Genomic DNA, 288,358 nt, shown 5'->3' with positions numbered 1-288,358 from the left:
AAATGATAAATTACAGTTTATGGTTTAAAAAAAAAAATCCCTTCTAATTCAATGTATCTAACATTAAAAAGTAAGTATATGTGTGTGTATATAAAGTAAATTCATATATAAATATGTATATAAAGTACATCTATAAATTAAATTTTGTAAATTACATGTACAGGAAGCCAAAATGATAAAATCATTGCGTATTTAGATCTAGACCATAAGACCAGCTAATATTTGGATCCCTTCATTTCACAAGTGAGAAAGCTGTGGTCAAGGTTATAGTCTCTAAAGTGACAAATCTGGGATTCAGACAGACCTTTTGACTCTAGGGTATTTCAGGCTAGGCAGTATTTTATATTGCACAACAGGAAAAAAGGTAACTTGGGTTTCTTCTTTCTTTCTGAAAATAGAGTAATTACCTCAATAGACTATTTTGTGACCATTTTACTAATGTAGTGTGTTATCTGAAGTAGAAGTTACATGCTTTATGTTATGCTGATTTCCCCCCCGCCCCTAAAACCAACCATTAAATGCCATCACATGAGAGAAGTTGTTAAAGATTTTGCATACTGTATAATGTAGCATCTAACCTGGAATGTTTTTATCTGAGACCCCTTTACCTGGGATGTGCTAACTAAGAAAAAACTAGAGAAAGCAGGTGTGAACTTCCTAGATAGGGTGCTCTTGGAATTCACCCAACTTTATTTGGGGGGAGAAGCTTCTGATTTTGTTCAATTTTTGTGTTGCTTTCCTGTGATGTGCTTTGTAGGCCAACAATTTCATATTGATAGGTTTCTTTCTAGCTTTATTTGGAAGCTATGTGGTACATCAGTTGGTAGAATAAATGAATCGTAAAAGGTAAGCTTAATTTTAACGTGTGTAACAACCCTCTATGGAAATTTTAAATATAAACATTAAAAAACCTGAGTACCATTCTGTAACCTCTTTTGAATTTTGGTATCTGAAATAAATCTGTGAGTATAAATTACCGTCCTTTACAGCTCCGTTTCATGACAGTCTCAAAAGTATTGCCCACAGTTGGAAAGACTTAAATATGGCTGTATATATTCTGCTTAGGTTAACTTATGATGTCTCTCACTCAAAATCAAGAAAATGTCCTCCCATTTAAAAATTTTTTAAAATCATCCTAATCTTGATTAAAGTAGCAAGAAGAGTGCAGTGAACATTTGTATCTCCACCTAGGTTTACCAGGTACTAGTGTTTTGCCACATTGGTTTTATCATGCCATCACCCCTAAATAAAAACCAAGGGCATTCTGTGTAACAGCAATCAAATAGATCACAGTTGGAGAGGTTTAGCTTTGTTACAGTACTATTTGGTTCATATTCAGATTTTCCCAGTTGTCCTAATAATGTCTTGTCTTCTTTTTTCTCAGTTCCTTAATCCAGGGTTGCATTTCGTTGTCTTCATTTCCTTCCATCAGGAGCAGTTCTTCATCCATTTCTTCCCCGTTAGTGACTGACATTTTGGTATAGTCCGGACTAGTTGTTTCTGTGGACTTGAGTTTGGATTTGTCCCGTGGTTTCTGTACGATTAGGTTCAGGTTGGACCTTTTTGGCCGCAGTGTCACGTAGGTGACGTGTTCGTTGTCAGTGCCTCCCATCAGGTGCCCTCCCCACCACTCGGAAGGAAATTAACTGAAGGTTTACCCAGTACTTTTACCTTTACACTAACTCAGTGTTTTGTTTTGTTTTGTTTTTCATTTTAGGATGTGCCAAACAATTAGTTGAAGCTGAGGTATAATTTTAAATAGTTGAGGTTACAATAATTACAAGTCTTTTTTAAATTGGCCAACTGTAATGATTGCAACTTTTTTGAAAGGTTATTCTGAAGAGAACTTCTTTTATTGTTAGACATAAACGTTGTGTGTTTTTGGCTTTTCACCTGTAATAAACTGATAACCCAGGTAAGAAAATGAAACGTTGGGCTGGGCTTGTGATACGCTTTCTTCAAAAGAACGCCCCTGTTGAAATTAGAGTGGCATTGTGGCACTGGAACAGTCTCTCATCTTGAATTCCGCAGGGACCACAGATGGTAGGAAATAGTTCAAAAAACTGAATGTGTGCTTAAAAAAAATCCTTAGCATACTTCAAAGGCTGTGGCTCCCCAAATACTAAGAAACATTGTATCATAGGGAGGATGATAGAGGAGCTGAATAATGTGAATAAAGAGATTTTTAAGATTTAAAAAAGAGAAAGTAACATTTGACTAAGGCATAGTTTCCCTTAAAAAAAAAACCTCAAACAGCAACAATGTGAAAATAAAAGAGTTGACCCTCAGGGAGTTGGTTCCAAAACCCCCAGCCCAGCCCATTCCAAAATCCAGAGATGCTCAGATTCCTCATATAAAATAGCATAGTGTTTGCATATAACTTACACACTTTCTCCCTTATATTTAAATCATCTTTTAGATTACTTATAATACTTTATTCAATGTAAATATTATGTAAATAGTTGTAAATACAGTGTAAATGCTATCTGAACATTTGCCCATGTATAGCTATTCAGGTTTTGCTTTTTAGAACTTTCTGGAATTTTTTCTGATCCTTGGTTAATTGAATCTGAATTTGGAACTTGGGCTTTGGGAGCCCAACTATATAGTTTAAATGTCCTATCAAGGTGGTCTTGAATTGCATACTCTGTGTGAGCTGGTTATGAAGCAGAAATCCTAGCGTTTCTACTCTTTTAACAGGGAAAAGGCATTTTGAATTTTAGTGTGTTGTGTGACCATGACTCAGCTGACTTCCCGTTTCAAATGGAATGTTCAAAACAGATTGAAACTTGGTTAAGGAATTTTATACTTTGAACCTTACAAGATATTTTCTGCAAACATCAATTGATTAGATTTTGTGTAAAAACAAACACGATGAAACCAAGTCATTTGTTTTGCTGTTCTTACTAGTAATTTTGAGTCAGCCAGCATTGATTGAACGGCTTGCTGCAGTGATACTGAATATTTTTTACAATTTTGACATCTGTGCTTTGTTGACTTTGGTCTCTTTTTTCTCTTACTCTTTTGGAGTATCCCCATAAAACACTAGAACAGAGTGCTATGTGGTGTGAAATATGCACTGATTTTAAATGTGTTTTAAGCATTACTTCACCGTGTCAGGGGCTTCCCCGGTGGCTCAGACAGTAAAGAATCTGCCTGCAGTGCGGGAGACCCAGGTTTGATCCATGGGTCGGGAAGATCCCCTGGAGAAGAGAATGGCAACCCACTCCAGGATTCTTGGCTGGAGAATCCCATGAACAGAGGAGCCTGTTGGGGTCCTCAGTCTATGGGGTCACAAAGAGTCAGACACAACTGAGCAAATCTCTGTTTGTTGCTGTTAATTGACCGTGCAAGGATGTCAGAGAAATATGTTTCACTTAATATTCTACTTGTGAGTCCCTAGATGATGTGAGGCACATAAGTGAGAATTTCACTGTGAAAAGCTAGAAGGGAATGTAAAATGTGCCTTCTCTACATTGCTGCAAGTTAATCATGCTCAAGCTGCAGTTCTCAGCCTGTCACTTAGAAACTTCCACCGCTTCTCTAATGACTCTGGAATTGAAGCCCAAACTCTAGTCTGTGCTAAGCTTATCTGTTTAGCTTTATCCCTTCTACCTCTTGCTCTGTCCTCAGTTCCTCCTCCTCTGAATGTCTTCTTCAATTTCTCCTCAAAAAAATTTTTTTCTAACACTTTGACATAGCATAAAGTTCACCCTTTTAAAGTGTATGATTCATTGGTTTAGTTTATTTGCAGAATTGTGCAATCATCACAGCTCCCTAATTCCAGAACATTTTTTATACCCCCCTCCCCCCACCCCTCAAAAAATAACCCATACTTACTATTGATCACTCCCCCTTCACCCCACCTCTGGCCTCTGGCAAACCACTAGTCTATACTCTGTCTGTATGGTTTTGCCTATTCTGGACATTTTGTATAAATGGAATCATGTGACCTTTTGTCTTGCTTGTTTCACTAAGCATGTTTTTACAGTTCATGCATGTTGTGGCATGTATCGGCACTCCATTCTTTTTATGGGCAAAAAATAATCCATTGTGTAGCTATACCGCATTGGGTTTATCCATTCACTGGTTGGTGGGCATTAAGGTTGCTTCCACTTTTGGGCTATGATGAATGATGATGCTGTGACCATTCATTTACAAGTGTTTGTGTGGACGTGTGTTTTCAGTTCTCTTGGGGATGCACCTTGGGGTGGAATTTCAAGGCATGTGTTCTATGTTTTAACTTTCTGAGGGACCACCAAGCCTTTCCAAAGCAGCTGCACCCATTTTCCATTTCTAACAGCAGTGTATTTCATTTTCTCCACGTCCTCACCGATGTGAGTGGTATCTCATTGTGGTTTTGATTTGCGTTTCTGTAATGACTGATAACGCTGCACATCTTTTCATATGCTTACTGACCATTTGTGTATTTGATTTGGAGAAATGTCTATTCAAATTCTGTGCCCATTTTAAATTTGGTTATATTTTATTGTTGAGTTGTCAAGAGTTCTTTATATGTTCTAAATGCAAGTCCTTTATTGGATTAATGATTTACAAATATTTTCTCCCATTCTGTGGGTTGCCTTTTCACATTCTTGATGTCCTCTGAAGCACAGAAATTTAAAATTTTGGTACAGCCAGTTTGCTGTCTTAAACTATTTTAAAATTTTTATTTATCTCTAATTGGAGGATAATTGCTTTATAATATTGTGTTGCTTTCTGCCATACATCAACATGAGTCACAGCCATAGATGTACATTTGCCCCCTCCCTCTTGAACCTACCCACCCCATCCCACCCCTTTAGGTTGTCACAGAGCACTGCTTTGAGCTCCCTGTGTCATAGCAAATTCGTGCTGGCTATCTGTTTACATACAGGAATAGATATGTTCCCATGCCACTCTCAGATTATCCCACCCTCTCCTTCCCCCACTGTGTCCACAAGCCTGTTCTCTATGTCTGCATCTCCATTGCCGCCCTACACGTAGCTTCATCAGTACTTCTAGAAAGTATCATCTTTCTAGATTTCCATATCTATGCATTAATGTATGATATGTCTTTCTCTTTCTGACTTCACTCTTTTTTAATAGGCTTTAGGTTCATCCACCTCATTAGAACTGACTCAGATGCATTCCTTTTAATGGCTAAGTAGTATTCCTGCATTGGAGAAGGAAATGGCAACCCACTCCAGTGTTCTTGCCTGGAGAATCCCGGGGACGGGGCAGCCTGGTGGGCTGCCGTCTCTGGGGTCGCACAGAGTCGGACACGACTGAAGCGACTTAGCAGCAGCAGCAGTATTCCATTGCATGTAGGTACTATAGCTTCTTTATCCACTCACCTGTCGGTGGACATCTAGGTTACTTCCATGTCCTAGCTGTTGTAAATAGTGCTGCAGTGAACGCTGGGGAACATGTGTCTTTTTCAGTTGTGGTTTTCTCAGGGTATATGGTGGAAAAGGAAATGGCGGCTCACTGCAGTATTCTTGCCCGGCAGTTTCCATGGACGAGGAACCTGAGCCTGGCGGGCTGCAGTTCATGGTGTCGCAAAGAGCCGGACACGGCCGAGCGACAGACACACACACAGGGTAGATGTCCAGTAGTGGGATTGGTGAGTCATAGGGTAGTTTTAATCCTAGTTTTGTTTTAAAGAATCTCCATACTGTTCTCCATAGTTGCTGTATCAATTTACCTTTCTACCAGCTGTGTAAAAGGGTTCCATTTTCTCTACACCCTGTCCAGCATTTATTGTTTGTAGATTTTTTGATGTTGGCCCTTCTGATGGTGTGAGGTGATACCTCATTGTAGTTTTGATTTGCATTTCTCTAGTAATGAGCGATATCGAGCATTTTTTCGTGTGTTTGTTAGCCATCTGTATGTCTTTGGAAAAATGTCTGTTTAGGTTTTCTCCCTCTTTTTGATTGGGTTGTTTGTTTTTCTGGTATTGAGCTACATGAGCTGCTTGCATATTTTGGAGATTAATCCTTTGTAAGTTGTTTCATTTGCTATTATTTCTTAAACATTTTCGAGTGTATATGTCAGTGAAATTAAGCACATTGATAATGTTGCTCCACTGTCACCATTCCCTTCCATAACTTCATCTTGCAGAACAGACTCTGCACCTGCTAAACAATAAGCCCCGTTCTCTCCTCCCCTCCACCCTTGGGAACCACCATCTACTTTGTGAATCTGACTGCTCCAGGTAACACGTGCGTGGAATCACAGTGTTTGTCCTTTTGTGATTGACTTCACTTAGCAGAATATTCTCAAGGTTCATACCTGTTGTAGCATGTCATGCAATTGATTTTTGTATGTTGATTCTATATCCTGCAGCTTTGGTGAACTCATTTATGTAATTTCCTTTCCAATCTTAATGCCTTTTATTTCTTTTTCTTTTCTTTTTTTATTGGAAGATAATTGCTTTACAGTGTTGTGGTGGTCTCTGCCATACAGCAACTCAAATTCGTCATAATTTTATATATATATATATTCTCTTCCTCTTGAGCCTCCTCCCCCACTTATTTTTCTTGCCTTATTTTCCTAACTAGAACCTACGGGAAAATGTTGAATAGGAGTGGTAAAAGTGAACATCTTTGTCTTGTTTCATCTTAGAGAAAAAGCATTCAGTCTTAACCATTAAGAACAATGTGAACTATGGACTTTATCAAATTATTGAAGTTCCATTCTATTCCTGGGGTGAACATTTTTGTCTTGTCTTGAAAGGGTGTTGGATTTTGTCAGATGCTTTTTCTGTGTCTGTTGAGATCATGTTGTCTTATCCTTTGTTCTGTCAATGTTATATTACGTTGATTTTTGTGTGTTAAACCAGCTTTGCATCCCTGGGATAAGTCTCACTTGGGCATAGCATATAGTTCCCATTATATGTTGCTAGATTCAATTTATTAGTCATCTGTTGAGGATTTTTGAGTTGGTGGTCACAAGGGTTATTGATCTGTAGTTTTTTCTCTTCTTGTGACATCTTAATGTCTTTTGATAGCTGGTGTGGTCTGGTCTGAAATCTGGAATCTTGAACTGTTTGCTTTGGCATCTGCCTCATTCTGAACTGTGCATTAATAATTGTTTCTATATATCCAGTGCCATTTTTCCTTTTTAATTTTTTTCCAGTTTTTAAAAACATTTTATTACTTTTCATTGCACTGGGTCTTGGTTGCTATGCTCAGGTTTTCTCTAGTTGCAGTGAGGAGGCTGCTGTCTAATTGTGCTGTGTGGGCGTCTCTGTTTGCAGAGCATGGGCTCTGGAGCACAGGCTCAGTAGTTGTAGCCCATTGGCTTATTTGCTTCAAGGCATGTGGGATCTTCACACACCAGGGCTTTAACCTGTGTCCCCTGCATTAGCAGGCGGATTCTTAACTTTTAGACCACCAGGGAAGTTACTTTTCCAGTTTTATTAAGGTATGATTAACAAAGTCGATTCCATTTTCTTTTCTCAGTTAGTACATACCTGTGTGTGTATGTTATTGAGATATAATTGACATCTGACTTTGTGCAAGTTTAATATGTACAACTTGCTGGTTTGAAATATTTATATACATGTTGACCCTCGAGAAATGTGAGTTTGAACTGTATGGTCCTGCTTATCTGTAAATTTTTTTTTCTTCACTAAATACATAGTACTGTATTACATGATCTGTGGTTGGTTGAACCTGTTGATGTGGAACTGTGGGTTTGAAGGGCCAACTGTAAAGTTACATGCAGCTTTCGACTGCATAGGGTCTGTGCCTGTAATCCCTGCCTTGTTCAGGGGTCTGCTGTATTCCAGCAGGATTACCACAGAAGTATTAGCTGGCATCTCTCTCAGGTCACATAATTATCGTTTCCTTTTTGTGATGAGAACATCTAAAACCCAGTCTCTTGGCAACTTTGAAACATAAAACACAGTATCAATGGCAGTAATCACTATTCTGTGCATTAGATTTCCAGAATTTATTCCCCTTATTTGCAAATTTATTACTCCCTTTAGTTGGAAGTCCTGTTTAACAACATCTCAATTTTCCTATCCCCTGGTCACTAGTAACCACAAGTTTGGTTTTTTTGGAGTCCACATGTATGTGATAGTCATACAGTATTTGTCTTTCTCGAACTAATTTTACTTAGCATAATGCCCTTAAGGTTCATATCCATGTTGTTGCAAATGGCAGAATTCTTTCTCAAGGCTGAATGATACTCCTTTGTATGTATATACAGCATCTTCATTCATTGATGGACTTAGGTGGTTTCTCTGTCTTGGTTATTGTGAATAAAGCTGCAGTAAACATAGCAGGTATCTTTTTTGATACCCTGTTTTCATTTCTCTTGAATATATATCCAGAAGTGAGATTGCTGGATCATTAGTAGTTGTCTTTTTAATTTTTTGAGGAACCTCCATACTGTTTTCCATAGTAGCTGCACCAGTTTACATTCCCACCAACAGTGTTCAGGGGTTCCCCTTTTCTCCGTGTCTCGCCAACACTTGTTACCGCTTGTCTTCCTGAAGTAAACCATTCCAGGAGGTGTGCTATTTCTGTTTTCTACTGTATGCGGTCTTGTCTTTGGTCACAGGCTTCCTTGTATACTAACATTAACTTAGTGTGGTGTTCTGTACCTAGTCCCTTGTGGCTGATGTTCAGTATACACTGACGTGCATCTCTTAAGCAGTTCCTCTGCATTACTTAATCTTCACAAGACACCTCTGAGGGAGGTAGCATTTAAGACCTCTTATAAACCAGATGGAGGCTTTAGAGAAATTAAACAAGTTGCTTATACAGGTCGGTAGTGGAGTTGACATTTAAACCCTCTTCTCTTTTAGGTTCAGAGCCAGAGCTCTTAACCACATGCTGTGCTGCCCAGGAAATGCTTGCTTGAATAGATTGGATTTAAACTGGTTCTTAAAGAAGTAGAATGTGGGTAGAAGAAAGAGTGGGAAGATTGCATTCGTGGTGGTGGATAGGTTTATAGTGTTAGTAAAAGCAGGAATTGGTATTTAATTGGAGTACCTGGTGCCGGGGGAGTACGGTGCAAGTAGAGCTGGTTTTTGTTCCCAGAGCAGTAATTAGTTCTATTTGGAAGAGTGAGATTAACATCTGAAATAATTAGAAAAAGAGTATTGTTTAATCAGAGGTCAAGAGTGAGTTTTGTATGAGTTGGAAGGAATTATGAAGGAACTAGTAATTAAATTAAGCCTCAAAAGAGGAGTGGATTTAGGAGAGTTGTTTAGCAAACCAGATTTTGGGTTGGGCTTTACCATTGTCTTGTGCTGTAATCCTTATAATCCTTTACTAGTATTATTTTATTGCTCAGATTATGAGGCCAGTAGAAACCCCCTTTCAAGCTCAGCTTCCTACTTCTTTAGGAGTTCCAAACTATGTATGATCTGGATCTTCATGGCTACCTCATCATATCCTATTTTTCTCTTCATTCTTAAAAGGAAGATATGCTGACTTTGAACTGTGCTTTATAGTTCAAAATCAAATGCAATATAGAAATATACAGTATTGCTGCTACCCTGACTTTTGTCCTCTTTTTCTCCACATATTTCTGTCACAAATATGTATTTTTATTAGTTTCTCTGTGTGTGTGCTTCTAGAATTCCTTTTTGCAAATACAAGCACATGGGGAAATGTATCTCCCCCCTACTTTCAACATGGAAGGTAGTATACTGAACATTTTTGTTCCCAGTTAACTGTATACCGTCCAGATCCTTTCATGTCACACACGGAGACCTTCTTACGTGTTTTATAGCAGCATTGTGTTGCATTTTGTGGATGTATCAATATTATTTAATGACTTGAGCTACTGCTTGTGACTGTAAACAAGCTTCTCTCGTGTTAGCTCATTGATTAGTACCTTCTCTGATACTTTTGTTCCCTAACCCCTTTTCTATTTCCAAATAAGTACTAGTCTTCCTTATGTTGGGCTTCCCTGGTGCCTCGGATGGTAAATAATAATCAGCCTGTAATGTAGGAGACCTGGTTTGTTCCCTGGGTTAGGAAGATCCCCTGGAGAAGGGAATGGCTGTCCACTCCAGTATTATTGCCTGGAGAATTTCATGGACAGAGGAGCCCGGTGGGCTGCAGTCAGTGGGGATCACAAGAGTCGAACACGACTGGGCGACTAACACTTTGCTTATTTTCAAAAACAAAAACTTCATTTTTATCCTGTATTTTTCATATCAAGGCTGCATTTTTGAAAATCTGATCACTCTTAATTCAGTTTCTGTCTCTACTGGCTGGTGAAATTATACAGCTTTGTAGGTTACCAGCAACTTCCTGTTGTGTGGTACTAGGCTGGCTTTGGTGATTAATTTAGATGTAGGAGTACAGAAGGAGGGAGAAAGGAAAGGCTGATGAGCAGATAGGGAAAGGCTGGGAGAAAACAGAGTAAGGGAAAAACAGAGTAAGGGAAAAAGTAGGTGAACAACATTTTTGGCAGAAGATGTGAAATTATTTTCATAACTAATTGGTAGCATACAGTTGGCTTCTGTGTGAAGATGACCTGCCTTACAGTGATTTGTGACTGATAGGCTAGTTGGGTGCTATGGAAAGTTCCCTCTATTTTCTATTTCCCTTGTGACTCAGCTGGTAATGCAATTGGGAGACCTGGGTTTGATCCCTGGGTTGTGGAGATCCCCTGAAAAAGGGAAAGGCTACCCACTGCAGTATTCTGACCTGGAGAATTCCATGGACTGTATATCCATGGGGTTGCAGAGTCGGACGTGACTGAGTGACTTTCACTTTTTATCACTTCTGTATTATCGTTTCTAATAGCAGAGCTTCTATTTAGAAATTTTTGCTTTCTACAGTCTAGAGTTGTCATAAGCCTATCTCTCGTCAATCTTATTGATACTGTCAGCTGTTTCAGTTTCTTGTCATTACCTTGGGTTTCTTCTTTGCTTTTCATTTCCACTTGCCACCATCATGGTTCAGGACATTGCACTTCTACTTGGATTACTGCAACAGTCTTTTCACCCTGTTCTGCAGGTTTGTTTGCTGCTTTTACCCAGTGCTTTTTCTCCCCTTTTCTCCCCCAGTCAGTACTGGCTCTGGATATTGCCGTGCTAGTAGGTCTCCGTGCTTTCCTGTGTCCATGCCCTTTTGTGCTTCCTTGCCTGAAAAAGCCCCTCTCTGGCTCTGTAGAAATCTTGACTTTTCTTTAAGACCCAGATCAACTTCTTACTTTTCCCTGAAGCTTTCCTTAGCTGTAACTGTAAGAGCTCATACGCATGTCTTGTTTTTCTAAACTTGCTTATAGCCTCTACCAGATGATTTCTTGTTTCCATATTTCAGGCGTGTTCAGTTGTTGTTCCTACAAAATTATAGTTTAAAAATGATGAATTCTACTTGAGTTCTCCTAGTACACAGCAGACTGCTTGACTTACAGGAATCCCCAAGCACATCCTTACTGATTTATTGATTAAACATTGTGTGGGTTGTTAATTAATAATTTTGGATGGAGAGAGTCAGATCATCCAGGTACCTTGAAGGTCTGCTTCTTTGCTATGCTGTGGATATGCACTTTTTAAAATGGGATTTTCTTTTTGATTTTCTAACAAATGATATACACTGAACTGGACCTTGACTTTTTTTTTTCAACTCAGTGGTGTGTCTTCGAGATCTTTCTGTAAAGCCATGTTTGTTGGGGGATCCCCAATGTCACCTTCAGTTTTAACAGTTCACTAGGAAGGCTCACAGGATTCAGCACATAGTCATTCTCATGGCTGTGAATCGTAAGAATGAAAGTATACAAAACAAAATCCGTAAAGGGAAAAGGCACAGTGGTCAAAATCCAGAGGAAACTAGGAGCAAGCCTCCAAGATTTCTGTCCCTGTGATGTCACACAGAATGTGGTTAATTTCTCTAGCATCAAATTATGACAACGTGTTAAGTGTCTACCAGGAAAGCTCATTAGAAATTCAGTGCATAGGGTTATTTTTTAGGGGCTGATTGTGTAGGTACCATCTACAGCCAGCCCCTTAAAAAAAGTCATGGGGTTGCAAAGAGTCAGACACGACTGACGACTGAGCAACAATAGTGAACAACAATTGTAGGTACCTTCTGCCTAATATGTACCAAAATTCCCCACCGCCAAAAACAAAGTAGGCTTTTAGCAAAACTGTGTTGCTTGTATGTTGATTTGGGATTGGTGGGAACCTCCCTGAAATGCAAGTACCTTGACCCCAGGCAGGAGCTAGTCTTGCAGTCCTTTCTCAGGATAGTGGTCTCAACCTGCTGTGCTAATCATAACTCTTTCCTGCACACCATGGAAGTCTGTAACTCCCCTCCTGTAAAAAAACAAAAAAAACTAATGTGTAATGTTTCATGATTTGAGTACATTATGGTTTAACTTGCCCCTGTTGATTGGTTTTTAGTCTATTTTGGTCTATTTTGCAGTATCTATTTTGGTACATTTTCTTTTGTAGAGGCTTCTATTGAAATTGATCAGTGACATTTAAAAATTTACTATTAACAGATCCTTCCAAGTTGTTCATCAGAGGTCCTTGCTAGTTCATGTCCAACAGCAGTTTACAGGAGTATCCTTTGGAAGTGATTGCTTTGAATGATATTCATGTTGGGAATGAAGGGAAAGCTGACAATCAGGAAGAATCAGGAAGAGCAGGTCCAGGAAGGGCCTTGTGGATCCCAGACTTGCTGCCATTAAGGACACTTGTCTTGCCCTTTGTCTTCCCAAGATTCTTGGTTCACAGACTCATCTCCTTTTATCTGTCCTAATCTCCCACCTTGCTGCCTTACTCATTTGAGTGGAGGCTTGTAATTGTTTTTGTCTTCTATTATGGAAATTTTCAAACATACACAAAAGTAGAACAGAATAAAGAGCTTTCTGTACCCATTACCCAGTTTCAGCAGTTGTCATCATTTTGTCAATCTTGTTTCATTTTTTTCTCTTTTCCTATTTTTGGGAGGATGGCGTGCAGCCTAGAGTAGTGAAAGCAAATCCTAGACACGGTGTTTTAAAAAGCATTCATTTTTGTTACTAATTTACAAAAATAGTGCATGTGTACCATAATATTTTAAATAGGGGTTTTCTTTTTAAAAACTTAACAATTCCTTTAAATAGTGGTTTAGTTGTGAGGTTCCTCTGATGTTCCTAGTTCAGGAGGGTATACAAAACAAACAGACAACTTTTAAAAAATATGAGCTAACACTGTTCACAGTTTTACAAATTCTTTTTTTCATTTAACAATGTTAAGGACATTCCTTCAAATCAACAGACAGGTCAACTTATTTTCAGTGCAAATATGCTATGCTATTATAGAGCCATTTCTTTACTGATGGACATTTCAGTTTTCCGGTCATATACGTATGGCCTTGTGTTCCAGTGCTTTATCACTGTAAGATACCTTCTGAAGCATGGGATGGCTGGTTAGATTATGTGTAACTTTATTTATTTATTGGCTGCACCCCATGGCATGGAGGATCTTACTTCCCCCAAGTGGGGATTGAACCGTGACTCTTGCAGTGAAAGCTCGAATTCTTAACCACTGGAAGGACCATTGGGGAAGTCTCAGATTATGTGTAATTTTAATTATTAAAACTGTTACCACAATATTCTGCAAAAGGCTATAGTAATTTCTGCATTAATATAAGAGAGAGCCTCTTAATTTCTCATTTTTGCCAACACTGGATATTATTATCCCTGATCATTTTTACCAGTGAAATTAGTATGGGTTTTTTTTTTTGCCTTTATTAGAAAGAAAACCCAGCAGTTTATTTTGGAAAAAATGTATTGAGTTGGCTTTATACTAGGAAACGCAAAGCTTGGTTCAGTACTAGAAGATCGATCGACAGAGTTAATCATATCAGTGATCAAGAGTCAGAAATTCTATAACCATTTCAGTAGAGACAGAAAAGAATTTTAACAGAATATAGCATGCACTCATGACTGGATCTCCCAGCAAACCAGAAACAGAGAACAGCCTTTTACTGTTTAAATATTGAAATTTAATACTAATCTGGAAAACTTTTAATATTTAAGTTTTTGAATACTTACTCACATTGCTGAGAAACTTAAAATATTGAATGAAAAGGTTTATATGTTGAGCTCCCTTCCCCCATATGCCTAGTTCCTTCTGCCCCCTCCCCCCAGTTACTGTTGGTTTCTTAGGTGTTCTTTTAGAGTCATTTTATACACATACAGGCGAATATGAATACATAGCCTCTCTTGTACTGTCAGGCAACTTGAATTTTTCATGAGTGGTTTTTTTTTTTTTTTTTAAGGGCAAGCATTATTGCTCACTTCTGAAAGCTTTTTAGCTACCTTCATGTTTCTCTCTCTAAAAAAAGAAAAAACCTTGAACTCCTCAAACATGGACCGTTTAGCTCTTCACTAGTTGTTTCTCCCACATTGCCCTCCCACAAACATTCACAAAATAAAAAATACTAAAATTGCTGTCTTAAATATCACCAGTGTTTGGTCCCCTCTTGTTAAAACCAGTGGCTGTTCGGTCTTTGTCATTGAATCTTTGGCTGTTCTTACTCCTGATTATACTTGCATGGTGTTTGGAACTCCAGTATTTTGAGTTTCCTGTAGTATGGGGTTGGCCCAAAAGTTCGTTCGGTTTCCTATACAGTGGTTCTAATAGCTCTTAATTGTCTTTAACTTCATTGGAAACAGTTTTGTAAGAGTCTGTTGTGACAGCTGTCCTATCAATGTGCATTTTTTAAAAAAGACTTATCAACATTGGTGAGTTTTGTGTAGCCATTTTAATATTGAAGATGGAAGAAAATGCAATGCTTTTAGCATATTATAGTTTATTATTTCAAGAAAGGTAAAAAACTGAAATGCAAAAAAGATTTGTGCGGTGCATGGAGAAGGTGCTGTGCTTGATCTAATGTATCAAGAGTGGTTTGTAAAGTTTCTCATGCTGGAAATTTGTCACTGGACGACGCTCCACACTCCAGTACTGGTTGAAGTTGATGGTGATCAAATCAAGAAATTGAGAACAGTCAATGCTATAACCATGTGGGAGATAACCAATATACTCAAAATATCCATATCAAGCATTGAAAATCATTCCCACCACCTTGACTGTGTTAATCATTTGATGTTTGGATTCTACACAAGTTAAGTGAAAAAAACCTTGACCATATTTCTGCGTGTGGTTCTTTACTTAAGACGTAATGAAAATGTCCTGTTTTTAAAAGAAATTGTGGTGGGCGATGAAAAGTGGATACTGTACAATAATGTGGAATGGAAGAGATCATTGGGTAAGCAAAATGAACCACCACCAGCCACACCAAAGGCTGGTCTTCATCCAGAGAAGGTGATTTGTTTATGGCGGGATTGGAAAGGAGTCCTCTATTATGAGCTCCTTTCGGAAAACCAAGCAATTAATTCCAACAAGTGCTGCTCCCAGTTGTTGTTTTAGTCATTAAGTCATGTCTCTCTTGCAGCTTCATGGATGGTTGCCCACCAGGGTCCTCTGTCCTGAACATGGGATTTTCCAGGCAAGAATACTGGAGCAGGTTGTCCTTTCCTTCAGGGAATCTTTCCAACCCAGTGATTGAACCTGCATCTCCTGCATTGGCAGGCAGATTTTTTATCTCTGAGCCATCAGGGAAGCCTAACTGCTCCCAGTTAGACTAACTGAAAGGAGCTTTTGACAAAAAGTGTGCAGAATTAGTCAACAGAAAACCCAGAATCTTCCATTAGGGTAACACAAGACCACATGTTTCTTTGATAACCAGGTACAACTTGTCTGGAAAGTTCTGACTCATCCGCCATATTCACCAGACATTGCACCTTCAAGTTCCTTTTATTTTGGTCTTCACAAAATTCTCTTTATGAAAAAAGTTTCACTTCCCTGGAAGACTGTAAAAGGCACCTGGAACAGTTCTTTGCTCAAAAAGAAGAAAAGTTTTGGGGAGATGGGATTATGAAGTTGCCTTGAAAAACGGCAGAAAGTAGTGGAACAAAATAGTAAATACACTGGTCAGTAAAATTCTTGGTGAAATGAAAAATGTGTCTTTTACTTAAAAACTGAAGGAACTTTTTGACCAACCCAATACATTCTTCTTGAAGTGTTCTTACAAAAGGTGGAAGGAAATAAAAGAATTGTGTATGCGCACAGTCTGAAGAAAAAAGTGAGATGTCGTCTCACTTAACTCATTTAAAGGAAACTGTTGCTTCTGAAAAGAGTGCTGGTACTTGACTTTGAGAAGTATTAGGGTGTAGGGGCGGAGAAGGCAATGGCACCCCACTCCAGTACTCTTGCCTGGAAAATCCCATGGATGGAGGAGCCTGGTAGGCTGCAGTCCATGGGGTCGCTAAGAGTCAGGCATGACTGAGCGACTTCCCTTTCACTTTTCACTTTCACGCATTGGAGAAGGAAGTGGAACCCACTCCAGTGTTCTTGCCTGGAGAATCCCAGGGACAGAGGAGCCTGGTGGGCTGCTGTCTATGGGGTCACACAGAGTCAGACACGACTGACGTGACTTAGCAGCAGCAGCAGGGTGTAGGGGAAAGGGAAGACCATGGCTTTGAGAACCTAGATTGGAATCCTGACCCCACTCCATACTAGCTGTATGACCTTGGACAAGTCCCTTAACCTTTCTGAGCTTCAATTTCTTCATCTATAGAAGGGAAATCCCTAACATTTAAAAAAAGTGACAGATGGGAAAATATCCATAAAGTGCCCAGCATAGTCACTGTAGCGTTCTAATCACTCAGGCTTGTTCTCGTTTCTAGACCCAGAACTTGCATTCTGAGATGCCCTGCTGCTAACTTTTAAGGGAGAATGATTTTGCCGACTGGACTGTTCTCTTTGTGGAGAGCATATCAAATATGATGGACAGTGTAGACCTATCAAATGCGTCAGCTCTTATTCCTTTTGATAAATAAGGTGAACAGTAAACTCAAATATTTTGAATGAATTTCTGTTAGCATTTAAATTCTGGGAGTCAGTCTTTGGGCACAGGTGGTTGTGGGCGCGTGTGTGTGTGTGTTTTTTCCAGTTGGCTTTCTGAAGGAGATGTGGGAAAAGTAGGGTTAGTTGGTTGTAATGACAGTTTTGAAGAGAACTTTTGTTTTTCTTATGCTTCTGGTGTAATATTTTCATGAGGAAAAATGGTTCATCTTTTAAGTACTAAAGAGGTCATTTTTGGTCTGCAAAACACTTGCTAATGTCATCAAAAGGTCTTCAAAATGAAGTTTGAGAAGGATGAAAAAAATTCCAGGTAAATAGTAAAGGAGCATCCTATAGAGTAAAATTACAGAACAAGGACTTCTCTACAATTCACAGGCAAACACAAAGAGCAAATGCTAACGATTCCTGATGTTTCTGCATAAATGACCCTAAATATCTTAAAAGTTGAATGAATACAGTCTTCGAGATATCACTGAGAACTGGTGAGAAGGGTTCCTAACTAGGCATTTGAGTGCTTACTCAAATGTGTTAAGAAAGCATTCTTCACTGAAGCCTGATAAAAAGGTGATGAAACTGATGCACATGGTAATTTATCCCCAGTTTCTTGTTAGTGCTGAAAGAGTTTACGTCTGTAGAGCTAGTAAACAGCTTTGGTTGAGTAACATGCAGTGATGTAATTTATTTGCCTTTGTTTACTACAATGCTTGTTGTTCTCTTATGCTGTAGCTATCTCAGGCCTTGACTTCTAGGACTATAGTGTGCAAGCTTGCTCACTTCCATTGCCTCCCTGACACAGAATGCTACAGAGGGAATCATGGTTACACCTGGCTTGATCAGCCACAGGACAGTGCTACTTTGAACAAAGTGAAATGAATGACAGCAACAGTTATCATCCTCTTCTTCCAACTTCTGATTTTAGCAGTTGTAAGCTTAGCTTTACTAAATTATCATCAGTTTTACATAATGTCACTCTCTGTTTTTCGCCGACTCCCTAAGCTTAAGTTTTGGGTAATCTCAGTGTGCGTGTACCTGTAGCACCCCTTCTAGTCTCTTATGTATTTGTCTGTGTTTTCTCATTTTATCTTCTACTGCATCCCCACTGCCATATGCATTCCAGCCTTAATGAATTATTTTACAGTTTTCCAAGTGTCTAGTTCCTGTTCCTTGAACCATCTCTGCCTGGTATTGATAATGACCCCTCTGGAAATTTTCCTCAAGGGCAGAATTAGGTACTTTTCCTTTGTGTGTTGATTTTCTTTAGGTGTCTTGTGATTTTTGGTTGTCTGTTGATATTATGAATGAAGATTTAGGTTCTAGACACTAGAGTAATTAATGTAGGTAACGAGTATGTTTCCTCCAATTTTGTGTAGATTTCATTACCCAGGAGCCCTGTACATTGAAAGGGCTGGAGGAGTGTTGATGGGGAGCCCTGTATGTATGAAGGGTGTTGACTCTCGGGCTTTACTTCAGTGTTTTTTGTGTGTTTTTTTTTGGTTATAGGCTGGATTTGAATGCGTTTGCTACCTGTGGCTGTGTAGCCATCCAGGAATGCAGACTCAGTGGGAGTTGTTGAATGGTTGGGGCCTTTCTATTCCTTATGCAGTCTTTACTCCATGCTTGTTTGTGCTCAGCCAGCTCTAATCTTGGAGCCTCTCTGGAGCTGCACCAGAGGATGGCACATACAGCCATTTAAGACTTCTCTGTGTTTATTCTTAGATTGTAGCTTCCTTTGCTCTTGTTTATTCATCAGCTGTGAATAGATTTACTACCTTTTCTCCTATCATTTTGGTGAGTGAGAGCAGAAAAGAGGAGACAAACACAGTTGCCCGTTCATCTTGAAATCCTGAGCCGGGAGTTCTATTGCCAATGAACATTTCTGATTTTCAGAACTGAAACAAACTTGTATTAGTGCATTATGGATTGTTTCCCAAGTGTTGATAGAATAGTTTTGAATGTTTATAAGATATGAAATTAGTATAATGTTAAAATACAAGTCATCTTTTTATTAATAAGTTGTGTTCTAAAAATAGGTATAAAAACAGAAAGAAACTCACAGACTTAGAACTTATGGTTGCCAGAGGGGAAGGGATGGTTAGACATTTGGGAAGGCCATGCACACATTGCTGTATTCAAAATAGATAATGAACAAGGACCTACTGTATAGCACATGGAACTCTGCTCCATGTTATGTGGCAGCCTGGATGGGAGGGGAGTTTGGGGGAGAACGGATAAGTGTATATGTATGGCTGAGTCCCTTCACTGTTCACCTGAAACTACCACAACCTTGTTCATTGGCTGTACCCCAATACAAAACTAAAAGTTTAAAGTTTGGGGAAAAAAGAAGTATAAAGCTTTTTAGAGCAAGGAAAGCTGAAAATACGCCAGATACTGGTCTGGAGAGGGTTGGATGGAGGGGTGGTTCCAGGCGTTGCCATTAGCTACTGAAACAAGATAACTCTGCTCATGAGATGTTTACATTCTAGAATTGGAGGGAGTTGTTTGTTTGCCAATGTAAAATTTGCTAACTTTAAGTTATCTTCCTTACTATAACATTAAAGCTCTACTATTTGTTACTTACTAAGGAAAAGTACTGTTCAGTGGCTGTATACTTAGATTGAGGTTTAAAGTTGTGTTTTATATTAATGAATATGGTAAATGAATAATTTGCCATATCTTCTAATAAGAGTGAAAATGAATCTATATGCAACATTACTGTTATTCATTCATTTTGGGAAAGTTAATTGCAACTGTGTGGTTCAGGGATTTAGTGCAAGAAGAAGAACAGTTGATGGAAGAAAAGAAAAAGAAAAAAGACGACAAGAAAAAGAAGGAAGCTGCTCAAAAGAAGGTAGTATATGTATAAACTAATTACTTATATTAAGCAAATATAGATTTAAAAAGAAATTACTCTTATTGGATTACTTAAAGCATTTGATTTAATATTTTAACTTCAGTGGTGTTTCATTTTAATATTTAATGTCTTTACTATTTAATGCATAAATAGTAATGTGTGTATAATTTAATGCATAGTTATTTGATCTTTCCAATAATTTTTTTCAAAGGTAAGTCCTTTCATAGGTCTTTATTTTTCAATTAGGTGTTCCTGGTTTTTGTGATACTTAACATCATTTTATAGTGAGAAGAGCATGGAATTTGTAGCTTTCTAGAGAGGAGTTGAAGTCTGGCTCTCCCACATAGCATACAGAAGGTTGTGGCCTTCAACTTTATTTAGCTTCTCTGGCCTTAGTTTCCTTATGTTTTGTAAAATGAGAGTTGAATTAAATAAGATAATGTAATACATACACATAATAGGAAATAATAATGGAAGTAGTAATAAATATAATAGGAAATAGTGTCAGTTTTCTTTTCCCTGTTTATTTAGTACCTAGGCTCATTTTTTTTTAATGTGCAGGTTTTGTTAGGGTATATATGTATGTTTTTTACTTTAAAATTTATTTTTATTATAACATTGATTTTACATACAGTAAAATTTTCACTTCTTGGTGTACAGTTCTGTGTTGTGAAGCATGCTTAGAGTCGTATCATCACCACTGTCATAATCAAGAAACATAAGTTTCATTACCTAAAAGAGTTTCTAATGGTATCCTTCTGTAATCAAAGGATATTTAAAAATAAGCCTAAGACATAATTAATTGCTGCAAAAAAAATCTTTAGCCAGTACATTAATTAAAAACTATAATCAAAGCAACACAAATTGCAGAAAAATAAAAGATGGCTGTAAAGATTTTTACAAATTAATAGTAGAGGCTGATGACAGTTAACTGAGCTGGGCATTCGTCTCCTGCCATATCGTTTCAAGGACCTTAAAAACGTTCTTAAAGACCCAAGATGATACTATTCCATTTTTGTATTCTAATGAAAAGTTATGACTTTAATTTTTAAATAAATGCCTTTTGTAGTAGCAACTGGATTTAGACTATAGTAACAGAATTACCTCCCCATTATTTAGTAGGGAAAAACTCAGGCACCGAACTATGGCAGGTAGGGAGCTACTGAAGCACAGAGAGAAGTGTTTAATTCAGCCTGAAATGGGGTAGAGAGACAGGGGATTTTTCTTAGAATAGAAATGAACCAAGTGAATGAGGAGCAGAATGGAAAAGGGTTCCAGCAGTAACTGAGAATTAAGTGTCCATAGCTTATATGGGTTAAAGTATGGGTTTTGATTGAAAGGGGTGGTAGGAAAGGAGCCAAGCGTAGAAATGTCAGGGGACGAGACTGGAGAGGCTGGTCATAGCTGTTGGCACTTCCCTCATTTTGACCATTGGGTGACCAAAGACGTTTTAGTAGAGTGACATAAAATTTTCCATTTTAGAACTGTATTTAGAGCCTTGACCGAGTGTAGAATTGGGTTGGGTAGAAACTAGAGACTGTGATAATAGTGAAGGGACTATTAAAAGCATCCATAAAATTTGTTTAAAGGATATGAAGGAGGAGTAATTTAGATTGACCCTTAGGTTCTAGATTGAGTGGCTAAATACATCTTGAAAGTGAAAGTTAAGTTGCTCAGTCGTGTCTGACTCTTTGTGACCCCATGGACTGTAGCCTACCACGCTCGTCCGTCCATGGGATTTTCCAGGCAAGAGTACTGGAGTGGGTTGCCATTTCCTTTTCCAGAGGATCTTCCCGACCCAGGGATCTACCTGCTTTCCCACATTGTAGGCAGATGCTTTACCGTCTGAGCCACCAGGGAATCTTACGAGAAGTTTAACCAGGTTGGGGGATACACAGAAAGGGGAAAAGAAATATAATTCAGTTGTGGACTGCAGAGTTTGGGTTACGCTGAAGCCAGTAAACTGGAGAAGGAGAGAGTACAGAGCACTGAGGATGAGTAAGTGATGAGATGAGTTGACTTAATAGGTGACCCTTATTGTTAGCCTTTGGTTACCCAGGAATGAGGGGGAAAGATGCATTGGTTGTTGGTAGGTAAGGTTTGGGATGGGTCCTAGTATACAGAGTTTTGGCATTGGTGATGCCTTAGGCCTCTGTCAGAGGCCTGTTGGTATAGGACGGTTTTTGCAGTTGATCAGTCTTTGCTCAGGATTTGTTATGAAAAAAGTTGTATCTCTTTAAGTCTAAAGTCAGGAGGAAGGCTTATCATACTCTTGTTTGAAGGCCAATTACTTAATGAAAAGAGAGTCTTAAGAAACTTGAGATTTATTGAGAAAGATGCTAGGGTGCACTTTGTGTAGAATCATTAGTTTGTCAGGCATCTGAGTAATGGCATTAGGCCATATTGATCCCTGCTTCTAGAGTTCAATATTTAGCTGGTAAGTTTAGGATGTATGCGAAACGACAAGAGAAGAGGCCTTATTGTATAATGAAACATGTTAATTTGGAATTGACTGTAATTACTGAGGAAATTCTAAGAAAGGGAGGAGTTACTCAAATGATTTCTTTAAATATCCTGTTTTTTGTTTTTTTTTTAAATTAAGGAATAGTTGACATACAGCATTTCAGTGTATGCTAAGTCACTTCAGTCATGTTTGACTCTTACGACCCCATGGACTGTAGCCCACCAAATTCTCCTGTCCATGGAATTCTCCAGGCATGAATGCTGGAGTAGGCTGCCCTCTCCTTCTCCAGGAGACCTTTCTGAGCGGGGGGTGGAGCCCGAGTCTCTTACGTCCCCTGCGTTGGCAGGTGGGCTCTTTGCCACTAGCGCCGCTTGGTAACTTGTGGTGGTTCATGATTACAGCGTAAGGATTCAGTGTTTGTGTCTCTTGTGCAGTGATCACCGTAAGAAGTCTAGCTAATCATATTTTTTTCTTGTAAGGAGAACTTTTAAGATTTTAAATACTATATTTTTAAAATTTGTAATGTTGAGTATAATTTTAAAGTTGTCACATATTTAAGTAATGACTAGTCATTGAAGTTTACCTTTCCATTCTTCATCACCAAATCTGAATCACCAAGTCAGTGTCTTTAACACACGAATGATGATTTTTGTGACATTTGGCCTCTCACAAAATCTGAAGCAACGGTTCTTCATACCGCTCCATCTCTGCCTCACAGTACGGTTCATCTCTCACCCCAGCTGTGTCCCAATGAAACCATCATCAGAGGCTTAGAGATGTGAAGAAGGCTTTTTTCTCTTTCATCAGATCTTCAGCTTTGATAGGGTATTGCTATGTATTCTGTATACACAGTAGTATCTAGGGATTGAACATAATATAAAGAATATTTAATACTGCTAATAAATGTTAAGCTTAGTAGACTAAACTGGCCCTGTAAATAGGACTGTCTCTGAATTCCACATAACTGGCTTACAACTGAATTTGAATACAACCCATTGGTGAAATGAGGACAGCTGGTGTTTCTGTAGGCTGTTACCAAATAGCTCTTTAAAAACAAAACAAAAGGGAAAATCTCCCAAGTTGGCACACTTACAGCCCAAATGAAAGATCGTGAGTCACAGGAATTCTACGTTTCCTTAAGCTTGTCTTTGGCTGTAGTAGGAGCCGGCAGGTGTATCCAGGTAGATGACAGACATCTCCATAAGTCAGGGAGACGAGCCCATTTGTGTAAGTGTTGAAAACACGAATTCACCATGGTAAAAACAATCTGTCTGTTTTACGTAATCTGTGTACACTTTTTTTTAAAAGACTACGTATTTTTGTTTCTGAAAAAAAGATTTCAGATACTATCTGTTTTAATTCAGTGAGTTTATGTGTAAGGAACCACAAGCATTAAAATGAGTTAAGTGTCACCATCAGAGTGATGGAACAGGAATAGAATTGAAATCTTCTGTTTCCCCCAGCTGGTGGTTTTCCAAAACTCGGTGCCATGGCTTTATCCTTTTAGTACAGAACATTATCTTGTACTTTTATTTTTTACCAACCAAAGGTGAACTTTAAAGCTGGAAATAATATGATAGTTTTTATAAGGTATTTAATAAATCTTTATGCCATGAATACAGAAAACAGATTTAACAATTCCTAATTGCCACTGTGGCAATTTAAATTTAAAAGAAATTCAAATTCAGACCTCAAGTTAGTTTCTATTTTAAATGAAAAACTAGATAACATAATTCCTTACATAAACAATCAGACAAAGCTCACTATACTATTTATACTATGATAGTTTTTCTAATTTTGTCTATTCATTAAGTATCAATTTAAATGTTTTAAATTCCTCTATAAAATTTGTTTACACAAAATTGCATGGTTTTTATTATATTTCAGTCCCAGTACATCTCTGATTAATAACAGAAATCAATGACCAGATGATTTTTTTTTTAAGCCTTCTATTTCACATCAAAGAATTATGGCTATTTGCTTATCTTCTGATTCTAGGCTCAGAAAATAATTTGCTACAGCACAGGAATGTAGTTTCTGTACTTAAGAAAAGGGCAATAATAGTAGCAGTAGGTTGCTAGTATGAATTTCTCTCGTTTCTGGTTTTAGAAGAAATTTCTAGCAGGAATCTTGAGGGAAATGTGAGAAGGAAAAAGGAGGATGAGAAACAGGTTAATTATAGAGGGATAATTTAGTACCAACTTTACTTTAAACATGTAATTATAGTTCCTAGAAAGCATATAATGGTTGAGGGTTGGAGGAGAGAAGCACCAAGACAAATTGGGATGTTTTGGTTGAGAATGTGTAAAAGTCAGTATTCATGAGTATTTTTGTTACTGTGTTAAAAGCTTGAAGGGATTTTTATAAAAGGCTTTGTGGATTTAATGTACTCATTTTGAGTTTAAATGAGACGAATTTCATTCCTCTTCTTTGGAAATTTTAGTATATACTAGTCATGTCTCCCAAAGGTCATTTTGTTCTGAGACTGGAGGTCTTACCTGGCACTGTTAAGACATTTTAGGTGATTTGAAAGAGGGGGAAAAAGCAAGACCTGGGAGCTGGGAGTGATTTTGAGTCAGATCCCTTCCAAGTGTGAGAGCATGGAGCCAGAGCCAGAGCATGGGCGAGTAGGGCCGACGGTAGCCACACTGGGTCCTATTTATTGAATGCTTTCTGTACGCTTGGCGCTGCCCCACGTGCTCGCTCGCTCTCTTTTCCCCCCTAAGCTCTTTATATGAGTTCAATCCTTTTAGCCTAACAACAAGTCTGAGGTAGGTGTTTTTGTTCCTGTCTTATAGATGAGGAAACCAAGCTTTAGAGAAGGTAACTAATTTTGACCATGGTTACACTGTTCATGGTGAAGCCAGGAGTGACAACGAGGCAACTGGGCTTCAGACCCGGAGTCCTTAACCACTGAGGCGCACGTAAGGGTCGAGGAGCTGAGGCAAGTGGTGCAGAGCCTGACAGAAACAAAGCAGCCGGCACGGACCTGGCATGTCTGCCCCTTGTCTTCCCTGATAAACTGAGACAGTGGTGCTAATTGCTTGTGGAATCGCAGCTCAGGTTTTGGTTTTTTTTTTTTTTAAGAAAACAATATTCAAAATAGAAATACTTTTGCTTCTCAGTTTGCTGAATCGTTTAGTTCTGTTGTACAAGATCCACAATGATACTTCGCGTTTGAATAGTATTATTTATCCAGAAAAGATTTATATTTTATTTGAGCCTCATGAGAGCCCTGGAAAGGTAAGCAGTACAGTTTTTTTTTTTTTTTTCCCTCATCCATTTGAGGGATTAGGAAACTGAGACCTAGACAGTTTAAATGACAAGGTCATTTCAAAATAAAAACAAATTATTGAAGTTAATTTTAATATATATTATGTAACCCAGTATATCCAAAATATTGCTGTTTTAACTTGTAATCAGTATAAAATACTATCAACAGGATAATTTACCTTTTTAAAAAATGCTCACACTAACTCTATCTCAGTGGTCAGTAACCACATGGGGATAGTCGCCTCATTTTGAGCACTGCAGACAAATACTCTTAAATAAATCACTGACCCCCACTTGGAAAATTAATATACAGAGTCCCTGAACCAACTCAGCACAAAAACCTGTTTGAATCATTCCATTTGCTTCTCATCAGGAGCTCTTGGGTTCTGATAACTAACATTCTTTCACTGTATTAGTTGGTGTTCGATGGGCAGACTCCTTTGAGCGTCTCCTTGGTGCTGTTGTCCTTGAATGAGGTTAACCACTGTTTTCAAGCGATGTGGAGGATTTTTTCCCCAAAGGAGCTGGCATAGTAGATACCCTTTACATTGTAAGGCCTGGAAGAGCAGTATTGTATGTCTTGAGATTTAGTAATATGGTCATGGTTTCTATATACTGTAGCCTCGTTTCCTTTGGAAATAAACTGGAAGAAACCAGGAGAGTTAAACAAAAAGACAGAGAAATCCCCACAGAACAGCACACTATGTCTATTTTCAATGCAGAATAATTTCTGTATTGATTTTTTTGTTTCAGAAAATTGTTATCTTATTGTTTGGCATGATATTTATAATACTTGAAAGTATTCAGGTATTGAGTTCTATTTTTCTACTGCCAGATTTTAAAAACAATTTCTCCCAGAAATAAATTAAGTGTTCAAGCTAATTGACTGGTCTTTTGCCATTGTCCTTCCATCAATTTTTTTTTTTCTTTTAAATTTTAAATCCATATAAAGTAAAGATGGGCCTCCATTATTTTACTTGTTGCTAGTGCTCTAAACTTGGTAAAGCATTTAAGTGCTTGGATTTAACCTCTGCCTTTCTGAGCAAAGGTTCATGTTTAGTATGGCTTCAGTATTATAGTAATTGCCATACAGTGTTTTACCATGTAGTTCCATAATGATATAATTTTTAAAATGGTGTTTTTGGCAACAGTTTACTATGATTAAGCAAAATGATTTATCCTGTCCCATGACAGTTTAATAAAAAGGCTTATCTTCATTTAGAAACAATTTCTGATTATTCAGTAACTAATTATTCAGTTTTCCCTCACCTCCCTGCCTATCTGCCTATCCTTGTATCTTTTTTTTTTTTTTTTTTTTTAAGGATTCCCACGCAGTTGGGCATAATCAAAAAGTTGATTTTCACTTGTGGCCTTTGTAATCAGTTCTTATCAAGGCCCTTGAAGTTTGAGCCAGGCACCTTCAGGCAGTCCTGCTGTGCTCAAGCCCCTCTCCCTAATGTATCAGACACAGTGCAAGTAATGGCAGGCATGCCCATAGCAGTTTAGCTTCAGAACACAGTCATTTGAATTGAATTGTCAGATGTGTCAGAAGAGACAAATATGTTTCAAAATTTTTCCCACCCCAAAATACCTAAATGTTAGCTATGTTTAACTGCAGCAGCCTAACTTCCAGAAGTTAAATTTGTTACTAGTTTGGCCAAAGAAGTTATATGCAGCTTTCTTCCAGAAAACATGATTTATCTTTTATCATTTGAAATAAGAAAATTTGAAGCCTTTTAAACATATGCAGAAGGTAAAGAAGACAGTTATATAAAAATAATTTTAAAACTAAACGATGAGAGAAGTGCAGTTCCATTTTTTATTATATACTGTCATACAATGGTGTCTTCTCCACTTTGTGCCTAAAACATTTCAAGAATTTTTTTAAATTAATAAACATTGTGTCAGGGACAATGGGGCACATCTATGGGAAAAGCATGCTTTCTTTGCATATCTTTTCCTATGCCGTTCATCTAAATGATGGATTCCTTATTTAATAAAAGTGTATATGTCTTATGTAATAGTAATGTATGAGCATTTTATCATAACAGTCCATTTCTTTCAGTTTCATATTTACATTGTTTTTTGTTTGTTTGTTTTTATTTTAGGCCACTGAACAAAAAATCAAAGGTACGTTGTTTAAAGCTATTTTTTATTATTTTTTTTCATGAAAGCAAGGTTGTTGATATGCATTTTTGTTCCTCTCCAGGATGGGAGAGAGAAGAGCGTGAAAGGAACAGAGGGGTGGGGGCAGACTTCTGCAGTGACATCACCTTGGAGTCACCTTTGGGGAATTTATGGTTTATTGTAGTATATATTACCACTTTAAAAATACTGTCTCAAGACCTACCTTACAACTATCTCTTTAATCACCACTCCCTAACACACTCCCTTGATATGAGTGTTTGAACACACGTACCTTTCCTTTACTCTTCTAAAAGTCGTCTTGTCTGGAGCTACCTCTAGGACTTTATTCCTTGTTCTCTGTATACTGTTGTCTCCCACTCCTTCCTGTAGGCAGACAGTGACATCCATTCTGTGTTATCACTGAGAATATTAGATTGCTAGCCTTATGGTCAAATTGAACAGCCCCTAGTACATGCCAAGCAAAAGACTTAAGGGTGGTGAGGAAACAGGAACCTGACTCCTCTCAGATCCTGAATCAGAATTTCTTCACCCTCCCAGAAATTAGTGAAAGGTGTATGGCTGTCTGATGCTGAACTTATTGGCCTAAAGATTGTGAATTTTTACTTAAGCTATACCAAAAGTATAATCTCTGCATTTGACTGATACCTGCAGTCAGAACTGCCTGTTTCTATTAGAGGTCAGGTGTTGGTTAAGGTCACATTTTTAGATGCAGTTGTTTGAGAGGGAACAGGAACAGTTAAGGAAGACCTTTTTTGAGGTTGTGAGTCTTAAAAAATGAGATAGCCAGTCAAGGAAAATAATGAAATGGCAGAGGGATCAGTGTGATTGAAGATTCAGAGATAAGAAATAATGTGATGTTAATGTGTACTAGTGGTATTCCAAGAGCATTAAGTACCCAGTGATAAGTGGGCAAGGTTAAAGGATTTTTCTGAAGGAGGTTGGTAGGGGCCAAAGAGGGCCTTATATGCTAAATGTACTAAAGGAGCCCCTGGAGGAAGAGCTTAAGAAGAGCGTGACATCATCATTTGTTTTTTCATTCTTCTTGTAAATCTGTCAGTCACTTACATGGAAAGTTTGGTTGAAATATGGGCAGGGATTTGAAAGATGGTGCCGACAGAAGACACTGGGCAGAAGAGGCAGGTGAGCAAGAAGAGGGAATATTCGGAGAATGAGTGTAGGAATGTTAAAGGGAGACGGCAGAATATAGGCACGGAGGTGGGGGGAACCGGAAGACTTGGTGCTGATTTTTACATGTACAGGTCATGATCATAAGCTATGCTTTAGGAATATTTCTTTGTCAGTTGTGTCTAGTGTCACCAAAGAGGGAAGAGAAGGAATAGAGAGAGTGATGGGGATTTGAACTGAGGTCTTGACAGTAGAGGTAGGGGATGGGTGACAGAGGTGTGAGATGTGCATGGTAGCGTTGGTAACTGGTGAGAGCAGAAGAGAACCCGAAGGTGATATTGTGGCCTTGAACCTGATGTCTAAGAAAGTTACAGGGATGTGGAATGATGTAGGGAGTAGCATTGCCAAACTAATTAATTAACATGGGGAATTCCCTGACGGTCCAGTGGATAGGACTCTATGCTTCCACTGCAGGGGCCACGGGTTCCATCCATCCTTGGTCAAGGAAGCAAGATCTCACAAGCCTCACAGTGTGGCCACAAGAAAAAAAAATTTTTTTTTAGTAGGACCATGACCAAATTAGTTTTCTTAAAATTCCACTTTTCTCGCACCACTCCCTTGGATAGGAATGTTGAGTTGTGTTACTTTGCTTCAAAACCAAACTCCTGATTGACTTATAAGGCCCTCTTTAATCCGACCTCCCACAATCTAACCAGCTTGTTTCCCATCACTCCTTCATATTTTTCAGATCCTTATCTTTTTATGTTCATTCCTGTTTGTGTTTCTTTTTGATCCCATTTCTCAGCCAAGGATGCCTTTCAGCTTTTCTAAACCTCTCAGAACTTATTTTCTGATGGATCCCTCCAACTGCCATTGATCCTTCCCTTTCTGATTTCTTAAGATGTTGTGACATGTATTAAACTCGGGGCACAAAGTTGTATTCTAACCTTAGATTTTTGATGGGTCCATGGATATTTTTGTTTCTTTAAACATGATCTTTGAGTGCCTGCTATTTATATTCTTTCCAAACAGAAGTCATTTCTTTTACATCTTTTACATGAACATATTTGAATCTTTTTTAAAAAATTTTTTTCCACAATTCTGAGAATGTTAGGCTGAGTGTGTGAAGGTCACTTAAAAGTACTTTGTTGTTTTTGCCAGCTGTTTTACTCACTTTATCCTTCTTTGGATGGCAGCTCCTTTCATACTTGGTCACACTTACTGTGATTCATGAAAGTGTATCTGTTTTCATGATGTGTATAATATCTGTATGGTTTGGGGTTTGCAGTGATTAGATTACAAATTGAAGTCTTGTAATACGGGTTTCGGAGAAGGCAATGGCACCCCACTCCAGTACTTTTGCCTAGAAAATCCCATGGATGGAGGGGCCTGGAAGGCTGCAGTCCATGGGGTCGCTAGAGTCAGACACGACTAAGCGACTTCACTTTCACTTTCCACTTTCATGAATTGGAGAAGGAAATGGCAACCCACTCCAGTGTTCTTGCCTGGAGAATCCCAGGGACGGCGGAGCCTGGTGGGCTGCTATCTATGGGGTTGCACAGAGTCGGACACGACTGACGTGACTTAGCAGCAGTAGCAGCAGCAATATGGGTTTGGCTCACACGGTTGATTTTTGCTAAGCTTAATTTTGGAATAATTTATGATTTACTGAAAAATTGAAAAACAGTACAGAGAGTTCCCATATAGACCTCACCCAGTTCCCCATTATTAGCATCTTACATTTCTTTGGTACTTTTGTCAAAACTAAGAAACTGACATACGTTGATTGGTATTACTGAACTCCAGACTATATTTCGATTTTACCATTTCTTCTATTAACTTTTCTGTTCTACAACCCAATGCAAAATAATTTGTTTAGCTGCCATTTCTCCCTGATCTCCTGTGGTCTCCACACAGGTGTTTTTATTCATATCCTTTAAATTTTTAATTGATGGCCAACATTTAAGACTCAGGAGAATTCACCGTAATTCAAGATTATAGCTTATACTATCAGCATCATTTTTGTCTTTTTGTATTATAGAGTCTGTATAAAGCCCAGGTTTAGTTACACGTGGCTTTTAAGTACTTGAAATGTGTAATGCTGCTGAGGAACTGAATTTAAAATTTTATTGGACCACGTAGCTCTAGAGCCTCCTTCTTCGTTGTTAGAGTCAAGATTTTAGTGCTCAGACTGAGCATAACTGATTAGGCCCAGCACTTCCTTTAGAAGTCTGCCTTAATGAGCTATTTCTTTTTCTAAGACTACTGCCATTCCCAATTAAATAACACCTACCAGTGTTGCTGTCATTCGGTGGTGAAACTGTATAAAAGCTGGATTTTTGTAAGGTGTCACGAATTCAGTTCTTGACCAGCTTTGTTATATGAAAACAATATGATGTTTATTTCTCGGTGCAGTGAACTCATGGTTCATCTCATAGAAGTGTGAACCCTTATGAGTGACATAATGAAATTTTTGAAAATTTTATTCTTGTGACTTGAACTTTGAAAAACTGTGAGGAGCATAAGTATTGGAATGTTTGAATATTTGAAGTTCCTTTTTAAAGAATGTATTTGAGTATCTCTTTGAAACAGCAGGGAAATGAAGGGCTGAAAAAATTACAGTGAGATATAGGAATGGATGAATATCTTGTGGCCCTATACACTGTACAGGCAAGGAAGAAGTGATTGGGAACTCTCTGGAGAATAAAGGTCATTAAAAAAAAACTTTCCAGCTCTGACACTGGCTTGTTTTGGAAGTATATGAAGGATTGTACATTCCTTACCAAAAAATAAGCACTGTTCATTTTTGTCAGCTGATAGTTATTTTTCTGTCTGTCTGTGTATTATTATGCCAGGGCTTTCTTCAGGTGGTTTCATAAGCAAGCTAAGTATAGAGAATGGTAATCCCTAGTGCTCCTAAAGGAGGTAAGGGGAGCTTTCAGATGGAAGCAGGAACAGAGAAAATTTGGTACAGATTTTTTGTTTTCTGATGATCACACAGGGAAGCATAGTTTTATTACTTCTGTTCTCTTTCTGGATTAATTTAAAACTCATGAGAATTAAATCAACATTTAAAACATTTTTGTTTCTGCCACAATTAGAAACCATTATTTGTATTCAGTTCTAGTCTTTTCTGTTTTTCTGTCAAACACAATTTCATTACTTAAATCCATTGATCTAGGGTGTGATCGAAATGTTCAAGAGCTGTTAAATCAGCTGCATGTCACCTCCTGTTGGAGACATCAGGCTAGTTAACTCTGAGCACCTACTGTGCAGCATGCACTGTGCTTCACATTTACTTCATTTTACCAAGGTGAGATTCTAAACATTTAGTCACTAATAGTGAACGGGCACCCGTGATTCAGAACACTATACTGCAGCAGGCCGAAAAAAGCTTGATGGGCCAAGAGTAAAACCAGCTCTCAGCTGTTGAACTTTGGGAAATACGTGGGACCCAGGGAAGGGACCAGAGCAGCAGGCTGGGAACCATGAGACTTCATGCACTGGATATTTAAAAACTAGTATGGGAAGAGGGCTTCCTCAGTGTGTACTAGTGCAGTATAAGCCTGCATTTAATAATTTCAACAGCCTTAGGAGAGTGGATCGCATTATCACTATTTACAGATAAAGTGAAGACTAGGGAAGTTTAAGTAACTTGCCTGTTGGTTATGCAGCTGATTAATGTCTGAGTAAGGATTGAACTATTAACCTACTGGTGTCTATGGCGTTGTTTTCTTTGAAAACATCCCTGTGGTGGTTACATGGAAGACAAAACAGGAGAGCTACACCATTGCCCATGCTTTAATAATACACAACAAATGAACTAAAGCAATGCGTCTTTTAAAAATATTACACAAAGGTCTTTTAATAGTATATGAAAGTATATGTATATACATATTCCCATATGTGTATGGTATTTCCCATTTGAGCACAAAGAAAGAAAGAAAAACTGTATTACCAGCATAATTTTTTTGATTAGAAAGGTTTTGACAGCTTTGTGATGTGTGAGGTAGTTGGCTTTTCAAGGATTTTTAACATTCGTGAAATACTTATTGTGGGCCCACCCTGTTCCACGCACTGCTGTGGTCACTGCTGCTCCCGCTGGGCTGCCATCCTCATCCTTGTTTTACTTTAAGTTCAGTTCGCTTGCTCAGCCGTGTCTGACTCTTTGCGACCCCATGTTTTACTCTAGTAAAAGTAAATGTATTTACCTGTGATCTCAGCTTAGCACTCCATTTTCCCCCTGAAATCCTAAGTTTCTTAATCACAAAGCTTCCTACGATGATGAAATTCAGGAACTTTGGTGGCTTGATGAAAGGTAACTGTACTGCATAGATTTTCAGAGGAGAAAACCGAGGCCCAAAGAGTTTGTGACTTAAAGCACATTGCCTGACCTTGTTCACATAATGGCACATGTAGAAAATGATGTTTGTGAAGCTGTTGTAAACAGAAGAGGCTGCTCTCAGCTGAAGATGACAGTCCCAGAGAGTCTGAGCACCCAGACTCTGAAGTGCTGCCCCCACAGCGTCCGTGTAGCCTGTTTCTGCCCCACATGTTGGGAAGGTCTGCTTTCAGAATCGGGGCTCGGTTCAGTGTTTTTCTCCACAGTGTGCATAGTACAGATATGACTTTTGTAGTACAGGCAGGCATTAGGTAATATTTGGAAGACCAAGTTCTAATTCCAGATGTGCCATGATAGTACTTTGGCTTTATGAGAAATTTTGAAGGCAAATGGGTGCTGACCCCTTTGAGGAAGCAGAGGTTCTTACTGATTAAGAATTTACCAATGGTGAATGTGTTTCTATGAAAATGTGTTTGAGCGGTGTAACAGATAAGGTTTTTTAGCTGTGCGCTAACAGGAGATGGGGAAAATGGCCTTTTACTTCATGGGAGCCAATAAAAAAGATTATTTGGGGGTGTATCAGTCACAATTTTTCCTTTTCTCCTATTAAGAAAGAAAAATGATTTATATAGATTTATACATGTAAATCTAAATTTATGTATTCAAGAGGTTATAAAGAATGCTAAGAACCTCCCCCACACACACTTTGTTTGTTTGTTTGTTTTAGGAAAGAACCATTTTATTTCTAGTAAATGTAGATGTGTTTGCTTATAAATAATAATAAATTATTAAAATAAGTAGAAATGGTTTTGTGTATTCGGATGTCTGATAAGACTGGAGCAGGACAAAGGAGACAAAATGAATATGAGAAAAGTGGAGATTAACGTAGTTAACGAAGTAAACTGTTGTTAGAAATGAGATTCAGAGACTATTGAGCCTATAGTTGGTGGCTTGTGGGAGCATCCTGGGTTTGTATCCTGAGCCCTGAGATATTATGCCTGGGCAACAATTAGGTCTTCAGTTTCAAAGAAAACGAATTAGGAATCTTGTTTAAATTTTGGAGTAGAAATTGGGATGGATTAGCAAGAGTAGCTTAATCAGTTTATACTAACTTTATAAGGGAAAACTCCAGACTAGGAAAAAACACATTATATATGATAATTTCACTGTATATGGTGGTTCAGTGGTAAAGAATCCACTTGGCAGTGCAGGAGACACAGGTTCAATCCCTGGGTAGGGAAAATTCCCTGGAGGAGGAAATGGCAACCCACTCCAGTATTCTTACCTGGGAAATCCCATCAGAGGAGCCTTGCTGGCTACAGTCCGTGGGGTTGCAAAGAGTTGGACACACTTAGCGACAGAGCACCTTTCGTAAGAATAGTAGCTGAGCTTCTGAATGCATACTAAGCTCTCTCTCAGTGCCAGTAGCCTTAGTGAAAGTGCACCTGATAAAGTGATACTTAAAGGCAGCATTTTGCCGGAAGCAAATAAGGTAATCTAATGAGGTAATCCTGGAGTTTTTGCATAAACCAAGCATAGTGGTTAAAAGTCCAGTCTTCTGAGTTAGATAAACTTTGATTTGAATCCTGCCTTTGTAGTTCTTATCTCTGTGACCTTGAGCAAGTACTGTAACCTCTAAACTTGGGTTTGACTCTGTTAAAAGGAGATTATCTAGGCTACTTAATGTGGGAATGAAATGATACATAGAACATAAATCACAGGACCTGGAGGGTAGTTAATGCTGAGTATGTAATAGATAACTTATTATTAATACAAACACTGGTTAGAAATTTTTGATCTGTAGCTTTTAAGATGAAAATGTATACTGCAAGGAACATTGGTATGGAGGTCAGATTTGGTTTTAAATTTTAGCTCCACCATTTACTAGATGTTTAATCATGGGCAGCCTTCTTCTGAGCCTTAGTTGCCTTACTGGTAAAATTGAGGTAATAATTCAAATGCGTAGAATCATGTGAGGATAAAGGGATATTAAATTGCATGGTATCCAGCTGATACTTGGTAAATTTTAGCTTCACAGCTATGGTTTTGCAGTATCTTAGCAACCTTTGAGTCCCTTGAAACATCATGCTAGTAGTTTCCCCAGTCGTTTCAGAGTTCCTCCTCACCCAGACGATGACTTGCTTTTTCCTCTCATTAAAGTAGAACCCAGCCCAACATGGGTGAATCACAGTAGTGTTTCTGCAGTAGTGCAAGGAATATGAGGGTGGGATATATGATCTTTATAAGTTTGTCAGGCTAAAATTGGTATTTTATTGCTTTGATTTAAATAGAAATCAATTTTGTTTATTGGTAAAATGGAGTGTTATGTGTTATTATTTGTACTTTTTTGCTCTTAAAAATTATCCATTCTTCTCTACCCATTTACTTTTTGAGCTAAGAGTTTTTGTTTTCTATTTACATGAGCTCTCTGTATAATAAGCTCATTAACAATTCCATTTGATGTGTTTGATGAAAAAAATTCTAAAATTATGGACTGTATCATATGTTTTAGGTTGTTCTGAGGATGAGATTCCAGGGAGAAATACCTAAATATCAGACCCGTGAGGGCTTATGTGTGTTTAAAAACAACAGCATTGTATAGTATTAACTGCTTAATTTTTCTGAACTTCATTTTTATATATATGGGAGTGGTTTTTCTGATTTAAAAAAATTATTTCTTCATCCAGTATTTCTTAGTTTGTATCTTCAGTGATTATGACAGTTCCTCTGTTATACAAATTTTGTGAACTTTTTTTTTTTTTTTCCAGTATGTTTGGGACTTCTGTTGTTCCTGTTACTGACTTCTAATTGAATTTTTAGGTGTTACCCTTTTTTCCCCTTTGGAGTCACAAACGGAAGTCAGAAGTTCTGTAAGTGTTGCTACAGTGTCTAGTAGAACGATTTTCCAAATTTACTCAGACATGAGAACCACGTGGTACATTTTTTAAAATGCAGGTTCTGATTTAGTGAATCGGTGAGGCTTGAAGAACCTGGTTTTTGTTTGGTTTGGTGTGTGTGTTTTTTGTTTGTAAACACATTTCCCCATTCCCCATAGCACTTTTAGTTAAATTTGGGGGTCACTTCTAGAATTGTTAGTTATATGAAGAAGAGACTTGAGGGCAGTAAATCTTGTTTTAATTTTTATTTTGTATAGGAGTATAGTTGATTGACAATGTTGTGTTAGTTTTAGGTGTACAGCAGAGTGAATCAGTTGCACATATACATGTATTTACATCCATTCTTTTTCAGATTCTTTTCTCTTTTACGTTATTACCGAATATTGAGTAGAGTTCCCTTTGTAAAAAATTACAGTAGGCAGTTTTTTTTCTTTTTTAAGCATGAGCCTCTGCCTGAAAAATAAATCTTTCATCTTCCCACTTCTCTGCATCTCACACATTTGGGCAAGATTTGATGGAGAGATGAACCAAAAATCTTGAGACTACCATATTGTGAATGTTGTGTGGGTATTCTCTAGCTCTTAAAGATCTGTACTTTAGAACAGATAAACCTTCCTTCGATGTTTTGCTGAAGAACAGAATTTGTTAATAAGGTGACTTCATCCAGAAATTCATTAATGAAGCCTGGCAGAATAATTTATTCAGTCATCAAAACCTAGAGGATTGCAGAAGGACAAATCAGTTCTGTTTCTCTTTGTGTTGGTAATTTAAGATGGGAGATTTGGGGTAGGAAGATAAGAGTTCTTTGAAGCAGCAGAGCTAAGACCAGGAAAATTTCTGATTTCTCTGGGATTTTGAAATGAATCAAAACTAAGGGAATTCAGGAATTCCCTGGTGATCCAGTGGTTAGGACTCTGTTTGCACTTCATGGGGTATGGATTTGAGCCCTGTTTGAGGAGCTAAGATACCACATGCCCCTTGGCATGGCCAAAAAAAGAGAAAAAACACCTAAGTGAATTCAATTTAATGTTTGTTTTAAATTTGGGATCTAATTTTGAAGTGATTGTTTATATTTTGCTGTTTGGTATTTTTTCTGAGGAACCTTTAAACAAATGGCTAAGATTTGAGACCTCTCTTGTGGTCCAGTGGTTAAGGCTCCACACTCCCAATGTAGGGGACAACGGTTCGACCCCTGGTTGGGGAACTAAGATCCCACGTGGCAAAAAAAGAAAAATTAAGATTTGCTCGTGCCTGTATACAATATAAATATAGTTTATTATGTTTAACATTAGTTTTTAAGTCTTATTTTTCAAGTTCTCAAAAGGCCATTCAGTTCAACTTGTTAAGGATTAGCAGAAGTTAATGGATTGACAAGCATTTAGCTATTTTGCAGATTGGCTAGTGGCACTTAAAACTGCAGCCATTTATCCACAATGAAGGCTTTAGCACTGCATCTTTGTGTGTCAACTGAAAAGCCAGAGTTCCCCCTCTGTGCCTTTCAGTGTTCTAAAACTGACAAGTTAGTAAAGGACAAAGAACATATATTATACAGGGGAAGTAGAATCAATATTGTTAAATCATCCAGTATGCTTATTAATGATAGCAGAAATGATCTTTATAGTAGTACAGTGTTTGGCTATGTTTTTGATAAATTTGATTTATAAGCTCATTATAATTGAGTACAATTGCTCTTCACATTTTCAGCTAGCTGCTTCTTTCCCTTTCCACCTCACGCTTAAAATATAAGAAGATGGAATTCAAGTTATTGGGCCTCATATATAGGGATAGTTGGCAAGCATTATTTCTGTAGCAGTAAAATGACATTATGCCTTTCCTCGATTTTCTTCTGAAAGCTGCAGAGTGGGGAAGCAACAAAAGTTGGAAACACCTATCTTTGGAATTTCTTGATATACAGAATTTTCTAATCTGCTATGAAGTTTTTATCAGGTTTGTGCTTTGTGAAACTCTTGACTGCAAATGGATAATGTTGCTGTTATTCATCAGGAAAGCTGAAATAATTGATTTTTTATTTTATTGCCCATACTTGTTTTCACTTCTCTGAACGTGAGGCAGATTCTTTAAAGTGAATGTTATTAAAAGCTACCTTATTATTTTAGTAGAACAACTAGAATAATTAATTTGAGAATTTAGGCTTAAAGAGATTATAATTACATATTAGAAACATTAATAAGGGAGAAAGATAAATATTATACATGGTATTGCCTGATAAACAGTAAAGTTTAAATATACTAGTTTGTTACATGTTAACTTTTCTTCCCAAAGTTACTTTATTTTGTGACCCTTAAGAGCATAAAATAATTCCTTGTAATAAAGGTTTTAAGGACTATTAATCTATAGATGACACAAACTTTTTAAAAATATTTGAACAATTTTGTTTTCTAACTGACCAGCTTTCATTGGTACATGCCATCTTGCCTTCAAAGAGGTTGACTTTTGTTTTTCCCATATAATGATACATACTGAGATTGGAAATAGTAATTCTAGGTTAATGTAAGTTTGCCCAAGCACTCTATATTTTATAGATGCTTAGTAATTTTAACTATTTTTGTCCTTTGAATAATTCAAATGAAAATCTGTATGTGGTTTTTTATTTTCCAGACATCCATTTAATACTTCTTTCTGTTAAAGTGAAACCATATCTTAAAATGGCAGTTTGTATACTATGGTTATTATTTATGCTTGTACTTTTAGAAGATTTGCAGTGTAGCCAATAGGAAAACTTTTATGCAAAGCTGATTTGTAAACTTCAAAAGGATAATAAGGGAAGATCTTGAGTTATTAAGATGTATTAACTGATGTTTTGGGGAGTTCAGTAGTAATACAAGGTGACTGATGGCTGGTTTGTATTTAAACTGTTCTTTAAATTTGTAGATAGCTGAAGGAAAGTTCATTTTAATTTTTTTCTGAAATGTATTAAAATGTTAACAAATTTTTTAAATGTTATTTTAAAGAAGCAAATATTCATATAAGATAATTTCAATCATTAAGGAATAAGAGTACATAACAACTTGTTTTTACAAATTTAGAGGTTGGTATATTTAGAACTTTGGATATTAAATTGGTTTTTTTAATTGGTTTTTTATTTGAATGTAAGACTATTGCTGTGGGTTTTTCTTTTTTTCCAATTAATTTTTTTTTAGCAACAGTTTAAGGTTTACAGAATGAAATGATGTTTTTACATTTAGAAATGCCATAAAATTAGGATAAAAGTAGAAAAAAGCAAAAGTTAATAATTTAATTGTAATATTGTTTCACAGAGTCTTGATTTGGAGTAAAGTGCAGGAAGATGTGGATTTAAATTCTTTCTTGAGTAATTTTTCCATTTTCAAAGATTAAAATGCTTGTTTATTTCTGGGCCAATTCAAATTTTGCCTATCTCCTTTAAACTGCAAAAGACAAATTGGGTCATGGTATGGCCAAAAAAAAAAGTAAAAGTGAAAAATTGCAGTGAATATGTTTTATACTAGCTGAATGAAATTTCTTCAGAATACTTTTCTGATATTATGGATAATGTTAGGGCTAATTAGAATGTCTTTTCCACACTAACAAGCATATTGACTAAACTTGTCTTGTTTTCTGGATGTTGGCTCTGGATTTCTTTTACAGCAGGTGTTTGTGACCATTGAGTTACTCAGCAGTGTACTTACGCAGTGACCATCACTGTCCTTACTCTTTCTACTTCCCTTGGTCATTCTTTGTCCTTCTTCATTGGTTCCTGATTATTCCACCTCTTGAACGTTGGTGTTGCAGTGTTTCATCCTTAGTATCATTCTGCCTTGTTTTTTGGATTCAGTCATCTCATATATGCTGACGGTTAATAAGTTGTTGTTCAACCAATAGTTCTTGACCATTTGCTCTGTTTGGTTCTGGGAACACCAGTGGAGAAAGGAAGAAAAAATAAGAAACCTGCACTTACAGAGCACATTGCAGTGTAAGAGATGCCCCCGAGTTTTGTGGGAGTGGGGGAGGGGCATTGTCATAATATACTTCTAATATTAGCTGAGTCTGGGAGAGGGAGAAGTTGGGGGTTGATTGGTTGTTTCCTAGGAAAGGTGGTGGACAGAAATATTTTGAAGAAAGGAATGTCATAAGAGAGCATGATACCTTTTGGAAAACCACAGACATTTGATGCAGAAGAGGAGATGTATGTGGATATAGCAGGGTTATGAATCTGGAAAAGTGGTAAACAGGGGCTGTGTTAAAGACTTTGCATTAATTCTGAGAGCACTTTAAAAATATGGATAACACAGGGCACAGGTTTGGGCAAAGAGTGAAAAGAGGGTAGGGTGGGATCACCACTTAAGTCAAGGAGACTAGTTGGGTTTTTGCATGATTGAATTGATGAGTCTAACCTATTCTTTCTAAGTCTTGCCATTTCTTATTTTACAGCTTCATAGCTGTTTTTTCTACCTGTATGTTGAATGCTAAACCCATATTTTTAAGAAGTTCAAACTTTCACTGAATTCTAGAACCATCTTGCTCCCAATCATTTAGCATTCCTATAGCAATGGTTTTCATAGTTTACCTGAGGCCACGGGAGGCTCCCTGAAGCTCTCTTGAGACCCACAAGGTTAAAACTGTTTCCATTATAATAGAAAGACTTTATTTGTCTAGTTCACTTATTCTCCCATGAGTGTATAGTGAAGTTTTCTAGAGGGGACACAGTGTGCAAATCACGACCAACTGGATGCAGAAGTGGTTGTGAGAATCCACCTGCCTTCTGTTAAGCCAGATGTTAAAGGGATTTGCAAAAATAAAAAACAATGCATGCTTTTTTTTTTTTTTTTTTTGGGAAATAGTTTTTTTTTTTCCCAAAAAAAAGAACTTTTAATATATAAAGGATTTTCCTAATGACTTAATAAATATTTAAAATTTTTTTTAAATTTTCTAGCATGGTAAATATCTATAGGTGTAACCCACATAAATGAAAGATTTTTGGTGTTCCAAATTTTTAAAATTGTAAAGGGCCTTGAACCAAAAAGTTCAAGAATGGCTGTCCTATAGTAATAAACCTACCAACAACAACAACAAAAACTAATTAAACTCGTTCTTTCACACATACTTTCCAGATTTAATTTTTTCTCTATTTTGTATCTTTGTAAATGGTACCACTCACTACTCAAATTCCAGGCCAGAAACCTGGGGTTCATCTGCCTTTTTTACCTAACTGGTAATAGTAATCACTAATGTTTATTGAATACTAGCCATGTGCCAGATACAGTTTTTATTGATAATTCTTTACATCCATTATTGTGTTCAGATCAAATCAGATCAGTCGCTCAGTCGCGTCCGACTCTTTGCGACCCCATGAATCGCAGCACTCCAGGCCTCCCTGTCCAACACCAACTCCCGGAGTTCACTGAGACTCAGGTCCATCAAGTCAGTGATGCCATCCAGCCATCTCATCCTCTGTCGTCCCCTTCTCCTCCTGCCCCCAATCCCTCCCAGCATCAGAGTCTTTTTCCAATGAGTCAACTCTTTGCGTGAGGTGGCCGAAGTACTGGAGTTTCAGCTTCAACGTCATTCCTTCCGAAGAAATCCCAGGGCTGATCTCCTTTAGTATGGACTGGTTGGATCTCCTTGCAGTCCAAGGGACTCTCAAGAGTCTTCTCCAACACCACAGTTCAAAAGCATCAATTCCTCGGTGCTCAGCCTTTTTCACAGTCCAACTCTCACATCCATACATGACCACAGGAAAAACCATAGCCTTGACTAGACGGACCTTTGTTGGCAAAGTAATGTAACCCCCACAAAACCTTATAGATATAGGTATTAATATTTAACTTTATTTTACAGATGAAGAAAAGGTACAGAGGGAATAGATACCTTGCTCATGGTCATGAAGCTACCAAGTTTCAGAGCCAAAATTTGAATCCAGCCAGTCTTTTGAACCTGTACTTTCTTCTTTGTTCTGTAACAGTTTATGTAGGATAGATACATGTTTCTTGAGGACTTATTTACCCACACACTCCTTGTGAAGTCATCTGGGCCAGGTGCTTTTTTAGAGAGGTAAATCTTGCAGGACCTTTTAATGTCTTCTGCTGTTATTATAGCATAGGATCTTCTGCTCCTCTGTGAGCTCATTTTGGGAAACTATATTTGTAGAGCAGAGACTGGAAAACTATATCCTGCAGGCCAAATCTGGCCCACTGCCTGCTTCTTTATGTGAAGTTTTGTTGGAACACAATCATATCCATTCATTTACGTGCTGTCTGTAGCTGGTTTTTGTGCTACAGCAGCGAGTTGAGTAGTTGTAACAGAGACTGTATGGCCTGGAAAGCCTAAAATGTTTACTATCTGGCCCTCTACAGAAAAGGTTTGCCAAGCCATTAGCTGGGTTTTCTGTTTTATTGGTGTATATTTCACATAGGATCTTGTCTTTACAGACTCTCTACATATGAAGTTATGTGTTTTTCCCTCAGTACTATTTATATTTCTTCTTTTATTTCCCCCATTGTGTGAGATTACTAAAATTCTGTCTGATCTATTAGTAATAGTGTTAATGTTGGTATTCGATCTTATGCTGTGCCCTACAGCAATTTGAGTAGCATTTGATTTAGAGAGAGGTTTTGTAACAATGTGCTAGCTTTTTAAAACATGAAGTATGCGTGGTAGTTTTGATCAAACTATCTGATCCTGATGGATGATTTAATAATTTCTTCATTTTTTTTGTGATAATTAGTCTATTTTTTCTGCCTCTTCTGGAATCTTGTAAATAATTCCCTCCTCCAGTTTTTCTAATTATTTATAAGTTGAGCCTAAAGCATCTCATTTTTTAAAAATTAGGTTAACTGGTTGTTTACTTCTCTCTTAGAATCATGCCTTGGATTTATTGGTTCACTGTTTTGCATTTCCAAAAAATTGAATCAACTGTGTAATAGTTCAGATCAAAATGTAAAATTATAGCATATATTGTTTATAGTCTTTTAAAACTATTTGTATCGTATATTTAAATCTTTATTTCCTTATTGATTCACATTTAAAGTCATTGGTTTTTGTTTTTATCTTTACTGATTTCTTACCTCTTTTTTTTGTTGGATTTTTAACTTGAGTTGGTTTCTTCACATTCTCATTCCCTGGTTTAGTCATGTCTTAAAATTTATTGTGTGTATTGCTTTCATGATTTTTTTTTGATAGCTCTAGAGTCCTGGTATTTATTTCCTCTTCAACTCAAGATTTATTTGAATAAGGCAGTTTTACTTGCTAGTTTTTCTAGTGTGATTACATTGTAGTCCAGGAATATCATCTGTATTATTCCTACTTTTTGTAATTCATTGATATTTTCTTTAGTGCTGAATGGTATGCACTTCCTGACTATTTCATGAGTAATAGTCAAAAAAGGTGTTACCTGATTTCAAGGTTTTGCTTTTTTTTTTTTTTTTCCAGTTTTTCTTTTCTGTCTCCACTTGGTTTACATATTTTGATATTAAGATTTGGTATATAAAGGTTCTTACCTGGTTGTTTCTTTTTTAGTTGGTTTCTTTATCAAAATGCAGAATCTTTATAATGCGTTCTCTTTGAATTTTAAAAGTCTGCTTTCATCTAAATTTTGTTAGCATTTCTTGTTAGTGTATCTGTCTCTGTACTTTTTTCCACCAGTTGTCCTGAATTGTTTTGTTTCAGGAGTGATTTTTGCAAAGTGTATTCCTTAAGTTTGTTTTTTCTTTTCTTAACCCTTTTTATGGTGTTTATTAACTAGTTAACCATTCACATTTTTATTGTGATTACAGATTTTTGAGGCTTATGCTTGGCATTTCATTTTGTATTTCATGTTAAGCACAATTTTAAAATAATTCTCTATGTTGCATTTTCTGTGTCTGTTGAATGGTTTTGTCATTTTTCCCTCTTCTGGTGGTTTAGATATTTACTGACATAATTAACCTAAACTTTACACGTAGACAGTAGCCAGAATTGCTCATACTTATTTCTGTTACCCAGCAGCCCCGCCCGTATCCTGGCACACCTGCATGCACTGTTAGCTCCTTTTTTCTTTGCTACGACATCCCATGTTTACATCTGAGACTTTACTTCAGATTATTTAGTTTTATAATCAGTAGTTACGTCTCAATGTTTTTTGCTGGCGTCACTGAAGTTTTCTAGCCCTAGAGACTAGTATCTATCAATATTTCAGCCTCTTTTTCTCTGTGGCACTTTATTGATGAAAAATACAGGAGTTCTTTGAATTTTTGAGGTAAGTGTGGGGTTGCTGGGTGACCAGTGTAATACTGCTTCTGAATTCCTACTCGCTTCTACAGTAGCGTTAGGGTTCTTGTACGTGTCTCCATGTAAGTTATTTTCCTACTTTCTTGAATGTACTAAAGAACAGTTTCCTGTTGCTATCTGACATAAATAACATATTGTTTGGGTATTAAATTGTTGTCAGTCTTTTCCCTTTAGGAATAAAGTGGTGGACAAACTTACTTTTTAGCAGTGGGTAACTATAAAACTTTAAGGTTGCATTCAATTGCCAGATACCATACTGAGCTCAATACTAGGCATGTGAAAGCGGAGTTAAGAGTTTTTATGTGCCTTATAATATCATAGTTAACATATATTTGATCCTCTTGGTTTCAGATATATTTTAGAATATTCTAGTTCCTTATTTTCCTCACAACAAAGGAATATACATTACTGTTACATTCTAAGAGCATTAACTTGTCTAGGAGGCAAGATTTTCATACATAAAGTAATTAGACCTAGAATACACTGGGCCCAAATTGTTAATAAGAGGCTTTTCAGTCGTCAAGAATAGAAGGATTTTGAAGCAGTAGTTGGAATATTTGTAATCTAAGGAATTTCTCCTGAACTACAATTTTTTTTTGTATTACTTTAGAAAAGTAATTTTTAAAGTCAGATTTTTAAAAAATAAGAGGTCAAGATCATATATTAGTATCAGTAATATAAACTAAATCCTCCAGCTGTTCAGAGAAAGAAGACAATAATAAGGCTAGACCATTGAATGAGAGGCGGCTGTAGATCTGAGGGCTTGTAAGAGGAAGTTGAGTGACTTGGAAACAATCTAGGTAACCAGTACTTTATCACAGAGTCATATACATTGTAGGTGTTTGATGAATATTTCTTTTTTGGGCTGCAGTAATGGCTTCTGTTTACTAAGTGTTTACATTGTGCTGGGTATTAGACCAATACTGTCTATATCATATAGACAAGGAAAAAGATACGGAAATAACCTAGCTCGTGAGTGGCGGGGCTGTTTTAGTTTCAGGCCTGGTGCTCTTGAAGAGTTTTCTGTGTCCTCAGCAATCACATGGAGATGAATCACTGTTTATTTGACGGTGGCATCTGCGAAGCTGATTAAATTGCTACAAAAGAGTAAAGTGGTATTGTGCCAATTATTTAAAAATAGACACTACGTATAGGCATTTTATTGCAGATTTGGGTCCAGGCCACCACGATAAAGTAAATATTGCAATAAAGCGAGTCACGAATCTTTTGGTTTCCCAGTGCATATAAAAGTTATGCTTACTCTGTCCTGTAGTCTAAGATATTTAATAGTACTATGTCTTTAAAAAGTGTACATACCTTAATTTTAAAATAATTTATTGCTTTAAAAATGCTAATCATTAGCTGAGCCATTGCGGGTCCCAATCTTTTTGCAGCAGTAATATCAAAGATCACTGATCGTAGTTCACCATAATAAATATAATTAAAAAGTTGGAAATACTGTGAGAATGACCAAAAGGTGAAACAGACTGACAAAGTGAGCAGATGCTGTTGGGGAAAAAATGCCACCAATAGACTTGCTTGATGCAGGGTTGCCACACACTTTTCATACAAGCATGCAGTATCTTTGAAGTGTGATAAAGCAAAGCACAGTAAACCAGAGTATACTGCCTAGCCTTATGTTTGGTGCTCTGTAACCACTATTAACATACTTAACCTTAGGATAGCTCTGTGAGCAATAGGTGTTACCCTGTTTCACAGAGGAGACCACAGGCTCAGGTTCATACAGCTTGTCCAGGGACATAGAGCTTTTTAAAGGCATCACTGGGATTGAAACCTGGGTCTATCTGGCACCGACAGTTCATAGACCGTATAGACCGTGCTGCCTCTCGGTAGTTTTAGAGATTGGGTATAGTTTCCCTGGTTTAGAGTATTTCCACCAGTTAACTTATTTAATCTCTTTTAGGAGTCCAGAAATTCACTGTAGTTTCCAACTGTTTGTACCATAGACAGTTTGTGTTTCTCTGATTTGCTTAAGCCAGCATATTCAAATTATTTCTCTAGTTTAGGTTAGTCTCACAGATCTCATCGTATGATCTTTGTATTTTGTCCCCCTTCTGAATTTTTCTTATTTGATTCAGATTTTACATTTTAATAACAAAAAACAATGTTAACCTTGTGTAGCAGGATTATTTTTTGCCCTTACTCTTGTGTTGTCTTTCAAAGATGAAAACTAGGGATCAAACGCATTAAGAATGAGGTAAATTCAGAACAGTCACCCATGACTTGAGGATTCTTTAGGGACTTCCAAAACTTTGTCAACTTTGTTCTTTTAGTTACTGTGAGTTACAGAGTTGTATGAGCAGTGCTTGTTCTCTAATCAGAGATAACAAGAGAAAGAGATGGTGAGCTGAGCTGTCATCCAGGACAGGGAATGCTGATAGCTGTCCATTCCTTTATCGGATAGGTAGTTAGCTGAAGTAAATATCTGATGCTTGGCAGTGATCCTTCCCAAGAAAACTTGAGCCCGTGAATGAGGATACCCCTGCACACATAAAGAGTCTATTCCTTTAGGATTGTTTTCCTTGGGGCCTTTTTGCTTAGATGGCTTGCAATAGAGGTACACTTTACTGGCTAATCTTTTCCACCCCTTTTCTTTTGTTGGGATTAGTGCCAGAACAGATAAAGCCCAGTGTAAGCCAGCCTCAGCCTGCCAACTCTAATAACGGCACTTCCACAGCAACCAGCACTAATAATAATGCCAAGCGAGCCACAGCCAACAATCAGCAGCAGCAGCAGCAACAGCCGCAACCGCAGCAGCAGCAACCGCAGCAGCCGCAGCAGCCGCAGCCGCCACCACAGGCCTTGCCTCGGTATCCCCGGGAAGTACCACCTCGATTTCGCCACCAGGAACATAAGCAGCTTCTAAAGAGGGGTCAGCATTTTCCCGTCATAGCAGCAAACCTGGGATCTGCTGTTAAAGTGTTAAGCAGCCAGTCAGAAAGCAATGCTTTAACAAATCAACAGCCACAAAATAACGGAGAGGTGCAGATCAGCAAAAACCAGTCAGGTGAGAGAAGGCATTTCTTACGAGACTCCAACTATCGTCATTAGTAGTGTAGCAAGTTTATAAATTCATGCCTATTTGGTGATGTATTTGTATTCATCCGTATCTGGGTTGTAAAGTAAGAATTCTATGTGGGAACTTGTGAGTGGGGAATCTTAAAATGTTTCCTGTAAGTTAACTATCACTCTCCCTTCAGATCTTAACCCATTTTAGTAAACAGCTTATAGAGCTAAAGTTATATGCTAACCAGTTGTGCATATTAACTGCATTTAATCCTCAACAACCCTGTGAGGTATCAGCTGTTCTTATCTCTGCATTTCAGTAGAGGAAACTGAGGCACCAAGACAAAAATTACTTGAGATCAGTTACCACGTGCCGTAAAAAAAGACCACCACCCATGAAAGTTCTGTTCAGAGCACATGCATTCGGTTATTATCCTAGAATGGCTTTTCTCAGCTCATTAATGATTGTGAGGCAGAAAATAAGTTCAGTATGTGATTACAGTTTTCTCAGAGTCCAGCTTATTTCCCTGTGTTGTGACGATTGGTTTGTCCATTCGTTTATTGAACTATTTTGATGCTTTTATCCTAAGCCATGTAGAGAATTGAGGATAATCATGATTCCCACACAGGAGAGCAGTAGCAGACCAGTAACCAGCCCGAGTCTCTGCAGCCAGATGGACCTGGTGTTTTAAGTCCTGGCTCCACAGTGTACCAGTGTGCAACCTTGGCAGGTCACTTAATTGCTCCGTGTGTCCGGGTCTCATCTGAGAAGCCTTTCCTAACTGTCCCAGGTGGACTTACTCACTTTCTGCCTCTGTGCTCTCTTCCATACCAGGAACTGCTCTGTACTTTATCATCCAGTATTTCCCAGCTAATCAGTAGCAGAGCCTGCACTCACACTGAGATCTGTCTGACTCCAAAGCTGTGCACGTAGCAACCATGCCGTGCTTTGGCAGCCTACTGGATGTGATAGGTGAGGAGGCAGAGGGCACACGTGATTTTCTGGCATAGGTAATTGGAGAAGCAAGTTATTGGAAAGGATGCAAACTTAAATCATCAGCCTGAGTCAATACTTACCCCTACACGCTTATCACTGTGTAAGCTTGGCCAGATGACTTATCAGACCGTCCTTGCTAATCTGTGAAGTGTAGTGCCCAGTCTATAAGGTTGCCTTGAGGATTATGCTATGTGACATGTTAAAGCAGCTAGTTTAGGGTCAGATATTTAGGCACTGCATGAATTATTTTCCCTGAGACTTTTCTAGAAGGACCTGTGCTTTTCAGGAGGAAGAGTCTGGTTGAGACATGTTACATCTAATGCCAAGCAATGAATAATTTTGTTTGAAGTTCCTCTAGGAAGTCAGCTTGGAAGCAGTTGTATTGAGTCATCAGCATCATTGTAGTTAAGACTTTGGAGAGGTTATATATGCAGCAAATTCTTGAGTACCTACTGCAGGCTAAGCAATGGTGGCATACTTAACAAACAGGAAAGTGGGATAGTAACTTTAGGAAATACATGTTGAATATGCTTTTTCAGTTGGGGACATGAAAGCAAAGCTGTTTCTGAAATGGAAACAATGGGAGTTCAAGAATTTTCTCAAAGATCGGTATGGGTCAAGAAACCCAAAAGTGTTATGGGTATGCATTCAGGTGAAAAGAAGCCTAAGATGTGGACATAGGAAGAAGTCTTCAAAAAAACAAAGGGCTGAGAAGGAAAGATAGCCCGCCTGTTTCTAAAACAAGTTCACAAAGGTGGACAGTATTAATGTGGAGGCTAAGATGGAAACAAGATGGGTACAGCAGTCGGACTAAAATTTAGAATTAAATCCCCAAACAGAATGCAGAAGAAGATGCAAGCAAAGCATTCTTCAAGAGAAGCAGACTTGTGCTTTTGTCTTTTTCTAAACATTTGTGAATCCCCTTTTACCAGCATAGTTTCATATTTATGTTAAAATATCTTTGTAGGTGCTACTAGAAATGATAATAGAAACCTAATGGAGCCTTCGGTATCTGTTTATTAGAGAGGACTTGTTAGATCAGTCCTGGCTCCTGAAGGGCTGATAATAAATAATAGTGACAGTAATACTATAGTGACTGACTAACCCTTATGGGGTGCTTATGACCCACACACTGTTTTAACATGTTTAATTTTCGTCTTACAGATTAGAAAGTAGCCTAGTGATCAGTGAAGAGCAGTGTACTGGACAGTATAAACAGCATGAACGATAGCCCAGAAACCTGATAATTGCGTGTTGTGAAACTACATGTAGTTCAGAAATGTGGGGGCACATCCTTGACTGTCTTTGTCTATTTGTATTTGACTTTTTTAGTTTTCTGACCAGAGAGAGGTGATGGAGTAGATCTGGCATTTAAATTGATACATACAGAAATTTACTTGAAAGTTTTCATAGTGAAGGTGAGGAGTGCTGGATACACTTGCCTTGGCTTCAAAGAATGCATTTCTCATTTATTCACTGCAGTGAAGAGGAGGGCTAGTGCCTAGTCTAAATTAGAGGTCACACAACTAAATCCTTCATAGGCTAGCAGGTAAGTAGAGTGAAGGATGAAAAGAAGTCATGGGAACTGTGGTAAAGGTATGAATTTTAAGTTTCTTTTGAACCGCACAGCTCTGCAGGTGGAGTTGCCAGTTTGTGGCTGTGCCGCACACACGTAGCGATGGTTGCAGTCGCCACTCTCTCTCACAGTGATTTCTTAAAGCCTTAAGGTGTAAGACCTTACTACTCGCCAAATAACCCTTGAGTTTGAGGAGACTGATGTGCTTTACCAGGGCTGGTGGCAGTGTTGCTCTTGTGAGCCAGAGTGTTCCAGGTCACACTTTATCATCAGCTGACATGACACATTCAGAAGAATTAAGTAGATCAGCAAACACCCGTATACCCTCCACTCAAATCCAGGTGCTGTCAGTACATTATATGTACATACACATGCACACGTGTGCCTTATTTCACTGCACTTCACCTTTATTACTTCTCCAGATAATTTTTTAAAGAATAAAGTAGTGTTCTATACAACTGTGACACCACAATCACCCTTAAGCAAAAGAGGGATATTTTCAGCAGTATCCTGTGATATGTAGTTTGTATTCAGAATTTTGCAGATGGTACCAAGAATGTGTTTTAGTTTATAGTGAGATGCAGCTTAGCACACATACACACCATTTATATAAAATATAAAGCTTGCAAAACAGCATTATGCCTTGCATATGAATGAATTCAAATACAGCATTTTGTGTGGTTACTGTTCAGTTACCTACTGTGGGAGAAATGAGATATAATCAAGAGAAAGTACACAGGAGTTTTCTATTATGTTAGTAGTATATTTCCTAAGGTGAGGGGTATGTGAGTTTTTTTGTATTAATGCTATAGATTTTCCTGTGTTTCTTTCTTTTTTTTTTTAAAGAAACTTAAATGTGAAGTATAATGGTGAATTACTAAAAATTGGGGCTGTTTTAATGAAAAACTGTTAAAGTTACCAGAAGTGTTTAAAGGTTAGAATACTGTCCATCTGCCTGTGCTCAGCTGTCCTTTTAGTGCAGTAAATGTGCGTCCTTGCTGTCCTGTCACTTCTTGCTCTAAGTGTGTCCCATGGTCTGTAAACATATTTAAGTCTTTATAATCTTTAAAAGAAATTCCTTTAAACTCCCATTCTCTTGGGGTTATTGTAGAATTTCTCTTTACTTTTGAGTTCTTAAAAAAATAATCTATACTTGGACTCTTTAATACATTGCCTCAGTCCTCTGTCATCTGGCTTCTGCTCACTTGATTAAAATAGTTCTTGCTAAGGTCACTGATCTGAATGCCAAATCCAGACTTTTTTATTTTTAATTGTGGTTTAAAAAGCAGACTGACTTACCCATTTTTATCTTAATAAGATATCTACATTTTTAAAAATCGTTGACCATGTTCTCCTTTTAAAGCCCTTTCATTCTTTGGTTTTCCTTTGACCAGTTTTCAGACTTTATTCCCTCCCATGGCTTTGTTTGATCTCTCTCCCCAGTTTTATGTTTCATGTCTTCTGGATGTCTTCAGCTGCTGTTGGGCCCTTCAAACTCAACATGTCCGAAATTGAACTCAATTATCTTGCCACATACTGGTTTTTCATTCTGGATCCCATTGCTCGAAAGGTTGGCTCCCCCCTTCATCCACTCACCCATCTAGAAATCTTAAGCTCATGCTTCACTCTCCCTCTTCTTCACGTCTCACAGGCCTCTGGTTTGCCATGCCCAGCTGGCTTTAAGTCCGGAACAGCTCTTGGCTCTGCTCCCTCCTCTGCACTGCTGCCACCATTGACTGAGTTCAGGCACGCAGCATCTCTTCTGCGTCACCCCATCTCTCCGACCAGAAGCCAGTCAGGATCCATGCATTGCATCTGGTTGTGGTACTGCTTCTGTCTTTAACCATCTTTAACCTAGGCTCTCAGCCTATTTTTCTGGAAGGCTGCTACACCTATTCACTTACGCGTTATCTGTGGCTGCTTTCCAGCTGCTGTGTAGAGTAGTCACCACAGAGACTATTTGGCTGGCAGAACCTAAAATATTTGTTAATTGGACCTTCACAGAAAACCTCTGCCAGCCCCTGGACTAGAGATTAGAATAACTAAGGAAAACATTTTTCACTTTCTCGCTCAAGTGCTATTTGAAATTGTGCCTCTAAAGTTCTCTCATATTCCAAATGATAACATTTCATACTTTCTGGAAATGCTGTAAGGCCTTTCTTTCTGGTGAGATTGGAAGTCTTTAAGGCAAAAAGCATATGTTTGGCTATTTTGTTTGTTACATGGTACATATTTAACTTAGAAAAATGTATGAATTTTCCTGGATCTAAATTCTTCATGAATGAATTATGCAGTTCCCTTGAATTCTCACCAGTCTTTGCTTTGCCCCATGTATCTTCTTTCTGAATAGGTGCTGTTAATACACTGCTATATTCTTCTTCTTTTTTTTTTTTCCTTTTGGCCATGCCTTACGGGATCTCAATTCCCCAACCAGGGATTGAACTCGGAGCCTCGGTAGTGAGAAAGCAGAGTCCTAACCACTGGAGTGCCTGGAATTTCCTCCCTCCCCACCCCCTTTTTTTAAAAAATTGGAATATAGTTGGTTTACAATGTTGTGTTAGTTTCTCCTGTACAGCAGAGTGAATCAGCTGCATGTATATATATCCCCTCTTCCTTGGATTTCCTTCCGATAAACGGGAAGATGACCTAAAGGTAACCTAAAGGTCACCACAGAGCACTGAGTAGAGTTCCCTGAACTAAACAGTCAGTTCTCATTAGTTATCTATTTTATACATAGTAATATACATATGCCAATCCCAGACCTCCCCACCCCCCCTTCCCCACTTTGTGTCCATACGTTTGTTCTCTCCATCTGTGTCTCTATTTCTGTTTTGCAAGTAAGCATCTATACCATTTTTCTAGGTTCCGCATATCCTTTTTTTTTTAATGTTCTTTTTGGGGTATAGTACTAGAGCTGCCCTCAGTCTTCCTATGGTAATTTTGTATGAGAGTGGGGTGCTGATTTTAGATTTCAAGTGTTTTTTTCTCAGTTAAATGCAGCCTTCCAAATCTTGGTTTAAATTTTGTATTTTGCAGCATACTGTGAAACTGAACTGTCCACTTTCCTCCCACCAGTACAGGGGTTTACAATCTCACTGTTCCTCACAATTTCCTGGGAAAGCGTGACTGTCATCTTCTACTTACTAATGTTGCTGTATGTTTATCTTCCAGATCATTTGTAATGGTGGATTCTGGCTTCCTTGTGTGTTAAGGGAAGTGTATTATTTGACTTCTTTCAATTCTGAAGTAGTCTCCAACTGTGAAATGTTTTAGTTGTGATCAATGAGGAGTCCTGCACTTTTCACCCGACTCCCCCTGCCCCGCCCAGCCCCCCCCCCCACCCCCGCCCCTGACACACTCAGATTTTTCTATCTAAGCTAAAGTGTTTCTCATAACAAAAAGTGGTCTTTGTGACTTATTGTTGGTAAATGCAGTTTTTTGAGGTAGCCTCTTAATTTATGTTTTTGGGAAAGTATCAAGTATGTTCCAGATTAAAAATGGAGTTTTAGCTAATAATTACTGATGGCATCTCTTATTTTCCTAAAATACATGGGCATACACAGCAAAAGGCAGGTGTGGACCATAACCCCCTCCAAACTAGGTCATGGCCAGATTGTGAGAAAGTTTCACTACCATTAAAGATAGTAGAATTGGTTTGCAGAGTGTATTCTGCTGTTTTCTGGGGCGTTTTGCTTTTGATGTATTCAGACATTAAAAAAGAAAAAACCCTTACCTTTCTTGTAAATAGCCAAGTTTTTGTTTTTTTTTTTTAAATGGTTTCTTTGCTTTTATGTATACAAAATTCTCATCACAAATTCATGGTTTCATCTTTAACACTTGAATCATCTGGATTTACTTTTGATAGATCATCTCATTTAAGAAATCTTTAAAAGTATTGAATATTCCTTTTCTTTAGGTGATTTAAAATGCTAACCTTTGGCATATAACCTTAGATAATATACTTGGGTCCATTTCTGGGTTAATTTTTCTGTTCTTACATACTCTGATAGGACAGTGCTGTTTAGTGCATGATAAAAGTGGATTTTATGGATTTTATTTATATGTCTTATGTGAATTTTAAAACCTTTATATCTCTTTAATCAAATTACCGACTCTTGTTAGTAAATTTTTATAATTAAACTCAGAAGGAACATTGTTATATCTTCCTATTGAGGAGCAAGTTTATATTTAATCAGGTTATCTGCTATGACCTGCAATAAAATTTAATTGAATATTTTTGTTAACTTTATTTCAAAGCTTCCTTAATACTTTTTGTGGTTCCTATAATTAGGATCCTTTTCCATCCCATTTTCTTGTTGGTTATTCTTGGTGCATAGGAAAACTGGCTTTTTACATATTAACCCTTTTTGTTTCTTTTTTACTATCTTGACCTCATTTGGGTGTCATATTTCATCAGTTTGTGCTTCTAGCACAAACCTGAGTAACTGTATTGATAACAGATTCCTGTCTTTTCCCTGTTGTTAGGGGAATGCTGATTATGTTTCAGTGTTAAACCCCAGGTCCATTCCTTTGTTTTCAGCTTGGGTAGTTTTGTCTGTCTTTCTCAGTCTTGTTTTCTTATTCCTGTTGAATGGGAAGTGGCAAGACACACACATGCAAATAATATATCAGAAGTACTTTTGTTATAGACCATGGCTTGATTGTTTTAGATTTGGAGAAAAGTGGAAGGTTTGGGACTTGCTGATGTTCTGGATTTGCTGTTCACAGGAAAGAATCAAGGGTAAATCTTAGGTATTAGGAAACTTACCAAGATGAAGAAAACTGGAAAAGAAGCAGGCTTGTTTTTTCCTTTGAGAGGAGGCACCTGTGGAGGTATAATCTAGGAGTTAATAACCTTTTTGAGATATCTAAGTAGAGATTTAAAGTAAGCACATTGGTGTATGGTTTCTAATTTTGCTCTTTATGAGAGAGGTATGGTAGAATGAAGAACTTTGCAGATAGGATTGAAAATTATGATAATCATTGATATAATTAGTGAAAAATAATGGCCCTCGTTTGTATCTGAATCAGATACAGTTCAAAGCAATTTTAGTTAGCAATCATTTAATCCTTACAACTCTATGAGGTAGCTACTATTACTATTCCCACTTTATAGATGAAGAATCCAAGGCACAGGAAGATTTGAGGGTCTTACCTATAGTCACACAGCTGGTAAATAACAGAGCGACTTTTAAACCCAAGCAGGGTGGCTTTGAGAGTTTTACTCTGCAGCACTGCACCAAACTGCCCTTCATAGAGCACTTATTTGAAGCCAGCAGTGAGCTGCATACTTTACGTATGAAGCTAGGTTAACTAACAACCAGGTAAAGAAGTCCGTATGTACTGTGTATATTCCCATCTTACTAGTTTGGTCATACAGCTACTGCACAGACTTCAGTCTCGGTATCTCTAGAGTTCCAGTTATGTTCTGAGCCACCCCGCTTTTTTACTTTAGGATGAATTCTGATTTTCTCACCTTATTTTCTACAGCCCTTGAGCCTCCATTTCTTCATCTGTAAAGGGAAGGTAATGCCTACTGTAGGGTTGTTTCGAGGATTCAGTGACAGCATTCCGCATAAAGCATGTGCTCCAGCGTGCTGAATGATACTGCCAGCAGTGCAGGCACTGTCTGTTAGTGAGACTGATGTTTTTGTGTCCTTTATTTCCTGAGAAAAATCCTCCTCATGGGCACTGAAAGATGAAAAGCTTTCCTTGGAAGCTTTGAACTGCCAAGTACTTTTTAATTAGAGAGTGGAAGTCAGAAGCACTTTGAGAACTTCTGAGAAAATACATGTATTTAATCAGTTACGTGTACATTTTTTGTCTCTGTTTCATCCCCCCTTTTTTTTTTTTTTTTTTACTATTCTTTCTAGCTCTCTTCACCTTTTGCTGCTTAGCAGTTCTGCTTTGAGAAATAATGATGCATGTTGAATCTGATTTTCCGTATCAGCAATACCCTCATGGGCTTTTCTGGTTCCTCAGACAGTAAAGAATCCACCTGCAATGCGAAAGGCCTGGATTCGTCCGGTGGGTTGGGAAGATCCCCTGGAGAAGGGAACAACTACCCACTCCAGTATTTTGGCCTGGAGAAGTCCATGGACAGAGGAACCTGGCAAGGTTACAGTCCACGGGGCTGCAAAGAGTCGGACACAACTGAGTGTCACTTCACTATACCCTCACAATGAGTGATATTTTACTTTCTGGGCTTATAGCACCTAGTGTTTGGTTCATTATATCTGGGACATGACTTAAACATATGTATTACTTACTAAATATGATTCTGATAACTACTGTAGTAAAGAACTACAATATGAACAACCCCCTGAGGAAAGTCTAAATGCCCACATCTTATCTCTGAAGATTTCTAACTTAACCAGAGTTTTAAACTGAATGAGAGTGATGCATTTGGGAAAATATTATAAGCAATAAAATAACTAGATGATAATACATACCAGTAAGTCTTAAGTTTATAGGATTGTATGACTAGTCATTAATGTCTTGAATGTCAGCAGTTGAATTTTTAATCATAACTTTGATCTTTAGCATATCAACCGTTTTCTGTTGTCTTCTAATAAACATGGCTGTTAACACATTTTTATGAAGGCAGTATTTCTACTTGTGTGCTGTATTTTTCAGATTGAATTTGAACACTAATGAAATGCAAATATAATGGAAAAGGCTTTATAATTCTTATAAACTTGTTATAATACCCAAAACAGTTGTGTGAAATAGCTGTTCTATTTGTTCTATTTGTGTAATAGTTGTTCTATTCTATATGGATAGAAAAGGATTCCTAATATATTTCTAGTACATTTCGCCAAGTTTGGCCTGTCCACTTGTCATTTCCCATTTCCATCCCAGGCCCTTCCTTCCTGAGGTTGGGCCTCTAAGCCTAGGTTGCTCCATCATCCTAATAAATCATTTCTACCTTATCCTTCCTGATCCAAATTCTTTATTTGCTGATATGTTCATTCATTCATTCATGTATGTATTGAGGAGCTATTATGTTCCAGGTACTACTCTGTGCTCTTGGAATAACATAAATGAACAGAGCAGCAAAATTCCCTGCCTATGTGGAATTAATTATTGAATATGGAAAGTTAGTGGCTGGGATATAACCAGTGCCCTTGTAATTATATTGCCAAGTGTTATATTTTGTTGAGGAGCCATACACATTTATAATATATTCATCATTTTTTCAAACACTTGATATATTTTTGTGTTTCTTCTTTATTCTAGATACAAACCACAATACTTCAGGATCCCATTATGAAAATTCAGAGCGGGGACCTGTGTCGTCTGCAAGTGACTCTCGTACAAACTGTAAGAATGCTGTTGTGAACGACTCCCCTGAAAAAGAAGCATGGCCCTCAGCCCCTGGCAGTGATCCAGAGTTGGTTTCAGAATGTATGGATGCTGATTCTGCCTCCAGTTCTGAATCAGAGCGACCCATCACTATCATGGCTTCAGGGAGCACAGGTGGTGAAAATGATGGCCTTCGGAATAGCACTGGACTTGGATCCCAAAACAAGTTTGTGGTTGGTAGCAGCAGCAATAATGTGGGCCACGGAAGTAGCACTGGGCCGTGGGGTTTTTCCCATGGAGCCATAATAAGCACATGTCAGGCCTCTGTGGATGCTCCTGAAAGCAAATCAGAAAGTAGCAACAATAGAATGAATGCTTGGGGCACTGTAAGTTCTTCATCAAATGGAGGGTTAAATCCAAGCACTTTGAATTCAGCTAGCAACCATGGTGCCTGGCCAGTATTAGAGAACAACGGACTTGCCCTAAAAGGGCCTGTAGGGAGTGGTAGTTCTGGCATCAATATTCAGTGCAGTCCCTTAGGCCAGATGCCTAACAATCAGAGTATTAACTCTAAAGTGGGTGGTGCTTCCACCCATGGTACCTGGGGAAGCCTTCAGGAAACTTGTGAATCTGAAGTAAGTGGTACACAGAAGGTTTCATTCAGTGGTCAACCTCAAAATATTACCACTGAAATGACTGGACCAAATAACACTACTAACTTTATGACCTCTAGTTTACCAAACTCCGGTTCAGTACAGAATAATGAACTGCCTAGTAATACAGGGGCCTGGCGTGTGAGCACAATGAATCATCCTCAGATACAGGCTCCCTCGGTTGTAAATGGCACTTCCCTTTCTCACCTTAGCAATGGAGAGTCAAAAAGTGGAGGCTCTTACGGTACTACATGGGGTGCCTATGGTTCTAATTACTCTGGAGACAAATGTTCAAGCCCTAATGGCCAAGCTAATGGTGACACTGTGAATGCAACTCTAATGCAGCCTGGCGTAAACGGGCCTATGGGCACTAACTTTCAAGTTAACACAAACAAAGGAGGCGGCGTGTGGGAGTCTGGAGCAGTGAATTCCCAGAGTGCATCCTGGGGAAATGGTGCAAATTCTGGAGGAAGTCGAAGAGGGTGGGGAACTCCTGCACAAAACACTGGCACTAATACACCCGGCGTGGAGTGGAACAAACTGCCTGGCAACCAGCATTCCAGTGACAGTGCAAATGGCAACGGTAAGAAGTTTACAAACGGATGGAAGTCTACTGAGGAAGAGGATCAGGGTTCTGCCGCATCTCAGACAAACGAGCAAAGCAGTGTGTGGGCCAAAACGGGAGGTACAGTGGAGAGTGAAGGTAGTACAGAAAGCACTGGACGCCTCGAGGAGAAAGCGACTGGGGAAAATCAGAGTAGGGACAGAAGGAAGATGGATCAGCACACGTTACTCCAAAGCATTGTAAACAGAACTGACTTAGATCCACGTGTCCTGTCCAACTCTGGCTGGGGACAGACTCCTATTAAGCAGAATACTGCCTGGGATACAGAAACATCACCAAGAGGGGAGAGAAAGACTGACAATGGGACAGAGGCCTGGGGAAGCTCTGCAACACAGACTTTTAACTCAGGGGCGTGTGTAGATAAGACTAGCCCGAGTAGTAATGATACCTCATCTGTATCGGGGTGGGGAGATCCCAAACCTGCTCTGCGGTGGGGAGATTCCAAAGGCTCAAGCTGCCAGGGGGGATGGGAAGATGACTCTGCTGCTACAGGAATGGTCAAGAGCAATCAGTGGGGGAACTGCAAAGAAGAGAAGTCCGCATGGAATGATTCGCAAAAGAACAAACAGGGATGGGGTGACGGACAAAAGTCAAACCAAGGGTGGTCCGTCTCTGCCGGTGACAACTGGGGAGAAAGGAGTAACCATTGGGGAGAGGCTAACAAGAAGTCTAGCTCAGGAGGTAGTGACAGTGATAGGTCTGTTTCTGGTTGGAATGAACTCGGTAAAACCAGTTCTTTTACATGGGGAAATAACATTAATCCAAATAATTCATCAGGCTGGGACGAATCTTCTAAACCGAATCCTTCCCAGGGATGGGGAGACCCTCCAAAGTCTAATCAGTCTCTAGGTTGGGGAGATTCATCAAAGCCGGTCAGTTCTCCAGACTGGAACAAGCAACAAGACATTGTCGGATCTTGGGGCATCCCGCCAGCGACAGGCAAACCTCCTGGTACAGGCTGGCTGGGAGGACCTATGCCAGCCCCAGCGAAAGAGGAAGAACCCACGGGCTGGGAGGAGCCATCCCCAGAATCCATACGTCGCAAAATGGAGATTGACGATGGGACTTCAGCTTGGGGAGATCCCAGCAAATACAACTACAAAAATGTGAACATGTGGAACAAAAACGTCCCAAATGGCAGCAGTCGCTCAGACCAGCAAGCACAGGTACACCAGTTGCTACCGTCTGCAGGTACCATCTCAAACAAAGAGGCGAGCAGTGGCTCCGGTAAGTTCTCGTTTTCTGCAGTCTTGTTTCTCATAGTACTTCACAGTCACAGGAGCCTTGTTTCAATTTACTGTTTTTGGATGTGCACACAAACCTTTTTTTTTTTTAACTTTAATCCAGGAGAAGTTTGTAGGGAAGAAGATTATGGGGAAGGTGTTACTGTCGGGAAACGGCTCTGCCTTTGGTAGTATTGGCTGTGAATCCCACGCACTCCATTCTCTATCTGGAAGGTTATAGAAGGCAGAATTGGAAAAGGGATGTCAAGTGGGAATACTGTACACTTTCCTCATCTCACTTTTTCTGACTCGAGCTGTTAAATTTTGGTTTTATTATTTGATTATCCCCAGAAATAAAACAAGTACCTAAAAGTACAGTCCTCTAAAAATCTAGATACTGTAATTGGCCATAGAAGGGATTTATTTAAGTAGGCATGTTGAATACAGTGGGCATGTAATATGACAGTGACATTTTTCATTAGTTGTCATTGAGATGTACTGTCTTTTTAATGGAGGTTTCATTGAATAATAATCCTGTTGGATGTAGAGACAGAAATATTTTCATGAACTAACGTTTCAGCGCCTAATTCTTTTTTCTGAGTATTATTAATTTAGATTTAATTCTTAGAAGAAAGGTATATGTATCTAAGGGGAAGGCTGTTGTGGTTCTTTTAAAACAGTGTGTTCATGGCTTGGCTTTGCCTTTGTTGATTATGGTTGGCTTTGGACAGCCTAATAAATTTTAAGAAGTGCTGTCCAGCGTATACAAGTAGGATGCCTACCTATCATTAGTCTTATTAAATTACATTTTCCAGAACAGTGATGTTGAAAGGTTGTACTTATAGTAAAAGTTTTATACACATACTGTTACCCAGCTTGATCACCTGCTTGACTAGGTTTGACTCAGAATGACTTGGCTTTTCTAGGAATTAAATTCATCCTCAAAGGAGGAAGACTTGCCATAATTAAGATTATTCAAAAGAATCTGCTGTGCACCTCGAGGGCAGTTCTGAAAGAAGAGGTGAAAGAAAAGTATAGTTAGATTATAATAATGGAAAATTATTTGTCTTCTTTACATAAAACAGAAGCCATCCTTTTTGCCCATCACAGCATCATTATTTAATACACAAATGTGAAGGTCTTCTTTTGTTCCCCAAGTATTCCTTATTACCCCTTCAACCTGCTGATGACTTCTTTTCCCACACTTTCTAAAGGCTGGGGTGAGCCCTGGGGGGAGACTTCAACTCCAGCCACAACTGTGGATAATGGTACTTCAGCCTGGGGTAAACCCGTAGACAGTGGGCCTAGCTGGGGCGAACCCATTGCTGCGGCGTCCAGCACATCCACGTGGGGCTCCAGCTCTGTTGGTCCACAACCATTAAGCAAATCTGGTAAGTTACTGATAATTGCTGGTTTCCGTTGGATAGCACTGGTGATTCATTGACTATAATTAAGTAATTGGATAACGTTTATGACGTTGATAACGTATCCACATGTTATCGTAATTGTCAAGCAACTTTCATGCTATCCAGCACAAGAGACTGAGTATAATAGTCATGGAGACACATATCCAAGCGGTCTGGCTCAGGTACCAGACAGGCCCCTAAATACTATACAGATAATGAGCAGAGTTCAGGAAGGACCCTTAATATTCAGACAGACATTGTTACTATTCTTCTAGGGATTCCAAAGACCAAGTATAGAGATGAGATACTTTCTGCTTCTGACCTGCATGCTGTACTTTTGGGCCATTCTCCTTAAAAATATGTATTAAGATGAATTTTTAAAAGTTCCATTCATCCTTGAGTTCCTAAGCAAATACGAACATGAATGCCACCAGTGTCCCATGTTTAGGAATCCTCTGATTTGTAAAGGCATGAGAAGTGTTTTATCGAAAATTTTACTAAACTTAAATTCTTGTTTAGCTTTTAGCTCAGTATATTACATACATTTTTGCCATGCAAACCTGGGAAGGGAAATAAAAGAGGGTTTTTAGATTGTCCCCCAGCTCTGCCCCCTTAATGAGTGCTCATCCTCTGGAAAGAACTGTTTGACTATAGCATGTTTCTTTTTGTCACAAATCCACAATCAGGGCCAAAATCTATGCAAGACGGCTGGTGTGGTGATGATATGCCCTTGCCTGGAAATCGCCCCACTGGCTGGGAAGAGGAAGAAGATGTAGAGATTGGAATGTGGAATAGTAATTCATCTCAAGAGCTTAATTCATCTTTAAATTGGCCACCATATACAAAGAAAATGTCTTCGAAGGTAAACATTTCAAGGGCAAAGCCCTTGAAACTTTAAATTCCAAAGGTAGTTTCCCCACAGAAGATAACGTGCTTGCCTGCCCGTTTATGGCAGTCAGTATAGTCCAGGCAGTCCCCAACTTGGGTAGAGCTTCCTGTGTGGGCAGCCATCTAGAGAGACCTAGGACCACAGGAAGGTCCTTTCTCCCCACTTCTACAGCTTGACATCTCTCCCCCACCTCCACCAGTGCTAACTGGGACAACCCCTCACCCCAGGATGGTACCTGCAGTGGGGAGGATGAAGAGAAGGGCAAATCTACATGTTGATTCCTCCTATCCCACTGCCAGTTCATCTCCCATTTCACCTCCTCGCCTGGAGCCCCGAACCTCCGCGTTACCCAGAGTTACCGTGGTCCTTATTCGTCCCCCATCTTCGTCCCTTCTCTACTCAGTAAGGTCCTGGGATGGAAATCCCTAGGAATGAGTAGAGCGTTTGGTTTTGCTTTTATGTGGACAAACCTTATTCCAGACCTGGCTCTACATCAGAATTGTAAGGCATTTGTTAAAAGTATAATTTCCTATACTCTAGGCCTGCTGTTGTTTTGAAAATTGAACCAAGTTTCTTGTTCTCAACGAGCTCTCCAAATGTTTCTGATGCAGAGCCAGGTTTGAGAAGACTAGTGTCAGATTTTCTTGGGGCCCATTTTCAAAATATGTGCTTAGTCCCCCCAGGTGATTCTGATATATCCTTTCCAACCTGTTTGAGAATGAATTCTTTTTGAGGGACCTAAGAAGTCAGATACCAGTAGCTCATGGCCAGGGTCCCTCCCTTTTGAACCTGGGATTCTAAGTCTAGGACCTGCCATTTTCATTTTTAAGACTTTTCTTCATTGGGCTGCAGTTCCCTATTGCCTCAGCATATAGTGTATGAATCGTTTTCCCATGTTTTACATAAATCATTTGATCCTCATAACCTTCTGAGATAGAATACTGATAAGGAATTTGAAACTGGAAAAGGTGGTGGCTTGCCCAGAGTTGCATAACTAGTAAGTGACAGAGCAAGGATTTAAGTTTAGGTCTTCCAGTTCCAAACCCTGTGTTCTTCCCACTGGACCATGCTGTTTTGTGACTTTGTCTTTCCTTACAGGGTCTGAGTGGCAAAAAAAGGAGAAGGGAAAGGGTGTGTAGCCTTTTTACTCTTTCTCCTTTGTTTCTACTAGTAAAAATCTTTTAGAAAGCAACTGCAAATATTTATTTAGCCTCTGCTGTGTGCCAGGTACTGTGCTTAGTGCTGGGGGTTCAGAAACACTAGGATAAGCGCATACTTCAGGGAGCTCAGGGTTCCGTATGGGGGTGTGAGCAGTGCTCTAAGGAGTGTTAGCTTGAGTTTCGAAGATGCCTGGGAGTGGGATGTGTTAGGAAAAGTGGTAGCCCGAAATACAGAATGTGGGGGGAAAGAGGTGACAGTCTACTCCACAGTTAGATTAGGGGCAGATACTAAAGTGTTTACAGTACGATGCCAGGTAATTTGAACTTTATTTAGCATAATGTATGGAGCCAATCAAATTGAATAAAAGGCAGCATCGGTTTGGTTTTTAAAATTGGAAGAAAGACCAAAGTTAGTGATCTCATTTAGGAAACGTCTGCATTCATTCAGGTTAGAAAGGACGGCCTGAATTAGGAAGCAGAAATAAATATTTAGTAGAAGGGACTGATGTGAGAGACATTTGGGATTAAAGAGACAGATATTAGCAACCAGTTAAGTAGGGGGTGGGGGTAAAAGAGGAAAAGGAATCAAAGTCAACTTCACAAACCTTGGAAAGGGTTAGATGCTTGCTTCAGAGACCTGCTTTCAAGGGGAAATTACGAAGCTGTGTTCTGTTCCGCAGTCAGAAGGAACAGGTAGTAGCAACGGGATAGGGAAATTACGGCAACAAGCTGAGAATGGTTCTGTGATCCTTTATGGGCGGCCTTGGTCTCTATGGCTTCCAGCCTCCCTGTCTACCAAGCTGCTAATCATGGACCATTTGTTCTCTCAGCTCATGTTTCCAAGTGGTTTCCGTACCTTCCATACCCCAACCAGCACGGAAAGCCAACACCGAGTAGGAAGAATCCCAGCTTTAGTTGCTGCTGCGGATATTGTGTTCTTGGCAACATAAATTGGAATTTTAAAATACTCTTTCGTATGGAAACATATGGTGTTTTTTCAGTACAGTGCACATAGCATAATTAAATTATGGTTTTAATTGGTTTCTTTGAACTAACCTGAGAGCCTAGTGACTATTTTTACTTTGCTTTGGTGTGAGAATTCTACAAATCCAAATTATAATTAATTTTTTAGAACACAGTCCACTTGTACATTGGAAACTGTCTGATGAACAGTTCTCCATTATCCAGAGGACCTGATTTACTTTCTGTGGGTCATCAAGGCCCTTTGCTTCTGTCTTTTCCTTCTGACTGCTTGCCCTTAGAGATTTCTCTGTGCATTACAGCTATACCAGAGGACTGGAGCAAAGGAAGTTGAAAATCAAATAAGTTGATTTTTAATTATTAACAACTCTGTGAGAAGAGTTGGTTGGAGGAGAAATTATTGGCTAAAAATGAGAGTTGGGAATTGTCTTGAAGTTTAATTAATCCATCATTATACCCAGATAAATAGAGATGGCCATGGCATCTTTCTGCTCTTTTATTTTACAAAGGGAATGATGAAAGGTGGAAACAAACAAGAAGAAGCATGGATAAATCCATTTGTTAAACAGTTTTCAAATATCAGTTTTTCGGTAAGTATGTTTTCTCAGCAACCTGCTCCCCTTTTAATGGTGGTTCATAAACTTAATCTAATTTCATTTTTTTGTTTTCTTTAATTGTTCGCTGAGTCATTATGAATATGCTGAGGTTAGAATAAAATTTTCCATGAGTTCTTTATTTTTATAGTTACAGCTAAAAATACTGATCACATATCTTCTTTTATTATTTTTTATCATGTTAGGCAATGAACATTGCCTAACATGTTTTATGTTCCACTTAAATTTCACAAATAAGGAAATAGTAAAATACTTCACTTTTATTTTCGTTAGCAAGTTAAGCTCAACTAACAAGCTACTTTTTTCTTTTTCAGAGAGACTCGCCAGAAGAAAATGTACAGAGCAATAAGATGGACCTTTCTGGAGGTAAGAAAAAATTAAATCAACTTGAGTTTCATATTCATCATTGATGGGGAGACTCACTTGTGACGTAATCCAACTGAAAAAGCATTGACCTCAACCAGGAGAGGGAGCTCTGGGTTTCTGCCTCAGTGTTCCTGTTCTCTGGCGTATATTAGAATGTGGGGATGATGCGATTTGGTGTGCCTTTTAAAGTGTAAATCACTGTGCAAATCTAAGCTAATGGTACTGTTAGTCTTTGGTTATTGCAGATTTAGTCCTGTCAAGAATGAGTTATCCAGGTTGGATGAGACAGTCTTCTTAATTTAGGGAACACTTTTTACAAAGGCCTGGATACAATGACAGAAACATCTGAAGCCATATTGGAGAAATGGCAAGTAGTTCCATGTAGTTGAAGAATAGATAGATATAAATTGACTGTGGTGGTGGGAGTGTGGTGGTAGTAAAAGCTGTACCTAGGTGGATTTGCTAGAAAACTAGGTGGGTTCTAAATCATGTGGTACTTGGGTGTCTGAGCTTTATTCTGAAAATAAGAGATTAAAGAATTGTAAGCAAGAGAATGAAATGATTTAGATTTATGTTTTAGAGAAATAGTCATGGCTGTAGATCGAAAATCTTGGGACAGAAAACATTAGCAGTGGAGGAAGACTAAAAGTTAGTAAACATAGCAAACCAGTTAGAAATTTTGTTGCTGTAGCTGGTGAGAATTTTCATAGCTCTAAGCTAAGACAGTTGGTGGGAAGAATCTTAATTCAGTGGAGATACAGGGATCAGAATCAGGAAAAGTTGATAATTTGTTTGAACCATTGTGGTACAGAGGATGAGCACGAGGGTGTGGTAGGAGATGGTTCCCAGCCGCCTCGTCTGGACAGTTGTGTAGGTGGTGGTGTTCCTGGCGTAGTCCAAGTCCAGGTGGAGGAGAGGGACCATACAGTAATTTGAACAGGCAAAGTCTAATACAGATGTACAGAATTACTGTTAGATTGGTGAGGGATTGGCGAGGAAGAGATAACAACAGGCCCTCCTAAGCATATATGAATAGCTGATACAAGAAGTAACCTAGAGACTAAATTGTAAAAGTCAACTTTCAGCAGCTTAAAAATGCAGAAAGCGAAGAGAAAGAAGAAAATGGCCTGCACAGCTGACAGACAGAGAAGCAGTAGATAGCACGCAGAATTGTCGCTTACTGGGTGAGGTGGTGCGAGAAGCCGCTTCCGCTTTCACCCTTGGAGTCTTGCTGCGTCCTTTTAGGGTGTTGCCTCTCAGCTTGCTTTGCACCCGAGTCTTCAGTAACCACTTGTACCTTTCAGTTTGGCTAGCTACTTTCAGGTGATGTCTGTGGTAAGACCAGTTAAGCGCATTATTAGTCTTTTCTTTGCTATGAAATGAGTTCTTGATCAGACAGTGCTGTGAGGAGTGGTGGATAAGGCCTCTGTGAGACCATGGATGGTAAGGGGGAAAAAAAAGTCCATATCCAGAATATGTGTCTGTTCCTATGAGGACAAGGCTCTGCCTCCTGCATGACTCACTGAATGGCAAGAGAAGTTGCTGGGATGCTATGTTGTTGGAACTTGCTGGCAGTGTACCCTTCTAGGGTGCTAGGACAAGCTTCTCATGGAGGGGTGTGTCCCCATAGACACTCTCTGCTACAGAGCTGCTTGGAGGTATTTGGGAATGGTGGGAGAAGGCCTCGAGTGAGGCTCACCACCCTGAACTGTGAGGGTAAGGCACAGGAGAAGCTGAAGCACTGCCAGAGCCTCCAAGAGCAAGTAGGCAAAACTTCTGCCTGCAGCGTCTCTCCAGTGCCCCTTGCTGATAAAACCTCAGTGCCAGTTGGCAAAGGAAGAAAATGTAGAGCCCAGATACAGTTTCAGAGAGCAGTCAACAAGGGTGAATTTGGAGCTGAGAGACAATGAACCAGTGACTGGCCATTGTTTGAGATAGGAAATATATAATGGGTTGGACAGACAAGATTGCTGAGTTCAAAGTTGCTATGAAAACCGTGTGGTGATATCCAGTAACTAGTAAAAACAAATCTGGGTGTGGAGTTTATAAAAGGTAGGGCTGGAGATAATAAGTATAATTAATTAGACATTAGTGGTAGTACAGCTTCAAAAATAGGTTGTGGAGGGAACTCCCTGCCAGTCCAGCAGTTAGGACTCTGCGTTTTCACGGCCATGGGCCTAGGTTCCTGGTTGGGGAAGGTCCTGCAAGCTGCATGGTATGGCCAAAAAATTTAAAATTTTAACAAAAGGAGGGGTTGACAAGAGGATTGGAGTGATGGACCAAAAACAAAGTCCAGGGGCAAAAAATGGCATTTAAGGAAAGAGGAGAAATGGAACCAGTGATTGTCTTGGTATGCATTTGACCCTGGAGGTTAGGAGAAGTGTCATTGGTAACTTAGCCAAGAGCTAAGGGCCTTTTTATACAATTGGTCAAGGGAAGGCTGCCACATTTGGAGCTCAGATGGTTTCTGAAGTGATGCCGAATGGTTGGAGGAATGGTTTGGGGAGAGGATGTATCACACTACTTTTTTAAAAAAGATTTTATTAGGTAGGCAGAAATAATGTGGATTTTTAGGAAAGAACAACTTAGAGATTTGAGAGAAGAGTTGCCTAGGTTAGATGTCAAAAGTGAGGGGGGGAAAAAAAGTGAGGAAAAGAGTTGAAAATGGCTATCCTGGATGTTTCAGCGAATTAACAGGGAAAGAGAACAGGGAAGAGTTTGTTGCAAATGCTTATTGAAGAATACTTTCCTTTTGGTGGCTCAGATAGTAAAGAATTTGCTTGCAATGCAGCAGCCCCAGGTTCAATCCCCGGGTTGAGAAGATCCCCTGGAGAAGGGAATGGCAACCCACTCCAGTATTCTTGCCTGGAAAATCCCATGGACAGAGGAGCCTGGTGGGCTACAGTTTATGGGGTCACATGACTGAGCAACTGTACTTCCCTTTGTTAAAAATTTTTCCTTTCCACTCGCCTAAAACGAGGGTGGTAAAGGTGGGTGTGTCGTGGTGGTGGCTACAGCAGCAGCTCTCTCAAAGGAGGACAGCACTTGCAAAGAAATTGTGGGTGAGATCTGAGGATGAAGCCTAAGGAACAAGGAAATGGACTGCAATTTTAACAAGTTGAAAACCAAGGACTCAAGTTTGTGTGACTAGAAAAGTAGAGACACTGCCTCTGAGCCCCATGAAGATCGAAGGGCAGTATCGTGCTTGGTTTGTCCAGTTAGAAGTGATGAAGGAGCATTCAAGTGACGGTTCCCAGCAGGCAGTTGAAGATGTGCCACTGAGCACAGGCGTCAAGTCAGAGTAGACATTGGTATTTGAGGGTCACCTTGATGGTGAATAAGCCTAAGGGAGGCCAGTTTGAAGAGAGTTGAAAGACTGAGACCTTGAACATACTGAGTACATCCCCACATCAAAGAAACACAAAGAAGTGGCTCAGCTATGGAGAGGAGGGCTCAGGAGGCATAATATGGTAAGGATGTGAAGTTAGAGCTTTGTTGAGGATGGTAGCCTGGGAGCTGGCTGTTTCAAGCACAGATTTTTGCTAGACACAGGGATACCATGAGAGGAGGTCGTATTTACTGCAGAGAAGTCAGCAGAGCAAGCCCTTAGGGAGGGGAGACCTTTCCCATCTGCTGAATGGGGTGATGACAGTAGAGTTATCAGCATTAAATGAGAATGCGTGTTCACAGCAGTGCCTGGCACATTGAGAGCATCTGCTGGGTGATGGTTAGTCGTGGTGCTGTTCCTGTTGTTGGTTACTGGAAACTATGTTGCTATCACAAAATTAAGCAGATTTGAGATGACCAGCGATGTTTTACCTTTCTGTTTACTAGTCTGGTTTCAAGTTATTTGGTTCAATAAAATAATACTGTCTGCTAAACTTAAGTTGTGAAGAATATAAGATTTGCTAAGTGCTAGTGCATTTTTCACATGTCAAGGCAGAAGTCATTTTGGTTTGGAAGTGAGTATTTCTCTTTCTGTTGTAAATTTATCTGAAACTAAGTAGGTTAATTCTCTTCCTACTTGATGACATAATTTCCTGCATTTGTTAGGAATGTTACAAGACAAACGAATGGAGATAGATAAACATAGCCTAAATATTGGTGATTACAATCGAACGGTCGGGAAAGGCCCTGGTTCTCGGCCTCAGATTTCCAAAGAGTCTTCCATGGACCGCAGTCCTTATTTTGATAAGGTAAGTTGTCTGTTTGTTTTCTGTCTTGTTTTACCCCTGTGGCCAAGAAAGCAATACACTTAATAGCATAATTTTTCATTAACAGTTCAGAACATTTAATATAATATGAATGGTTATATAACCCAGTTCCAAATATTACTGGACTTGTAGTTCATTGTCCTTTTATAGTTCATTGTCCTTTTATGTTGCAGTTGATTACAGGGATCCTATTTATATTTTCCTCTTAACCCCGTGAAATATGTTTGGTTCTTTTTGTGTGCTCTAGAATTAACACTAATCTGATCTCTTCTGTTTTCTACCTGTTTCCTGTTGATGCTGGAATGTCATGTGACTTCTCTCCTGTTGCTGCAATGATTTCTCCCTTCCACTTGTTTGCTTGGCTGGTGTTGCACGTCTTTCTGTCTGTCCAATCAGGATGGCATTGTAGCAGATGAATCCCAAAACATGCAGTTTATGTCCAGTCAAAGCATGAAGCTTCCCCCTTCAAATAGTGCACTACCTAACCAGGCCCTGGGCTCCATAGCAGGGCTGGGTATGCAAAACTTGAATTCTGTTAGACAGGTAAGTCCACACGTGTATTTCAGGCTCTCTGTTGATTTGTATAAGTAATAAGAGCTCTCTTACATGTAGTTGCTGTGTTTAAGTCAGAATTACAGTGTGTGGTAATGGGATGTTAGTCCCTGAAGAATCCCAGTGTCATTTGGTGGTGGTGGTTTGTTTCCGTAGAATGGCAATCCCAGTATGTTTGGTGTTGGAAACACAGCAGCACAACCCCGGGGCATGCAGCAGCCTCCAGCACAACCTCTCAGTTCATCTCAGCCTAGTCTCCGTGCTCAAGTGCCTCCTCCATTACTCTCCCCTCAGGTAAATAAGCTTTTCCACTGTATTCTCTACTGTTCACCTGGAGTAGAACCTCAGAGAAATTGATATTTGAGTGAGATGACTGGTTGGTCGTCGGATTATTTATTGGCCACTTTGAGATGCAGCTAATTCTGAATGAGTTATTACAAAGGGATGAGGGTAGAGTGGAGCAAATGAGTCAAAGACAATTTAAATCTCAAATCTATCATTCTCTTTCATAAAATACCTTGAGGGGAGGACGACAGTAGCAGTATGAATTGACTGGCTAAGGATTCATCACTGTCACTTTTTACTTAACCCATGAAAGTACATGGGAACAATAGATTAGTGAAGCCAGAAAAAACAACCTCCCCCCCACCCCACCTTAATAATCCACAAATGTAATTGCTCTACTGATATTTTAAAACACATAGTATGTTTTGTGAGCTTGAGTTTCTTTTATCAACATAGTTAACTTACCATTGTGATCCTCAGGTTCCAGTTTCATTGCTGAAGTATGCACCAAACAACGGTGGCCTGAATCCGCTCTTTGGCCCTCAACAGGTAGCCATGCTGAACCAGCTATCCCAACTAAACCAGCTTTCTCAGATCTCCCAGTTACAGGTAAGTAGAATAGAATAACAGCCTTATTCAGTGTATATTCATTGTCTACTGTAAACGCCACACTCGAGTCTGTGCAGAGTGTTTTTCAGTAGACAGAGCAGGCATAGTCTTGGCCCTCAGGGAGCTTCCAGTCTCTAAGTGAAGGCAGATGGTAAACTGGAAGGGCAGGATGCGGTGTGAGCAAGCCCAGCCAAGTCTGGAGTGGCCATGGGAGTAGGGTGATTGGGAAACGTTCACCTGATGAACTGGAAGTATAGATTGAGCAAAGGACTCAATTCCCCAGGATGGCTGGAGGCCAGAGAGTCCAAACAAGAGATGATATGGATGAGGCAGGGTGTGTTGACATCAACTAGATGGAGCCGTGCCTTTGTAGGTCCCTCTGCCACAGTCACTCTGCGGCACGCTTGTCTGTGATGATGTGATGCTCACAACCTGTTTGCACTTTTCCTTCCAGCGATTGTTAGCGCAGCAGCAAAGGGCGCAGAGTCAGAGAAGCGTGCCTTCTGGGAACCGGCAGCAGCAAGACCAGCAGGTAGGTGTGATCCTTCCCCTTGCTTTGCTCACACTCCACTTTGATCAATTCCATTGTGACAAGGCAGTTGAAATGCCTTTATTAAAATATAATGGAAAACATTAAGTCTTCTGTCTGCCTGGAAGTCTTATTAACTGGTGGACAGTGATTCTTCACCTTCCTGATGAGAAGGAACTGAATTAAAAAATGAAGGGGGGATCAAAGGTATCTGTAAAGACATCTCTCCTCAACTTTTCCCAATCATTTTGTCGTTTTAAGGGTCGACCTCTTAGCGTGCAGCAGCAGATGATGCAACAATCTCGTCAACTTGATCCAAACCTGTTGGTGAAGCAACAAACTCCGCCATCTCAGCAACAGTCACTCCATCAGCCAGCCATGAAGTCTTTCCTTGAAAATGTCATGCCCCACACTACACCTGAGCTGCAAAAAGGGCCATCACCAATAAATGCTTTCAGCAACTTCCCTATAGGTGGGTTTCTCCTTGGCCAGAGCTTTGGGCTGGTGCTTGGTGATCACAGGTTGACCTCTTGCTTTCTGACCTGTCCAGTTTTTCTCTCATGAGCACCACATGGTTCTTTAGCTGCTCTGGCTCTGAGTGGCCACACTGCTTCTAGCGTTGCCTCTCTTCTTACTTCAGGAACGTCTCTCTCTGTTCAAGAAAATCACACATTTCACAAAGTCCATGCTCAGGTGGTGCAGTGGTAAGAATCCACCTGCCAGTGCAGGAGACGCAAAAGACGTGGTTCGATCCCTGGATCAGGAAGATCCACTGGAGGAGGAAATGGCAACACGCTTCAATATTCTTGCCTGGGAAATCCCACGGACAGAGGAGCCTGGTGGGCTGCAGTCCATGGGGTCACAGAGTCAGATGCTTGTTTGAAATGAGTTAACATACATATATTTCTTCTTAAGACTCAGGTATCTTCATTATAAGATATGAAGGGGAGGGGAGGACTGAAATTATTAGAGCACACCAGAGAAATTTTGAGCTTTGCTGCTTGGAACAGTCACATCTGAAATTTTAACTATTGTTTAAATAAATGTTTACAATAAATTACTGGCATAAATGTAAAAAATAGGGATGAGAGAAGAAATTGCTTTTATTGCATTTACATTTGCTTCCCCCCAAGCCCTCTTTTCTTATTACGTCTCCAGGTTTTTTGTTTCCTCTGGGAATTTCAGGTTTATGTGTCTTCTTCCTTAGGTCCCTTTTCTTCTCGTGCCTTTGAATATCTTTTGACCTTTGATCATTCACACCCTGTTTGTTTCCCTTTTTCTTTCTCTTTTGTAAACCAGCTGCTTTGGTTACTAGCCCAACTTTGTTAAAGATGTTCAGTTAACTGGCATGTTCTAGGCTGTGGGCGGAGGTTGGGCCTGCTGTTATCCCTGCTCCCGTTTCATGTTGGCTGGACCTGATACATGACTCAGCTCTCCCTGGTTTCGCTATGGACTCAGCTAGGACATTGATGGAACTTCGAGTTTTAGGAGTTGTTAGCAGTCTTTTTACATTCCTTTGTCTGTTAGGCGAATACCATAGAAGCCATGTCCTCCCAGAGACAGCAGTATGGTGATAAAAGAATACTCAGGTGAACATTGAGAGATTTTGGTCTCACTAGTGAAAGGAAGTGACTCTCACTGTGTGATTACATACTGAGCATATAGATTGGGCCACTGAGAAGATAAGTTTCTAAATAAGCAATTTCTTATCCTGGCTGGCCTTAGAGCAAGAGACTTTTCCCTGGTTGAGGAAGTCTGCTTTAACCCAGGCAAGCGCCAGTGTTGTTGTCTAAATCAGGCACTGGCAAACTACAGCCCATTGGTCAAATTTGTCTCGCTGCCTGATTTTGTAAATAAACTTTTATTGGAACACAGCCATGTGCTTTTGTTTATGTATTTCCTAGCTGCTTTTGTGCTACAACAGAGTTGCATAAAGACACTCGGGCTGTGTGACCGACTGAGTCTAAGATATTTATTGTCTAAACCTTTACCTAAAAAGCTTTCATACTACTGGGTCTAAATGGTGAGTCCAGAGGGCAGTAAATTTAATTACTTTTTCCAAATGGGGTGATATTAGCGAATTTATATTATTAAACTTTTAAGTTTGACCTAGTATCACATGGACTCTCCACCAGACCCAGTATCTAAAAACCATTTATTTTGAAACTTTAGATTAAGAACCATTTGGATGTATTAAACAAAGATTCTGGCTCTTGCTGAAAAGTTTTCTTTTTTTAAATTTATTTCCTTTTTTTTTTGATGGCATGCGGAATGTTAGTGTGGATTTCAGCACTGGAAAGATTTAAGCAGAGAAGTAATAGAACCTCACATACTTTTTAAGAACTCATTTTGACTTACTTTTCATTGTGTGCCCATTTATATGCTTTTAATTTCTTACCCTGTGCTTACTTCAGCTAAAGAAAACATCTATCATCAATTCTTTTATTTTTTTTGGACTCACTGCATGACTTGTGGTATCTTAGTTCCCAAACTAGGGATCAAACCTGTGCCCCCTGCAGCAGAAGCAGGGAATTGGAAAGTTTTCATTTTTAACGAGCATCTCAGATTATTCTGTAGATCATGGTCCCCAGAATCACACTTCAAGAAATACTGGCTTAATGGTCAGTGACTAAGATAGAAATTTCCATCTTTGTTCCAAGAGAATATCTAAGGCCGATATGTGTCACAAGCAAATCAAGTAAGTTGTGCCTTGGGATATAAAAGTCTTGCCCTTAGGTACAGTCCTGCACTTCCAGCAGGACAGTCTTACTTTTAAATAATAGTGTCCTTTGGTGGCTAAGGCAGTTGAAAATTGTTACTAGCAAAAGTTAGCAACTGAACATGATCATTTGTAATTCTTCATGCATGGTACTGTTGGGAAGTTCCTAAAGAGATATATTTTAGTAGCTAAACAAATACTTGGCTGCCTTAGAATTTTCTCTTATTTTGCCAAGGAATTTAAAAATAATCAAAATTATAAGAGTAGTTTTCCACAGTTAATTCAAGTATAGTACTGACAGTTTTGTGGTTTAAAAATGTATATTATTGAGTTTTAGCTAGCTCTTTAGAATTTCTGTGTATTGCTTTCTCTGGTACCCTAGCCAGGCTCTTTCTTCTGACGATGTTTCTGCTTGACCTTGGTCAGGAGCCCAGAGTATCTGTCCTGCCTGCCTTGCCTTTGTCTGTAATCATTTGGCTGTGCCACGTTTGCAGGATATTTATTAAGGAACATTGGACAGGATTGAAAACATTAGATTAACGGCATATGTTTTTCTAGAAAATGAAAGTTGTGGTACCATAAGGACAATGTGCTATATTTTTATAAAGTGGTTTTTTAAAATTGTTATCTATTTTTAGGCTTGAACTCAAACTTGAATGTAAATATGGATATGAACAGTATTAAAGAGCCACAGTCAAGACTAAGGAAGTGGACTACAGTGGACAGCATTTCTGTGAACACATCTTTGGATCAAAACTCCAGCAAACATGGTATAAGATACATTCTTATATTCTGACTTTTTTAAAACTGTCAAATTCTAAATTTAGACCTTATTTTTAAATATATATTTTCATAGCTAAATTCTCTTAAGAACCTTTCCTCATTATTAAAAAAGTGCTTTATTAGTTATTGAATCTTAGTTAAAACAAAATAAGACCTTTATTGTGCTATTGTGAAAAATACAGGTCAGAGTACACATTTATTTTTTTTTACTTATTCCCTCTTAAGATGGTCGTTTAGTTTTTTGCTCTTATTTTACTGTTTTAATATTCTACTTAACATTTATTCAGTTTAATCTAATGTAAGGGATTAAAGATTTTACCATAAAAGAAAACAAAACTTGATTTCTGATGGTTTCTTATCCATTTAGTAGATGTTAATGAAATATTTTCTTTCCAGGAACTGTGCTCAACCACCTGGAGTCCATAGATACACGTGTACATACGTGCACACGATTGAGTATGCAAGTAAAAGTACTTGCCCTGAAGGGGCTCGTTGTTTGGTAGCAAAAATAAACATATAAACAACTTTAGTTCGCTGTGACAGGTGCTCTGAGAATTAATACATATAAAAGGATAAACAGTATAAGAATGTAACTCCATTGGAAAAGTGAGTAAGGAATAACAAACCATGGGTGTGGCAGGTCTACAAAGGCTTTAAACAGGGGCTCCTCTGAACCGAGTCTTGGAGAGTTTACCAAAGGACTGGAGAAAGAACAGCATGGAGAGGGTAGCGTGAGAAAAGTTCAGAGACAGGATAGCCTGGTGAGTTCTGCCACACGGGCATGTCTGGGGGTTGACAGCCCAAGCGAGAGAGGGGGAGCAGGGTACAGCTGCAGTAGCAGGCATGGAGCAGTCAAGGAAAACTTCTGTGCCTGAAAAATCACTCTAAAGCTGAAACGCGTGGCCACTTAAAGGAGCCGAAGTGAGAAAGAGGGAAACAGACATGAGAAGAGGGAGTACATTGAAGGGAGCATTAGAATTAAGGACAAAGGGACTGGGTAACTAACTTCGCTCATTCTGCAAATACACAGTTATCTGTAATGCGCCTCCTATGTTTATCTCCTTCCTCAGTCCAATCTTATACCTCACCCTGGGCTCAAGGGTCATTCTCAAGAAGCCTCCTCCAGGCTTTGTGCTGGAATAGCACCTCTTATGCATATCTGTCTTATGTTAGTATCCATCTAGGCCAGTACTCTTGCTTGGAATCCCATGGATGGAGGAGCCTGGAAGGCTGCAGTCCCTGGGGTCGCTGAGGGTCAAACACTTTTCACTTTCATGCATTGGAGAAGGAAATGGGAACCCACTCCAGTGTTCTTGCCTGGAGAATCCCAGGGACGGGAGAGCCTGGTGGGCTGCCGTCTGTGGGGTTGCACAGAGTCAGACATGACTGAAGTGACTTAGCAAGCAAGCAAGGCCTGTCTCCATCACAGGGAGGAGTGAGTCTGTGCTTTGCTTACCTAGTCCCATTGAGCACATTGCAGTGCTCGGGGAACCTTTACTAGGTGAAAGGATGAGTGGACGATAATGCAGTTATTGGTAGAGGAAATGTAGGAAGTGAAACAGGCCTGCTGGGTCAGATAATGGATTGATTTTAGAGTGTGGTGTTAATATTTTGGAAATAGCCCAACATGGACAAGCCCAGTAGAGGCCTAGTATTCAGAAGAAAAATCTGGGCTGGAGTAAGATTTGATGTTCAGCAGAATGTTGATGTCACGGACATGGACGAGGTTGCCCAGACTGATGGACCATAGAAGGGAATGTGGACAGTATCTTGGAGCCAGTAGGAATAAAGAGACCTGGAGGAGAACGGGTGGAGCGATAGGATGCGGAGACCCAGAGAAGTGTTGCTACCGTATGATTGTCTGCCTTCTCGTTAAAATAAATGTTTCCATGTCTGCTTCACATGTCTGAGCCTCAGTTTCTTTGTGAAAATGAAATACTTCCTTCCTTGCACTGCGGTTGTAGGTATAATATGTATCACATTCTCAGGCGCTTGGTATGCTTACCCAGGGCATACCGGTATATAGTGTGCATTGTATAAACGGCGTGTCATCATGCAGCATAGGTTTTGAAGTCAGACTTGGGATTTGATCCTAGTTCGTGCATAGCGTTTGCATCTGTGAAGCGGAAAGGAAGCATCGTAGGACTATTGAGGACTGAATGAGATAACATAAGGCTCCTGTCTGATTGCCTGGCATGAGACATGCAAGTGGTGGGTGGTGGTATCTTCTGTTACCGTTTTTCATTCAATTCAATTAGTAACTTTATATTTTGAACTTTATCTTCCCTTTTTTTAAACTTTTATCTGCTTTTTATCATTTTTTTACCATGCACTTTATTAATTCTGCACAAACCTGGAATGTGAGCAGTGAATTTTGAAGTTTTTTAGTGAATAGCTTAGACAATAAATACTTTTATACCTGTATACATAGCAGTCTAATGAGCATATTCTAGTAACATTCTCTTCAGAATAAAGAGGAAGTTGATGCTTTTCGTTTACTTCAGTGTAAGTTCCTATTCCTTTTTCTTAATTTGATATAGAGTTGATGTACAGTATTACATAAGTTACATGCGTACAGTGTAGTGATCCACAGCTTTTGAAGGTTATACTCCATTTATAGTTATTGAAAAATACTGGCTAAATTCCCTCTAAATTTCAGGTTTTAAAAGGTTGTGTTTTTGTTTTTTAAGCTTTTCGGTCTGTTTAACGAAGGTGCTTTTTCCTATCATAGTCACTCTGGTTGCCTATCCTGTCATTTTCTCCCTGAACTCCTCCTGTTTGCTCCCTGGTTCTTTTCCTCCTCTTGCTGTATCTCTTCATCCTGGTGGAGATTTAGAGTCTTCTTCTCAGGCACATTCTTTTTGTTTGCTTTGTTTTCTGTTTTCTTTACATTACAAAGAGAAATGTTAATCATTTTATTTCTGTTATTAATATTTTGGTGCAATTTGTTCTTTTTCCCTTATAAAAATAAAATCGGGATCTAACTTCATGTATTTTAGGAGTGATCCCCAAATGGCAGGACTGTATTACGTGCTGTTAGACCCTCACTATTTTGAAAATAATTTTTTTCAAAACAGCATCCATTTAAACGTTCACGAAGTTCTGTGTTCAGATTTCTGGCATCTCTGCGGAATGGAAAGCTTTGCCGGCACCAAGCTCCGGAGCTGTCACCATCCCGAGCTGAGTGGCTGCTGCCCTCAGCTCATTCTTCCCACTCCCCTCCCACTTGGATCTTCCCTCCCACTGGTGGAGAAATATTTTTCTATACTCCCTAACCAGAGGAATATTTCCCTGAAATTGTGTTTTTACTTGAGGAAGGACCATGGGATTTTTTTTCTAAAGGCAACTTGCTTCACTTGTTTATAAAACCTGGTTGGCCCTATTGGCATTTGTATTTCTATGCTATAGGAAATGGGGGCTGTTTTTCTAATAGTAGCAGAGGAGTGTAGAGATCATTTTTTAAGGGGGAGTGATCTGATCGCAGTATTCAGGCTCACGTCAGAGATGGGCTGAGCCTGGAGACAGGAGAGGCCTGTGGGAAAGATTAGGCTAGCTATGATAACTTGTGTCACAGTCTTACATGGGTTCTATTTTTATCTCCATCTAGTGAAGCTTAGCAGGCTAGTAAGATAGTTGTGGACCTGAGAAGAAAGGGCAAAGTCAAGAGAACTGTCTGTGTCAGAGATCCCCACGTACACTAGTTTCCCTAAAGAACTCACAGAACTCAGAAAAGCTGTAATACTCATGGTTATGGTTTGTTACAGCAAAAGAATACAGATTAAAATCAGCAAAGGCAAAAGGTGTGTAGAAGAGAGTCCAGGAGAAACTTAAGAGAAGCTTTCTATTGTCGTCCCCTCTCAGTGCAATCTCTTGGACTTGATTCTCCCAGCAACAGTGTGTGAGAGCATGTACAAAGTATTGCCAAGCAGAGAAGCTCACTCAAGCCTTAGTGTTCTCAGTTTTTATCAGGAGTCAGTTGTATAGTCGTGGAACACACCTGCGTGTCAGTCTCCAGCACCCTGCAGACCCTGGATACATAACTCTTTTTTTCTGTGATTGCAAAGATTTCTGAATCATTTTGTTTTGGGTTCCCTGTGTGTTGAGACAAAAAGAGCATGACCCAGGCCCCGTGCACAGAAGAACAGATGTTCACCACAAGTCCCGTTGTTGTCATAATCGCTGGCATGGCCATGGTTATGCAAAGGGTCTCTTATCTGGCAGGCTCCTCTGTGAGCTACAGGAGCCCAGCAACCATCAAGGGCTAGTCTTGGAGCTCTTTGCCATGTGCAGCCTAGCCCTGCTATGCTAACTCTTTTCTGTTCACCTTCCACAGTCAAAACACCAGGGGAGTAGAGTGGAAACAAGGACATTTAACCCCGGAGTTGTGGAGCAGTGAGAGTTGGACTGGGCTCTGGGGTATTTGTGATACTTCATGGTCCTATGATTCTGTCTTCACCAGTTTATAAAAACCCTTGCCCCTCGTTGCCCAGGGAAAACTACAATGTTCAGGAGCAGGAATACGTTTATTTTAGAGTTGAGGGCTGTTGCTTATAAAGAAGTAAAAGGCATCATATAAAGTTATATGGAAGAACTAAAACCAAATATATATCAATTTGATTAATGTAAGTGGGTCAAACTAATTTATGAAAAGAAGTTCATATTGAATCCTAAAGTAAAACCTGACTGTCTGCTATATACAGGGAACCCAAAACAAAACGATTCCGAAATCTTTGCGATCACAGAAAAAAAAGAGTTATGTAGGAGGCAAAATTGACAGGGTCTAGTGATTTTATTTTATTTTTTAGTGATTTTAGATAATAAGGAAGAGCTAGGAGAGACTTGTTTTCTAACTTAAGTAACGTCAGATCTATGTTCCCCTGATTAGTATTAAAAGGATATTCTGTGACATTGATTCCTTTCCTTTTCATTGGATTTTCTCTTAAAACTTGGACTAACATTGGCTTAGAGGTCAGTTTGCTGCTTTGTACACACTGGACTGATGATTACCCGAAATTGAAGGTGAAATTACCATGTAATTGAAGGAACATTGGAACATGAATCAAGCAGCCCTGAATTCTAAGCTAACTTGCCTCTCACTGGTGTATTACATCTGGAATTTCCCTTAAAAGTGGCAGCTGAGACAGTGATAAAAATGTCAAAAGAAATGCGGATCCTAGAATCAACGCTTAACTGTTGCATATTAGCTAGTGGCAAGTAACTTAACCTTTCTGAACTTCAGTCCCTCATCTTCAATGGGAGTAATAATAGTACCCCTTGTGGTGGTTTGAGGATGAGTCAGGCAATATCTCTTAAGCACTACCCAGGGTTAGACACGTAAGTGACCAGTGGGTCTCAGCCTTCCTGGGTATTGCTGTTGCCATCATTATTATGTCATGAGTGCCCTCCCTCTAAGACAGGCCCATTTCTCCAGTGTAAATCCAGCTCTATTTGCTTAAACTAAAATCTCCCACATAAATTTTATGTTTCATTTTTCTCATCTTCTCCCATGTAGTGACTGATAGAATGTAATTGGACCATGGCTAACACTTAAGTCACATCATTTTACTTTTTAACAAAATGAAGTTTTGATAAGTAGAAATTGTTCTTTTTAAAAAAGCAGAGGACAGGAGTGCTTTTATCATTGCTGGTTCTTGCATAAGAATTAATCACTTGAAATTTGATAATCATGCTTACTTACTGTATTACTTAGAACTCTTACTTTATATATCCTACTTTATTTCCAAGTGGCTTTAATTCAGCTAAGATACATAGTTCACTCAGGATAAAAGTAATAGCTAGATGAGGAAGCCAGAGAAGAGAGGGCAGTAGAATTGGTGGGATATAACTGATTCAAGTCAGGGATGGGTTAGTGCCCACCAGTGAGTGGCATGAGGTCCCGTATTTTACCAGAAGCTCATAGCTGGAGCAGCCTTGAGTCCATGAACCAAAACTTTGCTCACGTCTGTTTCAAAATCTACAATGGACAAGACACTTTGCTTTTGTTGTCGAATCCAGTTTTGTGTGTCTGACCCACAGTGAGGCCAAACAAACAGACAAGGCAGAGTTTGGAATAGCGTACTGCAGGGCCAGGCAAGGAGGGTGTTAGCTGGTGCTCAGAAAGCCCAACTCGCCATGGTTTTCGGGGGAAGAGGTTCTTCCTGGGCAAAACTGAGGGCGTGGGCTGCGGGGTGTTGCCTTCCTCTGGTGGCTGGTGGTTCAGGAATCTCAGCCACGAGCCTTCGGGTCCCGTCGTCTGGGCCCCGTGCTGGTGCTCAGCCTGCAGTCAGCGTCCTCCACCCGGCGGGGGGTTGTTAGCGCGTGTCTTGGGGGGAGGACGCAGGACCTGGCCCAGAGCTGTGCTGTTGTTCTAGACTGCCTTTCCTTGGTTTCTGCGCTCCCTCCCTCGCCTAATTGAATCAGCCATTTGGAACTCAGGGAAGGTCTAGGAGGCCGACATCTTTTTTCTACAACAAGAGATGGGGGACATGGAAAAGCTTTTGTACGCAAGAGAACCCCAGAGGGATCTGTTAGGTTTCGCTTTCTTCACCCTTGCTCCTCCCCGTTCCAGAAATTGAATCTAGAAATTTAAGAGGCATTCTCTTTTTTAAAAAGTTGATTGAGACAATTTACACGGACAAGTCTCCTTTTACAGTGTACACTTCTGTGGCTTTTAGTACGTTCTCAGAGTTGTGTACCCATCACACAACCCGTTGTTGTGCATTTCCCCAGAGAAGCCCCTTTGGTGTCATTCCTCCCACCTGCATTAGGCGTAAGTGAAAACTAGTATTTTTGTTTTCTATAGATTTGTCTGTGTTGGACGTTTCGTGGAAGTGGAAGCGCGTAGTATCTGGTCTCTTGTGGCTGGCGTTTGTGGCTTAGCGTAATGTTTTCAAGGTTCATCATGTTGCTGCATGCTGTATTTCATCCCTTTTTATAGTTGAATTGGATCACATGTACCACATTTTGGTTATGTACTCATCAGTTGGTGGATATTTGAGCGTCAGAGATACTCTCGATTCCTTCCTTCCTCCAGTCTCCCCATCCAGTCCATCTCTGAATAGTGCCCAATCTGCTTTCTAGTTTATGCATCTGTTGTGTCTCCTAATGCTCTCCCTGCTTCTGTCCTAGCCTGCCTTCTCTTTTCCACACTGCAGCAAATGTGACTTCAAAATAAATGGAACTGTATTAGTATGACTTCCCTTCCTAAAACCCTTTGATACAGTGAACTCATTGCCAAGGCCTAGAAAGCCCTGTTTGAGGGCGTTGCCAATTCTGAAGGCTGGAGGGAGCAGATGGCATCGGTCAGTCTGCAGTGGTGGGGCCGGGGCAGCTGGAGCATGCAACACCCCACCTCAGATCTTTGAATTGCAAGCATTTAAGACAAAATGTCCTTGGGCTCTTCAAGATCAGGGCCCAACTCCTTCATGTTGTTCACTCTCCCATTTACTGTTTTCCAGACCAAACGATCTTTCAGTCCCTGAGAAGTGACAAACAGTGTTTCTCCTGTAGTCTTTGTGCAGGCCTCACCCACTGGCTGGAATTGTTTCCCTCAAACTCTTCCCATGCCGGCCTTGGCCCTCCTCACCATGCATTCTCTCCTTCTACCCTCTGTCCTCCAGCTTTTCTGTCAATGAATACACTGTCACTGAGGGCCAGGACCCCATCGGAGAGAGGTGACTGAGATCTGAAGAAAGCGCAGGGCTTTTTTTCCTCCTGACATCTTCACCTAATCTGCAGAACACAGTTTGGAACCCACAGATCTCATAAAAGGTTTTCTTACTGTATTTGACAAACTACAAGAAATAAATGTGATGGTATATTTTGCTCACACTTCCCTTCCATTTTCTCTTTTTTAGGTGCTATTTCAAGTGGTTTCAGGCTGGAAGAGTCTCCATTTGTTCCCTATGACTTTATGAACAGCAGTACTTCACCAGCCAGTCCTCCAGGTTCAATAGGAGATGGCTGGCCACGTGCCAAATCGCCTAACGGCTCTAGCAGTGTTAATTGGCCACCAGGTAAATGCTGGCATCTTCTTTTGTGAGAGTTTGTTTCCATTAAGATTTCAGTACCTCTGGACATACAAATGATTTGGCCCCAGTTCTGTTTGATTGGACTGACTTGCACAGAGGGTGGGGGAGAGCACAGAAATGGCGAATGAGAAGTTGAGCGTCGGGTTTGGGCTGCTGAGTGACCTGGCCTGTTACCGGTGCTTGTATGCTGTGAAGGTGGGGTTGATTAGTCCGACACAAAGTATGATAGAAACCTGTGTTTATTGTTCTTCTCCAGATGTCTGGGGACTGACATGACAGCATTTCCATCTATTGAGGAATCACCAGAAATGCACTTACAGCCTGCTCTGTCCAATCCAAGTTGCTGTAGCTTTGTGATTGTAATAAAGCACTTTAAAATACACTTTTAAAAATATATAAACCCAGAGAAATTACTTCAGGCAAAAATTTGCAAGTTACTCATTAATAACAGCTTATATTAGTTGTGATATTAAATCAGGCTGTTAGGGTGTTGGAAAATAATTTGAGAATATTGGGAAATATTTGAGAATTGCATAAACTTTAGGAATAAAACTTCGGGATAGTTAATAGTGGATTTTTAGATGATTAAGCCTGAACTAATTTGAAGTTTTTATTTCCAGAATTTCGCCCTGGTGAACCATGGAAAGGTTATCCAAACATTGACCCTGAAACTGACCCTTACGTCACTCCTGGCAGTGTCATAAACAATCTTTCAATTAATACTGTGCGGGAAGTTGACCACCTCAGGGACAGGAACAGTGGTATGTAGACGGGTACAACCTAGGGTTTCTGAATGGTGCAGGGCTCAAGGTAGACATGAAACTCTGAGCGGTAAGAGTCACTCCAGCACGACACAACCCCTGACATCCAAGGGGCTTCTGACAGTGCTAACAGAATTCTTGATTACCGTAGGTAACTCTTAACCACTTTTTAATTGATGGGGATTTGTTAATCACTTGATAGGGTGAACACGTATATTAACTTAAAGAACCAACAGACATTTGCTTTCTAATAACTATATTAGTATATAACTTTTATAACAAGTTGCCATATTGTAGTTATTAAGAAATGGCTCTTTCTTATGAAAGATGTTGTATTATTATTTGTTTTCACACTCTGGATATTAAAGAACTTTCCTCTGGAGAAGCATTTGGCTTTCTTGGTCTCTCAGAGTGAAAATAAGAGCAATTTAAGGGTCCATGCATCCTGATGCGCTTTGCAGTGGATCATCACATAAAATCCTCCTCCTCCCTTATCACAGGGTTATTTCTCACCATGTACAGGAATGCCACGCACACACGCAGTAGAGGAAAGGTGAGCAGAGTGAAGGAGGACAGATCTTTGTAACATACATCCTCACCGCTGTCTCTTTACACAGTTTCTAATAAAGAAAATGTCAAACAGTCAACACTTTCTGTTAAATACATAGTTTGTTGACAGATGTTTGCCATGTCACAGTGGTGAGATAAGAATCCTTGTCATTCTGAAATAGCTGAATTAGCTGACAGTTGTGTGTGGAACCACCTGGAACCACTGCTTTCACAGGAGAACATGGGCAGTGAGCGCTCATGGCCTGTAGTTAAAGGATCCAGCAGCAGGAACTATTGCAGAGATTCACAGAATGGTCGGGTCTGGAGCTAAACTAGAGTAGCCATTAAGGGGATTTGCAGTAATAGGAAGAGAGGCTAGGTTCTGGGGCGCAGTGGGGAGGAACAAAGGCCTGGCCCACTGGTGGTGCCGGTGCCAGGGCGCCTTGGGGAGCTGCCCAGCAAGCAGGCATGAGCTCAGAGACAGGCCAGGCCTCAGATGGAGCCTGGTACTGAGAAGCAAGGCGGTGTTGCCTCTTGCCAATCGCACTATTGGGTTATAGTCTCACAGACATGTACGAAGAGACGGGTGGGAGAGGGACCTCTTCTGAGCCAAGGTGGAGGCAAGAAGGAAACTGCCATCGTGGGCACCGTGCCCGAGGCCTGAACACGCCTGTGTCCGTTCTGTGGCATACACTTAAGTTGCAGATTCTCTGAATGCTTTTGCGTCTCAAAACGCCTGGTCTCCCGCTCTAGTGAATGGTTCGCTGGGCTCTTCCTTGTGCAGGGTCATCCTCATCCTTGAACACCACGCTGCCTTCAACTAGTGCCTGGTCATCCATTCGTGCCTCCAACTACAACGCTCCCCTCAGCAGCACAGCACAAAGCACTGCAGGTGAGCCTTGTCTCCGCGCACGCTCCCCATCCGAGCCTGGGCCGGGGCTGTTGTGTTGCCCTCTTATTTTAATCCAGAGTCGTGTTTTCAGGGAGCTAGGGAAGTATATTTCTGAGCTTGGGATGATATTTTTAACACTATTTGCCCCCTTTTAAAATTTGTCGTATCTAGTCATCATTTATTAAAATAATCAGGTTTCACTGAATAGCCACTCTCATCTGAGATTAAATGTAATTTAGTTCAAAGCAGTAGTTCTCGACTATCTGTAGTGAAGGACCTTTTTTTTAATGCCCAGTCCTTTGCAGACTGATGACTTTTGTAAAATACAGTAAACCCAAGCTTGAAAGTGCTAGAAAAATGAGTACAGCCTTGGGGGTAGTGTCAGGTTGCTCTCAAAGTTTACAAACGCTCGCTCTAAATTTCTCATACTGTCACAAGCCAGTAATAAACTGGGTTGTGAGCAGTCTTCCATCACACTTTGAGATCTGCTGGCTTAAAGACAAGCTCCTTATGATCAGGTAGGAAAAATAGTTGACGGTGACAGAAGTTAAAAAGTTTTTCTGTTGGCTTCTGCTCCTCCGCCTTTTTTAGCATTCGTTTTACTTAGTTCCCTGTGTTCCTGGCTGTGCACTGGACCCATAGGCAAATTGCTTACCCTCTCTGAACCTCAGTAGAGAGTGTGTGAGGATCAGAAGGAGAAGTACGCCACAAGCCCAGCAGACCAGCACTCGGTACCGAGTGTCCCCATGTGAATGTCTGCTGTGAGGACTCCCTGAGTCGCGTCTACTTTTCTCATGAGTGAATAATGAAATGCTGAAATCCAGTGGTCTGAGTATCGGTCCTGAGGGACTCATGACTGGTAAGGTGTGGAGTTCCCACTTGCTCTTTGAAGCAGTTCAAAGCAGTGTTTAGTGTGTTGTTGTGTTAGCTGGACTAAGCGTCTCACGGGTCTTAAAACTACGAATGAGACAGACAGTCTGTTTTGAGGCAAGGGAGCAGGTTCCTTTTTAAAGTTCATTTTTGTCTGATCTGCTTTTATTGGGGGAATGGGTACTGTCATTACTTAAATTTTCTCTTTTCTGAAAGCATTTCTCTCCCTTCTCCCCCTCTTTGTTTTTCTCCTTCGAGTAGCCAGAAATAGTGATTCCAAATTGACATGGTCCCCTGGTTCAGTTACAAACACCTCTCTGGCTCATGAGCTGTGGAAGGTCCCTCTGCCACCTAAAAACATCACTGCTCCGTCCCGCCCACCTCCGGGACTGACTGGTCAGAAGCCACCCTTGTCTTCGTGGGATAATTCTCCCCTTCGAGTAGGTGGAGGATGGGGAAATTCTGACGCCAGGTATACCCCAGGTAAGACGACGTGCAAGAAGGTGGTTTCTTGTGGTTCATTCACTGAACAGCAGCAGAACCACCAGTCTAGAGGCCTGAGAAGGAGACTGCTGCACTGTCCTCTGTGAAGTAGGGTTAGAAGGTAACGCAGCGCAAGATTCTTGGTTCCTTACTGTCTTCTGCCGTGCTTTGGAGAGTGTTAAATTTTACTTTAAATTTGGCCCACGTTATTTAGGTTTCCCCAGAAACACACACCAGTCAGCAATGAAGTTAATAGAATGGGGACCCCTCCTTTCAGAAGCTGCTCAAGAGCTCATCTCATTCGGTGTAGTAACTTCCTGCACGTGGCGGACTTGTGGTGACACCATGTCACACAGAGAAGTATCGTCTGATAAACCTGGGGTCAGCGGGGACAGTCCATCTGGGCCTTTAAGGGGCCTGTTTTGGGGTGAAAGCTTGGCCTGTATTTAGGATCATCAGAAACTTTATTGATTAAACAGGGACGTTTCAGAGTGAAAGGAGGTGCTGTTAATTAACCATGCAGGCCTAAACCGGACTGTCCTAGGAACCCTGGGACAAATGGTTCCCACCCCCGCTCCTTCTGTAAACGACAAACACGGGACTTGTACTGGGTCACGTCCCCGCCGCCTCCCCCAGCATACACTGCACACACAGCCACAAACACAGCTCGTGGCTCATCTGCTCCCCTGTCCCCAAGTGCACGAAGTTTTCTCATCTCCAGGCTGAAAATTGTAGTGAAACCTCATTAATAATAATTTCCAATCTTTAGACCAGTGATTGGTTGAAAAAAAACTTAAAATGTTTCCTTAGAGGAAAGGTTTTAATTATGTGAAAAGAACACTTGAGTCTGTTCCAAGTTACTAAATCCAAATTAGCTTGGTGTAATGTGTGAGCGATTCTTTTAGGCCACAGGCATCTTCTGGGTGCCAGCTCACTGCCTGGCGGTACATGATGAGGGGCATCATAAATGTGGCTGAGGACCCCTGACCCTCAGGAGGGTTGATGGCGTCGGGTGGGATCAGGAAGCCTGTGTGAGTCAGCCACGTCAGCAGAGGGGGCCGTGTAGGCCAGGGCGTGGAGACCTGGGAAAACACAGGGTTTCCTGTTGAAGTCGGAGCTTGGCAAGGGTTGGGGGGCGGTGTTCAGGGAGTGCTGAGTGCCTTGAGCTATGGCATGCAGCCATCTTCTAAAGGGTTTATGAGGCTCTCTTGAACAGCTTTAGACAGGAGTGACTGGATCATGTCTTGAAGCTGCTGGGAGAGGGAGACGATGCCTTGGGGCCGGACAGGAAAGCCAGGTGCAGAGCCCCTGTGGTAGCCCAGGCTAAACAAGGAATGTCTGGACGATTGGCAGACTCTTAAATCCCCTCTAACTTCGTACCCTATGGGACCTGCATGCAAAGTCATCCAGTAGCTGAGATGATCGTGAAGCTAAGCTATTTCCCAAATAGGGAATAGGTTTAGCTTTATAAATGGGAAGAGCCCAAAGACATCTGGCCTGTGGTTCCCTCGCCCACCGTGATGAGCTGGCAGCTCTCTGAGCCCCTCACCCCCAGAGCCCAAGCCATGTGCCCCAGGAATTAGCTGCTGGTCAGAGCTGGAGTGAGGTGGCATCCTGGCCTGTGGAGAAAATACCCCAGGTAGAAACCCAGGTAAGAAGGAAGGAAATGGATGCCCTGAGCTCAGGTGATCCTTCTGAATCCCTCCAGTGTAACTGGGCTGTGTTGTCCTAAACAGTCATTCAGGCCACAGTCTTAGAAGGCTGACTTGTCCTTTTTCTTCCTTGTTTAGGTTCCAGCTGGGGTGAGAGCAGCTCAGGGAGAATAACAAATTGGCTTGTTCTAAAAAACCTTACACCTCAGGTAAGAACATCAGGTATCCTGGTTGATGGTTCCTGGTTCCAGGTCCCATGGAAGCAAAGGCTTCCGTGCTGGTGTAAGTCTGAGAGGAGCACTGCGCAGGCCCGCTCAGTGGACTAAACAGATGTCAGGGCTGGCAGAGAATGGTCTGCGGATTCCTCAGGCAGGCTGCTGGTCTGATCCTGCGGTTCTTATGCTGTGAAATGCACAGGAGCCGATCAAAACCAGAGTCCTAAACCTCACCCCGCAGACCCTCATGTAGCAGACCTGGGCTAGGACCAGGGGTCTGCATTTCTGTAAGGGCGTTCAGATTAGTTTAATGCAGGTGGTCCTTGTGCCACATTTTGAGAAACCGTGTCTGCCCGTTTAGATGAGAACATTTTCTTAGTCCCTGGATGACCCCCTCCTCTGGAGGCTGGGTGTTAAGAGCCCACCCCCCTCCTCCCCAGGGAGCAGTGCCTTGATGAATCCTGTCCTCAGGGCAGGGAAGAGAGAAGACCTGAAGCCACAGCAGGGGCAATGGCTAACTAAGGAATTGGGGATCTGGGGAATATCCAGGAGTCTAGAGGCCACAGAGGTATGGCTCTGGGACCAGTGGAGGTGGGGAGGGAGGCGCTGTGCCCCATGGCAGCAGTGAGTCCCAGTGCAGAGTGGCACCAGGAGTGAAGGACCTCGGGCAAGAGAGAGAACCAGAGTCCCAGCCTGGGACCACCTCCCGGATGGTCCTCGCGGTGGTGCGTCTAACTCGCAGCTCCCCGGCTCTGTTTCCTAGATTGATGGCTCAACTCTGCGTACTCTGTGCATGCAGCATGGCCCACTGATAACATTCCACCTGAACCTCCCACATGGAAACGCTTTGGTCCGTTACAGTTCAAAAGAAGAGGTAGTGAAGGCACAAAAGTCTCTGCACATGTAAGTTCCCCATTCTGCGCAGGCACCTGGAAAGTGCCCCTGGGGTCGCATGTTTGGAATCCTCCTGTTAGGGCCCCCTCGGGTGGCTGGAAGCACCTCTGGTGACCCTGTGCACCACCCCTGGGCCGGCACGTGCGGCCCCGCAGTGAGCACCTCAGAACAGCTGCAGCCTCCTGTGTTTTGGCTCCAAGGGCAGCGTTCAGAAGGGAGCACATGACCCCAGATCAAAGTGGCCCTAGAAAGTCCCTTAAATTGCCAGTTAGGAGGCAGGACGTGATCTTGATGCCTCAGCAGAGCTGGGTGGCACGTCTGGGTCTGGAGAGCCCTGGGCACTGTGCCCCACCACGTGTGGCCTCCAGGGCGCACGCGGGCTGGCGGGAGGGACCCTTGCTATGCCCTGCCCTCTCCTTTTCCCCCTCCACGGCGACAGAATGCCCCTGACTTTGGCTCAGACCCCTCAGCTGGCCCCCATCTTCACCAGGCCTGCTTGTGTCTCTCCTCCAGGTGTGTACTGGGGAACACTACTATTCTTGCTGAGTTTGCCAGTGAAGAGGAGATCAGTCGTTTCTTTGCACAAAGTCAGTCTCTGACCCCTTCTCCCAGCTGGCAGTCTCTCGGGTCCAGCCAGAGCCGGCTGGGCTCCCTCGACTGTTCCCACTCATTCTCCAGCCGGACCGATCTCAATCACTGGAATGGTGCTGGGCTGTCGGGAACTAACTGTGGAGACCTTCATGGCACTTCCCTCTGGGGGACCCCACATTATTCCACAAGCCTGTGGGGTCCTCCCAGCAGCAGCGACCCCCGGGGAATTAGCAGCCCATCCCCCATTAACGCTTTTCTTTCTGTTGACCACCTGGGTGGGGGTGGAGAGTCCATGTAACAGTGTAGACTAGACTCACGAACTTCGACCTCAAGCCGCAAGAGAAAGGAGCACTAAGTTGGGCTCGCCGCCTGCAGCCAGGGGCCACCTGTGGGAACAGCTATTCTCTGCACATTCTCCACTTTGTTTTCCCTGAAACATATCAGTTTGAATACTTGAATCATGCAGGCCAATATTATAATGTGAAAAGGTATCTATCTATTTACACTCCCAAATAGCGCCATACATGCTACACCGTATAGAATGAGCTCACTTGTGTATATTCATCATGTTTAGCCTTTGAGTTCTTTCCCCCCTTCCTCCCCCTCCCCCCATTCATTCTTTTTCTCTTCTTTTTGCAAACACGTTTTTTGGGCTGATAATGTATGAGCTTTTAACTTTGCACTGAAGGGTGTTCTCCCCGTCTACTCGGCAGCACGGGGAGGGCAGCTGTTCCAGTGTAAACGTTTACTCAAGGATGTTCTTAAGGTGTGCGCTCTCTACTATGCCTTGATGTTTGCCTACCTTATTGTGGTATCGTGGAGTTTAAAAGATCAAGTTATGATACTGACTTAGGACTATAAATGAAAGTATTGCACCAGTTTTCTCATGTTATAAAACTAAAGAATTTCACTCTGCAGTTTGAAAAACTGTGGCCACAGCTGTGACTTGCAGCCCACCTGCCACCCAGGACGGGCCCTGCACTTTGAATAGGCTTTCCATTTTGTTTTGAAGGTTCCCACGTTGAGCCTTCTTGTTTACAGATTTTTTTGTTTGTTTTTTGAGAAAAAAAAATGTTTACTCTTCCATCATTTAAAAAAAAATTAAAAGACAAAAAAAAATGGAGGATGATTTAAAAGATGCTTTCTATCTCTGGGAAAAAGGAGCAGCATTTGGCCATGTTCTTTTGTTTTTCTATTCCTGTCCTAAATCAAAGAGCATGGTTCTCAGGAAAACCAGTTCCCCAGTTTAAAAAAACAAAAAAATTAAAAAAAAAAAAAAAAACTCCTTGTAGTTTCTTATAGGAAAAGAGAAAAACCCCAACTTTTAGCACTGATACTACATATTGCTCTGTTTAAGAATTTTCTCTGCCAAAAAAAAAAAAAGAAAAAAAAAATGCTTAAAGCTGGAGTTTGAGATTCTGCTTTCAGATGCTATCTTTTTATTAGTGAGTGATGATGGTTTGCTAATAATCAATAGGTAATAATTTTTTGTAATCCCATCAAGTGGCTCTCTCTGTTTCTGCTCTCTCGTGACTGTGTTAATGTTTAACTGTTGTACCTTAAAGCCGAAATCAGTAACTATGCATACTGTAACCAAGATATTGGGCTTACAGAATTGTTCGTTGTATAAAGAAAATTTTAAATGTTGTTGCAAACTAACGAGTTATACACCATTTTTAAAATTTCTTTCTCCCCACCCCCCCTTTTTTTGCCCACAAATGGTATTATAATGCTTGCTTAGTCAAAGAAGAGAGACTAAACAAGGGTAAAAATTTTAACAGTACAGAATTTGCCATCATTTCATTGCCTTGATTCTAACTGTTTGTGTCCTAAGATGCAAAAGAAGTCAGTGGCTTTTAACTGTTTACAAATAGAATGTGATTGTAAAATGTACAGTTTGGTTGTGTTTGAATTATGAACTTTCTTCAGATATAATAAACCATGACTTTTTGGCTGCTCAACATTAACTGTCTCTTTTTTGTGAATTTATTTGTACGCTCTTTTTTATAACGAAAGTTTCAAAGTTGCTATGTATGAGGGTTCTCATAGAGCAACCTAGTAAAAAAAATCTAAGCGAATATTTGAACGTTTTATCCGAACTCATTCACAATCTCACCCTGAAATAATGTGAGAACAGTGGGAAACTGTCGCTTGCTCCTTCCTGCCCTCTCTCAGCATCTTTGGGATCTTGTTGCTCAAAACTCTCCTGTGACTTCATCTTCCCCACCATTTGTGCCCATCTCAAGCCTCAGCAAGAGACCATTTGGAACATGAAGCTTAATGACTTGACAGTGTTCTTAGTGTTAACTCTCATACCTCTGTTACAAAATGAGAAATGCCACAGCCTGGACTGGCCTTTTTCTCCCCCCTTCACGGCCCTCGCTCCTCACCGCAGGAGCTGCGGGGGCAGAACCTGTGTATGTATTTCAGCGTATGACTTCAGATCATGCTCCAACTTGCCAGGTGTAAGCTAATGTTGTTGGACACCTTAATATAAGCAAATGTTGTTCAATGCATTCAATGTATATTGACTTCCATACTGGTTTTTCCAAAAACCAAAGGTAGCTTTGAAAAACCACGTCTGGAAATGTTTGGAACGTTAAGCTGATTGACCTTTTGGGGCTTTGAGTAGTATATAATTGACTTCATAACTGCGTTAATTGTATTGTTAAAGTGTTTGGGAGTTTTTTGCGCTTGTTATGTGGAAATAAAGTGTTTGATTTAAAAAATTAAGAAGTGGTTTGGTGTTTGCCTGGTCTTTAACAGTTCTAGTCCCTAAACAACTGTGTTCCTCCTAAACCTTCCTTAATCTCTTTCAACTGCCCACGCCTTAGGCTAGATGATTAGTCTGACCTTGACGTTCCCCTGGCTCAGTGACCTTGAGTCTCTAACAGCCTCTTAGAGTTGATCTAAAGCTTTTAACACATCCAGCCATGTGTTTCCAAATATAGCTCCCAGGAGCTACACAGCTCCTCCCTTGGATGTGTCCTGGGCTCTAGACATCCTGAGCTGCTCCCTGAGGGCCTGCCCAACACTGCCTTCTCCTCAAAGACAGTAATCCGCTGGGGTCAGCTTGCCTGGACTGGCAGCCAAAATCCGGACTCTCTCCTGTACCAAACTGAATCTGTTCTGGGTGCAGTTGAAAAGGACAACTTAATTGCTTTGCCAGGCAAAGGGAAACCCAGAGGGCTGATCACCCTCAAGATTGTGTGTCCCAACCCAGAGCGGGTGGTGAGGAGTTTATTATAGAAGGTTCAAAGAGGGTGTGATCAGCTCATGAACATTCTTCTGAGGTTGGTGATGAGACAGTTGGGAGTCAGCACCATCAACTTTCTGATTCCAACCAGTCTAGGGTCTGTCTACCTGTTTGGGGGCAGCATACTGTTAACTTTTCCCACCTGAGCTGCCAAACAGCTCAAAAGTCATCTGTGTATCCTCTGAGAGGAAACCAGGACCCTGTCCCTAAGGCTGCAGTATTGTCTCTTGACTACTCCTCCATTATCTCTGCATCCTCCGCCTTCCCTGATTAACAACCGTTTGGAACCCAGGGAACGTTGTAGAGGCTGAATGAAGCCTATTTCCTGCAAACAAGAAATAGGAGATACAGAAAGGCTTTTGTGCCCAGGAGCCCCACTAGGTCTTCCTGCTCAGTTTCACCATATCACAGAACCACCTGAATTTTCAGACTTTCATAAAAATCAACTCCTTATGTCAGTTTTTGGACAAAAGATGGTGATGTCATGACTCTGAAAAATCAGTGCCACTGGCCTTAAGTAAGCTATCCAAAAAACAAACCAAAAAATAGATTAAGTTCTGGGTGGAGACAACCTATCAAAGCTCAGGGGGAGGTGTGAAGTCTTTGCAGAGGAGTTAAGGGCACAGCATCACAGAGGACCCACACTTTATAAATGTTTATTTATATTTAATTTGGCTGCACTGGGTCTTAGTTGCAGCCACATACGAACTTTTAGCTGAGACATGTGGGATCTAGTTCTCCAACCAGGGTTTGAACTGGGGCCCCCTCCTTTGGGAGCTCGGAGTATTAGCCACTTGACCACCAGGGAAGTCCCTATTTCTTTTTTTAAATTTTATGTTATTTATTTTTGACTGCACTGGGTCTTTGTGGCCGTGCAGGGGCTTTCTCTAGCTGCACCGAGGGGGACTTATCATTGTGGCACCTTCTTTTGCTTAGGGTTGTGGGCTCTAGAGCATGCGGTCAATGCATAGGCTTAGTTGCCTGCAGCATGTGGAATCTCCCAGACCAGGGATCTAACCCCGGCCTCCTGCATTGGCAGGCAGATTCTTATCCAGTGGACCACCAGGGAAAGTCCTGTTTATTTTTTTTTTTTATTTTTTGGCTGTGCCACACAGCAGGCAGGATCTTCGTAGCCGGAATTGAACACACGCTCCCCTTCAGTGGAAGCAGCCTCATAACCACTGGACAGCCAGGGAAGTCCCTTTTTGAAAAAATGTTTTTGCTTTTTTATTTCTTGGAATACCCACACTTTAGAAATTGCTCCTCGGGAATGTCTGCGGTGTGTACAGGCGGTCAAGGATAACTCCCAGCCTCGTCCACTGGGTCCCGCCCTGAGGCTTTGACTCAGCATTCCCTTTCTCCACTGAAAAGTGCTACCATGACCACTGACGGCCTAGGCAGCTGGAATAAAACCCATGTCCTTGAGGTGGCGTTTGAGGAGAGCCCTTAAGGGCGGTGAAGCAACAGCCAGGCGTGTGACAAGATCAGTCCTGCAGGCCGGGAGGGCATCAGTGTGAGCCAGGGGGACAACACAGGAGACCAGCAGAAAGGAAGGTGGGGATAACGCTTGCTGCACTGTGGCTGCCTGCTAGCATCGCCCGGGAGCTAGAAGGAAGTCCCCATGCTCCAGCCCCACTGCAGACATGTTTTAAAACCTTGATGGGACCCTGGCCCTCGGCAGTAGATGTGCAGAGTCCTAACCACTAGACCACCAGGGAATTCCCTTCTATATCAGTTATTTTATAACTGTATGTGAATCTACAACTATCCGAAGAAAGATTTCCATCTGAAGTGTAAATTAAGGTCTTACTATAGGAATGATCGTCAAATCATTCTCTTGATGGAGCAGATATTTTTAACACAGCTTTTGGACAAATGCCCCAGAGTTCCTGATTTCTGTCCTTCGGAAGAGTACTAGAGGTAAAACTGAGTCTTCGGCTGTTTTAGAGGATCTTTTTAAAAACTCTGTTCCTTTTTTATTTTTCTGGCCTCATTGTGCAGCCTGCAGGATCTCTGTCAGGGATTGAACCTGGGCCACAGTAGTGACAGCCTGAGAACTCCCCAAATGAATGCCTGCCTCGTTGGATTTTGGCAAAGGGGTAAATAAAAAATTGACAACAAAAAGTTAAAATTATAATGTTAACTCTAGCCATCCTAAGGCCTTCCTGGGACTTCTTGGCTGTGCTGGGTGTGCTGGGTCAGGATCCCAGGCAGGTCGCAGCGCTCAGCAAAGGCCCCAGGGTGCCCCCAGGGTTAAGATGTGTACCACATGCTCAGTCGCTTCAGTAATGTCCGATTCTCTTTGACCCTATGGACCATAACCCACCAGGCTCCTCTGTCCCTGGGACTCTCCAGGCAAGAATACTGGAGTGGGTTGCCATGCTCTCCTCCAAGGGATCTAAGGAGCCCCTAAAGTATGCACCAGAGACTTAAAGCCCTTGTTTGCACTTCCGAGAGTCACTATTTTAGTTTTGTTTCTGTTTTAATATTTTTCCTATAGAAACACAGAGAAGTGATGACAAAGAGATTTTTAAGGAATACAGTTAAGGCCTAGCAATGACTATAGGCCCTTATTACATAAGCATCAGAAGTCCCATTCTTGGAGGGGACAGGGCTAAACCTATGGCTGATTCATGTTGATGTTTGATAGAAACCAACACAATACTGTAAAGCAATTATCCTTCAATTAAAAATAAATTAGAAAAAATGTCCCATTCTTCAGGAATTTAGTTTTCAAGTATTTCATTATTTTGAATTTTACGTTCAATAACATTGTCTGGTTTTACTGGGCTAGTTATTATCATCCCCCTGCTAGATATAACAAGTAACCCTGGTTTGCTAAGGTTGCCTTGTAAATACACACATTCAGGTTTTACTTTTTTTTTTTTTGGAATCAGGCCATTTTTACTGAGGGGCTTCCAGGGAGAGTCGAAAGGCTGGGAGCACAATGAGATTCAAGTCCTTCTCCCAGCCAGGATCTCTCCAGATTCACGGTCCCTGAGAAGCAAGATTTACTTTTTAAATGACTCACATTTAAAGACAACCTTAGGGACTTCCCTGGTGGTCTGGTGGTTACGAATCTGCCTTCTAATGCAGGAGACAAGTTATTCAATCCTTAGTCTGGGAATAAAGATCCCACATGCCGCGGGGCAACTAAGCCTGGGTGCCACCGCTGAGCCTGCCCGCACTGGAGCCTGTGCTCTGCAACGGCGAAGACCCGATGCAGCCAAATTTTTTAAAAATTTTAATAATTTAAAAAATAATAAATATGATGAAAGTGAAAATGTTAGTCGCTCAGTCATGTCTGACTCTTTGCGACCCCACAAACAGTAGCTCCTCTGTCTACAGAATTCTCCAGGCCAGAATACTGGAGTGGGTAGCCAGTCCCTTCTCCAGGGAATCTTCCTGATCCAGGGATCAAACCCAGGTCTCTCGCATTGCAGGCAGATTCTTTACCATTTGAGCCACCAGGGAAGTCCCAGAAATATGATGGCACTCCCCTTATTAAAAAATAAGGACAATCTTAGTTATATACATAGCAGTTCAGGTGAAGGGCAGAAATGGGACATCCTGAGTGCCTAAGGACGAGGCAACAGGTCCAAGGGAGAGCTCTTCCCACCCGCACACCTGTGCCCTTGGGAGTAACAATTTGGACGTCCTTGGCTGTTCAGTGGTTAGTACTCTGAACTCCACTGTAGGCGGCGCTGATTCCATCCCTGGTGGGAAACTTAAGATCCTACATGCCTGGAGGTGTGGCAAAAAAAAAAAAAGAGAGTAGATAAATAAGCTGTTATTGGTCTGTTACAGCCTTTGAAATGACACCACTCTGGGCTGAAATCCTCATCACACCATCTGCTAGCTCAGTCCCTGACCCCCAACATCCAAAATCCTTCTGCTTGGCCTTCAAAAGAGATCTTTAATCAGACCATCTCTCCACCCCCAACACCGTGACCTCAGCCAGGACATCTCCTGCTTTCCACCCTCTCTGTCCACCCGCCTCACAATAGCTAGGGTGAGCTTTGCCTTTTGTCCTTTTAAAAGCCGCCATGGGGACTTCCCTGGTGGCCAGCGGCAAGGACTCCGCGCTCCCAATGCAGGGGGCCTGAGTTCGATATCCCTGGCCAGGGAACTAGACCCCACATGCCGAAAGTAAAAGGTACTGTGTGTGCTGCAACAGGCTGACGATCCTGAGTGCCACAAGTAAGACCTGGTACAGCCAAATAGATATATATATATTTAAACTGACATAATTTTCATACAATACAGGAGCCCAGTTCTAAAGCGTACCATTCAGTGGGTTCATGAGTGCATGCACTCATGTATCCCTCATCCCACCAAGATAGAAGCCGTGTCCATCACCCCAGAAAGTCCCTTTGTGCCCCTAAACTCTGGGGCTTCAGCTCCATCACATCACCAGCATGTTTATGACCCTCTGATGACTTTCTGTAGCACTTAGGAAAAAACCCAGACCCCTTACCACGCTTTACCCCCTATCCTCACCTGCTCTCCTCGGCCCTCCCCAGACCCCCTTGCTCTCTCCCGCCCCAGGGAATCACCTCTTCCTCTGAATCAGTCTTGCCCCAGGTGTTCAGCTGGCTACTCCTGATCCCACTCCAAGCAAAGAAGCCTGTGCACGGAACCCCTTCCCAACCTTCTCTCGAATAGTCCCCTCCCACCCTCAGCCGTTCTTCTGTCCAGAAGAGTGATTCTCAACTGGAGGTGATGTTGGCCCCGCCCCAGGGGATAGTCAGGATGTCTGGAGACCTTTATGGCTCTCACAATAAGGGGGTGGGTGGGGGGAGAGCCTGCTCCTGGCATCCAGCAGTTAGAGACCAGGAATGCTGCTCGATGTCCTTGAAGTGTACAGGACGCCCCCTCCCCCGACACACACACACACAGAGGAAGGGATTATCCAGCTGCAGAGAATGAGAAGCCCAGGTCTAGCACGTGCCGTTTTATTCCGTTCAGAGCATCTCTCAGTATCTCCAAGGAGTCCCTGTGCGTTACCTCCTTCCAGAACGCATGTATGGTCATCCTCCCATCCGGTTGCAGAGTGAGATCAGATCCAGTCACTTCCCAGCCTCCAACCCTTCGAGGTTCCCGCTGCGCTTGGCAAAAGTACAAGCTCCTTCCTGTGGCCACTGAGGCCCTGCTAGACCTGCCCTGTTGGCCTTGACCTCACCTGTTGGCCTTGACCTCACCTGTTGGCCTTGACCTCACCTGTTGCCTCCTCCACCAGCTCACTGTCCACCCGCTGGCTTCCCGCCAGCCTTTGGGTCCCTGTGGGTGACGGCTGGATGCTCTCCACCCACCAGCCCTGCCAGCTCCTCAGGCACCTCACATGGGACTGGGGACACCCTTCTCCTTCAGTCACAGCAAGGGGAGCAGCCCTTCCCTGCAAGACATCCTGACAAAACTGAATGAGTCCGTATTCAGGGATGGGGCGATAGAGGTACACTTCGGGGGGGTGGGGATGCAGTGTCCCTGGAGAGGCAGGACCAGGGTGATGGAGAGGGGACTAAGGTACCTGGGGTGTGAGATGGAAGGAGACACTCACTTCTGAGAGCACTTGCACAGCCCTGACAGCTAGAGGCTCCATCCTGGGGGTGGGGACAGGCTAAGGAGGCGGGGCTCCATCCTGGGGGTGGGGACAGGCTAAGGAAGGGGGGCTCCATCCTGGGGGTGGGGACAGGCTAAGGAAGGAGGGCTCCATCCTGGGGGAGAGGACAGATTAAGGAAGGGGGTCTCCATCCTGGGGGAGGGGACAGGCTAATGAAGGGGGGACTCCATCCTGGGGGAGGAGACAGACTAAGGAAGAGGGGCTCCAGCGTGGGAAGGACAGGCTAAGCAATGGGAGATCCACCCTGGGGCAGACAGGCCAAGGAAGGAGGCCTTCACCCTGGTTGGGGAGGGAGCAGGGTAAGGAAAAGGCTTTCCATGAGAATGACCATTGAAAAGGTGGGGGATGGGGGAGGAGGGGGACGGGGTGGTGGGAACTTCCCTGGCGGTCCAGTGCCTAAGACTCCAAGCTTTCAATGCAAGGGGCCCAGGTTTAATCCCCAGTCAGGGAACTAGATCCTGCAAGCCGCAACCAAGAGTTCACATGTTGCAACTAAAGATCTCACAGGCTGCAACTGATACCTGGTGCAGCCAAATAAATACACATTTTTTTAATCTTTTTAAAGAAAAGAGGGGTGACTCATTCTGCAGTGACCTGGCCCTCAGCCATCTGACCCTGCCCCTGCAGCAAGCAGGAAAAGAGAATTTCGAGAGACTGGAGGCTGAGCCAGACAGTGCCAGGGACAGTTGGGCTTCTGCTCCTGACCTCCAAAGGATGGCATTTCAGAGGGGTTGAGGGAGTCCAAATACAGGAGCTGGGCCACCTAGCTTCCCCAGGTGGGCAGTTGGCTGGGCTGTGGGTGTGCCTGGCCGTGGGGAGAGAGCTTGAGGGGGCTGTACAGGGGACGAGATGCCCTGCAAGTTCCAGGAAAGACCCACCCAGACCAGGGTGGTACACAGGGGAGAGAGCACCTTCTTGGAAGAGTCAAGGAACAAGGTTCTGAAAATCAGAAGGGAGGGAAGGGAGCAGGAACTTTCAACTGCAGGTTGAGATTGGAGTTTCAAACTAGACAGGGTGGAATCTGGGATGGTTAATTCTATGTGCCAGCTTAGCTGGGCCACAGTCAAATATTATTCCGGATATTTCTGTGAGAGCAGTTTTAAATATATAGACTTTTAAAAAATGAAAGAAAATTAAAGGGACTTCCTTGGTGGTCCAATGGTTAAGAGATCACCCTTCCACTGCAGAAGACACAGGTTTGATCCCTGATCGGGAAACTAAGATCCCACATGCCCTGTGGCACAGCCAAAAATTAAATAAATAAATAAATAAGAGTGCATTCTGACAGCAGTAGGTCTTTGGACTTGAAATTCATTGTTGATTCTTCCTGGGTGTCCGGCCAGCCAGACTATGCTATAGATTTTGGATTTGCTGACCTCTATAATTGCATAAAAGACTCTTACTCCTTGGAAGAAAAGTTATGACCAACCTAGATAGCATATTGAAAAGCAGAGACATTACTTTACCAACAAAGGTTCGTCTAGTCAAGGCTGTGGTTTTTCCTGTGGTCATGTATGGATGTGAGAGTTGGACTGTGAAGAAGGCTGAGCTCCAAAGAATTGATGCTTTTGAACTGTGGTGTTGGAGAAGACTCTTGAGAGTCCCTTGGACTGCAAGGAGATCCAACCAGTCCATTCTGGAGATCAGCCCTGGGATTTCTTTGGAAGGAATGATGCTAAAGCTGAAACTCCAGTACTTTGGCCACCTCATGTGAAGAGTTGACTCATTGGAAAAGACTCTGATGCTGGGAGGGATTGGGGGCGGGAGGAGAAGGGGACGACAGAGGATGAGATGGCTGGATGGCATCACTGACTCGATGGACGTGAGTCTGGGTGAACTCCAGGAGTTGGTGATGGACAGGGAGGCCTGGTGTGCTGCGATTCATGGGGTCGCAAAGAGTTGGACACGACTGAGCGACTGAACTGAACTGAACTGATAATTGCATAAGCCAATTGCTTAAATGTCCTATTGTTTCTGTTTTTCTAGAGACCCCTAACATAGAATCTTAAATTCCAGAGTGAGACTGTTCTCATGACAGAAAGCAGTTGAGCTATTAGACGTAGAACGGTTAGGAGCAGTGACCAGACAAGCTAAAACTGGTTTAAGTGTATGCATCCAGTGGTTTGCAACTTCTAGAAAAAATCGGTTGTATTTTTGTCTTAATTGATCTACTTTCACTCTAAGAGCATTCACTTCTTTTTTTATTATAACAACTTTATTGAGAGATAATTCACATGCCATAAAATGCAATGTTTTCTAGTACAGTCACAATTGTACAGTCATCACCATGGTCAGGTTTAGAACATTTCATCGTTAGCAGTCACCCTCCATCTCCTCTCCATCTGCCAGCCCTGGGAAACCACTAACCTTTCTGCCACTATAAATCTGCCTGTTTTGGCCATTTCATATAAATTATCTTTATCATCCAATATGTGGCCCTCCGTGTCTCAGATCAGATCAGTCGCTCAGTCGTGTCCGACTCTTTGCGACCCCATGAATCACAGCATGTCAGGCCTCCCTGTCCATCACCAACTCCTGGAGTTCACTGAGACTCACGTCCATTGAGTCAGTGATGCCATCCAGCCATCTCATCCTCTGTCGTCCCCTTCTCCTCTTGCCCCCAATCCCTCCCAGCATCAGAGTCTTTTCCAATGAGTCAACTCTTCGCATGAGGTGGCCAAAGTACTGGAGTTTCTAGCTTAATGTAAATCTCAAGTAGCATAATATTTTCAACATTCATCCATGTTGTTGCATGTGTCAAAATTTCCTTCCTTTTATTTATTTATGTATTCATATTTAATCATGCTACATGGCATGCAGGATTCCCTAATTGAGGATTGAAATTGTGTCCCCTGCAGAGGAAGCTCAGAGTCCTAACCACTGGACCACTAGGAAATCCCCTCCTTCCTTTTTTTTTTTTTTCCCCTCCTTCCTTTTTAAAATGGAATAATATACTGAGAGTGTGACCCAGACATTTCCCACCCAAGCGTTTACTCAAGAGAAGGGAGGAAGTGTATCTATTCAAAGATGTATGCTGTTATTCACACCACTTTATTCACAGTTACCCCAAACTGGAAATAAGCTAAATTTCCACCAACAGATGAACAGATAAACAAATTGTGATACATCCATACAATGAAATTATCATGAAAAGAATGTGTATATATATATATATGTATAACTGAGTCATTTTGATGTATAGTAGAAATTAACAAAACATTGTAAATCAACTATACTTCCATTTAAAATTTTTAAATTAAAAAATCAAAAAATAATAAAAAAATAAAAAATCAAAGCAATGAAGCTATCATAATCATAGATAAATCCAATAACATGGATGAATCTCAAAATATGATTCTGAGTGAAAAAATGCCAGACAAAAAAAAGTGCATGCAACCTAATTCTGTTTATATAAAATTCTAGAACATGTAAACTAGTCAACAGTGACAAAAACCATATCAGTATTGTCTGGAGATGGGGTGGGTGCCAGGAACCATTGGGGGTGGTGGATATTATCCTGTGTCATTGGTTTCATAGGTGCACATGCATATGTTAGAACTCATCCACTGTCTTTGACATAAATGATAGCAATATATTTTTTGGATCTGTCACTTCTAAGATAAAGGAAATAAAAGTAAAAATAAACAAATGGGACTTGGCTTTTGCACAACGAAAGAAATCATCAACAAAATGAAAAGACAACCTTATGGGAGAAAATATCTGCAAATGATATGACTGACAAGGGGTTAACATCCAAAATATATACACATCTCATACGCTAAACACGAGAAAACAACCTAATCTTAAAAATGGGCAGAAGACATGAATAGACATTTTTGCAAAGAAGACATGCTGATGGCCAACAAGCACAAGAAAAGATGTGCTCTCAAGGTCGCCAGTAATGAGAGAAATGCAAATAATCAAAATCACAGAGAGAAAAATTTGTTTATTTTTTCTTGTCTTGCCTTAAAATGCAAATTTTATTTCATCCCTTATGCTAGCTAAGATATGAAAGCAATATAAGTGTCCACCAAAAAACTGAGGGAATGGATAAAGAAGATGTGATGTATATGCAATAGAATACTGTATACTGTGCTGTGCTTAGGCTCTCGGCTGTGTCCGACTCTTTGTGACCCCATGGACTGTAGCCCACCAGGCTTCTCTGCCAATGGAATTCTCCAGGCAAGAAAACTAGAGTAGGTTGCCATGCCCTCCTCCAGGGGATTTTCCCAACCCAGGGATCGAACCCAGGTCTCCCACTTGCCAGTGGCTTCTTTACCAGCTGAGCTACCAGGGAAGCCTGCAGTAGAATACTGCTGCTGCTGCTGCTAAGTCGCTTCAGTCGTGTCCGACTCTGTGCGACCCCATAGACGGCAGCCCACCAGGTTCCCCCATCCCTGGGATTCTCCAGGCAAGAACACTGGAGTGGGTTGCCATTTCCTTCTCCAATGCATGAAAGTGAAAAGTGAAAGTGAAGTCGCTCAGTCAGGTCCGACTCTTAGCGGCCCTATGGACTGCAGCCCACCAGGCTCCTCCATCCATGGGATTTTCCAGGCAAGAGTACTGGAGTGGGGTGCCATCGCCTTCTACTCAGCCATAAAAAATAGAATGTTGCCATTTGTAACAACATGGATGAACTTGAGGGCTATTGTGCTTAGTGAAGTCAGTCAGATAGGGAGAGGTAAATACTGTATGATATCTCTTATGAGTGGAATATAAGAAATAAAGCTAGTGAACATAATGAAAAAGAAACACATGCACAGATCTAGAGAACAAACCAGTGGGTACCAGTGGGGAGAAGGAAGGGGCAAGACAAGGGTAGGGGATTAGGAGATACAAACTATGCTGTGCAAAATAAATAAGCTGCAAGGATGTATTACACAGCTCAGGAAACACGGCTAAATTCTCCAACTACAAATGAAGTGTAACCTTTAAAATTGTGAATCACTATGTTGTACAACTGAAATTTATATAACATTGCACATCAATTGTACTTCAATTTAAAACACAAAACAAAGAGCACCTCATCCTGAGACTTCCCCGGTGGTTATGACTCTGTGGTTCCAGTGCAAGGGGGTGTGGGTCCAATCCCTGGTTGGGGAACTAAGATCCCACATGTCGCATGGCCGAAAAAAGAAAAACTTCATCCATTGGACATTTTTTATACGTATGGTTTGTTGTGCCTCAATTATGTTCCCATCTAGCCATTTTTTAGGACTCCTTTTGGTCAGTCTTGCATCAGAATGTCAATACTCTTGCAAACAGCCCTTTGCTCGCATGACCATTACAGCAGTTCTAGTGAGGAGTAGCCTTGAAGCCACGCAGCCAGACCTCTTGAGAGCACAATCCTCATTTGCTGTGGATTTCCTAACCCTTCGCAGGTTTGGGCTTGCAAGGTCTTTTAGCCACTTGGAATAGCCACCAGGGGGCGTATGGTGATTTCCTTTTTTTCTAGAAGAAGCTTTGCCACATTAAGGTTTTCTGAGATTAGCAGGCCTTTCCACCAAAACACTCTAAAATCTTTAAAAAAAAAAAAAAAAAAAGAATCAAAACCAGCCAAACAAAAAACCCTCAGAAACTCTTGTAAAGAACAGTCTTCCATGGACCAGCAATCCCATGCCTAGGATCTGACCTAGAGGGATTCCAGTCTAAGAGAAGACATTGACCACAATCATAACAACAGCCTTGCTTGTAATAAAAACTGCAGACAGTGGAACCACCCTTCATTAAGGGTATAAGATCAGTCCTTCTAAAACAATAATGTGTGCGGACTCCCCCAGAGATTTTGTTAAAAGACATCAAGAGTCCCTAGGTCTGGGGTGTGGCCAGGTGATGCCCCTGCTTTTGGTTAGAGGACTTCACGTTAGGAGTATTGGCTCACTGGCTGGACTAGAGAGACCCCAAAGAGCAGCGGCTTCAACCACAGAACCGAGTGGCTGGCTGCTCCATCGCTGGCTGTCAGGTGTCGGGGCTGCTTGCCCGAGTTTCTCCATCTGCTCAGTGTTTCTCTCATCTGTATGGCCTGAGACAGCTCCTTCCCACAGGCACATCCCATCCAGTGAGAACAGGTACAGCAGTGTGCAGAGGACACACCCCTTTTCTTTAAAGGCAGGACCCTCATGTCAGTGCCTCAACCATGCTCACTTCCCACGAGTCAGAGCTTGATCACACCAATCTGGAGGCTGTGACTTGTACTCTTTATTTGGAATGTCATGTCCTCATCTGCAACGTGAGCGTTCTGTGATTAGTGGAAAAGAGGAAACTGGGTATTGGGCAGCATCAGCAGCATTTGCTCCAAGAAGGGACTGGTTAAATAAACTATAGTTTATCCAGAAGCTGGAATATTCAGCTACTAAGACAATGAGAAAGATATGGATAAACCACTACAGAAAGGCATTTTTAACATGGCTAAGAGGGGAAAAAAAGTGTAGTTGCAGAAGATCCTATTAGTATAATCTCATTTTTACTTGAAGGAAAATAAATTCAGTGGGTCATGCATGCATTTTATCTCTACACTGTTTAACTTTAGAAAGAGTCTGGAATGGTTCACAGGAGGGTATGTTCCTCAGGAGATTATGTGATGGAAAGGAGTTACAGAAAGAGGACAAAGGACTGTCTTGATTCTTGGGCCACCTGCCCTCTCGTGGAAGGGATTTGGGGCATTTGGTTTCTGAGCAGGGAAGGGTACAGCCACATGTTTATGAGAGAACCCATCATAAACTATGCCCCAGCCAAGCACTTTTCACCCAATTTTCATAATGAACCAATGAGCAAGGGAAGTGGATTTGCATTGACTTTCTGTCCAGCACACCCTCCACCTTCTGGAAACACCAATCTTTGTTTTCTTTGGGAACAACTCAAGGATGACAGAGACATCACTTTGCCAACAAAGTGACTATGTCAATATAATCAAAGTTATGGTTTTTCCTGTAGTCATGTATGGATGTGAGAGTCGGACCGTAACGAAGGCTGAACACTGAAGAATTGATGCATTCAATTGTGATGTTTGGGAAGATTCTTGAGAGTCTCTTGGACAGCAAGGGGATCAAACCAGTTAATCCTAAAGGAAATTAACCCTGAATATTCCTTGGAAGGATTGATGCGAAAGCTGAAGCTCCAATACTTTGGCCACCTGATGCAAAGAGCTGACTCACTGGAAAAGACTCTGATGCTGGGAAAGATTGAAGGCGGGAGGAGAAGGGGACAGAGGATGAGATGGTTGGATGGCATCACTGACTCAGTGGACATGAGCTTGAGCAAACCCGGGGAGATAGTGAAGGACAGGGAAGCCTGGTGTGCTGCAGTTCATGGGGTAGCAAAGAGTTGGACACGACTTAGTGACTTAGCAAGTGAACGCCAAGGACAATAGGGACAAAGCATTTGCGCTCCGTTGCTTAGGTGATTTGTTCAGAAATAGGCATGTAAACCAATAAGATTCAGATCAGAGACTGTGAGGACTGTTGTCAGATTTGCTGGGGAGTCTTTTTCCTATTGGACTTGAACCTGAATGGATGGTAGCTGGAGCCTTTTAGGACCATGGTGAAGAAGAAAGCTGCTTCAGAGCAGCCAGTGAAATAAAGGCCTGATGGCATGATTTGAGACACTGGGTCCACGTTTCATTGTGTGAGCCAATGTTTTTTCTTAAGCTAGTTTGAGTTGAGTTTCTGTTGCTCACACCCAAGAGAGCGTTTAATGATACCACACTCCCCATTGCCTGAAGAAAAAAAAATGCAAAAAACTGTTTTTATTTATTTATTTTACCATATTGTAGCAGGTTTAATAGTGGCCCCCAAAGGTATGCCTGAATTGCAACCTCCAGAACCTGCAAAGGTGACCTTATTTGGAAAGTGATCTTGCGCATATATTTTGAGATGAGATCATCCTGGATTTAAAGTGGGGCCTTGTTGGTTTGCGCTCAGTTGTGTCCTGCTCTCTGCAACTCCATGGACTATATCCCTCCAGGCTTCTCTGTCCGTAGAATTTTCCATGCCAGAATACTAGGGTGGGTTGCCATTTTCTTTTCCTGGGGATCTTCCTTACTCAGGGATCAAACCCACATCTCCTGCACTGGCAGGCTGATTCTTTACCACTGAGCCACCAACAAAACCCCAAAGTCCCAATAGAGAGTGTCATAGGGAATTTGTCCTACAGACAGTTGAAAGCTTTGTGAGTCAGGGTTCGAGCATGAAATAGATATCACAGTCCAAAGAATTCAACCAAAGATAGTTTTGTAAAGGGACAGTTTATTGAGATGTAAGCATGATCAGTGGCACCAACAAGGGTCAGTAAAACACCTGTCGTAGAGTCACTGTGGGGAACTGTGATTCCTAGGGTGGAAAGAAGGAGGGAATAATGTTACAGGGCTTCTGCAGAGCAGCAGCCGGCCATGGAGGAACGAAGACACTGCCAGGACCACAGGGAGGTGGCAGGAGAGCTGGGATGGTGGGGGAGGGGGAGGGACAAACACCCCGACCACTCTCCGCTATTCTCGGACCTCCCATTGGCCTCTCACTGCCAAGTCTAACTGGAGACCAGAGAGCAAAGGAGGCCAGGTGCTCCAGCTCCGTGAAATGAGCCCACTGGGATGAGGCGCAGAGCGCAGCAGGAAGAGCAGAAAAGGAACCAGGGAGGGTGAAGTGGTCGAACAGGGCAGACTAGTCATCTCCTTCTGCAGGGTTGTGGGGGAAGAACTGGAAGGAGCATCTCACTGCTTCCCTTTCATGTTGAGATGGTCTGTGTTTCCCCATAAGAACCTATTTATAAAAAGACTGTTTTGTTTTTAAGACTTTTTTTTTCCATATGAGTTTGTTGTTTTTTTAAATAGAAGTGTAGTTGAGTTTGAGCATGCTCTGGGAGACGGTGAAGGGCAGGGAAGCCTGCTGTGCTGCAGCCCATGAGGTCGCAAAGAGTTGGACACGATTGAGCGACTGAACAACACTATAGCCGATTAGGGCTTCCCCAGTGGCTCAGCGGTAAAGAATTCGCCTGCTAATGCAGGAGAGTCGTGTTCGATCCCTGGGATCCCGTGGAGAAGGAAATGGCACCCCGCTCCAGTATTCTTGCCTGTAGAATCCCATGGACAGAGGAACCTTGTGGGCTACAGTCCATGGGGTCCCAGAGAGTCATACACGACTAGCGACTGAGCACAGATGCATGCGTGGCACGTGTGCACACACACACACACACACACAGTTGATTTACAATGCTGTGTTACTTTCAGGTCTACAGCAAAGTGATTCAGTTATATATATATACACACACACTTTTTCACATTCTTTTCCATTATGGTTTATCACAGGGTATTGAATACAGTTTTCTGTGCTATACAGCAGGAAAGAACCTACAATCCAGCTAATAAACAGATCCATCACCTCCAAAAGTTAGCTTGTGCCACTTTGTAACATCCATCTGTCCTGCCATCCCCTCACCCAGTCAAATGTTCATCAGCTGCCACAGCAGATCCAGCTACATTTTCTAGAATCTTGCGTAAATGGAATCATCCCACACGTACTCTCTTTTATCTAGCTTCTTCCCCACAGCATTCTATTTTGAGATTTTAAGCATGAATACATGTACTAGAGAGAAGTATTGAGAGATTGCTTTGTTCACAATCCTATCCTGTTCGTTTCTTCTCTCAGTGGCTTTAACAAAGATATAGAGAGATTATATATTTTATTAAAAGTCTCAAAATAACTTTTTTGGGGGAAGGGGACACACCAGTTGGCATTCAGGATCTTACTTCACTGACCAGGGATCAAACCCAAGACCCCTGCATTGGGAGCTCAGAGTTTTAACCACTGGGTGACCAGGGAAGTCCCCAAAGTAACCATATTGATGGTCAGACTGGAGGGCTTTTTTGTTTTGTTTTTGCTGCATCACATAGCTTGAGGGATTAAAGGATCATTCCCCAACCAGGGATAGAACCAGTGTCCCCTGCAGCGGAAATGTGTCTGCATGCTAAGTCACTTCTGTTGTGTCCCACTCTTTGCAACCTTGTGGACTGTAGCCCACCGGACTCCTCTGTCCATGGAATTCTCCAGGCAAGAATACTGGAGTGGGTTGCCATGCCCTCCTTCCTGACCCTGGATCAAACCTGCTTATGTCTCCTGCATTAGCAGGCGGTTCTTTACCACATGTGGGAAGCTCCAGAATGGTGGAAAGGTAGAGTCCTAACCACTGGTCTGTCAGGGAATTCCCTTGGAAGGTTTCTGAGAATGACATATCTTTGTTACCAGAGAGTTACCAGACTACATTCTTTCCACTGACATTTCCCCAACCAGTTGGCTGTGTTGTCTTCTGAAAGGGAAAAGCAGGGATGAAAATCTTTCCTGTTAGTGCCCCAAACTCTGGGGATGCTAACTCATTGAGTGATGCTATAGGTTAAGGGACAGCAAAAGTTTTCTGTAAGATCCAGATGGTAAATATTTTAGGCTTTGCAGCCCATATGGTCTCTGTCACAAGTACTCAAATCTACCACTGTAGCACAAAGCAGTCAGAAACAAAATGCAAATAAATGGCATGACTGTGTTCCAATAAAACTTTATTTATAACAACAAGCAGGGGGCCATATTTGGCAGGTGAAACTGAGTAGGCCCCTGTAAAGTTCCTGGATACAAATCCTTTCTATGTCCCTGTTTCTTGTTTGTAGGAAATAGGCTTTATTCAGCCTCCTTGACCATTCCTAAGTTCCCAAGAGCAGGATCAAACAGTTGCTAATCAGGAAAGGGAGGGAATGCAGAAACAAGGGAGGAGCAGTCTTGAGACAATAGCCCAGTGTTAAAGCAGGATCTTGGTTCCTCCTTGAGGAACAAGCAAAACCATCTCTTTGAACTAAGGCTCCCACCCAGGTGGAGGAGGTAACTTTCCGCTGAGCACAAGATCCCTGGAGCACCACCCTGTTACCTCACCACCAACCAATCAGAACAAAGTCGCACACCTCCAACCCTCGCCCACATTTTGTCTACGAAAACTTTTTGCCCAAACCACCGGGGAGTTCAGAATTTTTGAAACTTGAGCCACTTGTTCTTGGTTGACCCTGCAATAAACTTTCTCTGCTCCAAACTCCAGCCTTTTGGTTTGCTTGATCTGTGTGTTGAGTGCATAAGCTTTTGCTCCTGTAACAACTATGGCTGTGATGTCAACAGAAAACTAGTCAATCTGATCACATGGACCACAGCCTTGTCTAACTCAGTGAAACTAAGCCATGCCGTGTGGGGCCACCCAAGATGGACGGGTCATGGTGGAGAGGTCTGACAGAATGTGGTCCACTGGAGAAGGGAATGGCAAACCACTTCAGTATTCTTGCCTTGAGAACCCCATGAACAGTATGAAAAGGCAAAATGATAGGATACTGAAAGAGAAACTGTGCCCAATATGCTACTGGAGATCAGTGGAGAAATAACTCCAGAAAGAATGAAGGGATGGAGCCAAAGCAAAAACAGTACCCAATTGTGGATGTGACTGGTGATAGAAGTAAGGTCCGATGTTGTAAAGAGCAATATTGCATAGGAACCTGGAATGTCAGGTCCATGAATCAAGGCAAATTGGAAGTGGTCAAACAGGAGATTGCAAGAGTGAACGTCGACATTCTAGGAATCAGAGAACTAAAATGGACTGGAATGGGTGAATTTAACTCAGATGACCATTATATCTACTACTGTGGGCAGGAGTCCCTTAGAAGAAATGGAGTAGCCATGATGGTCAACAAAAGAGTCTGAAATGCAGTACTTTGATGCAGTCTCAAAAATGACAGAATGATCTCTGTTTGTTTCCAAGGCAAACCATTCAATATCACAGTAATCCAAGACTATGCCCCAACCAGTAATGCTGAAGAAGCTGAAGTTGAATGGTTCCAATGAATATTCAGGGTTAATTTTCTTTAGGATTGACTGGTTTGATCTCCTGCTGTCCAGGGACTCTCAATAGTCTTCTCCTGTGATGCCACAGTTGAAGGCATCATTTCTTTGGTGCTCAGCCTTTTTTACTGTCCAGCTCTCACATCCATACATGACTACTGGAAAAACCATAGCTTTGACTAGCCGGACCTTTGTCAGAAAAGTAATGTCTCTGCTTTTTAATATGCTGTCTAGGTTTGTCATAGCTTTTCTTCTAAGGAGCAAGCGTCTTTTAATTTCATGGCTGTAGTCACCATCTGCAGTGATTTTGGAGCCCAAGAAAATAAAGTCTATCACTGTTTCCATTGTTTCTCCTTCTATTTGCCATGAAGTAATGGGACCGGATGCCATGATCTTAGTTTTTTGAATGTTGAATTTTAAACTACCTTTTTCACTCTCCTCTTTAATTTTCATCAAGAGGCTCTTTAATTCCTCTTTGCTTTCTGCCATAGGGGTGGTGTCATCTGCATAGCTGAGGCTATTGATATTTCTACTGGCAGTCTTGATTCTGGCTTGTGCTTCATCCAGCCCAGCATTTTACATGATGTACTCTGCATATAAGTTAAATAAGCAGAGTGACAAAATACAGCCTTGACACACTCTTTTCCTAATTTTGAACCAGTCTGTTGTTCCATGTCTGGTTCTAACTGTTGCTTCTTCACCTGTATACCTATTTCTCAGGAGGCAGGTAAGGTGGTCTGGTATTCCTATCTCTTTAAGAATTTCCCCCTGATAGCTCAGTTGGTAAAGAATCCACCTGCAATGCAGGAGACCCCAGTTCCATTCCTGGGTTGGGAAGATCCCCTAGGGAAGGGATAATCTATCTATGCTAGTATTCTTGGGCTTCCCTTGTGACTCAACTGGTAAAGAATCTGCCTGCAATGTGGGAGACCTGGCTTCCATCCCTGGGTTGGGAAGATGCCCTGGAGAAGGGAAAGGCTACCCACTCCAGTATTCTGGCCTAGAGAATTCCAAGGACTCTATGGTGTCGAAAAGAGTCAGACATGACTGAACGACTTTCACTTCACTAAGAATTTCTCACAGTTTGTTGTGATCCACACAGTCAAAAGCTTTGGCATAGTCAATGAAGCAGAAGTAGATATTTTTCTGAAATTCTCTTGCTTTTCCTATGATCCAATGAATGTTGGCAATTTGATCCCTGGCTCCTCTGCCTTCTCTAAATCCAGCATGAACATTTGGAAGTTCTTGGTTCACGTACTGCTGAAGCCTGGCTTGAATGATTTTGAGCATTACTTTGCTAGTATGTGAGATGAGTGCAATTGTGTGGTAGTTCGAGCATTCTTTGGCATTGCCTTTCTTTGGGATTGGAATGAAAACTGACCTTTTCCTGTCCTGTGGCCACAGCTGAGTTTTCTAAATTTTCTGGCATATTGAGTGCAGCACTTTCACAGCATCATCTTTCAGGATTTGAAGGAGCTCAACTGGAATCCCATCACCTCCACTAGCTTTGTTCACAGTGATGCTTCCTAAGGCCCCCTTGACTTCACACTCCAGGATGTCTGGCTCTAGGTGAGTGATCACACCATCGTGATTATCTGGGTCACGAAGATCTTTTTTGTATAGTTCTTCTGTGTATTCTTGCCACCTCATCTTAATATCTTCTGCTTCTATTAGGTCCGTACCATTTCTGTCCTTTATTGTGCCCATCTTTGTGTGAAATATTCCCTTGGTATCTCTAATTTTCTTGAAGTGATCTCTAGATCTCTAGTCTTTCCCATTCTGTTGTTTTCCTGTTTCTTTGCACTGATCGCTGAGGAAGGCTTTCACTGGCTGGCAAAACACCTGCTTCATGCAGCAGCCAGATCGAGATTCAGAACAGTTGCAATAGGTGGAAAGTTATGAGACATCTCTGCTAGAAATATTGAAAGCGATCACTAAAATGAGAGCATACAATTATTCAGCCCTTGCAGAAGAAACTTCAACAGTTTACATGGATTATATTGTTGAAGCCTCACCAGCTCCCCTGGGTGGGAGGCAATACTATTTCTCTCTTGTTTAGCAGATGATGAAGAATCTTTGGAGAGTGACTTGCTCAGATCATACACTGCGTGAAGTTTGAAAGCAAAGTCAAATAGAGAACAGACCTGTGATTGCCAAGGGAGGAGAGGGAGGGGAGGATTGGGAATTTGGGATGAGCAGATGCAAATTATTATTTCTTGTTGTTCAGTTGCTAAGTCGAGTACAACCTTCTTTATGGTCCAACTTTCACATCCGTACATGACTACTGGAAAAACCACAGCTTTGACTAGACAGACCAGTGTCAGCAAAGTGATGTCTCTGCCTTTTAATACACTGTCTAGTATTGTCATAGCTTTTCTTCCAAGGAGCAGACATCTTTTAATTTCCTGGCTGCAGTCACTGTCTGCAGTGATTTTGGAGCCCAAGAAAATAAAATCTGCCACTATGTCCACTTTTTCCCCATCTATTTGCCATGAACTGATGGGATCGGATGCCATGATCTTCGTTTACTATTATATAGAATGGATAAGCAGCAAGGTCCTACTGTATAGGATAGGGAACTCTTCAATATTCTAGGATAATCTATTGTGGAAAAGGATATTAAAAAGAATATATATACAGGTATAACTAAATAACTTTGCCGTACAGCAGAAATTAACATTATAAATCAACTATATGTCAATAAAATAAGTTTAAAAACTAAAAATAAAAGCAAATTGAAATGTCTCTTCTGCGCCGTCAAAGATTAAGAATGTATTTTGTGTGTGTTTCCAGTGATGAGAGACAAGAAAAGGTGTGTCCTTCCAGAGCAGGACCCCCGGATCCTGATTGCAAATCTTAGCGATTATCATAGGCACGAACTCTTCCAAATGCTGGGTTGTTGTTCCATCACGCCAGGTTTCCCTGTCCTTCACTACCTCTTGGAGTTTGCTCAGACTCATGTCCATTGAGTTGATGATGCCATTCATTCAAATGCTTTGCTTGTATGTTTTAGGACAGAAGGCTGTGCTGTTACAACCAGAGTCCCAGTGATGACATGATTTAAGAAATGAAGCCCTTTCAGTTGCATTTCTCAGTCCACAGAGAGTCTCCACTTTGGCAACTTCTCTGCTCCACCAGGGACCCCAGCTGCTGGCCTCCACAGGTGCCTCCAAGACCATCTGATTGTCACCGTCCTGACCAGAGGAAAGGCAGGAAGGGGCAACAGCTCTGGCCGGAGATCTGTCTTAAGCAAGAGAGAGATCGCCTAGGTCACATGCCTTCTCAAGCCAGCGGTCACACCCGGACGCACATGTCGTGCAGGAAGGGGGAAGGGCAGATTTCACTGGCTAGTGTCCACCTCAGATAATTCTTTTACTCACTCCTTATCATTGTTCAGTTGCTAAGTCATGTCTGACTCTTCACGACCCCGTGGATTACAGCACATCAGGCTCCTCTGTCCTCCACTATCTCCTGAAGTTTGCTCAGATTCATGTTCATTGAGTTGGTGATGCTATCTACCCTTAACCCTAACAACTACCCTAACTAAATATTTGACTAATGGAGAACACCCAGGACCAGTGTGGTGAAGTAGAGAGGCGACAGTGATCCACTAATTTAGTAGAACCAGGATTTAACCAAACACGGGAAGCCGAGCCCAGGGACTGAGTACAAGTCTTATGGCTGGTCCCATGCTGGAAGGATGCCAATGACTTTGAGCTATCACTACAACCATCTCTTGTAACCCAGACTCATGCTGGGGGCAGTGTTGGTCAAGCTGGTTTTCACGGGATGCTGTTCCACTCCAATAATCTCCAAGTGTGTCGAAGTCACACTCCAAACTTCAACCTCGCCGTCACAGATGACCTGCTGTTAAAGTGTTTAGTGATTAAGGAGAATCCTTGTTGATTCATTAACGATCCACACTATACGCTGACCCGCAAGGTCTCCTGACTTACAAACAACTTTCCATCAAAGACCCTATGGCCAAGAACAGGCTTCCCAGGTAGGGTTCACTTTGATCAGAACATACCTTTTAATGAACTGTATGGATTTGGGTTTAGACCATTTTGAAGACTCTTCCCAGAGCCACAGGTTCCGATTAAGTTTGTCACAGCACAGTGATTCTCAAACTTTTTGATCTCAGGATTCTTTGACTTCATTTATATGGGTTATATTAATAGATAGAGATATTTTACTGAATTAGATTCTTAAATGGAGAAACAATTAAATACATTAATTTTAAAAGAACAGTAAGAAACCCATTATATGTTAAATAAGTAATACTTTTATGAAAAACCACCAGACTTCCCAGAAAGATTTAGTGAGAAGACTGGCATTGTTTTCAGATCAGATCAGAACAGGTCAGTCACTCAGTCGTGTCCGACTCTTTGTGACCCCATGAATTGCAGCACGCCAGGCCTCCCTGTCCATCACCAACTCCCCGAGTTCACTCAGACTCACGTCCATCGAGTCAGTGATGCCATCCAGCCATCTCATCCTCTGTCATCCCCTTCTCCTCTTGCCCCCAATCCCTCCCAGCATCAGAGTCTTTTCCAATGAGCCAACTCTTCCCATGAGGTGGCCAAAGTACTGCAGTTTCAGCTTTAGCATCATTCCTTCCAAACACCCAGGGCTGATTTCCTTTAGAATGGACTGGTTGGATCTCCTTGCAGTCCAAGGGACTCTCAAGAGTCTTCTCCAACACCACAGTTCAAAAGCATCAATTCTTCGGTGCTCAGCCTTCTTCACAGTCCAACTCTCACATCCATACATGGCCACAGAAAAAACCATAGCCTTGACTAGACGAACCTTTGTTGGCAAAGTAATGTCTCTGCTTTTGAATATGCTATCTAGGTTGGTCATAGCTTTCCTTGCAAGGAGTAAGAATCTTTTAATTTCTTGGCTGCAGTCACCATCTGTAGTGATTTTGGAGCCCAGAAAAATAAAGTCTGACATTGTTTCCACTGTTTCCCCATCTATTTCCCATGAAGTGATGGGACCGGATGCCATGATCTTCGTTTTCTGAATGTTGAGCTTTAAGCCAACTTTTTCACTCTCCACTTTCACTTTCATCAAGAGGCTTTTGAGTTCCTCTTCACTTTCTGCCATAAGGGTGGTGTCATCTGCATATCTGAGGTTATTGATATTTCTCCCGGCAATCTTGAGTCCAGTTTGTGTTTCTTGCAGTCCGGTGTTTCTCATGATGTACTCTGCATAGAAGTTAAATAAGCAGGGTGACAATATACAGCCTTGATGTACTCCTTTTCCTATTTGGAACCAGTCTGTTGTTCCATGTCCAGTTCTAACTGTTGCTTCCTTACCTGCATACAAATTTCTCAAGAGGCAGATCAGATGGTGTGGTATTCCCATCTCTTTCAGAATTTTCCACAGTTTATTGTGATCCACACAGTCAAAGGCTTTGGCATAGTCAATAAAGCAGAAATAGATGTTTTTCTGGAACTCTCTTGCTTTTTTGATGATCCAGAGGATGTTGGCAATTTGATCTCTGGTTCCTCTGCCTTTTCTAAAACCAGCTTGAACATCAGGAAGTTCACGGTTCACATATTGCTGAAGCCTGGCTTGGAGAATTTTGAACTTGACTTTACTAGCGTGTGAGATGAGTGCAATTGTGTGGTAGTCTGAGCATTCTTTGGCATTGCCTTTCTTTGGGATTGGAATGAAAACTGACCTTTTCCAGTCCTGTGGCCACTGCTGAGTTTTCCAAATTTGCTGGCCTATTGAGTGCAGCACTTTCACAGCATCATCTTTCAGGATTTAGAATAACTCAACTGGAATTCTATCACCTCCACTAGCTTTGTTCGTAGTGATGCTTTCTAAGGCCCACTTGACTTGACGTTCTAGGATGTCTGGCTCTAGGTCAGTGATCACACCATCGTGATTATCTGGGTTGTGAAGCTCTTTTTTGTACAGTTCTTCTGTGTATTCTTGCCATCTCTTCTTAATATCTTCTGCTTCTGTCAGGTCCATACCATTTCTGTCCTTTATCGAGCCCATCTTTGCATGAAATGTTCCTTTGGTATCTCTGATTTTCTTGAAGAGATCTCTAGTCTTTCCCATTCTGTTGTTTTCCTCTATTTCTTTGCATTGATCGGTGAGGAAGGCTTTCTTATCTCTTCTTGCTATTCTTTGGAACTCTGCATTCAGATGTTTATATCTTTCCTTTTCTCCTTTGCTTTTCGCTTCTCTTCTCTTCACAGCTATTTGTAAGGCCTCCCCAGACAGCCATTTGGCTTTTTTGCATTTCTTTTCCATGGGGATGGTCTTCATCCCTGTCTCCTGTACAATGTCACGAACCTCATTCCACAGTTCATCAGGCACTCTGTCTATCAGATCTAGGCCCTTAAATCTGTTTCTCACTTCCACTGTATAATCATAAGGGATTTGATTTAGGTCATACCTGAATGGTCTAGTGGTTTTCCCTACTTTCTTCAATTTAAAGTCTGAATTTGGCAATAAGGAGTTCATGGTCTGAGCCACAGTCAGCTCCTGGTCTTGTTTTTGCTGACTGTATAGAGCTTCTCCATCTTTGGCTGCAAAGAATATAATCAATCTGATTTCGGTGTTGACCATCTGGTGATGTCCATGTATAGAGTCTTCTCTTGTGTTGTTGGAAGAGGGTGTTTGTTATGACCAGTGTATTTTCTTGGCAAAACTCTATTAGTCTTTGCCCTGCTTCATTCCGTATTCCAAGGCCAAATTTGCCTGTTGCTCCAGGTGTTTCTTGACTTCCTACTTTTGCATTCCAGTCCCCTATAATGAAAAGGACATCTTTTTTGGGTGTTAGTTCTAAAAGGTCTTGTAGGTCTTCATAGAACTGTTCAACTTCAGCTTCTTCAGCGTTACTCATTGGGGCATAGACTTGGATTACTGTGATATTGAATGGTTTGCCTTGGAAACGAACAGAGATCATTCTGCCGTTTTTGAGATTGCATCCAAGTACTGCATTTCAGAGTCTTTTATTAACCATGATGGCTACTCCATTTCTTCTGAGGGATTCCTGCCCACAGTAGTAGATATAATGGTCATCTGAGTTAAATTCACCCATTCCAGTCCATTTCAGTTCACTGATTCCTAGAATGTTGACATTCACTCTTGCCATCTCTTGTTTGACCACTTCCAATTTGCCTTGATTCATGGACCTGACATTCCAGGTTCCTATGCAATATTGCTCTTTACAGCATCGGACCTTGCCTCTATCACCAGTCACATCCACAGCTGGGTACTGTTTTTGCTTTGGCTCCATCGCTTCATTCTTTCTGGAGTTATTTCTCCACTGATCTCCAGTAGCATATTGGGCACTTACTGACCTGGGGAGTTCCTATTTCAGTATCCTATCATTTTGCCTTTTCATACTGTTCATGGGGTTCTCAAGGCAAGAATACTGAAGTGGTTTGCCATTCCCTTCTCCAGTGGACCACATTCTGTCAGATCTCTCCACCATGACCCACCCGTCTTGGGTTGCCCCATGGGCATGGCTTAGTTTCATTGAGTTAGACAAGGCTGTGGTCCTAGTGTGATTAGATTGACTAGTTTTCTGTGAGTATGGTTTCAGTGTGTTTGCCCTCTGATGCCCTCTTGCAACACCTACCGTTTTACTTGGGTTTCTCTTACCTTGGGCGTGGGGTATCTCTTCACAGCTGCTCCAGCAAAGCACAGCCATTGTTTTACATGTTTGCAAATCTCTTGAATGTCTAGTTGAATAGAAGACAGCTGGATGAGGACATCTGCTTCTGCATTCGTTCTGTTGTAACATCTCAGGTCTTGTAGTTTTCCAGAAACTCCACTAGACATTCATGAAGTAATGAGAGAGAAAAGAAAAACAACATCTTAGTACTGTACTATGAAGAATCAACTCAATGGACATGAGTTTGGCAAACTCAGGGAGACAGTGAAGGACAGGGAAGCCTGGCATGTGCCGTCCATGTGGTTACCAAAAGCTGGACACAACTTAGCAACTGAACAACAATTATAAAGAATGTGATATGGTCTAGTTTGTTGAGTCTTCCTGGTAAAATGGCTCTGCATTACTATTATGACATCCCCTGTCTCAGATGAGAAAATCTGGGTTCATAGTGCTTGAGTCATTTACATGAGCACACAGCTGGTGGCAGAGGAGCCAGAAGGAGGTTGGGGTCTGAAGGAGGTTGGGGTCTGCCTGACCCCATCTCTGGGCTCTTAACCTGCACACTGTCCTGAAGCCACCATGGGTGAAAGGCCACCCACGTCCCAGATTTGTCGGAAACGTGATTCTGGGGGAAACGAACAAACAAAACCAGAGAGAGAGAGAACGTAGTGTTTACTGGTTGAAGCCATCATAAAGATTTCTCGTTATATATAGAAGGTTTGAGATTCTCGGTGGCAACTAGACGCAAGACAGGTAACTGGGGTTTATGTCTGGGAAGAGGGAAGGAGCCAGCATGGACTGACCACCTTCTATTGGCCAGTGTTTCTCAGTGGCATCTCATTTCATCTTCTGCCAAGAGGGTGTTGTGAATATCGTTTGCAGCCAGGTCTCACAGTTTCTAAGATCAAAAATGTCTCTTGTTTTATCCCCCACTGGGCTCGCTGCACTACCCTTGCCTATTGGTCAGGACAGCTCACCTATTTCAGTGTTGTGAAGGTTTGATCTTTTCAGTTGTTACTATAAACAGCAATATTGGAGTATAGTGTGTGAGTAGGTGAGGTATGTTTCTAAAAGACTGTAAAGAATACAGGAAGGAATTATGACCTCACACAGAGCTCAGCCTGGACTCCAGACTAGCAGGGGACATGACTTGGGGAAACTGGGTAAGATTGTGGGACCAATATCAACCTGTGGGTCCCTCTCCCCAGACCCCTCTCCTGGCCACCACGCAATGCCCTGACACCTGCACCAGACTCTGTCTACCTGGAAGTAGCATCAGGGGATGACAGAGGATGAGATGGTTGGATGGCATCACCGACTCAACGGACATGAGTTTGAGCAAGCTCCGGGAGATGGTGAAGGACAGGGAAGCCTGGCCTGCTGTAGTGCATGGGGTCGCAAAGAGTCGGACACAACTGAGCTACTGAACAACATGATTGACTAAGTCATTGGCTATTGGCAACTGAATCAAGCTTCAGCCCTTCCCTTCCTACCCCCGACTCCCAGTTCAACCCTCTGAACACCTGGTCAGTTCCCCTGACAACCAATCTGAGGCCCCAAAATCATCTCATTAACAAAACAAAAACACCTCTGAGCATGCTAAGTTGCTTCAGTCATGTCTGACTCTTTGTGAGCTCATGGACTGTAGCTTGCCAGGCTTCTCTGCCCAGGGGGTTCTCCAAGTAGGAATATTGGAGTGGGTAGCTATTCCCTTCTCCAGGGGATCTTCCTCTCCTGCATTGCAGGCAGATTCTTTACCATCTGAGTCACCAGAGAGGTAAAGACCAAATATATATTTCTTAGTATGAACCACAATATCACACAGGGTTACCGACTGAACACCATACATGCATCACTTGATACCCACAGTGGTTCCTCTGTGTCTACAGGCGGTTTGTTCCAGGACCCATGGACACCAAAACTGGAGGACGCTCATGCTCCTTATATAGAAGGCATAGTACTGTCGTATAAACTACACGTACCACTTCCTCCTGTACACTTTAAATGATCTTTAGATTACTTCTACTGCTTAATACGATGTACATGCTTTATAAATAGTTGCCAACATGTGACAAGTTCAAATTTTGGTTTTGGGAACTTTTCGGATTTTTTGCCCCTGAATATTTTTGGTCTGTATGTGATTGAATCCTAGGATACAGAAGCTACAGATACAGAAGGATGGCTGTACAGCAGTTGTATCTGTTTCTGTTCATTCCAAACTACTCACTCAACCTCAGAGAGTCCATATAAAAATGGAGACTTTGGGATTCTCTTGCCAAGTCAGGCACTTTGATGACCTGGGACCCACCTTCTTACATGGAGACAATGAACTGGAGCTAAACCCTGGGAGGTAAGATCTGAGTAAAGACCACAGCCTCCACCCTCAGAGAAGCAAGAGCTGATTTGCCAAACGCACCATTTGCACCTTCTACCCTGTTTTTTTTCAAAGGTGTAATTTGCATACAATGAAATGCACAAATCTTATTCAGTCCAAAAGATTTGAACAGTGGTATATACCCATATAGTTACCACTTAAGATACAGAAATTTTCTTCTCCCCAGAAAGTACTCGGATCTCTTGACTTTATCACCATAGATTCATCTTTCCTGTTCTTGAACTTCCCATAAATGGAATCATAAGGTGTGTTTGTGCCTGGCATATTTCTGAGATTCGTACGTGGCTTTATGTCATTAGTTTGTCCTACTAAAACCAAATGTGTTTCTCCACAGAGTATTGTTACCTGAAAACTGAGCTTGCCTCTTGGTGGGTGTTGAGCCAGTAACCAAACCAAAGATAAGGAGAAGGAAGTATTTATTATTACTTGCAGCAAGAGCGGGAGAACATAAGGATCTTTCCCAAAGCAGTGTTTCCCAGAACAGCAAAATTGGGGAAGTTTTTAAGCTACAGGCACATATATATTCATGAAGGGACTTAAGCAGAGGAGAATTCAGCATAGTATTGGGGCAAAGGGTGACAGGGTCCAAGCTTTATTAGTTGATGAAGTCAGGAGGGTCAACAACATCCTTCCACCCTCCACCCGGGTGGGGGCCTTAGTGTCTGCAGAACTCAGTTATGTTATTACGTGTATCCCTGGAGGAGGAACCAGGACCCTGCCTTATCACTGCACCATTGTCTGATTGCCATTTCCCTGTTCATTTCTTAGTTCCTTTGTTGTTGTTGTTCGGTCCCTAAGTCTTGTCCAACTCTGGGATCCTATGGATGCCAGGCTTCCCTGTCCTTCACCATCTCCCTTTGTTCCCCTAAAATCATCAATTACTGAGACCTATTCAAGGGTGAGCGTTATGGCCAAGCTTAGATCACAAAATGGCTTAGACCATAAAGGGTTCTCTTCTGTCAGGAAAGCCAAGCCTGGTTCTCTCTCTCCAGTGAATCCCTACCTACCCTCTCTGCTTACAGTATGAATGCATCACAGTTTGTCCATTTTTCTGTTGATCAGCCCTGAACTGTTTTTCCCCTTTGAGGCTACTGTGAGCAAGGCTGCTCTGAACATTTGTGTAAAGTCTTTGTGGAACTTATGCTTTCATTTCTCCTGATAAACAACTAAGAGCGGAATTGCTGGGTCATAGGCTTCCCTGGTGGCTCAGATGGTAAAAAAAAAATCTGCCTGCAATGCAGGAGACCTACGTTCAATCCCTGGGTCAGGAGGATCCCCTGGAGAAGAGAATGACAACCTACTCCAGTATTCTGGCCTGGAGAATTCCATGGACAGAGGAGCCTGGTGGGCTACAGTCCATGGGGTTGCAAAAAATCAGATAAGACTGAGCAACTAACACTTTCACTATTTTCCGTCAGCCATCCCCCACCCTACCCCACCTGTCAGTTCTCTGGAGAGAGACTGTCCAGCTCAGGAGACTCAGTGTGACATGCAGGCCACTGTCAGCAGAGATTAGTCCTCAGAGATGGAAAACCACTTCACATGTGACCTGCATTAGGCTTGCAGGAAGGAAAGACCAATGTAAGAGCAATAGTTTCCCCTTTCCATCTGGGACCAATTTAGGTGTCAGTTTGGGGATACTGGGCTCAGTATGGCTCAGTGCCAGGGCCATTAAAAAATATATCATGGTTTCCCTCAAGCAAATTACAGTGATAAAAGTGGTGGAATGAACTAGAGAAGGGTAGAGATTGGAGAAGGAAATGGCAATCCACTCCAGTATTCTTGCCTGAAGAATCCCATGGACAGAGGAGCCTGGCGGGCTGCAGTCCCTGGAGTTGCATAGAGTTGGACACGACAAAGCAACTGGGCAAGAGGGTAGGAATATGCTAACTTCATAAGAAACTTCCAAAAGATTCCCCAAAGCGGTTGCACCACCCTCTCTCCTATTCTATTTAAAAAAATATTTATTTGGCTGTGCAAGGTCTTAGTTAGGGCACGTGGGATCTTAGTTGTGGCATATGAAATCCAGTTCCCAGACCAGTGATCAAACCAGGCCCCCCTGCGTTGGTGAAATAGTTAGGTGTCATTTCAGGGGGGGCTCCTTAGGACTCTGGTACCATAATTCTTTATGTCTCAGTGTAGAAAAGAATTGAGTGAGAGGCAAAGTGATAGATAAGCAGTGATTTATTAGAATAGGATGCTTGTGAAGGTTACAAGTGGGTGACTGAGAAATGCTGCTCCCTGAGAACTGAGGCTACAGTTTCATAATCCAACGGAAAGTGGGAGGTGGAGAAGAACTTGTTTGTCTTTGTTGAACAGATGTCATGCTTCCATCATCAACTCCTCCTTCAGGTTTGAGTTGGTCAGCCTGAGTTGGTCAAGCTAGTTCTATAAATTATTGTGGGTAGTTCAGTGGTAAAGAGTCCTCCCACCAGTGCAGGAGACTCAGGAGATGCCGGTTCAATCCCTGGATCAAGACGATCCCCTGGAGAAGGAAATAGCAACCCATTCCAGTATTCTTGTGTGGAGAATCCCATGGACAGAGGAGCCTGGGGGGTTATATAGTCCATAGGGTCGCAAAGAGTCAGACATGATTGAGTGACTAAGCAAGCATACACATGGTCAAATTGTTGTTTTTCAAGTGTGCAGAGAGGTTATCTCAGGGGGTCATAAACTTACTGAGCTTACTGGGCAGTATGTGGTCTCATGCCACCATTTTTGGGGGGCAGTGGGGACATGTCTCATGCTCCTGCTATGTGGTTTTGTTGCTAAGCAAGTCAGCTTGATTTTGTGGTTGAGCAAACCTGCCCTCTTGAGTGATCATTAACTTACAAGGGTCTCTCATATTTTTTCTACTTACACTCCCGTCATGGAATTAACTATTGAATCACCTATTTTGTCCATTTACACTATCCCTATCATTGAGTGTGCAGAGTCTCAGCCACTGAACCACCAGGGAAGCCCCATTTTCTACTCTTTACAGTATCGAACGAGAGCCAAAGAAGCTGGACAATGAGAGAAACTGTAGGAAGCAACGTTCCAGGGACCAGTGGGCCGCAATCAGCCCTCATAGATAAATAACCATAAGGCTAAAATTCTGGACTTGTCATTTTTCCAGAACAATTGAAGGTCTGGCCCCATTTGGCCTGTGTTCCCCCAGTTGGAGCTGAGTCGTGGCTGGGCCGTAGCTCTCCCGCCCACCACGGTGCCGTCTGCTTTCTCACCCATCTGTGTGCTTTGTTTGTAGCACTGTAACCAGGGAACATGCCCCTGATCCCCCAGACATGCCCCTACAAAGTCAGGACTGGATCTTGGCTTGATGGAGCCTGTTCTGCCTTTCTGGTGTTGAGTCTGCAGTCACAGACTGTCCATTCCCCGGCTGTCTGTCCGCCAGCCACCTTTTCTGATTCCAGCTGTTCCTTCTGTCCATCTTTCGCCCTAGGCAGGTCCCCTGTTCATGCTGATGTCGGTCCAATCGCTGAGTGTCTGCGCATCCAGGCCGCCTCTGTCCACTGAGGTTGTTTCTACGCCACCTCCACAGGCCCTGCAGCGCTCTGGAAGAAACGCTCTGGGTTCAAATCCTGGTTCTGCCACTCACAGCTGGTGACCTGGGCAAGCCACTCACCCATCTCTACCTCTGTCTTCTCATCAGTAAAATAGACATAATACTATCAGTCCAGGAGGCTTGTTGGAAAGACCAAGTGAGCAGAGATGTGGAAGCATTCAGAATGGAGCCTGGAGCATGTCCATTCTCACCATGCTTTCTGAACTGCTCTGAGCCAGGGGCTGCCCCCACCCAGGGCCCAGGTCAAGGGAAGGAGGCCGGAGGTGGCCTCTGTGGTGGTGGTGGTGGGGAGGCGGCCAGCACCCTGCTCTAGCCAGTGGCTGTCCTGCGGCCGTGTCGAATGGCCAGATCTTCAGATTGTTCTGGTAAACTGGGAAATCCAGAGTCATTCAATCCCTTTTTTTGCAAACGCTAGTAACTATCCTTTTTCTTTAAAAAAAAAAATTTTTTTTTGAATGCTCTGAGCATCCAGTGCAAGCCTTCCGCGGTCCCCTACTGCCTGTCCTGGTCTTGCGGGCCCCCGGCCACAGGCTCAGTCACTCCTGACAACTCCTCTGGGCTCCAGGCGCCTGCCTTTGTCCTGCCTCGGTCTGGAAAGCGCAGGGCAAAGGAATCGAACAAAGGTGGTCACTGTTACTGGTGCTGTCCCAGCGGTGGGGCCGCCGCGAGTGCCCTCCTGGGACTGTCCCTCTGTCCCCTGCGTCCCCTGCCAGCCTCTCCCCTCCCCCGCGTCCAGCTCGTCCCAAGCCCGCCTGTCCCCAGCGCGGAGGCGGGCCAGTGGCAGAGTGGGCGAGCGGGCAGGACGCGCCCCGGGCGGCAGCCGCTGCCCGCCCCCTCGTTGCCATGGGCCCCCCACCAGGTGAGGAGGTGGGGCCATGTGGGCGGGGCTCAGGTCAGCCCATCTTCTCCGGGACCTGCTCAGAGTTCAAGTTCAAGTTCAGGGTTGGGGCTGGCCCGGGGCCTCTCCTACCGCCCTGGGGGAGATCATTGACGCTTCCTCTAACCCCTGCAGTAAGCCCAGGCTGGAATTTGGAGTTTGACCTTCGAGGAGCCTCTCTCAGCAGGCGGGGCCGGAGGAAGGCCACCGCTGTCTTTTCAAACTCTGGCTGCGAGGGAAAAGGAACCCAGAAGGTTCTCCCACCTCACGGCCATTTCTATCTCCTTCCGCCTCAGACGCCGCCGCCGCCACCGGTACCCAGGGCAGGTTGGCCCTGCACCGAGACAGGTAAGACTCCGTCCGCCACTCCCGCAGCCCCCAAATTGATAACCATTCGGCACACAGGGGGCAGCTACTCCGGGGACCGGAGGCAGAGCTGGCAAAGGACCGGGTGGGGGCGCAGAGCTCCTCTCCTGGGAGGGGGCTAGTCCTGCCCCCCACACACGGGTTGATGCAGCCCGAGCACGCCGTGCTGGCGTCCCAGATCCTCCACTTACCCGGTTTCAGGCTCCTGGAGTGAACATTTCTCCTCATCTGTCAATTGACAGTGTGAATCAGCGCAGCCCAGCCACAGGTGTAGTGGACTTATGAGGCCCCAGGAGATAAGCAGGTGCAAAAATACCTACATAAACAGCGAAACACTGCTGGGGGGTGAGGGGGTGAGGGGGTAGAGGGGGCACTGCCTGTGACTTCCATGCGACTGCTGTTAACTGCAAGCAAATAGGAGTCACTGATACATGGCAGGCACGTGCAGAGAGCTTTGCGTGGTGGACCGGAATGGCTGGCCCAGCCACCCTAACTCACAGCAGAGACCGATTTGGAAAGAAACGCGCCCAAGGCTGCACAGATAGTGAGCAGAGACCGATTTGGAAAGAAACGCGCCCAAGGCTGCGCAGATAGTGAGCTGGAGAAGCTGAGACTCAGCTCGGACAGCGGCGAGCTTATCCACCAAGTCTGGTTTTCAAAAGGTGTCTTCATGATGATTCTGGGGAGCAGGTGGGAGAGATGCTGTCCTTCACTGGACATCTTGAGGATATGACTTTGGGTGGTGGTCGGTGGGGGAGGGGGTCACAGTTGTGTGTGTGTGTGTGTGTATCCTAATTCCCTGACCAGGGATTGAATCTGCGCCCCTTGTATTGGAAGTGTGCAGTCAACCACTGAACCCCCAGGACAGTCCCAACCTGGGTCACAATTGCGAGTATATAGCAAAGGCTCAGAAAATCCCCCATTTGTTTGTTATACAAGTCTACTCAGTGCATGGGGACTTCACAGGTGGTGCTAGTGGTAAAGAACCCACCTGCCGATGCAGGAGACATAAGAGACCCAGGTTCTATCCCTGGGTCGGGAAGATTCCCCTGGAGGAGGGCATGGCAACCCACTCCAGTATTCTTGCCTGGAGAAACCCATGGACAGAGGAGCCTGGTGGGCTCTAGTCTACAGGGTTGCAAACAGTCAAGTATGACTGAAGCGACTTAGCTCGCACACATTGAGTGCCTGCTCAGAGGACACAATGTGAACGAGATGGACAGAGCCCCTGCCTTTGTGGAGCTTACACTGCAGTGGGAATGCGTGGGAATGAGAGAATCGTACAAATCAAATGTCCTGCTTGATTCAACAGTGATGGGAAGTCGTGTTTGTTATGATGGCAAATCATCCAACTTAGACTAAAGCCAAGAGAAGACTCCTCTGGGGCTGAGACAGTAGGGTGCCATCCGAAGGATGAGTAGGAGTTCACCAAGCCAAGAGGGAAGAGCATGGCAGGTGGGGGGAACAGAATGGCAAAGACCCTGAGGCAGAAGTAGCACCCATGGGCTAGAAAGAAGACCAGGGTGAGATGGGGCTGGCAGAGCAAGTCAGCAGGCGCTGAGATGCTTTGAGCAGGAAAAGGAACCCATCTGATTTATGTTCAAAGATCTCTCTGGCTTCCATGTGAAGGGAGTGGATTCCAAGGAAGCAAGAGTGGCACTGGGGAGGCAAGATTCTTCCTCTGCTCTAGACACCAGTGATGGTGGCTTGAATGAAAGCCAGAGAAGTAAAGTGAGAGGAAATAGATGGAGTCCGGCTCTGCTTTGGACATACAACAGAATGGAGTCAGAGGTCAGTTCTGGGAGACTGAGATTCTGGGAGTTGAACAAGAGACACTATAATGTCTTTTTTGGTATGTTTGCCAGGCCTAGCATCTTTGGTGCTTAGACACAGTACCTGGATGTGCTCATAGGCCACTGGATGAGTGAATGAATGCAAGAATGAATGAATGTAAAATTGAATGAATGCAAGATTTGAGGATGACTCTCGGACTTCTGACCTGAGCAGCAGAGTGGATGAAGTTGCCGTTTAGGGAGATGGAATGGACTGGAAGCCCTTGAAGATCACCGTCTCTATGTTGGATGAATTACCTTTGAGATGACGACTGAGACTCCATGAGAGATTCCATGCCAGCACTTGGGTGGACAGGTCTGGGCTCAGAAGGTGCCCTTTTGACATCTGTTCTCTCTAGGAGCTATGAGACAAGGTCATCACTGAAGTGGGGAAGGGGCTGGAGAAGAAGCCTCACACGAGGGTCCCTTGTACTCACACCTGTTAACCCCACAGGGACTCTTTGTGGAAAGCTGTCAGGCCCTACCGTGCCCATGGTTTTCTAGCTAATGACCGGGGAGGTGGCTCTTTCTAACAGGCAAGGGACAGTCCCAGTTTCTGCTTCAGCCCAGAGATCCCCAGAATCTGTCCTCTGGTCTCTTTCTAGAGATCTGTTCCTAACAAACCGTGTGGCATTAGCTGTCTGGGCAGGTAGAAGTGGTCCTCCTTCCGTCCTCTGTTCTGCTGTTTGAGGCTCTGATGGCCTCGCTCAGCCTTTACAGTACTGACCCCCTCCCTCTTATGGGGCTGTCTCTACCATCAGCATCTTGAATTTGAGCCAAAGGCCAGGCTTATGGCTGAAGAGGGGGCAGTTACCTTCACAGGGGAATGGAAGAAAAGGGTGTGAGGGGTTGCCGGCCCTGGGAGGTGCAGCCTGTGTGGGCCCGTGTGGTCACCTCTGCAGTTTTCCCTGCTAAGGGCCCACGTGCCGAGCGGTAGTTGAGAACTTGCAGATCAAGCCCCGGTTGGAAGTCCCAGTTCAGTCATTTACCAGTGGCGTGGCCTTGGGGCCCCAGCCTGGGCTTTCTGTGGGGTTAACCAGAAACTCGACCTCTTAGGGACGCTATGTGCTTAAAATGAGATTCATACACGTAGAGGCCAGGATCTGCATGACCACAGAGTCCATGCTCTCTCTCTTTTTTTCTTTCTTTTAATGGTTTTACAAGAAGAATGTGTTGGGACTTCCCTGGTTGTCCGGAGGTTAAGACTCTGTGCTTCCACTGCAGGGGGCTTGGGTTCGATCCCTGGTTGGGGAACTAAGATCCTGCATGCTGCTCAGAGTGGCCAAAAAGTAAAAAATAAATAAATAAATGCTTAATGAAAAAAAAAAAAAAAGAGAGAAGGACGAGGTCAGATCTAGTAGGTCTGATCACATTCTATAATGAACTTGATTAATGCTTTTAGCAAAACTGTGACATAGGCCTGATTAATATCCCGATTTTATAGATGAGAAAACTGAGCCTCAGAGAAGTTATTTGCTCAAGATCACAGAGCTAGTGAGAGGTAGAGCTGGGATTTGAACTGGGCAGTGCAGTTCTAACGTCTTTACAGGTGATCGAAGTGCATTTATTTCCCAGAGAGTTTTTTAAAACTCCAATAATTGAAATTTGTAGTTAGACAGTCATTGTCATCTTTACCCAGTGCAGAATTCTTCCCTGGTTTCTGTCTCCATCTCTCTCATTCTCTGTCCCTGTAATGGGTTTGTTATTCTTCAGCAAATAGGCCTGCATCCTGGCAAAATAGTTGGTACTATTTTTCCCATCAGCATGTATCCACATTTAACATACATGTATGGTTTTATGCTGTAAATCTTGTTCCGTTTGTCTCTTTTTCTTTCATTATGAAATGTTTCAGATGCACACACGTCATAAAGAATAATGTGGGGGGAAATATAATGTAGCCCCACCCGTAGATGCATGTAGAGGAGCCAGCCTAAGAAACCTAAATGCAGTGAAGACAGTCAGAGCCCCACCCTGCTCTGGGCATGCTTGCCCATCTTTGCCTAGCACTGGGGCTCGGAAAATTTCCACATCTGCTTTGGCAAGTTATGTAAGCGGCCAGAAGGAAAGGGTTGAGCAGCCATCTCTGCTTGCTGAATTTCCTCTGTTTTGGGGCCAGTTGGCAGCAGTAAGGGCAGGGTGTTCTTGCAAACAGGGCCGTTGTTAGAGTGCCTGCTTTGCATAGACTCCTGTTAACCCTGGCCTCCCACAGGGTGGTTCCGTCCTTGGAAGTGAAGCCCTCCGGGGCAGTGCAGAGGGTAGCTCTGGGCATGCAAGGGGCTGCAAGGGGCTGGGTGAGCTCTCGTGAGGTCGGGGACTGGGTGAGATCTCGCGAGGATAGGGGCCAGTTTCACTGTCATCACCAATTTGTCCCCCGGGCCTAGCACAGAGCCTGGCACACAGCTGGGGCCTAATAAATGTTTGTGGCAAAGATACAAGTAGATGGAGGGAAGGAGTGAAGGAGGGGAGGATAGAAAGAAGGAGAGAAGGGCAGAGAGGAAAAAAGAGAGAAGTCAGTATAGGGTAACAATGAGCTTCAATTCAGGACCTGAGTTTGAATCCCACCTCTGCACTTCCTATGACCCAGAGGCCAGTGGCACAGCTGTGACCTGAACCCAGCTCACTCTTACTTCACTGTGGCTCCATTTCCCACCTGTAAAATGAAAGTATAACCTGGGTGGCTCAGTGATAAAGAATCTGCTTGCCAATGCAAGGGACTTGGGTTCAATCCCTGGGTTGGGAAGATCCCCTGGAGAAGGAAATGGCAACTCACTCCAGGATTCTTGTCTGGGAAATCCCATGGACAGAGGAGCCTGGTGGGCTACAGTCCAGGGGGTCACAAAGAGTCAAACACAACTCAGACTGAACAGCAACAAGTGTGTTTGCCTCACCGAGCTGACCAGGATGAGTAAGAGAATCAATGCAAACTGAGTTCCAGGCCCGCAACTTCAATAAATAGCTTTAGAAATGATCCCTGTTACAGTGATAGCATGGCTTTGCTGTACGAGGGCATGTGGAGGGCTCCCCTGGGACATGTGGCCAAGGCTCCAGCACTTGGGTTCCGCAGCCTCTCTGGTCCATGTTGCTAGCTCCTATTCCCATCCTGAAGAAAGCCGTACATCCTGGCCACCGGCAGGGCCCCACCTCCCTGGGACTCAAGAAGAGCCTGGAGTCAGTGCCAGCCTCCCAGAGCCGGTGATGAATGGCTTGTTTATCTGCTCCTGCCCCTCTCGGTGCCTGGCAGGCAGAGGCCTGGAAGAGGCAGCTGGGAGCGGGGCTGTGGACGGGGGAGGGCTGGCTCACCAGTCTGTCTAATGCCCCTGCTTCCTTCCTCCCCTTCCTCCCTTTCAGACCTGCAGAGTTTTAGGACAAGCCGCCCCACTCCCCAGTTCAATATAAATCTCCACCTTAAGCTGCTTCCCTCTTCCTCAAGTCCCCAGTGTTGGAAGCAGCAGGGTACTTGAAAGCAGTTGAAGCGTTTGAAAATGCAGTCTCTGAACCCTCCTATGCTGTTGGTGGGAATATAAATTGGTGTAACCACTATGGAGAACAGTATGGAGGTTCCTCAAAAAGCTAGAGTTAACATATGATCCAGCAATCCCACTCCTGGGCACGTATTCAGAGAAAACTCGAATTCAAAAGGATACATGCGATATTCATAGCAGCTCTGTTTACAGCAGCCAAGACACAGAAGTGTCTATCAACAGAGTGGATAAAGAAGATGTGGCACATATATACAGTGGAATACTACTCAGCCACAAGAAAGAATGAAATAATTCCATTTGCAGCAACATGGGGGGGACCTAGAAATGATCATACCAAGTGAAGTAAATCCAGCACGTACAGGTGGAATCTAAAAAAAATGAACAAACTAATCTACATATGAAACAGACACAGATGTAGAAAACAAACTTATGATTACCAAAGGGAAAAGAGGAGAGATGAATTAAGAGTTTAAGATTAACAGATATAGAAACTAACACAATGCTGTAAATCAGCTATATTTTAATAATGATAATTTTTTTAAAAGGATGGTCAGGGAATCCCCTGGTAGTCCAGTGGTTAGGACTCCATGCTTTCACTGCTGAGGATGAGGGTTCAAACTAAAATCCCACAAACCACATAGTCAAAAAAAAATTTGAAAAATAAAACACATAAAAAAAATAAAAATAAAACACAGTTCTGCAATCAGATCTGGAATTGAGCCCCGCCTTGGGCACTCAGTCATGCGACACCACTTCCTTGTCTGTGGAGTGGCGGTAAGAACACTGCTTAACCAAGAAGGGCTTCACCCTCGAGTCAGACCTTAAGGACCATCTAGTCCCCTTGTTTTCTAGCCTCCAAATCTGCCTCCTGGTTAGAGCCTCCTTTATGAATCTCTGCTTCCACCCTTGGGAGCTCTCCAGTACAGTCTTCCCTTCCCACTTTCTCCTTGAGAGTTTTCTGGTTCAGTTAGGTTATTACCATCCCATTGGACTGATGACAATGATCATAAAACCTAAGCGTGACTGAGGCAGGGAGGGCTGAGGGATGACCTGGGATGGAATTTGGGCTTCTGCTACATACTCCTGCCTTCAGGCTGGGTCAGTGAGTTGGGTTTGCCTGATACTGGCTGGTCCATCTTCCTTCCTTCCCTCCTTCTCTTGTCCGTCCATCTTTGGATCAGTGTTATGGATCAGTGATTGTTTGGATCTTCTCACAGGTCTGAGAAGCTGTGAGCATCCTCTCAACAGAAGAGCAAGGCCCAGGCCCAGGGAGAGAAGTTCAGTACTGCACTTGCTGTGGGAAGGGATGTTAAAGGCTACTGAGCGCCCCCCTGAGGCATCTTCTCTAAATGAACGTCTCTAGTCTCCTGGGTTCTAAGGCAGTGCTTTTCCACACAGGGGACATTTGTGGCTGCCGCAGCTGTGCAAAAGTGCTGCTGGCCTCGAGTGGGTGGCTCCCAGGGATGCTGCTAAACGTCTACAATGCACCAGGCAGCCCGCTCATAACAAGGAATTCAGTTCAGTTCAGTTCAGTCGCTCAGTCGTGTCCGACTCTTTGCGACCCCATGAATTGCAGCACGCCAGGCCTCCCTGTCCATCACCAACTCCCGGAGTCCACTCAAACTCATGTCCATCGAGTCGGTGATGCCATCCAGCCATCTCATCCTCTGTCATCCCCTTCTCCTTCTGCCCCCAATCCCTCCCAGGATCAGAGTCTTTTCCAATGAGTCAACTTTTCACATGAGGTGGCCAAAGTACTGGAGTTTCAGCTTTAGCATCATTCCTTCCAAAGAAATCCCAGGGCTGATCTCCTTTAAAATGTACTGGTTGGATCTCCTTGCAGTCCAAGGGACTCTCAAGAGTCTTCTCCAACACCACACTTCAAAAGCATCAATTCTTCGGCACTCAGCTTTCTTCACAGGCCAACTCTCACATCCATACATGACCACTGGAAAAACCATAGCCTTGACTAGAGGGACCTTTGTTGGCAAAGTAAGGTCTCTGCTTTTGAATATGCTATCTAGGTTGGTCATAGCTTTCCTTCCAAGGAGTAAGCGTCTTTTAATTTCTTGGCTGCAGTCACCATCTGCAGTGATTTTGGAGCCCAGAAAAATAAAGTCTGACACTGTTGCCACTGTTTCCCCATCTATTTCCCATGAAGTGATGGGACCAGATGCCATGATCTTCGTTTTCTGAATGTTGAGCTTTAAGCCAACTTTTTACTCTCCTCTTTCACTTTCATCAAGAGGCTCTTTAGTTCCTCTTCACTTTCTGCCATAAGGGTGGTGTCATCTGCATATCTAAGGTTATTGATATTTCTCCCGGCAATCTTGATTCCAGCTTGTGCTTCTTCCAGCCCAGTGTTTCTCATGATGTACTCTGCACATAAGTTAAATAAACAGGGTGACAATATACAGCCTTGATGAACTCCTTTTCCTATTTGGAACCAGTCTGTTGTTCCATGTCCAGTTCTAACTGTTGCTTCCTGACCTGCATACGAGATCCAAAATGCCGATAGTGTTGCAGATGAAAAGCCTTGCTTTAAGAACCAGGAATGTGTCACCCAGGTGACCAGGCTACTCCACCTTTGGGCAGCTCTGGTAAGAAGCAGGAAATGGCTCCCCAGTTCTTCCCCTCTCTCAGTTAATCTCCAGGTTCTATCAGTTCTGGGGCTTCCCTGGTGGCTCAGTTGGTAAAGAATCTGCCTGCAATGCAGGAGACCCTGGTTCGATTCCTGGGTCTGGAAGATCCCCTGAAGAAGGGATAGGCTACCCACTCCAGTATTCTTGGGTTTCCCTGGTGGCTCAGATGGTAAAGAATATGCCCACAATGCAGGAGACTTGGATCCCTGGGTTGGGAAGATCCCCTGGAGGAGGGCATGGCGACCCACTGCAGTATTCACGCCTGGAGAATCCCATAGACAGAGGAGCCTGGTGGGCTACAGTCTGTAGGGTCGCAGAGACTCAGACATGACTGAGTGACTAAACACAGCACAGCGCACAGAACCTATCTGCAGTTTGCACAAAACAAGTGTTCTGGGTTTTCCTTTACATTAAAATCATAGACAACTATATTCTATATCTTATAATAACCTATAATGGAAAAGAATCTGAAAATATTGATCACTTTGCTATATACCTGAAACTAACATTGTAAATGAACTGTACTCAATTTTTTTAAAAAATGGTTTAAAAAATGTACCAGCTTTTTATTTTATCGGGGCTGTCTCTGATATTTCTCAGAGGGCTCTATAAAAACATGGTATATCATGGGAGTTGTTTGGATTTCTTTATAACATTTAAAATCACAAAGCATTTTCTTTTTCAGATTTAAACATTCTGGTTTTCCTCTGTAGAGTCACACTTTATTCTGTGCTTCTGGAATCAAATGGATTCCAGTTTTCTTATTTCTCTTAAATTCAAAGCTTACTCAGTATAATAGGTAAAAGGATCTGACTCCCCCTTTGCATCAGATGGAGCAGTTATATGTTGAATTATCCATCATTTTAACCATAAATTGCTGTTCTTTTATTTCTCTTTTATAATAGAGCTTTATATTGATGTTTTAAATGTGTGTAGGTAGGTAACATTATCTGTGAGTTGAGTTTCAGTATTCAGTAAAAAGAATATTATAAAATATTTGTTATAGAAACAGGGGATAATATCTGAAGATGATGATATCTTCTTTCTGTAGAAAGAAAACTACTGACCTTAGAGAATCCTTTGAATGACATCAAAGAGCTGGTTTAATGCCTTCATAGATAATGAGCCTCACTGCCCACTTCCCTGCTCCCAGTCTTAATCCTCAGGAAAGAATCTGATGGTTCCTTAAGCATGACATGCTTATTCACATCTTAATGTCTGTGGATACTGTTGCCTTAGCCTGGAATGTACCCGCATCCCTGCTCATGGCGTGTAGGACCACCTACACATTCTTCAAAACCCAGCTCATATACTATCATCTCTTTTCCTCCATGTAAAACTAGGTGGTCTTTGCCTCACGGCCTACTGTAGAAAATTAGTAATAGTGATAATAGCAGCTATAATTTACTGAGCACAGCTGTGTGTGGCATTGTTCTCCACACTTCACAGGTACTAGATCATGACGATCTGTGAAATGTAACCTCTTATTGTCCCATTTTCAGATGGCAATGCAATGAATTAGAGAAGTTAGGGAATTTGTCCAAGCTCTCGGGGTCAGTAAGGGGTGCAGCCAACTGGATGACTCTTAGGCTTGAATCCTTAATATGTCTGTCATTATACACACCCACTTGTATGAAATATCATATTGTGTTATTATCTATGAGGTGAGTTACCCCATTATTGGGCTGCCCACTTTGCAAGGTTATAAACACTTAGGATGATGCCTGTCATGTAGCAGGTGCTATATACATGTTTATTAAAGAAACACATTTCAACTTCCCTGATGGTCCAGTGGCTAAGAATCCACCTTCCAATGCATGGGCACAGGTTCCATTCCTGGTCCTGGAAGATTCCACATGCCACGGGACAACTAAGCCTGTGGGCCACAACTACCAAACCTGTGCTCTAAAGCCTGCGAGCCACAAATACTGAAGCCTGTGCACTCTAGAGCTGGTGCTCTGCAACCAGAGAAGCGACCACAATGAAAAAACCATGCACTGCAAGGAGAGAAAGCTCACTCACAACAACGAAGACCCAGTGCAGCCAAAATAAAAAATAAATACAAATTTAAAAATAAATAAACATACACATTTTATGGGCATATCCAGCAGTGAAACAAGATTGTATTGACTGGCTGAGCCTTAGGCAAAATTGCTGGCTTGACTTTCACCTGGCTGCGAGGTACCAGGGAAACAGGCTGACTCGGGTGTCCTGTTTTTCTCTCACTCCTGGATACGTGGAAGAGGGTGGTGAGACATCTATATTACTTAAGCTGTTTGTTTTTCTTTGTGTTTTGCCAAGTGAGCAGTGGGGTTGGTGAACATTAACTGTAGATTGGATGTGACTTCCTTGTAAATATTTGGTGAATGACAGAACGGATGGATTTGCCTTCCTGAGGTCTGTCTCCATCACACGTCCTTCCACATGTGTCTCCCTGCTTGGGTGCCCAAGGAGACAGTTACAGAGAGGGTGAGAAGAGTGGCACCGGGTCCTGGCATGTGACACACATTTGCACTTCCACAGCGTTGCAAGAGTTCGTTCAGGACCATGGAGAGCAGCACCAGCAGCCCTCGGCTCACACAGTCAGATCCCCTGGAGGCGTTTCCCCGGAGGACGCTGGAAGCAGGAGACATCGCAGTGCTGGTTCTATATTTCCTCTTTGTCCTGGCTGTTGGACTATGGGTAAGTCAAGTCAGAGGGAGAGACTGGCTCAAGGTTTTACAGTAAGTAGAACTTGATTCTTTTTTATTTTTATCTTTGGCCACACTGCATGGCTTGTGGGTTCTTAGGTCCCCAACCAGGGATCACATCCATGCCCCATGCAGTGAAAGTGTGGAGTCCTAACTGCTGGACCACCAGGGAAGTCCTAAGAGTCAAGGTTCTCAAGTCAGACAGGATTGGGATCAGGATTAGGGGGTACAAGCAGAGTTAGAATAAAGGTTAGAGTTGCTGGGAATCTGTAATTTCACAAGAGAATCAGGAGACTCTGATGCAGTGCTGGTTTGGGGAGCCCTGGATTTAGATGATCCCTTTTAGCACAAGGAGTTCTTTACTCTTGGAAAATACTTCCTGTGTCAGGATTCAGCAGGAATGAGCCAAAGTATCTGTTTGCTATAGTAAGATCTTTTGCAGGGATGAAAAGATATCATTTCATGTCATCTCTCATCCAGTAAGACTCCTCTTACCAATATCTGCACCCAGAGCTGGAAGAAGTTACAACTTATCCAAGATCACTTAGTGGTTTAAATGTCTCTGTTAAAGTACCTTTAGGGCCAAGGAGCTCACTCCCAAAGAGCTCTGAAATCAGGCTGACCTGGGTTTGAGTTCTCAGTCTTCCTCTCTGTAGAAATATGGCACTAGATAAGGGACTACTTCTGAGCCTTGGTTTGTTCATGTATTAGATTGGCTTGATGATATCAACCTCATAGAAACTGAAAGTGAAAGTTGCTCAGTCCAGCTGTTTGTGACCCCATGGACTGTAGACTGCTAGGCTCCTCTGTCCATGGAATTCTTCAGGCAAGAATACTGGAGTAGGTTGCCATTCCCTCCTCCAAGGGATCTTCCCAACCCAGGGATGGAACCTGGGTCTCCTGCATTGCAGGCAGATTCTTTACCATCTGAGACACCAGAGAAGCTCTCACAGGAGTTGGTGAGGATTAAAATGAGATGATGCTTCAAAATGCTTACTGCAGAGCCTGACTCATAGTGAGTGACTGAATGAAAGTCACTCAGTCGTGTCCGACTCTTTGCAATCCCATGGACTGTAGCCTCCAGGCTCCTTTGTCCATGGAATTCTCCAGGCAAGAACACTGGAGTGGGTTGCTACTTCTTCAGAGGATCTTCCCGACGCAGGGGATAGAACCCAGGTCTCCTGCATTGCAGGCAGATTCTTTACCGTCTGAGTCACCAGGGCAGCCCCCTGGTACATAGTACTAATACTCAGTAAATGACATCCATTGTGGGTGGTCACAGGCAAACCATGGTCTAAAACTCAGATGTCTAGGGGGACCTAGTAGGTTATTATACATGTGTGAGGCAGGGAGTTGTAGGGGGGGATGACCTGAATAGTTTGTCTCCTCTAAGGGATTCAAATGAAAATCTTAAAAACCAGACATCAAACAGGGACTTCCATGGTGGACCGGTGGTTAAGAATCCACCTTCAAATGCAGGGAACACAGGTTCGATCGCTGGTAGGGGAACTAATATCCCACCTGCTGTGGGGGGACTATGTCCATGCACCACAACTACGAGCCCATGTGCCACAACCAGAGAGAAACCTGGGTGCCACAACCAAAACTCCACACGGCCAGAAACAAATCAATAAATAGAAAAAACAAACCATGGGTCAAACAAAACATGTTTGATCTAAAAAGTACAACAAGCTAGTGAAAATAACTAAAAAGAAGTAAAAGGACTTCCCTGGCTGGATGTGGGTTCCATCCCTGGTCAGGGAACTAAGATTTCACGTGCCTCATCATCAAAAAAGCAAACAAAAAAACCCCACATAACACAAGCAATATTGAAACAAATTCAATAAAGAATTTTAAAAATGATCCGCATCAAAAAACAATCTTAAGAAAAAAAACCAAAAAGAACAAAAAAGTAGAATCACAGATGTAGAGAAGAAACTAGCGGTTATCAGCGGGGAGAGGGGAGGAGAAATAAAGGAGTAGAGCATTAAGAGGTAAAAACTATTATGCATAAAATAAGCTGCAAGAATATATTATACAATACAGAGGATATAGCCAGTATTTTATAACTATAAATGGAGTACAACCTTTAAAAATTGTAAATCACCTATAACTTATATAATATCATACATCACCTATACTTTTTCTTTGAAGGACCTGAGAGGCTTTTTTTTTTTAATTTAAAATGTTTATTTTGGGGCCTCACCACAGTGCATGTAGGATCTTAGTTCCCTAACTAGGGAAGTAGAAGAAAAGAGTCTTAGCCTCTGAAACACCAGGGAAGTCCCTCACTTAAAAAAAAGGAAAAAATTGCAGTTAAGGGACTTTCCTGGTGGTCCAGTGGTTAGCACTCCACGCTTTCACTGCCAAGGGCCCATCCCTCGTTGGAGAACTTAAATCCCACAAGCTGCATGGTGCAAAAAATAGTGAAGTAAGATATTTCATGCAAATGATGGCCATGGGAAGTATTGCTCAGGGACTCTTACAAAAACAAACAAAACCCCAAACCAAACAAACCCCAAAATATATTTGATGTCTGAATCTGGCTTGCTGGACTCCCGGGTTATAATCTGGGACTAGACCACCTGGGGGTGCCTCTGATTGCTAACACTTCCTTTACCCACTGCTCTTCTCTGTTTCAGTCCACAGTGAAGACCAAAAGAGACACTGTGAAAGGCTACTTTCTAGCTGGAGGCAACATGCTGTGGTGGCCAGTAAGTAGTCTTTGGTTCAATTAAAAGACTCTTCAAGTCCCGATACTCTGTCTAGCCTTTGCTTTCTCAGGACTCTCTGGTTCCATGTTGTCTGGAAGTCACAGTCTAAACTAGAGAAGACTTAGCTCCAACTCGAAATTGTTGGAACAAAAAGAATCCATCAGCTCACCTAAGGGAAAAACCTAGAGTTGGTCTGGTTTCAGGTATGGCAGGTATAGGGGCACAAGTGATCACTGGGACCTGGTTTCTCCCTCTGTTTATCCCATCTATCTGTCTATCTATCTGTCTTTCTATTAATATATATCTTTCTATCTATCTGCCTGTCTATCTGGGCTTCCCTGATGGCTCAGAGGATAAAGAATCCACCTGCAATGCAGGAGACACAGAAGATGTGGGTTCAATCCCTGGGTTGGGAAGATCCCCTGGAGGAGGAAATGGCAACCCACTCCAGGATTCTTGCCTGGGAAAATCCATAGACAGAGGAACCTGGTGGGCTACAGTCCATAGGGTCGGGAAGAGTCAGACACAGGGCTGAGCGATGAAGCACACACATTTATCCATCTATCCATTAGTTGTCTATCACCTATCTATCTCTATCAGTGTCTCTGCTTCTGGAAGGGTGCCATTCCCAAACAGGCTCAACTTCATGTCAACAAGATGATGGCCACTCCTCCAGACTTTCCATCCTCTCCGTCTCCAGCCTAGCATGGGAAGAGCACCTGCCTCCATGGCAGGATCCCTGGAAAATATGTGTCCCAAGCCCATCTCTGTGTTAGTCACTGTGACCAAGGTAGTTTGCTGTGTTAAGTAACTCAAGCCTGGGTCACACACTCAGTGCCTTATCTGGAGGGCATGGAGCCTGCTCTGAGGCATATGTGATGAGAAATAAGAAGGGCCAGACCCTGAAGGACAGCTGGAGACCATTACTGAGACAAGGTGGAAAAAATGTTGAGAACCCAAATAACAAATACAACAGCCCAATTAGTATTCTCTATTCAAGGGGAGCTAAAGGCATTGCTAAATACATTGTTGTTGTTCAGTCATTCAGTCATGTCCTGCTCTTTGTGAGCCCATAGACTGCAGCACGCCTGGCTTCCCTGTCCTTCACCATCTACCGGAACCGGCTCAAACTCATGTATGTTGAGTCAGTGATGCCATCCAACCATCTCATCCTCTCTCCCCTTCTCCTCCTGCCTTCAATCTTTTCCAGCATCAGGGTCTTTTCTAATGGGCTGGCTCTTCACATCAGGTGGCCAAAGTATTGGAGCTTCAGCTTTAGCATCACTCTTTCTAATGAATATTCAGATTAGTTTCCTTTAGGATTGACTGGTTTGGTCTTTTGCAGTCCAAGGGACTCTCAACAGTTTTCTCCAACACCACAGTCCAAAAGCGTCAATTCTTCAGTACTCAGTCTTCTTTACGGTCCAACTCTCACATCCATACATGACTACTGGAAAAACCGTAGCTTTAACTAGATGGACCTTTGTTGGCAAAGTAATGTCTTTCCTTTTTAATGCACTATCTAGATTTGTCATAACTTTTCTTCCAAGGAGCAAGCATCTTTTAATTTCATGGCTGCAGTCACCATCTGCAGTGATTTTGGAGCCCAAGAAAATAAAATCTGTCACTGTTTCCATTGTTTCTCCATCTATTTGCCATCTATTTGAAGTGATGGGATTGGATGTCATGATCTTAGTTTTCTGAATGTTGAATTTTAAGCCATGTTTTTCACTCTCCTCTTTCACCTTTGTCAAAAGGCTCTTTAGTTACTCTTTGATTTCTACCATAGAGGTAGAGTCATCTGCTTATCTGAGGTTATTGATGTTTCTCCCGGCAATCTTGATTCCAGCTTGTGTTTCATCCAGCCCAGCATTTCACATGATGGACTCTGCATATAAGTTGAATAAACAGGGTGACAATATAGAGCCTTGAGATACTCCTTTCCCAATTTGGAACCAGTCTGTTGTTCCATGTCCGGTTCTAACTGTTGCTTCTTGACCTGCATACAGGTTTCTCAGGAGGCAGGTAAGGTGGTCTGGTATTCCCATCTCTTGAAGACTTTTCCACAGTTTGTGGAAATACACACATGCACACATATGTGCACACATGTGTACACATATGCACACACATATATGCACACAGGCCTCTGCTTCATGGGTCCTGAGTAAGGAATCAGGAATGATCATTTTATTCATGATCTTCTATTATAAGTGTTAAATCTCCCAAATAAAAAGAGAGAAGACATTTCCCATTTGCAGGGAGTCCAAAAGATGTAAGATACAGAGAGATAACAGGTATCTGAGCCTCTGGTCAATACGATGTCTGAAGACAATGACCACACTGTTCTCAAAAGATACCAAAAATGAGCTCTGCGTTATATATTCAGTGAATTCATTAGAACAGTTCCCTGTCCAGCATGGCACCAAACAGAGGAGACATCATTGAGCTTGTAATCTAGTGCAGCATTTCCTAAGTGTGAAGAACGGGCGCACCACGATTTTTCAGTTGTGCAGACACAACACTGAGTAACGTCAGATTACATCGTGGGAGCATTCCCTTTCCTATTCTCAGTCAGTCTTCTTGGTTACATAAAAGAAAGTCACAGTTTGCTACTAAGATGGCTTTACCGGTCTTTTAGCACGGACTAATCTGTGTTTAACAAAGAGAATTCAAGCTTCAGGGTAAGTAAATTTGGTAGTCTGGAGAACCTAGATAGAATTTTATAACTTTTTTTTTTCATTTTCATTTTATTTGTATGGTTCTTTTCTATGTAAAGCAAGTGATACTGGTTTTCCATGTAAAGTTGTAAATACATATATCATATTAATATATAATAATTGGTTAAATAATAAAATATATAATCATATATATAAGTTAAAGAAGAAGTCAGTATAAGGTAAAATGTTGAGTAAATACCAGTGCAGGTGTAGTGGACATAGAGATGGCTACAAAAGAAGTACTCAGTGACTGAATTTTTTCTTTACTGAAATTGTTGCAATATTGCTTCTGTTTTATGTTTTGGATTTTTGGCCATGAGGCATGTGGGATCTTAGCTTCCCACATCCTGTGCATTGGAAGGTGAAGTCTTAACCACTGGACCACCAGGGAAGTCCCGCAATGATTGAACTTTAAGAAATGCTGGTCAAATGGTCTTTATCATGAGTGATGCTGGGCTCAAAAAAAAAAAAAATTCAGTTGGAATATAGCAGCTCACCTAAGTATGCTTGCTTTTGCATACTTGTATCCATTTCTTTGCTCATATTCTTGGATGACCCTTCTCCAGGTCAAGAAGGAAAGGGCAGTTGTGGAACTTTCTTTGCTTTCTTTACTCCGGAGAATGATGTCAATGGAAAGGAGGTGTGGTTAAGAGAAAGGGCTTTGGAACAAGTGCATCAGTTAGCTATTGCTCCTAAGAAGCTACCCATAAATGTAGTGGCTCACAACCACTACAGTGTATTATTTCTTTTTAAAATTTATTTTTTAAAAGCTGAAGTATAGCTGACTTACAATGCTATGTTAATTTCTGCTGTACAGCAAAGTGACTCATTATATATATATATATATAGTATAGTATATACAGTATATTATATCTTTGTAAAAGATATAATTAATTAATTTTTGGTTATGCTGCATCTTCATTGCTCCACTTGGGCTCTCTCTAGTTGCAATGAGTGGGGGCTACTCTTCACTGCAGTGCACAGGCTTCTCATTGCAGTGGCTTCTCTTGTTTCAGAGCACAGGCTCTAGGCACACAGGCTCCGTAGTTGCAGCTCGTGGGCTCTAGGGTGAGGACTCAGGAGTTGGGGTGCACAGGCTTTAGTTGCTCAGTTCCACAGCATGTGGATTCTTCCCAGACCAGGGATTGAACCCATTTCTCCGGCATTGGCAGGCAGACTCTCACTGTGCCACTAGGGAAGTCTCAGTGTATTATTCCAATGATTGCATGGTTCGAGTGGGTGATTCCTCCCCTGCTCTTTAGCACTTTAGCTCTTTGGCTGCATTTAGCTGTTGGCTGGATGGGCTAGACACCAAGACGGCCCCATCCACAGATGTGGCTCTGGTGGGGATGGCTAGAAGGCTGGGGCTTCACTCTCTACATTCCCCTCATCGTTTAGTGACCCAGCCCAAGGTTTTTACAAGGCATTTGACTCGAAAGGGCAAAAATGAAAGCTGCCGGGCTGCTGAGCCTTGACCTGGAAGTCCCACAGTGTCACTTTCACTGCGTCATATTGGTCAAAACAAGCCATCAGCCAGTGTGGGTTCTTTATGGGAAGAGTGGAAAAGTCACATTTCAGAGGAACAGGCAGGGTGGTGTCATTGGGAACAGCAGAGTAAAGATCTTTGAAATTTCCTCCAGAGAGTTTTTTTTTTTTTTTTTAAATTATTGAATTATTTATTTACTTTATTCGTTTTGGGTTGCGCTGGGTCTTTGTTGCTGCGTGGGCTTTCCCTGGTTGTGGTGAGCGGGGCTCCTCTTCATTGCAGTGTTCAGGCCTCTCATTGTCGCGGCTTCTCTTGTTGCAGAGCACAGGCTGTAGGGCACGTGGGCTTCAGTAGTTGCCACGCATGGGGTTTGTTGCTCCCCAACATGTGGACCCTTCTCAGGTCCAGGATCAAACCTGTGTCCCCTGCATTGGCAGACAGATTCTTATCTACTGTACTGCCAGGGAAGCCCCCGTGCGTGTGTGTTAAGTCACTTGAGTTGTGTCTGACCCTGTGTGACCCTATGGACTATAGCCCGCCAGGCTTCTCTGTCCATGGGATTCTCCAGGCAAGAATACTGGAGTAGTTGCCATTTCCTTCTCCAGGGGATCTTCCTGACCCAGGGATTGAACCTCTGTCTTTCATGTCTCCTGCACTGGCAGGCAGGTTCTTTACCAGGGAAGCCCCCAGGGAGCTTTAATTCAAGAAAAACAACGGAATCGCAGTAAGAACAGGAAGCTTTGTCATGTTTCTATTGGGAATGGCTTTATTCCCATCCCTTCTCTTCAGCTCTGCAGTAGTCTTGAAGACCAGTAGGTTAGAACAGGATTGGATCTCGTTCAAAGCCCCATTCTCATATTATTGCCAGTGTTTTACTCTAGAATGCACCCTTTGTACAACTTGTCTTTATTTGATCCAAATCAATGATCATGCAGCATGAGCAGCTTTTTATCCAGAGGTATTAGTTAAAAAACCATCAATTTGACATTGCAGCTGCCTAAACTAATAAGAGAATTAAAATGGCACGTTAGTATCTATTTAACACAAATAGTAACAGTCCCTAAACTGAACTATAGATTCAACACAATCCCTGTCATAATTCCATCTGCATCACACCTCCCCTCCTTTTTTTGCAGAAATTGGTAAGGCAATCCTAAAATTCAGATGGAAACACCAGGGACCCAGAATAGCTGAAACAAACTTGAAAAGGAAGAAAAAAGTTGGAGGATTTAGGACTTCTCTACTTCAAAACACTGCTAAGCTATAACACTCAAGAGAGTGTGATAGTGACAGGTCAATGCATAGAGTCAATGAAAACCAGGGACTAGAAGGTCAGTGGGCGGCACCACAGTCCCTCACAAACAGTTCCCGCTCTCTCCCCCCATCATCTGTCTCTTTGTCTCTATCTGGTTCTGTCCTCCCTTGAGCTGCCTTTTTCTGCAAGTCTTCTTCATTCTCCTCTCAGAGTGGCAGACTTGAATGTGCTATTCACCCCGCTCCCCATCCCCTTGCTACACACACACTGCCCTGGGTTACATGCCCCCCAGTCTAAGGGACCAGCAAAGATGATTTCCCAGGTCCAGATTCCCAGGAGAGAGAATGTAACTGGCTCAACTGGGGCCAGGTGCCCAAGTCTGTCTTATGTCATCAATGAAGTCCAGGAATTGGGGTCCTCAAGAACTGTTCTGCTCACTTAGAGTTCTACTAGAAGGGCTCTCCACTTTGCTAAGTGAGAAGTGGAGCTGAGGAACAACACAGGCTTCCTGATTCTCATCCTGGAGCACTTTCTACAACACCTGTTGTCCTCCCTAACCCCTAGGGATGCTGCATACAGTTGTTCGAGTTGTGCACTGCACAAGCCTAGTGGGGGGCACAATTTACATTTTAGGCATCCTAGATATGCATATTTGTTATGTCAGTTTCCTAAAGGTGGAAGTAAAAGAGTCTTGGAGAAGAGGTTTTTATTGCTAGATGAACTAGGGATGGCCCCACTTTCTCCTTTTGTCGGGGTCCCTTTGGAGTATGGGAAGAAGGGGAGTGGGAAGAAGCCACCCCAGAGCTTGGCTGCAAGATCTGACCTGTCCGTCTCCCCACAGGTGGGTGCATCCTTGTTTGCCAGCAACGTTGGAAGTGGACATTTCGTTGGCCTGGCAGGGTCAGGTGCTGCTGCGGGTCTTTCTGTAACTGCTTACGAGCTTAATGTAAGTATGTTTCCAGGGCAATGTCAGTTCAAGATTACCAAACAGGTGGATCCTGGGCGGGGGGCAGTTTTATGCATGCTCTGCTCTTCTAAATATAGTGGTGCTTTATGAAGAAACAAGCAGGAAGCATCAAGGGCATCCCTGGTTAGCAAAAATCAATTTGATCTGCAAGTCATAGTGCAGGCTTCCCTGTGTTTGCTTGATGGGAGTCCGTAAGGCAGATATGTGTGTGAAGAAGGCACGAGTCTCTTCTGTGCAGATGCAGAAGATACAAGGTTTTGTGGGACTGGGGGGTGTTTCTGTGTATTAGATATCAATTGCCCAACACAAAACTTATGTGGTTCCGTGGTTCTTGATCTTTTTGCCACCCTGCAGATACTCAGGAGACAGGACACACTCTGTGTAGCAGGCTCATTCAGGATATGATTTTTACTGATTGGGAGGGGATGCACTTATTAATAGTGATCTTCATCTTCATAACAACTCATTTTTTAAGCGCTTACCCTGTGCCATAGACTTAAGTACACTGCATACATCATCATATTATGGGATTCAATTACAGATTAGAACCAAACCATCTGGATTCAAATCTGGGCTCTAAAACTTACAGGCTGAGTGACCTTGGGCAAATTACTTGACCTTTCTGAGCCTCATGTATAAAACAGAGAAAATAATGGTACCTTCCATATCAGGTCATTGTGAGGATTAAATGACTTCATGCTTGTAAAGTGTGCATGGGAATGTCTGGAATATAATAAGTGCTTAGTAAGCATCATCTTACTGATTCCCTTGCAACAACCCAGTGGCGGTGCTGTTACTCTCATTGCACAGGTGAGAAAAATGTGTCTCAGAGACCTGTGTAAACTCTCCCAGCACCAGCTGTTCATCAGCATGGTCTGCCTGACCTCACAGCCTTGTTTTAACCCCTGCCCAAGGAGAGGAGGGAACACAAGGGGACAAAGTGGGATATGCAAGGTTTAGAAGACATAGCCCTGGGAGCCACTCTGCCCCACTTCATCCCCATGTTCTGTTTAAATATGGGGATGTGATGGTCCAGGGAGGGTGAGTTACTCAGTAAGTAAGAGATGGAAACAGAGCAGACCAGACTAGATTCCATCCAGACATAAGGAAATCCAAATTGTCACCACAACGTTGGGCAGGAGCTGAGTCCTGATTCTGTTTTCTCGGGCAGGGCTTATTTTTCGTGCTGATGTTGTCCTGGATCTTCCTTCCAATCTACATCACTGGTCAGGTGAGTCTGAGGGGGTCCAGGTGCTATGGATTAGGAAGATCCTTAGGGAGGGTCAGCCCTGCATTCATCCCTTCCCTCCCAACAGCATCCCTCTGTCCTGCCAGTGGACATCTGTTACACAGTCCCCAAGAGGTTGCAGCATCGGTGAGGGGTGACTCGTGTATTAATTAGGACAATTAGGAACACTGTCCTTAGCAGTTCCCACCTAGTAATGATGGAACATTTTGAGTAATGACATCAAAGATACATGCGGGGTATTCAGAGGCTAGAAGAAATGTGGGCTCAAAAAAAAATTTTTTTTTTGAATGTCAAAACACAAAATCACAGTCTTTTCTGAATGTTTAAACCATAACAGATTACTGCTTTCAACACAGACACACACACCCACATGATTCAGTGATTTTTTTTCCTTCCTTTCCACCTAACACTATAATAATTGAGTTATTTCTGGCTGATGTGATATGTCAAATTTTTTGTTACAAAATAGTAGTGCTTTAGACTTTTTGACAGAGGTAGTTTAAAAAATCACTTCTGCTCTTATTGACAGCTTTCTGTCACACATACCCTCCTGACTTAATCCTGTTTTAGATATTCTACTAGGCAGACCAAGATCACACAGTATCAGTGTTATTCATCAAATAATAACTGATTTTAACTTTTTATTATGGAAACTAAAAAATATACAAAGTAGAACTACTTAATGATCAGAAAAATCATTAAAAAAATCACTCTGTACTGTAAGTAGTGCAATCTTATGCAAAGGCAGTGAGGTAGGAATAAATAAATTATCTTGCTTGGAGATAATACTGAGTCTAAAAGCATGGCTTTTGGTCGATGGGGAGCCTGGGTCTGTCCAGCCCCTACGTGGGACAAAATCTCTGAGGCAGAATAACACTAAACTAGAAGTGAAGATCTCTGGATCAGTGGGTCTTTCTTGAGCATCTTGAATAGGAAGGAATGAAGGATGGTGGAGATGTAGTTTAAAGGTAGGGTGGCCAGATATTTTTTTTAGCTATTTTCTCTGTGAAGTAGAAGATGGTGTCATTTGCTGAGAGTGAGGAAGGAACTTGTGTGGTTGAAGGTTAAGAAGAGGCATGAAGAATTGAAATGATTGCTGTGGTTTGTAATAGAGAAACCTGGGGACTCCCACAGTATCACTGATTGGGGGACTGGGTATCTGTACTGTGAATATCATGCTGTGAAAAGGGCTGAAATTGACAGAATTGTGCTGCTGTGAAAGGATCTCCAGGCTTTATTGCTCAATTAAAAATTCCTGTGGCTCCAGACGTTCTTTGGTCAACATTTTATTCAAAGGGGAGATGAAGCTGATGTTAGATAATAAATGCCACAGTGCTGAGGAGCAATAAAAAGCTACCCAATCCATTTCTATTGGGCAATAAAATAAACACAGAAAAGTGATAAGACACAAATGTGGTGCTTAACAAATTGTTGTAAAACGAATACCCAGATCGAGTCACAAAGTGTAATACCCTCCCTCACGTGCCTTTACCAGATAGCAATGTCTTCCTTTCTTTGTGACTTTCACTGAGCTCACTCCCTTACTTTTCTTTATAGTTTTAATTGTGCACACCTAAAGAATATATTTTAATTTTACTTTTTTGGAATGAAATATAGTACATGGAATGGTGGGTAACATTCTTTCCTTGCGTGTACCTGGTTAATTTCCATTGCTATGTAGTATCCTGGAGTATGATTATACTCCAAGATATTTGTCTCTCCTTTTGTTCACAAGCATTTAGGTTGTTCCCAATGTTAGCCTAGAGGAGAACATGGCAACCCACTCCAGTAGTCTTGTCTGGAGAACCCCATGGGCAGAGGAGCCTGGTGGGGACCGTACATGGGGTCGCAGAGTCAGACACGACTGAGAGACTAAGCACAGCACAGCACAGTGTTAGCCTGTGATGGACAGTATTGCTGATAACATTTTTAAAAATTACTTATTTATTTTTAGTTGTGCTGGGTCTGCGTTGCTGCACATGGGCTTTCTCTGGTTGTGCTGAGTGGGGCTTGTCCTTCGCTGCAGTGCCTGGGCTTCTCATTGCGGTGTCTTCTCGTGTTGCAGACCACAGGCTTTAGACTGCAGGCTTAGTCACTGTGGTGCATAGACTTAGCTGCCTCACGGCATGTGGGATCTTCCCAGACCACAAACCCGTGTCCCCTGTGTTGCCAGGTGGATTCTTAACCACTGGACCACCAGGGAAGTCCTGGTAACGTTTTTATACAAGTGTCCTGATGAATATAAACATTATGTTTATGGAGGAAAATCTAACTATAGGTGGAATTTCTGGGTCATTGGATGTGTTTATCAAGTTTGGTTAGACATTGCCAAATTTCTTCCCAGAGTAGCTCTCTCAGTTTATACTCCCAGCAGCGGGGCATGCAAATTCCCTTTGCACCATTGCTCTGTGTTCTTGGCAATACTTGGTATTTTCCAGTTTTAAAATCCTTGCCAATTTGGTGACTATGTAGTTTTCTCCCTGTGCTTTCCATTGGCAATTCTGTTTATATATTTTCTGGCCATTCAGATGTCCTCTTTGGGAAAGTAACATGTCTAGGACTTCTGCCAACTTTTCTATTATGTTCTACAGTTTCTTCTTATTGATAGAAGTTCTTTGTACATTCTGGAAACAAGCTGACTACATGTATTGCAAGTATCTTTGCCCCCTACTCTGTGGTTTGCATTTTAACTCTTAATGGTATTTTTTGATAAACAGATCTTTTTAAAAGCTATTTTATTCAAGTACGGTTGATTTACAACATTGTGTTCATTTCTGCTGTATAGCAAATTGATGCAGTTATCAGATCAGATCAGATCAGTTGCTCAGTCGTGTCCGACTCTTTGCGACCCCATGAATCGCAGCACGCCAGGCCTCCCTGTCCATCACCAACTCCCGGAGTTCAGTTATACGTATATATATATATATATATTCTTTATCATATTCTTTTCCATTACGGTTAATCATAGGATGCTGAATGTAGCTCCCTGTGCTATACAGGAGGACCTTGTTGTTCATCCATTCTACAGATGAGTTTGCATCTGCTAGCCCCAGATTCTCAATCCACCCCTCCCCCACTCCTCACCCCCTTTGCAACCACAAGCCTGTTCTCCATCTGAATCTATTTCTGTTTTGTAGATAAGTTCATTTATGTCATAATTTAGATGTCAAATATGTTATATTATACAATATTTGTTCTCTCTCTGACTTACTTCACTAGTATGATCATCTCTAGGTGCATAAATGTTGCTGCAAATGGCATTATTTCATTCTTTTTTATGACTGTGTGATATTCCATTGTATACATATATCACATCTTCTTTATCCATTTGTTTGTTGATGGACATTTAGCTTGCTTCCATGTCTTGACTGTTTTAAATAATACTGCTGTGAACATGGTTGCATGTGTCTTTTTGAATTATAATCTTTTCTGACATACATGCCCAGGAGTGGGATTGCTGGATTATACAATAACTCTACATTTAGTTTTCTAAGGAAACTCTACTTCCCTTGTGGCTCAGCTGGTAAAGAATCCACCTGCAATGCAGGAGACCTGGGTTCGATCCCTGGTTTGGGAAGATCCCCTGGAGAAGGGAAAGGCTACCCACTCCAGTATTCTGGCCTGGAGAATTCCATGGACCTCGATTCCATGGGGTCACAAAGAGTCGGACACAACTGAGCAACTTCCACTCACTCAAGGAACCTCCGTACTGTTTTCCATAGTGAGTGTACCAATTTACATTGCCATCAATAGTGTAAGAGGGTTCTCTTTAACAGATCTTAATTTTAATGTTGTTCCATTTACCACTTTTCCTTAATTACTGCCTTTTATATCTTATTTTAAAAATATTTTCCTATTCAAAGGTCATAAAGATATTCTTCTGTATTACCATCTAGAACTTTTTATTTTTAAGTCAATTATCCACCTAGGATTGACTTTTGTATACCATGTTTTGAGACTAGGATGATGCTAATTTTATCCATCAAGAAAATTATAGACCAATTTTACTTTTGAATATGGAAAATGACTCCTACTCTTTAGAGATCCACCCTACTCTCCATCCACAGTATACTCCTGTCAGTTCATTCATTTACTCGTTCTTTGAAGACGGATTTATTGAGCTGTATGCGAACTGTATTCCAGACAGTATTTAACAGTTCCTCATCCTCACCAGGCTCTGCATCACCAGCCTAATGCAAAACTTTCCCCTCTTCTTGTAAAGTTTCCTTTTCCTTTGTGGTTTGGTTAGCTCCTATCATCTGTCCAATTCCTACTTTAAGCAACTCTTCCTCCAGGAAGCCCTGTCTGGAGGGCTAACCTTTCTGGTTAGGTTAAATCTTCTCCTTCGTTTGCCGCCATGGCTGTTGTGTATTTGCTTGTGTGATTATCAAATTAATACACCTCTCGCATTAGACTGTGTCTCTCCCACTATACGTTCTCAACATTAGCAGTGGTGACATTTGGGGCAGGCTAATTCTCTTTTTTTAAATATCTATTTATTTGACTGTGGTGGGTCTCAGTTGCCACACATGGGATCTAGTTCCCTGACCAGAGGTTGAACTCAGGCCCCCTGCACTGAGAACGCAGAGTCTTGGCTAATGGAACACCAGGGAAGTCCCTGGACCAGGATAAGTCTTTGCTGTGTGTATATGCATGTATGAGGGGTGGTCTGTGCATTTGAGGATGTTTTCTCAGCATCCCCTATCTCTATCCACTAGATGACAGTCAGTGTTAGTGATAGTCGCTCAGTCATGCCTGACTCTTTGCGACCCCATGTACTGCAGCCCACCAGGCTCCTCTGTCCATGAGATTTTCCAGGCAAGGATACTGGAGTGGGGTTGCCATTTCCTTATCCAGGGGATCTTCCCAACCCAGGGATCGAACCTGGGTCTCCTGAACTGCAGGCAGATATTTTACCGACTGAGCTACAACCAGATGACAATGGTACCCTTCAAATTGTGGCAGCCACAGCCTCTCCAGACATTGCCGCATGTTCCCTGGGGAGATAGGAAATCTTCTTCTTTCCATTGAGGGCCACTGCACTAGACTGCGTGTCTCTCCCATTAGATCGTAAGCTCCAGGAGGGCAGGAACCAGTTTTGGTTTCTCTCAGTGTCTAGAATAAGGTCTGGGGACTTCCTTGGTGGTCCAGTGGTTTAGAATCTGCTTGCCAGTGCAGAGGACATGGGTTTGATCCCTGGTCGAGGAAGATGCTATGTGCCACAGGGCAACTAAGCCTGTGGCCCACAACTTCTAAGCCTGCACACTTTGAGACCATATGCTGCAACAAGAGATGCCGCTGCAGTCAAAAGCCTGCACACTTGCGGCAGCAAAGAGGGCAGCCAAAAGTAAATAGTGTCCGATACATAGTGGATACTTGAAAAATATTTGCTGAAGCTACTCAGTAGCAGGGTCCATGATTTCAGAAGGAATCAAAAGGCAGGATGAGCTGACATTCAAAAGAAGAGGCACCATTTAGGGACTGAAAATCTCAGTCAAGTGCCAAAGCCAGGGTCATCAGGCTGAGCAAATGAGATGGTGGCATTGATGAAAACTTTGGGGATTGGTGGTGAATGGAGTCCTGGAGATGATGAGGTTTGGATGCTGGCCAGAGAAATGAGTTGTTGAGGTGGAAATGCCTGTCTGTTGTTGGGGCTAGGACATTGTACAAGGTGTCCCATGTAGGTTCTCTGCACTGTCCTTGAAACTGCTTCCAGACTGGGGGAAAGCCTAGAAAGAGGGCAAGACCACAAAGGAACTGAAATTCTCATTGGCTGCTAAACAGGGTTCTGGGGAGGGTTGGGGTGAGCGGAGGTTGCTATGGCTGATGACATGGCTTTCCGAGGAAGAGGGAGGGGTTTCCCATGAGGATGGAGTGTGGCGGTCTGGATCTGATTCAAGGGAGAGTAAGACAGATGCTGACGTCCTCTCGCCACCCTCCATCCTCAGGAGATGAGGAGCCCCCAGAGCATGGAGCTCAGGAGGTCCTCTCTTGGGGCAGCTGTCATTGGCTGTGTTTATTTCCTGTTAATGTTCACCCAGCAACACTCATAGGGTGGTTCCTGTGTCAACAGTCATTCACATCTCTGTCTCTCAACCTTGTTTTCTTCCAAATTGCCTTCACAGCCACTTTACAACAAACAGCCTGGGTGCTGCCTCCCATCTGTCAGCTAGCATCACATTTCTCCCCAGAGTTTGATTTCTAGATACCAGTGCCGTTCACTTTCTGATGACTTTCATGCCTCCTTCCTCTCTTAGCTCATTAGAAACGTCCTGCATGTAGTAGGCTGTGCAGCTCTCTGTAGATGGAAATGGAGGTCAATTGATAATAAAGGCTGTCAGCCAAGGATAGGAATGTCGCTCTCCAGCAAGACCCGCTGATGGTTGTCATTCACAGACCAGAGAGTGAATCTGCTTGAGCAGCAGCATCCTGGTCCACTTATCTGAATGGGCCGAAGCTTTCATGCACTCTCTCTAATTAGCTCTGACACCATCACCAGAGGGCTTCCCAGGTCCCTCAGTAGTAAAGAATCCTCCTGCCAAGCAGGAGATGTCGGTTTGATCCTGGAGTCAGGAAGATCCCCTGGAGAAGGAGATGGCAACCCACTCCAGTATTCTTGCTTGGGAAATCCTATGGACAGAGGAGGCTGGTGGGCTACAGTCCATGGGGTCGCAAAAAGAGTCGGACACGACTTAGCAACTGACGAACAACAACAAACTGTCACCAACAGTGTGTCCATTCAGTGTGGTTTGATTGAATCCCCTCTGTGTGTTATTCCCTGATAGTGCCAGACTTTAGTGCCATGTGCTTCAGGAAAAACCCCTGTTTGCCTTGCAACAAATCAGAAGGTTGAGACAAGACATTCACCGGGGTCAGAACCCCTAAATGCCCTTTCAGGGATGGGGGAGGGAAGAGATACTTTTTAAGTTTTTAAAATTTCAAGGTGTTCATTTATTTACTTCTATGGGCTCCCCTGGTGGCTCAGTCGGTAAAGAATCTGCCTGCAATGTGGGAGACCTGGGTTTGGATTGGGAAGATCCCCTGGAGGAGGGCATGGCAACCCTCTCAAGTATTCTTGCCTGGAGAATCCCCATGGACAGAGGAGCCTGGCGGGGTGCAATCGATGGGGTCACAAAGAGTTGGACGCAACTGAGCACATACATATTTATTTCTAGAGTTCAATTTTTTGGCCAGTATTTTATTATGAAAAGATTTTCAAACATACATTAATGTTGAAATAATTTTACACTGTACACCCTTATAGTCTTGAATACCCAGGTTTTACTATTAACAATTTGGCATTTTTTTTTTTTTTAATGTATTAATTTGGCTGCTTTGGGTCCTCGTTGTGGCAGGCAGGATCTTTAGTTGCAGCATGCAAACCCTTAACTGTGGCATGTGGGACCTAGTTCCCAGACCAGGGATCGAACCCAGGTCCACTACATAGCCACTGGAGCACCAGGGAAGTCTCAGTTTATCATTCTTAAATCAAGTCTGGCCATCCAGTTTCTCCCAGTCTCCCCTCCGAGCTTCTTCTGCCTTCACATCTGACCTTGGGGTGGATGGTTGGCTGTCTGTCAGCTCATGTTTTTGTACCCATTAGTCTCTCCCTGGGTTGGACTGGGAAACATCCAAGCAGCAGCAGCCTGGAAAAAAGGGGCTGCAAACATTTCTGTGACTATAATCAGCTCTCTTTCCTTCTCCATCTGAGATCTAGGATCTCATGAAAGAAAAGTTTTTGGTTTGAGGTTCTTTTGTCCAAACACAGCATCCTCTGAACCCAAGTCTGGGGGTACAGTGAGGAGATTGGGAAAGGACATGCCATCCCCCAAGAAAAGTATCACCCAAATAATGGTTTTCATCAGCATGACCCAGCCCCTGGGGTGCCCCATATGGCAAGGACAGCCAGCCTGGGACCACCCATCTGGACCATGGGCGAGCCACTCACTCAGTGCTGCCCTGGTCTCTCTGCTGTCTCCAGAATGTGCACACTTTGCTTTTAGGATTCTGTGTTCCTGGTAACCTGGTTAACAGTTTAGAGCAATTTTCCCAAAGTTTAGAGCAAGGACAAATGGAGATTGTTGAGATGATTTTATGCATTAGATATGGAGCCAACGACACTGAATCATCTAGAGAAGTTATTGCCTCCTCCATTGTCTTCAATGAGCTCAAGGGTAATGTTTCATGTTGGTGTTAGTGTGCTTTTAACATCTGTCCAACACTTTTCTGATGACTTTTTTTTTTAAAAGAGTAGGTTCCAGGCCCAGGGTTTTTTGTGTGCAAGAGGAAGGCACCAGAAATGAATAGAACATAAATGAGTTATTTTATTATCAATGTGTATATTTTTGCTGGTTTCCTTAAGTTTAGGATTAATTTTTCCATTTCACAGTAGTGATTTGCATTGTTATTTATAGATGTGAGTGTGTGTGTGTGTGTGTTCAGTTGTGTCTGGATTCCTTGTGACCCCATGGACTGTAGCCCACCAAGCTCCTCTGTCCATGGGATTCTCTAGGCAAGAATAAAGAGTACTGGAGTGGGTTGCCATTTCCTTCTCTTTTTAGATGTTTATTTAAATGTAAACATGATAAAGCAATTATCCTTTAATTTAAAAAAATAAATATAAAAAAATAAACATGAGTTGGTTTAAAGAAAAACATTGTTTTATAGTAACATTTATAAGTTTTATAACATAACATTAATAACACAGATGGCAAAAATTGGGATAGGATATACATTTGGCATATATGATAGTTAAGTACATAGCTCTTCACAGAACCCCAATTCATCCTCACCCCACCCTTTGGTCCCCACTTTCTCCTCCCTCTTAAGTCTCCCACTGAGAATCCCAAGAAGACCATCTGTGCTTCTGAGTTTGGGGAGGAGGGGGAGGAAGGGCTGCTGGGTGGCAAAAGCTCAGCTCTGGTCCCCAGGTCACCACGATGCCAGAGTACCTACGGAAACGTTTTGGTGGCAACAGGATTCCCATCATCCTGGCTGTGCTCTACCTGTTTATCTACATCTTCACCAAGATCTCGGTAAGACGGGGATGCAGCCGGTAAGAAGCTCGTTACAGCCCATTGCTGGTGGCGTCCGCTGCCCGTCCACATTCTTCTCTTATTGAGGAAGCTTCTGGGAGGTTCTAGGAAGATGGGAGGGGTGGGAACAAAGAGCAAGCAGGGGCAGAGTAAGTATGGGGAAAAGGTGGAGAGGACTCCTCCCCTGTCTCCTGCCAAAGCTTCTTCAGCAACATCTCAGGATGGCGCCCGACACTGAATGGGACTCCGAGAGCCCTGGGGTGAGTCTGTCATTTTCCTCCTGGGATCAGGCAGTTATCAGCTATGAGTCACATGTGCTGACAGCCATTCAATCTGTCCCACCCTGACCTTTGGATAGGCAGATCTCCTGGAAAGCGGCCAAGAGCAGATGCTTGGCAATCTCCAGGAGGTGCAGCTCGGCCTGACTCTCAGGATGCCATCTTCTCTTCAATCTGGAACTGGGGGAGACCTTGTCCGGTGTGAGGTGGTGTGGGGCGGGGTACAGGAATTCCATTACATTCAAACAACTATAACTGACTGTCTGCCAGCTCCAGATGTGAAAGAAAGACTTAGAAGGACAACACTTGCTCTCATCCTGGTGGGAATCTACAGACGTGGGGAAGCCTTCCCAAGGGAAGTTACATGTGAGAACGATGCTGAGAAAATATAGAGAAAGAGGAACTGGCATTCCAGATAGATGGACAGAACATGCAACTTTGACTTGTTAGGGAAACAGGGTATATTTCAGCATGCCTGGGGGACTGGGAGCATGCAGTGAGTAAAGGAAATGAAATCAAGTGGCAGGCAAACTGTGAAGCACCTGGCATAGAGCTCTAACTTATTTGGACATTATCTGAGGGGCTCTTGAGAGTCCCTTGGACAGAAGGAGATCAAACTAGTCAATCCTCAAGGAATACTCATTGGGAGGACTGATGCTGAAGCTGAAGCATCAATACTTTGGCCACCTGATGCAAAGAGCCGACTCATTGGAAAAGACCTTGATGTTGGGAAAGATTGAGGGCAGGAGGAGAAGTGGGCAACAGAGGGTGAGATGGTTGGATGGCATCACTGACTCAATGGACATGAGTTTCAGCAAACTCCGGAAGACAGTGAAGGACAGGGAAGCCTGGTGTGCTGCAGTTTGTGGGGTTGCAAAGAGTCGGACACAACTTAGCAATTGAACAACAATCTTGGGGGCAAGTAGGGAGCCACTGAAGAGTTTTGATGAGGAGGAGAGGATGAGATGATCATGATGGTATTTGATAAGGCTGCAGTGTGGAGGATGGAGTGTAAGCAGATCAAGAAGAGAAGCAGGAAGACCACTGAGGAACCTGTATTAGCCTAGTGAAGGGATCTCAAACATAATCACCCATAGGGTTCCCATTTGAGACCCTTGATCTGGGAAGAGATGGGTGAAGAAAGGATAACATATGATGTTTCTGTGTTTCTCAGAATCAAGGCTAGGGCCTGAGCCTGGGGAAATTGTGCTAAAATGTCCACTCATTCATACACCCATTGACTTCTCTCTAGGTGGACATGTATGCAGGCGCCATCTTCATTCAGCAGTCTTTGCATGTGAATCTCTACTTGGCCATAGTCGGGTTGCTGGCTGTCACAGCTCTATACACCATCGCAGGTACGACTGGACAAGGGGTGCTGCTGGGAGAGGTGGTGGGCAGGAGCTGTGATCCATCCTATCTTTTCCTGGCCCGTCTTCTGATGTTCCAGTATGCTAAGACCTTGCCTTCATGAACTCTCAATCTGTTACCCTGGGAGATATGATTTCTCTTGGCCATTGTCCAGAGGGAAAAGATTGTCTGATGGAAGGGAGGATTTCAAAATGTGCCATACCTACATAAAGCTATTTTCCATTTATTTCTTTAAGAACTTTTTCTTAGAACCTACTAAATGCTGAGCAGGTGTATTCACAAGCACAGTGCATAGCTGGATCACAAACCACTGCAGTTTTGGAGCCTGAGGCTCGTCTTTTCCCCTAAGACTTGCATCCCAGAAGAGTGGCTGGTGGGGAGCAGGGCCTTGATATGTATCTGCTTTTTCTTTTTTATAATATTTATTTATCTGACATGCTGGGTCTTCACTGTTGCACACGGGTTTTCTCTAGTTGTGGTTACTCTACGGTTTCAGCGCATGGGCTTCTCATTGTGGTGGCTTCTCTCATTGTGGAGAAAAGGCTCTAGGATGAGAGGGCTTCGGTAGCTGTGGCACACGGGCTTAGTTGCTCTGCAGCATGTGGGATCTTCCTGGACCAGGGATCGAACCCGTGTTCTCTGCGCTGGCAGACAGATTCTTATCCACTGGGCCACCAGGGAAGTCCTGGACTGGGCTTCTTAAAGAAGCATAGAAGTCTTAGGACAACACAAGAACAAGAGCAGGGGCTGCAGGGGCCCCTTGAGGCCCAGGCTTGAAGCTCCATAATATCCCCCTCCACCATATCTTTTGGTTAAAGCAAGCCATTTGGCCAAGCCAATTTAAGAGGAAGAGGAATCAACTTCACCTCAATATGAAAGGACAGCAAAGCTACATGACAAAGTGGGCAGGCACATGAGAAATGGATCCTGCTGTGGCCATCTTTGCAAAGAGTCAACACTAAGACCTCTGTCCCTTCAGGTCCTGAATTTCAAAGTTTCCTCTGCCACCCACCCAGAATAACTCCTCTCCATCAGAGTACCTGACCGTCACCTCTGTGCTCATCTCCCCTCTAGGTGGCCTGGCAGCTGTGATCTACACGGATGCTCTACAGACTCTGATCATGCTTATAGGAGCGCTCATCCTGATGGGCTACAGTAAGTGGGGTCCCAGGGTCATTTGGGTGGATGACAGCACCTCTCTCAAGAAGGGACATCTGCTTTCTTCACAGTTTCAAACCCAGCTGGGGGATTCCTACTTGAGGCATTGGTTATTTTAGCTGGAAGAGAACTGTGCTTATCATGGAAACGTATCTGTTTCTTAAGGAAAAATTAATAGAACTTCTTATACTGGTGTGGATAAATAAATAACAAAATAAAAGGAAGTAAAGGAATCGTTCTTCCTTACAGGAAAATTCCAATTTATAAATGCAGGTGGGGTGAGGGAAATAGAATAACACCATTAGAACACCATAGTAATAACTGCTACAGGCAAAAGCCAACGATAAATGCTGAAGTTAGCAAGTGAAAGTTTATGAAGAAATAGCATATTTGCTTGGTCTCGAAGCATCAAATCCAAAATATTTGTTCATTACAAGGGGACATACATCCACTTTACAGTGGAGAAGCATGGCACCACTGTACTAAGTGATCAAGATATAGTAACTGATAACACAATAATCAGGTGTACCCATATGTAGCTTCTGATATGGTCACTGAGGACACAATCACCTCTGTGCCATTCTTGCTGAAATATATACCCTCAACTTCATCGTTTATAAACATCAGACAAATTGAGGGACATTTTACAAACTACAATGATCAGTATTCTTCAAAAGCATCAGGGGCATGAAAAATAAAGACAGACTGAGGAACTACGAAGAGAGGAGGAAAATAAAGAGACACAACGAATAAACACAGTGTAGGATCCTGATCTGACTTCCAGAAGAGGAAAAGAACATGAGCGGTGCGATCGGAACAGCTTCTATTGTGGTTAATGGTAATGCACCCATGTTAATTTCTTAGTTTCCGTAATACTAGGAGAAGGGTGTATGGAAACTCTCTGTGCTACTTATACAACTCTTCTGTATGTCTATAGTTATCTCAAAACTAAAAGTTCAAAAATTAATAAGTATTAAAACCCTTGTGATCCGGATGTGCTATCATTTAATGCTCACAGCAACCCAATGGTATTGGTATTACTGTTGTTCCTTTGTTGGATGAGAAAATTAGGGCACCAACTGTCAGAAAGTTGCCCAATGTCACAAAGCCAGAATTCAAAGCCAGGATTCAAGCCCCAGTCAGACTGACCTCCGATCTCACCCTCTTCCTTCCCTATCACACTGGCTGGTGATAAGAGTAGGGAGATAATGTGGGTAATAACTTTATTGGGAAGAGTCTAGGAGCAGGAGTCAAAGAGTGTAGGCAAGAATTTTTACCTTAACTTTGTGTCTTTCTGCACAGTTATGCAGAATGTTGTGCATGCGTTACTTTTACCTTTCAAACAACATTTTAAAAAATCATGGAATAATAAATTAGTTTCACACACACACACACAAAAAAAAAACAGCAATAAGACTTGCTTATTATAAACTGTATCAGGAAATGTTCTGGATCCTTACAAAGAAGAAAAACTTCACTGATTTATATAAAGAAGAAAACAAATGAGTAATAAATATATAAAGACACATGTTCAGCCTCACTAGATAAATGTTGAGTGTGGTTGCTATCATAATATTTTGAATCTCCCAGGGCCACATAAGTGACTCATAACACTCTAGGGTTTTGGAGGCAAAAGAGCCAAAAGATAGACCTTCACATGGTTTGCTATTTAGCCAACTTCCTGATCTCTTTTCCTAAATATGGGGTCTCAATGAGGAAGTTCCACTATTTAATTCATTATGATCAGTCAGGAGAGAGATAACCGATTCACCTTCAGCAATCTTCCTCATTCTGCTATATCTAGCAGACTTTCTCCTAAGGTATCTGCAGGTTTTTAAATGTGGAAAACTGATTGACAATATATGCTTGATTTTCTTTCTTTCTTTTTTTTAATCATAAAGCTTATTTTATAAAATTAATCTTTATTGGAATATAGTTGATTTACCATGCTGTGTGAGTTTCTGCTGTACAGCAACATCAATCAGTCATATATATAATATATATATATTATATATATGTATATCCACTCTTTATAAGACTCTTTTCCCATGTAAATTATTACAGAGTATTTAGGAGAGTTGCCTGTGCTATGCAGTAGGTTCTTTTTAGTTATCTATTTAATATATAGTGATTTGTATATGTCAATTTGAATCCCCTTGTTTATCATGGTTTTATTTCTGTGCCTTTAAAAATGTATTTATTTATTTATTGGTTGTGCTGGGTCTTCATTGCTGTGTGGGCTTTTCTGTAGTTCCAGCGAGGGGGGCTACTTTCTAATTGTGGTGTGCTGGCTTCTCATTGCAGTGGTTTCTCTTGTTGCTGAGCATAGGTGCTAGGGTGCACAGGCTTCAGCAGCTGTGGTATGAGGGCTCAGCAGTTGTGGTTTCTGGGCTCTAGAGCACAGCCTAAATAGTTGTGGTGAGAGGGCTTAGTTGCCCTGTGGCATGTGGAATCTTTCCAGACCAGGAATCTAACTCACGTCTCCTGCATTGGCAGGTGAAGTCTTTGCCACTGAGTCACCAGGAAAGTCCTGTTTTTGTGCTCTGAATTCTGTTCCATTGGTCTACAGGACTGCTTTTTCCTAATATCATACTGTTTTGATTACTATAGCTTTGTAATATAGTTTGACATCAGAAAATGTGATGCTTCCAGCTTTGATCTTTCTCAAGGTTGCTTTGGCTATTCAGGATCCTTTGTGGTTCCATGTAAATGCTAGGATTGTTTGTTTTTTCCTTTCTTTCTTCTATTTCTGTGAAAAATGCCATTGAAATTTAGATAGGGATTTCATTGCATCTGTGGATCACATTGAGTAGTATGGACATTTTAACAATCTTGATCTTCCAGTCCATTTAACATGGAATATCTGTCCACTTATTTGTGTCTTCTTCAATTTCTTTTATCACTCTTATTTATTGTTTTCAGTGTACAGATCTTTTCACCTCTTTGATTAAATTGATTCCTATTTTATTCTTTTAGATGCAATTAGAAACAATATTGCTTTCTTTTCATTGAAGTATAGTCAATTTACAGTATTGTATTAGTTTGAGGTGTAAATATATATGTGTATATATATTCAGATTATTTTCCATTATAGATTATAAATTATTTAATATAGTGCCCTGTGCTATACAGTAAATTCATGTTGTTTATTTCATATGTAGTAATGTGTATTGGTACTATTTTCTGAATATCTCTTTCCAATAGTATCTGCTTATGTGTTTGGTTACCCAGTTGTGTCCAGCTATTTGCGACCCCATGGACTGTAGCCCACCAGGCTCCTCTCTTCCATGGGATTTTCCAGGCAAGACCACTGGAGTGGGTGGCCATGCCCTTCTCCAGGGGATGTTCCCAACCCAGGGATCAAACCCAGGTCTCCCACATTGCAGGCGTATTCTTTACTGTCTAAGCCACCAGGGAGGCCTGAATAGTATATAGAAACACAATTGGTTATTGCATATTGATTTTGTATTCTGCAGCTTTACTAGATTCATTCATTTATTAGTTTTAACTGTTTTTGGTGGAATCTTTAGGATTTTTTATATATAATATATTATCAGCAAACAGGGACAACTTATTTTCAAATATTGGAGATTTTTCTGATATATTTCTGTTATTGTTTAATTCCATTACAATAATAGAATATATTTTGTATGATGTTATTTCTTATTAATTTATTGAGGTTTGTTTTATGGCCAGAAACATTGCCTATTTTGATGAATCTTCTAAGAGTACTTGAGAAGACTATGTATTCTGCTATTGTTGGGTGTAGTGCTTTATAAATTTCAATTGGGTCAACTTGGTTGATAGTGTTGTATAAATCTTCTTTATCTGTATAAATATTTTTGTCTTATTTTTCCATCAACCACTAAAAAGGGGGTATTGAGGTCTCCAACTATAATAGTTGACTTCTTTCTCTTCTTAGGATTGTTATGAGCTCTTGGTGAACTGACCTCCTTATCATTATGTGGTGTTCCTATCTATCCTTGGCTGTATTCTTTGTTCTGGAGTCTAATTTGTCTAATATTAATATAGTCTGTCTAGCTTTCTCTTGACTTGAATGGTATATATTCAAGGTCCAATTACTGATAATTGGACCACAAACAATTATCCTTCCCTCCCACTACCACAAAATAATTTTTCAGGGAAAAAAGCATGACAAAAATTTATCATCAAAAATATTTTCCCCCCAGTAGCCACTGTTTACCACACTCTTCCACAAAAATAAGCCAGGCTGCTGGTTACATATCATTGTTACCCAAATGGTAACACCAACCCCCTTCTCTTCCATACCAAGAAACAAACAAACAAAAAATACCCAAGAAAAGAAATGAAACAAAAAAGACAAACACAATCTTCCAGAACATAATCCAGTGAGAGCAGTGTTATTTTGGGGATAACCTTGAATCCTTTCGATTAATATAACGAAGCAAATTATCTGCAAACTACAGTGCTTTATTATTTTTTATAGACAACTCATGCTTGTGCCGGATGCTGTGCATTTTATATGCAGAATCTCAGTCCTTGCTCCAGTGCTGTGAGGTTGGCACTTTATTATTACCACTCGCAGATGAAAAACTGAATCTCAGATGGAGAAATGACTTTCTCAAGGCCATAACTTGGACCACTCTTGAAACACCATACATTGGGATAGCTGAGAAGAAGTTTAGAGGTGAAAGTATGTTTCCTTAAGGCAGAGTTTCTTAACGTGGGGTCCATGGACAGAAGGTACAGGTTTTGTGAACCTTGGATGGGAAAGAAATCCATCTGTTTTCACAAATCTATCAGTGACATTTAGCATCTTTCAGTTATTAGCATAGGCAGCTCACCACAGGGATATTAGCAATATCTGTGACTTTGAAACCAAAATATAACCCTGATGTTTTTATCCAAATGTTTTTATAATTGCTGCTGATGTGTTGAAACACTGTCTGTGTCCATGGTTACTTTAAAACTAGATTGTTATTTGACCCACTGTGGAGTCTTTGTATTTAATGGTGCAAATAAATAAATTACTATGTCTTAGTTCTCATGGTTTGATGAGTGCCTTCGATGTATTTGGCTTCCTTTATAATTGATGTATTTTGTATTAGGAGGAAATGGCAACCTACTCCAACATTCTCATCTGGGAAATCCCATAGACAGAGGTGGCTGGTGGACTATAGTCCACGGAGTTGCAAGAGTCAGACACGACTTAGTGACTAAACGACAATTTTGTATTATATATTTAGAAATATTATTCTAAGAAGCAATCCATAGTCACTACCAAAGGCATTAAAAAAATGTTTTTTTAAAATAGGAGGCTAAGAAGCTCTAAGTCAATTAACTTTGCTGTGGTTCTAAGTAGGATTTCACCAATCTCCAACCATTCCCTTATGAGCTGCTGTGGATCAATCTGAGTTCCTGGCAAATTTGGGCTTCCTCTCAATTCTAGGTTTTGCTGCAGTTGGTGGGTTGGAAGGCTTGGAGGAGAAATATTTTTTGGCAATGGCCAGCAACCGGAGCGGGAACAGCAGCTGCGGGTTGCCCCGGGAAGATGCCTTCCATATTTTCCGAGACCCAGTGACGTCTGATCTCCCATGGCCCGGGATCCTATTTGGAATGTCCATCCCGTCTCTCTGGTATTGGTGCACGGATCAGGTACAGGGCAGCAGGCTGAGCCCCCGGAATGCTTCCTTGGGGTGTCTAGAAGCTGGGTTTTTGTCCTTCCCCTATCTGTTCTCTTATTTCTCTACTACTCTACACATCATCTGCTTATTCTTGCTCATATGGCAAATCCAAAGCTGCTGCTTTTTGCAAAGGGAAAACTTAATACATCCTGCTGAATGTCTGGAAAGACCCAGTAAGCAAAAGCGATGATATATTTTAAATGGAGGTTTTAGCTGACATTGGTATTATTTGCTCCACAAATACTGTACCAGCTGCTTGGAAGTCACAGGTAAACAAGGACACTCGGTCCTTGTAGAACTCACTTTCTTCTGACAGAAGTAGACAGCAGTAAATAAATAAATGGAACATTACAAGGTGATAACTGTCATTAAAAAAAAAAAGGAGGTTGAGAGTGTGAGAGTGACATTTTAAAATAGGGTGGTCAGGAGAATCATGGTTGAGAAGTGACCTTTGGCAAAGGAGGAGAGCAAGTGGGTTCTGGTGATTGTCAAGGAAGAGAGTTTGGGGCAGAGGGACCCACCAAAGCCAATCCCTTAAAGCAAATATATAACTGGTGTAAAAAAAAAGAAATTAGAAAGGCAAAAGACACTGCTGTGGGTAAAATAAGCCTTTTGTGTTAAAAGGTGGGGTGGGAATAGAATCCGTATTTGCATTTGCTTGTATTTGCTGAAGAGCTTCCCAGGTGGTGCTAGTGCTAAAGAACCCACCTGCCAACGCAGGAGACATAAGAGACGCTGGTTCAATCCCTGGGTTGGGAAGATCCCCTGGAGGAGGAGATGGCAGCCCCACTAGTATTCATGCCTGGAGAATTCCATGGACAGAGGAGCCTGGTGGGCTGCAGTCCATAGGGTTGCAAAGAGCCAGACACGACTGAGCGACTGAAAGAGCACGGGCGCACACGTGAATGTGCTGAGGGAAACTCCAGATGGATTACCTAAAACTGAGGGCGATTACTTCCGGGGGTAGGTGTGCCAGGAAGGACGGGAGCTATTTCACTCCACACCTTTTTATACTTTCTCAGATTTCAAGCCCGTGAATATGTCATCTATTGAAATTGGTTTTTCCATTACATTAAAGATCAGCAATCTGTGTGCCATTTTGGAAGCTGTATTTCATATTCAGAGCTGATGAGACTTTAACCAAAATAATGATCATGGAGCTGGGCCACTGAATTGGTGCAGGAGGCACTGCAGAGAGTGAACCTCGGTCACCCCATGGGTGAGAACGCCTCTGAGTGAAGAGCTAAAACCCAAGCCAGAGATGGGTACAGTGTTGCCCCTTTAGAAAGTCACTCTCAAAAAAAGAAAAAGAAAATCACTCTCCCCTCTTGACCCTCTCCCCTGATCTTTTCCTTAGCAAATATTGGCTGGAGAGTTCAGCCAATATTCAGCCCATCTGAACTGGGCAGGAGACAGTTCAGATGCAGGCTGAGAGCCTGGGCTTTCTCAACCTTAACAGGCTTGGACTGAAGTTCAGGTGGCATAACTTTGTTTAGTATCTTCAGCCTCTGTTTTCTCATTAGTGGGATTACTAATAATTGTAAAAGACAGAAGCACTGGGAATTTGCTCATAGTCCTTTTTGTTGCAGGGGCATTTAATAAACTGTTAAAATCATTTACCTTTTTGCTATGGTTTTATGCTACTGCTCTTGACACAGGTCACCAGCTTATATTTATTAATCAATACGAATATTTCCTTGAGATGCCTCACCCCCTCACTAGCTGGGATTTCAGTGTACATCCCTTGAAGCCCACCTTCGACCCACCTCGTATTGTTCAAGAGCCTGGGGACTTAATCCAGGATGACTCGATCATCTTCTGGACGCCAGGGAGGGTGAGAGGGCCCAGAAAACCAAGCCTTCTTTGGACCCCACGGCTCTCGGTCTTGTTGCTGCTGAGCTGGATTCTGTGGCCCCCAAAGGCTGTGTTATGTGTTAGTTCCTTGTGCTGGTGCTGCCCTAGGAGAAGCACGTGTTTGGTCAGCTCTGTGTGTAGCTCACTTTAGAGCAGAAGAAAGGCAAAGTGGCATGCATGGTGCACGGATTGAGAAGCGTGTTTTAGATCTTTCTGTGCAGAGACAGAAGGGCAAATCACAATCAATAATGACACTTAACCATTTGTTGATCACTGTGCCATTTACCAGTAATTGATTGAAGCATTTCCTATGTATTAGCTCATTCATGTTCATAACATTTCTATGAGCTCTGCTCCATTACTTGGGTCTGGGGGTTGTCATACAGGGCCACACACTCTTCACAGGGCTTGTGGGGTTTTGAGCAGCACAACGCTCTTAAAACTTACTCAGCTGCCTCTTAAATTCCCCTCTGGAGGCTCCACTTCATGGGAATAAATAAAAACCAACATTCTTTCAGTCACAGCTTTGAACCTGCCATCACAAGGGCTAGGTTTTCCAAAGCTATAAACCCTCCTATCTGCTTCCAGATGGACTGACAAGGATTGAAGCTCGAATGCCTAATTTGGCACTTTCGAGCGACTGCGTTCACTTACTCTGTCGTGTCTGACTCTTTATGACCCCAGGGACCATAGCCCACCAGGCTCCTCTGTCCATGGAATTCTCCAGGTAAGAATACTGGAGTGGGTTGCCATTTCCTTCTCCAGGGGATCTTCCCAATCCAGGGATCGAACCTGAGTCTCCTGTGCCTCCTACATTGCAGGCGGATTCTTATCACTGAGCTACTGGGGATGCCCCTTTGGCATCTTAATGAAGCCATTAAAAAAAAGTATCCTATAGATGCTATATTGTTACATGTAACTACCACATTCTTAAGTATTCTAGAAAGCCCAATGGGTGTATGTTTGGAGTTATGAGAAACAACAGGTAACAGTTAAATCAGCTTCTAGACAAAGACATCCAAGTTCCCAGCTCGAGCCTCACTGTTCCCCCACCTCTCCTCAAATAAGCTGATTCCATGTTTTAGACTCATTCATTGACAGCATCCAAATAAATAATAATAATCTATGCAGTTGAGGAAACACTTGTTTGCAAGTCACAGGAAAAAAAAAAACACACACATCAAGTTTAAACCAGCTTAGGAAAAGGGTGGGGAATTTATTACCTCATGGATTACGAACTGCAGGAAGGTGTACTAGCCTTCAGAAACTCCTGGAACATACTCTGGTATCCTTCTCCATGGTCTTTATTTCTTACCTGCAGACTTCATTGTTTCTCATCGAGGTCCAGTGGAAAGAGACTGACAACTCGCAAAGTCCCAAATCCAAAAACCCTGTGGAAGGGCTCTGGTTGGCCAGGCTTGGGTCCCGTGCCTACCCCTGGATCAGGCAGGATCTGTGCCCAAGAAGACAGGATAGCCATGTGGAGAGGGGGTGGGTTTCAAAAGAAGAAGCAGGACACTCCAGCAAGCCTGTGCCAATGATGAATGCTTTTTAAAAATGGGAAGGATTCCAGCTTTGTCCTGCTCACCACCATTAATGGTGGTAATGACATTTCACTCCTCTTGTCTACTGTTCACAGAACCAACTTATAAAAGCTCTGGTAGATGGCTCAGTGGTAAAGAATCCGCCTGCCCATGCAGGAGACATGGGTTTGATCCCTGGGTTGGAAAGCTCCCCTGAAGAAAGGAATGGCAATCCACTCCAGTATTCTTGTCTGGGAAATCTCATGGACAGAGGAGCCTGGTCAGCTACAGTCCATAGGATCACAAAGAGTCAGACATGACTTAGCCACTAAACAACAATTCACCAAGGTCTCTGCAACTTCTCCAGAGGCTTCAAGACCCCAAACCTCAGGAAATAGTAGAGAAAATTCTGAGCTCATGTAGATGCCATCTGAAGGCTGGAGCAGGGACCGGTCTTTCCACTCAAAAAACACTCGACAGCATGTCATTCCCTTTGAATGGATAAATCTTTTTTTGCTATTCAAAATTTGGGTATATTGCAAAATCATCACCAAAGTAAATGTAGTTATTTTTCATCACCATACATAGTTTCACTATTTCTCTTGTGATGAGACCTTTTTTAGTGTAATGAGAACTTTTAAGATCATCTCTTAGCAACTTAAAGATAGGCGACCCAGTATTAACTATAGTCACCATGCAGTACATTACATCCCTAGGACTTCTTTTATAACTAAAATTTGTGCTTTTTGACTCCCTTCACCCATTTTGCCCACCCCCACCCTTTGTCTCTGGCAACTACCAATCTGTTCTAAAGTGATAAATCTTGATAAGACCTACCTTATGCCTCCCATCAGAGAGAAGGGGGTCAGGCTAAGACCTAGGTGTACCAGTATGCAGTAACTATAAGCCCAGATACACCAATCCTGTTGGTGGAAGTATCTCAGAACCTCTCTTTCTCTTCTATCCTCCTTCCAGTTCTTGCTTTCTCTGCCTTGGTGTAGCTCCTGCGGCTGGACCACTGGGCCACACGGATTGAGAATAAAAGAGATGCTTCTTTGGAGAAGCCAGATCCACTAGGCTCCTGAGTCTATATGCCTACCAAGAAGCCACGCACATCTAATTTGCTTTAAGAGAAAGTCATCTCAACTTCAACCACCCCACTGTTTCCCAGGTGATTGTTCAGCGGACTCTGGCTGCCAAGAACCTGTCCCACGCCAAAGGGGGCTCTCTGATGGCCGCATACCTGAAGGTGCTACCCCTTTTCATCATGGTGTTCCCGGGTATGGTCAGCCGTGTCCTCTTTCCAGGTAAGAAGACAGCTGGGAGGAGAGATTTTCTATGAGTCTCAGACCCAGTAAAGTGTTCTAAACATATTACCGACTGCCCCATGAGAGTGAGACTGGTGTCCCTTCCTTGTGATTCCACTGAGGCATCTCCATTCCAGTATCTACTGACTCTGTGCTGTTTCCCAATATTGGTTCAATGGGCATGTCCTATAGATGTCCCAGGCCTAACAGAGTGGAGACCTATCCAGGGCTTTGCCTCAACTATACATTTTATTTTATTTATTTATTTTTTGCACTCTCAACTATACATTTTAGTTATTTAGTTGACTGCACCAGGCCTTAGTTGCAAGCACTTGAGAGCTTTGATCTTTGTTGAGGCATGTGAACACTTGGTTGTGGCATGTGGGATCTAGATCCCTTACCAGGGATTGAACCCAGGTCCCTGCTTTGGGAGTGTGGAGTGATAGCCACTGGACCACTAGGGAAGTCCCTCAACTACACATGTATATTTAAAACCACAAACTAGGCTAAATCTTGTCCCAGATGCCAGCTCCCTGAAATCTCACGTGAGGGCACCCCTCACACTTCAGTGGTTTGGCAACTTCAGCCCAATGGAACCCTTCAGTTCAGTTCAGTTCAGTCGCTCAGTCGTGTCCGACTCTTTGTGACCCCCATGGACTGCAGCACGCCAGGCTTCCCTGTCCATGACCAACTCCCGGAGCTTGCTCAAACTCATGTTCATTGAGTCGGTGATGCCATCCAGCCATCTCATCCTCTGTTGTGCCTTCAATCTTCTCCTCCTGTCTTCAATCTTTTCCAGCATCAGGGTCTTTTCCAATGAGTCGTTTCTTCCGTCAGGTGGCCAAAGTATTGGAATTTCAGCTTCAGCATCAATCCTTCCAATGAATATTCAGAACTGATTTACTTTAGGATTAACTGGTTTGATCTCCTTGCTGTCCAAGGGACTCTCAAGAGTCTTCTCCAACACCACAGTTCAAAAGCATCAATTCTTTGGCCCTCAGCTTTCTTTATAGTCCAACTCTCACATCCATATGTGACTACTGGGAAAACCATAGCTCTGACTGGTTGGACCTCTGTTGGCAAAGTAATATCTCTGCTTTTTAATATGCCACAAGGAAAGCATAGAACCCTTGGTGGGGTACTTTTCTTAACAAAACTGGGGTATCAAACCTCTAAAGTATTTGCCTTATCTATAAAAAAACTTGGTAGAGGGATGAGGTTTTCAGCATGGAGATTAAACAGGCCTAGGAGTGGAAAATGTTATTGGGAGTCATTGTGATGTCAGGAACTGGTGATCTCTATACCTGTACCTGTAGACAGGTGCATCTACTTCCAAAACCTGTCTCTTAATCAGGCTACTGTTTCTCTCAGGAAATCACATCTTAAGCTTTGGATCTATATCTGGAAGATCCATAACAAGACCCTGATCCTCACTCATAGCAGTCAGCCAATCAGTGATGATTATTAAATGAAACATAATGCCACATTCCATGACCCTAGGGAGTTGTAACATCTCAGATGAGTCTGGTCCTCATGAAAAAGTAAAAGAAAATAGATATCAAAACACTCTAGCCTATGGTACCAGCAATAAGTGAGAAATGAATTTGAGAGAGTGAGGCAGGGTGGAGATGGTGAGGTGGGCATGGTGGATTTGAAGGTCTTGATCAGAGCTTCTCAAAGTGTGATCCCCAGTCCAGCAGCATCAGAGTGGCCTTGGAACTTGCTAGAAAGGCAAACTTTTCAGACCTCATCCAAGACCTATCGAATCCAGGTCTTTGGGGATGGGGCCCAACAGAAGGTGGAGAATCCCTGGTCTAAAGGGCCAGGGGCTGGGCCAAGCCACCGTTCCTACCCATTTCCACTCTTCTCTCCGTCTCAGCCCCAGCAGCTCCCTGCTGAATCTTCAGATGGGTCCAGTACTGCCTCAAAGGATGCTCTGATCCTGGGCTCTCATGAGCCTGGACAACATCCTCTTCCACTTAGTCCATCTGAAAAACAATACCCACTCATTAAGGAACACTGGTAGAAACCAAGAAAGAAGCAAAATGACCCTCAAAACAATGAAACCCAAGAGTCTAGAAATGTACCTGTTTACAAACCAATCATCTCCACCTAAGCTTTGGAATAAACTAAGGTTTTGAGTCCTAGCCATGATCCTAGCTTTATGATTTGGGGATGTTATTTAGCCTCTGTGGGTCTCAATTTGCTTGTCTTTAAAATAGGTGTACTAGGGACTTCCCTGGTGATGCAGTGGTTAAGAATCTGCCTTGCAATGCAGGTTCGATCCCTGGTCGGGGAACTAAGATCCCACATGCCATGGAGCAACTGAGCCCCCCTACCACAATTAGAGTCCATGCACCACAACCCCATGGCACAATGAAGATGCTACGTGCCACAATTAAGACCCGGGACAGCCAAATAAATAAATATTTTAAAAATTGGTATAATAGCAATGTTTTCACAGAGTTATGAAAATTACATGAGAAGGTATGTGTAGAGTGTTAATTTGCAGCATCTGCGTCACAGTACAACTTCTATGAATGCTGGCATTTTGGAAGAAGGAGTTTTGGTGCTGTGTTTGGACTGGACTCTGCTAGAGCCATCCTTTATTTCAAGCATCATCATAGGATCTGACAAGGGAATCCACTCAACGTATGAAACGGTTGATTAATTCACCCAAGACACGTGAGCAGATATTAGTGAATGGTGGGTTAACGATCGCAAGGCTGTCGATTTCATTTATAACTTAAGCTGAGCCAAATAGTTTCCTTGTGACGAGCATATTTTTCAGCCCGAATGAACAAACATAATTTTCTGCCCTAAACATGCATTATAAACTTTGTGTCACATGTTTCATGGTTGAAGCTTGCATTCCTAGAGGGTTAAACAAAAACTTGGTTGTTAAATGAATTATTTCAGAGGGAGTCTTGCTCCTTCTTGGTGTCCCTTGAAGACAGGAGTTTTTGGACACTAAGAGTTTGAACTCATAACATGTGAATGTAAACAAGATCTTTGCCCCACCTGGGAGGTTCCCTACCACCTTCTGGCCACAGGAATGTGACTATTTTCTAACTTTCTCCAAAGCTTCCTCAGACAAACCATAAACAAGCCAAGAACTTTGACCTCTCAAAAGCATTTTTCTCAAAAAGATTGTTCCTTCTTAATACTTCCTGTCAAATATCATTTTTGGTCTGCAATCTGAATTTTGTCTAAACTGAATCAGAGTTCTGGAGGCATCTACTTTTGTTCCATAGCAATTGTTATTATTATTATTTTAAAATATATTTATTTATTTATTTGGCTGCGCTGGGTCTTAATTATGGCATCTTTGATCTTTGTTGCAACATGCCAGCTCTTAGCTGTGGCCTGTGGGATCTAGTTCAGCAACCAGAGATTGAACCTGGACCCCCTATTTTGTGAGCGTGGAGTCTTAGCCACTGGACCACCAGGGAAATCCCCTGTTATTAGTATTATTAATTGTGGCCACAGCACCCTTTATCACTCGTGGATGTAAGTGGAGGGAAGGGTCCCGGCTTTGAGAAGACATAGCTGTGAGTGGAGAAATTTTACAAAGACCAGTTAATTCTTGGGCTTCCTAATGGATGAAGCGGTCTGGGGTGATTTCCATTTCTTAGGTCGTATACTACCTTAAAAAAGAAAATGAAGAATTGGGATCTCCCTGGCAATCCAGTGATTAGGACTCTGTGCTTCCACTGCAGGGGACCCAGGTTCTATCCCTGGTCGGGGAACTAAAACCTTGCAAGCTGTGCAGTGTGGCAAAAAGAACAATAAAAAATATTAGAGGGCAGGGAGGGATAAATTAGGGATTTGGGATTAATAGATACACACTACTATAGGTAAACACCAAGGATCTACAGGGAACTATAGTCAATATTTTCTAATAATCAATAAATGAAAGAATCTCAAAATAATATATGTATATATATATATATATATAAATATAACTGAATCACTTTGCTGTACACCTGAAACATTATAAGTGTCTGTATTATACAACCATACTTCAATAAAAAATTTTAATTGAAGAAAAGAATCAACAGTACTAGGTTTTAAAGTCGTGATGTACTTTAAATGTTCACATTTATTAAACTGATAGTTTTAACCCAGATAAAATTATAAAGACCAGGCATTTAACCTCATCTGGCGATAACATTGCTGCCAGTGAATTTAAGGTTCTTTGTCCCGAAAGATTTCAGAGACAACTCAGAGAGTTTGGGAAGATAAAGTGAGAGTTTATTTAAGCAAAGGGGACAGTGGGCAGACAGGTGAGGAGCCGCCACCCTGGGATTCTTTATCATTGGTGTTGAGGGGCTTCATACAAATGAAGGGGTAGACTATTCCCTGAGGAAGGAGGAGTTTGGAGTTTGTATTCCCTGATTTTAACCCCAGTTCCATTTTCCCAAGGGGAGGAGGGGTTTTTGTCCCTATTCAGCTTAAATCAGAAGTGTCATGGCATCAGTGCATGGTGGGTGCTTATCTGTAAGGCCAATTTTATTGTAATAAGAACATACTAAGCAAAAGGTTGCCTTTGGAGGCAGGAGATTCCTGCCTTTCCCCAGCTTTCTTTGTTACCTGAACCCTATCACCTAAAATATGTAGTTTTCTGGTCAACATGGAGTTTCCTGCTTTCCTTCATCTGCCTCACTGTTTACAAGACATTTACAAGATGTTTACAAGATTTCCTGCCACCTGGCCCCTGCTCCCATTTCCCTGCTCATACCTAGCTACCTGCCTGCTGTAACCCTGTCAAGCATCTGCGTTTGAGGCCACTTGTGAATTCGAGGCTTCAACTACACGTTCATCATGAAATTGGTATTGCATCAGAACCTGGGAGGAGATGAGCGTGGGCAGTGATGGGCTCCAAGCCCACCCCTAAACTGAGTCTTGGGGGTAGTTGTCACTTGCCATCGGATGTGGGCTGGAAGGCAGTGTCACCCATCAGAATGAGGAAGAAAGACAGAGGGTCACCCATCAGAATGAGGAAGAAAGACAGAGGGAGGGTCTTGGAGCTGTTTATGGGAGTTACCCCTATTAATAGATCCAGCTGGCAAAAGAGATATGAGGATTTACAAGTGCTCCAGCAGGCGTGAGTGGTGATGTTTTGGCATGGAGACGGTGGTGAGGAGCATAGCTCAGCTCAGATACGAGGAGCTGAGGAAGACAGAAAGTAACAAGAAAGCTCTCATTCAAACACGTGCCAGACCACTGAGACTACCTACACTCTGGGCCTTCCCTGAAACTTTGGATCGGGAGTTGCGAGACTTGTCTCCATCATGACCTTGCTGGGTGACTATAATCAGGTCCCTTCCCCTCTCTGAAGGTAACACTAATAATGAGATAGCTAGCCTCTTCCCAACAAAAGTGTATTGAGCAGATAGTCTGCACTGAAATTGTATAGTGGCCTTTCAGGGGGGCTCCAAAGAGCTCCCGGTACTACAGTCCTTTATGTCTCAGCACAGAAAGAATTCTGTGAGAAGCAAAGTGATGGATGAGAAGTGATTTCTTAGAATAGAACAGTTGTAAGTCTTACAAGCAGGTGGGCGAGGGGGTGCCATGCCCCGAGAATTTACTGGGCTACAGTTTCATAATCAAAGGAAAAGTAGGGGGTGGGAGAGGAACTTCTTTGTCTTTCTTCAGTAGACTTTCTTGCTTCCAACATCAGCTCCTTCTCCAGGTTGTGCAGGGGACATTTCTCGTCCCTACAGGGTCAAGCTAGGTTCACAGATTATTGTTTTTCATGTGTGCAGAGAGCATGTCTTAGGAATCAGTAACTTACTGAGCTCACTGGGCAGGCTGTGGGTCCCGTGTCACCATCGTTTTATTGTTTGGGGGCAGGTCCCGTGCTTCTGTTGCATGATTTTGTTGCTAAGCCAGCCTTCTTGGTTTTGTGGTTGAGCAAACCTGCTCCCTTGAGTAATCATTAACTTACAAGGCTCCCCTATATATATATTTTTGCATACAGTCCCCTAGTGGGATTAACTATTTAATCGTCTACTTTGTCCCTTTACTCTGTCCCTATCAGTACCACACATTAGTATAATTTTTTTTTTATCTCTTTCTATCTTGTAAGCAAGAGGTCTATGCTTGTATGCTTTGGATGTGTTCATCACGATAACAGGTAGAGATGAAGAACTAGAGGTGCCAGGAATTCTGGATGGATTTACATTAGAAAATCAGGATGCTGCTTGGGAGAGAAAAGAATTGATACAGAAATGGAGAAAGAGGAGGTGAGAAAACTTCCAAGTGGGTAGAGTTTTTATGAGTCTAAAATGAGGAACAGCTGTTGAACTATATGTGCTATTGGGAAGGAGATGGGGAAAAGAGGAATTTTAAAAATATTTGCCTTGTGTCAAATGATGGCATTCTCCTTTGCACTTCCAATAAACTTAGGTAAAGAGGTGAATTGCTTGTGTCCTTTTTAGAGAGTTAAGGAACCTGATGTAGAACAGGGTGCCGAGACTGGCTGTGAGGTGTCAGCTTTATTGAGGTTTCAATAAAAGTAGTTGAAATGAACTCAGCACTTCCCATGCCTCAGACTCTGGGCTACATGTGTTAACGTGCACCTTCTCAGTCCTCACTGTAATCTTAGGAAGCAAAGTTCCATTACTGTCCCAATTTCACAGATACAGCAACTGAGGTCCAGGATGGTTAAGTGAGAAGGCCATGGTTTATCAAGTTTGTTGTTTAGTGGCTAAATCATGTCCGACTTATTGTGACCCGATGGACTGTAGCCCGCCAGGCTCCTCTGTTCATGGGGTTTCCCAGTCAAAAATACTGGAGTGGGTTGCCATTTCCTCCTCCAGGGGATCTTCCTGAGCTAGGGATTGATCCTTTGTCTCTTTTGGCAGGCAGATTCTTTACCACTGGGAAACAGGCAGATTCTTTACCACTTAATCAAGTCCAGGGTCCTTTTTATTTCATTGAGCTCTACACTTATATGCAGTAGCCCTGTCTCCTGGTGCTGACTGGCGCTGGGCTGTGTTTTGGCCGGGCCTAGGGCTCTGAGGGTCCATCTAGCCATCTCTGGGCTTGTTTCCTCCACAGATGAAGTGGCTTGTGCAGACCCAGAAATCTGCCGGAAGGTCTGTAGCAACCCCGCCGGCTGCTCTGACATCGCGTATCCCAAACTTGTGCTGGAACTCCTGCCTACAGGTAATGATCCATCACCCTTCAGCTGAGTCCCCCCGAGAAAGGAGGACCCTGGCTGGGCTCCCATCCAAGGTGGGGGACAAGATGCGAGGGCCCCCAGCTGAAGCTCAGGCCCTGGCTACGCAGGGGGCTGTACCCCACCCACCTCTGGGTCCCTCCTCTCAGCTCCCAGCCCTGAGTTCTGCCTTGTCAGCATTGAACCTCTCAGGACTGGTTGGCCGCAGACCTGGGCAATGGGGTCAACAGTGAAGGCAGAAAAAAGCCCAAGGCCCATAGAGCTCCCTTCTGCCCCCAGGGCTCCGTGGGCTCATGATGGCTGTGATGGTGGCGGCGCTCACGTCTTCCCTCACCTCCATCTTTAACAGTGCCAGCACCATCTTCACCATGGACCTCTGGAACCATCTCCGGCCTCGGGCATCTGAGAAGGAGCTCATGATTGTGGGCAGGTATGATTTTACTCTGGTGGCTCAGACGGTAAAGCGTCTGCCTGCAATGTGGGAGACCTGGGTTCGATTCCTGGCTCAGGAAGATCCCCTGGAGAAGGCAATGGCAACACACTCCAGTTACTCTTGCCTAGAAGATCCCATGGATGGAGGAGCCTGGTAGGCTACAGTCCATGGGGTCGCAAAGAGTTGGACACGACTGAGCAACTTCACTTTCTTTCACTTTTCACAGTCTTATTGGGTGGGGCCGGGCAAGAGTCTGAAAAGTCAGGATAACCCAGGGAGGAAAAAGCTGAGCCATTCAAAGGGAAAGTCCAAACAGTGACTTCTCCTGGTTGGCTCAGCCCCACTCTGATGGCCAAGCTGAAGGACACCAGGACCCTGTGGATGAGTAAGGCATTCATTCATTCAAGAGCACTTCCTATCTGCCAGGTGCTGGGCACATAACAGTGAAAAGAAAAGACTCATTTTGCTTTCTTGGAGCTAGAATAAGAAAAGCATAAGTAAACAGGTGGTTTTAACCACATTGAGTATTATGACAGATGAGCCAGAACTAGGGCTTCAGAGGAAAGTCTCTAACTTGGGTTGGGATTTGAGGGGTCAATAGGAGATAGCCAGGTAAAAGCAAGGAGGGTGTTCTGGAGGTTTGGGGGAAGGTTTCTCTACCAAGTCTTCTGCCAACTCCTGAAGCATAATGCAGGGAATGAAAATGAGTGAAGTGAGTGGCATGCACATTTTATGCAAAAGGTATGCTAACAAGCATCTCGGGGCTCTGCTTCTCAAGAAGGTGCATTCCTAGGGCTGTCTCAGCCATGGTTGAGGGAAAGGTATGACAACAAAAGGCTTCTCTGGTAGCTCAGATAGTGAAGAATCCACCAGCAATGCAGGAGACCAGGGTTCGATCCCTGGGTTGGAAAGATCCCCTGGAGAAGGAAATGGCAACCTGCTCTAGTATTCTTGCCTAGAGAATTCCATGGACAGAGGGCCCTGTTGGGCTACAGTCCATGGGGTCACAAAGAGTGGAACAGGACTGAGCCACTAACTATGACATCAAAAACATATTCTGTTAAAAAAAAGAAAGAGAGCTAAATTAGACCTCATCAAAACCCAAAACTTTTTCAATTCAAAAGAAACTAAGAAGGGGACTTGGGTGGTCCAGTGGTTAAGACTCCAAGCTTCCAATGCAAGGGGCTCAGGTTCGATCTCTGATCAGGGAACTAAGATCCCACATGCCATGCAGGGTGGCCAAGAAAATAGGAAAGAAAAAAAAGGAAAGAAAGCAAATGAGAAGATGAGCCACAGATTGGGAGAAACTATTTGCAAGCCAAATATTTGACAAAGGCCCTGTAATCTAGAACAATCTTCAAAATGAGATTGTAATCTATTTTCTAATCTAATTTTTTGTAATCTAATTTTCACAAAGATTGAAAATGACTTCAAGAGACCACTGTACACCCACTAGTATGGCTATAATTGAACAGCAGATAGGGAGGCAGAGAAGTTGGAATTCTTGTGAATTGCAGGTGTTAATATATAATGGTTCAACTGTTCAAAACAGTTTGGCATTTTCTTAAAAAGTTAAATATAAACTTACCATATGACCTAGCAACTGCATTCCTAGAAATAAAACCATATGTCTGCACAAAGACATGTATACAAGTGTTCATAGCAGCAGTTTTTACAAGAGCCAGAAAGTAGAAGGAATCTAAATGTCCACTTATAGGTGAAGGATAAATAATGTTACACAACGGCGTATCCACTCAACGGAATGTTTTCAACAATAGTTACACTGGCATATCCACTCAACGGAATGTTTTCAACAATAAAAAGGAATGAAATACTGATACATATCTGATGAACTTCAAAACATGCTAAATGAAAGAAGCCAGCTGCAAAAGACCATGCATTGTATATATTGTGTGCCATTTATGTGACGTGTCCAGAAAAGCAAACCTATAGACACAGAAGCCCCTAGGGGGTTCCCTGGTGACTTGTGGAAAAGAATCTGCCTGCAGTGCAGGAGACCTGGGTTTGATTCCTGGGTCAGGAAGATCCCCTGAAGGAGGGCATGGCAACCCATTTCAGCATTCTTGCCTGGGAAATCCCAGGGACAGAGGAGCCTGGTGGGTATAGTCCATAGGATCACAGTCAGACATGACTGAGGAACTAACAATTCCATTTTCTTTCACAGAGATAGAAGTGCTTCTTTAGGTTGGAAACAAGAATAGACTGTAAATGGGCATGAGGGGATGTTTTTGGAGTGATGTATATTCAAAAACTTGATTTGTGATGTTGGTTACATGACTATAAATTTACCAAAATTACTTGATTACATACTCATAATGGGTGAATCTTATGGTATATAAATTCTACCTCCAGAAAGCTAAAAAGAGAAGTATCCAGGGAGGACAAAACTAATGTGGGGGGTGTGGGTCTCTCATCCAACCAGGGTGTTTGTGTTGCTTCTGGTGTTGGTCTCCATCCTCTGGATCCCTGTGGTCCAGGCCAGCCAGGGCGGCCAGCTCTTCATCTACATCCAGTCCATCAGCTCCTACCTACAGCCACCTGTGGCTGTGGTCTTCATCATGGGATGTTTCTGGAAGCGGGCCAATGAAAAGGTAGCTCTGGATCAGCCCTTCAGTCCATTGGATGGGAGAGGAGGGACTTGGAGAGGGGACACGCGGATGTCAGGTGTCATTGTGTGTGTGGGAGGGGCGGGTAATGAGATCTGGGGAGAAAGATCCAGGGAGGATGTGACCTGGCTTTTTGAAAACAAGCAATGAAGCTTCTACTTTGATTCATTTTGTCTTTCAAAAGGGAAGCTGAATTAACAGGGAATTACATGTAGCGGATCAATTGTATGTAAAAGATAAGCAGATAAGTAGCTCCCACCCTTTTTGAATCACCGACCCCTGCAGTGACTGTCATTATAAAGACCAGCTCTGGAAAGGGCTTGCTGAGCTTTCCGGAGGCACGTGTCTAAGATAGCTTTGCTTTGCTCTGCTTTGCAGGGTGCCTTCTTCGGTCTCGTCTTAGGCCTCCTCCTAGGCTTGGTTAGGCTGATCCTGGACTTCATTTACGTGCAGCCTCGCTGTGACCAGCTGGATGAGCGCCCAGCCGTGGTAAAGGATGTCCACTACCTCTACTTCTCTATGATCCTGTCCTCGGTCACCCTGATCACTGTGTGTGCCGTGAGCTGGTTCACAGAGCCGCCCTCCAAGGAAATGGTACTTTGGGGTTTGACCTATAGCCTATGACCTATAGCCATTGAGACCCTTCACTGCTAGCAACAGAAAACCAGGACTGATTTTCAAAAAGCTGAAAAGTCCAGGGTTCGGTCTTTGGAGGAACTTGATTTCAGAAAAGACCATCTGAATCCATTGGTCACCTCTTCTTTTTTTTTTTTTTTTAAATTTTATTATTTATTTTGGCTGCACTGGGTCTGTGTTATGGCACATGGTCTTCTCTAGTTGTGGCTTGTGGGCTCCAGGGTGCACAGGTTCAGTAGTTGTGGTGTGAGGGCTTAGTTGCTCCGTTGCATGCAGGATCTTAGTTACCTGACCTGTGTCTCCTGCATTGGAAGGTGGACTTTTAACCACTGGACCACCAGGGAAGCCCCTTCTCGCCTCTATTCCTATTCTCCAGCCCCTAATGGGGTCAGCAGCTTCTAGCATATATCCTCTCTTAGTCTCATTAAGCAAAAGCATAAGCATTTTAGTCCCAGCATTTCCAGTGAAGCTGCTCACGCCCATTGATGGAGTCAGCCCAAGACACATGGTCACCCATGAACCAACCCAGTTGCTGTGGCCAGAGAAATGGATGAGCTGAATGCTGGTCGCTGGGTCCCACACACCCCTGGGCTGGGGTTAAGCTCTTATTAGAATGAGGGAGGGTGAGATCCCCACAAGAGATTTGGGGCTTTCAAAGAAAGATGGGGAATGAGTGGGAGAAACATCCATTGATTCTGAAGAGTGCAGGGAGCTGAAGCTTGTTGGAAGGTGGAGTGGGAGGGAGAGACTGGAAGAGACTTGGACATGAAGGCTGAGCCTGGCGTTGGAAGGAGGTAGGAGAAAGGGATGAACGTCACCACCCCACCCCCATCTCACAGTTCCTCTCTACTCCATAGGTCAGTCGCTTGACCTGGTTTACTCGCCATGACCCCGTGGTCCAGAAGGAACAGGTGCCGTCAGCAACCCCACCGCCTCTTACCCTCTCTCAAAACGGGACACCAGAGGCCAGCGGCACCAACACCCAGTTCGAGATGGTTCAAGAAAACCTGTCCAAAACCCACAGCTGTGAGTTGCCTTTTTCCTAGGTTGCAGTAGGAACCTCAAGAAGCATTATGTGTTTAAGAGGACATTTTTCTATCATATCACTAGCAAGTAAAGCGGCACACGTGGCATTTTAGCATCTCCTCATTCCCAGGGTCTGGTCTTCCCTCACTCTCTGGCCACTGAAAGGGTTAGGAACTTTCGATAGATGCTTCAGGTGGGCAATGAGAGCCAACGTTTGTTGAGTGCCTGCTAAAACACAGTTCATTTGATCCTCGTGCAACCCCACGTGCTAGGCTGGGGTTACAGCTGGCATTCTCTAAACTACTGGTTTTAAACTCTCAGCTTGCGGACATATTTTGGTTTAGGCCACCTACTCTTTTAATGTGAATTATTTAAAAGTAGGGAGATTGCATAACATTTCAGATTTCCACCTTCTTTTGAACAACTGGAAGGTCTGGCAGCATGGAGCCCATATGCCTGCCTGGCAAAAGTTGCCTGGAGGTGGGAAGCAGCTGGTCCTTAGACCTGGGATACACAGTTAGTCAAAGTCCCCAGCAGTCCCTTCTGCCTACATGACCCCAAGGCTGTGGTTGTCACTAATTACCACACATGGCTTTTAAAGGAGCTTCCCTGATGGCTCAGTGGTAAAGAATCTGCCTGCCAATGCAGGAGACTCAGGTTCGATCCCTGGGTCAGGAAGATCCCCTGGAGGAAATGGCTACCCACTCCAGTATTCTTGCCTGGGAAATCCCACGGACAGAGGAACCTGGAGGGCTACAGTCTATGGGGTCGTAAAGAGTGGGACATGACTTGATGACTAAACAATAGCAAATGGCTTAAAAAAAAATTGTGGCTATGAACCCATGGCATCCTATAGTGGGAAACGCAAGGATAGATGCAGAAGGCCATGTGCTTCAGGAAAACATGAGAGAATCTTCCTTGGTAGAGGTGATGTGTGTAAGAAGCAAATCAGCTCTTCTGACTCCCATAGGCCACCTGCCTGGCTCCATCCACAGTTGATTTCACAGCCCCAGCTCTGAGTAGAGACAGAGTTCCCTGTAAGAGTGCCTGTCTCCCTTCAGCCTCTGGCAGGTGGTGCCACACACAGAGAGGGAGTCAGATCAAGCAGGTCCTAAACCCATCTCTGCCTCTGCTGACCCGCTCTGTGCTTCACTCAAGTTAGTCTGAGCCTCTATCTAAGAGGCTGAAATTCATCTGAAATTCTGCACCTAAACTTCATGAAAAGTCTGAAAACACCAACCTTTCAGAATTCAAGTCTTCCAGGATTGAGGTATTAACAAATACCTTCCAGAAGAGGAACATAAGGTTTTTATCACAGTGTCTGAAACATACTGGGTGAGACTCTCTTCCCTTTTGTCTGGGAGACACAGCTCACCCTTACAACCTTTATCTGTTGTGTTCTTTTTAGGCGACATGACCACAAAGCGGTCCAAAGTGGTGAAAGCCATCTTGTGGCTCTGTGGGGTGGAGAACAAGGGCAAGGAGCAAGCACCCAGCAGAGCGGACCCGATCATAGTTTCCCTGGAAGAAAACCCCTTGGTGAAAACCCTTCTGGACCTCAACCTCATCATTTGCATCAGCTGTGCCATATTTCTCTGGGGCTACTTTGCTTAACGTGGGGGTGAACCCAAGGGTCCGAGCTCTCATTTGTTATCAATGTTCCGATTTTTTTAATGAAGGAGAAAAAAATAATAAAGCTTTGTTTGTTTACCACTAGGTGTCAAAGCTGTTAATGGGCCATCTTCAACATAGTATTTAGCCCTTCCTTTATTATTTTTATCTATCTATTTATTTACGGCATCGGATCTTAGTTTCAGCAGGTGCGATCTTCATTCCGCCACGCAGGATCTTTCCTTGAGGTGCATGAACTCTCTAGTTTGTGGTTCGCAGGCTCAGTAGTTGTAGCACAGGGTATTAGACGCTCCGTGGCATGTGGGAGCTTAGTTTCCAGGGATCGGATCTGAGTCCCCTGTATTACAAGGTGGATTCGCAACCATTGGACCACCAGGGAAGTCCCTAGCCCTTCTTACAAGGGAATGAAGGTTAGAAGCTGGAAAAAGAGAGAAGGGTAAAGGCTTCCTTGTCTCAAAAGGCAGTCATTTACTCTTTCTGTCCATCAAGTAACATCAACAGCCAAATCCAAAAGGTGAGACAAGCAGAGACTCCCAGCCCTCCAGGAAACACATCTCCTGGGCTGGGTGAACTCTTCCCCGGCTCATCTTCCAAGCAGGAGGAATGGGACCTGCCTTCTGTCTCCTGCCTTTCACTGTTGATGGCTTTGGCTGAAGAAATAGCTGGTCCCCAAAGGTTTTCTCACTGTGAAGTTTGCACCTCTCTATGACCTCTGGGAAACAGACCTGAGTTGGTGCCCTGGAATCTTGTGCCATAAGAAAATCAGGGGATCGGCTGCATGTCCCAAGTTCTGCCTTAGCTTGGGCCTTTCTGCTTGACTCACCACAATGCTGTTCCCAACAAGCACCACAGCCACAAGGATCTAAAGTACAAATCCGACAGTCACTCTGCTCCTCCATCCACAGCCCGCTGCTCCCCGGTTGACTCTAAGGCCCTTCACACCCTTCACACTCCAGCTCCTGCTTCCCTCGCCAGACTCACTCCTTGCCCGTGGCCCACCTCCCCCTCTACTTCTGTGCTCTCTCTCACCTCACAGGCCATTCCTAGCACCTGGAGAGCCCACTTCTCCACTCCTCTCTCTACCAACAGGGACCTTCCTCCCGTGTGTTTCCATGGTCCACCCCTCCCCATCCCCCAGCCTCTCCCTGCTGCCAGGTATCTGTTTGCAAGCTTCCTGCAGGCCAAGACTATGTTTGTGTGGCTCAGCTTGGTTCCCCAGGGTCTAGGTCAGTGTATGGAAGAGTAAGCCCATGGTATTCACCTAAAGAAGACATAGAAATCATTATAAGACACAGCTTCAATTCGAAACATCCTTAGGTGAAAGCAAGAATTCTGTTTCTACCATGAAATAACATGAAAAACACTTTGGGTCATCCAAATATAATTTATTGATATGTATGAAAACTGCATTCAAATACAAATATAGAAGGTAAAAACAGAATTCTGATGAATTTTTGTTTTTGTTCTTTTCAAAATATATTTGGCTCAAGTATATCCTGATGGGTCATTTGTGGTGACATTTTGACGTAGGTGATGGGTAGACCCCAAGGTGACCCTCAGTGATCCCCACCTCCTGGTGTCTTGCTCTTGTGTAATCCCCTCCCCTTGAGTGTGGACAGAGCCTGTGATTGGCTTCTAACCAACACAATATGGCAGGGGTGATGAGATGCTGTCTGGGATTGCATTACAGCACGCAGACACAGTCTTGCCAGCAGACTCACTCTAGGGGTCTCCTTGTTGACTTGAAGTAGCAGCCTCCCTGCGGAAGCCCATATGATCAGAACTGCAGGCAGCACTTAGATCACGGTCAGCAATCAGCATAGGCTCTCAGACCTGTGGTCCTACAAGCACAAGCACGTGACTTCTGACAACATCCCGAGGGAGCTTAGGAGTGGGTCCTTCCCCAGTCGGACCTCCAGATGACACCCCAGACCCACGTGACCCTTGACTGCAGCCTTGTGAGACCCAGGCAGAGGGGCTAGCTAAGTTCTGTCTGGACTTGTGACCCACAGAAACAATGAGATAATAAACGTGCATTGTTCTAAGCTGCTTAAGTTAGTGGTCATTTGTTGCTCAGCGATAACTGACAGTGTGTACCATTTATGCATACCTGTGTGGATAAGAAGGGTGGGGTGATGTGGGGAGAGCTTGCCTGTGGGGTTGCCAGGGGTTTGTACAGCTACGTGCCAGAGAGTGAGCAGAAGAGGGCAGCCTCTGCCGGCTGGGGTGATGAGATATCATCTCTGGTTGTATTATAGCATGTAGTGCTACACTCTCTTTTGAAGAGTGTATCAAGTAGGAGTCATTTGCTTGCAAGTAACAGAGACAAACCCTACAAAGTTCAGGCAAAAAAACAATAAAAAATAAAGGTGAGGCGGGGGAGGGGGGAGAATTTGTGGTGAGGGTACCAGGGCAAGAAATGCAGAATGGCCTCAGTGATGGAGATGGGTTAATGGGAGAGTGAACTGCAGAGACACCTCTAAAAGTGATGCCAGAGAAGGTGCCTCAACTCTGCACCACTTCATGCCTTTTCCCTAAGCTGGCGACTCAGGCAGTTTGAACCGCTTTTTGCCTTTTGGTTGCATCAGAGCCAGTGGCCTCACCATGTTCACAGATCTTTATCTTCAGCTCCATCACTAGGCTATTAGCAAAATGGATGCCTTTGGTCTAGAAATATCTGTCAGTGGTGTGCCGCCCGGTCTCATGCAAGACCCTATACTGTGAGTCAGAGACTACTTAGGGCTCTGAAATGCACTCACAGACCATCAGGCTCAGGGTGCAGGTGGCAGAATGGTGGGACTAGACCACAGGTAGAGAAACTAGAAAGAGGGTTTGTCTTAAGTCCTGCAAATATGAGCACTTTAAGGACTCACTGGGCTCAGGACAGTACTGGAAGCTGAAGCCCCAAGAAGGGGACCAAGGGGATCCACGGAGCCCCCAAGGGAACCAGGGTATTAAACAGGTTCAGGGATTCAGTCATTCCACGTGCTTCTGACCTGTAGGGAATTCACAGGGTAGAGCCCAGTACAATCAAGGTAACCAGGGTACACCCTGACCCCCTGCCTGCAATGGGTGCATAGTGAGAGGCCCAGGTCCTTGACTCTGGTGTCGCTGTGGGCAGGGAAGCAGGAACAGAAGGCCTGGGCACCCAGGACTGACACTGCCATGAGGAATATTTGTATGGAGAAGGGAAGGGAACAGTTTGAAGGGCAGATCCCAGCACCTCCCTTGATGGTCAGGGAAGGCCATGTGAGTTTGTATTACAGACCTCTCCACCTCTCTGATGGTGGGTATGGTGAAAAGACTCTTGTCATGTGTAGTATACCCTGGGCAAGGTGACAGTCACATGGCGACCCCTGCCCCCCACACAGGGGTGATTCTGTCTCTGCAGCACCTTGGAGGTGCTCCCGTGGTGATGCAATGACAGCTCTGATTACAAGCTGAGCCAGCACGTCCCACACCATGACTCGGCCATTCAGGAAGGACAGCGGCTGCTGACACACACAGGGGCAAGCAAGCTTCATCTTTCTTTAGATGGGAGCCGCTGTGGTAGGGTGACAGCTACAAACAACTGGAGAGGGAAACATGAACACTGTTCCTAAAGTAAAGAGGTAGGGTTTGGTGTATTTCAGAATCATTTTGTTCAAATAACAAACCTCAGCATACATTCTGGGGAGAATGTTTGCCATGGCCCTTCCTCCTCCCCAGGCACCCACACCGTCTCCTGGGCAAGCACCGCATCCCAGCTCCCTCTGGAGTGTGAGTTCAGGCATTCTGGAAGAAGTATCTCCAAGGTCTGCAGAGATGCCTGACTGGATGGCTGAGCTTCTTGGAGAGGGGGTCAATACTTAGGAGCAACATATCAATACACGGAGACTTTTGCTTTCTCTAGAGGTTTTTTACTACAGTGCTAAACAGGGATGGGAGGGAGCAGAGAAAAAGAACAGAGGTGGTGTATGAGGAAGGAAAGAGTGAGCCTTCAGTAAACACAAATTTAAGATAGAGGGTAAACAGGTTTACAGGTACATATTTTCAATGTAATTTAAAAGTGCAGGGAGTTAAACTTTGAGTTAAGAGAAAAAAGTGATTGTCTTTTGCAAGTTAAGTTTCAGTCAATTCATATAACTGTGGTGCTGGAGAAGACTCTTGAGAGTCTCTTGGACTGCAAGGAGATCAAACCAGTCAATCCTAAAGGAAATCAGTCCTAAATATTCATTGGAAGGACTGATGCTGAAGCTGAAGCCCCAGTCTTTGGCCACCTGATGCGAAGAGCTGACTTATTGGGAAAGACCCTGATGCTGGGAAAGACTGAAGGCAGGAGAAGGGGGTGACAGAGGATGAGATTGGTTGGATGGCCACCACTGATCCAATGGACATGAGTTTGAGCAAGTTCCTGGAGATAGTGAAGGGCAGGGAAGCCTGGTGTGCTGTAGTCCATGGGGTTGCAGAGTTGGACATGACTGAGCAACTGAAAAACAACGACAACAGGGGAAGGAGGTCCAGTGGCTTCTGAGCAGGGGTCGGGTCATGGATTCTATCAGTGGAGCCACTTGGGGCAGCCAGCATGGCAGCCTGTGTCCCAAGAGACGATGCCAAATCTGGGCCACAGGGAGGCACTACCAACACAATAGGTGTCCAGCCAATCGGCCTCACTTTGCTCCAGTCCCGCATCCACTCTTCCCAGGTTATTTCAATCCTGGGAAAGAAGTGCTTTCCGGTCACTAGAAGAGGGATTTCCCTGGAAGGTAATGAATGGCTCTGCCTCCTGCACTGAGCCTGCGGGGCTGAGATACTGAGAGTTGGCCTCCAAGTGTCTAAGTGTCGCTGGACAAGTGTCTCCAGACAAGAAAAAGAATCAGGACTGGTAAGAAGAGGAAAGGAAGAGCCCAGCCCCTGGAACATTCGATGAGAGGGAACCAGTCTGGCAGGTCTCTGGTCCCCTGGGGGCGGGTCTCACTTCTGTGACCTTGCTCTTGACCCTTTCAAACTTCTACGTTCACAGTTAAGACTTTCGGCTGTCCCATCCACAAGTCTTTTTTTTAATTTAAAAACTTTTTTGACGTGTGAGATCTCAGTTTCCCTGACTAGGGACGGAATCCACGCCTCCTCCAGTGAAAGCGCAGGCTCCTAACCACTGGACTGCCAGGGAAGTCCCCCATCCACAGTTCTCTGTAGTTAAGTGACAGATGACACATGCACACACACAATCCACAGTTTTGCCTGCAAGAATGATAGTTTTCATATAAACCACAGAATATATTTAATTCAAATTAAACATGAAACTAGAGTAACGTTCGGTCCTTATCAAGTAGCAATTACATTGTTTTAAAAAAAAAAGAACAGTACATTTCTGTCTACATTCTGGCAATCCAACAAGGCACAAGGCGATCCAGTTTGCTGAGGTGACGGATCCAGCAGTCACCCCCAATGCTCGTGGTTCTGAGGGGTCGGGGAGACACAGACCATACTTCATACAAAATGATTCTGCAGCATGTCTGAAGGAGAGGAAACTCCCTTGTGATAGATGAGAAGCAAAGTCCAAGCAGCAGGAAGTAGGTGAGCATAATGGATGTACTTCATTAAATAGAGTGTTAATGCATGGCTCTTTGTTCATTCCAAGTTGCCCATGGTGCTGCCTGTGTGAACAGCAGAGACAAAAGCTTCCAACACATGTCTCGGCAATGATACACCTTCCACTGTAGGTATCTCTTTAAAAAAGAAAAAAAATTTTTTTTGGCGTGATTCTTTCCCATGTAAAGAAAGCCAACTTCTTCAAGACACAGGTCATCCAGCTTTAAGTGTCAGCCTCTGCTCTCTCCTGGGGCTGTGAGAAGGCCACGTCCAGCATGGTGAGGCCTTTCTTCTTCCCCTTCACTGAAAGCTTCTCACTGTTTGGTCTATGAAGATTAACATCTGCCTGCCCCTGCTCCACTCGCCAGGGCGGAAGGGGTCAAGGGTGGGGCGTGGCTTTCTTCACAGGGCGGTGCTTTCTGTATCATTGTCCATATCCAACAGAATGCGGCCGGGCAGGTCTTTGCTGGCTGAGTCTGAATGCATTTCAGGAAAGATGCTGCGAAGCGGTTCTGAAACCCTAGAATTGGCGTCTGGACAAAAACATGAGGAGACATGGTATCAATGGTGTGGAAATGCCCAAGAGGCCACCGAGGTTCTCTGAGAAGGAGAGAAGCTGGAGAGTTTGAGGGTCAGCCCATGCACGCACACTCCCCTACTGCAGGCACCATTAGCCCTAAGAAGTTGAGTCAAGCCTTGGAGACCCCAGGGACAGCCATGTGGCACAGACCACCTGGCTCTGGTGGTCCTTTCTGGGAGCCCATGGCAATCCTCAGAGATACAACCCTTGGAGGATCTGCTTGCTGTGACTGAGGAAGAGAGACCTTATTCCTACCAATAGCTCTAAAGCATTAACTGAAATCTGCTGACAACATCTGGGCTGCGGGAAGGGCTGAGCTTCACTGGAAAGGGTTCCCTCCTCTGAGGCTGGTGAGTTTCCTCCTGATACTAATGAATGCTGTGGCCTCAACCTCGGCATTAGTGACATGTGGGGCCAGATCACCCTGGGTGTGGGGCTGTCTTATGCACTGTAGGATGCTGAGCAGCAGCATCCCTGCCCTTAACCCATGAGATGCTAATGCACACAGCTCTCCTTCCCGCAGCTGACAACCAAAGATATCTCTAGTCACTGCCAAATGTCCTTGGGAAGAGGGTGGGATGGCACAATCACCCCTGGCTGGCAATCACTGAGGCAGAGCAGCAAATCTCCTACAAATATTAATTTTCACATCTATTTCTAATACTTGTGCAAGCACGTGCTAAATTGCTTCAGTCATGTCCGACTCTGTGTGACCCTGTGGATTGTAGCTCACCAGGCTCCTCTGTCCATGGGACTCTCCAGGCAAGAATCCTGGAGTGGGTTGCCATGCCCTCCTTCAAGGGATTTCCTGACCCAGGGATTGAGCCCGTGTCTCCTACATCTCCTGCACTGGCAGGTGGGTTCTTTACCACTAGCACCACCTGGGAAGCCCGTTTCTAAGACTTATATACCTCCAATTCCTTTTTCGTGTCTTATTACGATGGCTGGAACTCCTTCAGTGAGATGGCAAATACATGGTCCTCAAGCCATGATTGCTCACAGGACACCTGAACCAATCACAGCCCTCTTCCTAGTGAGATGGTGGGTCTCAGATTCCTTCATCATGAACAAATACTTGCTCAGCACCTACCACATTCTAGCTGTGAAGACGCAATAGTGAACAAGTCAGACACAGCTTTAGTTGAAGCCCATGGCCAAGTTGGGGAGACAGGCCTTCTGGTCTTGAAAAACTTGTTTCTCTAGTAGATGTGAATTCTAGCAAATGATGAGCCTTGTTAGGGATTTTAGGGCAGTGGAACAGAGGCGGGAGATGTTTAGATGTGTTGTAGTTTCCTTTTGCCAGGTTAGAGCTAGTCATGTAGGGAGCAGGAAGTGGGTGGTGGGGCGGCAGGGGGGACGTGTGGTGGGGTTTTCCTGTTATGCTTAGAGCTGCTTTTCTGTACTGGCTGTGGTGCAGTATGCCCTTGCTAGAAGCTGCTTTCAACAGTACTAAAACAGTACTAAACAGTACTTCTGTTTTAGCCACTCCTGATCCACATAGGCAGAACTGGCAAATGCAATTGTATCCTGAGAGGCTCACTTCTTTGAGACTCCTGCTCTGACACATCCCTACAGCTCTGAGGTGTGAGATCTACTTACTTCCTGGGGTGTCCCTTTTCTCTCAGTCACTCCTGGGTTGGCAGACCATCCCTTGAGATTTGCTATGCACCATAACTCAGGTGAATATCCGAATTTATGGAGGTGCCAAGGTGTCAAAGAGTTGAGGTGCTGCGTGTCATTTCAGATAGCTCAGGTCTTATGGTAATTGTAAAGTCAACTGAGTGTGCTGAACGGCACTGTCTAAAGGTACAGGAAAGGGTGTCTATGTACACAGAATACAATGTCTCAGATTTGTCCTCAGCAGAATGAAGGTCAACAAGGGCAGGGACCACGTCTGTCCTACTTACAGTGCGTCCTTGGTGCCCAGAACAGTGATGAGTTAATAGCAGATATTCAATAAACATTGTGGCTGTTTGTGTCTGTCTGGACAGAAGAATAGATAAAAAGTCATCTAGTCCAGCCATCTTTCTAATCCTCTTTGCCGACAGCCTCATGTAAAGAAGTGGCCATGTCTTGAAGACAACACTGAAACAAGAAACTCAATGCACATTCAACCCCTTTACCATTATCCCAACCCAGCAAGACAGATGGGACAATCAGCCAGTGCCGCTCCCTGGCTCATAGACTTTACACAGAACCATGGAACTGACATGCATGATGCAAAGGGAGTGTGCATATGAGTTAGATTTCTACTGATCAGTATCTATTTACATGTAAACGTAACACTATCAGTAACAGATCCTTTTCAGAGTACAAACTTGTTATTTTTCTTCTTTTTCTTTTTTTAACATCACCAATAATTTCTGGACTTGACTTTTCTGAATTTCTCTAGCTATTTATGATGAACACACATTACTTACATACTTAGAAGAAAAATGTGTGGTGGGACATAGAGGAAATTCCTTTACTTCACATTGCCTGGTTTGCCTGAGGCTGGTGGATTTCTCCCATCTCACTTTTATATGAACCATTTCTTGAAAGAAAACTACAAATCTGTTTACACACAAAAAGCAGTAAGAATCACGGCATGTGTGCAGAGCCAGCTTTCAGAAAGAGACAGATTTTTATCCCAGTGGCCGAAGCTACTGAGCAGCTGCTACTTTCCAGGTGTGGTGCTGAGTGCGCCACACACGTCACCACATCACAGCATCACACTGAACCCTCGTGAAATCACCCCAAGGCGGCACTGGCACCGCCATAAGACAAGCAAGGGGGGAGTCTTGGGCGGGGCTCGGCTCTCTGATCCAGGGGACACAGCCAGCACTGGAAGGAGGAGCTAAGCCAGACCAGCTGGGCTCTGGAGCCTGGTTCTTAATTTGCAGAAGGCCTCTCCACCTCCCTAGAGGAGTCTAGATGCCCCTGGAAGAGGGGCCTGGGAGAGAAGACAGCACCTGAGCAGATAATGGCTTGAGGCTTAGACTCTTGGCCTCATTTTAGTGACTTAAAGTGTCACTAGTCCCTTTAGTGACTTAAAGACTTTTGGCTCATTATTTGCAAAGGAGATAAAGGTTCTTTTAGGAAGATGCCTATAGGAGCCCTTCAATGTTTTTTCAAAAAACATCTTCAAAACTTTCTGGCTATGGATTTACTTACGCAAGGCATCATTTTTCATTATACGCACTCCAAGATGGGCTGGTCTTTGAGCATATTTCTTGGAGTTAAGTTCATATGAAAAGTATTATAAGAAGGCTGAGCAAGAGGGCCAAGTCACAGCCTCTGCTTGCTGGTAGAATGCCATGTGGTTCACCATTGCTCTGGGGCTCTGGCTAACATACCCTGGATCCTCCAGTTCCACGAACAGAGGAGCCTGGTGGGCTACAGTCCATGGGGCTTCAAAGAGTTGGACACGACTGAGATACTGAGCACGCACACACACATCGAAGGGTGGGCCTTCTGAGGGTGGGAACTGGCATTCTACAGTTAGGGTACGGTCCTAGGAAGTCTGTCACGCCAACAATATTTAGTAGTGATTTAGGTGGTAAGCCTACCCTTCAGAAAGGCCAAGGTTATTCTGATAGCCACTCTGACACGTTAAGGGGTCCAAACACAGACCTGAAATTAAACATTTCAGGCACAAGTGCAGGGTGAACCACCCCACTCTCAACCATTAAACCCTTCTCTAAGCTAGAGTCTGAGGAAATGACTTCCTTATAATCCTCATCAGTTTTCTAGGGTTGGGAGAGGCTTACTCATCTGCAAGCGACTTTGAGTCAACTTTTTATTATTTCAGTCAAAGGAGAGCGCCTGTTCTGGTCTCACTGGATGTTTATCTTGACATGATCCTGACATCCACTTATTAAAAATAAAATGCAACTACAAGCAGAAGCCACTTACATGTCCAACTGTGAGCAATAAAACATCTGCTTAATGAAATATCATGTAGTCACTGAAAAACTACATTATAACATGGGAAATAGCATATCATATAAAGTTATAAAAATTGTATCATAATATAAGAAAGAGCACATGATGTAAAGTAAAATAAAAACGTAAAATCAAACTCTGTATATGCCAAACAATTATGATCATGCATCCCTTTGCCTTTTAGGAAAAAAAAACTAGAAGAAAAAAATAAAATATGAATAGTGGACTTCTTCAATTATGGAAGGGTGATTTCTTATTGTTTCTAATTTCCCAATTTGCTTTAGTATTCATATTTATTTTTTTAATATATTACTTTTTTTGGATTTTTTTTTTTTTTTTTTTTTTAGTATGGACCATTTTTATGGTCTTTATTGAATTTGTTACAATATTGCTTCTGTTTTATATTTTGGTTTTTTGGCCACCAGGCCTGTGGCATCTTAGCTCCCCAGCCAGGGATCGAACCTGCACCCCCTACATTGGAAGGTGAATTCTCAACCACTGAACCACAAGGGAAGTCCCAATACGTTACTTTCATTTTATTAAAAAAATGCTTAATTTTAAAAAGCAAAAGCTATGAGAACCAGCAAAATGTCAACTGTTTGATACAATTATTGTGACTGGTTCTACCACTGTGCAGTGGACGAATGATTTACTAAATTAACTTTCAGGCTCACTAAATTAAGAATATCTTCTACTCCATTCCTGCACAGGGAGCTCAGCACAGGGCTCTCTGATGACCTAGAGGGGTGGTAGGGTGGGTGAGGGGGTGGGTGGTGGAAGGGAGGCTCAAGACGGAGGGGATATATGTATACATATAATTGATTCATGCTCTTGTACAGCAGAAACTAACACAACACTGTAAAGCAATTATACTCCGATAAAAAAATATATGTATCTTCTAGTCCAGAGCACTGTCTTTTCAACCCACTACCAAGTGGCACATTGGAATCAAAATACTGGGCTCCAGACCTGACATGTCTGGATCTGGGCATGTGAGTCTTTAAAATGGTGACATACGAATCTAATACCTAACTCTGATTATCTATTTTTTCTCGATAAAAATGATAATAAATAGCTACCACTGACTCAGACCCCCTGTATATTAAGAACTGTAAGGTCCTTTCCTTATTTTATCTACTGTAACGCCTTGGATAGTTACTCTCGCAAATGTCACCATTTTACAGAGCAACCCGGTGATGCGGTGCCGCTGTTCCACAGAAAGCTGAAATTCGAATTCAGGCATGTCTGGTTCTAGTGTGGTTTTTCACTACCCCTCAAGCCTGCCCGGAACAGAAAAGACTAGAAGTTGAGGAGGTGACAAGGCCAGCCCGGTGACACGGGAGTGTGAACACAGTACTCACAGTCCTTGGCAGCAAGCATGAACAAAGCCAGCCTCCCTCAGTGCATGCACGGTTAGTGGGGGTGCGAGCAGGCAGGGTTAGAGTGAACGGTTAACATCGGGCATTAGTGCGCGGACATGATCATCAAGTAGCAACAATGCTTTGGCCAATCAGGTGCCTTTTCCTTACCATTAAATATTCCAATTTCAGTTCTTACTGAATATGGCAGGTCATACATCTAAATTATTTAATGAAATGTTTAGATTAGAACACTCTAAAATCTATTACTTTAAAAACAGCAAGATGTAAACTCTTTTCCTTGCAAAGCTAAAATCCTACGGCTCTTTTTTCCTACTGCTTTCTAGAGTTAACAATTAAGAAGAGATTCAGAAGGACAGCAGAATCCCTCCTTTCTCTGGTGCTGAGCTGCCAGAAATTGACTGCCAAACCTGTTTGGTATCAGGAATCTCTCCTGAGAGCTTATCTTAATCCCCAGGCCATAAGTTTTTAAGATTAAATGCTCTCAGTGAATAACCTGTTTTCAGGAATTCATCTGTCTAGAGTTTTCCAAATGAAAACATGATTTCATAATAAAGGACTACCTGTCTAGGGAAGTTAAAACATTTTCTTCTTCTTGAAAAACCCAATGACTGTATTCCAGATTGGTTAACAGCAGCATGATCAACACAAGCATATTCGTAAATTCTAGATGCTGGCCTTTTATGTACTTCTAATGGCAATTCAGGGGATTTGAAGAAATTAAAAATTAATTCTGTAAAACAAAGATATGGTGACCTGGAATTTCTTGAGTTAGGAGAATTCAAAGTACAGATTGATTTTTACAATATTTACCTAATATCCTAGGAAAAGTTATTTATAATATCAAATTTCACTTATCTGACAGTTGTTAAAGTACAGAACATTACAGTGTCATAGCACATCAATAAAATAAGTTTCTGGAATAAAAACACCCGGATAACAATGGTAGTGAAGAGCAGATACAATTCTGATTGTAGTCTTTCCTCTAAAGAAAAGGGAAGATCTGGAAATAAAATTCTGATGTATCACAAGAATTAAAGTGTTAAAAGGCTCAGCCTTAATTAGGGTTTAGTCTTTTCACTCTGTGATTTCCACACCCAACTGGGTAACTGCAGACTTCTGGGTTCATTACCCAGGAGTCAGGAAGGTAGAATAAGACCTGAGCCCTCCACTGGTTGTAAAGATTGAGTTCTTGTTTTCCCTTTCTGGTTTTTACAGAAAGTCTTCCTCAGGCCAAAGCTGGGAAAACTCTAAGTAGCCCACTGAAGGCTTAAGGCTCAGGTCAGCTGATTAGAACTGAGTTGGACACATGACAAGAGCCTTATGCTGTCCAAGCGTGGACCTAAAGGCTAGATTCAGATGAGCCTCACAGTACCTTTCAAAAAGCTCATGTGGTTTAAGAAAGCAAAATGTAAGCATGCCAGAATGCAAAGAAATTTAGTGTGGGATCTTTGGAGAAAGAACTTTTTTGGAGGGGATGGGGGATCCTGAGAATTTTAAACACCAAATTAAGAAGCTCCATGCAGTTAATTCAAAATTAAAGCTCAAGACATAAGGGATGCCATTTTCTGGGCTAACTGCACCCCAGTTCTCTTTGGTTGGACGCTGAGGAGCCAATCAATGACAGGGAAATCACGCTGAGCAGAGCAGACGCTTGGGAAAAGCTTACCAAAAAGAAAGGAAACATTTCTTAGTATTCTTATCTGAGCGGCTTGAAATTGGGCTCGAGATCTATTGACACCTACATCTCGAATTTGGAGCACTGCAGCTCCAAGTGCTTCTGATATAAACAAGAGTGATGTCTACCTGCTAGAGAATGGATGGCAGGGGGTCGGACGGCTGCTCTTGAGCACAAAGTCAAAAACACGTATACAAAACATGGCTAAGCAGGAGCATTTGGGGCTGCGGGCAAGCTGCTTGGGGAGGGTTACAGACCTTACTCCTGGAAACCTTCCCCACCTGTGAGGGCGCTAGGAAGGGCATCTATTGGGAAACAAACAAACAAACAAACCAATGTGGCTTTGTTTTTTAAATAAAAGCTGAGGTGTCATCAGAAAAAAAAAAGCTCACAATTTATAACACATGTAAATCACGCAATATATTCCTGGGGGAAAAAAGTTATCAAAAGAGAAACTAGTCGGTTAACCCTCGTCACTTAGGGTGGGATGTATCCTTTGCTCATTTTTAGCAGAGATGTCATTCAGCATGGCTGGAGGGCCCAAAGATATATTTCAGCTACTTCTCTAAAAACAGCTCCACTTAGGAAAATGTAAAACTAGGCTGTTCTAAGAAATTATTCAAAGCTCCTAATTACCATTTTTAAAAACATTAAAAAAAAATCCATCCATCTCATCCTTAAACAGTAAATTGGAGCACTTGAGATGGAAATTAAAAAAAAAAAAAATCACAATTAAATAAATGGTTATGTTCCAGACTGCCAATAAAAAATATCCCATGAGACAGGTAAAATCTGTACAATCATCAATACCTAAAACAGGTTTTCAAAGAATTAAAAGGAAATCTCAATTCTTCTGTTCTTTGCCATTAAAGGCTGGCATTCTCATGCATCTCAAATCTCCCTGCTGAGAGCATCCAGTTAGCACAAAACATAGTTTTTAAGATTATACCTGAAATGCTTCACTTACTGTAAATTACTCTTGAAAAGAAAACAAGCATTTTAATGAGTTCACTAAGAAATGAATATCATGCTCGAGTTGGACAATACCTTCCACTTGGATGAGGTCATTATACCTAGAAAATGTAAACGTAGATGGTTCTCAAACATAGTGACCCTATACATCAGGGGCTGGCAAACCTGAGGGCCAGGTAGGAACTCTGAAGGCTCTGGGAGTATAGGACTTTCCAAAGGCCGACACAACTCTGCTGTTTTAGCATAGAAGCGTCTAGAAAGAACATGTCAACAAACGGAAGGCTTTATTTATGAAAACAAGCTGGGGGCCAGATTTGGCCCACAGTCCTGGTTTGCCAACCCCTGATGTAAAATGGAAGCCTAAATGAAGGAGAATAGTAATAAAGCAAGGTAGAGTTGGCAAGGGGAACTGTCTGAATCCATTTCCCACTTACCTGTGACTATTTTGGAGGCGGTGGGAGCTGCGATGCTGAGGTTGCCGTCCCCGGCGGCGTGCGCGCCGGGAGGATGAGGGGGCGGGGGCACGTTGGGCCGGTTCCTTGGCTTTGGTACTGGTCTCGGTCTCGGTAAGGTTCCAGCGTGTGGCTGTGCGGTCTCGGGGTTACTCACCGCCTGGCCGGGGTTCTGTTTTCCGAGGGGCGGAGTGCTGGGGGGCGTTGGAGTCTGGGGAGGGGTGTGGGACGACTGCTCGAGTCCAGGCTCACCGGGCGCCGGTGGGCCCTGGCTGCCCGGCTTGGTGAGCGCCGACGGCGATGCGGCCTGCGTGGGGGGCTGCGGCGGCGGGTGGTTGGGGGCTTGGATCGGAGGCAGGCTGCTGGAGTACCTCCGCGGTGCCGAGAGCTGCGACGTGGCACAGGGCTGGCCCGGGGCCTGGCCCGGGGGCTGGGTGGGGGGAGAAGGGCTGCGGGTGGACGGCTTTGGCGACAGGCTGGGTGGGTGCTGAGATGTTCCTGGAGAACTCTGGCCCCCGGGGTGGCCGGGAGGCGGGTTTCCTGGTTTCGGGGGTGCTGGAGCAGGTTTTTTAACAGCTGCGCAAAGGAAAAACACCTCTCAGGAAGCGGAGCGCTGGGGATGGCCAACACCCCCTGGACCAGGGTACCGAGCTTAACCTCACCATGTAAGCCAGGTGAGATCCGGACCTGCCCCAACTCCCAACCCCATGTCAGCCAGGGGCACCCCCCTCCGTGGTCCTCCTCGCCCAACCCCACAGTCTCGGCCTAACCATGAGAAAAGCGTCTGACACACGCAAATTGACAGACTGTCTTCAAAATGCCAGGACTCCCCAGAACTGTCAAGGCCACGAAAAACTAAGGGAAGACTAAGAAACTGTCACAGTCCAGAAACGGTAAGGAGAGGTGGTGTTGACTAAATGCTACATGCTGTCCTGGGGGTCGGGGATCAAGCTGGGGTCAGAAGAGGGCCAGTAGAGGAAATATTGGTGAGATCTGAACAAAATACAGAGTTTGGTTAGTAGTAATGTACCAGGGTTGGTTTCACAGCCAACTCTGGTGATAAAGTACCCTGGTGATGGGAGATGTTAACCATAGGGGAAAGTGAGTGAGAAGTACACCGAAACTCTTAGACTACCTTTGCAACTTTTCTGTAAATCTAAAATTATTCCAAAATAAAAAGGCTATTTTTTTAAAAAGTACATTGTACACATATAGGTCTTTAAAAACCTGTCATTTTAAAAGCTGAATGATTAGAAAACTCAGTTAACAGAGGCTGACCCACTTACATGGAGTCAAGCACCTTAAGACCAGCTAAGTATTATTCGCTCAGTCGTGTCCGATTCTTTGCGACCCCATGGACTATAGCCTGCCAGGCTTCTCCATCCATGGAATTTTCCAGGCAAGAATACTGGAGTAGGTTGCCGTTTCCTTCTCCAAGAATAGCTAAGGAGGTCTCTAAGCATGACTGGGCCGCCTGTACGTAACCATGGACCCCTTGCCCTGAGGTATCATCTCCTAGAGGGCATGATATTTTTTTATTATTGAAAGAAATTCTACAAATTCCAGAATCATTTGTGCTAATAGATATATTCTAGATAAAAGTATAAATCTGGATGATAGCCTTGGATTCAGTTCCAAGAGTTGAACTGCATCACTCTACTTCCTACATCAGCTAAGATCAGTATCACTGCGGGTGGGGATTGGGTACCAAGGATGGCAGGGTAGGAGAAAAAAACAAGTCTGGAGCTGGTGTGGGGTTGGGAGAAATAAGTGGAAAGGAGAAACTTTAGCATTTTTTCAAATTCTGCTGAGATCCTTCTAATCCTGCAAGAAAGGAAGAGGGAAACAAAGGGAAGAAATGAAGGTGTATCATTCACCTAATACGTGACTGGCACCAAGTTAGGCCCTTTACACAGACTGTCTCATTTAAGTCTCATAAGCTCACTGCAAGACAGGCATTATCATATCCATTTCATGTGCAGAAAACCGAGGCTCAGAGAGGTCAAGTGTTTGTAAAGGGTCACACAGCCAGTACAGAGCAGAGCACAGGCTCACACCATGTCCTGTGGCCTCCTTGGACTCTTTTTCTCTCTCTTCTTCCTTCCTACGCTGCCTGGCTCCCTGCTCATAAGGTCCAGAATTCAGGAATAAAAAAGGAATAAAGTCTGCTCTGCTTGCTTGATAGAACTTTTGACCTTGGAAATGGGAAGATCTTTTCCCACAGAAACAACCAACCCACTGACAAAGGAATCTGGAACATTAGCTGCACTCTTGTTATCATAAGCAACTTAAAAAGAAAAATTTCCAGCATTCTGTTCTAAACAATATTAAATACAAATTCATGCTGAATAAAAGATCATTCCTGACATTTAAGGGTGTAGTGGGAATCTGGAGAGAAAGCACGAGAATAGCACAACAAGGTCCGAGTCCCGCGTGGAGGCCAGGCTGGGAGGAAGGCCTCGTCTAAGCCCACCCCGCAGGTGCTGGGAGGCTGAGCCAGAGCAGGTGGATGGTGCACAAAGGCTCAGACTCTTCTTGTGAGGAAACCTGAGATCTGTGATGCAGGAAAAACTCCTAAAGGGGCTATGAAGGAATCTCAACCTCGCTTCCAGGGCTATACCTGGAATCCAGGTAGAAAAGACCTAACTTCCCTCGAGCATCAGTTAGGATGCAGACAAAGATGACGGTGGCTTATAGGAGAGCCTCCGTAATAGCAAAACTGTTTTTTAATAGCAAAACTGTTATTTATTGTTTCCCCAGTCTTGGTTACTGAGATGATAACACAAGAAAATGAACTCAGAAATATACTCTTTGCCCATTTTTAAATGGGATATTCTGTTTTGCTATTGAATTGTATGAGTTTCTTATATATCTTGGATATTAACCTCTTGTGATTGGGGTAATAACTTCACAGTGAATACATGTATTAAATCATCACACTGTACACCTTAAAAATGTGCGATTCTGGATTGATACTGGAACAGAAAGAGAACTTTACTGGAAAAACTGGGGAAATGTGGTCAAAGCCTGAAGTTCAGCTAATAACACTGTTTCAGTGTTATTTTCTGATGTCTATAGTTGTTCCATAAAAGTATAAAAATTTAAGAGAGGTTCAGTGAAGACTATGTGTACATGTTCTACACTATCTCTGCAACTCTCCTTTAAGTCTAAAGTTATATCAAATTTAATATTAAAAAATATATTTTTTTGTTATATATATGTCATTTTATATTGAAGATCATCCATACTCTGATAAATGCAGTTTGGAGTTAAGACATAGGGTGCCCTGGTTCACGTGGAATTTAACTGGCTTTAGAAACATCTTCAGTGAATCATGTCTCTTTGTAGACCAGTTTCTCAGCCTCAGCATTACTGACATGTGGAGCTAGATGGTTCTGTGTTGCGGGGGGCTGTCTCGCACATGGTAGGATGTTTACCAGCATCTTGGTCCTCCACACACTAGATGCCAATACTGCTCCAAGTCTCCAGACATTGCCAAATGTCCCAGATGGTGGGAAGAGAGCAAAATCATCCCGAGATCTGAATCATTCAAGCTTCTCTAGCTCCCAAACCATACATATTTGAGTATCCTCTCTCTAACAGGCACGGGACCAGGACTAGGAATATAGGAGTGCGTGAGACAGGCAAGATCCCAGTTCTGTGAGCTATGAGGGGAGACGAGCAATATGTTAAAACACAAATTTAAAAATTTCAGATGGAGAAAAAGGCTCTGAAAGAAACAGAGTGATGTGATAAGAGAATGACTTGTGTGAGTGGTGGGCCTCAGTTCAGACTGGGTGGTCAGCGAGGGTTCACTGGGGAAGTCTTTGAGCTGAGACCTGAAGCATGGAGAGAACAGACAGCACAGAAATAAATCTGTGTCTGTACTGCCAACTGATCTTCAACAGGGTACCAAGAATACACAATGGAAAAGGATAGTTTTTCCAACAGACGATGCTGGCAAAACTGGATACTCACATGTGAAAGAATGAAATACACCCTTATCTTACACAAAACACAGAGGTCAACTCAAAATGGACTGAAGACTTAAATGTAAGACCCGAAACTGTAAAACTCTTTGAAGAAAACACAAGGGGAAAGCTTCATAACACTGGTGTTGGCAGTGGTTTCATGGATATGACATCAAATGCATAGGCAACAAAAGCAAAAATAGATGTGTGGGATTATATCAAACTACTAAGCTTTGGTAAAGCAACAAAAGAAACAGTCGACAGAATGAAAAGGCGACTTACAGAATGGGAGAAAAATTTCAAAATCATGTATCTGAAAAGGTGTTAGTTCCCCAAATATATAAACAACTCCTACAACTCAACAGCAAAATAAGTAATAACCTGATTTTAAAATAGACTCAAGACTTGATGAGGCATTTCTCTAAAGATGACATAAAAATGGCCAACAGACATATGAAAAGGTGCTCAACATTGTAACAATCAGGAAAATGCAAATCAAAACCAAAACGACATATTACCTCACACCTGCTAGAATGGCTAATATCAAAAAACAACAGACAGCAAGCATTGGTGAGAATATGGAAAAACTGGAACTCTTATACATTATTGGTGGGAATGTAGATAAGTACAGCCATTATGCCAAAGAATGCTCAAACTACCGCACAACTGCACTCATCTCACACGCTAGTAAAGTAATGCTCAAAATTCTCCAAGCCAGGCTTCAGCAATACGTGAACCATGAACTTCCTGATGTTCAAGCTGGTTTTAGAAAAGGCAGAGGAACCAGAGATCAAATTGCCAACATCTGCTGGATCATGGAAAAAGCAAGAGAGTTCCAGAAAAACATCTATTTCTGCTTTATTGACTATGCCAAAGCCTTTGACTGTGTGGATCACAATAAACTGTGGAAAATTCTGAAAGAGATGGGAATACCAGAACACCTGATCTGCCTCTTGAGAAATTTGTATGCAGGTCAGGAAGCAACAGTTAGAACTGGACATGGAACAACACACTGGTTCCAAATAGGAAAAGGAGTTCATCAGGCTGTATATTGTCACCCTGTTTATTTAACTTATAGGCAGAGTACATCATGAGAAACGCTGGACTGGAAGAAACACAAGCTGGAATCAAGATTGCAGGGAGAAATATCAATAACCTCAGATCTGCAGCTGACACCACCCTTATGGCAGAAAGTGAAGAGGAACTCAAAAGCCTCTTGATGAAAGTGAAAGTGGAGAGTGAAAAAGTTGGCTTAAAGCTCAACATTCAGAAAACGAAGATCATGGCATCTGGTCCCATCGCTTCATGGGAAATAGATGGGGAAACGGTGGAAACAGTGTCAGACTTTATTTTTCTGGGCTCCAAAATCACTACAGATGGTGACTGCAGCCATGAAATTAAAAGATGCTTACTCCTTGGAAGGAAAGCTATGACCAACCTAGATAGCATATTCAAAAGCAGAGACATTACTTTGCCAACAAAGGTTCGTCTAGTCAAGGCTATGGTTTTTCCTGTGGTCATGTATGGATGTGAGAGTTGGACTGTGAAGAAGGCTGAGCGCCAAAGAATTGATGCTTTTGAACTGTGGTGTTGGAGAAGACTCTTGAGAGTCCCTTGGACTGCAAGGAGATCCAACCAGTTCATTCTGAAGGAGATCAGCCCTGGGATTTCTTGGGAAGGAATGATGCTAAAGCTGAAACTCCAGTTCTTTGGCCACCTCATGCGAAGAGTTGACTCACTGGAAAAGACTCTGATGCTGGGAGGGATTGGGGGCAGGAGGAGAAGGGGACGACAGAGGATGAGATGGCTGGATGGCATCACTGACTCGATGGACGTGAGTCTGGGTGAACTCGGGGAGTTGGTGATGGACAGGGAGGCCTGGCGTGCTGCGATTCATGGGGTCGCAAAGAGTCGGACACGACTGAGTGACTGATCTGATCTGACAGCCATTATGGAAAACAGAATGAAGTCTCCTAAAAAAAATTAAAAATAAAACTACCACATTGATTGAAGAATCTCACTTCTGAGTATTTATCCAAAAGAAATGAAATCAGGATTTTGAAGAGACTGTTTGCACATCCATGTCCACTGAAGCATGATTCACAATAGCCAGGATGTGGAAACAATCTATTGCCCATTGATGGATAACTGGATTTTTTTTTTCTTTAAAGAAAAATGGTCATTTTTCCCAAGGAGGTGAAAAGGTATTTCTTAGTACAACTAATTTTTATCTCAATTTTATGATGAACAGGATATCAGCCCTTTAAGTGGCTCCTGATTTTTTAAATTTAGTATTCAGTATATTGGATATGGATCTTCTATACTTTATTTGCATCAAAAATTACTTCCAAATTTTTTTCTTACACTGAGAAGGGATGACTGGATTTTAAAAAAGTTGGTATATATATAAAATGGAATAGCCTCAAAAAATAGGAAATTCTGTCATATATAACAATGCAGATGAACTTTAAAGACATGATGCGAAGTGAAACAACCTAGTCACAGAAAGACCTATTCTAACTGATTCCACTTACATGAGGTATCAAGAACAGTCAAACTCTTGGAACCAGGAGTGGAATGGGCGTTGCCAGGGACTGGGGGCAGGAGTAAAGACGGGGAGTGATGGAGAGCTGGTATTCAACAGGCATAAGGTATCAGTCATGTTAGGCAGCTTCTGGAGATCTCTTGTATATCACTGTGTCTACAGTACAGGATTGTATTATGCACTGAAGAGTGCAGTACTGTCTATTATACACAAATATTTAAAAGGGTAGATCTCATGTGCTCCTACCCCAATAAAATAAAAAAGAAGGAACCATGTGAAGATGTGGGACAGAATGTTCTAGAAGAGAAAACATGTGCAGAAGCTCTAAAGAGGGAGTAAGCTTAGTGCATCTGAGGAACAGAGAGTGGACCAGTGAGGCTGAAGTCAGTAAAGGGACAAGGGAAGAGCTGGGCTCAGAGGGGCCAACCTAGACCACGTGGCCAGGCCATGCAGGGTGCCTGGTGGGAGGTCTGCATGGAAGGAATGGAGAGTTCCAGCCAGGATGACTCACTCAGCTTTGTGGCTTAAAGCCATCCCCCTCCTGATGGGCATTATGCTGAGCAAAATAGGTCAGAAAGAGAAATCCTGTATGATATCTCTTCTGCATGGAATCTAAGATACAACGGAGTGGTGAATAAAACAAAAAAACAGCAGACTCAAAGATACATAGAACAAAACAGTGGTTACCACTAGGGAGAGGGATGCGGGGAGGGGCAAGAAAGGGGTATGGAAAAAAGGGGGTGTTATTATGGGATTATATTAAATCACGTGTGCAAAACTTTTGAAAAAACTGTAAAGCACTATAGAATTTAAAGAATTTTTCATTAAAAAAAAAAAAAAGCCATGTCCCTGCCTGCGGGGGTGAGGACCACAGTGGCACAGGTGGGAGCAGGTCAGATTACATGTGAATGGGGACCCAGAGGCCCAGAGCCCAATCCAGAGAGCCTGGGGACTCCCAGGCCCAGGAAGCCTGGCTGGGACAGAGGCTGTGATTCTGAAAACAGAGTGAGGGCTTGGAACACCAGGTTCCTGGAAAACAGGGAGCATTTCTGGAGAAACGACTGTCTCTCAGGCTTGGTAGCTCAAACATATTCTGAAAGGTCTGTTTGCCTGCTCCCCATTTTTCCACTTCCCTTAAGGATTCTTTTCCTTAACGACTGGTATTTCTGCTTGCCACTTTACAACAGATGTGGAACCATCAGCCGGAGAGCTTCTCAGCCTGACCGCTACGCTGACCCAGGGAGGTGTGCGTGTCCCTCCCCAAGGGCACGAGTGAAGGTGGCGGGGACTTACCTCGGCGCACAGTGTGAGGGCTCGGGCCGGCGGAATTGTGCACGGGGCCCACAGAGAGCTGATGGGAGCCGGCAGCTGCCTGGGCCTGGCTTGGGCCGGGGGCCGCCTGACTGCTGTTCCTCCCGGGCGCGGGGGCAGCTACAGAGTCCTTGGGCTTTGGAGGACTATGGGGAGCAGAAGCCACGTTAGATGTCAAGCATTTCCAGCTAGAAAAGCTAAACATGCTGTAAAGTATGGGATTCCCACTAGTTTTCCCCATAGCAGGCAAGGAGGTGGTCTGAACTTTTAAATAGCTCACTCAGTGTCTCTGAAGCTGGTATCTATTTGGTGCCAGCCAGGATCACAGATTTTGAGATTCATGGCACCAGATGGTCTTCCAACTACTCTGTCACTTAAAAATCATGAGAGGCCATTTTGCAGCAATCAATAAGAAATTTCAAGTTCTAATGAGCTTGTACTTAAATTGGGCAACATTTAAAGACATGAAAGGGTTTTGGGACTTCAAAATAATACCATTTTGACATACACGTTGGACAAAACTAAGCAAATGGAGTAGCAAAACACTAATGCTATGCTAAATGATCAAGTGCTCAATTATTATCAATAATTTGGCCTGCAGGAAAGAGAAACTCTGAGAGGCTAAATGATTACTCAAGGTCCAGGGTGGGTTAATAGTGGCGTAGAGATCAGATCTGAGGTTCCACTAATCCCTGGCTCAGAACTCTGTATACTGAACTTTACAGCTACAATTTGTCAAGGTAAATGCCATTGATGAGATGTACCCCAAGATATCTACAGAGCACAAAAAACAAAGAGCAAATTGATGACGGAGATCCTACTTGTCCTTCTGCGGTGAAGACTAATTTGTCTTAAATAAAATATTTTGCCTGATTAAAACAAATTGAACGCTGCAGGTAAATGAAAATGTGTGAGTCTGCTAAGACTTTTTCTCCAAGCAAAAGATTTAGGCCCAAATGAACACCTGTGTGGCAGGAGTTATGGACAGGCCAAGGTGGAGCTTACAATGCGTGTTTGAAGCACCAGGGAGTTTGAGGCCTTAGTTATTTTTAACCAGGAGGTATATTTCCTTCAATTATGCTGGTAGAAAGGAATGTAGGAATGTACAAAGCCCTCAGTTAGCTATGAGAATTTAATGAGATTCTCATCTCATTATGCTTTGCACATGACAAGCAGTCTCTCCCCACCAAAGGAGAAGACCTGAGGGAGCTCCCCCAAGGCAAAGTCACCTCTGGGCAGGAAAAAAGTGCACGATTCACAGGCGGCCATCCTTGTTTTACCTTTTATTTTACTTGATATATGACCGTTCAGTGCTTTATAGGTGGCCAAGGTAGACCAAATACAGTAAACATGTTAGCATGTACAAGAGGGGCTCATCTTTTATAGCAGCTGCCAGCTCTGAACCACCCAACATACCACCTCAAGTGGCTTCTCGTGGCTATCTGCCCAGGTCAGAGTGGAGAACTGAATTCACGCCAATTCAATAAAGGTCTCCAGGTCAAAGGTATTTTTCCCTAAAGCTGCTATAAATTCACAGTCCACTCCAGGTGGCTAATCAAAAGGTGAAGTAACCAAAGAGCCTCCGAAGAAAATCTACCATTATTTTCTACAATCCCCTCCCCTACAAGACTTAAAGTCAGGGGGCTGGGGGGATGCTCAGTATAGTGGCCAGCACAGTTATTCACTACATCTGATTGGATGGATGGCTGAATGGATGAGTGAAGGAATGCGAGGAATATGATTATCTTACTAACTTGTTACAGGCCAGCATTTACTAGTTAGCGTTCTGGATGACAACAAGCAAGTGCTACGTGAACAACGAGTATACATCAAACAGGTAGGAGAGGCTTATGACTGTGAGACACTCACTGGCTTCTAGCTTCCCACCCCTAAAGCAGTATGGTAAAGAATGCAAACAAATGTTGCTTTCTTTTGAAAACAGGAAAGGAAGCAAGCAATTTGCAGTCTTTTTTTCCATCCTTTGCCAGGAGGAGTGAAGGCAAAGATGGTTCATGCTGTGCCAAATGATCCTTGGGACATGGAGGCCATGCCCGCAGGCCAGCACCTGCAAGAAGGCTGGGGTGTCTGGCACCCACTGCCAGCAGAAGCTGGCCTCCTTACCTGCTGTCGCCCGGGCTGGGCCCCTGCTCCAGAATGCCTGCAGAGGAGGGGCCAGTCCCACCCCCTGTGCTGCTCTCGGCCCTAGAGCTCTGAGGAGGGGGCTCTGGGCCCGCCGGAGCCAAGGTGCTGCCATCTGTGGGCGGGAGTGGTGGCTGGAAAGCAGGGGATACGTGCTTTCTATTTAGGGTGCCACCCCGCCGGTGGGCCTGGAAGTCCATAAGCTTCACACCAAAGCTACACAGAGAGAAGAAAAGTGAGCAACACACCATGCGAGCCGACCACTGACACAGACGCCCGTCGGTCCCCGCGTGTTAAACCCCACACGCGGGGACAGCCACCCCAGTTGCCCAGCATGCAATGAAGCAGCAAGGACCAGATGAATGGTCGCTCCTGTTACTCAGGCACGGAGTAACAGGGCTCTAAATCTGGACCTGGTACTGACCAACGTCCTTTCTGAAAGTGGGTGTGAGCAGCTGAAAGCAAACACGCAGGCCTCATCCTGAGTGAGCGCCATCATAACAGCGTGTTTATTTCCATAGTTTATTTCCACGAGGCCATCACCTGGAATCTGTGTGTTTCCCCATCAAGGTGGAAGCTGAGTGCAGAAGTGCCACCAGCAGCAAAGTCAGACAGCCTTACGTCACCTCTTAAGCTGAGATGTAGAAACTTAGGTCTGCTGCTGCTGCTAAGTCGCTTTAGTCGTGTCCGACTCTGTGCGACCCCATACACGGCAGTCCACCAGGCTCCCCTGTCCCTGGGATTCTCCAGGCAAGACCACTGGAGTGGGTTGCCATTTCCTTCTCCAATGCATGAAAGATTAAAGTGAAAGTGAAGTCGCTCAGTCAAGTCTGACTCTTAGCGACCCCATGGACTGCAGCCCACCAGGCTCCTCCATCCATGGGATTTTCCAGGCAAGAGTACTGGAGTGGGGTGCCATTGCCTTCTCCAACTTAGGTCTATGCGTATGCAAAGAATATATCCAAAAGGACGCGCTGTTTGTTGTTTAGCTGCTAAGTCATGTCCGACTCTTTGCGACCCCATGGACTGTGGCCCACCAGGTTCCTCTGTGCATGGGATTCTCCAGACAAGAATACTGGAGTGGGTTGCCATTTCCTACTCCAAGGGATCTTTCTGACCCCACATCTCCTGCGTCTCTTGCATTGGCAGGCAGATTCTTTATCACTGAGCCACCAGGGAAGCCCAGAAATGATGGTAAATACGCAAAGAATATATCTGAGCAGATGTGTAGGACTGGAAAAATAGTTGCTCTGGGAAAGGAGATGGTGGTTGGACGATAGGTTAGAAGGAAGATTCACTTTCTACTGAAGCCACTGGTGTATGAACTTTAACCCTTTTGGCCAGTTCAAAAGATTAGAAAGGTATATGGCTGCCTGAGCTTGTGGTTACTGAGTCAGCTGGTGGGGAGAATCCATCCAGGAAGATGGCTGGGAACTCTTTAGCATGTGCTAAGTAGACCCTAACACTGCAGTCTGTAACTTCAGATACACAAAGGCTAATTCTGTGAAGGACAGTTTGTCATCAGGGAGCTCTTCTGCGTGTGTGAATGTTGGTTCAGAGGAGTGAAGCTTCTGCACATCGTAAATGTGGCCTCCAGAGTGACGGAACAGAAGAGTAAAGCCTTTTCCTTTGCTATGGGTTTTAAAAACAAAGAAACAACAAAAAGGCAAAACAAAAAAACAGACCTCACTTTAAGAGCGGGCAGTTAGAATAAGAGCTTGTTGTTTAGTTTTCATGTAAAACTATTTCCAGTAAGATTATTGCATGTACATGAGAAAAGCACGCGACTCCTAACTCAGCGTTACTGGTAAACACAGTAGCATTTCAGCATACATGTTGGACAGATTGGCATCTGAAGGCAAAAACCACAAATAGTCTTAATAACGTTTGAAAATCCCACAGATCACCCAAGGAGCCTAGTATAGAGACTAGTACTGCCTCTTACTAAGTCCGACACAGTTTTTTTTCTTCCAGAACTGGCAAAAACTGAGGCTCCTATGGTTGGCATCCAGTGAGGAACCAAGTTATACCAAAAACGTGTGTCTTTAGACACCAGCTCACACAGATCACCATGAGAGGTGGGTTGTTCTCATATTCACTCCTGGACAGACATCCTCAATATTTAACTCTTTTTTTTCTTTTTCTCCAATCAAGTACATTTAGTAACATTTAGTAACATGTGTGTGATGCTACTGTGTAGGGCTCATCACAGACCACCAAGCAAAGCTTGGATGCACTAGGTACGAGTGTTAACTGGTGGCTACACACCTCCTGTCGGGACGGATTAATGTTTGCAACGAACTAGAGCCGAGTTCCTGAAACTGTCTGGACTCTGACAGGCCTGGGTGCTCACTGAGTCGCTCCCGAGAGACAGGTCCACTGAGGCAGGACCAGGGACCATGGGTCGCTGCCTCTCCCCGTGCCAGCTCCCACCACCGTGAAGATCATAGCTCTGAACGCACCTCTCCTTCTTCACCAGGTCCCCCTCCATCACCGCCATGCTGGCAGGCCGCTTCCTCTCCAGGGTCCCCGAGTCGACAGGGTCGTTTCCAGTGTGGGATGAGTGATTGGAATTTGGGGTGGTGAGAGGTACGAACGCTTCTGACACGTTGAATTCCACCTCTGCCGGAAGAAAAAGAAGCGTGTACGTGAGACACAGCGCACAGTGGCCAAGAGAGCTGGAGGACACCCCACTGGGACAGGAGACTCCTCTCGTCCACAAGCCCTCACTATTTCACAAGGGGAAGCCCCAGGCACCTCATCTTCTTAACGACAGTTTCCCAAACCAAGGTAGGGGGGTAAGGTAAGAAAACTAGAGCTAAGGGAGGGGTATGATTCAGCATCCAAGTTACACAACTCCCCCACTTTCTCTTTTCTTAAAAAAAGAAAACATGGAATATGGAAGAGGATACTAAGCATGGATGACTACTTATTGGAAGCAGAAAAAACTAAGATATTTACAGCTTGATATTAAATAGATAAAAAGGGCGGTATCAACTTCATACTGTCTATAGCAGGTTCTGAAGACTCGTTTTCTCAAAAGAAATCTTGGCTCTCAAAAGCGTGATCAGGGAGCCTGGGGTGCTGCAGTCCGCGGGGTTGCAAAGAGTCGGACACGACTGAGCGATTCAACTTATTGAAAAGCATGATGCTAAATGAAAGAAGCCAGATACAAAAGACTACACTCCATACTCTTATTTATATAAAAATGTTTAAAAGACAGACTGTAGACACGGAAAGCAGATGAGTGATGGCCACCGGCTGAATGATAGGCATGACTGAAAAGGGTCATGAAAGAACTCTCTGGGATGATGGAAACACTCTATATAATCGTTGTGGCAGGTACACACTGGATGTATTTGTTAAAAATCATTACACTGTACAGTCAGTTGTTAATTTATGCAAATTGCACCTCAATGAACACTGACCCCCTCCAAAAAAAAAAAGGAAACCCTGGGCAGAATGCCAATTATCACCTATCCATCACACATTCACTATGCATCCTTACATGAGTGGGGTGTGATTCTGGATGGTGGGAACTCAGGGGAAGAGACAGATGAGAAGAAAGATGACTATGAAGAAAAAAGACAGAGGAGAAGAGATGTGCTTGACCAGGCTTCAAGGAGCTTACACTCCAGAGGATGACAGCCGGGCTGCTCTGGGCAAAGCTGGGGCGGAAGGGCCAGACTCCCAACCAGTACCCGAAAGGGGGCCCTGCACCCCTGAGGATCCCTGCATGTCAGTGTCACCTCTTCTACAGAGCCATCCCTGGCCCTTGGTGCCTGACACCTGAGTCTGTCAAATCCTCCCTCCACCTTCCTTCAAAGGTGTCATGTGTTAGAGTTTCTCTGACGATCAGGTCTCCTTCTCCAGGGAAGACAGCACATCTCACCAGCAAACATGCACCTAGCGAGTACTCAGCACACACTGGCTGAACGGATGACTCCATGTGCCGTGAAACAAAGTGAAATACCCAACAGTGAGGCTACTACTGTGTGAAAACAGGAATGCCAAGGGTCTAAAAAGAAGCATGAAAAAGTAAAGGCAATGTGATGGGATTACTTATGCATTTGCTTCCTTAAAAAGATTGTTTATACATAGAATTCTCATATAGCTCAGCAATGCCACTCCTGGATCTGTACCCAAAATAACTCAAATCTGGGAATTAAACAGATACCCCTATACCGATGTTTAGAGCGGCCAATTACCAATAGTCAAAAAGGTGCAAACAGCCTAAACGCCCACCAATCGGCTAACAGATAAACAAAATGCTGTTTATACATACAAGGAATATTATTCAGATTTTTAAAACGGAATGAAATTCTGACACATGCTACAACATGGATGAATGACCCTTGAAATTGTTATGCTAAATGAAACAGGCCAGACACACAGGGTTAAACATTCTATGATTCTACTTATAGGACATGCATAGAACAGGCAAATTCACAGAGACAGAAAGTTCAGTTGCTCAGTTGTGTCCAACTCTTTGTGACCCCAAGGACTGTAGCATGCCAGGCTTCCCTGTCCATCACCAACTCCCAGAGACAGAAAGCAGGACAGTATTAACAGTTACAGAGACTGAGGGGCAGAGATAATGTACACTTATCGTTCAGTGGGCAGGGTTTCAGTTTGGAATGATGAAGAAGCTTTGGAAATAGATGATGGTGGTGGCACAACACTGGGAATGCAGTTAACCCTCTGAATTGTACACTTAAAACGGTAATTTCATATTATGTGTATTTTACTGCAATGAAAACTTCAAAGATAAACAACAAAGAAAGACTGTTTATACTACTGTTGTGTATCAGTGTGTCGATGAAATTGGAGCGGCAGTCACCTTCGGGGAAGAACCAGTTGGCGTGCTGGATGATGGGTTCGATGACCGCAACCACGTGGACGGATGTGGCAGCTGCCATCTCGGCGAGCGTTCTGCAAAGGAAGTTGACAAAGTTAAACCACCTCCCCAGGTCAGCTTCTAATTTCTGCAGGTTGAGTCAGGGCAATTCAGTTATATTGAAAGGATAAAACATTTAAGTACAAAGGCAAAAATGAGATCCATCAGGCTCTGGCCAAGGAGTGTGGCAGTGATCACCCAGGAAGAAAAATTACCCTAACTTGGCCGTCACTCCTTAGTCTGTGCTAACAAGTATGACGTAAGTCAGTCCCCAATGATGTCTCAGAATGCTGGTTTTCAGTTGTTTGGGGACAGGCCTGCATTTTCCCACTCCATACTCTTGCCTGTGGGAGTCACACTGTCTAAGACCCCAGATCACATATACAATGGTGATCATGGCTATGATGCAGCCAAGCGTATGCGGTGTTTCGGGGTGTCTCTTATCACACAGAAGACCTGGGCTCGGCGTTTACACATGTTAACTAAGGTTGTCACATACAGATGTGGACTGGTCCCAAGGTGTGTGTTCAGAAGTTGACAGTGTCTGAATGCCAGGGCTCACAAGAAAGAAAATAAAGAAGAATTGTTGTCCCTGCAGTTAAGGAGCTCACATCCAGTCCAGAGTCAGAACACAGGACGGCAGATGGGCTGCAAGGGCCTGACATTTACTGGGCACCAACCATGCTCAGAGCCTCAGATTCTTCACTGCACTTAATTTTTACAGCATCATGACTGTTCTGAGGTTTTTCATATAAAGGAGGACACAGATCTCTGACAGACTGGATCCCACATCCGACTGTCCCAAACCTACTTCCTCCCTCCTTTTATCACTAGAACCTGTCTTTCCACTGGGAAGAATACTTTTGCTCTGATTTCCAACCATGTGAAAGTTCTAGCTCCTTTCAAATTCCAGATTAGTTGGAATCTGAATCCAAATTCTGCTTGAAAATCACCCTCCCCTCTGGTTCATGCTTCCCTTCCACCCACCTGGATTCTGATTCTCCTGCCTTAGAACCTCAGCACGGGGGAGGAACGATTCACTGGTATTCTTGGCCAATCTTTCTTTTTGAGGAGATATTGTTTACCTATTGATTTCAAGACCTTTTTATGTATCTGGATATTTTTAGAGGAACTCCCTTCCCATTTGTGAATTGCTATTTATTTAAGGAGCTTTTTGACTTATCTGTTTCCTAAACTGCTTTTATGCTTATAAAATCCTCTTACATTATATGCTCAAAGCTAATAAATATTTACCTGACACATTTATGTTTATTTACTTATTTTTTTTTAACTTGCTATGTTTACAACATCACTCTTTATAATTACCTCTTTGGTCTACCTTGGAATTTATTTGCTGTAGGATACGATTCACTATGTAGTTAGCCTTTATATTCACTTATCTTTTGCTTTATAACGTTGGATCTTTGTAAATAATTTTATAAATACTTTCCAAAACAAGAGTGGGCATAACACAAGGAAATGGATGAATTAAAGATAGAAAAAATTTGATTCAGAAAGTCCTTATATTTTTTGAATGGTAACTTCAACCATTCATGATTTTACAAAGCTGAAGAGAAGTGAGGGGAGGCAGGGAAGAGTGGTAAAAGCTAAGGACAGATCCTGTGGGCCCCACCACTTCCCTGCTGTGCAATAAGCAAATTATTTGTCCTGTCTAAGCCTCAGCATCCTCATCTGTAAAAATGAGGACAGATCACCGATTTCAAAAGGTTATGTGGCAGATGTCAACATGAGTGGTTTCCTGGACGCTTCCTAGTTGACCTCTTAGATACCTCTCCTCCAGTCAATCTACAGTTCTCAGAGCCAACAAATAATCTTTCTAAATCCAATTTGCTCAAGTGATTCTTCTGCTGAGAAATCTTGATGCCCTCTTCCCAGCATGACCCATAAAATAAGTTGCTAACATCTCAGCAAGATGCATGAGGCCCTTCATAAAGTGGCTCCATAAATTTCACCCATAGCCTCATGACCCCTGTGCTCAAGCTATATGAGACCACATGATGCACCCCACCCCTCACCCCCAAACACAGAGACCAGGGCCTTTTTATGCCCTCTGTGCCACGGCTCATTCAGGTCCTACCCATGGAAAACCGCTCATCCATCATCAGTCAAGTGCCGTCTCCTCCTGAATGACTCAGCCCAAGCTGTGGTCCTCCTTCATAACGTCTATGATGCACAGATGTGTGTGTGGAGCTTATCACTGCACGATCACCATTCACCTGCCTGGCTGCCCAGGACTGGGGTCCTTGGAGGACAGGGACAAAGTCTCTTACACCTTTGTGTGACCAGCGTGTGGGACAGGACCCAGCGCATAGTAAGGTCTGAGAAAGTCGGCTATCAGGGAAATATCGACTTCAGAAGTGAATTTCATGTCTACCCTTCGCATCAGGTGGAAAGCAGAACTTAGATAACAGGATACAGGGAACGGTTACTCACCCTTCATTTTTGGCCCATAACAAGTTAGGGCCTAACACGATTGCAATGTTGCTGGGGGTCATTTTATTAATGTCGCTGGTCTGAGCAAGCTTCGCAAGGAACTTGATTAAATACCTACGGAACAAAAGAGAGAAGAAAAGCATCTACTCTGAAATACTTGGAGGAGCAGTACCTTCCTGCCCATGGGGTGCTCAACCCCAGATCCCACAGATGCTAACTGCAGGGTGTGACTTAACCCGAAGCTGCCTTGGGTTAAGTGTGTTTTCTTTTTTTTTGTTATTGAAGTAACCTTTATTGTCCCACTCTTTGTGACCCCATGGACTAGCCCGCCAAGCTCCTCTGTCCATGGAATTCTCTAGGCAAGAATACTGGAGTGGGTTGCCATTTCATTCTCCATAAGTACATGTTCTTTGTTCCAGGGAATAGATAGTTCAGAGCTTGGAATGGGAAAACAGCTCAAATGCAAACCTCAATGATTCAATCTCTATGTGCTATATATTTCTAATCTGTTTTTCCTTTATGACCTATCTCTCTACCCTGAAATAGATTACAATTTGATTAACAGTGGGGTCAAGATATTCTTAATGTGAACATAATTTCTTTTTTACAAACATGATTTTAAAAATACAAGTATAGGTTTATTGCTTAAAAGAAACTGTATATGAGAATGCTTTAGGCCCTAATTATGAAAATGTCCAATTTATCATATACTCTCAGGTACAAAAATAGCACTATAAAAGCAAAAAATTAAGCACAAACCCAACTATTTACCAAGAGGGGGCTGATTAAATAAATCATAGCATATCCATACAGTAGAGTACTATGTAGCCATAAAAATGTATTACACACTGATATGGACAGACCTCCAGGACGTGCATTATAACAAAGAAGGCAAGGAGAAGAATGATGTACCTAATATACAGTGCCATTTGGTTTAAAAAAAAAAAGTGAAAGGTGTGACAGAAACGTTTGTAGATATGTATGTAGACATATATATATGTATATATATTTGATTCTACATCTATCAACTCTTGCTGAGAGGATATACAAGAAACTGAAAACACGAGTTGTTTCTCAGGAGAGGAAGTAGGTAGCTGAGAGACAAGAAGAGGAAAGAGATTTTTTCCATTGTACATCTTTGAATTTTGAACCATGGAAATGTCCTCCCTAGTCAAAAAATAATTAGTAAAAATTATAATGAGTAAGTTAAACAAAATAAAAGCTCAGATCCCAAAGTACCAAGCACTGTAATTTAGTTTCCACCATAAGACACTGAAGAAAGAGTACCTGCAATTACAAGCTGGGTGTGTTAAACAAATCAAATAAGGGATTATAAATTTAACACATTCATAAGGCATGGTTGATAGCTAAGATATTAAAATATTTAGATTTCAAAATATTAGCTAAATATTAGAATATTTAGCTTTAGCTTAGTAACAGGATCTAAGACTGAAATTAAAGGTCAGGCGACATACCAGAACTTTCACCAGTAAAGTATCTGTCATTTCAGATCATATCTTCTTACAAAGTTTTCTTTGGTTTTAAACAACTTTATTACCTCAGGCTACCTTTTTTACCCTCTCTCTGTGCTTCTTCAAAGTTACATTTTAAGTCAAAGAGAAAACTGAAGTTAAATACTAGAAATTTATTCCATGGCAAATTTTCCTACAAACACAGCCATCCCACAAACTAATACATAATCTCCATTTCTTGAAGTTTTATTGAGCAGGATGATTTGTACTCTGCTTAAATTATGTAGCATATGTGAAACACATTACAGAAAGGACAACTATTGTTGAATTTTTGCCTTTTAGATATTGGACAATTTGGACTCCAAATCCAACATACTGTCGATCAAACTTTTCATAAGAATTTTTTCCCAACAGCTGCAGTGATGAGATGGTCAGGAGACATACCTGTCGATGGCAGACATGATGCCCGTGCTCCAGACACATCACAGTAATATATATCAAGCCCCACTCCCAGCAACCCCGAGTTACCCTCCAGAGCATTTTTTTGATTGTGCCAAACATGCTTGAATCCAGTGGCCTCTCCGCTGCGGATTAAACCTTTCTTCATTGCAGCTCGGTGGCTTAATTTGCAGAATGCCAATCATACATACCTAAAGTTAACAAAATTTTGTGGTGGCAACTTCTGACATGTTCTCCATAAATCCTGAAGTTTTTTGTCTTGATCCTGTACGCTGAGAAAAAAAATTATTTATAACCGTTTATTAACACTCATTTTAGGAATACCTGTGTTCATTTGCTATATTAGCAGCGATGCCCCCACTGACAGAGAAAGCACAGTTGGAAAACAGCACAGCAATTTCTAGTGGTTCGGATTCGGCACTTTTCACTGCCGTGGCCCAGGTTCAATCCCTAGTCAGGGACCTGAGATTCCGCAAGCCGTGTGGCACAGCCAAGATTAAAAAAAGAATTAAAGGGGCTTCCCTGGTGGTCAAGTGGTTAAGACTCTGAGCTTCCAATGCATGGGGCAGCGGTGGGGGTGTGCAAGATCGATTATTGGTTGGGGAACTAGGATCCAACATGCTAGGTGGTGTAGCCAAAAAATAAAAAATTAAATTAAAAAAATTTTTAATTAGAAAGCACAGATTTTGGAAAGAAACGAATATGGAGTCAAATACTAACTAACATATGCTGAGCAGTTAGTCAACCTCATTAAGACTCAATCTCCTAAAGTGCCAAACTGGGGATAAGAATGTTAATTCTGCCAAGTGACTGTGAGCTTTCAGAGACAGAACAATGAGAAACCACCTAGATCAACGTTTGGCACACAGGAGGCATTCTGAAAATTCTATCTAGACGATGTGTATATTCCTGTACAGCGTCCGGGGCTCAGGTCTGTTGTCCCAAGGGTGGCCCAGCAGCAGATGAGCGGGCCAAGCTCCTAGCACCCCAATCCCCAGGGCTCTCCCTGTGCTCAGTACTGCCCAAAGGCTCCGGCCAAGAAGCCCTTTCTGTTTTGAAGCAATTACAGGAATTCTCCTGCTGCAGAGTTTCAATGTGTGAGCTTTCACAGACCCAAAAAGGGTTAGATCAGAGCCCGCAGGGCAAGAATCAACTCTGCCCACCAGCGAGAGAGGGCGTTAGAAGTTGCTCACACAACACACCTTCGGACTTAAAACCTCCTCGACAGCTGAACCAGCCTGGAGAGCTGTGGGTAGGGGTTAAACACAGTGACAACTCTAGAGGCCAGTGAATGTGTCACTGGGAGGGGATGACATTTCTCAAGTATAGAATCAACACACCAGTAGACAGATTCCCTCTTTTACCGCTTATTTCCTCACAGGGACAAATCTGGGAATCTCAGAACAGAGAAAAGTCAAGGCCTAGGAGGAGGGAAGGAGCCCACCCAGTACGAGACTCCAGAACCCCTGACCTGACAGTGCTCGGTGGGTTCCTCCAGCCCCACACATGTGAGTACCCAGAGCAGGCAGTGCCCCGTGCTGCTTCCAAGGACACAACTGGCCTAAGAGGTCACTCTTACTTTAAAATCCTGACTGTCTGCCAGGGAGAAAGCCTTGTGCCATAGCTGCACAGAAAAGCTCAGGGACTTCCCTGGTGGTCCAGTGGTTAATAATTTGCCTTCCAGTGCAGGGGATATGGATTCGATCCCTGGTCAGGGCACTAAGACCCCACATGCTGCAACTAAGACCTGATACAACCAAAAATAACTAAATATTTAAAGAAAAAAAAAGTCAACACCATAAAAAAAAAAAAGCCCAAATGCCTGGTTCAACTGATGATGAATGACTCATCAGAACACATGGCTTATTTCTAATCACCGCTCGTTTGATGGGAACAGGTGAGTATTTGAAGATGCAGGGAGGGGAGAGGAGGGGAGGGGAGGTATATTCCCTTCCCCTTATAGGTGAGGAATTAGGCATTCTGAGAGGAGGCGAGTCAATTGGGAGGGACACGTTGACCAGGAGGCGGCCAGGAAGAAGCCTCTAGAACTTTTGCAATGAGTTCTGCCTTGCCTAAAACCAACTACTTCTGGACAGACAGAAGCCGGGGTTGGAGGGGAAGAGATAAACAGCAGGGACTCAGGCTCCGGGGCAGAGTTCTGGGTGTGGATTCCAAGCTCTGTCAGTTAAGTGACACCAGTATTTCGTAAGCCTCCGTTTCCTCATCTGAACAGTGAGGATAACAGCCATTTCTGCCTTTCATGTTATTAATTATCGGCTGCAGGAATTCACGGGCATAAAGATTAGTACAGTACTTAGCCTGCAGTAAATGCTCAGTAAGCATCAACTGTTGTTACTGATTTATGTCAACATTATATTATTGCACAGCTGAGTTCCCACACAGCTCAAAATACCTTATTTTAATGTTGTTTTGTGGTCCCCAAGAGTAAGGTGATTTACAAACAAGACAGAGTATTACATTGTTTTCTTTAACTTTTAAAATTCGGTGTTCTTTACATACACACTACCATATGTAAAATAGACAGCCAGTGGGAATTTGCTGTATGACTCAGGGAGCTCAAACCAGTGCTCTGTGGCAACCTAGAGGGGTGGGAGGTGGGAGGGAGGGTCAAGAGGGAGGGGACATGTATACCTATAGCTGATTCCTGTTGATGTATGGCAGAAGCCAACACAATATTGTACAGCAATTATCCTTCAGTTAAAAGTAAATCAATTAAGAAAAAAACAACTTGGTGTTCTTTACACTTACCTCGCAACCTGTGTCCATTCTTCATACAGATTAAAAGTCATCAAAGGTTCAGGCAGCTCCCGTAAATAGGACTTCAAAGCACCTGAAATTAGTAACACCCTCTTTGAGTGTGACAAGGGGCAAGGCTGGGACTCTTAGGATATATCATTTTGCAAATTCAAATGACCTCAATTATAACCACTCACAAAACATAGAACAAATCATGAACTGGCAGGAGTGGTTAGAGAATGAAATATTCACAAGATGATTTCTGTCCCTTGTAAAATATATTGAGAGATCAATAGAAAGTAAAATTAGCTTCAAAGTCAAATTAATAGGTATCATTTCTCTGCGCAGATGGAGATTTGGGGGTAAAAGAAAGGAAGAGAATACAAGCATGCCTCCAAACATTTGGATTATAAGCTTCTTTCACCTTTACTTAATAATCAGGAAAATAAAACAAAACCCCCAAAACAGGAACAGAAAAGATATGTATGTGTAAGTAGGCACACTTTTGAGTTTTGTCATTTCAGTTTTGTCACTTAAATCTATTAAGGAGACCATTTCAGTTTCATCTGTTACTTAAACTTAATGTTGAACGTTCAGCTGATGCTCTGTCACCTCGAGGTGCCTTCTTCCATGGAGCTCACCTGCTACGGCATGGGGGTCAGAGTAGAACTCATCCAGGTGAGAAGTAGAACAGTCTAGAGCAGCTTTCAGTTTCTTTAACTTGGAGGCCCCAGCCCCAATTCGGAAAAGGCCCTAAAGACAACGCAAAGCCATTAGTATCACCTCCTGTATATACAGCACCTGGAACTCTGCTCGAGGTTACGCGGCAGCCTGGAGGAGACGGGAGTTTGGGGGAGAATGGATACACGTATCTGTACAGCTGAGTCCCCTCACTGTTCACCTGAGACTACCACAATGTTGTTCATCAGCTCTTTGCTTTTGTTGTTCAGTTGCTAAGTTGTGTCCAGCTCTTTGTGACCCCATGGACTCTAGCCTGCTAGGTTTCTCTGTCCATGGACTTTCCCAGGCAAGGACACAGGGGTGGGTTGTCATCCCCTCCTCCAGGGGATCTTCCTGACCAAGGTGGGAACACTATGCCTCCTGCATTGGCAGGTGGGTTTTGTTTTTTAACCACTAGCGCCACCTGGGGTAAGGATTTCATAAAATAAAAGTATGTAAATACCACCCTCCCCCACCTCACAGAGTACTACACAAATCTAAGAATCTTGCTATTGGAAACCAAAGCTCACATAAGCTCTGGTTCAGTAGTACATCATGAAATTCACTTTCACAAATCATGACCACAGTATAAAATGAAATAATCAAATGGGGCCAAAAGAAAAAAAAAAAAAAAAAAAGGCAGAGTGTACTGCAGGTAGGCAAGGTAAATATTGCTCTGTGAAAGCTCTCTTTCATTCCATGTCTACAGAAGGTAACATGGACAGGGTTTCAGTGTGAAATGTGGTCACAGTGAACGCGGTTCAAGAGTCACTGGTCCGGGGAGACCGGCCCGGGACGGCGGGGCCCCTCACCTCCTCCTTCATGCCCGTCTCCAGCAGGAGCATCACGCAGGCCTCGATGGGCAGTGCGATCTCGCGGCCGCTCCGCTTCAGGTGTTCTTCCAAAGGCGTCCCAAAGGCGGGCTTCTCCGCCCACTTATCTAGAGCAGCAAACTGTCCAGTGAGACACTCGACCACCTCGTGGGCGTCACCAAGTTATTTCCTCCCCCAGACTACCAGGAGGGATTTTTCTTTTTTTCTTTAGCAGCCTGTAGCTGAGGCTTTGGGAAAGGGGGAAACGTGTCCTCTTTGCTCGTGTCCTTTCCTGTTTACATATGTGCCAGGCTGGGAAGGTGGCCTGTGGAGCAGAGCCCAACACGCCACGGTGCCCGACGTGAGATGCCCAGCGGAAGCTGCAATGGGGCTTCTGGCCCAACATGCACCCGAGATGGGTGGGCTGCCTTGGGCCAAAACCAATGGCCTGTCTGAGCACAGAGGTTCCACTGAGAAGAAACTGACCTAGCCGTGCAGAGCAGCACTGGTTTTCTATCCGGAGGACAAGAAATCGACTCCTTCCATTGAAAAAGGAAGTAATTTCTTAAAGATGTAAACACCAGCCGAGTATTACTAAACAGGACTGGAGAGGGCCACCGTAAACTCCTACCCCCAGACCTGCAGCACCTCTTGGTGCCAGACCCCCAGACTGCCCAGGATTCTGAGTGGAGAGAACGCAGCCCCCACAAGGCAGCTTAGGCTGGAGGCTGTGCCGACAGCAGCAAAGCAACGCTGTGTATTATTTTCCGGTCATATGCGCTGCTTCATTCCACGAGAGAGGTGAGGCGGCTTAGCAGAAAGACAAACGAGAGAGCGGGCACACAGAAACAGGCATTTACGACGGGGATGCCCAAGGGAGACCAGGAACTGGTGGTGGGACCCGGGCTGCCTGGGGGCCCGTGGAGACCCAGCACTGATGGAGATGCATGCAGAAGCCAAAGGGAGCAAGTCGGCTGGTGGGAGGGACTCCACCGGGACACGTGGTTCAGGAAGGGTTCCTCTCGGCATGTGGACACGTGTCCTTCAGCCACTTTGCTATTCGAATCTTGAATGCCAGATGGGCAGTGTTACCCCAGCATGGCTCTGACACTGCTCCGCATGTGATGGCAGGAGGGGCCCACTGCAAGAAAGAAAGGGAAATCCCACGAACCCGGAGACCTGGGCGCTCCTGGGATGTCAGAGGTCAAAGGCTGCTTTTCTTTGGTGGAAAGAGCAAGTAGGGTACAAGAAATCGACTCTTCAGTTGAAAAAGGAAATAATTTCTTAAAAATGTAAACACAAGCCTAGCATTATCATACAGGACTGGAAAGGGCCAACATAAATTCCTACCCTAGGACCTTAAAGGACAGGGTGAGGGGGCGGAGGGCAGTGGCCACTCTCAGAACTGTCAGGAGGCCCCTCGCTCCTGGTGAGGGCCCCAGCCCTGGTCCGTGGAACTCTGAACACAACCCGCACCCAGGGGCCTGGCCCTTCTCAGAAGACAGAGCTCTGGGACAGTCCACTCAAAGGCCAGATCTTACCTCAAACACTTCATCCCTTTATTTAAAGCAATGATTCTCAACACAGGCAGAAGAGGGCCAGCTGACCTTCCCCTGAGGGGGTGGGGGACACATCAGAATCACCCAGGGACTTCTGAAAATGATTCCTGCCATCACCTCCCTGTGCCTGACCCTGCAATGCTGAGGGGCCGGCACACTCCAGACCCTGGCCGGAACTTTCAGGTCAACACTGGACAGGGTGTCTCACCCCCACGTTGGTGTAACGTTGGCAGAGGATGGGTGTGAGAGCCCTTGGCTTAGAGACCACTCTGGAGGCAGACTTTACCACCAGGGCTGCCCCCTACAACAACAGACCCCTCAAGTGACAGATCTGCAGTGCTGGGTCAGAGTTCACCCCCCAGCCCCACTCCCCGGGACGAGAGCAATCAGAATGTGAAGAGAGCACAAGACACACATGTAAACAGACAACAGAAATTAACAAGATGAGACGTGTTTGCTAAGTCACTGCAGAAAATGGTATAGACGAGGGTCGCAAACATGACTGTGCAGGGGCACCGTAGGAGCTTGTGCTCCTACGCTCCGGTGGGGAGCGTGTGCGTGGTCTGTCCCAAGGCAGCAGCCACTCCTGGGAGCTGGACCCGTGTCACCGTGCGGGAAAGCACGTCCAGCATCACCAGACCCTCTGAACTTCCAAGACAAGCCAGAGATTAGGACTGTTAGGGTTTTTAAGTGATGGCAATTAGTTTAAAAAAAATTTTTTTTTTTTTAAATAAGAAACGGCTGTTTGCGACTTCTGGTGTAGACCATAAACGCTAGAGCGATTTGGGAGACGCAAGTGTTCACTGCTGGCTTCAGTTGTCAGAGAAGGCTTCTCAAGGAAGGGAGCTTGGTGAAAGTCTTAGAAGATGGATAGGAATTAAGTAGACCAGGAGGACTTGGGCTGAGAAGAGAGCAGGGATCTTGAGTCTGGGAACGGACACTTTCGTCCACACTCTTGCTCTAGGTGACGGGGGCGTGAGTGGGAATGGAGAGGAGGCATCAGAAAGGAAGGAAAAGAGGGCTCTGAGGTTTGAAACCTGGATTGTCTGAAGGAAAGGAGGTCCTGAGGAGCCCAGTGGAGGAAAGGTCAGCTGGTGTGGGGGAGCATCAGTTTGCTGCTTGAGATATGCTGAGTTTAAGACAACAGCCAGTCATCGCCTGAAACTGAGGCTGTGTGGATGAAGATGCGGGTGAGAGTGGAGGCCTGGAAAGAAAAGCTGGGGAAGAGGGGAGGCAGAAGAACACAGGAGCGAGGACTGGATCGCAGAAAAGGCTCAATTTCTGATGTGGAGAAAACACAGCCCCAGCAGTGGTGGGAAACACAAAATGAGCGGGGGAACCGGCAAGGAAGAGCCCATTCAAGGCACGTCGCATGCCGGAACCTGACAACCCAGAGTCACTGACCCAGTGGGGCTTGCAGTGCCTTCTGTCTTCCGTTTTTGGTTTTAATAGTAAAGTGACTGGAAGCGGAAATCAGACCACAAAGCACACGGGTGGGAAGGTGGTTAGAAAATTGAGGTGGTCAATAGAAACGAGTCATTTGAAGAGCCTCCCAGAAGAACCAAGGAGAATGTGATGAAAGGAGGCTCCATGCTGAGGACAAGCAGGTACTGAACAAAGGTCAGACGACCAGAGTGGAAGACCAGGGCGCTGGGTGGGAGGTTGAGCTTTTTGCCTACCATAAGGACACTCTGAGTCTTTCTAGAAATAGAGAAGAAGGAAGAGGAAGACAGAACTAAGATAAAAGGCAGATTGGAGGCAGAGGTGGAAGGGGCTGAACTGCAAGGCTTGGGCGAAGGCAGCAGCCTCAGAAAGAGAGAAAGACTCTCATTTCTTTCAACGGCTGCTCCCGCCACATGCCGGCTTGTCCCTCCTAAAACGCCTGCCTGCCCCTGCCCATTCCCCATGACTTTCTGACATGCTTCTCCAGGGAAAAGAGCCTTGGGTAAAAATAGAACAGGAGCTTTTCAAAAGCGGGGAGTGGAGCTGCTAAAGAAATTTCTTTTTTGTGTCCTTTAGCCAACCCTTCCAGACTAGGCTTCAAAGGCTAAGATGGTGAAGTTTACTATTTTGTCCTGTGTAGGGCACTGAGCATAGGAGGTATCCCGTAACTACAGGCTCTTGGCACTCTGACCTTGGCCAGCAAGAGCTGGCCCCTTGCAAGGCTGAGTGTTCGCCGGCTGCTTCGTTCCTCTGCACTGTGACTCAACCCCATTACCCAAGAGTTAGGAGATGGGATCAGATGGGAGATGGGCTAGAGAGTCAGGCAAGACACAGAATTTTCTAATTCTGAAATCTAACAAGTCTCAGGCACAAAGACTATCTGTTGGGATTGCCTACTATTAATATTTAGGAGAGAGGAGTGGTATTCTTGAGGGGCCAGTGTGTGAGCACAGCCACACCCACGCACACATGTGTATGTTTCACAATCATGGAGTTGTCACACTCAGCGCCTGGCTTAATCCTCTTTCAGCTCAAGACCAAGGCTTCTGTCGGGGGCATTTAAGTTCCAAATGTCAGGACCATACCTTAAGGCAAAGCATGTAACATGTCTAAAGGGGACAGCAGTGTCTGATCATCTACTCATCTCTGCTGGGAGATGCTCTGATAGCAAATCAGAGAGGATTAGAACCAAAACTAAGCATCAAGGGAAAGTTTGGACTGCTCATAACTCAAGGGTAGGATCAGCAATGTGCCTGAACACGGTGGGCAAAGTAAGTGCTGATGAGAACAAGATCTGAATGAGATGGTCACATTCTCATGACCCGATCACACTGATTACATGCCTAATGCTGCGGTATCAGGTACTGGCTTCTAAAGTTTCTTTTGGGAAGCCCCCAACTTTTTTCCTAGAGTGTATGCTCCTGGAATCCCAGAGCCAGAATAACGCCCTATGGAACAAGTAACTGATTTGGGAGAAGGTAATTAGAGACTAGAAGGTTTTGAGCCTATTTAGAAGACAAGAACAGGCGCTCCCCCAAAGGGTGCAGCTTTCTCTTCAACTGAAGGTTTCAGAAGAACTGCGAATGCTCTGTTAGTATGTTAATTTGGGCTTGGAAGAAAGTAGAGAATGCAGCAAGGGAAGATGAAAGTGTGCTGGGGAACAGTGTCCGCCGAGGCAGAGCAGCTTTGTCCAGAGGAAACGCATGCAAAGGAGCTGGGTGAAGAAGAACAGAGGCGGAAGTGGCAGAGGCGAGAAGGAGGCATCAGGCCAGCACGCAGGTTACGTTACCTTGATGGGCTCGCAACTCGGGAAGGGCCTTTTCTAAGACTGCTAATGCTTTTCTATGGTAATCTGCTTGAGCTTCTAATAACTGAGAACAGACCCACATTCAAAAACAAAAGTAACGTTAGCATTGGATGGACATACACACAATGGCTGAGCAAAACCAAAAATGACATCTTTTGCAAAAAAAGCTAAAATGACTCAACTTTTACAGTGCTTTCATGTCTCGCCAGGGCAAAGTGCTTACCGTAATAAAGAATTTGCCGTACTCCCCTTCTTTGGCCATAAAGTTGTACATGTCCGCTGCAAGTTGATCCTGGGTGAGTGGAAGAGGAGATGTGTCATTGAAGAAAAGAGAAGTGAAAGCAAATAGCATCTGAGAATTGATATCCATGAACTCCAAGAGCAACACGTGATGAAACAGCCACAGACTGAATGTCCATCAACTGATTGGTATACTCATACATAGGGATGATGAAAAGAATAAGCAAGCTTATTATGGCCTGATCTTATTAGGTATGGCCTGATAATAAACCTCTAAGGTTTATTATCAAAATGCCTTGTTAAGATATGAAACAGAACATTACTTCTGGTATAGTATGTTACTACCAGTGTAAAACAGGGAGAGGAAAGATTTTTACCACCATGTTTGTATAAAAATACCTCTAGGGAAAAAAGCAAGAGGGTTTGCTTAATAACAGGGGTTACCTGTTGGGAGCAGTGGGAATTAGGAGGAGAAGGACAAGGGTGGAAGGAAGACTTTATATTGTTTTATACTTTTGATATTTGAATTAATGTACAACAGACTGGTTCAAAATTGGGAAAGGAATTCGTCAAGGCTGTATATTGTCAACCTGTTTATTTAATTTATATGCAGAGTACGTAATGCGGAATGTTGAGATGGATGACTCACAAGCTGGAATCAAGATTGCTGGGAGAAATATCAATAACCTCAGAGAAATATCAATAATAATGCAGGTGATACCACCTTAATGGCAGAAAGTGAAGAGAAACTAAAGAGTCGCTTGATGAGGGTGAAAGAGAATGAAAAAGCTGGCCTAAAACTCAACATTTAAAAAACTAAGATCATGGCATCTGATCCCATCATTTCATGGCAAACAGATGGGGGAAAGGTGGAAACAGTGACAGATTTTATTTTCTTGGGCTCTAAAATCACTGCAGATGGTGACTACAACCATGAAATTAAAAGAATTCATGGAATTCTTGAAAGAAAAGCTATGACAAACCCAGACAGCATATTAAAAAGCAGAGACATTACTTTGCCAACAAAGGTCTGCATAGTCAAAGCTGTGGTTTTTCCATTAGTCATGTACAGATGTAAGAGCTGGGCCATAAAGAAGGCGAGCACCAAAGAATTGATGCTTTTGAACTATGGAGCTGGACAAGACTCTTGAGAGTCCCTTGGACAGCAAGGAGATCAAATCAGCCAATACTAAAGGAAATCAACCCTGAATAATATTGGAAGAACCGATGCTGAAGCTGAAGCTCCACCTTTGGCCACCTGATGTGAAGAGCCGACTCACTGGAAGAGAAGACAGGAGAAGCGGGTGACAGAAGATGAGATGGGTGGATGGCATCACCGACTCAATGGATATGAGTTTGAGGCAAACTCTGGGAGACAGTGAAGGACAGGGAAGCCTGGTGTGCTGCAGTCCATGGGGTCGCAAAGAGTTGGACACAACTTAGTGACTGAACAACAACTAAATGAATTACTTACATAAAAATTAAATAATTTGTTTAAAACTTTTAAGTTGGGCAATTGGATATACCCATATTTCAAAATTTCATATACATATGTATAGAATTTCATATATATATATTCTTTTTTTTAGTGTACTACTTTCTGTTTTGGATAGGGTTCTAGATCTGGGAGAGTAAAACATTTCCCTGAGAGTTCTCAAATATAGATCTACTTTCATGAGGGTTTGGAGTTTGAGTTGATTATACGTATGGTCTAGAAATCCTTAAGATGAGAAAGTTTAGTTTAAAATTGCCCTGGACTGGCAATACTCTCTGGGAGACTGACTCCTAATTCCAAGAAGGCCCACAGATAAAGTTCCTCTTAAAATAAGCTCATGATACAAAACTGCAGAACAGTCCACCATAAAGGAGAAACAGTCTACCATAAAGGAAACTCTCCCAGAAAATTTAAGAAAACAAAATGAACAAAGACTTAAGCATACATAAATGACTGAAAACATTAAAAAAGAATAATGCAATATCAAAAAGGGCAGGCTTGAAGAATTAGAACTTTAAAATGAAAAATATAGTCAGTGGAATTCAAAACTCGATGTTAATTAAACATCAGATCATACACAGTGAAAGAGAGAATCAGTGAACCAGAACTTAGATCTTAGGAAACTACCTTATGGTAGGTAGTTTCATAGTAGGTAAGATAGTTTCCTAACTATCTTAGGGAACTAGAAGTTAACATAAAGAGAGGAGGAGAAAATATTTTCGTACGTTTTCACCATTTGACTTTCCCACAAGCCATGGTGTGGAAGTTCAGAGAAGAGACATCAGCCCATAATGCACCAGTTCAGACACCCAAAGTGAAAGTGAAAGTGAAGTTGTGTCCAACTCTTTGGACTGTAGACCCGTGGACTGTAGCCCACCAAGCTCCTCTGTCCATGGGATTCTCCAGGCAAGAATACTGGAGTGGGTTGCCATTTCCTTCTCCAAACTGCTAGTCAAATTTATATCCAATAAGGAGCCAGCAGCTGAGAGCTAGGTTAGACCAGATATGAATGACAATGGCAAAGCTACAACTCTCTGAACAAGAAAAAGCCAATGTGAGACTTTTACCAGAAGCATTTGTGTGGTTACCATCTTTTTAAATGCAAAGGCTATGGCATGACTTCAGTATTAATTCTTACCCACTGTACTATTTTCAACAAGTCGTTTTGCTGCAAATTGTCCAAGGTTTCCTATCTTGAAAAGTGAATTATAGCGTAACCTGAATAAACCAAACTATCCAGTCCTAATGCCAGTTTTGGAAAATGGTGAATAATAAAAGGAGGAAAAGTTTCAGGCCATGATTCTAAGAGTCACCAAAGACTTGTTTCTTTACCACCTCAAATAACATTTGGAATAAACATCTATTTTCATAGATAAATGCATAGAGAATAAGATCACTTAACCACCTAGCCTGGAATTTAATTTATGAGATACAAATTTTATATTTCTCCCCAAGTGAGAAACCAATTGTCCTAGCAACATCTTAAAACTAATCCTTCCCTTTCTTATGGACATATTATGAAACCCATTACTATATATCCAACCCTTAAACATAATAGCATTCATTCTAGAAAATCTATATGATTCTGTTGTTGTGCTTGCTCTGCATTATTTTAATGTCTATAACTTTTATGATATGTTTTTCTATAGTTTTCTCCCTTTATCTCCCCCCATTCTTTATTTTATTTATTTTTAGTTGGAGGACAATTGCTTTACAATGTTGTATTAGTTTCTGCCATACATCAACATGAATCAGCCATAGGTATACCTATTAAAATCTTTGTTTTAAATAAGCTTAGACATTTTAATCAAGTTTTGTAAAAAAAAAATCCTACTTGAATTTTTAAAATAATGTTTTATTCTGATTATAAAGCAATGTAGAGCCTTGGAAAACAAAGAAGGAAGAAGAAAATAGAAACCACCTTGAACATCATTCAGGGAATTCTAATAGGAATTATAGAAGACATCAAATAATTTGCAATATTTGACCTTTCATCCATCACTTGCAAAAACCAAAAGACTGATTTAAGTACACATTCATTAGGGAATTTTCCTACCTTGCACTGTTCTACTTTATTTCCAGCTTCATCCATCTCTTCCTTTAGGGTATCTATTTTTGATGGAAGCCCCTGAAAGTTGGTTCCTGAAGATTTGTGAGCCTGGTTCCACCTGCAGAAGCACAGGGGTAGGTATTATCTGAGAATCCACTCTATATACGCAATCTTATGGAGTCAAGGATCTAACAGAGACAGATTCCTTTCCCAAAACTGATTCTACCTGGGACAGGTGTCAGTACCTAGGATGTCAGCTTCTCTGGAGTTTATCCTCTAAGAAAGGAAAGTGAAAGTGACACAGCCTTCCCGCCAGGACCGGACTCTCATAGTGCTGGGAGGAGCTGTGTGCTCCGAGCGGAACTGACACGTCTTGTCTCACGCAAGCCCCACTGCTGGAGATCAGTCCATGGAACTTCTTCCTCTAGAGTTCAATCTTGGGATCGCTGCCATGAAACACCCCCTTGTGCTCTTTGATCTAGAATGTTCCCTGTGCCACTGGGGGTCAGCTGCTGCTCTTCAGGACCCCTTATAACACTGCCAACAACTGTCCTGACTTGTGACTACTTTTAGCAAGTGAAAGCCAGAACTTCAGTCACGGAACTAGTAATCGATAGCAGTGAAAGCACTTTAAGAATTAAAATCACTTGTAAGGATTAATATTCCAAAGACAACAGCTACAGCAAATCTGAAACATAATGTGGAATGTTTACATTCCTTTCACAGAAAGTCAAAAGGACTCCCTTCCCCCAAATTATACAGCAATAGTCATGGCAGGGGGGCGGTGCATAGGGAATAACACTCTAAAACAACTTCTCTTTGGTTTTCAAGTGTGTTTTGACTTCTTTTTAAATATGGACATACCTGCTATTGTGGAAAGTTCTAGCACTTCAAATTTAAACATGGATGTAATATGGATGCAGATGAGAACCCATGTTAGCAACTTATCAAGCTTCCCAGATGACTGCATTGCCCTCAAAAGGCTCTGCTCCACTCTTTCATGCTCCTGATATGCTGCACTCCTCCACAACAAGGCTTCAGTAAATCTGCTGAAGCAAAGCTGGCAATGGAAAAAGCATTGACTTTGAAGTCTGATGGGCTCAAGTCTAAAGGTCAGCTCTGCCTTCATGAGCTGTGTGACCTTGGGCAATGGTCTAACCTCTCTGTGCCTCAGGTTGTCTCATCTGCAAAACTAAGAAAACAAATACCGTTTGCACGGCAGAACTGTCCTAAGCAACAAAGGAGAGAACAAACATATATGTATATGCGTGTGCACGTGATGGAGTCCCACTTGATATTAGCTGCTACCATTTTCCTCCAGGGAAAAACGACAGGAATAAGTAAAAGTAACAAGGAAATATTCATCTATTTCAGTTTCTCTGATCATTAAATGAACAGAGCCATGAACGCAGGATGAAGAATCAGTGTTGAAATCTCCTATGGGATATGTGTGTTGCAGATGTAAATTCCGGGCAGGTAGGCATCTATAATATTGCTCAACCAACTCCAGCAAGAGTGACTCATAGCTTTGTTTAATTAACCATAAAAACATTCTTCCTTTTCTTCAGCAAAAATCTACCACTGGGCAGCCTGCACTGCCCAATCCTGGTTCTGGCCACAAGATTCTAATCCCATATACACAGATGGCAAGATGATGATGGACTTTGCATTCAGAATCCTAGCTCTGCTGTTCACTATGTCTCAGGGCCAAAGCGAGTCACAGACACGCCATGTGCAGGTGCCTCCTGTCTCCGCAATACAAGTCTCCTCTCAAAGTAGGAGATATCACAGAACCTCCTAACCCCCGTCCCCCGACAACCCTCACTGAAGGGTCTCTGCATTTAGCAGCAGCAGCAGAGTCTGATTCACAGTAAAGACCTACTTCATGTCTGTTGAAAACATGAACAGGCAAACTGATAGGGATTGGTGGGAGAATCGAAGAACTGACATACCACGTATGTTTATCTGGCACGCGGCAAGCACCCGGGTAGGTGGTGGCAATTACCATTTTCACCACGTGTTAATTCCTAGATGTCTCTTTTATCATCTCAACATTTATTATATCAGGATGTGTCTTACCAATTGATTTGTACATTTAATACAGTGGTGTTTCTATTTCATTTCCCTCTTGAAATCAGGTATTAAATCAGTCGTGCATCTGACACTCAATGACATCTTAGAAACAAGGAAACGCAGCCCTGTTACAGACTTTCTCAATCTGCGATAAAAGCATCTGACACATAGAAAGTCAGTAAATGGTGGCTGTGTCTCCATTTATTTGCCAAACAGAAATAACCACATCTATTTCACAAGAGCACAATGACGACTATTAACAAAGCAGGGCTCAGCAAAGCCACCTGTTTTGCAAATAAAGTTTTATTCAAACACAGCCTCGCTCATGCATTTATACAATGCCCAGGGCTACTTTTATGCTACAACAGCAGAGCTGAGTAGCCGGAACAGGGAGCATCCGGGCGGCAAAGCTGAAAACATTCATCTGGCCCTTTACAGAAAAAGCTTGTCAATTCCTGTATAAGGTATGAGAAATGATCGGGCCTATGGGGCCATCTCCCTTATCCCCATGCTTCTCATATGAATCATCGATACAAATGCCCTTACGGAAGGAGCTGAGGCTGGAGCCCGGAGCGCTAACAGACAGGTCACTTGACATCAGCCCTCTGGGATGGTTACTTGGTTTTACTCAGTTCCTCCCTGTTGAGCACAGCATTTCTTTCTTTCTATTTTTGAGTTAATAATATTGTATTTTGAATTATTTTCCCAGCTTTTCTGAATGTATCGCATGATGTTTTCTCTGATACAGTAAAACATTTGAGTATACAATAGATTACAAGGTCTGCAGTGATGAATTAAAGATAAAAGTGCTTTTTAATCTATTTGCAGACACAGCTTCAGATATAGTTCTTCCTGTTTCTGGTTGTTGGCAGAACATAAGCAGTTTCTTACATGTTTTTAAAATTTACAGTCAGGCTCTTTCCCTTTATCTGGAAGGAAACTGAGTTCCCCTTTCCACAGTCCTTTCATCTTGTGGAAAAGAGACCACAGGAAAGTGCAGATGAGAAGAAGGTCAGAGGGGAAGAGAGGTTCGATAAAATGTTACAACTAAAAAATGAAACTAACTATGCTCTGAGAAGGAAGGACGATTTACTCCCTTCCTTGAGTCCTGTCTGTTCTCCACAAGCACGTGAAACGTGAAGGAACGCCTGTTCTAGGATGGAGTGGAGCACAGAATCCCTTGACTATGAAAAATAATCAAAACCACACGAGTGTATCTTGACACAGTGGGACCCTTCGTGGTTGCTAAGATCACAGATCTATTTATTCCTACACTCCACTACTCCAAGAGCAACGCTCTTAGTTTTTCTTAGAACTATCTCTTCTTCCCTGAATACACTTAGGTTTTTTTTTTTTTTTTTCCTGTCTCCTTTCACTGTTGGTTGATTAACAGCAGGGTGTTCTAACACCGTCCCGCTGGGAGAATGAGGCCGGAAAGCAGGTGTCAGTGGGCTGTGACTCGGTCTGTGAGTCAGGTGTGTGAGTCTGCAGTGACTTTCGCTTTGTCCACCCAGCGGTCTTTGTCTGTATTGAGGAGGGGGGTGGTTGCTGGGGAGGTCATGGAAGACAGCATTGTGGGTTATTTTTCCGCTTTATCTTACCTGGCTCTGACCGAGTCCCAGTCTAACACCAGTTTGGCGAGCTGCTTCCTCTGCTTCTGGATGTTGGGAATCTCAACCTGCAAAGAACACACCAATACACCACGTGGGACAAGCTCCAGGGTTTTCAGTTTAACATTTGAAAGTGTAGTCTTTATTTACAAATTTTTTTCTCTTTAGGCAAAGGATTTTGTACCCTCTGCTTACTCCCCTTACTTCCAAAAAGAAGCGTAAATGTCAAAAGCACTGATTGTTAACATTTCAGATACAAGTGAACCTTCCCCGTCCAGCCCCCACCGAAGCCCCCACTGAAGCCCCCACCTCTGCGATGCCGTACAGAGGGTCCACAATCTCCTTCTCGACAAAGACTTCGTGCTGAGAGAGTTCCAGAGCCAGCTGATTCTCAGCATCTCCACACGTCTCCAGCATCTTCCTTTAAAAAACAATATACCCCGACAACACACGTACATCCATTAAATCTGGCCCCCAAAACCCACACTAAGCCAGTTCCGCACTCCCCACGATGGGAACACCTTAGGGCGCTACACAATAGAGCCTTAAAAATGTTATAAATTTATTAGGGCGTGAGTCCACAGGCTTGTTCTTTAAAATGAACAAGACTATCTTAGGTACACTGTGTGTGTGCACGGGTGGGATGTGTGTAAACAGTGAGGTGACAACTCACTGAAAGGTTAGGTCCTTGGATCAGGGGACGACCAAGAATTCTCAATATCTCTGAAAATCGTTTAAAACATACATCAAGTTCATTATTCTATTCTGTTTTTTTTGTCTGCTAGAAAATAATAATAAAGTTCATTATACTGTATCTGTTTTCTGTCTTCACGGCCTCGGCAGTGCCCTTCAAAGAACGACAGAGAACTACAGGGCGCAGAACATGGCAGACCCTGGAAATGGGCTGAAAAGTCCAAAGGTCATACCCAGCTGGGAAAGGAGGGCCCATGTTACAGGAGGAGAGAGAGCTGACAGGATCCAAGAACACTAGCCTCGTAGAGAAGCAGGTGGAAGGAAAGGTCAGCCTTCTCTTTTACAATGAAAACAGCTTTACTATTAGATTTTAAAACTATATAATACATGATCACTGTAAAAAAAAAAAAAAAAAAGAGCCACATAATTCAGCAAAGGCCCTATTTTGAGAAGACCTCCACTGCCATTATGGTGATCATCTTTAAAGAAGTGACTCTTAAGGATTGGAAGAGACTGGACAGGGCCTTGGAAGAGACTGGTCAGGGCCTTCCAATAAGTCTGAGTCAACACCTGAACCAGGGAAGGGACTGAGCTCTTTATACCCAGGCTCAGCAGAATAAACACTGACCTATCAATTACTTCATCATCGGCCCTCTGTAGCGTCAATCCCTGCTTCTATTAAAAGAAAGATTCTCTAGCATCCCAGGGGCCTCCCCTGGCGCCTGAGCCATTCCCCTGGCAGATGGGCCATGCCACCATGCTCACGGTCCCTCTGGTCACACAGGAGGCCACCCCCCGGCCACCCACTTCCACCAACCCACAGGGCGCTCGGCTCTCTTTCTGATAGCAGTCAATTCTTACCCCAGGAGAGAGTCTTCTAGCTGAGTTGATGCTTCCAGCATATTCTGAGCGAGAGCTGTCAGAGGGAGTTTTTTCTGGAAGGCAGAAGACAATGGGGTTTTGTTTTTTTCATTAGAGTTGACACCCGTTCTTAATTACCTGCGTCAGATCATCAGTCATTGGTTTCTCCTCCAGGTCCACTGCACAGGTAAGAGATACTTGTTTAGGTTTAGATCCTGGTCTCAAAGGTATCAATAGTCTGACTTAACCTCTGTGTTCGTTTCCTCATGCCTGGAAATTTGGGCTAACAGTACACGGGTCCTAGGGCTGTCTGTTGACTAAAGGAGATATATCAAGGTCAAGCAACCCCCCACATGGTAAGTACTTAGAAGATGTAAGCTGCTATTATTACTGTTGTTGTTGCCATTTCTATAATTACTGATTAATCAAGAGCATACTATGTCCCATGCACTAGGGACATGGGACGTAAGACACAGATCATGCCCTCTGATTATCATGGCAAATAAATGCCACGAACTGCTCAAATTTCAAAAACTGCTAGAATACTCATTCTTAAACTTGCTCTTACATTGGCTGTAATCAGAAAGATTTTGCTTCAGTTAAAAATTTGAAAATACCAAGCTAAATATCCAAAAGAGATTTTTAAGGTTTTTAAGCATAAAACCATTCCTGTTCCTATCAGAGATTGGTTTTTCAGCTGGAAATGACCATAAGGGTCATCTGATTAATGTTCGCATAGTGTGGCTGGGAAATGGGAAGCCCAGGGCGCTTACGTGGCCTGACCAGGCACCCTGGTGAGGGCACAGAGCCAGACCTTAGTGCTGACGGCCCGAGCCCCGGTTCAGAGTCTGTCCACACCTGGCTGGTGGTTTATCTCAGAATATGGGCAGAAGATGCCAGGACAGCTGCACACACGTTGGTCATAACACCATAACCTGCTAACAAAAAATGCTTTCAATGCTGCAGTACCCCATGTCATTTCGCCTTCCAAGTAGGAACAACACTCATGTTTAAAACCCAGGGTTCACCTTGCTGTGGCATAGCTCTGCCTCGACCTCACGCACGGCACCTGCCTTTCCTGCTTTCAAACGGGTCCACTCGATACACTTATAGAATTTCTCTGGAAGGCTATACAAGAAGCTCCTACTACTGGTGGTCCTGGAGAGGGGGACTGGGGGCCCCGGAACAGAGCTGGGAGAGACATCATGTTACGTTCACTTATTATGGATTTTGACCATGTAAATGGACAGCCCATTCAAAATGGCATATTTAAATTTAAAAATAAATAACAATGGGGACTTCCCTGGCTGTCCAGTGCACTTCCATGCAGGGGTCATGGGTTCGATCCCTGGTCAGGGAACTAAGTTCCCACATGGGGCATGGTGCAGCAAAAATAAAACAAAATAACATAAAAAATAAATAAAAATAAATAACAAATATATTTATCCATCTCCCTTCCCTGTCAGGTTATTTTCAAATAAACAAACAACAGGCTTTATCTGCCCCACAGGAGACGCTTCTGGCTTCCACATTTCTAGACTAGGAAGCTATAAGAAAATGGGCAGTACACTTGGATCACAACAGAGGATACTTTATACCTTTTGGTGATGCTGCCTTTCTAAGGGAACTTAATGTATGCTCAATGCAATAAGGAAGAGAAATACACTTTGTGCAACTCTAGATGGAGGTCAATGGGGAAACAAATCATAAAGAGAAGAGTTTATTTTGACAAGTATCATTCAAGTACCCAGCTGTAACTAAGCTGTGGTTTCCATGCCCTGACTCCCAAGCACAACAATCCCGTTTCCTAATGTCCAGATTACAGACCTTCCACTCATTGGACACTGGTTAATGAAGATGCTGTCTACTCACATCAGACGCCTCCACAGAGACGACTGAGGATGTCCTAATTTACAAAAGGCATGCCAGTTACACAAAAATAATTTCAGATCTAACATGTATGACCCACAATATAAGCTGAGAAGTTTGGGTTGAGAAGGCCACCTGCTACGTCTCTCTTCCCTCCAATTCTTGCCTCTCTCCAAGCATGTAAGCTTTCGATGGGGCCTGGGGGAGGCTCCTCTGGTATTTCCTCGAGCCTGAGAGACTGCTGTGATTTTCTCAACATGACTGACATCTGATGGCCACCTATTACCTGTCATTTCCATGGTGACTCCTCTTCCCACGTGCAGACTGTAGACATTCTCAGAGCCTGTCTTGGGCACTTTGATTTGAGGTTGGAAAACGAAGGCTAAGACATTAGGTTTCAGAAATGAGGGTGATACACCTTTGCTCCTGCTGCCTGAAGAGGCCCATCACCTGACACTCTCTCTCCTTTACAGCTAGGCCAGTGCCTCCTCCAGGAATCCTCCCTTAACTCCCCTCTCCTCCTCTGGTGTCCATTCTTGGTCCTAGGCTGTGTCTCAAAGTAGACCAAAGGAACAAGAAGACAGCTCTGTGTGAAGGGCAATGACCTATAGCATGAATGGGAGGAAGCAGGAAATACTGAGACTGATAAGGAAAATTTGATCAGATTATGATGGGCTCAAGTCATCTTCCCCAGGTGGCTCAGTGGTAAAGAATCTTCCTGCAATACAGGAGATGCAGGTTTAATCCCTAGGTCAGGAAGATCCCCTGGAGAAGGAAATGGCAACACATTCCAGTATTCTTGTTTGGATAATCCCAGGGGCAGAGAAGCCTGGGGGGCTACACTTCATAGGGTCTCAGAGAGTTGGACACAACTGAGTGACTGAACACACACATGTCCTCTAAAGAGCTTGGACTTTAGGATATTTTGTTACAGCACAGAGAAAATGGCCAATATTTTATAACAATTTTAAATGGAGTGTAATCTATAAAAATATTAAATCATGAAACTAATACCATATTGTAAGCTCACTATACTTCAATTAAAAAGGAAAGAAAGCTTGAACTTTAACCGAGGCAATGAGAACCAGGCACTGTCCCGACACAACACTGCTGGCCTTATGGGATGCTTCCTTCTGTGGATCTATACCTTCAGACACTGCAGAATGCTTAGTATCTTGGTCCCTGCCCTCCAAATGTCAGGAATGTCCCCCTGACCTTATGGCAACCAAAAAAGTCTCTACGCCCTTCTAAATATCAGGAGTGTAGTTCTGGTCCCTGTTGAGAATAATTAAGCTTAAGATTTTTTTTAATACAGAAGGATAACAGGATCAACTTTTCTGTTGTTTCTGTTTGTTTTTTGGCCTCTCTGCATGGAATGTGGGCTCTTAGTTTCCTGCTGCTGCTGCTACTGCTGCTAAGTCGCTTCAGTCGTGTCCGACTCTGTGCAACCCCATAGATGGCAGCCCACCAGGCTCCCCCGTCCCTGGGATTCTCCAGGCAAGAACACTGGATTGGGTTGCCATTTCTTTCTCCAATGCAGGAAAGTGAAAAGTGAAAGTGAAGTTGCTCAGTCGTGTCCGACTCCTAGCGATCCCATGAACTGCAGCCGACCAGGCTCCTCCGTCCACGGGATTTTCCAGGCAAGAGTACTGGAGTGGGGTGCCATGATCAAACCTGTGCCCTCTGCATTGGAAGTGCAGTCTTAACCCCTGGACCGCCAGGGAAGTCCAGGATCAATTTGTATTTGAGGAAACCAACTCTGGTGATCACACTGAAGAAAGGCTAGAAAAAGAAGGAAATTAAAGGCAGACAATGTAGCTCAAGAAGTGACTGAACAGTCCATATGAGAGGTAACTGGGTCTTGCATTTAGGCGAAGGTGGTAAAGATGGAGTGGAGGTGAGGAATTCAAGACATAGTCACAGACAGAATCACGGGACTTGCAAATCAAGCAGCTATGGGAGGGAGAGGATAAGACAAGCAGGAAAATAAGATAACCTGGTCTGCATAGTAGGGTGCATGGAATTCACAAGTCAACACAGAAGGAAGAATAGGTTATGCGTGCTAAAATAGATAACTAGGGGAGGCAGTATTTTGCTGATTGAAGATGGTTTACAAGTGCCAACAAGGTCCTACTTGTAGAGCACCAGGAACTCTGCTCACTGTTATACAGCAGCCTGGATGGGAGGTGAGTTTGGGGGAGAATGGATACATGTATATGTATGGCCGAGTCCCTTCGCTGTTCACCTGATCTAGCACAACACTGTTAATCAGCTATACTCCAATACAAAATCAAAAGTTTAATTAAAAAACAAAAAAAGACAACATGGTTTACAGGTGCCTGAATAAACACATTAGTTAGGAGCCATGAGGAGAGGAGGGGCCCCAAGGAGTATGAAGGCAAGAATAAGGAGATGAATGGAGGGAATGATATTAACAGGGGAGCAGAGCAGAGGCCATGGCAAGAAAATGTGAAGGAACAGTGGCGGCAGGACCAGTGAGTTGGGCCTGGTTCTGATGGCAAGCTGGCCAGAAACATGTGTAGGAGATATCAAAGGAGATGACACAGATCGTCTGCCATCAATTCTTATGCAATATCTACTGACAAATAAAACAATATGGGGAATCATAGCTTCCCTGAAAGCCATCAAAACTCCCACTTTATAGAGTTACACGGATTTCTAAGGGTTAGAGTACACTCACAGGCTGGGAACTTGTAACACTAAGGAGGGAACTGCCTGATGAACAAAGATGCTGTGCTCTACTCAAGGGATATGGGGACTGGGACGCTTTGAGCAAACGTACCCTGAAGTAGACATCGGATTATTTCCTAGAGCCCATTCTTTCTCCTGCCTATAACAGCATCCTGAATCCTGCTGAGGATCTATTCTGGTTTTGATGGAGCCTACAAGCTGGAGGTAAGACCACAGCCCAAACTCTGGGATGAGCCGTGATTAACTTAAGCTAACCAGCACGTCCCGTCTCCTCACCCAAACTCACCCCCACCCACTGTAACTGGTGGGGGTTGGGAGGAGTTTGTTCAGGAATGGAGAATGTGACCCAACGCACATCAGTGCAATGGGAAGGGACTTCTATCTGTGAATGGTATGGGAAAAAAGTTTCCTCACTCCATTAAGGACACTACTAGAAGACATGCTCTCTACTCCAGCTGGACATGCACAAAGAAGCAGGCAGCCCATGGAAGCTGCTGGTAGCCAGCCTGCACCATGAGGGATAAAGCAGACGCTGAAATAGCTAAGAGGAGAGAAGGAAAGAAACTGGGGTCCTGGTTACACCACTGAAAAGCTAGACCAAGCCCTACCTGCAGTCATCCCAACTACTGGACTTACGAGTAAGTCAGTTAATTCTACTTTCTCAGATAATTCAAGAGAGGCTTTCAGCTTTCTGCGGTCAAAGGATTTCTAATTGACGGTGCAATCTCTAAAGGGCTTCCCTTGTGGCTCAGCTGGTAAAGAATCTGCCTGCAATGTGGGAGACCTGGGTTCAATCCCTGGGTTGGGAAGATGCCCTGGAGAAGGGAAAGGCTACCCACTCCAGTATTCTGGCCTGGAGAATCCCATGGACTGTATATTCCAGGGGGTTGCAAAGAGTCGGACACGAGTGAGTGACTTTCACATTCACTTTCAATCTCTAAAAGCACCTGCAGAGAATTCAGTGTGAGCAGGACCTTCAGCTCAGGGAAGCATGAAAGAATGCTGTGGTCAGGCACGAGTCACGAGCGTGAATGGCGATACAAGGTTCATGTCTGCAGCCAAACCTTCTGATGCCACTTGGGAAAAATCGCCTGATAAAGGGCAAGAAGCTTCTCAGGGACACGAGAATCAGGGCTCCGAGTCCCACCCGGTACTCACGTGTCTCCTCTCTGCGTCGGTGCCATGCTGGCCCTGGAAGCAGGCCATGAGACGCTTGTGGGAATGGTGACACATGGAGCGCACTGTGTCCAGGCGCCGCTCAATCTGAAAACACAAAGACGGATGAGTGGTTGGCAGGGCTCAGGAACCGGCTCAGCCTCCTCTCCTGCACTGTTTGCATGTAGGCAGGGAAAAGTGTCCTGCCGTCGAATTTTTCAGCTCTCAGGGGTAAATGGAAAAGGTTCCCACGCACCTACACCAGGGCTTCTCACCACTGACAGCTGGACTGGATAATTCTGGGCTAGGGGCAGCTGTCCTGTGCATTATCGGTGTGTTTAGCATCATCTCTGGCTTCCACCCACTAGATGCTGGTAGCACCCAACTGCCCCCTTTCTAACAACCAAAATTGTCCCTGGATATTGCCAAAACAGCCCCTGGTTTTGCAGTGAAGCTTCAGATCCCTTAAAGGCTGACTCCATGTGCAGGAGGAGGGGACAGTCCTGACTAGAGCTTGCTCTTTGATGAGTGGTGGCCAAGCCACACACTATAGCACCAGCAAAGTCCCGGGTCCAACCAGCAACACTGCAGATGAACAAGCTGAGGCCAGTGCAGGCCCACTGCCAAGTGGGAAAGCCACGGGGACATTCAGCTTTCTCTAGATTGTGGCAATGGAGTCCTCCACACGCAGTACATCAGACAGAAGAGTCAAAAGATGTGCTCTGCAACTGACACTTGAGATCAGTGTTTTCAAAATTATTCCTTATTGTTCCTTATTGGGCTTGGGATGGAGGAGGGTGGGGGTGTTTTTGCCTATTTATTTATTGTTTTAGAACAAACCTCTAAAGCAAAATGGACAGCCAACAGTAAGAAAGTCTGACTCCGGGGGCCCACTCATCATCATTAGCTTCCCAAAATATTATTGCTGGGATATGGCTGTTTATGGCAAAGAGAGCTGCTTTTTACAGGAAGGAATGCCAAAAATGTGTATTCTGATGACTCATTAAGAATGAGGGCAGGCCCTTAGGGATGCTTTCTATTTTAAAGAAAAATCAACAGATTTCAAGCAGAATACATTTTTACCCCAAAATATTTTACCCAAGGAAATGGTTTTGGGCTTCCTTCTCAAGCAGCCCTTCTTCAGACTGGGGGCCCCCTCCCAGGACCCTGATCTGCAGCCTCACTTATTTAGGACCAGATGCCACATCACTTGCCCCAAATTTTATAATGACCTGATTGTAAGGCATTGGAAAATTAATACATATTCTCCATCGGCCATAAAAGCAGGGGCGGGGCGGGGGGGAACCCAGAAAACTCCATTTTTACTTGATTCCATTTTCCACTGGTGGTGGTTTAGTTGCTAAGTTGTGTCCGATTTTTGCGACCCCGTGGACTGTAGCCTGCCGGGCTCCTCTGTCCATGGGATTCTTCAGGCAAGAATAACAGGGTGGGTTGCCATTTCCGTCTCCAGGAGTTCTTCCCAACCCAGGAATTAAACCCAGGTCTCCTGCATTGGAGGTAGATCCTTTACTGACTGAGCTCCGAAGGAAGCCCCAATTTCCTCTAGAATTCCTTGATGACTCAGACAGTAAAGAATTCACCTGCAGTGCAGGAGACCCAGGTTGGATCTGTGGGTCGGGAAGATCCCCTGGAGAAGGGAATGGCTACCCACTCCAGGATTCTTGCCTGGAGAATTCCATGGACATAGGAGCCTTGCAGGCTACAGTCCATGGGGTCACGAAGAGTCAGACACGACTGAGCGACTTCACTTTTATCAAGTCCACAAGGACAGGGCCTTGGTCTCTTATGTTCACTGATTTATCCCGAGTGCTTTGATCACTGCCTGGCCCATGAATGGAAGGTAGTATGTGTTGAAGGAACAAGTATATACTGAATCCCTGTACACGGTATTAGAAAAACAAGAGTAAATAATTTGTGGTTCTTGCCCTCCTGGGGTTGACAGCCTCTTGGGGAAACTCCATACAAACAAGATAAAAGGGCGGCCTCTTGAACTGCTCTAACTGAGAGCTAAGAAAAGAGGCTGGAGAAAGAGCAAATTAAGGGAAGTCTCACACCAGAAACAAAATAACTTCTGTGGCTTGTGACGGTGGCAATCATATCAACAAGTCATCAATATTTACCCCTTACTACGGGCCAGGCTTTGCTCCCAGGGCTGACCATGTTTAACCCATGAGCCCGTCCTAACAACCCCACAGAGTGATATGTCGATTACCTTCCTTCTAGAGAAGTGGAAACTGAGGCAGAGGGAGGTTCAGAGAATTCTTGAGGGCACCGAACTAGTTAGGGGCAGACCTGGCATGGAATACAGGTGGCTGGTCGCCAGACTCAGCACTTTGAACCACGACACACCTTCTTCATGGCTAAAGATCACAGAAATAAGAGCAGGAAAACAACCGCTGCAGACGTGGAGTATCTGTGTTATAAGGAGTTCCTATATCCTGTGATAAACCGCAATGGAAAAGAATACGAAAAAGGATATAGAGATAGTTGTAACTGAATCATTGTGCTGTACAGCAGAAATTAACACAACCCTGCAAATCAACTAAACTTTAATAAATTTAAAAAAAATAATAAGGATTTATAGAAACTAGCAAACTCCTCAGGCCCCAGTGGGTGTTTGAGCAAAGAGACAAGAACAGACAGTTACTGTCTGAGTCCCGTACGATCTCTGCAATCCTCCACCTGCCAGCAAGAGCTCTGGTCTCTCCTCAGGGCTTTGGGATGAAATTACTGACATGAGATGTGGGAATGAGAATGCTCACAGGAAAACCTAGTGGAACTAGAACAAACAATATTTCTAAAAGTCTGAAAATGGATTTGAAATATCTGATAAAAGTTAGTGGGGAAATAGTGTTAAGAATCTGATTCTTAAGCTATAATATGTGTGTTAGTCACTCAGTCATGTCCGACTCTTTGTGACCCCATGGACTGTAGCCCGCCAGGCTCCTCTGTCCATGGTATTCTCCAGGCAAAAATACTGGGGTGGGTAGCCATTCTCTTCTCCAGGGGAGTTTCCTGACCCAAGGATCGAATCCGGGTTTCCAGATTATTTACCATCTGAGCCACCCGGGAAGCCCTAAACTATAATATTGTACATCAACTATACCTCAATAAAAAATTTATTTTAAAGATTATGATTCTTTAATAAATCTTTTTCTAAAAACCTAGTCCTTGATAAAAATTTCTAGTCCTTAAAAATAGAAAAGAAAAAAGTGCTCTTAAAATCTTCTACCTGCAGAAGACTGTCATAATTTAGGAGACTGTTTTGGCATGGGGTGGGAGCAGAGCACAGGCGGTGTTTTTCTAAATTATGCAGCTCCTTCTCTCCACGGGAAGAGACAGAAAGCCATCTGGGAGCAGACCTCTGGTCTCCAGGGACTCCTTGGAGCACACCTGAGGCAGGTTATGAAAATAAGAGGCTAGGAGACAGGTGGAGAAGTCTTAACAAAACCTGCATGTGGAAGGGGTCCTGTCTTTCTCGAAGTATTCAGTGTGCGTGGGGATCGAGTGGGGTTGGGTGAAGTGATGTGTATATAAGGGTCCCAGCCCTCTTGGGAGAAACACCCAGCCCCACAGTTAGGGAAGTCTACTGAGAGATAGCATGGAGTAGCCGTAATTAAGGTCCCCAGCAGGAAATGCCCCTTCCTGTTCAAAGAGGAAAGTCTGGCCTAGCCATGTGAGGCCACCCTAGAGCCCCTGGGTGGTTTTGAGAGACCTGGTCACTGTCACTGAGACTCTGAGTCCTGCAGGACCCAACTTAGCTCAGTTTGGGGGAAAAGAAGCATATAATGGAGCAAAAAATCCAAACTCTGTTGGAGCTAGTGGGGTCACTGCTGCAGCTGGTGGGGCCTGTTGCATCAAGGGCACCACGCAGCGGCCTGCAGGGACCTGTGACCAGGCCACTGTGCCAACTGCCCAGACGGCCCAGCCAGGCTCCGCCCCCTGTCCCCACCCCAACACCTGGCACTTGAACTTGGGACTAGCCCCATCTGAACTTCATAATATGACACCAAAGTTTCAGATCCCCTTTTATCACCGTGCAACTCAACTGCTTTTCTTTTCCTGCTCAAAACCATGCTAATTCTGTTTCGGGAAAAATCCCCCCAAAACAAAGAACCATAAGGTTCAGTTCTCCCCTATGGGTTTTTTAATTTGTTTGGTTTTTTCTACCTATGGGCTTTTTTGTTGTTGTTCTTATTTAAATGGAGCACTTTAAAAAGTCTTTCTTTTGTTACCTGTAACAGATCTTCACTGAGGACTTCTGTTTTCTCGGCCCTGTGGGAAAAATTCAAAGTTCAGAGTTAGATGTCTGGAAATAAAAAGCAACCCATGAAACTGAGTAATTAGTATCCTGGCGTTTAAAACACAACAGGTAGAAATGAATGATCACAAGGGGGGAATTTTTACCAGTTTTTATATTAGAGGGCGACTTTAGCAAAGCCACAAAGAAACAAACAAATGAAAGTCTGCAGAAACTAGCAACCCTCAAGACCAAATGATTGAGATCAGTGGTTCTCAAACTTGGGCATGCACAGACCCAGCAAGGGGGGGTGGGGGAGGAGGTGTGGCCTTAAAATGCCATAGTCCAGAATTGTAGTGAGATCCTGAATTTGTAACAAGCCCCTCCCTGCCCAGAACTCCCTGGCAGGAGGCCTGTAGACCACACTTTGAGAAAAGACTGCTCTGGAGAAAATTAAACTTTAGTTCTTAAAATGATCACTTCTGAGTTTCACAGCGAACAAGTGTGCCACAGATCCAGAAAGGTTACGCAATCATACACACAGGGTAACAACACTTAAGTCTTCCTTCCTTCAGCTATCTCATCTTTACTTTCAAAAGAGACAAAATAGTTTCACCCTTATCTATGCTTCAGAACTCCTGCTGACCTTTCTAGAGGACTGATACAGCAGCTGACAATCAGCAGAGAATGTGAGCTGCTGGAACCTCACGTGCCAGGCCACCATCTTTTTCCAAGAAGATTTTTCTCTGCAGTCCGAAACAGCAGCATTGTTGGTGTACCCAGAGTCACTACAAATCACTACATTCTGGACTTCTGGTTCAAATAGCGATTTAAGCCCAATCATTTAACATCCCTACCAAATTCCCATTGAAACAAACTGGGACATTTTTAAAGGAAAATGAAAAAAAAAAAAAAAATTCAGTTCTGATCACGCTGTAGGAGGGAGGAGGCAAGACCACTGATGAATCAGAAAATTTGAAGCCTTTTTATAAGATACACTGCAGAACGGAAGGCTGCATGCCCTTGGTCTTGCCCACGTACCAACACAAGAGAAGGAGAAGGCATCTGGCCAGAAAAACCGGTGGGATCCCCAAGAATGACCGCAAAACACTGCTAGGCTCAGAAGGGCACTAGATGCAAGGAGGATGGTGGCCCACAACCCCAATCCCACGCTTGGGAGATGGCACATCAAGCGAAACCCAGCCATTGGCACGGAGAGCTCCAGTATCAGTCATCAACAGCAGTGCCCCAGTTAACCTGGAGATGCCTACAGGAGTGGCTCACTTGTGGTTTCTGCAGGAAACTAGAACTCTGACCTGATTCAATCCTCCCAGGTCCAGAGGAGCAGAGCCTGGAGATCAGGCCAAGGCCCCAGGTTCCCAAAGAGGCCAACTCAACTCTATGAACAAGTTCTGGAAGCAGCCGGCCAAAATACGTCATCCTAGCCCTCGCTTGGCACGCGTGGTGCCAGGCATTGCTGAAGCGCCAAACATAGGTAGTCATGCCAGTTAGGGAAGTGGAGCAGGACCCCAGCTGACTATGATCTCAAGCAAGCGGCCTCGGAGAGAAGCCTGTGAGTCGGCCTCGCAGGGACAAACCTGGCATGAGACCACCATAGCTTCACCATTCATCCCAGCCTTGCCGCTCCTCGAGCAAAATATCACCTCAAGACAATGTAGCTTTCATTTGTCTTCACTGGCCAGAACCCAGAGTTCTGGATAGGGCCCTGGACGACTCTGAGAGCATGCTGATATCTCCTTCTCGAAGTATAAGTAGAGAAAAGTATATGCAGAGAAAAGTATATGCAGAGTATATCTCCTTCTCTAAGTATATGCAGAGAAAAGTCCCAAGGCCTATTAAAATATTCATAAGTTCAAAAGAGAAGATTCAGAGCATATATGTCTACTTATGAAACAAAATTTTAAAAATAGAAGAGGAAAACTTAAGTTTAAAACTCCCATTGTGGTACAGATGGCCAATGGGCACATGAAAAGAGGCTCAACATTGCTAATTATTAGAGAAATACAAATCAAAACGACAATGTAGTACACTTCACTGGTCAGAACGGCCAGCAGTAAAAAGCCTATAAATAATTTATGTGGGAGAGGTTATGGGAAAAAGGGAACCCTCCTATATTGTTGGTGAAGTGAAGTTAAAGTCGCTCAGTCATGTCCGACTCTTTGTGACCACATGGACTATACAGTCCACGGAATTCTCCAGGCCTGAATACTGGAATGGGTAGCCACTCCCTTCTCTAAGGGATCAAACCTGGATGGGACCCAGGTCTCCTGCATTGCAGGAGGATTCTTTACCAGCTGAGCCACACAGGTTAATTATACTGTTGGTAGGAATGTACATTGGTGCAGTCACCATGGAAAACAGTATGGAGTTTCCTCCTTAAAAAAAACTAAACGTAGAGTTATTGTATGACCTGGCAACTCCATTCTTCAGCATATATTCCAAACAAAATTATAACTCAAAATGATACATGGACTCCAATATTCACTGCAGCACTATTTACAATAGGCAACATACAGAAGCAACGTAAGTGTTGACAGATGAACAGATAAAGACGATGTGGTATGTGTATACACACACACACACACACACACACACTGGAATATTACTCAGCCATAAAAAAGAATGAAATAATGTCACTTGCAGCAAAACAGATGTACCTGAAGATTATCATACCAACTTAAGTAAGTCAGAGAAAGACAAATATCATATGATATCAATATATATGGAATCTAGAATATGATACAAATGAACCTATTTACAAAACAGAAACAGACTCACAGACATGAAAAACAAACTTATGGTTACAGAAAGGGAAGCTGAGATGAGGGATAAGTTAGTAGGAGTTTGGGATTAACAGATAAAAACTACTATAAATAAAACAGATAAACAATAAGGTCATACTGCATGGCACAGGGAATGATACTCAATATCTCATAATAAACCATAATGGAAAAGAATATGAAAAAAATATATATGTATGCATGTGTAACTAAATCACTTTGCTGTACACCAGAAATTAGCACAACATTGTAAAGCAACTATCAGATCAGATCAGATCAGATCAGTCACTCAGTCGTGTCCGACTCTTTGCGACCCCATGAATCACAGCACGCCAGGCCTCCCTGTCCAGAACCAACTCCCGGAGTTCACTCAGACTCATGTCCATCGAGTCAGTGATGCCAACCAGCCATCTTGTCCTCTGTTGTCCCTTCTCCTCCTGCCCCCAATCCCTCCCAGCATCAGAGTCTTTTCCAATGAGTCAACTCTTCGCATGAGGTGGCCAAAGTACTACAGTTTCAGCTTTAGCATCATTCCTTCCCAAGAAATCCCAGGGCTGATCTCCTTGCAGTCCAAGGGACTCTCAAGAGTCTTCTCCAACACCACAGTTCAAAAGCATCAATTCTTTGGCGCTCAGCCTTCTTCACAGTCCAACTCTCACATCCATACATGACCACAGGAAAAACCATAGCCTTGACTAGATGAACCTTTGTTGGCACAGTAATGTCTCTGCTTTTCAATATGCTATCTAGGTTGGTCATAACTTTCCTTCCAAGGAGTAAGTGTCTTTTAATTTCATGGCTAAAGTCACCATCTGTAGTGATTTTGGAGCCCAGAAAAATAAAGTGTGACACTGTTTCCACCGTTTCCCCATCTATTTCTCATGAAGTGATGGGACCAGATGCCATGATCTTCGTTTTCTGAATGTTGAGCTTTAAGCCAACTTTTTCACTCTCCACTTTCACTTTCATCAAGAGGCTTTTGAGTTCCTCTTCACTTTCTGCCATAAGGGTGTTGTCAGCTGCATATCTGAGGTTATTGATGATATTTCTCCTGGCAATCTTGATTCCAGCTTGTGTTTCTTCCAGTCCAGCGTTTCTCATGATGTACTCTGCATGTAAGTTAAATAAACAGGGTGACAATATACAGCCTTGACGAACTCCTTTTCCTATTTGGAACCAGTCTGTTGTTCCATGTCCAGTTCTAACTGTTGCTTCCTGACCTGCATACAAATTTCTCAAGAGGCAGATCAGGTGGTCTGGTATTCCCATCTCTTTCAGAATTTTCCACAGTTTACTGTGATCCACACAGTCAAAGGCTTTGGCATAGTCAATAAAGCAAAAATAGATGTTTTCTGGAACTCTCTTGCTTTTTCCATGATCCAGCGGATGTTGGCAATTTGATCTCTGGTTCCTCTGCCCTTTCTAAAACCAGCTTGAACATCAGGAAGTTCATGGTTCACATATTGCTGAAGCCTGGCTTGGAGAATTTTGAGCATTACTTTACTAGCGTGTGAGATGAGTGCAATTGTGTGGTGGTAGTTTGAGCATTCTTTGGCATTGCCTTTCTTTGCGATTGGAATGAAAACTGACCTTTTCCAGTCCTGTGGCCACTGCTGAGTTTTCCAAATTTGCTGGCATACTGAGTGCAGCACTTTCACAGCATCATCTTTCAGGATTTGGAATAGCTAAACTGGAATTCCATCACCTCCATTAGCTTTGTTCGTAGTGATGCTTTCTAAGGCCCACTTGACTTCACATTCTAGGATGTCTGGCTCTAGGTCAGTGATCACACCATTGTGATTATCTGGGTCGTGAAGATATTTTTTGTACAGTTCTTCTGTGTAATCTTGCCATCTCTTCTTAATATCTTCTGCTTCTGTTAGGTCCATACCATTTCTGTCCTTTATCGAGCCCATCTTTGCATGAAATGTTCCTTTGGTATCTCTGATTTTCTTGAAGAGATCCCTAGTCTTTCCCATTCTGTTGTTTTCCTCTATTTCTTTGCATTGATTACTGAAGAAGGCTTTCTTATCTCTTCTTGCTATTCTTTGGAACTCTGCATTCAGATGTTTTTATCTTTCCTTTTCTCCTTTGCTTTTCGCTTCTCTTCTTTTCACAGCTATCTGTAAGGCCTCCCCAGACAGCCATTTTGCTTTTTTGCATTTCTTTTCCATGGGAATGGTCTTGATCCCTGTCTCCTGTACAATGTCACGAACCTTATTCCATAGTTCATCAGGCACCCTATCTATCAGATCTAGACCCTTAAATCTATTTCTCACTTCCACTGTATAATCATAAGGGATTTGATTTAGGTCATACCTGAATGGTCTAGTGGTTTTCCCTATTTTCTTCAATTTAAGTCTGAATTTGGCAATAAGAATACTTCAATTTAAAAAATAATTAATAAGATAAAATTCCAGTGCGGGTGTTTAGTAGGTATGAGAGAGTTAGTAACAGCTCAGTGGTTTGAGAGAATAAACTATGCATCTTGTCCCTGCTGCTTGTTCAGTGACCTCACATTGGTAACTTGAAATGAATTAAAAAAAAAAAATCAAATACAATACAAACAAATACACATAATACAAATCAGGGTTGTTTTTTTTTTTTTTTTGAGAGTCAGCTATATGAGCATAGCACTGCTATAGCCACAAAGAAAATAAAGCTAATGTAAAAAGAAAACAAGAATTAACTTCAGAAAAATCAAAAGTCTATTGGCAAGACAGTCCTAGTTTACTTCTATGCTTTGATGCAAATAACTGATTGAACATAGTATTATATATATCAAATAGCAATATATGCAAAAGTTGTAATGTAACTGTATTGGAAGGATGAGAAAGCAGAAGTAGAGAGCCCTAAACCCTCATTTATCATAACAGGAAGTCAATAAATAATACCTAAACTTGATAACTCAAAAGACAGTGGTTTATATATATTATCTATAAATATAGATAGGAGTTAATGCCAAAATAAACAGCACAAATTTGAAAGCAGTTGCCTCTTCAGTGAGGGAATCTCAACTGGGAAAGTGCAGTGAGTGAGGAGAGAATCCACTGTAATTTGTGCATGAGCCTTTTCCTGTTATTGACTTTTAAAATTACAACAAATTTCAAAAAAAAAAAAAAAAAAAAAAGCACTTTTTTAAACAGTTAAAAAGTAACAATAGTTCATTACTTTTTTCAGCAACATGCTTGATATGGTTTCAAGCGATGTATAAACTTAAGTGAAGCGTAACTGTAAAGTGATGAGTCCAACTGCCAATCTGTACAAAAGAACATCAGAACACAGACATTAGAGTATCTGAAATACAAGGCAAATTGGTATATTTGTTGTCCTTTCTTCAAACTGACAACTGTGATCCTTTCCTTTAAATTTAGAGGCATTTTACTTGCAAAGGTATCTACAGACTGAAAAACACACGGAACATACTACATGAAAATGTTAACAGACAGCTTAAAGATGAGTTTATCCTCTGTTTTCCTCCTTTGTGGACACTCGGTATACCACACTGATGAAGCGAACTTTAGAAAGAGATCCAGTGCATCTTCTCAATCAGATTTTTGTGTTCAATGAAATTAATTAAAATTGCCTATAACCAGGAAAGATTATTTCCCCCCTAGCTTTACTGAAGTATAATTGACAAAACTCCATATATTTAAAGTGTACAATGTGATGATTTGATTTACACACACAATGTGAAGTGGTTAATGAACACATCCCATTACCTTTTTTTGTTATAGTTGTGAGAATGCTTGAGATCCACTCTCAGCAGATGTCAAGTATGTATTATTAAGTATAGTGACCATGCTGTAGTGAAGGTGAAAGTCACTCACTCATGTCTGACTCTTTGCGACCCCATGGACTATATAGTCCATGGAATTCTGCAGGCCAGAATACTGGAGTGGGTAGCCTTACCCTTCTCCAGGGGATCTTCCCAATCCAGGGATCGAACCCAGGTCTCCTGCATTGCAGGCAGATTCTTTACCAACTGAGTGAGAGCCCCAGAATTTATTCATCTTATAATTGAGGGCATTTACCTTCTGACTAGTATCCCCACCATTTCCCTGATGCCCCATTCCCTGGTAACCACCACTCTGTTTCTTTGAGTTCAACTTTATTTAAGACTTCACATATAATTGAGATCATATGGGTCTTTCTCTGGTTTATTTCACTTAGCTTAAGGTCCTTCTGGTTCATCCACGTGTTGCGAATGGCAGGATTTCCCCATTTCCTTCTTTCTCATGGCTGAATAATGTTCCTGTGTGCCTGTGTGTATGCACCTTCTTTATCTGTTCATCCATCACTGATAGACACTTTGTTTTTACACCTTAGTTATTGTACCTATGCTACAATGACCCTGGACGTGTAACTATCTCTTAGAAATACTGATTTCACTTCTTTCGGATACACACCCAGAAATAGGATTCCTGGATCATATGGTACTTCTTTTTTTGAGGAACCTCCATACTGTTTTCTTTAACGGCTATACCAATTTACACCACCAACACTGTAAAAGGGTTTCAGTTGCATTTTGGCCATATGGAAAAATGCCTTCATTGGATAAATGTCTGTTTAGATCTTTTGACCATTTTTTAATCAGGTTATTTGTTTTTTTGTTGTTGTTTGATACTAACTCCTTATCACCAGTCCATTCTGAAGGAGATCAGCCCTGGGATTTCTTTGGAAGGAATGATGCTAAAGCTGAAACTCCAGTACTTTGGCCACCTCATGCGAAAAGTTGACTCATTGGAAAAGACTGTGATGCTGGGAGGGATTGGGGGCAGGAGGAGAAGAGGACAACAGAGGATGAGATGGCTGGATGGCATCACTGACTCGATGGATGTGAGTCTGAGTGAACTCTGTGAGTTGGTGATGGACAGGGAGGCCTGGCGTGCTGCGATTCATGGGGTCGCAAAGAGTTGGACACGACTGAGTGACTGAACTGAACTGAACTCCTTATCAGATAGATGGTTTGCAAATATTTTCTCTCATTCCAAAAGTTGCCTTTCCATTTTGTAGATTGTTTCCTTAGCTGGGCTGAAGTTTTTTAATTTGATGTAGTCCCACTTGTTTATTTTCAGTTTTGTTGCCAGTGTTTTGAGTGTTATACATATGAAATTATTGCCAAGACCAATATCAAGTAGCTTTCCCCTCATTTTCTTCTAGGACCTCTATGGTTTCAGGTCTTGTATTTAAGTCTTTAATCCATTTCAAGTTAACTTTTGTGCGTGGTGTAAGGTAGGAGTCCAGTTTAATTTTTTTGCATATGGATATGTGTATTTCCCAACAGCATTTCAAACAGACCATCATTTCCCTACTGTGCATTCCTGGCGCCCTTGTCAAAGACTAGGTAACTGTACATGTGTGGGTTTATTTTGGGGCTCTTTATTTCGGTCTGTTGGTCTATGTGTCTGTTCTCACCCCAGTGTCATACTGCTTTGATTACTGTAGCTTCATAATATAGTTTGAAATCAGGAAATGCGATGCCTCTAGGTTTGTTCCTGCTCAGTAATACTGCAGCTATTTCAAGGTCTTTTGTGGTTCCATATGAATTTTAGGATTGTTTTTTTCTATTTCTGTGAAAAATGCCATTGGAATTTGGATGGGACTATACTGAATCTTTGGATTGCTTTGAGTAGTATAGAATTTTAACAATACTAATTCTTCCAATCCATGAATATGGGTTATCTAGGAAAGAGTACTTCTATTAAAAAAAAATTTTTTTAATATAAATTTATTTATTTTAATTGGAGGCTAATTACTTTACAATATTGTATTGGTTTTGCCATACATCAACATGAATCCGCCACAGGTGCACATGTGTTCCCCATCCTGAACCCCCTGAAAGACTACTTCTAAATCACAACTATAGAATGTAATATACAAAGTAAGATGCCTCCCTCTCACAGAAACTCCCCAGTGGACAGTGCTATCCCCATCTTAACTTTAGGGAACCACCAATGTTTCCACCTCCCCCCATATGTGGTCCAAATGACCTGACCTCCCTCATCACTGTGACCAGTCCAAGACTCAGCCCTTTCTATGCTGAAGTGCTTTGAAACATTCATCTTTACCACAGATGTGGAATTTTTACCCTAAAAAAAGTTTGGCGATTAGCATTCAGAGTACTGTCCAAGGACCCCATTTAAAAGCCATTTACCTAAGCCAAAGAAACTTAGTTTTACTGAGACTGAATTTATCAAGACAAAGTGATCCAATTATAAAAATAATACTTGCTAAATCGGATTGTTTTCAATCAAGCATTTTGCTACACAGACCTAAACTCTTTGCATATGAGGGTTGTTTCTTTTTTTTTTCCTGCTTTGTCTGGCCCTTCCTTGTGTCCAGTGTTCCATGCTTGAAAACACACTTGATGTTTCCTGTCTGTAACTGGAAAAACAATACAGAGCAGGAAGGTACCTCCCACTCGCCATTTTACTCTGGGGGTTGTTTTTTCCTATGCAAGCTGCTGCACAATTTCTCTAGTCATTCAGACAAGGCTTTCATCAGGCACGATTTTTAATTTACTTATCACTTTCTGATAAAGCATAAGATTTCCCTCTTCTAATTCCCAAAGTCTAAAAGCAGCCACACTGTGTGGGCCATAACGTAGTCACCTTTTCCAGAAAAGCTCACGTGAGGAAAAGGGCCAAAGGAAGATTTCCAATTGGCCTTGATAATTTCCACCTCTAACCGTGGACTGATTTCTGGAGGAGTTTCTGCCATCACTACACTCAATCCCAGATGTTGCTAGCATATCATGAACTGCCATTCTACTTCCTGGGGAACAGACATCAGCTTAAAGCACGTACCATGGGAGCCATGGACATAAATGCTCAAGTCCACACCTTCAATGCACACTGTGATCTTCCAAGCACTTATCGAGCGTTACTGACCTCATCCCAGCACGACAGAATGCTCCCTGGGGGCGAGGACCAGGTGATCTTAGCATCAACCCTTCCCCAGCACTTCGCTTAGCCCTGCCTGTCACACAGAAAGCACTTGAATGTGTGTGTACTTAATCGTATTATGACTCTTTGTGACCCAATGAACTGTAGTCTGCCAGGCTCCTCTGTGCCAGGCAAGAATACTGGATTGGGTTGCCATTTCTTCCTCCAGGGGATCTTTCTGACCCAGGGATCAAACCTGCATCTCCTACACTTCAGGTGGATTCTTTACCACTAAGCCATCGCGAAACCCCAAACGCTTAGTAAATATATACTGAATGAATGAATGACAAAGTGACTGTCACAATGACAGAGAAAGAGATGCAATAAAGAATATTCTAGATTTCAAAAGAGATAGCGAGGAAAACACTCAGTCACACTAAGGCAGAAAAACAGCCACACATAAATACAGATTTGCCTTCCACTGTAAAATCCACAATGACTATAATTAAAATGTGATACTTTCTTCTGAAATTCATCTTTCTTTCATGGAAAAAAAAAAAAAAAAACAACCGTAAACCATCCCTATGACCAGGGTTCAGCAAACTATGGCCTATAGGTCAAAACACACCAGTTCACCGAATATTTTTGTATGGACAGCAAGCTAAAAAGAGTTTCTATTTTTCAATGGTTGAAAGAACTCAAAAGAGCAATAAACAATATTTTATCACATGTGAAAATTATGAAATTCAGGTTTTGGTGTGCACAAGTCAAGGTTTCTTAGGGCGTGGCCTGGCTGATCTGTTATGTATTATCTATGGTTGCATTCATTACAGCAACAGAACTGAATTGCTGCAACAGAGACCGTGTGGTCTGCAGAGCTCAGAACACCAGCTGGCGGTTCACAGGAAAAGTTTGCTGACCCGGGGGCTGCGGCAGTGATGGTTACAGTGTGTGGTGCAAACCACGCCCACAGGCTTTTGAGAACCACTTTGCAGACTGGTATGTGAGGCTGGTCTGGAGGTGTATTTTCTCCACCTCGTGTTCGAGAAGCAGCTGCTAAAATGAATGTGGGTTGCTGGCTCTGACAATATCGTTCAAAAGTGGAGGCACAGCCCAGGGCTGGTCATGCGGTGACAATGAAAAATCAGAAATTAAGCTTCCGCTCCGCCTACCCACTTCCACCCACCCATGTCCCTCCCAAAACACGTATTATAACAATGATTTTCTCCTCGATTTCTGCTTGTAAACAGATTGCAGGATGAGAAATAAATACAATTGTCTGGTCAGGCATCTCACTTTTTCTGGAAAGACTGGATAATAAATATTTTAGGCTTGCAGGCCACATCGTCTCTGCTGCAATTACTCAGCACTGCCATGTAACACAAAAGCAGCCAGGGACAACATAAAAATGAATGAACCCGGCTGGGTTCCAATAAACTTTATTTATGGACACTGAAATTTGAATTCACACAATCTTCATATGTCAGGAAATATTCTTCTTCTTTTGATTTTTTTTCAACCATTTAAATATGCAAAAACCATCGTGAGCCTGCTGCAGCTGGATTTGGTCCACAGGCCACAGTTTGCTGACTCCTGATCCATGTACAAGTGAAATACGGTTTCCCATGAAACTCCAATCCTTTTTAATCGCTTCCAAATTCTTCTGACTTTGAAGGGGGATTTCTGCACTTTCCCAACTTGCATTTCAGACACTGGCTTTTCAGGACACCATTAGATTATTCCTCTTTGGTCCCTTCAGCCACTCTGAGGGCTCATCTTTCTACTCACCCAGTACCCTCTCTACCCAGGGATGCAAATCAGTGGTACGGGAGCCAGAACTATCACCTAACATTGAGGGCTTCCATTGCCTCCAAGATCACAGTGCTGCCATTTTTTGGTTTAGAAATTCACAAGAGATCCGAGTTCTGTAGGTTTTTCACTTACACTTTCACTTTGATACGCCAATTAAAGGCGGTGGGGGGAAGAAATGGGACATGGAGAGAAGTTTTAATAAACTGATTTTAAATTCTGATTGTCTGCAAATACCTAAACCCATCTTTGATGAACAAGATAAACTCTGATCAATCTTTTGAGGATTCTCAATATCATACGTGGGGCAACAGCACCTCATGGTCACTGCATGCACCGGAATTTATATTCTCAGAGGAATTACAGCAGCCAGACCCACGGCTAAGTGGTCTATTTCATTCTGCTGGGAACCAGATTTTGTGCAACGCTGTCATCTCCTGTTACAAGTGTTTACAAAATCCCCTTGAGCCTGGGCTCTGAGTTTGGGCTCACTCATCTGATTTCACAGTGAGTCAGGGGACTACTGAGTGAGTTTTTCCTGTTTTATCTCATTAGATTAGCTGTCTTCTTAAGTTCCTGGGAAGGAATTGCAAATCTACCTAATTGGATTTCAAAAATAAAGGCCCCTCTGACACTTTATAAATGAATCAATTTGCAACACATTCCACAAAGTAATTTTAAAAGCCTTAAAGGAGCATTTATAGAACTCTAAAGGGATAGTATGGAGGAAAAAAATCTCCATACATAATGCTGAAAAGAAACTGGGTACTAATCGGCTATACCTCAATACAAAATAAAAAGTTTAAAGAAATCAGAGGGAAAATGATTAAGGAGAATTTTGGTAATAGTACGGGCAACAAACATCTCATAGTTCTCTACTTTGATTTGTTTCCCCAAATGATGGGATTTTACCTACATATTTACAGCTGCTCTAAGTAATATATACATTTTTTTTTACTTTAAATAACAACAAACCCTATAAATCTTAACTGAATCTCTGTAATATTATTTGAATTTGAATCAATGACAGAGCTGAATTGTTACATTTTAAAATACGCTGAATTGAGTTTTATCATTTTCCTACATACATAAGCTTGTCCTGCAGCTTTTTGCTTGGTCAGTTGGGTTTTTCGCCCCTCTGGCACCTGGAATGGAATCTATTTGCCATCCCTGCTCTAACCATGAGATCAGCCTAAAAGCTCCACCGAGGACTTCTGCTTATGGCAAAGTGAGAAAGAAAGTTCATGGCCACCAGCACACTGTCCGACTCCTTTCAGTGGTCGGGCGTCCAAGTGCCTCCCTCCCAGGCCTGCTCTAGTCACTCACAGTACCTGCTCGTGCCTGGGGGCACCTGAGTTTGCCATCTCAAAACTTCCTCTCAAAGCTTCCTCAAACAGGTAAAAAATACGTGAGGAATATTTTGCAAACACTGCAAACAGTGCACGCGGAGCGGAGGCCTCTGGTGGGAAGCGAGGAGGAGGACCAGGAAGCGGGGGTCGGGTCTTGTTCACTGCCAAGCAAGGCAAGAGGCCAGCAGCAACTGCGAAACCACGCAAAAAATCTAAATCGAAAGTGCCAAAGGCAAAGCCACACAAAGTCAAGGGCTCAGCTCTGACTCAGGGCCGGGCCGCTGGTGGAGGCACTCCGCGTCTGAAGACAGGTTGTGCTGGCTCCCGTCCGAAGGCTTCTTCCTAAGTCAGCACATTTGGACTTTGGAAAGCATGTTCCCATAGAAAGCAGGTTATAAATGATCATTACGTTCTCAGCCCAGCTTAGACGGACCTACTTCGCTTACAGCTTATCTAAACGACAGCCCTCGTGGGCGGGCGTTGGCTGAACCCAGGGAACAGCAGTAAAAGAAAGAAAAACCAGGAGATAACTGCGGTTCTCAACCATGGCTACACATTACAATTCTTTCAGAATAATGCAGGGGGCTTTTGAAATAATGCAAGCAATTCTGTCTACATAAAATGACCAGAAAAAGCAAATCTAGAGAGGCAGAAAGACGCCCAGTCGCCATCTGAAGGTAAGGGTGGAAATGTGGATTAGCCAGAGAAGGGAACGAGGGAATCTTCCTGGGCGATGCCACTGTTCTAAAATCAGATGGTGGTGATGGTTACCCGACTTTGCAGATTTGCTAAAAATCATCAAATTGGACACTTAAGATGAGTGATGGGTGAATTTTATGACATACAAAGTGTATTTCAGATTTCCCTGGTGGTCCATTGGTTAAGAATTCACTTGCCAATCAATGCAAGGGACATGGGTTCAATCCCTGGTCCAGGAAGATCCTCCATGCCTCAGAGCAAATGCTACAACGGCTGAAGCCCTAGAACCCATGTTCCTCAACAAGAGAAGTCGCCACAATGAACCCTGAGCACCGCAACTAGAGAAAGCCTTTTCGCAGCAACAAAGACCCAGAGAAGCCAAAAAAAAAAAAAGAGTTTATCTCAATGAAGTTGTTTTAAAAAAAAAGAATAATAGCTGGACCCCAAACCAGAAAGGTTAAATCAGAACTTTGAAGGGTGGGGCCTGGCATTTTTTTTTAAAGCTCCCAGCCCACCCCAAAGTGTAGCCAGGGCTGAGAACCCCTATATTAGACAGTCTGAGGCGGTGGCAGAGGAAGTACTGGGACACGGTGGAGAGAGGGACCCGCAGTAAATGTAGACAGAGGGGAGAGCCCACAGTGTTCCTGGATAACAGCCCAGAGACACCCTCCTTCGAGGTCAAGACCATTCAGGATGTGGTCTGATAGGAATGACTCACAACTGGGTCCACGCTCTTCCTTCTCAGGCGGAGTTCGCTGAGGGACAAGAAACTAATGGATGGCAGATTCTAAGTTGCATTTTAAGTTTCAAGGTTAAGGAGACACAGCATGACAAGAGCTGTGAGTCAGGGCTCTGGAGTCAGACAGACCTGACTTTGAATCCCAGTGTTGTGGTCAGCTAAGCTGCAGGGCTTTCCTGGTGGCTCAGAAGGTAAAGAATCTGCTTGCAGTGCAGGAGACCCAGGTTTGATCCCTGGGTTGGGAAAACCCCCTGGAGGAGGGAATGGCCACCTACTCCAGTATTCTTGCCTGGAGAATTCCATGGACAGAGGAGCCTGGAGGGCTACAGTCCATGGGATCGCAAAGAGTCACAACTGAGCAATTAACACACACAAGCTGCAGACAGGAGGCTCCACTTCCTCCACTGTAAAATGGGAATAATCCTAAAAGCTTCAAATAGGAATAACCATAATACTGTCACTTTAGTGGATATTTAGAAATGTCATTTATCTCATTTGACTTCTCTCTCATAAACTGGGTCTCTGGCACTGAGTTCATGGAATGTTAGTCGTTCTGAGAATTAAAGCAAACAACCACCACCAGCAGATAAAACCAAGACAGTCCATCTAAGAAAAAGCTTTCCGTAGTCATCAAGCTGTTGTAGCTCTTCCTGGGAGAAGTCACGGCTGAGCCCAGACCACACAAAGACAAAAAGCTATGTCACACTTACACAGCGGGAGCAGGGCAGGCTGGTCATTTGCAACAAAGGCTTGGTTGTGATAATGCTGTGTGGGCTGCAGGCCACCAAAGAGAAGCACAGGCAGAGAACACACAGAACTTAGAGATCAGATATGTGGTGAATTAGCAAAACCCTCATCAAAGGATCAACATCTTAAGTGGCTGAGCCTCACAGGACGGTAATGAGGCTGTAAACATGCCAGCGTCGGTGGCTCTCAAGTGCGAGCTCACAGAGGGGCCGAGGAACTCTGCAGATAGAAATTCCCTGAGGAAGGACCTGCCACAAGGTGTCTCTGATCTTGATTCATTCAGCCTGTATTCACGGAGCTCTCTCTAAATGTCAAGAACTGGGCAGGGAAGACAGGAGAGAGATGCCTCGCAGTCCCCACCCTTGGAGAGCTGATGGGAAAGACAGAAAAGAAAACAGGTTCGCATGGAGCTGCAGGAGCACAGAGAGAAGCCTAATGGACTGCGCGGCCAGGGGAGGTTTTACAGGGAAGCCATCCAAGAAGTTCTCAGATAAGACGGAACATCCGAACGGCGTGGGGAAGGGATCTGGAGAGGGTGCTGCACTGGGGCACAGAGCCCTGGGGGCGGGGACCTGGCTGACACAGAGGCTCTGCCTGCTAAGGAAGCAGAGGGCAAAGGCGAGCCACTGATGGCGTCTCGGCAATGGAGTAGCAAGACGAAGCCCAGGTCTGAACTTTAGAATGACCACTCTGACAGCAGGACGCAGGTAGGAAGAGCACCTGGAGGACCCCAGGCATCATCCAGGAGACAGGATAAGAAGAGAGATCCACCCCTCACAGTCTCATGCCAGCCAATGACACGCCGCTATTTTAACAGAAATAATAGGGCAGAATTTATAAACTATAAACTCATGGCTTCAAAAACACGTTTTAAAAGTTCCAGAAAAATGTATAAAGGATGGAGCTCTCTCGGCTCAAGAAATAAATCAAATGCTGACACTAAAATTCATGGATTGGACTTCCCTGGTGGTACTGTGGATAAGAATAGGCCTGCCAATCAGGGACATGGGTTCGATCCCTGGTCCAGGAAGATTCTATGTGCCATGGAGCTGCTAAGCCTGTGCACCACAGCTACTGGAGCCCAGGTGCTCTAAAGCCCACAGGCCACAACTACTGACCCTGCGTGCTGCAAATACTGAATCGGATATGCCTAGCGCCTGTGCTCCACCATGAGAGGTCACCACAGTGACAAGCCCGTGCACCGCAGAGCACGCAGCCCCTGCTCTCCTTTTAGAGAAAAGCCTGCACAGCAACGAAGACCCAGTGCAAACCCTCCCAAAATAAATACAATAAAATTCATGAATTATAACCTGTTTAAACCACCGTATTTCCAACATTAAATTAAGACTTGGCATCTATTCCTTCTTTTTTTTAAAAAAAAATGAAAGCACTTTCACATATATTATTTCAGTTTCTTATATTACACGTACTCTTACGGGGTAATTTTTATTATCCCTGTTTCATGGATGTGGCAAACATCCATTAAATAAATTACAGAATGAAACAAAACTCTTTGGACCCTCAGAAAGAGAGCAATTTTAAGATCATTAACCAAAGTTGAGTCTCTCTGAATTAATTTTCATGCTAGGTGCTGGTCCTAGCTTCACCACAAACTAACCGTATGATCCAAAAATATATCCTTTACCTTCCTGTATCTCACTTTATTTATATTTGCATCAACGATCTTACACAATTTTTAAAAGCCACAATAAAGCAGCAAATGAGAGGATATTTTGAAACCTGTAAAACCGTGCTTTGCAAATTGAGGATTGCATCTCTATAAACAACAATCAAAATTTTTTTAAAAGCAGGTAATACTGAGAATCTGGGTAAGTGTGGCCCCTCTAGGTTTCTACAAGGAATGCACATCACAGATGTAACACAGAAAGTTCCATGATTAGTGTGGTGCACAAGATGAAGGGGAAACAACATTCACCTGGAAAAATGGGGTGAGGCTGCTTTTGAGGGACGACGGATAGATTCTGGGTGGAGAACACCATCAATCTTCACTTGCCCTTTTCTAAAGGTCAAAGGGAAGAGTGTTCCAACACCACAGCTTGATGGATGAACGGATGCTGTGGATGACTCGAAACAGAAAATGGATATTTTCAAAAGAGGCTTTTACCCAAATGAAATGTTAACTGAGTGGAGCTTGCAGCCCAACACTGAGTTGCTGTCATGTATATTTTGCCACTAACCTTCCCAAGTGGTTAGTCACTGAACAAATATTTGTTGGGTTCCCTTCCAAGGGCCACCACAAGTAAGAGAGACAGCCCCTGCCCTGACAAGCTGGAGGACTATCAAGGAAAATACATGATGACTCCCTGTGCAGTGAGTGCTTCAATGGGGAGCCCAGGACCCTCTAAGAGGGGTAGTTGTCCGTTATTATCACCATAGTTAACATTTGCTGAACTCATACCGTGTGCTTAGCACGGTTCCAGGTGCTTCTAAGAATTAGAAGGGATTCCTGGGATTTCCCCAGTGGTCCAGTGGCTAAGATTCCAAGCTCCTGATGCAGGGGACCTAAGTTTGATCCCTGGTTGGGGAACTAAGATCCCACATGCTGCAACTCAGAGTTCGCATGCCACAACCAAGCTTTGGCATACTCAAATAAATAAATAAAATATTTTTTTTTAAAAAGAATTAATCCCTTAAGGCACAACAATAACATCATGGGGTGAGTAGTATTGATATCATCTTCATGTTACAGATAAGGAAACTGAGGAACAGAGAAGTGACTTGCTCGAGGTTTTCACAGCTAAGCTCTGAATCTGGGCAATTTTATTCCAGAGATCCTGTTCTTAATGTCTGTGTTCCAGGTGCTTTACATATAGTAACTCGTTTGATCCTCAAGATAATGATGAGATCAATCCTGGTATTACATACATCTTACAGATGAGAAACCTAGGCACAGAGAAGTTAATTAACTTGCCAATGGTTACAGAGCAAAGAGAGGGCATCTAAAGCAGACCAAAGACACCAGAAAGGTTTTCTGAAACTAGTGATGGCTTTTGCGGCCATCACTGGGTGAACTGGACTTTGAAGCATGGGTGTTGGATAGAGAACAAGGGGACAGTGAGGCAGTGAGGGACAGAGGTAAGAGAGACAGCATGAGAGGGAACAGACACATGGTGATACAGGTAGGAGAGAATCCCCTCTGGCTCAGATGCACAGACCTGCTGTAGTCTGAGGGCAAAGCAGGAGAACTAGAGAAACCTTCCAGGACTCCGGGCCTCACACAGAGCGAGAGGTAGAGGCAGTCCACCACTTAGGAAAGGGGTGGGAGAGCTGGCACCTCCCACTCCAGGCTGCCCAAGGCACAAGTATGCAGAGCCTGCTTAAGGGCAGGGGAGAGCAGAGAACCTGCAGGACTTTGGGCCATAACATGAGTATCAGGCAGTGGTCCTCAACCACAGGGAGGGAACCACAGGGAGGGACAGGAGAGCTGACAAAAGCTCTCTTGATGCAGGCACACAAGTCCTACTAAACAGGATAAGCAAGAAAATTGAGCTAAAAGAGCCCTGACAGAGGGAAAATTTTCAACCTGCCTTTGAAGAAGTTGAAGCCTGTGCCTGGAGTCACACAACAGACTAGACTGATTTGAGTCCTCACAAAAATGGCCTGACAGAAGAGGCACATGCTCTCCGTTTCTACACATATCTGGAATTCAATCAAAACTTAACCACAGGAAAGAAACAGAAGACATGCATAATTAAGATGTGATAGAGTCAACAGAACAAGATCCAAAGATAGCCAAGATGTTGGAATTACCTTGCAGGGACTTTAGAACAACTATGATAAAAATATTAAAGGAGCTAATGGAAAAGGCATGCATAGATGAGGGATTTTAGAGGCGATTTGGAAAATGAAACTAATTATCCAAGCTAAGATGTAAAGTATCTAAAGCCTATGGGGCAATATCAGTCTCTCACATATGTAACTATACAGTGCTCAAGGGAAAAAAGAAAGAACATAAGGCAGAAGAAATGGTTGAACAAACAGTGGCTGAAAAGCTTCCAATTTAATGAACAATATCAAACCAGCAACCCAAGCTCAGAGAACTCTTAGTGGGATAAATACAAAGGAAAACACACCTAAAAAAAACAAGGTCATAAATTCTCTGGTGGTGCAGTGGATAGGAATCCACTTGTCCACGCAGGGGACACAGGTTTGAACTCTGATCTGGGAAGATTGCACATGCTGTGGAACAACTAAGCTCATGCACTGTAACTACTGAACCTGTGCTCTAGAGCCCGAGAGTAGCAATTTCTGAGCCCGCATGCCGCCACTGCTGAAGCCTATGCAACCTAGAGCCTGTACTCCACAACAACAGAAGCCACTCCAATGAGAAGTCCAAGCACTGCAGTGAAGAGTAGATCCTGGTTGCTGCAACTAGAGAAAGTCTGAACACCACAATGAAGACCCAGTGCAACCAGAAATAAATGAATAAATAAAAATAATTTTTTTTTTTTAAGATTAAGGTCAGGGACTTCCTTTGTGGTCCAGGGGTTAAGCACCTGTACTTCCAATGCAGGGGGCACAGGTTTGATCCTTGGTCTGAGAACTAAGATTCCCCCATGCTGCACGGTGTGGCCAAACTAAAAACAAAAAAATCTAAAAAAAGAAAGATCAAGGTCAAATCGTTAAAACTCAAGGATAAAGAGAAAATCTTAAAAAGCAGAGAGGAAAAAGAAGAAGCAAACAGAAGGGGACTGCACAGACAAGGGCACAACAAGAATGACAACTGACTTGTCATCAGAAACACTAGGACCAGATGACAACGGAATAACATCTTTAAAGTGGCGAGAGCAAAAAAGTCAACCAGTGATTCCACATCAAATGAAAATTTCCCTCAAAGATGAAGGCGAAATAAAGACATTATTAGAGAGACAAAGGTTAAAAAGCTTTCATCTTCTGAAGACCTCACTACAACACTGCAGTGGGCAGGACCGGGGAGATGGAGAGAGTGTAGGCATAAGACATCCCTGCTGATCCAGTCTGGACTGCAGAAAGCTCTGAGCTCTTACTTCCCACGCCAAGTCCCATTAGTCATGGCTGCCTGTAGCCTGGATCAGAGAGACACTATGAGCCTGTACCCAAACTCCCTGGGAAAGAGAACCAGACAGACTGACAGTGACACAGTGGCAGAGAGATGGGCCAGTCATTCTAACCATGGATATGTTTGCCCCAGGCATTCAATGTCAAATTTAATGTCACACCCTAGTTTCTCCATGCAGGCAGATTAGGCACAGTGAAATGTTAAGAGATTTCATCTACTTTCTAGTAAAGTATTAGAGGACAGTTTAACACAAAGAAGACTGCCAGTTTTTAGCTTTCAGATTTTAACTGCTCACATCTCTGAAGTCTTAGGAGATAAAGTAAAACTTTGGGCTCCAAGTGTGCTAAGCAATTTCGAGTTGACTTCTCAACCTTGGCACCACTAGCGTTTTGGTCTAGATAATTCCTTCTTGCTGGGGGTGCTGTCCTGGGCAGCAGAACGTTAACAGTGGCCCTGGATCCTTCAGCTTAGAAGCCGGTGGGAGTGTATCCCCTTTACCCCAGAGATGAAAACCAAAATCATCTAGGTATATTGCCAAACGTTGGGGTCGGGGGCAAAACTGCCCTCAGTTTTGGTTAATAGAAAGCACCTTGACGGCTGTCAGAAAGGCAGAAGCATGGCATTCTTTCAGTGTGAACATCAATGTAATTTACCCACATGAATGGGATGGGAGGTTGAAGGAAGACAGAGCATACTTCTCTAATTTTGTAAGGACCTAGTAAATAACTCTATTTTTGTTTTATTAGTATTATCCCTGATGATGTATCTGGGGGAGTCCTGTACTCTGGAAAATAAAAGAACATAGAAACTTCCTTTACTTCTTCTCTGAAGACTACTTCTTTAGTCCCTTGAGAAACATTTTATGAAATGGTGACAGCACTGTATTGTTTTTTTTTAACTTCCGAGAACTCTGTATCTTTTTGTAGCCACCCCTTTTTTTTTTTTTTTTTAAGTGGAGGTAATATCTTTTCTGGGGACTTTTCTTACAAACTATGGTTCTGCCTTGGACAACGAATGAGCAAATAAAACTGCACTTGCTTTAGTCATCTGTAGAGCTACCTGCTACTCAAAAAGTCACTTGGGACTTTTTTTCAACGGCTTACAGTAACTTATTTTTTAATTAAAAAAAATATTTTTTAATATCTCTTCTAACATTTCAATAGATTTTAATGGGAGAGAAGAAATAAACATGTATTTAGCCAATCATCTTAAATGAAACCATCTCTAATAATGTCTTAAGTTCCTCTCCTCAGCAGAGAATTTTCCTACCATGGATGATTTCAGGAAGCTACTAGAGGGGACGACAGTCCAATTCGCTGTGCTGTAATATGTTATTATGATAGCTATGTCCCTAAGAATTTATAAAAATTCCTGATTAAAAAATCAGCAGATCAAAAGGCAGAGAGAGAGCAATCCGAATGGAGCACACTGAGAGAGCAGAGGAATTTCTACGGCATCACAGGGCTAATCTGGTATTTTATCACATCTGGATATCATTCAAACAGGAAGCTAATCTTTCCTTACCACTACAAATGCTCTTATAAGTGAGAACACCTTACACATGCATACCTCCTTTGCCACCTATAACTTTGAAAGGAGAACAGAAAAACACTCACCAAAGTATTGATTTCAGAAGGTATCCCCTCACACACCCCCAGCTCCTTGTGGGTAGATGAGGGGGCTAAGTTTGCAAGGGCTCAAGGCCCCATCCACCACCTAAGAGTTGTGTAAGTACGAGGTTACTTCACATTTCTGGGCCTCTGTTTCCTCATGTGGAAAAATGGAAATTGTTGTTTAGTTGCTCAGTCATTTCCACGTCTTTGGCAACCTCATGAACTGTAGCCCGCGGGGCTCCTCTGTCCATGGGATTTCCCAGCAAGACTACTGGAGTGGGTTGCCATTTCCTTCTCCAGAGGATCTTCCCGACCCAGGGATCGAACCCATGTCTCCTGCATTGGCAGGCGGATTCTTCATCACTGAGCCACCCGGGAAACCCCCAAACAGAGATACTGAATTTCGAAGTTAGAGACCTGAAAGGATTGAAAGAGATCATACATGTGAGGTGCTAATTCCTAGAATGCCCCTCTCACAGGGTTTCAGTTACTGTTTCATCACAGGATGTTGAGAGTATAGCCTCTGGAGACAGACTTACAAGCTCTGTGGTCTCAGACAAGGTACTGAATCTCTGTTTTCTCACCTATAAAAGGAGATAATCCGATACAATTGTGCTGGGTATTAAGTGAGTCGGTACATAACTAGCACTTGGAATCGTGCCTGGTATACAGTAAGCACCCAAATAAATGTAAGCTACCGTTATTACAATGATTTTTCTTTGGAAGGATATTTCTGGCAACCGTGTGGAAAATGACTGAGGGGAAGACACACTGGAGAGAGACCCACATATATGAGATCCAAGTAAGGGAAGAGGAGGGTCCAGACCCCAAGTAAGAAAGCAGTGGGCAGGGCTTCCCTGGTGATCCAGTGGTTACGAAACTGCCTTGCGATGAAGGGGACACCAGTTCAATCCTTGGCCAGGAAGCTCCCACGCTGTGGGACAGCTAAGCCCGTGCGCCAAAACTACCAAGCCTGTGTGCTGCAACTACTGAAGCCCGTGAGCTACAGTCTGTGCTTAGCTACGGGAGAAGCCACTGCAGCAGAAGCCTGTGCACCACAACTACAGAAAGCCCACACGCAGCAACGAAGGCCCGGCACAACCAAAAAATGTTTAAACAAGGGGGGAGAAAAAAAAGAAAGCAGTGGGCAGGCAGAGGACAGGACGGGAGTTTTTACAGAGGGACAGTGATCAGGTCCTGGTGATGTGATGTGGATGGGAAGCGAGAAGGAAGAGCCTAGAGTGATCGCCAAGTTTCTGTCTTGAGTGGCTGACTGGATAACAAGGCTCTTCACCTAGAGAGGAGATTTGGAAGGATCTGCAGGTCAGTGCGATGAGGGCAGCTCCAGAAATGCCGAGTTTCAGGGTTCTGCTGAACGCTCAGGTGGAGCCGTCCTGTGTGTTTTTTGATGGATGTATATATGGTTTGATGCATGTGTGGTTTTTTGTTGTATGGTTCTGAAGCACAGAAGAGGCGTCTGGAGGGGGGAGTTCAGATCATGCTGTAAGGACGAGCAGCAAACATGGATTTAGGGGAGTTCACTCCAAATCCTATAGAGAAGATGGGAAGATGGAGGCTGAGGACGGAAGGCTTGTGATCACAACAGAAGAGGAGCCAAGGCAGGGAGCAGAAGGCGAGTCCCCCGGGAGGGGCGGGGAGGGAAGCGAGGCTGAGAGACTGGTTAAAAATGCAAACGGTGGCAGAGAGGACAGGAAAGTATGAGGAGAATGGTTCCTGGAAGCCAAGATGCAGGGTGGAGGGGGGAGAGGCAAAGCTTTCTCAGAAAGTGGAGAGAAACCTGAACACAGTCAGCAGTCAAGAAGAAAGAGCCAACGAAGGGAGGGAGACCTGAAGACGCAGAAGAGACTGGGGAAGACCGATGAAGAAAGGCCCCTGCGGTGGGCAGAGGAGAAGCAAGGACGAGTGTGAAGATGGTACCCCTTGAGCATCAGGGACTAAGAACCGGGGGCAGCAGCCCGTCTTCTCGGCAGTTAGGAGGCAGGTCATCTGAGGAGAGTGGGTGTGTCTGGAGCCGGGTGGAGTAGGTTTGAGGAAAGTAAAAAGTCTGGCGAAGACACTTAGGAAAATGGGATGGGAAACTCGGCCAAGGATAGGAAAGCAGTATGAAAAGCCCGGCGGAGCTCGGAGGCCATAAACTTTTGGCAGCCCTAACCTGCACAATTGGATGATCTTTCTGGACCTCGCCCTGCATCCCAGGTATTGGAGTGAAGCTGCCAAGAAGATAAAGGCGTCAGGCTGCTGGGCTGCACAACAGGCCAAAGGAAAAGGCCGGCTGAACAGAGTTCTGAAAGTGGTGTCAAAGGGAGGCCACCAGGGTGACTGAGGTTGGAGGAGGAACGGGGCTTCAACGAGGGCAGGAGGAACTGGATTACAGAGAAATCTGAGAGTACGAGACTTCAGTCAGGTGGCAGACAGAGAATCTGGGGCTAAGACTTTTGAAGTAGATCTTTCTCTTTTTTAAAATTTTTATTTTATATTGGACTATGGTTGATTTACAATGTTGAGATAGTTTTGGGTGTACAGCAAAGTGATTCGGTTATACATATTTTTTAAATTTAAATGTATTTAATTGGAGGCTAATTACTTTACAATATTGTATTGGTTTTGCCATACATCAACATGAATCCGCCATGGGTGTACACGTGCTCCCCATCCTGAACCCCCTCCCACCTATATATCTGCTCCTTTTCAAATTCTTTCCCTATTTAGGTGATTACAGACTATTAAGCAGAGTTCCCTGTGCTATATAGTAGGTCCTTGCTGGTTAGACCTATTTTATTTTTTTAATGAATGTATTTTCTTTTTTTAAAAAATATTTTATTTATCTTCATTCATTTGGCCGCACAACGTCTCAGTTGTGGCATGTGAGATCTTTAGCTGTGGCATGTGGGATCTAGTTCCCTGACCAGGGAAGGAACCAGGGCCCCTGCATTGGGAGCGTGGAATCTTAGCCACTGGACCGCCAGGAAAGTCCCATGGTTATCTATTTTAAATATAGTAGTGTGTATATGTCAATTCCAGAGTCTCGATTTATCCTTCCTCCCCTACATGGAAGTGGTTCTTAAACACAATGGCAAATTTCTCTCTGGAAAAGAAAGCCACTCTGCACTTCTACCAGCAGTGCGTGACACAGCCTTCCTCCCCTCTCCCAAGGCAGCAGTACAGCATGAGTTTCAACTCTGCCAATTTGGTCAATGAAAAATGGAGTCTCAAAGCACTGTGGGGCTTCTTCAGTTCCTTGAATTCTGGAGAGTCTCACACATTTGCTGCTCATCTGTACTTCCTCTGTGACTTTCTGCTCATGGTATTTGCTTATGGCAGTGAAAGTGAAAAGTGAAAGTGTTAGCTGCTCAGTCATGTCTGACTCTTTGTGACTCCATGGGCTGTGGCCCGCCAGGCTCCTCTGTCCATGGGATTCTCCAGGCAAGAATACTGGAGTGGGTAGCCATTCCCTTCTCCAGGGGAACTTCCCAACCCAGGACTCAAACACTAGTCTCCTGCATTGCAAGTGGATTCTTTACTGCCTGAGACACCAAAGAAGCCCCAGTAGAGTTCTCTACAATGATTGGTAAGAACGCTTTATACGTTAAGGATATTAACCCTCTGTTGTAGCTGCTCTTGATTTTTCACAGTTACTCATTCACCATAATTTTAATTATGATCTATGATAGACAGAATTTTAGTTATGTGGCTAAATCTAAAGGCTATCTTTTATTGTTCATTCTCTGCATTTGTAAGGCAGAGCATGAAGTTCTTTTCATATTTCCTTCTATTCATTTTATGGTTTTATTTTTTACACAAAACTCTTAATCCATTTGGGATTTATCTTGGCATGGAGTGGCGAGGTGGGATCTCACCTGACTCTTTTCCCCAGTACTAACTTGCTGTCTCAGACTGTTTCCTTACTGTCTTATAGCGTCTCCTTATCACCTGCCAACTTCCTAAACACACCCAGGCTTGTTCTCTGGCGGACAACTGTGGAAACACAGTAGGGAGGCTGACGCGGCCAAGGTCAGAGAGAGAGAGCTGGCTAGTGAGCGGCACAGAGAGGATCTCGCGTTCACCTCCTACCATACCCCCACTGCCCTAAAGCAATGTCAGCTTCCTCATGCCCTCATCTACAAGTTTAAAAAACAACTAAATTAACAACCTGCCCAACAAGCTGATTTATATTAAGGGGCAGTAATTTGATGTGCTCATCAAATCTCATCAATTAGAGAACCAGATTTCTGCTTTTGGCAGGGGAGGGCTCTCAGAGAGACCTCGAGTGTGTATTTTGGAGACCAGCAGAACAATAGACAGATGTGTGAGGGACCCATCTGTACATTAAGACCAGGTCACAGCCTGGAAACTGCAGCCCAGCATCTCTCTGATCACCAGTAGGCTTCCTGAGCTGAAGACCATATAAATGGGTTTCCTTTAATCCTGGGGTTCTTGTCCATAGGCTTGAAGATGTCTGGGAAGTCCATGAAATTATATACAAGTGTGTATTTGTGGAGATTTTTTTTCTGGGGAGAGGATTGTTAAAACATTCATCAAAATCTGTGGGTTAGCAAATCTGTTCTTAAACACTATTCTAAGATTCAAAGACTACAATTAAGTCCGTTGATCCGTGACCTATTGACACTTGACAAGTTCTATGAACATATCATCACATATGCTCCATTTAAACTCCTCTCATCAAAGGGAGAAGGCAATGGCACCCCACTCCAGTACTCTTGCCTGGAAAATCCCATGGACGGAGGAAGCCTGCTACAGTTCATGGGGTCACTAAGAGTCAGACACGACTGAGTGACTTCACTTTCACGTGTCACTTTCATGCATTGGAGAAGGAAATGGCAACCCACTCCAGAGTTCTTGCCTGGAGAATCCCAGGGACGCGGGAGCCTAGTGGGCTGCCGTCTATGGGGTCGCACAGAGTCAGACACGACTGAAGTGACTTAGCAGCAGCAGCAGCAGCAGCAAAGGGAACCCTTTTGCACTGTTGGTGGGAATGTAAACTGATACAATCACGATGAAGAACAGAATGGACATTTCTTTAAAAACTAGGAATAAAAAACTACCATATGACCCAGCCATCCCACTACCGGGCATGTACTGAGAAAACCATAATTGAAAAGTCACATGTACCCTTATGTTCACTGCAGCACTATTTACAAGAGCCAGGACATGGAAGCAACCTAGATGTCTGTCAACAGATGAATGGATAAAGAAGTTGTGGCACATAAGTGCAATGGAATATTACTCTGCCATAAAAAAGAAAGAATTTGAATCAATTCTAGTGAGGTAGATGAAGCTAGAGCCTGTTATACAAACTGAAATAAGTTAGAAAGAGAAAAATATCAAATATTGATGCATATATATGGAATCTAGAAAAATCGTACTGATGAATCTATATGCAGGGCAGGAATAAAGACGCAGATGTAGAGAACAGGCTTATGGACATAGTAGGGGCAGGAGAGGATGGGACAAATTGGGAGAGTAGCATTGAAATATATGCATTACCATATGTAAACCAGATGGCTAGTGGGATGTTGCTGTATAACACAGGGAGCTCAGCCTGGTGCTCTGAGACAACCTAGAGGGGTGGGATGGGCTAGGGGCTGGGAGGGAGGTTCCAGAGGGAGAGAAACATGTATACCTATGACTGATTCATGCTGATGTATGGCAGAAACCAACACAACACTGTAAAGCAATTATCTTCCAATTAAAAGAAATAAGTTAAAAAATAAAACCTCCTCTATTTCTAACTTTCTCTTCCAAGTCCTTCCTTAGCCTAAGTGCATTGCAATTGCTTTCTCCATACAGATGAACGTCTACAAGTTCAGCATTCTTCCCAGAAGATCACCTGTCAATCTTATGACTAAGACACAGAATAAAGGCTCATCATACATATTAAAAGGTGTGAGGCTAAAAGAAAAGAGCGGAAGGACTTCCCTGGTGATCCAGTGATTAAGACTCCACACTTCCAAGGCAAGGGGCAAAAGTTTGATCCTTGGTTGGAGAACTAAGATCCCACATGCCAAGTGGTGTGGCCAGAAAAGAGAGAGAAGGGTAGAGGGAAATGCTTGCTGATTTCCACTGGAAAGCATTCGGGTTAGGACATCTGCATTTTAGCAGGATTTAAGCATTCCTTTGGAGAAGGAAATGGCAACCCACTCCAGTGTTCTTGCCTGGAGAATCCCAGGGACAGGGGAGCCTGGTGGGCTGCCGTCTATGGGGTCACACAGAGTCGGACACAACTGAAGCGACTTAGCAGCAGCATTCCTTATCATGTTTCTGGAATGCCCATTAGAGGTGCAATCACATGCCCTTTATACGATATTGCTATAAACAATTATACAGCTAAACATTATTTTGGGGAGTCTAACTAATTAAATAAGGAAAGAAAAAGAAATCATTAAAATAATACCAAAAGAAATAGAAACAAACACAGATAATATTATACATACAGAAAAGTCAAAGAAGTAACAAAATTATCAACTGTAGCTAGAGAAGCTGTAAAGTATATGCAAACATCAACATGACCCATGCTTACCAATTACACTAATCAGGCACTATTGTCAACAAGAACTATTGCAACAAAATATTTAGGAAGCACAGAAAAGCTCTGGGTCCATAAAGAGATGTGTCATGCTCATGCTGTAAAGATATCAATTCTCCCCAGGTCTAGCTCACAGGTTTCCTAGACCACAATTCCTGGGTTTTAGTTATTTCTGTCTCCTCAGGATCTAGCCCATAGCAGGCACCCAATAAATATTGTTTGGATAAGTGAGGGAGCTCCGTATCAATCAAAATCCTAAATGAATTTTTCTAGGAACTAGAAAAGTGATACCGAAATTCATTTTTAGACAGAAACAGGAAAGAATACCTGAAAAAGAAGAGCTCATGGAAACCATATGTACCAGATTCAAAACGTGCTACCGATCAACAGTTAGTAAAACTGGTGTGCACATACATACAGGCACACTAAAGCCATAAATCAGTGGAAGAGAAAGCACAGTCAAAAAAGTAAATCTATGAATTATATGTTTTAAAAAAAGAGAGAAGCATTATAAAACACTGGAAAAGCCACATATCATGGTGTTACCTATTTCTGTAAGTAACATCTAACTGTACACCTCTTCCCTTCACCTCACACATCATACTGTTAAATGTGTTTTCAAGTCAATTGCCAGTGCCCTTGTCTTAGCTCTGGCCACAACCACTTCCCTCAGTCTGTTTCAGAGCTTCCTAGCTAGCCTCCTTTCACCTTCTCCTCTTTCCCTTCCTCCACCTGCTGCCAGAATTGTCTTCCTAAAGAAAACCGACTTAATTTTCTCAACCTTCTGCATGTCAGGGCTCCCCAGATCCACTGCAATGGTCCCCGAAGCTGGAACAGAAGTCTTTCTAACGATGGTCTTCCACAGAGGAGAACAAAAGCCAGTCAATACTACCTGACTTCAAAAAGTTGGGTGTTAGTGGTCATGGGTGATCATGTGTTTGAGTTCTGCCATATTGGGGTTGTTTGGGAATTATGATTAATCCTAGCATGTCCAGAAATGCAAAAGCACTGAGAGTACCGAAAAGGTTATAAGAGAGGACAAACAAGTATGATGGAAAGTAGAGAAACTAAAAGCTGCACTGTGGGAATCATGCCTCGGTAGACTTTCCATGTGCAGCACAACCGTCTATTCAGCAGTAGATGATCATTCACTCACACGAAGTGAAGAAAACTGAGTATACTGGTTTTAAAGCCTCTTAAACTTTGAAGAACCCATTTATTTCTTCTCCTACTGGATCGAAATGCATCCAGGGACTTGTGAACTGCAATACCGCAGTCATTCTGGACTTGAGATCATATGGATCTACACACAACCTTTCATTAGCTAATCTGAAAATAAGAGCTGAGTGGAGTTTTACCACTGTTCAAGAGTCAGATATAGTTGTCTTTTTTCAATTTATAGACCAAAAAAATATTAAGTAAAGAATATACTTTTCATTCCAATCCCAAAGAAAGGCAATGCCAAAGAATGCTCAAACTACTGCACAATTGCACTCATCTCACACGCTAGTAAAGTAATGCTCAAAATTCTCCAAGCCAGGCTTCAGCAATACGTGAACCTTGAACTTCCTGATGTTCAAGCTGGTTTTAGAAAAGGCAGAGGAACCAGAGATCAAATTGCCAACATCTACTGGATCATGGAAAAAGCAAGAGAGTTCCAGAAAAACATCTATTTCTGCTTTATTGACTATGCCAAAGCCTTTGACTGTGTGGATCACAATAAACTGTGGAAAATTCTGAAAGAGATGGGAATACCAGACCACCTGATCTGCCTCTTGAGAAATCTGTATGCAGGTCAGGAAGCAACAGTTAGAACTGGACATGGAACAACAGACTGGTTCCAAATAGGAAAAGGAGTTCGTCAAGGCTGTATATTGTCATCCTGTTTATTTAACTTATAGGCAGAGTACATCATGAGAAACGCTGGACTGAAAGAAACACAAGCTGGAATCAAGATTGCTGGGAGAAATATCAATAACCTCAGATATGCAGATGATACCACCCTTATGGCAAAAAGTGAAGAGGAACTCAAAAGCCTCTTGATGAAAGTGAAAGCGGAGAGTGAAAAAGTTGACTTAAAGCTCAACATTCAGAAAACTAAGATCATGGCATCCGGTCCCATCACTTCATGGGAAATAGATGGGGAAACAGTGGAAACAGTGTCAGACTTTATTTTTCTGGGCTCCAAAATCACAGATGCAGATGGTGACTGCAGCCATGAAATTAAAAGATGCTTAGTCCTTGGAAGGAAAGTTATGAACAACCTAGATAGCATATTCAAAAGCAGAGACATTACTTTGCCAACAAAGGTTTGTCTAGTCAAGGCTATGGTTTTTCCTGTGGTCATGTATGGATGTGAGAGTTAGACTGTGAAGAAGGCTGAGCGCCGAAGAATTGATGCTTTTGAACTGTGGTGTTGGAGAAGACTCTTGAGAGTCCCTTGGATTGCAAGGAGATCCAACGAGTCCATACTTAAGGAGATCAGCCCTGGGATTTCTTTGGAAGGAAGAAAGTTTCCTTCTTTCTTCCTTCTAAAGCTGAAACTCCAGTACTTTGGCCACCTCATGTGAAGAGTTGACTCACTGGAAAAGACTCTGATGCTGGGACGGACTGGGGGCAGGAGGAGAAGGGGACGACAGAGGATGAGATGGCTGGATGGCATCACTGACTCGATGGACGTGAGTCTGAGTGAACTCCGGGAGCTGGTGATGGACAGGGAGGCCTGGCGTGCTGAGATTCATGGGGTCGCAAAGAGTTGGACATGACTGAGCGACCAATCTGATCTGATCTGATCTGATAATTTTCAGGGTTTTAGGTTTTCCACTATGAATTTTTCTTCTCTCTTGGAATTCTTAATCACCTATCATCTCTTCCTGCCTGTTACCAACACTGCTAAAGTATCTCATGTCAGAAAAGCTTCATTGAGCCCCCAGCACATTTCAGAGACCACAAGCCAGAGCCCCTGCTCCATCTAGCCTAGCACTCACCACAGCTAGTGAAGCAGAAATACTCTGGTATATTTTCCCAAGGTACAGCTGGGCATGGGTTCAAGTGGCCACTCCAGGCAATGCATCTGAAAGTATCCAATGACCATGTGAAATCCAAGCTGGTAGATGTGTAAATGTTCACGCTGACAGGTAACAGGTAGTTGCCTACAAGAATTTCCATGTAGTTCTGAACATTTATATATTTAAATATTTGTATTTATTTCAGCTTTTGTTTAGTCTACAATTTATGATTTAAACTCTAGGAGGCAAAAACTTGGCTAACCCATGTGGAAGAACACTGAGAAACCATAGAAGAAATGCTGATGAAACATTAAAAGAGAGATCAAATTGACTACTAGATTAGACTATTGATAAGGAAGACACCTAAAAAAGAATTGAGGGAAAGGAGAGGAAGAGAAACATCTTAAGACTAATTAAAAGGAAGAGGTCTATGCAAATAACAAGCTGTGAAATATCAAGACACAGGAAGCAAATCTTACAACCCAGAGCGCTGCGGTGAACTGAATATGTTTTCATTTCATCTGCTACAAATAGGCTCTACCTATTTAAAATCAAGATATGGCATTAATATTTACTTATTAACACCTAAAATCCACTAGAATAGATACATTTGGCTGTATTTGAATTATCTGTTTGTGTGTCTGTCTTCCCACTCAAGTTCCTAGGCATCGGTTACCCTAGGTCCTAGCATTTGACAGGTTCTCAATATACATTGGATATTCCCAGGTGGCAAAGTGGTAAAGAATCCATCTTCCACTGCAGGAGACACAAGTTCAATCCCTGGGACGGGAAGATCATCTGGAGGAGGACATGGCAACCCACTCTAGTATTCTTGCCTGGAGAATCCTACAGATAGAGGAACCTGGCAGGCTTCAGTCCATAGAGTCACAGAGCTGGACACAACTGAAGCAACTTAGCACACATGCACAATACACATTGGTTGAGCTGAATTGGTAACTGAACAGTGAAACTGACAACTGAACATTAATTCCATGGCAATTAAATACACAAATGACATACAGAAAACTTGAACATACAAGGAAACACAAATATAGCGACAACAGTCATTTCGACTTTAGTGGAAAAAATTAAAATAAGAAGTAAATTTAAAAAAAGACAACATCTGGACTTCCCTAGTGATCCAGTGGTTAGCAGCCCACCTGCCAATGCAGGGGACACAGCTGTGATCCCTGGGCTGGGAAAATTCCACATGCCAAGGAGCAACTAAGCCAATGTGCCACAACTACGGAAGCCTGTGCAGCTAAAGCCTGTGCTCTGCGATTAAAGAAGCCACGACAATGAGAAGCCCACAGACCTCAGTGAAGAGTAGCTCCTACTCACCACAACTAGAGAAAGCCAGCACACAGCAGCAAAGACCCAGCACAACCAAAAATAACCACTTGTCTAGGGCTACGAGGGTGATGATGAGACATGGCACTCGTCATGTCTTGTATGGTGTTGTGCATTGCTGGGGGACATACTTGCTGTAAATGTTCTGCAAAGGAAATGACCATGCTGTCATGTTAGCTGGAGACTTGCAGCACATGCCTGCTGCTCAGTCGCTCAGCTTTGTGCAACTCTTGTGACCCCATGGAGTGCAGCCCGCCAGGCTCCTCTGTCCATGGGATTTCCCAGGCAAGAATACTGGAGTGGGTTCCCATGCCCTTCTCTAGGGGATCTTCCTGACCCAGGGATCGAACCTGCATTTACTGCTTGACAGGTGGATTCTTTACCACTGAACCACCAGGGAATCCCCAATTTGCAGTACAGTGACCACAAAAATACTGATTTCCTACAAACGTATGGATTCAAAACTCCAGAAAATTCATCAGGAAAAAAATAATAATAATTTAGAGGGGAACGGCTAAGATCATTAAAACAGTGACAGGCCACGTCAAAAGTAAGAGGAGAGCTAGATGTTTCTCAGAAGGGATAAGAATCGGCTCAAGCCAGCAGAGCCAGCTGGAAGGACACTGTGGGTCCAGGTGGAAAAAAAAAACAAAAACGAAAGCCTGAACTAAGGTCATTGGAAGAATGGTCATCAAGGGGCAGAGACCAAGTCAAAAGATACTCAGGAGGCAGAACTGCCAGATGGTGGTGACAGCCTGGATATGAACAAGGGGGGGTTGGAGGGGGAGGGCGGGCCTGACAGGCGACTGAGTAGGTGTGGTGGCATTCCACACACTAGGGCAAGAGTCAGCAAGCTCTTCAGTAAAGGGAACAGATGGTAAACGGCATAGGCTCTGTGGGCCAGACGATCACCGCTAAAACTACTTAGCTCCGCTGCATCAGCGCATGGCTCTTTTTTTTTTTTTTTTTTTTTACAAAGCAGGTGGTGGGCAGGATTTGGCTTGCAGGCCAAAGTTTGTCGACCTGGAGACTAGGGAATCCAAGGAAAGGAGATCAATCTGGGGATGAAGTTCATGAGTTCAATGTTAGCAGGACACTTAAAGTGGAGATGTTCAGTCTAGGGACAAAGAGATGCTAGGGCCAGACGCATAAGATTGAGAGTCGTCAGTCGTGTGGTGGCAGTGATGGGGCTGAGATCACCGGGGGGAAATGGTCTCAGAAGAGAGGGATGAAGGGCGCTTCCCTGTCCCAATCCAGGGCAGGTGGGCAATGTCACCTCAGCTCACTATGGCCATGAAAAAGATAGAGGCATTATAACCTGCCGCTGCTGCTGCTAAGTCGTTTCAGTCGTGTCCGACTCTGTGCGACCCCATAGACGGCAGCCCACCAGGCTCCCCTGTCCCTGGGATTCTCCAGGCAAGAACACTGGAGTGGGTTGCCATTTCCTTCTCCAATGCATGAAAGTGAAAAGTGAAAGTGAAGTCGCTCAGTCATGCCCGACTCCTAGCGACCCCATGGACTGTAGCCCACCAGGCTCCTCCGTCCATGGGATTCTCCAGGCAAGAGTACTGGAGCGGGGTGCCATTGCCTTCTCCGACCTCCCTTAATTCCTTTATCCTAAAAAGAGGCTCCTATTTTAACACAGGGCTTTCCTTCCCTTTTCCAAGTTTGATGACTTCCAAGATTGAGTTTCAATGTCATAGATGAAAAAGAAAACTTCCCACTGGCTGGAAAATAAGGCAATTCTAAAATAAAATGCCTAAACAATAATGTTTCATTTTTATTATGAATTTTATACTCAAAACATCTATCACATGTGTGTTAAGTATAATGAATGATGACAGAACAAATGTTTGGTCCCCCATCTTAAGAGGAAGCGAATTAAGTTCATTCTCAAAATACAACTGTCCAACGTTCATACCATAAGAGTTAGTCTCTAAAACCAGAGGTCAAAGCAGGCAGCCCAAGACCAGAGAAAGCCTAAAGTTATATTTTCTTGGACTTACACTAATTTTTTCTTTTTGGTTGTGAGCATTTAAACACCAAGAAATTGCATTCTGGAATATAAATATTATTTAAAAAGGGGAGATGTGATTACAATGTATACACATTTCACCACAGCAACAAGTGCTGGAGCTGAGAGTAGATATCCCTTTTTTTTAAGATTCTCTTTTTGATATGGACCATTTTTAAAGTCTTTATTGAATCTGTCACAATATTGCTTCAGTTTCATGTTTTGGTTTTTTGAATGCCAGGCATGTGGGTTCTTAGCTCTCTGACCAGAGATGAAACCTGCAGCCCCCTGCACCGGAAGGCCAAGTCTTAACCACTGGACTGCCGGGGAGGTCCCATCTGCCCTCTTTAAACATGCCTCACTAGGTTCATAGTCCTCACCATGCCCTATGCCTTACACCTGTCTACCACTTCACTTACTAATTTTGCTTGCTCGGCATTTGAGTTTGTGACTCCCTCCTTACAGAGTATTAATTGTGGTTCCCAACTTTTTGGAAAATAGGAGACATTATGTAAAGCAAAATTTCAGACTCTCTCACCAGGAACATTACAGGTCCACAATCCCTTATCCATCACTCTAAAATTAAAAAAAACAAACAAACAACTTTTTCTTTGCAACTCATTTGACGACACAACTTAACCTAAGCCAACACAAAGCTATTTATAATCTTAAGGATTCCATTTAATGTGAAATACATTCATATATTTTGCTATAGAAATATTAACATGTATGATTATGGGCTAGTGCCTCAGACAGTACTGGAGATATTGTATTTAATAATAACCGCATATGTGCACTTTTCTTTAAAATCTGAAAAATTCTGAATTCTGAAGCCCATCTGACCCCAGAGGTTTTGGATAAAGGACTGTGGGCCTATTATACTTTTGGTATCTACATTTAAGAACACATACACACACACAAAGCAGATGGGAGTGCAATAATAATATTTTTACATGGATTTATACTTGATTAATTATAATGGCATTTATCTATATGTGAGAAACAGAAATAGAACAATATGCAAAACCATCCACAGTCTGAGAAGAATGCATGGCGCACAGGCTGACCCTAGGACCCTATGCCAGAGTACGGGACCCTACACCTGACCCTGGTGAGGCCGGCCCTGTACACACTGGGAATCACAGGCACAAACTGAAAGGGAAAGTCACTCACTTTGTGTCTGACTCTTTGCAACCGCATGGACTAGACAGTCCATGGAGTTCTCCAGGCCAGAATACTGGAGTGGGTAGCCTTTCCCTTCTCCAGGGGATCTTCCCAATCCAGGGATCGAACCCAGGTCTCTTGCATTGCAGGCGGATTCTTTACCAGCTAAGCCACCAGGAAAGCCCAAGAATACTGGAGCGGGTAGCCTTTCCCTTCTCCAGGGGATCTTCCCAATCCAGGGATCGAACCCAGGTCTCTTGCATTGCAGGCGGATTCTTTACCAGCTAAGCCACCAGGAAAGCCCAAGAATACTGGAGTGGGTAGCCTTTCCCTTCTCCAGGGGATCTTCCCAACCCAGGGATCGAACCCAGGTCTCCTGCATTGCAGGCGGATTCTTTACCAGCTGAGCCACAAGCGAAGCTCAAGAATACTGGAGCGGGTAGCATATCCATTCTCCAGAGGATCTTCCTGACCCAGGAACCAAACTGGGGTCTCCTGCATTGCATATGCTATATGATATGTGAAAACGATGCTATGTGACCACATCCTTTGGGTTTTTTTGTTTTCCCCCTCTTGGTGAATAATGGGTTTTCACTCACCTATAAATACCCTGTTTGCTATTCTAGGATTTCACAGTATGTAAAGTACATCACAAGGCCACAGAAGATCAGGTTCAGAAGAAGCTGCAAAGGTACCAGATTCCTTACCACCCATGCTCTAAGCAGAGGCTGGATGGAATCCACTCGGATTGGAGCAGAGCACAGCTGCCTTCTCTGTCTCAGAATTACTGTTCAGAGAAACTCAACGTGAGTAAAATGAGGCAGCAGAGAACGGGGTGCATCCTCAGTCGCTTTAGCTGTGTCTGACTCTTTGAGACCCTGTGGACTATAGCCCAGCAGGCTCTCCTGTTGGGAGATACTCCAGGCAATCCCAAGGGCATTACCATGCCCTCCTCCAGGGGATCTTGCCAACCCAGGGTTCAAACCCAAGTCTCCCATGTCTCCTGCACTTGCAGGCGGATTCTTTACCAGCAGGGCCACCTGGAAAGCCCAGAGCAGGTGAGGGATGTAGGATGTGATGCTGACAAGAACAAGGGCTGTACCGTGGAAAAGACAAGATGGAGTCTGCGTGGCTCCAGAGGGCTATTCTGGGTGTGTGGATAGAGGGGTATTGCTGACTCACCTTGAGAGTTTAGCGCTGCCCACCTGGGCGGGGGAGAAGGTCAGTAGATATCTGTGACCTTCAGGGAGGGTCGGCAAAGACTGTATTGGGGTGACCAAAAAGTTCATTTGGATTTTTCCGTGATATCTTCAGGAAAACCTAGAACGAACTTTTTGGCCAACCCAATAACAGACTAAAACAAGCCAGGTAGGGACTGGGCTGAACAGGAGCTCAGCTCCTGCCTCCTGTACTCGGGAGGGGTGGCAGGCACTGCCAGGTCTTCTGAGATTTTACAAGCCGCTGGAAATCCAGGTTTTCATATGAAAATTTCTCATTTTTGAATAGGAGCCAATGAAGACTCCAGTATTCTTTGCCTGGAGAATCCCCATGGACAGAGGAGCCTGGCGGGCTACAGTCCATGGCCTCAAAAAGAGTAGGACACAGCCGAGCGACTAAGCACAGCACAACAAAGACTCCAAGCTCCCAACACAGGGGTCCGGGGTTCGATCCCTGGTCAGGGAAACAGATCCCGCATGCTGCAACTAAGATCCAGAGTGCCACAACTAAGACCCGGTGCAGCCAAATAAATAAATAAAATATATTTTAAAAAATAGATAAAAATATGAGCCAATGATTGTTAAAATAAAAAAAAAAAGTACTGAGTAAGCCAAAGAGAACACATTGGTGCCTTGGTTTGGATAATTCACATGTCTGGATCCTGGAGGGACTAGAACAGGCTTTGTCAGTCTCAGCAGTCTTGAATTTGGGATCAGATAAGTCTGGGCTTTGAGGCTCTCACATCAGGTGCATTGTAGCATATGTAGCAGCCTCTCAGGACGCCACCTACCCCTCCCCCAACCAAGTCAGGACAATCAAAAAAAGGTTCTCCAGACGTCACCAAACGTGTCCCCGGGGGTGAAACGACACCTGGTAAGAGCCACTAAACTAGAGCAATATCCAACTCTCAGCCTCAAGGATTTTAACAAAAGCATCACTCACGACTCATACAGGTTTCTTACCTAAGAGTTCCCACGTGAAGTATGAATTTACAGCTGCTTTGGAACTAGAATCCAGAGTTTAAATCTGTCATTTACTAGCTTGATGACCTCTCTGAGTTCTGGCTTCCTTATCATTATATCAGGAACAAATCACCTCTTGGAGTTACTGAAAGAGGGCGACGGGATAATTTATGCAAAGCACTGAGCCCAGCAGCTTAATAAGCACCAAGGACATTTAATAAACATTAATCCTTCCCTGGTGAAAAGGCAGCCCAGATTGTGTAGTGGGAAGCACGTGGGATCCAGAGTCAGAAGCCCAGGACTCAAGTCATGCCTCAGCCTCTTAGTAGCTGTGTGAACCTGGCAAGTCATTTCCTTCTTTCTAAAATAGAAATGATAGTTGCCAGTAGCAAGAACCAAGCCAGGTGGTTTGGTACTGTGCTGTGTGCTTAGTTGCTCAGTCGTGTCTGACTCTTTGCGACCCAACTGACTGTCGTCTGTCAGGCTCCTCTGTCCATGGCAATTCTCAAGGCAAGAATACTGGAGTGGGTTGCCATGCCCTCCTCCAGGGGATCTTCCTAACCCAGGGATCAAACCCAGGTCTCATGCATAGCAGGCGGATTCTTTATCATTTGAGCCACCAGGGAAGCCCTGGTTTGGTACAGCACTTGGTACCAAGCAACTAGAGAGAAGCTGATGAATAATACTATCAAATCTTTTAAACATTTCCATCCTGGTGGCTCAGCGTAAAGAATTCGTCTGCAGTGAGGGAGACCACCTGCAATGCAGGAGATGTGTGTTCTATTCCTGGGCCAGGAAGAACCTCTGGAGAAGGAAAACAGCAACCCACTACAGTTTCTTGCCTGGAAAATCTCATGGACAGAGGAGCCTGGCAGGCTACAGTCCATGAGATTGCAGGAGTCAGGTATGACTTAATGACTAAACCACCCCTATAAAGAGAAGAATGAGCTCGTCAACAAATCCAAAGAACCGAGAATGTAATAATATCAGGGTATGTGTTAGTTGTTCAGTCATGTCCAACTCTTTGCGACCCCATGGACTGTAGCCCACCAGGCTCCTCTGTCCATGGATTCTCCAGGCAAGAATACTGAAATGGGTTGCCATTTCCTTCTCCAATAATATCAGGGTAAGGTACAGGAAAAATAAGAAAAATAATAATAGGGATCCTGAAGTCCCAGGTCCTTCTAGACAACAATTGCCGGCTGGTGACCCACAAGCCAAATCTGTCCCAGTATCACAGTGATTGTCTCATTTGCATTAAATACCACCTAAACTTTCAGTACTCTTGCCTGGAAAATCCCATGGATGGAGGAGCCTGGTAGGCTGCATGGGGTAGTGACCATGGGGTCGCTAAGAGTCAGGACATGACTGAGCGACTTCACTTTTACTTTTCACTTTCATGCACTGGAGAAGGAAATGGCAACCCACTCTAGTGTTCTTGCCTGGAGAATCCCAGGGACGGGGGAGCCTGGTGGGCCGCCGTCTATGGGGTTGCACAGAGTTGGACACGACTGAAGCGACTTAACAGCAGCAAACTTTCATTAAAATTCAGATTTCAGGCTTTTCTGGAAAGTTGCAAAGGTTGAGTCACTCTGGGTCCATATTCTCATGTGCCCTTTTTGGTGAGACCGTAGGAGGGGGGCAGGGAGGGGCACGTCCCCAACCCTTACCTGTCTTCAGTCACTCATTTATTTTACTCATCTGGCCCCTCCAGGTATTTGAGTTTGTAACCTTGGCTTATCTCAAAAGCTTTGAACCTCTAGGGAGTACTTCAGTCAAGGCAGGAACCCACACCCAATGAGACACTCCCTCCCAGAGCCTCACCTAGGTCATAACTCTCCTGGTTAGTCCTTCAGATTCCTTTTCTCCTGGACACTCCAACCTCATAACTAAACTTTCCTCAAAGTCCTCATCCCGTGTACACTTTCCTCCTGGCAGGGCATCACCTCCTCCAAATCGCCACCTGTGTCCAATGGATTATGTGCACCAAGGATTTTCAAAGAACAAAATGCCTGCTTCTTGCTGCTGCTGTGCTGGGCTGTGCTCAGTCATGTCCGACTCTTTGCGACCCCGTGCACTGTAGCCAGGCTCCTCTGTCCAGGAAATCAGACTACGAAAGACCTGACATGATGTGTCTTGTTTCCAAACCAGCAGCCCGGTTTCCCTTGGGGAGCCAGTGCTCCCCCACTCTCAGTCCCTAAGGTTTAGACGGGTGTTGACTCCACACCCATCTCCAGGGAGAAGCAGGGGACCCAGTCAGAAGCACTGAGTCAACTGTGGGTCTTTGGAGACAGTGGCTGGGAGAAAAGGTTTTTCCGTCCTTCTGGGAATGGAACTGAGGATGATGGAAGGTGGGGACGGGGAGGGGTCCTTCTGTGGACCCAGCTTGTCCGGAGAGTGAACCCCTGGATCCAGCCCAGCCTGAAGCCAGACTCCTTTTGGATATTTTTTGGTCACATATAAGCCAATTAATTCCCATCTTCTCTTATGGCAGCTTGAAATGGGTTTTCATACAACCAAGGGAGACCTCATTAACACAAAAGAAATCTGAAAGAGCTTGGAGATGAAAACAAAGCCAAAAGGCTTTGCCCAAGCTTTCTTCTGTTTGTTACCTTCCCCCATCCAATAAGAACCAGCATTAGCCAGCCCTCTGAAAGCACGTATCTCAGGGTAACAATTATTTCTTTGCTTGCCTATCTCTTCCACAAATGCATTGAGCTCCTTCAGGGCAGAAACAGGGAGGCAGAAACAGACTCCAATACCTCACATACTCACACACAGTTTAGGCCCAACAATTGTTGAATAGATGAATCAACAAAAGGCAAGGGGCACAAAAGAACCATCCTCATTGTCTCCTTTGGGACACCCACCTCAGGAGACCACCTCATTTGAACCACCTTCTGAAACAGACTCATCCACCCATTGCAAACAAATTGCATCATGAGAACTCACTCCTTCCAGCCATTACTAATTCTCCCACATGTCAGCCCCATGGAACCTCACAGTGGGGTTACTCACAGGTCCTCATTCTGCAAAGAGAATACTTCATCGCAAGACACCACCTAGAACCACAAACTGGCTGTACACACTGTGGGCAAGTCATTCACACATACAACTTCACTCACTAGTGAGTGTGTGTGTGGTAGCCTTTGTTTTGACCCCAATACATCCAGAAGCCTGGTTCTGGTATCCACCAACTATCTGCTTCTGCCCAATAACAATTTCAGGCTCTCTCCTGCCTCCTCCATCTTTCCTCCCTAGTCCTTTACAATTACTTAAGTAGGGAGAGGGGGGAGAGACAAACATATATAGGAAATCAACAGCAGTAAAGCAACAGGTTCCCCAGTAAAAACAGTTTTGATTTGAGGTGCATAATTTCCACACCCTTAATACTACTGTATAGCTGCAGCCTACACCGCATCAAGCAATAAAGATTTTCAAACAAAGTCAAAGGTCAGAGCCAGAATTACAGTCCTAGGGTGAGTCACATCACTCCACTCATTCTGTCCAGTTCTCGTTTTCCCATACCACTTGAACAGTCTAGTGAGAGCTGGATTTACATTCATTTGACAATGTTTATTGAGGATCTGCCAAGTGATAGGAACCACAGAAGATCCTGGGAATCAAAGAAGAAAGAGTAAACATTCTTAAATGTTTAGCGCGATGAAGAATGCGGGCAAGTAAAGAAGCAATTACATTATGGAAAAACAGGTGCTATATGGGGTTAGGAAAGAGCCAAGGAGGGACATCCAAACTTTGTCCCAGAGAAGGCCTTTTAGAGACAGAGACCTTTCCAAGGAGACCTGAGGAACAAGTGGGAGGTGACCCAGGGCAGGTGTGGTAAAAGAGACTTCTTTCTGATAGTTCCAAGTAGAGGCTAATATGAAAGAAAAGTATAGCCTCCACTGAAAACTGAAAGTAGGCAAGATGGCTAGAATTTAAAAGTATAAAAAGAGAAGCTATGATAGAGGAAGCAGGGGCCAAAGACACCCTGAACAGTTTCCCTGAACCAGCTTTGCAGCTTTTAAAGCCTCAGAACTTTGTTTAAAAAAAAAAAATCACTTGCCTGATACAATGTATAAGCAGGCCAAAATGACTCTCTGGGACAAATGCATCTTGACACTCACTAAATATTGATTCTCTGATGCATGTTCTTGAGAACACTAAGAGGGGTAGAAAATTCACAGAATTATCTTGTAACTCATTCCCAGATTCTTGACTGAAACATGAGCCATCACCAATACTCTCTCCTGGTAGCTTAGCCATGAAGAATTCACCTGGGATGCAGGGGACTGCCTGCAATGCAGGAGACATGGGTTTGAATCCTGGGTCAGGAAGATTCCCCCAGAGGAGGAAATGGCACCCCACTCCAGTACTCTTGCCTGGAAAATCCCATGGACGGAGAAGCGTGGTAGGCTACAGTCCATGGGGTTGCAAAGAGTCGGACATGACTGAGCCACTTCACTTTCCAGTATTCTGGCCTGGGAAATCCCATGGACAGAGGAGCCTGGCAGGCTACAGTCCATGGTCGCAAATCCGACAGGACATAGCGACTCAACCGCCACCACCACAATACTTTGTCAACTTCCTCTCCACGTTATTTCTATCATTTCCCCACAAATAACAGAAAATAAGGCACATTTAGGCTTTAGCCTAGACAGGAATGAACTCTGGAAAAAGGATAAACGCACCCCAAGCTAACAGGGTGGGGTACCAAAAAGACCTAAACAACAAAACTAAGCAAAAAGTTGAGGGAAACGAAACAGTAAAGAGCACATTTAGAAAACTCAAGAGGAAGTAAAAGTATTTTCATACACACACACAAAAAAGAAGTGTCCCACGTGCTTTGGCCAAACCGAACTCCCCCTTTGACTCAACTGCTGAAAAAAAAGAAGCCAACGCGGAAAAAAAAAATTCCCGCATTCATCTCTCTTCCCAGAATAAACAGCAAAATCGCTACCATACAGCTAACTTGCCCTGGATAGACCTTGAAAATTCTGCCCCAGGTAACACAGCACATGACGGTCATCTTCATGAAGCTCTCAAGACCACAGACCAGTCCTGTCCCAATGGCCGGATCCTCTAATAACTCCGTTCTCTCCTGTCATTTCAGAATCAGGGCTTGTCAAGCAGTCAAGGAATCCCAAAGAAGCAGGGAGCAGGAGCTGCTTCCAAACCCAAAGTGAGAAAGACTTTTTAAAATGATACTTATTTTTAAACTGGCGCTAGGCGTTTCCAGAATCCTGTTCTTCTAATTTTTTTCCCCCCAAGCTTTTTTAAATGTCAAGCTGTCCAGTTCATATTCGCCTCTGGTCTAGAGACAACACCAGCTCGTAACTCCCTCAAAGGGCGTTCTGAAACTCACTAGGCAGATCCGCTGGGCTTATGACCCTTGCTTCTTGACTGCTCGCCCTCCCCGCCATCCCCCGCCCCCAGGCACTTGCAAGTGAGGTTTTGCAGCAGGGGGCCACACGGAAAGGCTGGGAATGCCGCCCCCAAGCCCGGCAGCCTCCGACACACCAGTGATCCGAGTTGTAGCCCCAGGCGGCGGCCCGGGGCTGCCCGATCCCGGGGTAGGGAAGGACGCGGGGCAGTTCCAGTCCCAGGAGGGCGATGCTCCGCGGGGCAGTGGGGACCCCGAGGGGTAGGAGCGGGAGGCGCTGCCCGCCCGGCCGGTCTCCGGGGGCCAGGCGGCGGCCCAGAGCGGGCCTCCAGGCCGCGGCGTGGCGCAGACCCCGACCCTGGGCCCCGCCGGCCTCGGGCGGAGCCTCAGCCCGGCCCGCAGCGGTCGGGCGCGCGGAAGAAGCCGGCCCGCCCCCCACGACCGCGACCCCCGGCCCGCGCGACCCCCGGCGGCCCGGCGCGGCGCACTCGCCTCCCCACGGTCTGGTTGGCCAGCTGCTTCATGCGGTTGAACTGCTTCTTCATGGTGGCGGCGGCGGCGGCGGCCCGCGGGGCTCGGGCCGGGCAGGACGGGGGACGGCCTGGCGGCTCCTACATCGCTTCCCGGCCGAGGCGCGGCGGCGGCACTGCTCCCCAGGCCCGCGGCCCCGCCCTCGCCGCGTCACTTCCAGCGGCGCCGCCCGCCGGCTGGGCCGGGTCGGGCCGGGCGAGGAGCTCCAGGCCCCGGGCGGCTCGCGGCCAGGCTTCCGCCGCCCGCCCGCCCGCCCGGGGACCGTGTGGTCCCCCCGCCTCCAAGAGGCTCCCTGGGCCCGGCCACGCGCGGCCACCCGGAGCCCCGCGGTCCACCCGGACCTCGGCGTGCTTGTGTTTCCGCTCAGCGATCGCCTGCTCGGGTGATATTAATATTTAACTCACTTCCCAGACTAGATCGCAAACACGCGGTGGGCAAAGCAGACACAAAGAGTGGAGACCCCAAGAACCGCCAAAAATTCACCCTCGGGACTAGACTCCCGGACAGGGCTCTCGGAGGTGGGGGGC

General features: G+C 43.3%; 3 protein-coding genes across 14 annotated transcripts in view; 2 read left to right on the top strand and 1 right to left on the bottom strand.

The window, feature by feature from the left end:
- The window catches only part of TNRC6A (trinucleotide repeat containing adaptor 6A), a 96,005-nt gene extending 4,563 nt beyond the window's left edge, over window positions 1-91,442 (top strand). Inside the window, exons 3-25 of one of the 6 annotated variants that reach the window (XM_070362421.1) lie at window positions 19,634-19,721; window positions 27,570-27,591; window positions 46,847-47,245; window positions 57,057-59,627; window positions 60,838-61,014; window positions 61,716-61,891; window positions 63,017-63,049; window positions 64,569-64,649; window positions 64,988-65,039; window positions 69,093-69,235; window positions 69,650-69,796; window positions 69,962-70,099; window positions 70,571-70,699; window positions 71,154-71,231; window positions 71,490-71,700; window positions 74,586-74,717; window positions 82,587-82,745; window positions 83,381-83,521; window positions 84,855-84,962; window positions 86,094-86,315; window positions 88,106-88,176; window positions 88,946-89,085; window positions 89,590-91,442. In XM_070362421.1, the coding sequence (XP_070218522.1) occupies window positions 19,634-19,721; window positions 27,570-27,591; window positions 46,847-47,245; window positions 57,057-59,627; window positions 60,838-61,014; window positions 61,716-61,891; window positions 63,017-63,049; window positions 64,569-64,649; window positions 64,988-65,039; window positions 69,093-69,235; window positions 69,650-69,796; window positions 69,962-70,099; window positions 70,571-70,699; window positions 71,154-71,231; window positions 71,490-71,700; window positions 74,586-74,717; window positions 82,587-82,745; window positions 83,381-83,521; window positions 84,855-84,962; window positions 86,094-86,315; window positions 88,106-88,176; window positions 88,946-89,085; window positions 89,590-89,965 (5,794 nt within the window). In that variant the 3' untranslated portion in view covers window positions 89,966-91,442. Of the gene's footprint in view, window positions 1-19,633; window positions 19,722-27,569; window positions 27,592-46,846; window positions 47,246-57,056; window positions 59,628-60,837; window positions 61,015-61,715; window positions 61,892-63,016; window positions 63,050-64,568; window positions 64,650-64,987; window positions 65,040-69,092; window positions 69,236-69,649; window positions 69,797-69,961; window positions 70,100-70,570; window positions 70,700-71,153; window positions 71,232-71,489; window positions 71,701-74,585; window positions 74,718-82,586; window positions 82,746-83,380; window positions 83,522-84,854; window positions 84,963-86,093; window positions 86,316-88,105; window positions 88,177-88,622; window positions 88,751-88,945; window positions 89,086-89,589 lie in introns of those variants that run through there. The other 5 variants (XR_011462612.1, XM_070362417.1, XM_070362418.1 and 2 more) reach the window with 5 other exon arrangements.
- Window positions 91,443-124,847: 33,405 nt separating this feature from the next.
- On the top strand, window positions 124,848-182,054 carry SLC5A11 (solute carrier family 5 member 11). Its single transcript, XM_070362643.1, has 16 exons — window positions 124,848-125,228; window positions 135,726-135,884; window positions 138,535-138,606; window positions 144,906-145,010; window positions 146,203-146,262; window positions 155,211-155,315; window positions 156,846-156,951; window positions 158,039-158,119; window positions 163,554-163,759; window positions 168,337-168,472; window positions 175,538-175,645; window positions 175,938-176,088; window positions 178,535-178,703; window positions 179,097-179,312; window positions 180,212-180,380; window positions 181,789-182,054. Exons 2-16 carry the CDS (start codon window positions 135,750-135,752, stop codon window positions 181,992-181,994), a joined length of 2,025 nt encoding a protein of 674 aa, XP_070218744.1. The 5' UTR covers window positions 124,848-125,228; window positions 135,726-135,749; the 3' UTR covers window positions 181,995-182,054.
- Window positions 182,055-187,255: 5,201 nt separating this feature from the next.
- ARHGAP17 (Rho GTPase activating protein 17) lies at window positions 187,256-287,960 on the bottom strand. Of its 7 annotated transcripts, XR_011462638.1 has the most exons (22): window positions 287,793-287,960; window positions 243,929-243,968; window positions 239,676-239,780; window positions 233,937-234,010; window positions 232,692-232,803; window positions 232,374-232,450; window positions 228,706-228,817; window positions 225,138-225,206; window positions 224,897-224,978; window positions 220,106-220,233; window positions 219,215-219,326; window positions 218,586-218,667; window positions 216,008-216,088; window positions 213,886-213,999; window positions 211,375-211,466; window positions 208,997-209,156; window positions 206,517-206,750; window positions 204,378-204,541; window positions 196,551-197,144; window positions 195,402-195,449; window positions 193,617-193,665; window positions 187,978-188,116 (listed from the first exon to the last, which is right to left on the bottom strand). XR_011462638.1 is itself a non-coding variant. In XM_070362665.1 (21 exons), the coding sequence occupies exons 1-20, from the start codon at window positions 287,843-287,845 to the stop codon at window positions 193,658-193,660; spliced, it is 2,493 nt and encodes an 830-aa protein (XP_070218766.1). In that variant the 5' UTR covers window positions 287,846-287,960; the 3' UTR covers window positions 187,978-188,116; window positions 193,617-193,657. The 7 variants fall into 7 exon arrangements, 5 of the variants coding, with proteins under 5 accessions (XP_070218764.1, XP_070218768.1, XP_070218767.1 ...); XM_070362665.1 differs by lacking the exon at window positions 195,402-195,449; XM_070362664.1 differs by lacking the exon at window positions 193,617-193,665 and having other exon boundaries at window positions 187,979-188,116.
- Window positions 287,961-288,358: the final 398 nt, after the last annotated feature.

This window comes from Bos mutus, chromosome 25 (assembly GCF_027580195.1).
Source record: "Bos mutus isolate GX-2022 chromosome 25, NWIPB_WYAK_1.1, whole genome shotgun sequence".
Classification (NCBI taxonomy): Eukaryota; Metazoa; Chordata; class Mammalia; order Artiodactyla; family Bovidae; genus Bos; species Bos mutus.
Note: the sequence above shows the minus strand (reverse complement) of the source record. Positions and strands in the feature narration are given on the sequence as shown.

Bases quoted from the DNA above. Each gene is read 5' to 3' on its own strand.
- SLC5A11 (XM_070362643.1), top strand. From the start codon at position 135,750: ATGGAGAGCAGCACCAGCAGCCCTCGGCTCACACAGTCAGATCCCCTG. The intron at 156,952-158,038 runs GTACGACTGGAC...TCTCCCCTCTAG, and splicing joins AGCTCTATACACCATCGCAG to GTGGCCTGGCAGCTGTGATC. The intron at 175,646-175,937 runs GTAATGATCCAT...TTCTGCCCCCAG, and splicing joins GCTGGAACTCCTGCCTACAG to GGCTCCGTGGGCTCATGATG.
- ARHGAP17 (XM_070362663.1), bottom strand. From the start codon at position 287,845: ATGAAGAAGCAGTTCAACCGCATGAAGCAGCTGGCCAACCAGACCGTG. The intron at 228,818-232,373 runs GTAAGATAAAGC...GTGCTTCTGCAG, and splicing joins TGGGACTCGGTCAGAGCCAG to GTGGAACCAGGCTCACAAAT. The intron at 209,157-211,374 runs GTGACTGCCGCT...TTCTTCCGGCAG, and splicing joins CAACTGGTTCTTCCCCGAAG to AGGTGGAATTCAACGTGTCA.